General features: G+C 39.2%; 3 protein-coding genes across 5 annotated transcripts in view; 2 read left to right on the top strand and 1 right to left on the bottom strand.

Annotated features, from left to right (window-relative positions):
- CNTNAP2 (contactin associated protein like 2) overlaps window positions 1-131,376 on the top strand; it is a 1,021,862-nt gene extending 890,486 nt beyond the window's left edge. For 2 of the 3 annotated variants that reach the window (XM_030970935.1, XM_030970936.1), the window contains 9 exons: window positions 15,230-15,400; window positions 35,715-35,933; window positions 38,845-39,081; window positions 50,813-51,058; window positions 52,540-52,673; window positions 65,947-66,040; window positions 105,105-105,335; window positions 119,706-119,777; window positions 120,743-120,994. In XM_030970935.1, coding sequence (XP_030826795.1) covers window positions 15,230-15,400; window positions 35,715-35,933; window positions 38,845-39,081; window positions 50,813-51,058; window positions 52,540-52,673; window positions 65,947-66,040; window positions 105,105-105,335; window positions 119,706-119,777; window positions 120,743-120,942 — 1,604 coding nt within the window. In that variant the 3' untranslated portion in view covers window positions 120,943-120,994. Of the gene's footprint in view, window positions 1-15,229; window positions 15,401-35,714; window positions 35,934-38,844; window positions 39,082-50,812; window positions 51,059-52,539; window positions 52,674-65,946; window positions 66,041-105,104; window positions 105,336-119,705; window positions 119,778-120,742 lie in introns of all 3 variants that reach the window. The other variant, XM_030970934.1, reaches the window with a different exon arrangement.
- Window positions 131,377-166,407: 35,031 nt separating this feature from the next.
- CUL1 (cullin 1) lies at window positions 166,408-218,739 on the top strand. Its single transcript, XM_030943168.1, has 22 exons — window positions 166,408-166,468; window positions 181,422-181,714; window positions 194,003-194,177; window positions 194,903-195,070; window positions 196,112-196,162; window positions 197,075-197,165; window positions 197,876-198,039; window positions 201,279-201,441; window positions 205,056-205,186; window positions 207,903-208,010; window positions 208,108-208,214; window positions 209,341-209,389; window positions 209,785-209,916; window positions 210,450-210,567; window positions 211,498-211,574; window positions 212,325-212,456; window positions 213,266-213,358; window positions 214,519-214,566; window positions 214,659-214,741; window positions 216,203-216,308; window positions 217,073-217,186; window positions 218,110-218,739. Exons 2-22 carry the CDS (start codon window positions 181,575-181,577, stop codon window positions 218,188-218,190), a joined length of 2,331 nt encoding a protein of 776 aa, XP_030799028.1. The 5' UTR covers window positions 166,408-166,468; window positions 181,422-181,574; the 3' UTR covers window positions 218,191-218,739.
- A 1,934-nt stretch (window positions 218,740-220,673) lies between these two features.
- EZH2 (enhancer of zeste 2 polycomb repressive complex 2 subunit) lies at window positions 220,674-271,012 on the bottom strand. Its single transcript, XM_030943170.1, is given in 21 exon segments — window positions 220,674-221,004; window positions 221,802-221,886; window positions 221,999-222,079; window positions 222,838-222,919; window positions 223,517-223,612; window positions 224,442-224,620; window positions 224,980-225,105; window positions 226,254-226,294; window positions 231,873-231,967; window positions 232,344-232,513; window positions 233,609-233,786; window positions 233,789-233,854; window positions 234,792-234,883; window positions 241,504-241,667; window positions 242,269-242,371; window positions 242,921-243,064; window positions 245,259-245,379; window positions 246,779-246,895; window positions 249,684-249,812; window positions 250,295-250,418; window positions 270,994-271,012. Coding segments are annotated over 20 exon segments (2,247 nt in total). The 5' UTR covers window positions 250,412-250,418; window positions 270,994-271,012; the 3' UTR covers window positions 220,674-220,943.
- Window positions 271,013-288,358: the final 17,346 nt, after the last annotated feature.

The following is a 288,358-nucleotide window of genomic DNA, read 5'->3' as shown; positions in this document are numbered from 1 at the left end:
AGACTGGGTGTGGGAAGGGGGGCAAGAAGATGAAGACGCAAAACTTCCTAACGATATTCATTTCCAAATCTAAAAAAGTGGTAACAGAAGAGGAAAAATTCTAAGCTAGAAGCTTATGAAGATGAAGGCTAGATTTTTATTACCTTATTTCTTTGAAAGGGGGGAAAAAGCCCAAATGACTTCGCAAATAATCATCTTTTATCTAGATTTACCCTTTGACTTAGGGGTTGTTTGCTCTTTCAGTTATTCAAAGAAAGATTAGAACAGAACAGAAACTTACTGATTTGCTAACCTGTAGCTTTTCATTCCCTGAAGGGAGAGGCTGCTAATACTATTTGCAGAGTCAATGAAATGATAAATAGTGCTGAACCTGGTTATGATACTTCTAAGTTCTTCTGTCCTCTGATGGGACAAGCATTATCAACTGCTTTTGAAACTGAAAAACTTGCCTTGGTATCATGGTGTCCCCCAAAGGAAATAGTGCAGATATGTGCTTGCAAAATAAGACTTATTTTTCTCAGTAAAAGCATAACCAGTACTATCATAAGTGTAAGCCAAAGAAATTGCATAGTTACTCATCAGATGGGGGAAAAAACTCCAGCTAAAAAATAAATAAATAAATGAAAGCAAACACATACAGCACAGAGAAAAACACAAAAGAAAACCCTTGAACAAATACAGAAAAAAACAGACAACAGAAAAAAACCTGACAGGCTGGGTTTAATCTGCCTAATAAGCTTTCACTCCCTGCTATTTGTGTACTTTTGCAATAAATGTTTATGGACAGGATTGTCCTCATGCTATTCATATGAAGACAATGTTTCTTTCCTTCATATGAGCATTTGAGCCTTTCACTGAGCCACGGCAGTTTTTTTTAGAAAAGCCAATCAGCCCTTTTCTGAAGCAGGGCCTGTTGCTTTCTCTCTCTGCAGAATTCATACATTTTTAGATGCAGCTGAAGTAATCCACTTTGCTGCCACCCTATTCCCCAGCCCTCATTGCCTCAGCACTCGCAGCAGCTGGCTGACTGTGCTCAGCACATGGGAGAGAAAGAACATTTTGCAGGTTCAACTGTTCTTCTAGAAACTCAGTAATGAACTCAGAAATGACAAGGTAAACTCAGCAGTGACCAGGCTCTGAGATGATTTTTTGCTAACCCTTTGTTGGCTTTCATTCAAATTCCCAGAAGAAACAAATCTGAATCTGTCAATAATTAGTACTCTTTTTATTCTTCCTGGTTTTCTTGTTTGGAGTGTTTTTGGGGGGAGGGATTCAGATGGAAGGAGTGAGGAAGAGGGGATGTAGGAGGATAATGGTTTTCTTTGTGTGGTACTCCATTATTTGCCTGTGCTGTCACTGAAAAAATATAACAGTAAGCTTCTAGAGAAAAACAGTAAGAGCCTGGATTGCTGACAAATACTGACATGCATATATAATAATATGTACATAAGCTGTTCACTTGCAATGAGACAAACAAAATAAACACAGGTGCCAGTTTTGCCTTCATTGCAAAAAACAGGGTTTCATTTGGTTCCTCCTCATCAAATTTTCTGGTTTAACCTGTGTGTATTTGTACCTTCAAGCTCCCATAGAATACTAAACAAATTCAGAAACAAATGGCTATAAACACAAGACAACAGCAGACCAGGTTAAGTACCCACAAATCAGAGCTAGTGATGGTCGAAGCCAAGCGCTCTGTCCAGTGTGTTCTTAAGCAAACATTGTAAGATGGCTGAGAGGGTGGCCCACCATCATATGCAGAGAGCTGATATCACAAAGATTCACTGTCAGGAGCTGTTCTGTCTGTTAGGGATGACTACACAGGGAACATGCAATGCTAGTTACAGGCTGCCTATTTATAGTCTGAAGAGGAAGGACTAAATCTAACTTCCATTATAGTGGCTTACATGAAGGCTGAATCCAAGCTAGAGCAGCCCCACTTAGAGGGTCAAGCTGCAGTTGAGGAAATTAGTACAGGCATATGTTAAGTTTACAAGGCATGGCTCTATCTACATGAAGGAACTCCAGCCAAACCCATACAGTAAATGAGAAGAACTCAGACCAATGCCTGTCTTAGTGCTGGCTGTGGGAAGATTGTGCAGGTCAGCTTTTGCTCTCAACTCTCCAGCCCTCCACTCCAGTCCTGGAGAGGTGTCTGAGCTTCAGTGACCTAGGTATACCTGCACATCTCAAGTACTTCCATCTCCAGGGTTAACTCTGGTTTTGTTCCAAGGCATTTCTTGACTCATGTCAATATTTCCTTAGACAAAAGACACATTTATTTTTTGCCTTTAGGAGAATTTCCTCCAACAGAGATTGTCATGCAGTAACAAATTCCTGTGAAATTAGGTGGTTTCCCTAAATCAGATCCCAACTCATATCAGTTTCTGTGCAGGAACATTTTTCTCCCAAGACTGCCTTTTAAATGTATATTTGACATCTCAGTTGATCAATACAAGTATATTTTGGTCCATTTGTGACCTTCCTCTCCATTTGAGAATCAAAATTGCTGTGCACAAATACTCTCTTTTCCTGATGAAGGAAACTGTAAAGTCGAGTGTCAGAGTACAGCTCTTCCCTCTTTCAGAAGAAGAAAGTCTTTGCAGATCAAAGTGAAGTACACCTCTGGTGTCAGCAGCCCAAACACTTCACAGCTTGTGATTAGTTTCTTATTTAGACCAAATACAGACCATAGCTTGGTTCTTTAGTTTAGCCTCAACTCTTTCCCAACACCAAATTCCTGATCTAGTAGCTGTGATAGTAAGCATGACTGTGATGTTCCCTTTCAAAAAGTTTAGATCTGCCATGTCTGATGTTTATTTAGTTTTCTTATATAAGGATTGCTAAGGAGCCTTCTGCTTTGGGCTGCATGCCTGAGCCAAGCAAAGTCTGAGTAAAAATCACCAGTATTCATTAACGATCAAAGAATGTTATTACATTTATTTATATTTATATTGGAAAAAAATGTCATAATAAGGTGCCATGACAGGTATCTTGGTCATTGTGAGATAATTACAGTCATGCAAGGTTACAAAACACTGTGAAGAAATACTTGATTTTAAACAAATGGTAAAATATTTGTCATCTTTGCTTTTTAAGTGTTGCTAGATCTAATATTTATGCATGTATATATTTTTATCCATAAATAATGTTGTCACATTGTGTTCTCCAATTTCAAAATATTTTGACATTCATTGAATGACTTCATCCAACACCAGTGCATTTGGATAATGTGGAAAGTAAGAAGCAAATTTGTGGAAAATTATTGTTGACTCTTGTATCACAGGAGCGTGTTCAAATTCCAGCCAAGTTTTGTACTTTGTTTCAAATAGAAATGCTGCCACTTGCAGCCCACGATTGTAACCACAATTCGCTGCAAATGTTGACAGTCCTACAAAATCAAGATTCAAAAACACTTTATAAAGGAGAAAAGAGAAATGGTATTTTCTTCACCTCAGAGATCTTGGACTCTAGAGGCATAAGCCATAAACAGCTTGGCCAGGGTCATGTATGCAAAGAATGTCAGAGCCAAGAAATTGAATTTAGAATGACTAAATTATGGCACAATGCCTTTACCCCTAGTCACCTTCCATTTCAGATAAAAATCTTCACTGCAAGGGGTTCCTTTTGTGTTCTGAAAGTCTAGTTTTAGATGTTCACATTTTTCCCACTCAGTGCTGCGCTTTGTAAAATGTCTAAAGGCAGTTTTTATCTGCAATCTTCTGTTGTTATAAGCCAGCTGAAACACTCTTTACAAGTCCAAATTTCTAGATGACTGTTTAGTAGAGAGACATTTGGGATGGGAAAGACTAAAAAAGGTAGGAAGGCAGGCAGGCAAGCAAGCAAGCAAGAAAGAAAGAAAAATAAAAAGAATGAACTTTGGTTCGTTATAAGACATCTTTTTCACACCCTTTTTTCTTTCATTACATAGTCTTTTGGCTGAGATGGAAAAGATTTGGGAAGTAAACACTGAGTAAATATTCTCAGATTTGTGTAAATTGAGTGTAATGCCATGAAAGTAGAGCTAAGTCTAAGTGATTTGCAAGAGGTCAGAATCAGATCTCCTGTAGATGTAGAGTTATATTTTGTTTCCACAAACCATTTCCCCTCCAAAATACTAATTTAATTTCAATTTTTGTATTGATTTTTCTTGTAATTTTTATGCAAGCTAGAAACATTGTTCATACTTTCACAAAATAGTTGAGGTTGGAAGGGGTTCTGTGGGGAAGTTAAACCTTTAGCATGGGTTATTTGTGATAGATTTTTTTATTTATTAATTTTTTTATGGTAAAGCTGGTATTTTTATATTGTATGTACTATGTATAAGTCTTTGTTACATATCAAACTCTGATTGGTTTAATAGTTGTTAAATTCATATAAAGGCATTGTAACATATATATACATTTAAGATTCTTGGTCTCATTGCTGTTACCACTAAGCTGCAACAGGAGTTCAACAGAAGATCTCTTCTCTCTCCAAATGAAAACTTATTTAGTCTAAAATGTTTTCATCAGTGTTCTGGTTTAGATTTGCTATTACACTACATATATTTGTTTGCATCACCTGTGTGGAATTTGAAGTGTGAGTAGACAATGCCTGTTAGAAGAGGGAGAGCTGCAGTTCCTACAGTAATTTTACCTTCCCACAGGGAGCCCACATTTGCCCATATAAGTGTGCTCTCTGATAACATTATTGCAAGTGTCACTAATGGCAATGTTAAGACTAAGAAACTTTTATTTTTTAATTTAAATTTTGTAGCCAGTCTTTTTTTGTGTTCTTCGATTTAGAATACTGCTGACATAGTCAGATCACAGGAAGATATTTGCACGTAGTGATAGTCTTAATGAGTTATTTTAAAGATAAGGAACAGGCAGGGAATGGAATAAATGCTCAAATGCAGTCATGTGAAAAGTTTCTCTGCCATAGATGATATAGAAATGAACTGTAAAATTGCTTTGCAAAGACATTTTTTTCAAAGAGAGAAGGGGGAAAGTCTATATCAACATAGGCATATCAAGCAGCATTTCCAGGGCCACGGCACACAGCAGAGCAGATGTTCCAGCCAAGACACCAGTGTCTGAGGTGGAATGGTACCATAACACGGAGTCCAGTGATTCTTCCCAGTTCCTAGAGCAATGTAGGACTGGGAGGCCATGGAGGTGTTAAGCTCTCAGCTGTTTGAATTCAGAAAACGATGTCCATCTCTATAATTCAAATTCTTTGCAAATGCTTGTATAAATAGCTACAGTCCATAAAAACTACACACCAAAAAAATATGGGAAGTTGGACTTGGAAAAATGTTACAGTGACATGAAACTGGAGCAGCACCATAAGAATTAAGGCAGTTTTACTCAACTGTAGGTTTAATGTGTATCTGAACTACTTACTAATAACTGGGAACTGAGACATGAACAAAGTCATTAAAAGTATATTTCTACAAATAAGCAGTAGAACAGCATGACTGTACTAATGCACCTGCTGAATTAAATGATTACTTCAAGCAAATTATTTTAGCTGTAAGTTTCATCAAGTTAGAAGGCTACAAATCACCAAAGGACCTAGTCGTAACTTGTGACTTAAATATTCTCAGCTTTAGTTCAGAAGTCTCTGAAATCCATCCAGTAACAGAAGATCAAGCAAAATAATTTCATGATCTCTGTCAATAACAACGGAATCAATGGCATGAAGAAGAATAGTTAGTGTACTACATCAAGAATAAATTACGTCTTACATTTTAATTCCAAAAAGAAAATTCCAATGTGAAAGTGTAGCTGGACTAGGAGAACAAATCAGGTGACCAAAGAGCCAGGACACTGAGTCCAGACCCATAGCCAAACACAAGTGATTTTAAAGCCACAAATAAGAACAAAAATGTCACTCTAAGCAGAGAAAATGAGAAAATTTAGAGGGGAAGAACTGTGTGAAGATTATCCAGCACATTCTTCTTGGCAGAAAGAGCAAATGGGAATGGCAGAAGAAATGGATATTGGATCATGTAATTCACATGGTGTGAATTACAATGCAATGGCTCTGACTCTACAGAGCTCTAGAGCTGCATCTCATTGTTCACACACCTTGCCAAGGATCTGGAGAGCAGAGAACTACCATTTCCTTCAGTTCACCTCTGCAGCACAGGGAATAGATTTAGTGCCATAGAGGAACTGAATTCTTAAGAAAATTCTTTTTTTTTTTACATTATTGTCCTTGTGTCTTTGCCTTCCATCTTGCACAGATGTGTGCTGAGCATATGGTAGTTATGCAGCATTACCAGGTGGGGATGGAAAGCTTCACAATTGTTTTGCACAGCTAAATACCCACCAATATATAGGGGACAACAGAGGATCAGGTCCTCACAATAACAAGGTTTGTGGACAGCAGCAGGCTCCTGTATTTAATGTTTACCATTCTGGCACCGTGGCAGGGTTCCTACACACTGCCTTGACTGTGGCACAGTGGTGATCAAGCTCGTGTTTACAGGTCAGTTATTGCTTAAAAAAATTCCCCTGAAAGGACACCAGTTTACATGCATCATTAAAGCTCTATCAGCGCATTACAAAGCTCCAGGTTGTAAACCAGGCCAGATCAGGACCTTTCATTCTTTAGATGGATGAAAGTAATGATGCCAGGAGTGACAGGGAATGTATCGTGATTAGGATTTGTGACCAGGAGGCAAGAGTTTTGAAAAATGATCTTCCAAAGATGATTGCAGGAAACACAGCAGGTGCTGGAAACATTTCTGCATCACTGAATCTGTTTTATTGACTCCAACATTTCACTGATAAATGTGATTGCATTTTCCCTCACTCAGCAAATGTAGTGACTGGCAGAGTAAAGCAAACTTTAGCATCTGTGTTTATATCCATTGATCAGTGTCTTGTAACTGTTGTCACTTGAGAATCTTTATGAAAACAGATAATTTATAATGACAGCTGATAAACTGCTATCCATCTTACTGCAATGCTAATATAAGTTATGTCCTTCATTGCTGACCAGAGAACTCAATTTGATCCCAAATAGGGAAGGAACTCTTTAATTTCTAAAGAACTAATGTATACACTTACTCTCTCCTCAGTATCTTGTTATGCATAAAGGAGTTTGGGGCTTTAGACCTTGGGCCCACGTGAGAAGACGTTAAGTTCTGTAATGAGGTCAACAATTGTCACAGCAGTGGCAGGCATGCAGAAGGAGAGGTGGCAAAGGTCTGTAAGTGAAGACCAAACAACCTCCCCATAGCTGGAGGAGGCAAGGGCATCAGTGGAAGGTCACCACCCAAATGAGTAGACAGTTAACCTTTTCAGGATCTCACTTTCAGAGAAGGTGCATGCAATGAACTTCCAGAAGAGAAGCCTTGAGGAATTACTTTGAGTTTGAGATGTAGTATAGCGATTGAGGGGTTTATATATTTATCAACAATCTGGATGCAGTAGTTGAATGCATCATCAGCAAGTTTGCTGATTAAACCAAACTGGGAGGTGCTGTTGACTCTCTTAAGGGAGAAAAACCCTTGCAGAGGAATCTGAGAGAATGGATCATTAGGCTTTGATTAATGGGATAAAATTTAATAAGTCAAAATGCCAGATTCTGCCCTATGGAGCTATGTCAGGCACAAACCTGGGAGAGAAATGTCTCGAGAGCAGCCCTGCAGAGTGAGTTCTGGGAGTGCTGGCTCACAGGAGACTAAACAGGAGTCAGAAGAAGGAGGTGCTGAGCTCTTCTCCCTGGTACCCTGTGCCAGGACAGATGGGAATGGCTAGAAGTTGCACCCATCAGGGAAAGTTCATGCTTGACATGGGGACATTTTTTTACTGGGAAGGTGGTCAAGCCCTGGAACTGGCTTTCTGGAGAGGTGGTTGATGTCCTGTGCCTGTCAGTGTTTAAGGACAACACTCTTGAAGCCATGATTAAGTTTTGGTCAGCTCTAAAGTGGTCAGGCATTTGGACTAAACGGTCAATACAAAAAAAAAAAAAAGTCAAGGTATAAAAAGCTCAATATAAAAAAAATTCTACAATCTGGAATTTATCTTTTAAAATCTGAATTGTCTTTAACATGACAGTAACCACTGCAGTGCTAAGTTTTCTGTTTTGTTAACTCTGAGCTCATCTCTGTATGTATTGATATTCTCAGCAGGTTTTGTTCTGGACTTCCAGCCATTTGTTACTTTCTTGAAAGATACACAGCTAGTTTTAGCTTGGAAATTGAAATCTAACCTATATTTTTATTTAGCCTGAAAGGGGGTAAGTCAGTTTGCTGTTATACAGTGCTAATACACTCTCCATCTGTTTGCTTGGGGATTATTTTTCCTGTGTGTTGTCAAAAGACTTTTTTGCTATTAAGGCAACATCATGTGTAGCAGCTCTTTCTGGTTTATTTTTCTTGATTCAGGTTTGGATTGAGTAAATCAGGACACTACCATCTTAATTTTAAATTAAGTAGCAATTTACATGCTTCTTTTCAAGTGATATTCTGCTGTGATGTTGATAAATTGTTAACCCACAACCCAAGAAACACATTATTGCTATCTCTAGTTTGTCTTTGGGTATGGTAGGGAGTATTCAAAGTCACAGACTTGCCAGGCTTGGACTATTTTGAGCACTGCCTCAAACTTTGTTTAGATGAAACAAATTTTTTTTTCCCCCCTAATCGGCAGGAGTATTATACCTAGTTTGTATTACCTTTGCTTATCTTCTTATGGTACAACACCATTTTATATAGATAATAGCAAAAAGTAGTTACTTTTTGTGGAATTAGATCTTGATGACTAATGTAATCACAGAATCATCAAGGTTGGGTCTTCACGACCATCCAGTCCAACTGTCAGTCCAGCACCACCATCGCCTAAATCATATCCCCAGGTGCCTCATGCCGACACCTTTTGTAAGAGCCGATCTTAATCTCCCCTGGCAAAACTTAATGCCATTTCCTCTCACTCTTTTACCTAAGATGTGCCAGAAGAGACTGACCCTGACTCCACTACCGTTCCCTTCAGGCAGCCCGTCCTGAGCCTCCTTTTCTCCAGGCTAAACAACCCCACTTCCTGCAACTGCTCTTCATAAGGCATGTTTCCTAGACCCTTCCCCACCTTCATGGCCCTCTTTGGACATTCTCCAGCACCTCAATGTCCTTTTTGAAGCGAGTGACACTGAACTGGACACAGTGCTTGAGGTGCAACCTCACCAGTGCTGAGCAAAACAATCTCTTTCCCACTCCTACTGGCCACACTACTCTTGATACAGGCCAAGATGCCCTTGGTCACCTAGGCACACTGCTGGCTCATGTATCCATCTGGCTGTCAGCCCCCAATCCCTTTCTCCTGAGCAGCTTTCCAGCTGCACTCCCCCAACCTGCAGCAGTGCGTGGCGTTGTTGTGGCTCAGGTGCAGGACCAATAAGGATAATGGCAGTGGGCAGAGAAATGCATAACTGGCATATATTCAGCAGTCCTGAAAACTGGGAACGTAGGATTCTGGGCAAAGGGATACAGGCATGGGGCTCTGACTGATAGAGGGGACCCCAAGGCTCTGAACAACTCACCAACAAGCAAATAAATTCAGGACTGGAACTGGTCAAAACTGATTCTAGGGGTACCAAAAAAATGAAAGAAATGCAAAAAATTACCATATATAATAAATTATATATGCATTAAATATAGTAAATGTAGTAGTGTGAAATGTAATAGATGTGGCATGGAGTTGCAGACCAGAGAAAAACAAAGGTTTGAAAGCATGTCAGCACAATGAAAAATGACACCAAGCAGGTATTTCAGTCACTAAGAAGCCACTGTCATTATAGTCCTCCCAGCAAAGGAGAGAATGCCAACAACTTGCCATTCTTGCTCTCCTCTCCCCAGCACCCCCCCACTCCAGCTCAGACTGAAGCTGTGATCTCAGCTCGATCCCTAAGATTAGCACTGATGACAGAAAAGTACCTGCCCTGCTTTGAGGCCATGGTTACATCTTTCACAATAAAGTACAACCCAGTGCAAGAAACACTGCCAATTTTCTTTGACTTTTCGAATAGAAAGTCCAACAGCAAATTTGGTTTTCATTACAGCCAGTTCCACTCTGAAATGGATCTGAAGACTTGAGTCTAAGGTGTGATTGTTGCTGTACTGGTACCCAAACTGCTCTGTGTGCATGCATAAATTCCTATCTCAGAATGGAAAAAGCAGAAAGGAAAAAAAACCCACAAACTTGATTTGTTGAGCATAATTGTATGGATAATCTCAATCCATTACTTTGTGCCACAGAACAGTTTTCCATTCACACATCCATCTCTTCTGAAATAGAAGACTATTCTTACATTTTATTCACATAATGGTTTTGATAGAAAATCTGTTTTGCTGCAGATGAGGGCCCTGGAGGTTTTTGGTCTATTGTAATACATAAGAGCTGCCTGACACTGCAGCATTCGTTCTCTAGTGCGATTGCCTGGCAGGGCTAAAAGCACTGATGTCTTTTACAGTTCTGGTATTGCCATTATCCATTTCAATGGGGTTTAAATGTAAAAGTGAAATTGATGGTGTTAAAGCATGAATTTCAATCATGCTAAGAAAGAAGATATTGATGGGAGCCAGCAAGGGAGCTCTGAACAAAAATATTGCAAGGAAGAAGCTGAAAGGCTGATTACTATAAGTCCAGTGACTCTATGTTTTCAAGTTACAGAGCTGCCACACATTAGAAGATGCCTGTTCACGTTGCATAACTCAGGACAAAGTGTGTTTGTCCCTGTCAGTATTATGGGTCACCTTCCTTCTCGCTGAGGTGGGACTTCATGGGAAAAATCTTCAAGTCTTAGTTCAGTTTTTTATCTGAAATTTAAGATGTCCCTTCTCATTAACTTTTGTAGTAGGGCTGGTTTCTTGTGGCTACAGACTATCGCTGCTCTTGTAAAAATTATACCTTTGCAATTATAGTGCAGCCACCTGTCTGAGACTGAGTCTTTTTGGAGCAGTAGAAGTGACACTTTTGTATCATACAAATTACAAAGAACACCGTAACTCAGGGTTAGGAAAACTAATGAGAAAGCAGTAAGAGTGTTTTGCAGGAGCTTAACGAGCTGGGTTTTAATTTTCACAGCAGAGGCAGAGTTGTGAGCAGCCTTGGCACAAATTGAAACAGAATCACAAAGTGTTATGTGGTACATTGAAGCACCTCTGTCTCAACTATGGCTCTGATTCCTGCTTGGATCCAGGCAAACATCCATGGCAGTTTCCTCTGGCACTCTGGTCAGCAATTCTCTTTCCTGCCTCTGTGTGCCCCATGTCCTAAGGTTTACTGCCATCGCCAGGAAACATGCAATTTTCTGAAAAACACAGCCATGCCTTGGGGATCTCCACGTTTATCTTGAGTTTCAAACAACTGAAAAGGATTGTCTGGTGTCTTGATTGATTTGTATTTGTGCTTCCATGACAGCAGCATGCTCTGTACCTGTTTAATTGGTTTAAATCAAATTTAAACACTAAGTGAGTTTAAACCAACAGAACTTCACAACAGAGCTGTGATCTTCATTACAAAATTATAGTTGAGGTTTCAAAGAAGAAAGTAGAATTATAATGTCATATTTCAGATAATACAATAAAAATCATCTTTAGACTCTGGTGTTTTTATAAATTAAAAACTTATCATTTATAGTTTTCTTTCTAAATAAACTGCCTTTCCCACCTTCTGTCTGATATTCCTCCTGCCATTCCTCTATCTGTTTAAGTTCCAGTCCCAGTTTTCTCCATCTACAGCTTGTCAGCCTAAAGTGGGAGAAAAATGCCTGTAGGATCAATATGTTCAAATCACTTGAGGAAAGAATTGTGACAATGTACCAAAGATATTTTGAGGCACAGTGACTGATAAAAGTTCCTAGTAAGAAACTGTAATAAATGTGTGCAAAGTGGATTTTTATACAGTATTTCCTTAGGGAGGCCATTTCTTATCAAAAGATATAATTTTATTACAAAAATCATTATTTATGTTTGGCAAAACATTTCTATTGTATTCTTAATAAAAAGACTTTTTCCCTTAAATTGATTTGAGATGAATGTATACTAGAGTGCAAAAATATGATTCTGTCTTCATAGGAATTTCTCATGAATAGTCTTTGAAGATGCCTCTCTCAAGGTGCAGATTCTCCAATTCTGTCTGCATTGTTTATATTTATCCTCTCACAAATAACACCTGCAGACAAGATTTTCTGCAAAGTCAAATCGTAGCATTTTGAATTAAATGTAAAATCCTCAGTGATGGAGCTCTTCAGCAGGCTGGATGTAGCTCTAAATAAAAATTGATTCCTTTTGTTTCAATAAGAAGGTGATGAAGGCTCCATCTGAACCCACCTGCATATCTGGCCCTGCAGTGGCACTCCGAAGCAGCAGTCCTTTTTGCAAGTGTGCTGCGGTAAAGGTGTGAAATCTTTGCCATAGGGCTGGACTCTGCTGGATAAATCCATAAACAATACCAATGCTAAAAACTCTGAAATGTCCAACTGGTCACATACAACAGAAAACTACAACCCTGTAAAGGCAAACCAGCACCTGGGTTATGCACTCTCACAGTTAAGGATTTAACCCACAGCGTCCCAGCATTACAGACTACATCTATGTCAAATTGCATTTAATGGTTTCACATTTGCAAGATAATTAAAAATATGTAAATACAATGCTGCAAAATATACAGCTGTTTCATATAGCAGGTCCTACTCATTTACTTTATTGAAATATTAATTATAATAATACACTGTGTTGGTCTCTTTTGGTGAAGCAAGGTGGCTGGGACACTTTTCTCGCTGAAGAGAGATTTATCTCCAGGAGTACTTGAATTTTATAGCTCTCACATTCACAGCAATTTTACTTGTCATGTGTTCTTCATATTTTAGGCTAAGAAGTTTGGTAATATTCAAGGAATGTAAAGCTAGGATCTAAAATACTTATTTAAGTTACAAAGACATTCAAGCATTTCTACAAGGTTATTCAGGGCAGCTAAATTAGCTCCCGAACAGAGATTGTATTAATATATTCCTGGCTTTTTGTCTGAGTCCCAATTATTTCATGTGAGTTTATTCAGTAAAGTAAAATCTTTTTTGAGGGTTTGCCAGCAGCTAGCATATCTGTAGGTCCCAGGAAAATAAAATAGAGGTGTCCAGGTACATCTGCAAATGGAAGAGCCTATACAAAGTCCATCTGGACCCTGTATTTACAGATTATTGACAAAGCACTCACGCATCTAGACCATAAGCAACCCTAATATTGAGAGAGCACTTTGAAAAGTGAGAGAGAAAGAGACCTGAGGCCACGAATGAAAATAAAATTCAAGACCTTTTTTATCCGTGCTGCTTTAGCACTGGGCATGTTTTCAGAGAACAACCTTGCAAATAATGAGCAGATATTTCTTGCCCATGCAGGTTTATGATATGAAGATTATTGACATTTCTATAGAAATCATTATTAGCATTCAATCTGGAAATTACTCATTTGTATAAGGAGGGTAAATAGTAATACATGTTGAAAACTAGCTGATCTAGCCTAACTGGTTAATTCACAAACCCATGCCAGTTTCATGAATGCCTATTTCTTCCCATTTTCACTGCTAAAATGTGTGTTTACACATACACACACACAAAATCTCAATTACAATTTTCCTCCTGGGATGCATTGAACTAAATGGAAAATGGCTTCTTTTTCCAAATACCCTAAATCCTTGAGAGGGGCAGAATTATAATGGAGGGTGTGGAATAGTACTATGGGAAGCAATAGTATGCTTTTATTTATACCTAAAAACATTCAGATGTTCAATTTAAAATTGAATAGAGACTAATAATTACTCAAATAATAAAACTTCTGGAATGAATGTGGGCCAGTAGTGCCATATATCATCACAGCTGATCTTGTGAAGCTTCAGCCACCCTCATTCATATTCATCCAGTGCTAACCAGACAAATAATAGCATTATCACTTACTTCAGTAATCAAACAATGGAAAACCAATATCTGGGACTTTGGACTGGAATGGAAAGTAGTAGTATTGTATTTATTAGCTGAAATACGAAGGATTCAGCTGTGATGACATCATGAGTGATATTCTAATACATTTCTGAAGCTGGATACATAAGCATTCTGATGGAACTAGAATGAGTTGTTTCAGTCTCTCATTGGCTTACTCTATCACCTATATCATCATCACAGAATCATTATAACATGGCCTGGCTTGGAAGAGACCTTAAAGATTTTCTAGTTTCTACATCCCTGCTGTGGATAGGGATACTTTCCACTAGACCAGTTGCCCAGAATCCTGTTCAGCCTGGCCTTGAACACTTCCAGGGATGGGGCATCTGCAGCTTTTCTGGGCAACCTGTTCCAGTGCCTCACCACCATCACCGTAAAAATTTCTTTCTAATATCTAATCTAAACCTACTGGATATCAGCTTGAAGCCATTCCCTCTTGCCCTGTTACAGTGTGCCCTTGTAAGAAGTCCCTCTCCATCTTTCTTATACCTCCCTTCGGGTACTGAAAGGCAGCAATTAGGTCACCCCAAAGCCTTCTCTTATGAATCTTATAAGATTCTCTCTTATTAAGAGAATCTTGCCTCCTCTTATATCTCATGACTTCTTTTTCGCATTGTAATACTACCTTGCACTGAATTTTACTGTCATTCTAGCTAAAATACAGTAATAGTTCTTGGACGTTATTAATTATTATATTTCTCCAGTGGGAATGTACTAGGGGACTATTAGGTGCATATATTAATTGTGTCTGTATTGATTAGCTTCATTTACTGGATTTTTCCTGTGATTTAAATTAATTGATTTCTGATAGACATGGCTACACTTTCAGGAGGGGGTCTAGGTGTGTAGAATAATTTTGAAGACAAGTAAGTCACACATGCAGCAATATATGAAAGCAAAACATGTGTCTGAGGTGAGGCAGACACAAAATTAGTGTTTTGGCCCTCTGTCATGATCTCCTATGATAATCTTACTATAATAAACATCTAATAACAATGTTTGAGTATGACTAGATATGATAAATTAAGAGCTTGAAAATAAATTTACTGTTAACATGCTCTGTCTTCTGAAACCTGACACACCATGCCCAGGAAAACAAAACAGAGGGAGCAAGAATCAAGGTGCTTGGGGTTCTTTCTTCGGCACAGACAGCACCGTAGCATAGATGAACCTTAAAATATACAACTTTTCCAATAGCTTCAAGGGAGCACTGAAACATGTCTTTCCTGTCTATCCTCTGCAGGAAATTACTGGAACGCAGCTTCTTTTGTTACTTCATCATCTTACCTCCACTTCTCCACCTTCCAAGGGGAAACCAGTGCAGACATCTCTTTCTACTTCAAAACATCAGCCTCAGATGGGGTGTTTCTTGAGAATCTGGGCAACACTGACTTCATCAAACTGGAGCTGAAATGTAAGTATAGGCTTCCTATTACTGCTCTTGGCAGTTGAAGAATTATGTTGGATAGTAGCTTTTAAAAAATGTGCACCATTTAGTAAAATGTGCAAGCTGTCTAAATCCTGGAAAAGCTTCCAAATCAAGCTGCTTGACATGTTTTCAAGTTGCCTTTTGTGAAAGGAGTACTTGAAGTATATTTGAATTGTTTATTGAGGAGAAAATACGAAGACAAATAAAACTGGTAACATCAATTACAAAAATAACACTGACCTGAAAAGGGCTTTCAAAATTGCATGTCAGAATTATTTCTTCAAAATTTATGTCTTCGGCTCTGTGTGCTTTTCTATTTTATTTCATGGTTGCTTTGGAAACAGGGGAAAGAAGGAAAAAAGAGGCACCATCCTAATCAGCATTGCAAGGAGCCAAAGAGCTGAAAACTTGCATATGATATTTAAAAGCCATAAAATATCTCATAAAATAAATCTCTATCAGCATTATCTGTAAATAAAATTCCTGATCTGAAAAAGAGGGTATAATGACACCAAGAGGCAAGTCAATTTTATTATTCAAACAATTTTTAATGGCCCAGGGGCAAACTTTCCAAGGAAGGTGCTGAAATCCTCAGCCGTGCCTGAATTCTCCTTAGTGGAGTTGAAGCAGTTGAATTAGGGGGAAACATGTTTTATGTCTCCTTTGTTCTCCCCTGACCCTGCCATAAACAGGAGCAGGGAGAGGCACTCTGTGCTGTGTGTGGTTGTTATTACAGCCTCTAGCAGTACATTGCAGCCTCCCTGCACTCCAGCACTGGGGCACTGGGAAAAACATGTGTGCTTCCTTTCACTGCAGGAGCTGCTCATGGATGCCAAGGACCTAGATCTAAATGTTGAAGCACAAAAGTCAGCGAGTCATTAATGTTGAAAGAGAAGCAGTTGGCTTGTGGACCCTAAATAATCTGTACTTTTATGCAGATTCAATGTGATTTACATACACAATTTGAAAGCAAAGAGCCATTTTCAATGCTTTACAAAGTTTAAACACACAAATCAGAATGTAGAAATTTAGAAACATCTAAGAGGCTCCTTTAAAATGCATTTAATTTTTCCCTCCAGGTAAGAATAAAATGCCAAGTTCCATTTGGATGGCTTTTTTCCCTTTCTTTCTACAACAAATTTAGTTCACATTGCTTAATCCAATTTCTCTAATCTGCAACCTCAGTGAATCAAAATTGCTCCTATTAAGTCACAGGGAATAGTCTTATTTGCTTTACCAAGGGTCAAAGCCTTTTAATAATAAAGTGGCAGCTATTTTTAATTTCCCTTTGAATCTAAGTAGTACTTACAGTCAGCTGAGGTGGGCATCTTCAGAACTTCTTGCTCTTCTACTTTATGGAAGGTGTTCTCAACCACTGCAATCAGACCAACCATGCTGTTGGTCACTTAGCTAAAAAGTGATATTATCAGTGTGTAAAGGTGACTTGACAGCAACTAATTTTCTTTTGAGCTCACCTCAGGGTAAATAATAATCATGCTGCAGTGGCTTGCTGAATAGATGTACCAGTTCAAGAAAGTGGCAGTGTGCTCAGAGTATCATTTTACAGGACTTTCATTTTAAACCTTATTAAACCTATGCTTGAGATCCACTGACTTTGCTGAGACCTGACATATGCATAAATTTAACCTCTGCCTCATGTCCCTGAATCTAAACTTCAGATTATAAATTCCTGATGGAAGAATTTGAAATATCATCTGTAAGAAAAGATGAAAAACTACGGTAAGAACTATGTAGACTGTATTTGCTAAAAATAAAAAGCAGTTCATTTGGTATAGTTGCATTCACTCTACCCTTTTTCTCTGGAGACTATTGCTTGAAATTTTCAGAGCCTCTGGAAAAGGCCTTCCTGTGACTTAAGTGTTCTACAGGTCACAAATGAAAAAGTGGGTTCAGTGATAAAGAGAAACTCACCCTCTCTTCTGAATTACACATTTATTAATGAATGTTTGTTTTACGTATTTTTTAGTGTTTTTTGTTCTAGTCTGCACTTATGGTTTTCTGCAATTTATTTAAATGAAGAGTAAATTTTCAGAATTTCAGAAGTACCTTACGTGGGTCTGCAGTAAACTTTGCTGCTTCTTAAGCCTGTTTCTTTTTTATAGAAGTCCTGTAAAATTAATATGTGAATTTGTTCCTAAATAGGAACATAAATTTATGTCAGTAAGGTAATTACAGAATTATCCCCAAACTCTGAAGAAGCTTTCCTTTGGCAAACTGATTTTTAGCTACCTATCACACTCTCTAATAGAACAGCTATTTTGTATTAAAGGCTTTTTACATAAAAAGACCATCTTTTTACATGAAAAGACCATCACCACATATTTACTGAAAGCTGTTGTGATTCACCCAGTGGATTGCTTTTGTCTGTTCATTGTCTTCTCGTACAGGTACAGTTCTCACTGGGGAAGGATGACTTCCTACAAAGCCTGTTCTCAATTTCTTTACTTTTTTTCTTTACTTTTTTACTTACATTCCAAAAGGAAAATGTTAAAATCAGCATCCCGCATGTACAAATTCTATTTTCTTTTCCCTTATGTGTAAAATAGCTGTGTGCACCTGTAATACATGGTTAATGATGCATAAACTGAGCTCTATAGACCATAAACAGAAAGGTTCTACAGCACCCAGTATTTTAATCAGCTTGCTTCACTAGGTGAATGCATTAGGGAAACAAATCATTCGGTCTATTAAAATTCTTAGCTTCAAGTCATTGGAAAGGCGTTTGCATGTTTTATTCTGAGCACAAAAGTGGTTACTACAAACACCCATTAAATAATTTTACTGCATTCTGTCTTTGAGTCTAATAATTCTAGAGTCTTATATTGTCTTAGGATCTAATAATTGCAGATTTTCTAACTCTCCTGACCCATATGAAAAGGAGGGGACAGTTGCAGTATCTTGAAGAGTAACTTCACATGCCTTCAGCAAAACCTCAGATTGCCATCTCTGAGGAGGGGGGGGAGAGGAAGGAAGGGAAGACCATGTTGGTTTTTTTATTTTTATTTCAGAAATAGCTTTTGCAAACAGCTGACAAGGAGTAGTGTCAAGAAAAAAACAGGGATAAAATGCTACTATGGATGTGGCTGAAGACTTTAGCTATTCCATTTATCAAGCAACTCCTCTGGCAGGCTTGTAGTTTTCACCATGCATGGAACAGCTGACAGAGATGTAGAATTACCTGAAGCCTCAAGTTTTACATACACCAGTAAATTTACAGGACCCCATTGTTTTCATAGCTGGCTGGTCAGCTGACAATGGCTAGGATTGCTTAGAAAAGTGGTAGTTGAATAATTTTTCTGTAAGGCAGGGCTTCCATTTCTGGTCAAAATTTACAGATTATTTTAAAATTAAAACTGGTTTTTAGAGTGAGAAAGAGAGGATGCATTCTCTTTTAGAATGTATTCTCTTTTTTTATATATATATATTTTGTACATTTGTGAAATATGGACTGAAGATTTTAGAGTTATGACTATGAAAATGTAGCTACTTCATACCTGAGATGCTTGTCAAATAAATCACATTTGAATTTTCTGGTTGAGAGATATCCCAAGTTTTGGAAAAGATTTGCTCCTGAAAGCAAATTTTGAATGGGGCGTATTTCTGGTAATTTGGGAAGAAGCATCTACCATCACTGTTTCCAGAAAACTCTCTCAATGACACTGTCATATAATTCTGATCAAAGAGATATTCTACTCACTTCTGTAGCTCCTCTCATCCCAGCACCTCCAAGAAATCCACAGACACTAATGAATTGTGTCTCCATGTTACTATTCTGAAGTAAACAGCAAGTCACTTTTGCAATTGAAAAAAAATGAGGCTTAGAGGTAAAGGTCAGCTTGTGTTTGGTCCTGTCATTAACATGGAAGAGAGGAAAGATCTTTCTTATTAATTTTTGTAAAAAGCTGGGAACATTTATACCCACTGTATTTAGGGATGTCACTTGGCTGATAGCCCCTAAAAGTGCCCTAAATGTCTCCCCAAGGAGGGATCACTGAACTTGGCAGCTGTGAAAGAGATCATGAGGAGTAGCTTGCTAATGAGAGCAGCGGCATGGCTGCAGGATGGGCGTACTTGCTCTGTGGGCAGGGGATGCTCAGAGCACTGTAATACCTGACATTTGCACATGGAAGGTCCCGTGCTGCTCCTGGGGCTCAGCTGTTTCTACACTACTTAGTTGAGACATAAGTAACTCCTCCAAAATCAGACAAGTGACAGTGACAGACTAGGGACCACGATTCCCATGGCTGTTTGGTTCTGCCCAAAAAGTGTTCATTCCTCCAGGCTGAATGCTCTAACACATGACTGATTAATAAATTTTCTTGCAAATTTTAATAATTCCATCACGTCTTTTCTCTAGAGGCATCCTAAAACACAATTCTACCACATCAATGAGGTTTCCACATGATGCGCAAAGTCCCATATGTTAAAATAAATGCAGCTTATGTTTTCCACTGCTTGGTTTTTCACCTCAGTAAGGAAACTGGTGTGACCTTCATTGTTTCTTTTAATTGAGTTGTTATTTTGTTTTCCTAGCAGAAGGTCACTTTTCTATAAAACACCCCCCTAGGAAAGCATGTTGCATTAGCCACATGTCAAAGAATGCATAGGACACTGAGGATTCTCTTCTTCCCAGAGGCCCACAAGAAGTTATTAAATTAAGTGGAAAAATATTACATTTCTTCTGGGAAATTTATGACCCAAATGTTTTTACAACAGTACTTGCAAGCTGTCATTCTATTCCAGGACAATAGGAAAGTTTCAAACAAACAAAAAGAAAACCTGGTCTAAAGAACTGCAAGCACTATTCTTTGAAAGACAAGATTCTGTTTCAGATGAGGCAGGTGATGCAGAAATGCCTGATATTCCAACAAACCAATTTATGACTCATCTGAGAAGAGCAGTTCCACCTCTATTTTGTTCCAAATTAGCAGATGGGGATAGGTGCCCAGTCTGGCATGTGGGAGCCAGCCAGAGGCAGCAAATAAGCAATCCAGCTGGGGAACAGGCTAAAACTGACCAGTGGAACATCTTAGTCACAGGGCTGTGGGGAAATTAAGGCCACCTTCTGTAACTGGCTTGGATGCTGGCAGACTGTAGTTACAGGTTGCTTTACTTTGGTGTCCCTCAATGTCAATATAGCATTCATGACCTTCACTATACAGTGCATGCCCTCAGCATTACCCCTCGCCTTTCAAGGGTGATTGGATGCCTTTATCATTGCCATAAATGCCACTTTAAAAGTAATCATGTGCAGTGTCTTATAAATCAGTTACAGCTCACAGAAAGTTCAATGTGGGGACTGGTTGACATGCAAAGAGCATAGTTATCCCTGACTTTGCTTTGCACTAAAACCATGCAACACACAGCAAACCATTGCTGGCACTGCCACTCAGTAGTTCATCTCAGCTCTTCATCCTTATTACCAGTCTACTTCCTCTTACATGCTGACACTGCAGAGGCTTTGTTACCTTCCTCATGTGTGCTAATCATTTTTATGCAGAAAGTAAATATTTGCTATGCTGCACAAAATTGCCAGATGCTATGGCATATGACTGAAACAAACCTTCTGGGTCCTTGAGTTTAGGATCCTCACAGTCACAGACAACCAAAATGCATAACCTGTGTCTAGCTCCCTAAATTTATGCAACTCTCTATTGAAAATAGTTTGAATCTTTGCCAGCTGGACAACTGTTTCTGACTCACATCTTTGTTTTTTAGAAGTCTTCTAGTTTGGTTTGCATCTTTTCTTTACAGCCATGCATTCTTGTTTCAGTATTGTTCTTTGGCTGAACTAATTGTTTTCACATCCTAGCATTTACTCTCCCCTTGTATGCTTGTGGTGGAATCATATCTTCTCTCAGCTTTTAATTGCTGTGTTAAGCAAGAAGAACTCACATAATCTCTTCTCATAAGACATTTTGTCTTGCTCCATTCTCTGGTTAAGTTAATAAGGTCCTCCCTACTCACTGCACCTTGAATTCTTTCTTAAACACAGGTAATCCAAACTATTGACATTAATTCTGATAATGGTTTACCAGTGGCCTCCACAATGACATTAATTCTTGTGCTGTGCATCTGTCCTAGGAATTTTTGGCTGATTACACTGGGATACTGTTTGTTATGTATTATTTTCTGGCCTCTCCAACCTTGTGTTACTGGACAAAAAAAAAAATAGACATATGCTAACTTCTTGTGCAAAGGTATTTATTATAATACCAAATATGACTTGACCCAAAACAAATTAGAGGTCCTCTAATTTTCTGATGACCTATGCTTCACCCATCTCATGAATAATCTCTGCAATTCTGTTTTCCATCCCTGCTCTTTTTGGAAAAAGAAAATCAAATATACTAAATCTATAACAATTCCCTTCTTCCAAAAATCAGAAGATTTTTTTAATCAAAGAAGGATATCTATTGTGTTGACTATGCTAAACCCATTATATGCTTTCATATTGTTTGTTTCTGCCTTACATTAGGCAATGATATCTATTTCACTCACTGATTTTATGGGTAGTCTTACCTTGATTGACTGCAGGGCAAAATCTTGTCAGTAAGTAATTAAAGATATGGTAATTCCATTAGTTTACATGTTCTTCATAATTACCTGTAATTTGAAGTAAAAAGACTCCAAAAAACTCTCATTATTTTATACCCTTATGCAGGCTGATGTGAACCAAAGCCCACCACAAACATCTCAGCTCCCCCATCTCCAGAATACATCAGTTATGAGAGCATCCAGACAGTTCCTCTTGCAATTTCCACCTGGTGTTCTCCTCTTGGGACAAACCTCTTTGCCCATCAGAGAGAGCAGAAAGGAGGGGTGGGGGAGGATGCATACGAACACCTGACTGGTTTTGTCACTGTCACTCCTACCTTTAATCCCAGTCACCAACATCATGCCATAACTTGAAATGCTGTGAGTGAGAAAATCTGAAAGGGTCCAACCATTGTTTCCTCAGACTCCGTGGCCTGAATCCAATTGGTCTTCTGGGCCTAAATTATTCAGATATTTTTGAGAATCATTCTTCTAAGCGGATAAAGAGACTCTTGGTATTCTGAAAATTACTTCTTTTCTTTAAGTTGAACTTTTTTGATAAAGTGTTAGCAATTGTTCTGTTAGCCTATTGAAAGTCTAAATTAGTCTTTATTGGTTTTACCAAGGCAATTCAGTTTTAAAGTAGAAAAAGGTTTTCTGTGACTAGAAGATTAGCTATAATGAAAGTAGAGGTGTTTTTAATAATAATACAGTGGTATCCATGGTGCTTAAAATATTTATGCACATGGTTAATTCAAATTATGCCAACAGACTTATTCAAGTAAATACAATTATTTTCCCCCTGGGTGTTTGTAGGTAGATGCTAAATGTTCATATAGAGTTCCGGCCACAGATTTTCCTAACACTTTGCAGCATTTCATTATGGTCTAAATGGTAGTTTAAAAAAGACTGTTTAAATCATGATGGAAATTAATTCATTGTTAAATCATGTTCCATTCAGGTTCTGTCTTTTTATCTTGCCTTGCTACAGTTGTTCTAAGGAAAATGAATATTTCTGCTCCCAACTTTTGGTTTAGAAACTTTGAACACATATAGTTTCTTACATTTTAAAAGGAAATAAAAACTTAATGTAAAATTTTGTTAAAAAGTTAATAAAGTGGTAATCTATTTTTTAAGAGCATGAAGGCAGTTACTATCACAAGGCTGCCATAACACTATCTTGCATAATTTGGACTTTTTATACCCTCTTGATCTAAATGTCTTGACTTTGTTTTTAAAATAGAGCTTTTTGTTTCCAATCATGCACTGCAGACAGCTCTCTACTTGTATAAAATCTTAGAAAGAAATGTTTTATAAATACATAAATCCTCTCACTCACCATTTTATGTTTTCCACTGCTACAGCAGGAAACAGGAACAGGTCTCCTGTTGGCTTTACATTTCCTGAGACTCATGCATACTCCAGCAAAATAGTTCACAAAAGGTGGCTAAACCAGGCAGCTCCCTCACTCACATACTGCATCAAGTTTTCTACCTCTAATTACCATGAAATCTAAGATATTGTTACCTCCAACAGATCAGTTCTGTTTCCCACTCTTTTACCTCTCCATGATACTTCTGGTTTGTATTTTTAGTAGATACTTCTTCCTGCTGCAGGATAAAAAGCAAACAATACCAAAGATATCTTTTTCCATCTTGGGAAATCTATCCTAGATTTTGGCAACTATAAATTATTACAAATATATTTTCCAAGGCAGAAAATCTTTGACTCAAACTTTTGATAAAAGTTTGAGTTAGCTGGGTCCATCTACCCCACCCCCTCACACGCTCCCTTTTCATATACAGAGTTACTACACTAAAAACAAAATTGAGTCATATTTTTGGATGGCTTTTTTTATTGTGGTAGTAAATTGCATAGTGCAACAGAGTCCTTACCCTGATGGTGACCCTGGACAGCCACAGAGAAATAAATAGCCATGAAAAATTGCTTATAAAAGAGACACTACAAATGACAAAACTTTCACAGCCAGGCAGAAAAAACAATGAATTCATATCATCATGAGACCCTGCTGTGATGCAAAAGTTTTTCAGTAGCTACCACCCAGGCACCTAAACACCTTTACAAATCCTAGCCACAGTCCACAGCAGAACTTACAGCTAATAAACAAATTATAGAATAAGGAAAGCACCACAAAAGAAGAAGAAAAGGACACAGGGAATGTGCTTTCATAAAAGCACAGCACAGAAAAGTGATAGTGGATATTTAGTTTTCAAACCTGCACCAGGCTCTTACCACTTTAAGTATGATGCACAATTTACAGTTTTGACTGATTTTTATTGCATTCAAATGTGACATATTTGAGAGGGGCGTTGATTTCCTTGTGTCTGTTTGTAAGCACTTAAACACATTGCTCAACAAATTCAGAACTGTGCCAAGTTCATAACAATTTTTCATAGTAAAATAAGCCACTCTCTCCAGCTCAGACAAAATCTGATCTCATGAACATTACCACCTGCTTTTATTTTGCCTTCCATCCAAAAAAAATAGCTATCAGTTCCGCAAAACCCTTTATATGCTGCATGGGAGAGCTCTGTTCTGATGTCTCTGCCTCCCCCTTGTTGTGCTGCCTTCTGTTGTACAGGAGCAATTCAGTTTCATGGTAAAGTGCTGCAGTTAAAAGGATATAATGAAGTATATTATAAGCCACTACAGACAGGAGAACACACATCTCCTCCCCTTTTCCACTCAGTGCACTGACTATAGTTCCCTTTGTGTGAATCATCTGCCACAAAAGAGACCAGGAGATATTGCTGCTGTATTTTTTTTAAGCATTAGTAACTCTCATGAGATGAATCAACAGACCTTCAATGAGTCACCGTTCCTGTTCCTTCCTTCTTTCCAGGCAGCTAAGTAGTTATTGGAAGAGAACTAGCTGGATGGGAGGTAACATCTATCTGAAATTGTATTTATTGCCTTAGAATTAAAGCAAGCGGGTTTTTTTCAAGTCCTGCTCTAACCATCTAATGTTTGGCTTTAAACAAGTCATTTCACATCTCTTTTCTTTGGTTCCATTTTCATGCAGGACTGGTTTTTTGGTTTTTGGGGTTTTTTTTGGGTTTTTTTTTTTTTTTTTGTTTTGGTTTTTTTTTTTTTTGTTCTTACTGCTTATGGCTGAAAATTGCTGTATCAACTATAATACAACCATAAAAGTATGGAAGTTGTTTCCAAGTGCTTATCTACAAGACAGCTGCAGTGCAATTAGCATAACTGAAGTAATTAATAAATAATGATAATAAATAATTTTCTTCTTAGGGTATGTTTGGCCATTGCATGATCTTTTATGAGAAAACTTGGTACTTCCATTAACTCAATTATTTTTGTCCCCCAAAGCAATCTAATGTACTGTGTAGGAAGACTGGTATTTATTTTTGAGTGGTTCAATGGCAGTCAAGATTATTTCAAAGTGAGATAAAATAACTTTGTTATTATCAAAATCAAATCCTTCCTAATCTTTGTCCTTACACAGATGTTTGCTCATGATGAAAAGGGTGCTGTACTGAGTTCTGATGTCCCTTCATTTTGAGCTCCAGTATAGCTATGCCTTTCCAAAATATTGCAAGTTGTGTAAGTGCTTGTCTGCCAGTAGAAAGGGAACTGCTGTCTCTCTGCAAGACTAGAGAAGCCAGGAATTTTTTTTTTTTTTTTTTACTACCTTGCACCTGGAGAGTTTCTGGCCAGTTTCAGGTAGCCTGTGTGCTGTGTGCAGAGCAGTACAGTACTTCTGAGTCAACTGGTATATATTGTATATTTAAGATTAAAATCACAGGTGAAGATAATGAGGCTCGGCATGGATACAATAGGCAAAGGTTATTGCAGTGGAGAGAGTCTATTCCAACCTAGGAAATGAAAGAAAAAAACCCAGCTAGTTATTCAGTCAGACAGACAAATATATCAAAATATGTTTGATCAGTCATAAAATGAATCAGTCATAAAATAAACCAGTCATAATTTTTTTTCATAATTATGAAAGAATTATTTAACATATTTGGTTCCCATTAATCCAAAGATGTTTTGTTCCTGCAAACTGAAATAAGAATTTAGACTTATTACCTGTCCAGTTGTTGAAATTACTGGTGCAGCTGTAAATGATACTAGAAAAAAGATATTAAAGTATTGTGAAGGAAGAAGGACAATAATGCATTAAAGTTCACTCCTTTTAAATATATAGCAAAGCAATTTATTTGTGCACAGTCTTGTCTTACAATGTAACAACATAGTCATATGCATAAGAAAACAGCAGCTCTTGCTGAATCAGGTCAGCATCTCTCAGTAGATCTGATTCCCTGTCCATTCTCAAGGAAATGTCACTACAAGTTTACAGCTGCCAGATGTAGATGCTGCACACAGCAGAGACTGAATCAAGTGCCTTCAGGCTGCAGACCAAATGGTGGAGAAAATGAGGATCAAAAATATGAGGATAGACACTTTAGGGGGTGCTTTTTCCTGCATTCAACAAAGCGTTTTCCTTTATTTTTTATTCTGATATGATGGTTTTTTTGGTGTGCAGGATAATTTGAAAATTTCAAGATAAAAACAAACTGAAAAGGTCATAAGAAGCTTCAGACATTCTGAAGAGTGATGTATTCTTAATGAAATTGCACAGGAATTGAATAAATTCTGTTCACCATAAATGTTCACCAAATCTTTAGTCTTTGGGAAAAAATCCACCCTTGGATACCCTATTTGTATCTTTTCTAAATATTATGTTATAATTTCTTCGAAAACTTTGATGACTAAAGCCATTCAGCTACGCATTTTCATTCCTTTACCTTCCATTTATAAGTTAATTTCCCTTCTCCTTTCTATACATGTTTATAGACTTCCTGTGACTGAAGGTAAAATGTGTTTAAAAATATTTCCTCCAGGCAGCAAGAATTTCACTGACAGAAATCAGTAATACTGTTACAGAATGTCAGAAATCACTAATATTTAAAACTAACTTTACAGATACATAATCAAAATGTCAATAGCTGTATTTCTTACTGTATATCCTTTCTTGCAGGGAAGTACTATTTTACCAATACATATGGTAATGTCTCTTCCCACACATCTCAAGTCCCTGAACATCACGGCAGGGACTGGGAGGAAAAGGTTTCTCTCATTGCAACTCAACTCAGCTTCAAGATTCCCTGAGGAACGTGAACAAACATAGGGCCCTGGGATTGACAAGATACATCCCATGGTCCTGAGAGAATTTGCTACTGTAGTTGCCAAGCTATGCTCTGTGATATTTGAAATATCATGACACTCAGGCAAAGTCTCCAATACTGGGAAAAAGTAAAGAGAACCCTGGGAATTCCTGGTCAGCCTTAACTCTCTGCCTGGCAAGATCATAGAACAGATCTTCCTGGAAGCTGTGTCAAGGCACATGCATGGCAGGGAGGTGATTAGAGACAGCCAACGTGGCTTCACCAAGAGAAAATCATGCCTGACTAACCATCAGCCAGTTCTCTCAGGATTCTGGGGGAACATCTCATTGGGCTCCATAGACTTATGCATTTGGGTTCCTCAGATGGTCATGAACCTGATCTCTACTTACAGTGAGATGTTCTTTGCTCCCCCTGTCCCCATCCTGCTGTCCCCTGGAGAGGCATGGGAAGAAAGTTTGTCATTGAAGACTTGAAGGCAAAAGAAATGTTGAGTACCTCAGCCTTCTCCTCATCCACTGTTACCAGTGTACCACCACTGTTTATCAGGGGTGGGTGCACCTTCTTTGACCTCTCTTTTCTGGTTAACAGACCTGTGGAAGCCCTTTCTGTTATTCCTTGCATCACTTGCCAGGTTCAGCTTCCCTTAGCCTTCCTCAACTGTATTTCATCTCTGTTTTCTTCCCAGGTTTCCTGTCCTTGTTTCCACTGCCTGTGCATTTGATTCCCTCCCTTTAATTTGACCAGCACTTCCCTACTGTGCCATGCCCATCTCTTGTTTTCCCTGCCTGATTTCTTGCTCCTGGGGATTGCCAGCTCCTGTGCTCTATGGAAGACTTCCTTAAAGATCTGCCAGCTCTGCTCTGCTCCCCTGTCGCTGAGGGCAGTCTCCCTGGGAACTCGATTAAATATCTCCTTGTGGAGCTGAAGTTTGCTTTCCTGAAGTTTGCCTGACTTTACTCCTTACCTGATCCATATATCTCAGGACTGCAAAATCCACCTGTGCATGATCCTGATGCCTTGAGAGGCTACCAAGAACAGAGGCTAGACAGTGTTAAAGGAATAAAGTAGGTATTTATTAAAAGGCCTTAGAAGGATGCACCCTGGGCAGTACAAAAGCCCAGCTGTGACTCCACCCAAGATGGACGCCAGTCACAAGTTTTCACACTTTCATAAGTTTTGGTCCATTTACATGTTGTGGCTAATTGTTCAATTACAGCTTCAGGGTAAGAAGTCCCATCCTCCCAGATTGCTCTCCTCAATTCAACATTGTTTATACTTTTTGGGCCCAAAGTTGCAGTGCTGCAGGCTGGAAAAGGATTGTTTTGTCTAACTAAACTGTTGAGAGAACTTGCTAACACGCTATATTAAAGTTCAGAGCTATATACTCATGCAGTACAGAATCTGGAAAATATGAAAGCTACAACTTAAGGAATCAATCCCTTCAGGTCAGGCTGTCTCCAATCTTGATGTCCCCAATTCACTTGTTACGTTGGTGACCCTCAGACACAGATGGATTGTTCATTCCCTACAGAATATCAGTTTGTTCTAAAGGCTCAGAGAGACAACGAGCCTCACTTATATCTTGTGGGTAGATTTACACATGAGAAGTGGATCTTACGTAATATTAAATCAAAGCAATAGCTTTACTCATCCTTTTTTCCTTCTCGGCCCTTATGTAAATGACTGCCTAAGATTCAAAAGAATGTAAAGTTTTATGACTTTTCTTTATCTTACCTGTAACCCACAGGCAAATATAGAGTGTGTCTAGTCTGTACAATGACCCCCGATGTTAGAGAGATGCCTGAGCTGTTTCTGAGGAAGATATAGCATGTCCACATAAATCAGCATTCAGCTATGCTGGGATTGATCCTCGGTGCGGTGTAGTCTCTCATTAGAACTAATTACTGTTGGCACAGCATTGTGCTGATGCAGCTGTTCAGCTTCCAGAGCTGGTTCATTTGGCACTTAGCTCAGGGATCACTGAAGTCTTGGGCATGGATGCACACTGTCATTTGGTCAAATGAATGAAGGTTCTGCTCATTAGTTCAAATGGACTTTTCATTTGGGAATTAGATAAATGATGAAGCCATCCAGATGCTTAGTCCCATTATTGTAAATACAGTTATGCTTTTTGACAACTACCTGATTATTAACAGACAGCCAAGCTACGCAGTAATTCCTGTATTGCAGGCAACCAACTTGGATCAACAATTTTTCTCTGTTATGTTGCTTTGGTAGCTTTAATTTTAAGTTGTGTCCTTTGAGAAGTGGCCTCCTTAAAGCAGGTCCTGTGCTCCAATATGGCACTTCAGGGTAGCATCTGTAGCCCTTTCCACCTATTTCTGGCAGCCAGGAACAACCTACCAATGTTGTTTCCATGCCAGCATTGGCATGGCCTCTCTCAGACCTGTGCAAATGAGGGCACCGGGGAAGGAAATTTAGAGATGACATTGTGAAACTATCTTTAAACACAAAAATCTGAGTATAAGTGGGAAGGGTGGACAGGATAGTTACTTTCAAATCCTAGATTGCCTACTTTTCTATTCAGTCTTCTTTTCCATCTGTTAAAGGCAGTGGGAAGGATTGCAATAGCTATATATGTATCAGACCTGATCTTGACCATTTGATAATCTTGTCCATTTGATAGATTTTATATAAAGATATATAGGCCACTAGCTCTAGAAATATCTATCATCTCTCTCTTTTTATTGAGTTTTCTTTCATTTTCAGTCATTTCACTGAATTCTGTCTACAGGTTCAGACAGTGAGCCCTTTGTCGGAGGTGTATCTGCAAACAAACTGTCCAAGAAGCTTGGCAGATGTTGCTCTTACAAAGCTACAATATTTTCAAGCTGTTGTTTCCTCAGAACAAATATCTCTCTGGCAGAATCAGTTTATAGTTTATAGCTTATTGTTGTAAGCTATTTTACAGCCAAGTGAGTGAACTCTGATTCTAGATGTAACATGGCATTTATGTTCTAAGAATAGGATTTCAAAAGGATTCTAAAGATGTTAGAAACTCATCCCTTTGATGTGAGTCAACTAAAACATCAGTCAGTTCCATTTGAAGGGTATAAAAATACATCAGGGGATGTAAGAGAAAGATGTATGAGGGAGGACATGAAATTGTGTTTCAAAGAAAGGATAATGGGGGAGAAGGAGAGAAATAGAGAAATGGGTGTATATTAGAGAGGTGGTTGAGAGAAGGGTTGTAATCCCTCTTCCTTTTTTTTTCCCAATTTATGTGTCTTGAGAGCATCCACCTACTGCTTAGCATCTAGTGAGTACGCACCCATGCATTAACATCTCTTTCTTTGCTGGCAGCCTCACGATAACTAGAGTTCCTAGCCTGAAATTCGTCAACAAAGATCAAACTAGAAAACGGGGGAGAAAAAAGATACTTGAAATACAAGGAGTTCAGGGAAAATGGGAGATCTAGCTGGTCACAGATCTTGAATGCCAGAAATATCAGCTCATGTAACTTGACCTTGTGTATAGCGAAGGACATAGAAATGTGCACTCCTTCCCCTGCAGCTGACCCTCAGAACTTGTGTTTAACTAAAGCATACCTACTAGAAAGCCTTGAAAGGAAGGACCCAAGAAGCATGGACTCCTACAGACAATGCAGTTGTAGAATCATGGAATCACAGATCAAGGCATGCCAGGTTAGAATGGTCCTCAAGGATCATGTGGTCCAACCTTCCTTAAAAGAAGCACAGTCTAGACAAAATGTCCTAGCACCGTGTCCAGCTGAATCTTAGAAGTGTACAGTGTAGAAGAACCTACCACTTCCCTGGAAACATTATCCCAGTAGCTGATTGTTCTCATTGTGAAAAATTTCCCTCTTGTGTGTCCCCAGGAGTAACCTGTACCCATTACCCTTAATCTTTTCCATATGACTTCCTACCAAAAGGATGTCTCTACGTTCTTTGTAGCCAATCCTTAAATACCAGAACAATGATGAAGAGGTCTCCCCCAAGCCTTCTTTCTCAAAGCTAAACGCAGTTTTCTCAGGCTTTCCTCCAATAGGTTTTCAAGTACTTTGATGATCATTGTAGACCTTTGTATATTTGTCTTTGTCAGGTTCTTGTCAGTCTGCTCTTCCAGCGCTATCCAGGTCTTCCTGAACGGTGGTTCATTTTTATGGGCAAATGCCTCATAGATCTAAGATTAGGAAATGGCTAGACCTAAACAGAGCTAAAAACAACACAGAACAAAGAGTGAGAAGGGCATTTTGTTTGCCAAAGTTGCTCTTCTGTGTTCTGAACAGATGGCTGACAACATCCTGAGACCTTAGAAAATTGAATCGATGAGAGAAACGTGTTCAGATTTAATTGTATGTAATTGCACAAGGCACAGAAAGGGTAAAACTAAGCCACAAACCTCAGTGTACTGAATGAATTTATGTAGTAGGAGTACATTAAAATATTCACTCTTGTTCAATTTTATGAAATTTTCATCACAAAACCCTGTTCTGACTGAATAAATTACAACCCACATTAACTTTTTTTTAATAATTAGGCAATTTCAGACATTTGTTCAAAGTCTGATTATTATTCTCATTTCTTAGAAAAACTGGCTTTAGTTTTACAGTATTTGGTAGACTAGAAAATAAAAATATTATTAGGAAAATTCACTTCATTACCTAAAAAGTGACCAGGATAAACCTCTGGTCATTTTTTTGCAGCTCATTTCCTACATCTTTTTGGAAAAAAATCCTGTGCTGAGTCAGTCATTCTGAATAAATACTCACAGGTATGTTAGATATTTTTTCAACCCCCCTATTCAAATGTTTGACAAAATAATACCACTGTCACATCAATCAAAGATGCATTTGAGTAAAAGAGATTATATCACCAAGGATTGTATGCGTAGACAGAGACTGAAAAGTACAACATACTGAGGGAAAAAAAACTAAACAATTGCCAGTCTTCTTATATAAGTTATACTGAACTCCTGAACAAATTGGATGTTGTACTGGCTCTGGCTGAGGTGGAGTTAGTATTCTCCTCAGCAGCCCATATGGCGGTGTATGTTGAATTTGTGCCTAGAATAGATTTGATACCACACCAGTGTTTTGCCTATTCCTAGTAGTGCTTGCAGAATGGCAAAACTTTCTCTCTGTCCCAACCAGGAGACTAAGGGTAACAAAGGCATTGGAAAGGGACACAGCCAGGACAGCTGATCATTGTCCAAAAGGACACCTTGCTCAGCAGAAAAGTTGGCATAGAGGAAAAAGGAGGAGTGGGGGCAGCACAGTGTGCTCAAGCCTGACCTTGAACTCTTCATTCCCCCAGCCTTGAGAATTAGGATTTCAAGAGATGTTGGAGGAGCAATTGCCAGTAAAAACTGAGACAAAAAGAACATTGAGTACCTCAGCCTTCTGCCTGTCAGTTGTCACCAGGCTACCTGTCTCATTTTTTGGGCGTGTGAAATTTCTTTTGTCTTCATTTTCTGACTAATGTGCCTGTGGTCAGACATTCATCCATTTCTGTTAAGACCTGTCATCTTACTTAGAGATGTCCCTGGTTGGAAAGTACTTATTCCATAGACTGAATTGGAAAGTACTTATTCCCGAGACTGAAAATGGAACTAAGAATGAAGAGTCAGAACCAGTAACATAACTTGCATGTGAGACATCCCAATTGCAGCCTCTGCCCATCTGTGAAGCTCTTTTCATTGACATATTTCATGGCTTTTTTCAGTCCATCAGTCTAGAAAATACATTTCCTCACCTTTGGTATGGGAATCATGTTTTTAGGTAGGTTGAGAAAGGATCAGGAAGTCCATAGATGTGGTATTATCTTCTCTAACTTTCAGCATCTCAGCAGATACATGCACTGAAAATGGTCTACAGTGAGAAGATTTTGATGAAAAGCTATTCATTCCCCAACTATAAGATTAAATATAAAAAGTAAAATATAAAAATATAATATAAATTTATACAATTGGTACTCATTTCAAAGGGACCAATTTTCTAAGAAAACTACAAACTTAATTACATATCTTCTGGTCTGTGATACAAATTTTAGTTTAAAGCCATGCATAAAGTTAGATTATGCAGGGACAGAGTGTCTACTTGAAATATCTTTATTTTCACTTTCCCTTTTAAAAGAAGAATACCTTTCCTTTAAAGACTTAGGGATACTTCTATCCACAAGACCAAAGGTTTGCAAACAAAGAAGCATTCTTGTGGCGGTTTTCAAAAATTCTAAATAGATAATAGTCAAAGTACACAGTAGCAATATTGACAATGTCATCAGTTGCCTCAGAATAAGAGAAAAAATCTGCTAATGGGTCCTTATTTTACAGTCCTGTGGACAGACAGCTTTTGGGAAACTATTCAAGCCTGACAGTAAAAAGATCTGAGGCAGTTCTTCAAAGCAAAATTAAAGGAGAATTATACACACAGTCTTGAAAATAGACTTGAACACAACATACAATTTAAGTGCTGGAGAGGTTTTACTCTAATTCCTACTTTGCCTGGGTTTATTGGCAGAACCACTGAAGTTACAAAACATAATAACATTAAAACTAAATATCTTTATTTCTGTAACAGCAAGCTCTGGCTTGTACAGATTTTGTGCCTTGTAAAGTGCAAAAGGACAAACAGACTAAATCCATGGTTTATAAAAGGCAGTTTATTCAACAAATTAAATTATTTTATTCAGCAGAGAACAGAAAGAACAACAGCTTTTCAATTTTTTTTTCTTTTAAAAGTAGCCAATTTTGAAAAAAATCAATTACATAATAAATTTGGGTTGAAAGCACATTTTCTGTAAAAACTTTATTCCTATCCATTCAATTTTCTTTAACATGCTGTCAAGTCAATCTGATATAACCTTGTGAAAATCTATTGGATCATGTACCAAAATATTTCACACTATTTATCAGCATTGTTAGTGATAATGAACATGGAGTGGTGCTTTTACCCCAATTTATTGGCCTTGCTGAATAAGAGTTGTATAATAGTGCATTATTAATTCAACCTAAGCAGAAACCACAGCTGTACTGGAACACTTTGACCCTAATTGGGCACCCAAGATCTTTGAAGGAAATTAAAAGGGAGCTCTGACTTTTTTATTTTGTGTGTAGGAAAACCAAATTAAATTGAACTCTTGGTTGTCTTTACTTCTGTCTGGTATTCTCATGTGTGAATGCTGTAATTGATAATCCTTTCTTTTTTAACCCTTTCATCTGATCTCTTGCCACCAGAATAGAATTTGCAGTCCAAAGATATATAAACTAAATCTCAATAAGAAAGTCATAATTATAGTACTTTAATAAAATAATTTATATATTATTAATCACACTCAACATTCAGTAATAGTTATCAATTATATATTTGCCAAGGTTGACCTGAAGGAATGACTAGTAGGGCTTAATGGAAATTCATAAAATTTCTAAACATGGTTTTAATGATACACTATAAGAAGACCACTGTAGGGCTTACCAAAGATCCATTTCTGTTGGAACCCAGGACATCCCTCTGGCTGCCCTGGAAGACTCAGGACCCTGACAGGGGGCTCAGAGACCTTGGCACAGAGAAAGAGACACCTGTGCTTACAATTTTAGCCCTTGGAAAAAACTACCAACTTTGTATGAAGATGTACAAGCCACAAGAGTTTGAGTAGAATGTTAGTGAATTTATCACAGGGTGGAAAAGTAGAATTTTGGGGTTTTTAGAATGGGGGTACAGAAGAAAAGATGGAGGGATTTGGGCATGCCTTGTCCTTCCTCTTTCTTCTTCTTAGCCTCCATCTGCTGCTGTGATGTTGGCACTTTTGGATTGGTTTAGAGTAGAAACAGACTGTCTAACAGGCGATAGGAATTGGTTTAGAGTAGAAACAGACTGTCTAACAGGCGATAGGAATTGGAAAATTATTGTAAATAAGGTACATGTAGTTTTTAGTATAAAAAACTAACACCACCTCAGGGGCGTGTGGTGTGCCATGAAATGACGTGCTGAACAGACTTCAGCGTGTCGGAGAAAGAATGTTATAGATTACAGAGAATAAACAACCTTGAGAACCAGAGCCCAGGAATTCTGACTCCTTCTTCAAATGTGGGGCTGGGAAAAAGAGACTTTCTAACACCTCGGGGTCATCTCAACACCAGAGACCTTGTCACGTTTCTTTTCAACCATAAAATGCCACATGGATCTTACCCACAGCATTATTAGTCCATTGCAAGAATTAATTGCCCCTCAAAATCAAATCAAAAATTTAGACTTCTCCAGCATTTTTTAAATCAAAATGCTTATTCCTTAAAAAAATAATTTTTAAAAATGTAAACTGGAAGGCTGCAGAGTGCAAAGATTAATGCAATTGTTTGAGGGTCTGCTGATGAAGTCAAGAAGTTTGACTTCTTCTAAAAGTTGAACTCCTACTCAAGTTAGAAGGAACTGAATGTGCCTATAAATTCAGAAAGATGAATAGATGATGAAAAGATGACTTAGCAGTTCACATTTCTATTTGATATGACTCTTTACTCTTTGGGAAGCGTAAATGAACATGTTTACAAAGTAAAACTGCAAACAGATTTTGGACACCTCCTGCTTGCTATTTCAGCTGCTACCGAGGTCTCCTTCTCGTTCGACGTGGGAAACGGGCCGGTGGAAATCGTGGTGAGATCTCCCAACCCGCTCAACGATGACCAATGGCACCGGGTCAATGCTGAGAGGAACGTCAAGCAGGCCAGCCTGCAGGTGGACCAGCTACCCCTGGAGATCCGGAAAGCTCCAACAGAGGGACACACGAGACTGGAATTGTACAGCCAGCTCTATGTTGGTAAGGTGCAGAGGAGGTAGCTGGGATTTGCTCTCACAGTGCTGAACATTCTTTGCCTGGTGTCTTGCCAGCAGCAGCTAGTGAATGTGGAAAGCTGTGCACCTTGAGTGTTTGTAGGACAGCAAAGGGGGAAAAAAAGAAAAAAAAAAAGAAAAAGAAAAAAAAGGACAAATGTGCCCATAATTACAGAAATACAGAGATCAACTAAGAGAAAAATATTGTGCGTTAGGAACTTGTCCTTTTTGTCTCTGTCCACCTGCATCTCCTGGCTGAAAGTGCCTCCAGCAGACTGCAGTGCCAAACTCCTTTTTTGCTGAGAGTCTCTTCCCAGACACACAAACACTTTTTCACCACAGAAGCGAAAATTTCTGCAGAGTTCTTGCCAGGACCGCATGTGCCTGCAGTGCCCATCCTAGCCTCGGCAGCACTTCCAGCCTCTTTAGATTTGATCATTGGCCATACTTTTGCATTCACAGATCTCACTGCAGTCTTCTCCCTTTAATCCCACGGGCTATTTATTCATTTGATGTATGAAAGCACCACACAGTGTTGCACAAATGCATTCCCTGGAACCAAGTTAGTCCAGCTGCTTTCTGGAGCTACTGGTTTCCACTACATTTGGGGCAGGCTATTCCAGCAGCATTTGTATTTCTCCAACTGTGAGCCACAGGCTGCAAAGTGCTGACATGCCAAGTGCCATTAGCTGGAACCAGAACTGCATGAAATGTTGAGCAAAGAAGCACTTTCATACCTCTCTAGATATCTGTCAAAAGAGAAGAAGGAAGAGAAAAAAAAATCTTTTTTCTCCATGTTAGTCAGCATTCAACAACTCAAATGAACTAAAAATTATGTTTAAAGCCTTCATTGCCTTCATTGCAGCCCAGCGTCACTGCAAACTGTGTATAATGTGTCACCAGATGTGCAGGCGTTATTTACAAGCTCAGATTCTCCTTTGCTGCTGTGATCCTAGAAATGGCAGTTTCAAAATAAGCTGAAAGATAAAGTTTGTTTAAAAGAGGAGCACTTAACCTTTAAAAAATACCAAGCCTTTTGCTGTAAACAGGAAGAGATGGAATTTTTTTCCTAGCTTGAGTTCTTTGAGAATTGTGGATAATGATTATTTTATTTGTTAGTTTTGAATTGACTGTAATACCAGCAATGTTTTGAAATTTATAGTACCTTTATTGCCAAAAAAACAAATGTCATCATCTGCACCAGATTTTTTTTCTTTCTGAATTACATCTATTTCATATAAATTGGTGATTGGAGCACACATACCAGAGAAAAGCTTTAAACTTTACCTGGAGTCAGATCTAGAATGGACTTGAGTTGGAGTGCCCAAAATGAATACCTGAATATCAGGGCCCTGGAGGGTAATGCTGAACAAGAATTATTTTGGTGCCTCCTTTTCCATTTTCTGTAGAATAAATATCTATTATTTGGGTGAGCAAGAAGGACTGAGGGGTGATGGCTTTGCGTCCTAAGGGCTAGGACAGTCACTGAGAGGGCAAAGAAGATTTTCCATCACTGCAGTATGTATGAGTGTACGTGACGGTGTTCGCAGGGGTCTTAGGATGAGGGAAGAGACGAGGATCTGACTCCATGTTTCAGAAGGCTTGATTTATTATTGTATTATATATATTATATTAAAATTATACTAAAAGAATAGAAGAAAGGATTTCATCAGAAGGCTAGCTAAGAATAGAAAAAGAAGGAATGATAACAAAAGCTTCTGTCTTGGACAGAGTCCGAGCCAGCTGACTGTGATTGGCCATTAATTAGAAACAACCGCATGAGACCCAGCACAGATCCACCTGTTGCATTCCACAGCAGCAGATAACCATTGTGTACATTTTGTTCCTGAGACCTCTCAACTTCTCAGGAGAAAAAATCCTAAGGAAAGGATTTTTTATAAAATATCATGGCTACAAGTGTACATAGAATGGAATCACTCCAGAACACCTCTGCCATGTGCACTCAGCAGAGACCAAGCCTTGCCTGCTCCTACTCCAAATCATCTAGTTTCTGGTACTTGGTTTGAAGGAGCGCTCTCTGGTTTGTATTTAGTTCTCTTCCCCACTCAGGTAAATATCAGCCTCTGTGCTCTGTGGTGATGAGCATTCAGATCTCCTCAGGGACTCTCTGGCACCTGCAGCACTGCAATAATTAAAGAGAGGAGGGATGAGCAGAAAAGATGCCAGCACTCATTGTTATTTACTCACATTTTTTAGTTTGGGTTTTTTAGATCGTTGTTTCTAATCCAGCCTCAGATAAGGCTTTCCGAGCTGAAATCAAATTTTTTCAGTGAGTGTTTACTTGGGGTGAAAAAGGACAGTTGTTATTAACTGCTATAAAAAACCATCTCAACCCAGATTGTCAAATGTAGTTTTTCAGTGTTCCATCCTCCAGTCTATGCTCTGATAACTAAATAGTATACATGATGTTTCTTGGAAATCAATGTGAATATTTCCTATTGTAACTGAGACTGGAGATTTGACTCCGGTTTTTTTTGCCCAGCTTTGAAAAATGTAACACTCCATAGCATATTATGGCATTATTACTAGCACCCACCATTACTAATCATTAGGAGAGAAAGGCTACACCTTAGCAGCTCAGCCAAGCTGATTTCTTCGACTGTTATCTCTAAAAACATTGAAGTTGAAATGAAAGGAAATCTTCCAGTGTAGGGCTAGAATCCCAAATGTCTAATTAGTATAAAACAAGCATTGATTAAAAACTACATTTATGCTTGCTAATGGTATGATATCAAAGGGCTAGGTTTCACTGAGTTATTGTCATTAGTACAAGGCAATTATAAAGAAGTTGCCACAGGCTTAGCAGGATATTTCATGTGAAGCAACAGGAATAAAACCCATTCAGTGTTGTCTCACAGTCCAACGTTCCCTCTCAGGTGCTGCAGGAGGCCAGCGAGGCTTCCTGGGCTGCATTCGTTCCCTGAGGATGAACGGGGTGACGCTGGACCTGGAGGAGAGAGCCAAGGTCACACCTGGGGTGAAGCCTGGCTGCTCTGGCCACTGCACCAGCTACGGCATGTACTGTGCCAACGGGGGCAAATGCGTGGAGAAATACAATGGCTACTCCTGTGACTGCTCCAGAACTGCCTACGATGGGCCATTCTGCATAAAAGGTAAATACTGGGCCATTCTGCATGAAAGGTAAATGTTGAGCCATTCTACATAAGGGGTAAATGTTGAGCCATTCTGCATAAAAGATAAATGCCTCGGTGCAGGAGGCAGAGTGGGGGGGGGAACTATTTGCCTGAGGGGGAAGAAAACACGATGGAATCGATGCTTTAGCTTCATTAAATAAACAAGTAAATCCTGTTTAATACTTCTTGCTAACAATTCAAACTATACATCCATGTTTAAAACCACACCTCTTATGAGGACTATGTGTTACTATGTGTTAAATCAAATAGCACAACAAAATGCATCAGGAATGCCTAGTAGCAGGTCTGGCAGAGAGTATTCCTTAGTCTTGAGCTGTAGAACCATAAATTCCAACAAGCACAATGTCATGGTAACTTCTTTAGAAGAAAAACATGGATTTAAACAAAAGCTACCTAGTCATTCAGACATGTAGGTATGACATTTGGGTTGAACATCTCATATATTGGGAGGCCAGCACTTGGTTTAAAAATTTTATCCATCCATAAGTAGATCAAGTCTTTTAGCACCTCAGACTGGGTTAGGGATTGAACCTGCTGGGATAAGGGGACACAGAGCTCCCACATTTATGTCAGTCCTTTGGAAATGCTTAAAATATGTTCTGGAATTTCAAAAGCAATGATTATAAGAGAACAATATACTGTGGATGCACAGGTCTGCATGAGAAAGTCAAGGAGCAAGGGAAAGCGGGATCCAACAACAAAAATTGAGAAGTACTAATTTCTTTTTTCTTGTTTGACTGTCTAATCCAATGCTTTTCCTAATAATTTTCAAAGCTTTCTCCAAGTTTCAGATAAAAATGTGAAGGCTCTTCTCATCGGTATCTCTGATGTTAAAGAAACCTCTAGCCTCATAATGTGCTCCTCTGCTTTTACATTCCTCTCTGAACCAGGAATCCTGCAGGCAGTCTCGGTCACCAGACACCAGAGTCCCCTCATGAAGCTAATTTGGCAGTAGGGGACAGCACCTGGCCTTTGATGTTCTGGTTTTCAACTCTTTCTCGGGATTTTTTCCAATTCAAAATCTGAGAATTGTATTGCAAATATCCTTACCCTGCTCTCTTTTAGCCACACTTATAGGAAGCAGAAAGTTTATAGCAGAAACAGGGAGTCTTTATACCTGGCGCTGTGTTGTGGACTGCATTTCCTCCTCACACACTTCAGCCACTTTCATTTATATCCATGTATGTTAATTTTCATTTCATTCTGTCACGGCAAAGCTTTGTCCATCGCTGATGTTGCTCACACACTGGAACATCCTCTTCTAAAAAGCCAAGGGATTGTTTTCATATCACCAAATATTCACATCACTAGATATGGATGAATCTCTGGCATGATTATTTTTTGAATTCAAATAAATATGATGTATTTCTAATGCAGCAGAAGGGAAGCAGCTGCTTCTCTAGGTAATGGCTTCCACTGTGCTTGCATGCAGGAATTTCATCAGCTTTCACCATGCTGTGCTGCTTCAAAAGCAAATTATTAAACATGTCCATTCAGTTCAGGACTGTTCATACAGCAGCTCCTGAGAATGTGAATACAGTAATTTCAGTTAATTTAGCAAATGATTTGTCATGGATAATGGTAATGCATATTTAGTATTTCTGTTCACTAATGCAGTTATATGGTAGGGGAAACCTGTTCAGGCTGGAATTAGGTCAGTCTCTCACAGATCATGTGTTGACACCAAAAAAAAAAAAAAAAAAAAAAAAAGAGAAAAAAAAGATAATTAAAGATAATTACTGCCATGCCATATTCACTGAATTCACTTCATAGCTTTTTCTATACTGCCAGAACTCATCACATTGACTTTTATTTGTGAGGGATTTGTTCCTCTTATGGATAGGTAAGCCCCAACCTTCCACTAAAACTAGCTCTAAGCTAAAAAGTGTTTAATTTTTCCTGGATATGGAGCTAGCAGAATAAAAACATACCATTAATATAATAATAATTGGGAATAATTGAGCACCTAGCACAGGCAAACCCTGGTTTTGGCTGGCCTGTAAGCACTTCCATAGCAATGGCAGTAATATTATATATGTTATACTCTTCTCCTTGTCAGTGTCCCAGTGCAGCCAAGGGCCCAGAGCTCAGACAGGGATAATTTGGGCGTGCAGTGAAGCTTGCTGTGAGCTGGTGCTCGTGCAGAAGTATTCTTGTTAGAGCACGAATGTCTGTGCCATGGGGTGTTGTGCCATTTAAACATGACATCAGATCTCTGCTTTCAATATCAAATCTGTTCCAGGCTAAAAAGGGCTCTCTAAATCCTTTAGATCTTATGTACAAGGTTTAAATTGCCAATTTCCTATCTGTTAGTGCTGAAGACTGCTGTACTCATCTAGAATATCCCCAAGTGTGATTTAGTGTGGGTGAGTTCATGAGGATTCCCTACAGAAAGAACAATGGGATACTGGGGAAAAAGCTAGAGGATAAATTACACAAAACAGACTGGGGCATCCAATGATTGAAATAATTGTAAAATCTCTGTAACAAACAATGCTGATAATGGGGTCTTTGGAAGAATTCATTTACAGCCCATTACATTTACATTGTCAATTTAACTTGCATTATGCCTTTTTAATCAAGTAAAGCACTGGAACAACTTATGTGTGTTGTCAAGCTTCCTAGACTTGGGAAAGAAGGGAGTCCTACATTTTCTTTCTAATAGCAGCTCCTGGAATCTTGTACTGTGTCCTCTTGGCCTATGAGACGAGATTGAATGTATTTTCTAGAAACAAAGGTCAAATATACATAACAACTGCAATATAAGTAATGACAAAACAGCTAAGTATGTTCTAGTTTAAAAAAAATATTTTCAAAATTTATAAAAAATTTAAAAAGTTTTGGAAATTTGATTTTTTTTTCTGTAAAATAAAATTATGTCTAAATTATATTTTAATTTATTTTGATGAAGAGATTGTAATTCTTATATTTCAATCTGTTTTTTCATTAACACTTTGACACTTTCCCCTCTGTAAAAGCACTGAAACATCTATGAACATGCTTTCAAATACTGTATGATCTGTTTTCAATTATTTTTTTCTTTATAATGACAGAGTTGAATGGTGCTCTGTCACTTTTATAACCTGCACCACATATGCTGTTTGTTGCTGTAATGCTGGGTAAGTCTAATATGAGGCAAGCAAGAATATTTTTCTTTGTCACATTCACTAGGAATTCCCATTGGCTGCCAGAAAATAACATGGTTAGTGCTTTGCAGAACAGACTAGGATTCATTATTTCCCTCCTCTCAGTAAATATTCCAGGCCAAATAGGTCTGTTGGTTTGGTAATCAGTAGTGCCTGACATCCCATTCAAACCAATATGAGATATTACCAAAAAAATATGCCACTCAGCTGGAGTGAAAAGTGGCACAATGTAACCCTTACAGACTTCTCTGCCCATTGATTTTCTCTTGCCACAGGAAACTTTCCTTATCCAAAGGCTTCATTTTGATATTGAAATCACTTGGCTGCAGTGAACTTCTTGGGGTTGGTTACATACTGAAAGTGCTAGCAGAGGAGATGGAAAAATTGATGGAAAAAAAACCATTGCTATAAGGAAATCACCATCCAGGGGTTCATGGGTAATAAACACACCTCACAACAAAAGCAGGCCTCGCATGTTGTGGATTCTTTCACTGATGAAATCTGTCCTGAGAGCCTCTGACTGATGACTGACAAGAAATTGCATTGTCTCCAGCCTTATTAGCAGCACACCACAATGTGAATGATGTTGTAGTGGTCTGGAAATTACACTATTTTTTTTAGAAGGACAAAAAGAAGTATGAAAATGCAGTCTGACATCTATTTTAACTGTATTTTTGTTTTGTATTTGAGGCATATGCAATTGGTTTTACTTCTTTCATTGCTCAGAGAAATTGCTCTGAGGAATAGCTGAAGTGTTTCTGCCATCCTGCAGATTGCTTTCTGACCTTTCCCTGTCCTTTGTTTAAGCATAAATTCTCTTTTTTTTCTCTCCCACAGCTGTCTTATCATCATAAAAGCATTTCTGAGAAAACAATTAATTTTTGTTCCTCTAAAATCGAAATCCTCCCTTTAAACAAAAAATAAAAATAAAAATAAAAAGCAAAGGTCAAATGCAGGGCATGTGGCAGCATTCTGATGTGGGACATACCCCAGGGAGAAAGCATTCCTCCTTTGGTATTGAAATGCAGTGGAACAACAGTAGGAGAAGAAATTACACCCACCAGGAGTGAGGCCAAAAAGGAAATTTTTTTTTAAAAAAATTAAATAGCTGGTGCTATGACTCATGTGCCTTCAGGTATGCTGGAAGGGTAAATTCAAAGCTTTTCAGTTTCTCTGCAGTTACTCAATTTGCATTAACAAACAGCAAGGAGATGCTACACTCTTTTTTCTTTCCTCCTTTGGAGTAAAGCTCAGATTCTCAGTGTGAATTCTTGCAATCCTTAAGACAATGCCTGAAATGAGCTCCTTCATGTTTGTTTTTATATTGGTATGAACCCTGAAAGCACTTACAAGTAGTATTGTCACAGTCAGATTTCCTTCTTTTCCTGGTCCCTTCTATGTCTCAAAGAGGAAAAAAACAGCTTTTCACTAGGCTGAGTGGATGCAAGGCACATCAGGAGGCAGCAGCTCTGAGCCCATCCACCGACTCTCAGACTGACACCCGACCAACTCCAAATTCTGCCCTGGTTAGACTCATTCAATTCCCTTTATTTGGCAAAAACATTGCATTGTTTTGCTGAAAGAAATGGTGAGGTAGTTGTTAGAGTGTTTTAAGGTAACTAAGTTCTTCATTTTCGTAGTTCAGAATTACAGAATCCAGAAAATTAAGGCAACATTCTCTCCCAGACCCCAAAAAATTCTGCTGTTTTCAACATGATTGTGATCTGTTAGCAGAAAGTTACATGAGAAGTTTTCCTCAGGTTGTTAATGCTAAGTTCCCACTCTGGTAAGCCTGAATGCTGCAGTCAGGGTTTTTACCTGTAGGACTCAGGTTTTAGCCTCTTTTGGTAAATATATATACTCACAAAAAATAGATATAGTTTCTAAAACTATTCCATTCTTCAGTCCTGTCAATATTGCCTTATTAAACATTCACAGTTATGCTCTAGTGCTCTGAAAGTTGCACTTCAGTGCAACAAGTCCTTCATTGGAAAAAAACCCAATGTTTTTATTTTAAAGAAAAACAAACCTTCCCAATAGTACTTACATATCTTTAAGAGATATCAACCTGGTTATAAACTGATTATCAACCTGAATATATTATTGCTAGCTCACTTATCATCCATAATAAACTACTTATAATAAGCACAAATTCCTTATTATATACACAGAAAACAAATAAATCAGGGGGATAAGTTAAAAAGAAAAATAATTAGTCCTGGCTCAGAAAATGGGATGAACTTTCTTGGTCAGACAACTAAACTAGGCCTGCTTTAGTGTCATTGCTCACTGAATGCAGATGTTTTGTGAAAGTTAAGTAGAGCAGCCTCAGCAGCATTGCTGGCTGCTGCACGCCTGTGCAAAGGCAGCTGACAGGCTTGAGTTCTCACACCAGACACCCATGTGCAATATTTATACATCTGCATGCTGTTTAAATAGTTTTGGCACCTCACAAGATGATAGGGCATTTATGCTTACAATAGCTCTGTGATGTGAGAAGAGGTTTTTGTTATGGTAATGCAGAAAGCAAAGGAGGGCAGGAAGGATCTGCTCAGATTTAAAGTGGATACCTGCAGTACAGGAAGGAATTGAAGCCAGGTCTCACCTATCGAGGTTGTTGCTCTGAACACTGTGAAATCAGGAAATGACAGTCTCTAATATTTCTCAAATGGGTCTTGCAAGGATGGAAGTTTATCTCTGAGGTTCCTAAAGAGCACCTCCACAGACTCCCTGGCAGGAAATCATGGAAATCAGGAAATCCGGTCAGTTGTACACTTGACATCACATTTTCTTCATCCATCCAATTTTATTTGATGGTGGCATGGAAAAAAGTTGGTGCTTAGGTTTTTTTCTTTTCGACCACTATGGATATTTCCCCTAGAAATGGAGCTGGCTTGTCATTTATATTTGCCAGAAAATACATGGCACCTGTTGCCATTCCCTTACTCTGAGTCTGTTGTCCCAAACATCAGATCAACTTTCTATCCTACTTTCAAATCAGTATAGAATGAACTACAACTTTCCTGACATTTTTAGGCTCTCTGTGGCATGCACACTTCTGTTCAGGTATAGAAAGGTGGCATAAAGCCCTGTTTTGCAGGGCTAGTACAAAAGTAGATTCAGAGCTCAGCCTTGTTTAAGCATATTAAACTGCTTCTTGGCAGAATCTACCTGTTGGCATCGACCAGGGAGGCTTGAAAGTGTCATGAATCGGGTGGCTAAACCCCATCTCCTGTGGCACTCATCCTGTTCTACTGAAAGTAGTGGGAATCTTTGCATGGATTTATGATCACTCACCATAGCTTCACTGGTGCACATTATTTTGTATATCCCCTGATTCTGATAGTTCGAGAAAGCTTTTTTTGATACTGAATACTGATACACTCATATAGAAGAAGCAAGTCCTCACTAGGTTTGTATTCTATTAAGGCCCACAAGCAATTGCTGTACTTTGGTGGAAAGTTCCAACATGCATCACAGATTATTAGAGTAAGAGCAGCCAGAAAATGAGGGATGTAGAGCAATTTAAATCCCCACTTCCTGATATCACGCACTAACTGTGCCTGAAGGTAGAATAAAATGTTGAGTAAGCTAACCAGATGAATGGTAAGCATTATCACCTTCAGGGCCCTCAAATTCTCTCCCAGATCAACAGCTGTGAGAGTCTGACCCTTTACTGATGCCCTATGGCCAGAAGGTATCTCAGCAAACAAGTCTTAGTTTTTGAGACCACAGTCTGGAAGTAGCAGAAATTTTAAGTGCTCCCAAGCACAATTTTTACCATAAGATGAACAAGCAAGCTCTGGTTAATCTATATTCAATATTCATAACTACAGTAAAATTAAAAAAAAAAAAAAAGAAAGAAAGGAAATTATGCAAAAACAGAGTTTATTCAACCTTCTACCGTATCTGAAGAATCTTTGTAAATGCACCAAGTGTTAAAACGTTGCCAGTGACTGTCCTTGCTTAGGATTTTGAAAAAGCTGCTTTTCACACCCAGAACTCCATGCAGGGAAGACATAGCATTGAGCACTGGCAAGCAGCATCACAGAGTAATAATTTTAACTTACTGAATCTGAGCAGGGCCAAAGAGGCATTTAGGAACCTCAGATGGGACATGCTTACAGCTGTAAGGAGTCAGCTTTGTGAAACAAAGAGGAGAGAGTCTCTTCCTTCTCCATTTCTCACGTCCTTGCCAGGGTTTGTAATTGCCAGGATTTTGTCTCCACCTTTTGTAAGGCAGGTATGCCTGCTATGCCCATTAAGTGAATAACCAGCACTACTCCCTCCTTGGTCTCCAGGTGAAAGGTGACAGAAATCTGATCCAGTGTACTTGGAAAACTGTGAGAAATTGAGTCATCAGCTTGAGTCAGTGAAAGCTGTCCTACTAAAGGAGGGAGATTCCACTTCGTACAATACCACCCTTGAAAAGGTCCTGCGTTTAAATTGGGGAGGTTGGAATTTTGGTTTGGGTTTTTTTGGTAGCCCCACAGATCTGCAGTTTGTTTTTTTATTAGGAGTAATATCTAGTACTTGATTCATGACAATTCCTACTAACATTTCCATCCCAACTGTCAGCATAGAGCAAACCCAATTGCTATAAAGACTGCTGAGCTCTGTATCTTAAATATATGCACCTGGATAGAAAATCTTGCTGAAGTTGTGTTAAGCCACACCTGTGCCATGCTGACAGGCTTTTTCAGAGGTGAGAAAAAGGTTATGGAGAAAGACAAGTTCTCTACATGTCCGTATGGCTCACAGGATCATTGTCACTACCTAAGAACAGAAGAACCAATACTGGTATTTCACAATGTAAAAAGCAGTAGAGGAGAATAAGATTTCTACTTACATTTTCTTAGGTCTACATCACCAGCCCAGAAAAGTAACGAGACTTTGCAAGTTTTGTAGGAGAAATAGGGACTTTTGTTGTTGTTTGGCTTTTTCCTCCAGTCTTTCAATACTCCCGATCCCAGACAGAATAAGAGGGTACAAAAATAAAAGTTGCTGAGTGGGGAGAGCGAGACTGTAGTGATGACCAAAGAATCATGACCTTCAAAATAACTTTTTCAGTTCTGGGTACATGTACATTTTCTGTGGAAATTTTGGATCACCTTTCCAAATTGAAGCTGGGCAATTTTGTAACATATGTGCCATTCACACTGGGGACACTCACCTTGCTTGATAAAATTGTTTCTAACAATCCACAGCTTCTGTTCTGGGTTCCTCTACAAAGCCAGCCCAAAGTGTTTATATTTGAGAAGTCTGTCAAAAGAGAGTGACTGCACTGTATGTTGGTGCAAAAATAGGTATTATTTTCTGAAGAAAATAGATCTGTTAGCACCACATTCATTTCCCTAAGGTCTCTGTCTTGAAAGGGCGGTTTGCAGAGCAATCTTTACTATGCCTTATGCCTGATGTCCCAAGAGTCATCTGTTCAGATAGCATTTCAAATATTACAGAAGAAAAACAAGTTGTACATGGAAACTTCCCCCACATTTCAGTAGCAGGATTTGGGCTGCATTTTACCCTCTTTATTCAGTGAGCTTGAATGGTTTTCTGGGTGAAGGACTTCCATATTCCTGACACAACTTTAGGAAGATGCTACACTTGTGACCTCAAGTGTAAACGTCAAGGTCACCACTTGTGACCTAAAAAGTAGGTAGCCTTTTCATTGGTCAGCCCTTAGCATTTCCAAATCATCATATACCTGCATTCAAGATAGGGAAAATTATGTTTTAGATATTATTGGTATGTCCTAATAGTTTAAGCAACCTGCTCCTGTAAGTTGCTGAGCATTTTGCAGTCCTGCTGCAAGGATTTCAGCTTCTTTCAGTAAAGTGCATAATCATGTGCATCAACCTCTTTGATGAGCTGGAACTTGAGAGAATTCAATATATTCCTACTGAAGGCCCAATACACTCACAAAGCCAAAGTGAACCTTCCTCTTATCCTGCCTTTTAAAAGAGGTGATGTGCATGTGAGGAGAATTTCAAGGTTTATTACAATACCCTGTATGCCTGTAATAATAGAGCTACATTGAAAATTATTTTCTCAGCACAAATCAAGTTAAACATACAGAACATTCTTTGCTCCATCGTGAAACCCTTTTGGAATAAAAAGTCACAGAACGGAGCATTGAGAGTCGGAAGAGACCCACAAGGATGATCAAATTCACCTCACAAAACTGCAGAATAATCTGAATATCATTTCAGAGAGCACCATTTACTTAAAGCTTTCTTTGTAGTAATGAACATTTAACATAGCAATTTATAACATTTACAGCTCTGGAAAAAATGCTTCACACGCTTTCCAGTTCAGCCCCAGAGCAGTGCTGAGGTCAGGACTGAAGGTCCCAGTATCCCCAGAGCGTGAGGCCCTGGGCAAGCACAGCGCCAGGCAATTCCAAAGATTACTTCTAAAATGAAAGGCATGACAAGCAGTAAGCAGGCTGGAGGCAAACATAATTGTGCATCAGTGTGCAGAGTGCGTGTGTGGAGCCTCCACGGGGGCTGCAGTCCCCACCAGCAGTGGCAGCGGCAGGACCCGGCACGGCCGGCAGCTCTGCCAGCGTAATTGATAGGGCACCTGCCCCAGAAGCAGCTTGTGTCAACCAGAAGCAGGGGCTGAAAAATAAATTAGTGGTCACAGGGATATTTTTAGACCCATCTTGCGAATACTTGGAGCTACTGCTTTCGATTTTTGCATGCTAACACTTGTTTCTTACACCACTATTAGAGGCATAGGGCATCATGAGTTGGGGAAGTTTTTTCATGACAGAGCCCTTCACTTTTAATCCAGGAGCACTAAAGTTGAGACTACTGCAAAATATAGTTGTTAAATGAAATTGCCTCCCCCATAACTTTTTCGGGGTGATTTAACTTTTCCCCTATAAAATTGCAGGTATAAATCCGTCAGAGTGATTGAATTACTTATAGCACTTCAGGACCACAGCTTGGCTCTGTGTTTTATATGTCCATTTAGTGACAGCAGCTGTGATATTTTGAGTTTGGGGGAAATTTTATATGACAGCAAGAAAACATAAAGCTTTTCCAGCATTAGATTTAGCAAAATTCTGGAAAGAATCATCAATATAATTTTATAATTTTACCTATCCTCTTACCTATTCTCTGCTCAGCTACTCTGAATGAATTCTGAAGGCTCATTCCTGACTTGCTTAGTGTCTGTGTAAAGCTTCAAAAATAAGCATCTTCCAACATGTGTTTTGAAATAAAGCCTTTGCTTTATTTCAAAATGTTAAAATTGAATAAAAATAAATTTCTTGTTTAGATCGGCAGTTTCTTGTTTAAACAATTTCTTGTTTAGATGGGCAAATGTGGCAACTTTGCATCATGTAGAACGGTAGTAGACAATGAAAGACTTTTTTTTAAAGACTGTTTAATGCCTTAAGTATTTTTAAAGCCCTTCTTTGAATAAAGTACCCAGATGTTATGATTATAATACTTTAATCATTATTTATTATCTTATGAACTGTTCATAGATGCACCTTCTTAATCAGGTTCACATATCATTTAAAAATTTACATTCACAATGTTGACCCAGACAGCACAGCTGATCCAGTACTGTGATGTCTCTAAATAAGTTACTGCCCTAGGAAATCAGTCAAGTGATCCTCAGTGGAGTAGATGACACCAGTGGTGGCCAATTGTGCAGTAATTCCTGTAGAAGGTTATCAAAGTTAGCATTGCTGCAAGAACAGCAGCCTGGAATTATGATTTCAATATTGAGGAAGAGGCAGGACTGCATTATTATGGGAAGCACTACCAGTGCTTTTTCAGCTGAAAGTATTAATTCTGTCAAAAGGAGGTGTATTTTCTATCAAGAGTGTTGGAACACCACATCTTGTCTCAGATTGGTTTGAAAACCATAGCACCTCCTGGGATCTACATTTCAGGTATCTCTTGCCTCTTGTTCCCAGCTGAGTCAAGCTCCCTAGTTAATTTTATCTCCCATAAGGGCATGCTTGTTGTGGAGTTCTCGTGAAGGATTGTGCTAGTAGCGGATAACTTACAGCACTCTGCCCAGTCCTTTTAGGGACTGGAATTGTCATCATTCCTTTGGATGGTCCTTCCAAATCCACTCAATTTTGGTGGTCAGAACTGCTGTTTTTCCTTTTCCTTGGCTGTTGTTTGTTTACTGTGTCCTTTAAGCCACTCTTCCTTGTATCTCCCTCTTTGAAGCATTATCTACCTCAAAATTTCAATGAGAATAAATTTAAATCATAATTATCCTTGTCTGTAGTACTGATATGAGATATAGGCATAGACTTTCTGTGAGCCCCGAAGGAAATATTTCCTTTGCTTTGTGAATCCAAGTACCCACAAATAAAGTGGAGATTGTTTTTTTCATTCTCATAGGAAAATAGTCAGAATCTTGACCTAAATATTGTGCTTAAATAGCACAGCAGTAGAAACGTGCACAGATAAGTACTGATCAAGTCACAGTAATATGTTTCAACCAAAAGGAGATGGCACATTTAATTTACCTTTATTTCTTTTCATTCTCCTTTTCCTGTTGTGTTCAAGATGTGGGAGCATTTTTTGAAGAAGGAATGTGGCTTCGTTACAACTTCCACTCCCCAGGGACTAGCATGAAGGATTTAGTTAGCCGGACGCTTTTGAGTTCTGCAGATCCTGAGATCACAGCGCCTGACCTCAGCTTGAACAAGGAAGAGCTCAGCTTCAGCTTCAGCACCACCAAGTCTCCTTGTGTCTTATTTTATGTCAGCTCCTACACCCCGGACTTCATGGCTGTGCTTGTGAACCCCATTGGTAAGAAACTGCTCCGGGCTCTCCCCATCGAAGGCACAATTGACAATACCAGGCTGACATTCAGGGGAAGCTCTGAACTAATGAGAAAGTCTCTTCACCCTTGTCACATTAAAGTAAAGCACTTAGAAACCTGAACCTTCATTCTGCTTCTACTAGATCTGGTACTGATGTAACTGTTCAGTTTAGTGCTGTTTCTTCAGCCAACTCTCTCTCACAAAGCAAAACTAACTAAACGAAAGAGACCAAAAACCTGCTATAACAATGAGACCCATGCCATGAGCCAGTATTAAGGTGGGGACAAGTAGACATCCACATGAAGGCACCTGAATAGCTGAACTGGCAATATCCCTAGTAGTCAGTAGAAAGTGTCATGCACTGTTCTGAAAATCTGGATACTCACTGACGTGACTAAAATATGGATGTAGTATAGTATATAATGTCCTAAACATTTCGGTGATGGATGAAGGTTGGATATGGACCATTTGCTGCTAAAGTATTAAAACACTATATGAACTAAATATACTTCGATTCCAAATAGTGCCTTAGTGCCCCATGAAAATCATAATTAGGATGATTTTACTACTGTTCTTTTTTATGGGGTAATATGAGTATTCTACATGCCACTCATTTTTTTCCCTTCATGGGAAAGAAAGGATGTGCATGAGAGAAATCCAACATCACACAACTTAACTGTAGTTATAGAGGTCTAAGTCTGCTCTTTTGGGCCAGAATATTTCCATTTTTCATCAAGAGTGGGGGCTGCATCTCCCTTTTCAAACATTCCTCCTTTTAATCAAATATTTAAATGTGTTATGAAGAGCAGACACTCCACTTTTGTTTAGAAAAGAAAAATCTGTCTGGCAGTATGTTATGAATATCAATTAGCCACTCCTGACTATACTTTTCCAACAATGTAACCTCTGGTTGTTATTTCACAATATAATACTAAATTTCCATAGAAGTCCAGACGGTCACTCATCAACAACAATTAAACGCGAGAGCAAGAAATTCCCATGTGTGAATTATGTGTCAGTGCTAATTTGTTGTAATTTTGCCTTTATTCAATGCATGTCAATGGTTTATTCTGTAGAAAATGTTATGCTTTGTATAATTTCATAGAATTTTACTGCAGCAAGAATAATAATCTCAACAATAAAGTGTTACTTGATGTGCTCAATTTTGTACCAATTGTCCATATTGTTCAAGGCATAATTCCAGTTTGTTTGGTTTGCAGTCTGAGGTGTTTACAAACACTGTGGTTTGGAAATGCTGGTCATTGTCACACTTCTGGATTATAAACTAGAGGCAGTTTCGGCCCAGTAACTTTATAATCCCAAACACGAGCTCTTCTCTTACAGCTATGAGAGCAATTAAGTGTGAAATGATAACAGCTGTATGTGAAAATAAAGATGGGAAAATAGCTGGTGAATAAAGATCAAAATACCTGAGGGTGCTTTTCACATTTTTTTCTTTTTCACTAGGGAATCTGCAAATCCGGTACAACCTCGGGGGCACCAAAGAGCCATACAACATTGACATTGACCACAGGAACATGGCCAATGGCCAGCCCCACACCGTTAATGTCACACGGAACGGCCGGGACATCATACTGCAGGTGAGCTGCTTGGTTCCATCACTCGTACCTTGCAGTGTTTTGTTTTTTGATGGGTCTCCAGTCCTCTGAAAAGATTGGCGATATTTAGAAAATAAAAAGTACAGTAGATGGGGTTCTGCCTGCAGATCACACTCCTAGGAGTTAATAAAAGCTATCTACTCCCCCTTGCATCGACTCATGTTGTTCTGAAATCCTCATTTTAGTGTGATGACAGCTGGGCTAATACAGGTGTCACTGTAGATGCTCGAGGGCATCAGAGACATCTGGGCTGATAGATAATGTGGGACTTAGGATAAACCTGTGCCATTCTGGAGCAGCAGCTGGAAGCCAGGAGGGATACCCTACAGCATCTTAAATGGTAGTGAAGCCTGATGCAAATAATATCATTCTGTAAGTCCTGAGTCTGCAAATGAGGATATCTTTAAATTTAAATTTACCCTGCAGTCCTGTGAAATTGCCAGAGCTGTTTTGCAAAGGTGAGCAGATGCCTAAGCGTTTGTGTGACATAAGCCTGGGACAGAGAGTATTGTTGAAGGCACATACCTCTGACTTTTTTAGGTTTTGGTACAGCACAGGTAGGAGCTTCATCTCTCCATATATCACAGTTCACAAAACTTTGAGATAGGATAATGCTGTTTATAACTGAGGGGAGCACGGCAAGAAGCAGTCACTTTCTAGGCTGCCTCTTCTCTGTGGTCACCACAGAACTCTCCATTCCGTGATTGTCACATCTGCAAACACGGAGACTGTGAGCAGGGTATAAGAACAGTTTTGTTGGCAGGAGAGTCAGGTGGATGGGAGACATTAATCTGGATTTGTTAGCTCAGAAGAAGCAAACCAAAACCAATAACAAATGAAATAGAAAAAGGAAACGTTTCCTTGGGAACCAAGCCAAAAGGTGAAGGATGGTAGTCATCACAGTATTATCTACCTGAATATTAAAATAAATTCCTGAAAATTACTGTTTCAAGGTATCAAAAGGAAACTTTTCAGTGCATTTCAATGTCATTTGTCTGAGGCTCGCAGTACTCAGAATAACACTGGATGCACTGAAGTAGAATTGTCACCAAATTATTCACAATAACAAACAACCTAAAAAATTCCAAACAACCTAAAAAATATATAGGTGTACATCCAAACTCTTTTCAGGCTTTTGGAGGTTGGGAGGGATATATATTGATGTGTGTGTCTGTCTTGCATGCTGTTGCATTTATTTCTCCTACAGCTAGAAGGAAATAAAGGAAGACCTATAGTTTGGTGTCCCTCTGATGTTAAATGCTTTTATTTTGGGGAAGCATGGCATGGAGTCCTAGCTGGCTGATTTAGGCAGCTGTAAAACTAAAAAAATTACATTCCAAAGGGATCAGATGAGATATCTTGCCCAGATAGAAATTATGTACACAGTTAAATGTTCTAGCCTTGCATCAGCTCACCTGAACTTGATTCCAAATAATTCTTTCCCAGAGTCTTATGAGACCACTGCCTGTCTAGAACTTTGAAGAGTTGGAAACATTTTGGTTAGTGCTGCTTTCCTGGGGTAAAAACTTTTAATCTATTCAATGTGCCTGAAACTGATTAATGTAGCCAGAAAGCAGATTCATTTGAGACTTATTACATGAGATAATCTGTCTGATGCACATGCAAGAATAGCGAAAGAAAGGTCCCGTACAAAGCAAATGCAGAGATCCTGTTCCTCTCGTGAAAGAGACTATTTTGATCAAATTTTGCTTGACCTCCATATGTTTATTTAATTACTTATCTGCTTACCTTCTGTAAATGAGAGAAATTACATGGACAGAAATGAATCTGCTAAGTAGATTGTTCACTTGAAAATCACTCCTGTTCAAAAATGAACTCACAGTTTTTGAAAATGCAGAAGATATGAATACAGTTTTTCTCAGTATTCAGAGGACAAATCATAAAGTATGAGTTTTCTCTTGCAGATCTGAGCTATGAGCATTTGAGTAGACTTTTATTTCCTGCTAAATCCTTCTCCAACCTGATGAGCAGCTGGTTTGCTTGCTTTTAAAGAAGACAGCTTGCTTGCCAGGTGCTGTTGCTCACACTTCCAGATCTCTACAGGGCATAAAAGTGTCACAAGAAGGATTTATTTCTCATCAAAGCTTCAATTCAAGAGCACTCAGTATTTTTGAGATCTTAACAGCAAGTTCATACTTAGAGTACCTGTCTTTCTAACTTACTGTAATAACCCTGTAGCGCCAGAGAGCTTTAAAAAATCTGAAGCCAGGCAATAAATTGGTACCATATGAGCTGTGTGAATCAGAGTTTTAGCGTGATTCTCAGGAGTTTCACTTACATATAAATATGAAAAAAGACTCATTAGTGAACTCTATGAGACTTCACCTCATGCTGGCAGACAGGAGGCCACTGATTACTTACATGAAATCAGAATTTGAGGTGGGATTTGAAATCAACATATCCACAATACTATATGTCCATAAGGTAACAAAATAAATTCAAGAACAAATATTTAGTGTGAATTGCTTTTGTTATAATTGTATCCCTATTCCTAACATGCCATGGCAGTCAAGACTGAAGGTAGTAGCAAAGGCACTGTCAAATAGTTTTTATATTTCAGTTTTATACATTCACTGACTGCAGACAAATCAATAGATCTGCATTAAAGTACAAGCTCTCAATTGTTTTGCCAGTGGTTTCTCAAGGATAAGGTTAAGGATATACAGTCAATTTACATGTCAGAAAAAGGAAATTACATAATTTCAGGGAGAAAGATATGCTTATTTTCCTATTTCCATGAGGGGGACAAAATTAACATTTGATAGTAATAATTCCTATCCCTCCCCTCCAGTAAAATATCAGATACAAATAACCATGGCACACCTCCAAGGCTCCATTAGTTCACTTGTGGCAAGAAAAAGCCCAGACTTACAGATGGGGAATGCATTATTCCAATAGATGACATTTCATTAGGTTATGGAGGGCAAGTTTTACTTTGTTTGATTTCATTTGAAGATTTCATGCTTCAGCGGGGTATTTTACATATCATAAAAACCAGATCACTCTTTACCAAGTGTTCATGGGTGATTAACACTATTCACACATCAGTAAAATCTTCCTTGAAGAAAGCCAAGGACAAAAGCTCCCTAGCAGAGGTTCTGATCCAAAGTCCATTGAAGTAAATGAAAGGACTTCCATTGCCTCCAGCAGGCTTTAAATTGTACCTTAAAGAACTGTAGTAGTTGCATCCTGAGTGCAAGATTCATACCTTCTGCCTCCTTGCATGTCCCTAGAGTAAAATCAGGATGGAATCTGGATCAGAGACTTTTATGTTCTTTTGCACAAAGGTAGATCAGCCTACTACAAATTAAAAATATGAGAATAAAAAAAAAAGAGAGAAATGTACGATATGCTTTGATTGTTAGTGGAATAAAGCTGGTGGTCAGCAGGACTCAGACTGTCAGCTTCCTCACATGTACGTTCTCAACAGGTGTCCAGATCTCCATCCCTGCTTTAAAGCCGTTTCTGGCAAGGGGTTATGAGTCACTGTTTTTAACACCTTCTTTGTTCCTGAGAAGGATTAAACCAGAGCAACTTCTTCAGGACTGAAGAAACTCTGTCCTAAACTTTCACTATGCTTTCAGGACAATTATCAGCAGCCACTGCTCATCTTCTCAAAAGGCCACACAGAAGGATGGGGACAGTTCTCTCATTCAGGCCTGGACAATATGTCAAACTGTGGTGGAGGGGCTACACACAAATAATGGTGCACACACCATATAATCTCAATGTTAATTGCTGACTCTGCTCAAAATCTGCTAAATTATGAAGCTTTATGGATAAATCTTGACCTGAACTCAGCTGAGGCTGAGAACAATACAGAAAATGTATTTGTACAAGTCTCCATTTTCCAACTTCACCAGAGGCAAGCAAGAGTGTACACTCATCTTTGTGAAAAATGATCAATGAAATACTTGACCCTACCCAAATGAAATCAAGAATAAACAGAATTTTTGCAAGAATTTTTGCATTTCCATTTAGAGCTCTACACTACTTGAAAAGAGATAGCAATTGCAAACTCCTATATGAGCAATTGCAAACTCACTGTTCAAAGAATATGTGAATACCACACTCCTAGATGGTTTAAAAATGTAAATCATTCAAAGTTAATTCAAAACTAATCTGAATTACAAAATAAAATGGTAAACATAACAGCAGTAAAATAAAATGGGTGAAGTGGAGCAAAGGAGTCTGCATATAATCCCCATCTTAAATGCAACTAATATAGTAAAAGATTTTATAATTGTAGATTAAGTTTTGTTTTTATTAAAGCAAGTGGGAACTTTCTTGTGGACTTCAGTGAGGCTATAATTTCATCTCCCGTCATTATTTTTGCTATAGAATCACAACCATCATATTTCCTCCATTTTGAAGCCTCAACAGAAAATTATCACTGTTTGAGTTCTTGCTTAAGAGAGGCCGTAAAAAAATCACCAAATTATTTTCTGCAGCTAACCCAAAAATAATGATAGCAGTAAAACAAATTTTGTAGAAAGACATTTTATCTAGCTTTAAAGACTTCAAATGATAGAAAATGTACCATATCCTTTGACTATGTCTCACAGCGCTAAGTACCATTCTTGTAAAGAATTTGCACCTAATTTACAGTTTGAATTCAACATTTAACTTTGGGATCCTTGTGTCTATGCTTGATTGATGAAAGAAATGTGTAATGTCAGGCATCACTCCCCTTCACACTTTCTTAGAGATGCTGATTAAAACATCTTTTCATCTTGTCTGCAAGATGCTAAATAAACTGATCTATTTTAGTATACCCTCATCCATCTATAGTTTTTGAGACTTAAAACAATTTTTAAAACTCTTCTCTGAAAACTCTTCCTTTTGAGTCACATTTTGAAAACATTTACCCTATGATTAGAAATGGTAATAGTTGTTATGCCATCAAAATGATGTAGAAATACCATCTTTATTTATTTCCTTCATTTTCTGGGAATTATGCTGCCTCAGCAACCTTTGGGTAGTGCTGTAAATTGTCCAGACACCAGATTAATCTGAAGGCTGGTTTAGCCAGTACATTTAACTGGTAGGGAATGGGGAAGTAGTGCTCATGATTTGAAAGGAGCCAGTCAGACACTATTTACAAATTCCATAGCTGCTGACATAAATAAAACATATTTTAAGTATCCAGGATTTTAATCACAGGTAAAACATGTAAACCATAGTCAACATCAATGCAACAGTTAACCCTCTGCTTTGTTTCCTCGTATCCAGTAATTCTATTGCATAAAAAGAATAATTAATGAATTTCCAAGCATGTTTTGCTTAAAGGGAAAAAAATAATTTGTTCTATCAATAGTAAAGGCCTTCCTGCTGAAATGAATTATTTAAAATCCCTGGGGATACATTCTTTTCACTATGTATTGCCCTTCTGTAGTGGCAATGTATTGCTCAAAATGCTAGTGCCACAGAAAGGCAAACTCAGACCATTTTCTAGAGCAGAGCCATACATTAGATCTGCATGTTTAATGCAGTAGCACTCAGTTTATCCTTAACTGCTAAGCTCTCTTTTCAATCAGAAGTCACAAGGAAGTGATTTTACTCAGGTCTGAAAATATAGGGGTTTTTTGTCCACAAATAGGTGACAAAGTAGCATAAAAAGCTATCCATAGATATCAATAAACTTCTGAAAATAAAACAAAGCTTTTATTGATATAGTATATCATGCCTATAACCCTAAGCAACATCTGGGTTCCAAAATATAAACAATTACAGACCCTGATCTTTTCATAATTCAAGTTCCCTCCAACTCTAAGGATGTTACAGATGTTGCAAATGACTGGGTGTTCAATACTGAGAAGCGTCAGTAAGCAACAGCAAGAAACAGCAGAACAGAATTTAAATTGTGTCTACCAGAACTAGAAATTAGCAAATAATTCATTGCTTATTATTTTTTACTGGTTCTTTTGTGCTCACAGGGTGACCATGAGCTCCGAGCAGTTTTGTTGATTTAAGCCTTCACTGAAAATACTCAATTTCTTTATTTTACAGTGTGACACACAATATTTCACTTAAAGAGAGCAGTTATAGGTAGAACAGGAACCTCGTAAATGAATAACTTCTACTCCCCCTTTGTGTGTGATAGACAGTGGTTAGCGGCATCTGCCAAGGTAAGGCAGCACATCCCCATTGAATCTCAGCTTGATGAAAGACAGACAAAATTGTCAAAAACCATGTCTTGGTCTGGAAAGACAGGTGTCTGCTAAGGAAGGCAGGAGCCTCCCCTAAAATGGAAAATGCAAGCCCCCTCCCTCCGAATTGCCATAAAATTTAAATTAAAGGGGGCTCTCAGGCAAAAAAATATGGGAGCAGGAATAACAGTTCTTTATTAGGGAAGAAAATAAGAAGATAAACTAAACAGTGCATTAAACTAAAACAACACTAACAGAGTCATATCACAACCTGACAACCTGTTGGTCAGGGTGTTGTTAGCAGTCCAATTGGAATTGTGTCTGCAATCTTCCTGGAGAGTCAGGTATGGTTCTGTTGGAGCAGAGATCCTGTAGAAAGGGTGTAGTCTTCCTGTGATGATCCAGTGGAAGAGGCAGCTGTTCCTCTGGGAAATCCAGTGGAGAAACTGTGCTGGTGTTCCAGAATCTCAGATTATATCCAGGTAGGAATGCTTGGCTCCTCCCTCTGGGCAGAGCGTCTCACAATGGGATGTGATAGTTCTTATCAGTCATGCAGTGACATTCAATAGCCTGTTATCAGCAGATGTCTCCCGGGAGGGAGGATAGGTTGTGGAAAACTGGCCACTTAACAGAAGACAACTGCCATACAGATGGCAAATAGAATACAATTTGCTTGGCAATCCAGGACAAACCAGAACTCCTTTCACTCATCAACAAACAAGTGGACATCAGGACATGGCATCCTATCTCTCTCTTATTGGAAAAACATGGAGAAACAGTGGGAAAAACATCATCCGTACATCCCCATCTGGGAGTAGCATTGCTCCCTGTGGTTTCCGTGTAGCTGCTGCAGAAAGGCAGAGGCAGATGACAAAGTATATGTCTTTTAAAAAGTTTTACCCTCTCTGCATAAACTGAGATAGTTTCAAATTTAGAGGTCTTTTGGAAGAATGTTCCTCTTTACTTTCTGCTTTATAAAACCAGGAAAAAAATAGGAGAAAAAATAAGAGAGGAGCTCTTTTACACATCCATCCTTCTCATTTCCTTGTAGCAGAGCTTGTGTTGCTGGGTTCAGGGTCATGTTTCAGCTGCCTTGTCCCAAACTTTGCCGATGTCTAGGCCACAAATCATGATAAGACCCAGAAGTGAAATGTCTCCCTCACCCTACACCCCCATTTCCTTGGGAAATAAAGCTAAGGCGATTCAGGTCAGAAGGGAGAATGGTGCAGTCTGGTATTTCCTGAGTCTGCATATCAGAGCAGAGCAAAGGTCTGCAGGGCATATCAGCAGGCTTACCCACCTCACAGATGTGTTACTTACATTGGTTATGCTGAAACTAGTTCCTTCTTCTATAATGTATTTTCAGTGATGAGTGTGTGTGTATGTCTTCCTTGGTCTGTGTGATTGTTGGTTTTATATAATTTTATTGGAATTAAAGAAACAACGAAAGAACAAAAAAAAAATCATTAAGTAATCCCAGAGTCCAAGACAAAGCTAAAAAAGTCAAAACCTACCATGAAATAGGCAATTTCCACTGTATGGAAGCACATACTGGACAAATTAATGTCCTGTGAAAGTCATCTTTAGGTACCTGAGGTAGATCTCTTTAATTTTAATGACTTGGCATGATATGACTTGCTATTGCTTCTGTTAACATTTATTGTAATTCATCTACTAAAGAGAGCAATAAAAAGTCAACAGATATGTGAAAGAAGCGCCAGAGAATCATTTTAATTGAAGGAGCCAGACTAAATAGTGTGCCTTTCCTTATCAGTGCTTCTGTTACATTTGAGTTATGTTTCTACATTTCCATTTAAATTTTATCCAAAATTTTGTGGATTTTTAGAGGAAGGCAAATTATCCCTGGCATTGTTTAGCAGAGCAACAGCAGCTTTCAGGTATATATATAAAGCTTTCTGCACATAAAGGATTCAAGTTTTGAACCAGAAAAAAACCCTTTCTTTTTTTTTCTGCAATGTATCTATGTTTTTTCCACATCTGTATCACATTAATCACATTTTTAATATAAATCCCTGCAAAAAGGAGACTTTATCATAAAATACTGTAATTGACCTTTATTTAAAAAAAAAAGAAAAAAACATCTGCTAAAGGTTAAATCAGTGCATTACACCAGCAAAATTGATTTTTAGGAGTGGTTCCTAGAAGAGCATTTACTATACCTCTATAGAAATTTCATCTGCAGAGCTCAAAGCTCAATGCCAGCCTTTAGTTTGCCTTACATCACACCAGTGAAATGTGTGCCTCCTCTTGTGTTCCAGATGAGCAGTGAGGCTGCAGGTCTGTGACAGTCCAAGGCAGTAAAAAATGCAGGGTTTATGGTCCTGCCTGTTTCTCTGGATCCACTCCTCATTTACAGTCCATGGCTTGTCCCTGCTCTGGCTCAGATCTGATCTGCACTAACCTGGGTCAAGGACCTGACCCGTCAGAATCAGATCAGTGGAGCACCAGTGCCACACTGAGGAAGGAGCTGAACTGCAGTGAGAGTGGCCAGGATCAGCCTGAGCAATTACACAGTTACCACTCCAATCTGCTCTTTTCCTCTTGTACTAGAGAAAAAAAATAAAATCAAACATCACCATATTAAAAAATTGTAAGTTTTTTTCCTAACCTTTTAGCAGGTGAATAATCATCTATATCACACTAATAAAAAGAATGTCGTGATACCTCCCATTTGCTTTTCATAATCCACATCCTTCTTTCTCATACCCTGCTATCATACTTGTGAGGAGCTCCATCTAAACACCTGCTTATTTTCTTGGGGTCACATGCCTAATCTGTTCTAGCTTTGTAGGCATTTTTGAGTAGGAACGTTTTTATTATATATTATTATAGAACTTACCACAAAAAGCCCTTGTTCAGGATTAGAGAAGTTGATAAAACAAGTGATAAATCATCATAATCATGCAGAAGAGAAATAACTACACTGATCATGATGGTAACACCCCCTTCTTTATCCTGCTATTGCTGAAGTCAACAGCAGAGCTGCATTGACATCAGATGGTGTGACATTAAGTCTTACAGCATTATTATTCCATCTGATTTTGACAAATTTTTTATAAAATTTGTCCAGCATAAAGAAAAACCTTAACTTTACAGTAGTACACAGGCTGGGTTGACAATGATTCAGATGTTATATCCACAGGGTGAATATAAGGTATGTGTTTGTGTTTATACCCTTTTTTTCCCCCAAGACTGCTAAGGTGATGCAGACATTATGCTTGCCCTTAGATTGATATATCTGTTAATCTCAGAACTCCCATCAAGATTAGTTTTATTATCTAAGTGAACAGTAATTTAGAAGAAATAGCATTTTATTGAACTTCTGCTTAAATCCAGACAACTTCAGAGAAAGGCAGTCTGCCTTGGCACGACGTGACTTGAGAGCTGAAACTGCAAATTCCTCAGAAACTGGCACCTACCTTCATCTCTGTTACACTCAAAGCCACACTGAAGTTTATATGAAACTCAAATGAAATTACTGAGTTTTTTTTAAAAAGTAGCTGTAATGAAAAATCTTAAATATAATTTTTAAGTGGTTATTTAATACAAAATCATGACATCAACATCTGTGTATACAGAGGTTCTATTTAATTTTCATTAATTAAGGAAATCAAATTATAATTCAAATATCATTTGACACTAGTAATTTCTTTTTATTATGTGATTTCTATTAGATTGGTAGGCTAGTATTTCATGCAAAGACTGCAGGCTGCTCCGTTCCAGCTGCTTACACTGGAGCCCCCACTGGATGGCAGTCACATGCAGCTTTGGAAAGAATTCAGCATGATGCTTGAACATACAGACCTCTAAAGAAACCCTAGGCTGAGTGTCTCTAAAAAAAAATGGTTTCTTTTATCAGGTAATTCTAATTTAGTACAAAGATATGCAATAAAAGCAAGTGGACAGAAATCTCCCTATTCCCTCAGTCGCTGTTCCCTAGACCCACTTGTGGTACATCATTTCATTCCAGGTGCCAGGATTAGAGAAAGGCATGCTCAAAGCTGTGGAAAGCAATGCAGGTGTCCCCTGACAAGAGACGCCAGAGCTGGCAGCAGAGCAGGAGCTGGCTCTACCACTGATCAGAAATGTTTGCCAAAAAAAATTGGTATCAACAGCTTTTAAATAGAGATTTATTTTAACTAGGAATCAGAACAACCCAAAACTTCAGACAGTCATTAAAACAATCCACAGCTGAACCCACTGGGATATCTTTCCTTGACTTCAACGAGATGTGAAAAATGTATGTGAGTGGCTAGATTCAAGGTTTTATGCAGTATAAGAGATCTGTTTAAACAAGTAAACCTCAGCAGCAAAGTGTCTGTTCCTGTTAGAGCCTGCGGTGTAACACATCATTACTCTCATGTTGCAATCCCTTTTGCCTCTGTACGAGGATGAATCCCTTGGGACTTCAGCTCTGCTATGCTGAAATCTCAGGGGAAGGTGGGGTCACTGGAAGGATTCTGGGTTGTTTTTTTTAATCTGACCAACGTTGCTGGTAACTAATCTGCTCCAAGATGGGGAAAGAGAGGGCCTTTCCAAATCCTGAGCACTACCTGAACACAAAGGGAGTCTTATCATGCCACGGCTGGCAGGATTTGATATTCTCTAATTGTCCATGTAAATGGTCACAGTGGTTCATCATGAAAACTGACTTTTCATTTTAATGCATATCCTGCAGACACAGCCCATGTACACAGGTAGAGGCTGCCTCCACATTTGGCAGGGGTGACTTTTTTATTACTTGTTACTACTCATTTGTTACTCTGACATTGGACACATGGCTACTGCTTTAGGACATCCAGCATACTTCAATAAATGGATTATAGACATAGATTGATATTTAATTAATTTATTCATATTTTGTCTGATTAATGATGATCTGATCAACACCGCAGCCTAGAGTCCAGATCACAATAAAAATAAATATTTTAAAATTGCTCCAGACTGATTTTGAAAAAGAAAGAACCCAAATGTTGATGATACTGACAGATACCAATGTAAGTAGTGGCATGCCCAATTATTTTATCAGAGTTACTTCAGCATATTTTAAGTCATGTTAATAAAGAGAAAACCTAGAAAATTAATCCTGTGTAGGTATTGAAAAAAATTCCACTGCAGGCAAAGTTACATGAGGTTAACCTCTTGACATATGAGAGGATGGAGAATCAGTATTTTGTGGATTAGTTTTCACCAATCTTCACCTGATACACCTCTCTAAAGTCTACACTTTTCATTTAATAACCTTAAGGGTAAATACCATGACAGATCTAAGCCATTTCTGTTTTTATCCTGAAATAACAAGAGAATTTTTTATATGCCTGCAATTCCCATTGAAAATGCATCTGGCACTTGCAATGTTGGATGCTGGGACATTTCTTTTCCATCAGGAAAACCAATAGTAAGCACTCAAGTGGAGTCTCTGTTTATTAGAGCCTGAGGTGGTTGAGGTTGAGAACTTTTTATGATTTTAACCCTTTGTATTCACTTGACTACACTCTTTCCAAAATAACTCTTTTCAATTTGAATTTATATAATTCTAATTTCAGGTAAAATATGTATTTCTGCTCTTTATTAAAAATCTAAGGAAAACTGTTCACAATACTCTGAACAAACTGAAACTCCTTATTTTCTAAGATGGAACTATGTTTTTCCATGTAATTATCTCAAAATAATCAGTGTGAATACTAGTTATGATAGATTAAAAATAATTTCTGAACTCTTACTGAAGACTTACTAGACCTCTCTTGCCATCTGCAGAGACATTTTTTCCTGTGTCCTATGTATATACACTTTTCTTCTTGGGATTTTATGGGGAATTATAAGAAAGACAGGACTCCTCCAATTGTTAGAGTTTTTTGAGATGGTTGCCTCTGCAGATTCATGACACCAGCAGCCTTTACAACTACCTGAGCTCATGGTGTTCCAGGGTATCAGGGGATTCGGCCCTTCAGTTCTGTGCTACCTGCCATTCATTTACGTTTAACCACTGAACTGAGCATTTGCAGTATCATTAAAACAAAGCAATCCACAATACTTACATTTTGAAATTAGAAATATGGCAAAAAGATATGTGAATATATTGCATGCCCCATAGAGTTGACATTTCCTGAGAATTACTTTTGCAGTCTATTGTACCCTGCAAAGTCTTAAATCACATATATGAGTTTCTATCCTGTTTTGTGCCAAGGCAAGGCCAGAATAAAATAAACTATTAGTGCTCTGTCCTCTTTAAGCCTGTGTAATAAACATGTAAATCTGAGAAAATAAATAACAACAGTAAAGATAAAAATTCATTCCAATTACCTTTATGAAATGTGAAATCAAAACTCCACTGAGCTATATTAAACTATGTTAATAGCACTATTACCAAGCATAGGCAATTCATTTTATTACTCTCTTTCTTCACACTTTTCTGTTAAATAGCTAAAAACCAGGGGGAAATATGCTAATGTAATGTGATTGCTGTGCCATATCAGGGACAATATGCATTTCCTATAGATTAAACTATTTAGCTAAGTTGATTACTCTTGAATTTATTTAGGTTTCAGTAGGTGTCATCACAATCAGATTGAACAACATTCTCAACAAGAAAGTAAGAAGCATGAAGTGCAAAAAAAGAATGCCTTATTAATTTATGACTTTTCTGAGAGAAAAGAAGAATGCCCAACACCTGAATTAGTCTCAAATTCCCAGCTATGTAAATCTAGCTTCAGCAGTAACATAGTCTCAAATGGAAATCTATTTCTATGGAAAGAAAAAGGTGTTTTATTATTGATGCTGTTGTTATATTTAGCAATTGAAGAGCACATAAGTAAAAATTGATGTGATTCTACAGAAATCAGAACAAAAATATATTCAGTATAAGTATTCTCCAGGCCTTGGGAACTGTGGAGGTGGCAGATATGGAAGGAAGGGTATTTACTATTGTTTTCCCTGTTTGAAAATGAGAGTGCATTGGACAGTTATAAGAGACGGCATAAACTCCATAAAGTAGACCTGATTGATCAGAACTGTAATAAGCAGATCAGTTCAAAATACTCATCATTTCTTTTCTCTTTCTCCAGCTTGATCACTATCCTCCAACAAGTTATAGCCTGCCAGCCACATCTGACATTCAGTTCAATTCCCCAAAGGCACTATTCCTAGGAAAAGTCATAGGTAAGATTTCATTTTATACCTGGGACAATGATGTATGTGTAGCAGGATGCTTGATGGACACGTGGTACAAGTGGTGATACTGGAGTTATGCCTAAAGGAGGGGTTATGTTCACCCTGTCATAGAGGCTGATGAGGACACAAATAAATAATTTTCTGCCATGGATTTGGAAAAAAAAAAAAGGTATGAGCAACAAGACCCTTGTAACATTGTCTTTGTGAGGTTTCATTACCCACTCAGTGTCAGATGAAGGCAATCCAAGGAAATCACTGAGACCACTGCTTCTACCAGGAGACACTGAAGTTATTTTAAATATTATAATTCGCTGTGAAGTGACTGTGTGCCTTGTATAATGTCTTTATCCATGCAGACTGCCTCCTTATCCTAGAGCATCCTCTGGCAAACCATCATTATCTCCCACTAACATCCACCTACAAGGTCTTTTGGAGTCTGTAACACCTGCAGCAACACCCATCTGGACATTTTCTATCCCTTTTATGGATTTCATGGTTATTTCCAGTGCAGCAGCTTCCTGGCCAGCTCCCCAGATGAACTTAAGGGGAAATAAAGATGCCTTGGCCTCACTTTTAGACCGTCCTTCGTTCCATTGTTTAATTTTTCTGCTACTGGCTTCTTACATGAATTTCCAGGGTTACCCACTTCAAGAAGCAATTCTTCCCAACATTTACAGTTTGTAAGGAGGGCTTTTTCCCTTTTCCAGAGATAAAGGGGAATTAATATTATTTCCTCTAAGTGCTTTATACAGAGATATGGTTGCTTGAACTCAGTGAAGAGCTTAATCCAGAAAATCGCAAACTTTTCTTTGTTAAGTAGTTAGGGCATTGATCTGTGAGCCCTCTGCACTGTTTTTTGAAGTGGTGAAGAAATTGACCACATAGCTAATGGGATTCTTTGTAGACACATTTTTCCATTTGTTTTGTTTTTAAAATTTAATATGCAGAACTTACGTGAAATAGGAAATGAAAAACCTTTAAAATGACTGGCTATCAGGAAAACCGTGAACTATTTTCTAGTACTTTCCAAGTCAGTTCTGTTGGTAGCACAAAAGACAATGCAGTCTGATTTTGGACAGTCTCTGGAATCCAGGTACCTTACTGCATTTAATTTGGGCACCTGGACTGGAGCTGATGGTCTGATTCAATTTTTAAATAGCATGGATTATATTAGTCCTTTGGGAATATGATATTATTTTGCTTCTTCCTCTCTGCTTGCTAATGTCTTTGCAGATAAAGCATTTTATTAAGAAGAAAAATGTGTCACTACTAAAGAAACAAACAGGAAAACAAAAAAAAAATTTACTCTTTCTACCAAAGAAAAATTGGGTTTCACTGCAAAGAGATGGATTTCCTGGCATAAATGGTTGTGCAACTGACCATGTCTGTTGATGAGCTTTACTGTGCAGCTCTCAGGGTCATGTTGAATGAGGGGAGACCTCAGCTAAAAGGGTTACCCAAGTACACCAGTTTGAAGGGCAAAGCAGACGTAGAATTCAGTATCTTCAAAGGCTCTAGCTGTCACCTCATACTGACAAGACATATTTTAGTGGTCTAGAGGGATTAGAACCAACTGAGGATCTGGATACATAGATCAAGTTGCAATTTGTGCCCATATGCAATTACATTCTCCAAATGGGCAATATGGGAGCAACCTCCCATTTCACTGCTGCTCTGGTATCACTTGCATTCAGTTTCTGTTGTTCCCATATGATGCAATTCTTATTTGTCAGCAAAAATGAATGCAAGGCCCTACTTTTAAAGACAGATGGGTTTTTGAAGAGCACTCTGGAACAATCTTACTGGGAAACTGGTCTTCTGTCTGTCTTATTTCCATTTTTATTGGGGTTATTTGCATAGGAGCAGCCGCTTCTGCACCACCTGTTCTTGCTGTGATAGAGAGTTCATCTGCTCCCCGTCAGAAATGATCCCTTGTCCAACACCTCCCACAATGCAACACCTCTCTCTGCTCTAGGTGTTACAACAATATGGATGATTAACAATGTTATTTGGAAAATTGTAACTGCTCAGAATATTTTCTGTAAAGCAGGAAGGTCACATCAGAACAACAGCAAAATGTTTGAGTTGCAATCAGGGAGGGGAGAACTTTTCTTCTTTAAGTTGTGATGCTTTCTGTTTCCTTGAAACACTGTTTTAAAAAATGCATTTTTTCACTGGCTTGAAAAATACCAATATAAAATAATTGTAGTCTTTTGTAAAACTGGAGGTGAAGGCGCTTAGTATATAATTCTTACCTAGGTAAAATGGATTACGATTTAAGGTGTGAAATAAAGCTGAAACACACAACAAATGAAAAATCCTATTTTACATGCGTGTGTAGTAACAAAAATAATAACACTAGAGAAATGCAGGATTTCACAAAAAATGATAGAAAGGTATTGTTAATGTTTCAAGGAAGTTCTTTAATCTGTTATTTAGATGTATTTAGGCTTTGATGGCTGACAGACAAGGCGAGAGGGAAAACCAGGATATCTGAATGATAAGCTATGAAGACAAAAAAGTGAAAATTAGACAATGTGACAGGCATCTACATTTTTATGTAGGCTGCAACTTGCAGCTCATTACTGCAGTAGGATAAAGCAGAGGTTTGATTTTTTCCATTAAGTGTAGAGGGTTTGGATGCAACACTCAGCTTTGTCTTCACATCCTTTTTGGGAAATTACACCTGTATTCTCTTCGTCTGTACTTTATTATTAAAATTGGAACTTTTTTGGCATTTAATATGTATTTATAAGTAATTAGCTAGAGATAATTACACATGATTTTGTGAAAGTATCATTCTGGCGAACAGAAATAATTTGAGAGTTTATCTAACAGGATATATGATTGAGCACAGACACACCAAGCTCCAACAAGAGTTGCTCTTGAGAAAGTGACAGGAAAGTAAAGGAAATGTGCTTCTTGTCATCCTTTCCACCAACCACTCCAAATTAAATTGTCTCTTTTCAGAAATACTTAAATATCTACTTGGAAACAATTGACATAATACAAATCATCATCACGCAGATAATCATTTTCAGAACTGACAGCTGTCCCTGCAGCTCACCTCTGTGGGCTCCATTTCTGTCTCTGTCTCAATCTAGTGCTCTTCAGGGACTTCTAGTAACAGTAGCCAAAAGGGAAATACGTTTCAGGTCTGACTGCCTTCTTACAAAAGCAGATGCCATCACTCTACAGCTGAAGAGAGGTCCTAGAAATCAACCCACAGGCCTTGATTCTTTACACAAAAAGTAGTTGCCTTGAGAAGAAGTGGTAAAAGGTCAATTTCTGGATGTGGTGGGGTTTTCCTAATGTTAATGCAAAGATTTTTTTATTGTAACCTGATTGGACTTACTGGTTTTTTTTACTGGTGTTTGTGGTGAAAATTAAAATTGGTGAGGAGATATTTCTCTGGATTCATTGTGACATTCAGCATCTTGGACTGATGGGAGGTAAGACCAGCTTACATCTAGCCAAGTAGTTAGTTTCAAATGTGCAAAGGAGAGAACATAGAAATACTTCACAAAAAGGAGGAGATAAATGATATTTCTTCATGGCTTAGGTACAGTATAGAAAGAGAAACTGCTTTTTCTCTTTCATGGCATCTGTCTGCCAATAGATACTGAATAATAGGAGGCAAAAGTTCAGAATGCTTTGAATTTCCAGCAGTGAACAATGGTATTTATTCCAAGAGGTAAGAATTCTTTACTCCTAGATAAGATACTTTATTTTCTGTAGAAAGAGCTTGGCAGTTTGGTGCTTCAAGACTTGTAGCTGAAAAACACCAATGACCTGCAATGTAATTCATCCTACCAAAACCATCACACACTTTCAAAACCAGCTTCTGATCTCCATGCTTCCACACAACTGCAGAGTTTCATCACTTAGAGGGTTTGTTTCATGTCAAAGAATGAACATTTTCTCACTTTGAGAGCATTTGCCATCATTAAAAAGGGGGTACTGATAGCCTTGATGAAAAAAATTGTGAAGGATAAAGGCATAGTCATATTTAGTGCTCAGTTTGGGCATGCTTTTAGACATTGACATCATCTGATATGAAGTTATTGTTAATATATATATAAGATACCAGTTTAGAATTCGATCTCTATATTGTAGGGCGCTTTTTGTCAGCTTTTAAATTTATATCTTAGAAAATAGTGCAGAGCTGTAAATAGATAATGAATAATCTAAAAGCATTCTTCTGCTACATATCTTTGACATGTATCTACTACTACTTCATGATCATAATGCAGTAAACACCTCATTATATATGTTAGGAGTGTGGCATTCAGAGCTGCACAGCTTGAGCTCTGCTGCTCCCCTTCATTTTGCAGTGCCAGGAGACACTCTGAGTGCAGGGCAGCTCAGCCAACTTTCTCTGATAATGAGAAAAAAAACAGCTAGCATGCAGTGAATTCATCCACCAACTTACTTCAAAGTAACTGCCTGCTGCTTCATTTCTGAGCGCCAGCATTAACATTCAGTACTGTAATCTCACTGAGAATGCTTCTTGTCATATTGGGAGCCCTCCTGCTACAGCAGGTAGCAGTTGAATATTAAAGATGCGCTTTCCCCTGCATGAGTTATGTATGAATTTTCATACAAAAATATAACATCTGGACAATTCCTCTTCTCCTACTCATCCTGTATAATGCTATCAGTCTGGCTGAAAAACCTCTGGGATTAAATATTGCCTGTCTCTCTGATCTCAGGTCTGTCTGTCCATACTCACTCTTTGAAGTGTTTCTGGTAAAGGTGGAAATGTTCCACAGCTGTTCTGGTCAAAACTTGATCAAAATAAAAGTCATTTTTCTTTTCTTTCAGACCTCTGGTTTTGATCTGTCTTTTTTTTTCTCTGAGAAATCTTAACCTACAAGCCATATTCAGAAAGGAACATTTCCATCTACAGGTCTCCCATCCAAGGGACATGATAAACACTTTGAATTGCCAATTTGACCCAAATAACTTCTGAGGCAGAAATTAGGGTAGCTCAAGTGAATTTTATCATTTGAGAACCAAAATGAAGAAGAGAAGCCAAGAATATGCATTGATGCCGTTCAGAATCCATGCAGCATCTTCTTTCAATTTTTCAGAATATTGCAGGATTCATCTGCTGTAGCTCCAGAGAGGCAGAAGGTACACCCCAGACAAAGTGGATTAAATTGGATGTTTAGAAAATCTCAGTTGTCATGAGTATAGCCAGCTTTGCTCTTCTAAAATTTAGCTGGAGTCATTTCCTCCCACAAACTTCTCACTCTCACCCTTCAGGTGATTCTTCACCTCTCAGCTCCTCTCTCATATTTTGTAGTGGCAGCTGCCTTTTCATTTCCTATTGCACTATTCTCTGTGAAAAGGCTTCACTGATTCCCAGTCTTCAAATCTTCCATGGGCATTCAACAGCTCCAGAAGGTCACCTTTTATTCTCCTGGTCTTCTAGCACTCCTACCAGCCTCTAACAGGATGCAGGAGTCTCCTAAATTCCTAAATTGTAAAGTTGTTTCCCTTGTGCTTTAACATGTCGCAGAAAATTGATTCATATAGATCACTCTACAGGATCTTGCTGAGAAAATTATCCCATTGTTTTACAGTTCTCTCCAAAGTATTCATCTACTGGCTCTGAAAAATAAAAATTTTTAAAAAAGGGAAAAAATAAAAGGAGATTGTAAAGCAATTTCATTTGGTTAATGCCATTTTAAACAGAGTATTTGCACAAGCCTTATCTGGCATTCAAAACAACGATAACACTATTTAAAAGCAATGGAATATAATGAAAATTTTAACTCCAGTAATTAGACTGACCTTTTCCTAGCTTCTGTATTTTTTAAGGTGGCATATCTTGGTTATACAATGTTTCCCTACCACAGGAAGACAGGAATTATATTGCCTGTACTGTGTAATATCTAATACTAATTTATTTCAAATGCAGCTGCTTTCAAGGCTCAAAGAAAGGAACTGAACATGACAGGGGCATCAATAAAACCTACCACTGGCCCCATAAAATTCTAATGGCATAGGCAGCAAAATCAAAGAGCTCAGAGCACCTTCAAGGCTTATAAATCTTTTTTAAAAAAAAGTGTTACACAGTCTGAAAAAGCCCAAGGTATTCCTGAAGCCGAAAGTATAGCATCCTATAATTTTCCTCCAAGTATATTCAAAGGAAAAATCAAAAATTAGAATAGAAGTAACCAAAGATTATAGACACAACTGCCAAAAAATTGTCTTTAATAAGCCAAGGCACAAGTCTTAAAATTTTGTATTACTTTACCTAGCTTGGGCAAGCTCTGCCCATAGTTCCATATATAAAACATTCAAAAATAATGTGAATATGCACTGATGATGTAATCAGAAATAGCTACAGAAATAGTATTCTGGCCATATTATTTTTGCTGAAGGCGCAGATTATATACATGCCATTCCTTGTAGGAACAGCTACAGAATTATGTCTAATTCAAAACTCACTCATTGTTTGACAGTTAAAAAAAAAGCTCAGGTTTTATCTGACACTTGTTTCACTTAACGAAAAATCACAACAAAGCAACACTTAGCCTGACCAAAATATTGCAGACGTTGTCAGACAGAAAGGGAGGTGACTCATTTCCCATGTTTTAGAAGATCACTGGGATCCAGTCCCTTTCCCTCAAGAGCCGTGCTAGTTTTCACTCCCACCAGTGATAATTTGAAAGTGCCTGTGTCCTCTGATCCGCAGTGGCCTCTTATACCAGAAGCACCAGAGATTTTCTGCAACCTGGAGAAAGTTTGCTCAGGTTGCTGGAGAACCTGGGAAGAGCAAGGGATGTAGGATTTTCTGGAGTATGAATTAGATAGGAATTTCATGGTGTGTGCTACTCTGCCTTAGGCCTGCTTTCATTCTCTCAGAGAAGCCTGGGCCTGCTCACATGGTTTTGAGCTGTCCAGCTTTTTAAGATGAAATTTATCTCTGTTTAAAGGCTCAACACAATCTTCACACTACTAAACTCTGCTTAAGTAGACTGGATATAGAATGTAAAGTAAGTTTATATTCTGCTGCTGCTCTTTGCAGAAGGAAAAAATTCCTGTTCTACATGAGCATGTTCCAGACATAGTAAAATAAACATGTTTCTCAAACAATATTAAGTCATGAATAAAAGTGAAGATAAGATAATCTTTCTTTAGGACCTTTATACAGAAGTATAAATTCATAGATTAAATTATTCATGGTGAATAATTTGTTTAATTCCCACTATCACAAAAAGAAAGGTAAGTATATAAACTATGGAAAGACACTTCAGCAATTTCCCGTTTAACCAGACCTTTGGCTGTAGGCTTTGCATTTCTTTTAAAATAAATGCTTTCACTGTTTAAATTACAGAGCCAAAACCGGGCTGATGTCTTAATTTCAAGTGTTTCTGCTCAGCAAATTTTAAAGCTATATATATATATACTCTCTAAATAAGTCCTTTAGGATAGATACAATAATGCATTCTCCATCTGCATATTTCAGGGAACACTTAAAACACTATTAGTTGTCATGGAGAAGGAACTCATTTGGAAGACTATGTGATTCCCAAAGGCTGCAGCTACATCCATGCTGTAAATAAAAACAGGCACTGTGGTTGTATCAGTGATCTTGCTTTAAAACTTGCCAAGCCAATAGAGTTGACACCATTCAGCAGGAACTGGTTGTTTGAAATATTTCTGTCAAATCTTTTTTTCTTCTTGGTTTTCTGGGGGATTGTTTGTTTGTTTGTTTGCTTGGGGGTTTTTTTGTTGGTTTTCTTGGTTTTTGTTTTTTGGTGGGTTGGGGGTTTTTTTGGTGGAGGTGTGTCTTAGTGTATCTTATTTTAATGTTTTGCAAAAATTTTAGAAGTATCAAGAAAATTATGTTGTATAGTACTAAGATGGATAGGATAGGATAGGATAGGATAGGATAGGATAGGATAGGATAGGATAGGATAGGATAGGATAGTGTAGTACAGTACTAGGGATAGAATTGATTTTAAACAGCTTCTTGAATTAGATTCAGAGGTTTTTCACAGCAGAGTCAATGTCACTAATGGCTCCTTGTGTTACAGCTTGGATGTTAATTCTGATACTAAATCTTGCATAATAGTAGCAGTGTTATGCCATTGAACATGACAGCCACTGATTTTTAGATTTATGTGCCATAATAAAATTGCATTTAATCTGTGGTACAGTGACTAGTTCATAAACTGCTCCTTTAAATACAACAGGAATAAACTTGCATGTTTAAAACTTTCTTTTTAGAGAAGCCTGTTTCCTCTCCCATAAATGTACACCACTACCTAGAAATCTCTCCTTTATGACTGTATGAACTCACAAATCTACCTCAGTGACTCCCAGCTACTGTACCACCAGGGTTGCATTCCACTTGCAAAGGAAGCCATTGAGTAAGGTTACAGTCAGTCTCCCACCAAAAGGTAATATTTTCCTTTTATTCTGTCTGATAGGAAGATAATTTATTCTGGCACTGGTTTTATTATTCCTTTCTACTTTTTGTCCTCTTCAGACTGTGTTCTGAGTTTTACCAGCCATTCCTTCTTTTTTTGGAGAGAGATTGTCATCTGTCTCATTGTTACATGAAAATGCTTATTGATCAGAAAATAGTTTCCTGATCCTTCTGATCAGTTGCAGAATCCAAACTGTGTAAATGCTGCACCATAATATAGACAGTTATCTCAAAAATGTCCAGGGAGAGAAATGAATTTGTCATTGAGTGTCAGAAAAACTGAATTGTTTAAAATACTTCAGTTAAAATGACTCCTCCCAAAAAAAAAAAAAATTTCCTTTTAGAATAATTTGAAAATAATTTTTTGGGCTGTAGGTGATGAGACACCTCAGAAATACTGACATTGTAAGACATCTTCAAAGCAAAGTACTATTGCAATTGCTAAAGTAATTCATCAAGCTGTCAAATCTTTCTCAGCCAAATTTGATTTGATTTCAGTTTAGCACCTTGAAAATATGTACTTTCTTCACCCAGTAAAAGCTCATTTAACATAACATTAGCATATTTGTCAGTCTCCCTGGAGCAATGGCAACCTCTTGGTTTCCTTCTTCTGCTTTCACATGGGAGTCTTTGCAAGACAGTCAATGACATGACTAATGAAGTTGGGAATGGTCTACTATTTCTTCTACTGTTCATTTGACCAGGACTTAAACACTTCCTTTACATTTTTTATAAGTAACATCTTAAGATTTCCTCTAATATAAATGTAGAGAAAACTAAGCATTTAATAAGATAGTTGCCAGATCTGACTTCCTGGAATCGCAGGATGAGACTGAGAGTTTATGAAGGCCATGCAAAGGTTAATGAGATCTCTGTAAGCCGTCCTCTGTATGTGAAAACGGCATATGGAGAAAAACCAACATATGGAGAAAAGAGCCTATGGAGAAAAAACAGCAGAGTATCAGTGGCTAAAACTGATCTGACTCTGCAAGTACAGAAACTTGGTGATTGCAAAAGTTACAGGAGAAAGAGAGGGACAAGAACGTCAAACACAGCTTCTCAAAGCATTTTACATTCCCTTAGGCAAACCCAAGCACTGTCTTGCTCAGAGCAAAGGAACTGATGTGATTATATCAGAGGGCACAAGACCCTGCTGAGTTCCTAGGCCAGCATGAGAAGGCAGGATATTTAAGTGGTGTTGTAACATTATATCAGCTGGAGCAAAAGGATTTTTACACTGCCATACTTTCCGGTACTTCCTTTACCTTGGGAAAGGAGCCGAGGCAGCAGCTCTCCACTAAGTGCCTGCAAGCTTGCAGGAACCCACAGATTTCTCTCCATTAATGCACAGAGCATATATTAATTGCTTAAGTCTGTTATCTTGACTTTGTAATAGTGTCCCCTCCAGGGATGAAGGAATGCCTGGCTGGCAGCTCAGTTTGCATTGTATCTGGTTCCTGGGTGTTGTTTGTGGTGTGCCACATCCTTTCTGCTGAGGGATGCACTGAAACCAGAGTATTAAATTTATGAAGGACTTTTTTTTTTCCTGGAATTAGAATAATAGGCTGCACTCTGTCCTCATGCAGGAAAATAAATGAATGGGAAATATTCAAGTTGTGATGCGTTTTCACTTTACTCTGAGGGGATCAGAGAGGGAATGGAGAACAGGGAGCAAGAGTGGGACATGATGAGCTTGACAAACTCCCATTTTGTGCTCAATCTGCTCTCTTTCTCTCTTCCCTTATCAGGAATTATCTATTAAGATGTTCACCACAGCATTCAGACACTATCTTCTATTCCCAATGTGATTCCTTTACCAACAGTGCTGCACACCCAGCTCTTTCTGCACTGGTTTTGTGGCTTTCCAATGGTGAGCAGGCATTTACATACCAAATTAATTTCTGTTACTTCCAAGCTGGACATTTCCAGTCTTTCCTTAAGACTCACCTATTACTGTTTTGGGGTTTTTTTGAAGAAATTTACTTTGTACATAATTGTCAAAATAATGAATTTAGTCAAATTAAAAGCCAGGTTAAAAACAGACAAAATCATAATATAGGGCAGAGAGGTACACAAGTTCCCCTGCATTTCTCTCCCAGTTCCCAACCTGCCTGTCTTTGAGATTCCCCACAGCCCCATGTAAGGGTAACAGGCTGAGGACACCTCTTTTAACTTAAAATTGTGCTGTATTTCAATAATGTTTCAATTACATTATCAATCTCCAAAATAAAAGAATTTAGGGAGCTCTGCTCATACACACATTTGTTATAGGCCTCTTGCCTAGCCCTACCTCCCTTCTGCTCCCACTCTCAGCCTCTGACTCCCTCCACTGTTCTGCCTGGTTCCCTCTGGCTGCAGCTCACATCTGAACTTGCAGCAGGCAGCTTTTATCTCAGCAATGCTCAGGTCAGGCTGCATCCTGTTGCTGCAGGTGGATTCAGCATGCTCTGTCTCTGCTGCTCTGGACCCAGCTCCTTCTCTCCTCTGCTCATCCACATTTCAGTGGCCCTCAAGTTCCCAGGCACTCAGATCTGTGGTGTAGTGGCAAAGCTCTCCATGTCAGCTTTCTCCAGCACAACCAAATTGTGCCCCCTTTTGAAAAGAAAGTAGACATTACTATTAACTGGTTAGATAATTTTCTTTCTGTAAAACTTAAGAAGCTGGGGCATGTCACAGACATCTTTTTCACTAAAAATCCTTTCTTTAGGATTTTTCCCTTCTGAGAAGCTGAGGCCTCAGAAACAGAATGTAAACCATGGTTATCTGCTGCTGTAGAATGCAACAGGTAGATCCGTGATTGGTCTCTTGTCGATGTTTTGATTCATTGACCAGTCACGACAGAGCTGGCTCTCGCTCTCTGTCTGAGCCAGCTGCCTTTGTTATCATTCTTTTCTTTTCTATTCTTAGCTTAGCTATCTTCTGAGGAAACCTTTCCTTCTATTTCTTTTTAGTATAGTTATAATGTAATATATATATATCATAAAATAATAAATCAAGCCTTCTGAACATGGAGTCAACGTTCTCATCTCTTCTCTCAATCAAGAACCCTTGTGACCACTGTCACAGGGGCGCCTTCTGAATTTCAAGTTCTTGTTGCAAATTTGGGTAAATGACTCTGGAGGGGGAGGAAAAAAAAAAGAAGCTCCAAAGGGAATAAGGAGTGGAAAAAGCTGTGAGAAACACAGACATAGGGAACAAAATGGTGGTGACAAATCAAGAGTATTGATAAGCAAGAAAGAAGGCTGATGCCAGATGCAGATCAAATAGGGATGTCCTGCTTCTCTGGTGCCAGATTGGAGGAATAGACAGCTTGGGAAATGGCACTTGATCAGCTGCCCTTGGGAGGTACCAGTTTTTCTTGTTTCTTTGAGTTTTTCTTACTGCCTGACCATGAGTCAAAGAAATCTTTACCTCACCCATCTGCTTCTTCTTAATTATTGTGGATTGGCATCTGTTGCCTAACAAAGTCAGATCTCCTGTCAAAATGTACAACTCTCCTAGCTGAGCATGTGGCACTTTGGCTTCAGCCTGTGCTGGTTTCAGAGATCTCAAACAGAGAGCATCAAGTTTTGAGCTGGCTCATTTCCATCCTCTTGGACCTCCAGTTACAGTAGTTCGGTGTCAGGGACAAAATTAGCGGCACACTGCTCTCTCTCTCCATATGCAATAACGAGTTGATGAACAGGATTGTGTGATCAGTGACCTTGCTGTGACCTTTTCAGTTTGAGATGCTGACAGAAGGCCCCTCTCTGACCAGCAACCTCACTGCTTTGCTATTTAACTGGTTTACAAGCACATCAGCCAGTCTCTTATGGTAAACACACCAACCAGCCACAGATTTCCTAAGACAAAAGGACAGGGTTCTCTACATCCCAAATTCCTGCAATCTCAATCTTGCCTTCATCTTTATTATCTATATTGCTGCCTGAATCAAACTCTTCCTTTTACTAACAAACTGGAGACAGGGAGCAATGAAATGAAATAAATATTCATTTAAATCTTTACCAGTTTTCAGATGGACTCATCTGCAAAAATACCAATTTTTTTTTTTTTTTAAGATATTGGAGATTCCTTGTGCCATTATTCACTCCTCTTGCAGGGCTTGGTGCTGAGCATGCTTAAATACAGTCCACATATAGAGTTTCTGCAGATACGTACCTACCAGCCTGGCAGCTGCTAAAAGACACAAACTGCTTTTGCAGGTCACCTATCACATTCCTTTTTTCCAGCTCTTCCTCTGATTCCCATCCACTCAGCTGCTCAGCAGACACTCTGTGGGGGCTGCTCATCATTCAGAAATCCTGGACAACTCACCACTGTGCCTGTGTAATTAAACTCAGCTTTGCACAGGCCATGAACTGGAACATGCTGTGGCTACATGCACAGATGCACAGCTAAACGTTATGCCCAGCAAATTCAGCATATCCAGAATATTTCAGCCTCGCTGTACATCTGTTGATGTGTCAGACTAAGTGTTCTCTGTGCATTTCAATGCTGTAAGACGTGTGACTGTCACAAAGCTCACTATTAGATAGGAACTACCAGCAATATTTAAAGTGGTTCTTTTTGCCAGTTTCAGAAGAGGGGAAGTATGGGTGAAAAGAGAAGATTTTTAGGGCAAAATGATTGTTAGTGATTTGTTCTTTCCTCAGCTTGCATCAAACTGCTTCAATCTGTAATAGTGTATTGAGAAGTGGAGCAAGTCTACCATATTTTAGAGGATTTAGTGCTTCAACATAGAGATTGTGATGAACAACACTAAGAGTTCTTCCTAGTACAGAAACTCTCACACATGCCTAAGTTTTTGGAGTACCTGAGGCTTCTCAAAAAAGGCAATTTTTCCTGATTTCTGTGAAGAACTTTTGTGGTCTGTGACAGGTGTCTTGACCAGAACTGTTTTATCACCCCACCTCAGTCTACCAATCCACATCACCCAGGGGCATGAACCAACCCCGATGCTGAAAGTGTCAAGGAAAAGTATTGTCAAAAATAAAAGCCACCAGAAAAACAGTAGAGGGGAACTGGTAGATGTAACAATAGAATAAAGGATATAACTGATGTTAATATTTGGAATAAAATAGGAAAGAAGGAAACAACTGAAATAAGAATAAAGAAGATAGAGAAAAACAGTGGTGAAAAAAGAGGATGGGGAGAAAACACTGCATGGAAAACCGTAATAGATAGGTGGTGACTTGTATCACATAATCAGCATAAAATACTTGAACAGAAAGCCCCTGAGACATAGAATGCCAAACATTTAGTGAAACATCATAAGCTTTACTCCAGGTAAGTCATCAAATTCTACTTGAAATCTACACTGCTTAAGCTGATTTAGCAAAAATCTCTGCACATTTTATGGAGAGCTTTTTTCTGTGAATCCTTAGGGCTGGGATTTTTTCCTTCTAATATTAATTCTCTGGTGTTCTTCTCTTAGTCATACTGCAAATGATTTAGCACCTTGGAATAACAAGGATTTAGCTTCTCTGCTCTAATGATTTAACATATGTGTATTTTGCTACTGAAAGTTACCACAATCTTAAAGTCTTAAAGTGTCTTAATATTAATCGTTAATCTTAGAGGGGTTAGGGTTTATATGGTTGGTTTGTTTTTGGTTTTGGTTTTGGTTTTTTTGCATCAATATATAAGATAGAAATAATTTCAAGTACAGTGATACCAAGCAGAATGTAGAAAGAAATTTATTTCCTCCTAGAATGTGTGCCTTCTTCAGTATATTAACACTGCATCTAATTCATCTATGCAAATACTATTCCTCATTCTCCAGTGAAATCTTATCTGAATATTCTTCCATTCTAGAGATTTTACAGTTCATGCATTTCTATATGTATTAATTAAATATCTAATTTTCTAGTTGGGTCTCCAATTTGGATCTAATGTTTTTCCAGATTAGTCAGTATTGCCCTTTTGACAGAAAAGAATAAATTCATTCCTCGGGGAAGGGAATACTGTTTTATATATTCATTATTTTAAATTAATTCTTATTCTAATTATCTAATTTTCTTCTCATTGGTATCTCACAATAATCCTTTACCCCTTTTTACCCTCAGTGCATTGTTTTAAAATTGAAAGGGCATCAATAAAATCATAGAATGGCTTGGGTTGGAAGAAACCTTAAAAATCCTCTGTTTCCATGCCCCCCTGCCACGAGCAAGGACACCTTCCACTAGACCAGGCTGATCAAAACCTCATCCAGCCTGGTACTGAACACTGTCAGACATGGAACACCCACAGCTTCTCCAGACAACCTGTTCCAGTGTCTCCCACCCTCTTTGTAAAGGATTTCTTCCTGATATCTAGCCTTAAACCTATCCTCTTTCAGTTTGAAGTCATTTCCCCTCGTTCTGTCGCTACAGCCCCATGTAAGAAGTCCCTCTCCAGCTCTCTTGTAGCTTTCTTTAGGTACTGGAATGCTGTTTTAAAGTCTTCCTGGAGCCTTCTCTTCTCCAGGCTCTTCTCAATGCCAGTTCTCTCAGCCTGTCTTCATAGGAGAGGCGCTCCAGCCCTCTGATTACCTTCATGGCCCTCCCCTGGTCCATGTGCTTCTTAAGTCAGGGCCCCCAGAGCTGGACACAGCACTCCAGGTGAGGTGCCATAGGTGTGAAACAGAAAAGCAAAATCACATCCCTTGATCTGCTGGCCACACTGCCTTTGATGTAACCCACTATGGGCCCACATCTCCAGCCTGTCAAAATCCCTCTGGATAGCATCTTTTCCCTCCATGAAAGGATGCTATCAGCATCCTTTGACCTACCAGCAGGTCAACTACACCACACACCTTGTGTGGGCAAACTTGCTGAGGGTGCACTCAATCCCACTGTTTTTGTCACCGACAACTACGTTAAATGGTGCCAAGAAAAAAAATTAATCCAAGGAAGAAAAAATCAGCAGGAAATACATCTCTTCATGATATGGAGCTGTGGCATTTCTACTCTTGTCAAGAGATTTCAGGCACTCAAAATGAAGTAGATTGTGCTCTGTCTTCACATTCTGTTTTACCAACGAGAAATATTTGTATTCTATGAATCTTATTTGAACAGTCAGGAAGGGGCTGGAATACTTGTACTTCACAGGTTGTCATTTCATTACCTCTCCCATCATTTCTACTTTTGGGCAATAGTTTAATTTTTTCTTCATCTGCTGTGTGTCCTTTTCTTTTGGTGAAATATCCATGGCAAAAGCTTTTTGTATTTGCACAATGCCCTGTGTTGCCATAGAACAGCTGACCACCAGCCTGGTTTTGAGTCATGGCAAATGTTGTGCTTCAGTAAGGCTCTGAAACCTCATATCATGCTTTTTTTTTGCAGTCTGATCAGCATTTGACATAAAAATAGAGAATGTTTCACAGTTTTAGACCCATACACATTCATCTACTGCTTTTATTTCACCTTTTCTCTGCTGTACAACTGGAGCATGACCCATGCAATGGCCTAATCCAAACCTCCATGGTTGCAGCTCTATTTTCTACATGCAAAGCCTTTTAATCAGGCTGTTTAGGGGACTTTTAAAGGCTTCTTGAAATATGCACACAATCAGTCAGTCTCTGTCCTGATAAACGTGTTACAGAGACAGCATATGCTCAACAGGATGGAGACAGACAGTGCTGGAGACTCTGCTGGCAGGATTTGAAGGCAGTTGTGCAATGCATTTGTAGTGTCAACTGGAATGATGTAGTGGAAAATAAACCAGTCTGCCAGTTTGGGATTTCAGATCCAGGGTTTTAGAAATGCTCCAAAATAGCACAGTGCCATCTGTCTGCACAAACCTGCAGGAGTAACAAGACCATGGCAGCAGCAGAATTTTGACTGACCAAAGAAATGTGCAGCCCATTTGGCCTGAGCTGTGGAGGCACCACAGCAGCTTTGTAAGCATCCTTCCATTCCAAATATGTTCTGCATTGTCAGTCTCAGGGATAAATTTTACCTAAATAGGATGTGAAATAGTTATTTTTAATGAGTTCTTTGATTTAATAAAGCTCTTGATTTTCTTCTAATCAGGAGGCACATTTCATTTCTGTAGTTTTCAACATACTGCATAGACAGAGATCCCTGGAGTTCAGTTTTTCTGACTCAAGGCAGGAAAGGCATAAAGCAAACTCCTGGTTTAATGCCAAATATGAGTCTTTTTATGAACTATGCATATACATTATAGATACACTTTTGTTGGCTCTTTTATCTTCTATTTATAGATGCAACCTGGTTTTCAGTTTTAAATACTAAAACCCTTTTTAAGCAGACCAGCAAAACTGTTGTGTAAGTTGCCTGAGCAATGTGACCTATGCAAACATGCTCCACCCCTTGGATAGATAATGAAGCATGTCTTTCCATCAGGAGGGGCAAACTTCTCAAGACTCAGCATTCTATTAAATGCTTAAAGCATGAGGAACCAAGAGATTTACCTCTGATACACTGGTACAGCACAAAGGCCAAAAATAGCAAAAGAAACTCAGCGTCCTGATTTATCTTAGCTCGTGAAAATTATTGTCAGGCAAATAAAACAGGAAAGTGTGTGTATATGATGAATATCACATTAGTCTGTTTCCTATAACAGATGATGGCTGCTGTTTTCCTTTTATCTCTTGAAAAATCTGTTCTCTGACGTACTAATACTCCATATGAGTGAAACACAGAGTGCTTCTGAAGACAAAATTGCACTGATTGATTGTTCTAAATTCAGTGATTTGCAGAACAGCAAATTCAACAGGTGCTGCAGTGAAAAAACAAGTGGCTTCCTAGCAGGAAATGATGACAAGCTAACTTTCCATTCTTGCAGCAGATCTCTGAAACTTCTTTTTGGGGAGTGATTATTGCCACTTGGATCATCATGTCCCAGTAATTAAGATCTGAAATTCCTTCTATTGTATATCTTTCTTTCGCATTTGCAGTATGCAGACAGTGACTAATAAAGTTATTGTTACTTGGGTAAAATACATCCTAAACTTAATGGAATATTTCTTGTGTTTGCTTCAATTAATGGTTGTTATTTACAATGGTATCTCACTGGATGATGAATAACACATCAGCTTTTAGCCACGACAGTAATTCAGGTTTAGAGTTCTGATAAGTGCATGAAAAGCTCAAACTCAGATCTCTTATTCTTATATACTGAAAGTACATTGGAACTGTATTGTAAAGCCTACTGGCCTAGCAATGAGCCAGAAAATCTAAAAGCAATACAATAAAATCATGGTAATTTGTAAATGTTTTACTTTGTTTATAAAGGACCAAGTTATTTCTTATATTTAGGTGGTACCAGGAAATTCTACTAGACAGAGTCATCATATTTATTTCCCAAAATAAAGTGTGAACTCTGTAAGAGATGCCTAAGTGCATGGCTCACTCTAATCAATGGCTGACCACGTGTTCAAAAGGGCATTGGCTGAAGAGGTAATTTAAGTAAAATGTGTAAAACCTGGCTTTAGCATTTCTATTCATAACCTTTGCAGTCAAGAATCAACTCCAATGGCAGTCTATCTTTTGGGGACACAAGGAATAATCTTGCTCCCAAATAATGCAAAAGCTGCACTGAGGCTGCACTCATTTCAGAGAGTGAGTTTCTTTCACCTAAGACTGTGCAAGAAAAGCATCACCAATAGAGTGACCATCAGGCTGCCAGTCCTCCCTAAGAAGAGTGGAAGAATGGAAACTTTGGCAGAAATAACCAAGTGGAATAAATGCCCTGAGATCTGCAAAGTGAAATATACACAAAAGGCCTTCTTGGTCCTTTTGCTGGCACTAAGGGCCTCCCTTCAAGAGGACAAAAAAATCACCTCCTTCACTTATGGCCTTGTCCTTCAACAACAAAATAGGTTTTATGCTTGTAGTGTTCATTTTCTAACATACAGAGGAAGAGCAGGTGTTTCAACAGGAGTGACACGAACTTTTCCTACAATTGTTCCATAATGATTTGCATTTATCTGAGAGGGAATAGAGGAAGGAATGGAAGCGCACTCCCCCTCTCTCTTGCAAACATAGAAATAGACTGATTTTTCACAGCCTCCGTGCCTGTTGTACCATGGTCATTATGCCAACCTTCTTGTCCAGGTGTTTACTCTGAAATAAGAAAAGGAGACTCCTGCGTTTTCCCTGTTTGCTGAACTTTAAGTTACAGTTTCTTCAGTGACTAACACATATAATCAAGCAAGTGAGATGTATCTTTCATGTGAAAGATGGCTTAATCTCTAAAATTTAAAGCCAGGTTGGAGAGCAGGCTTGGAGTTAAGGTAACATGCACATTCTCCTTTTCTGGCTCCAGATTTTAGTGATGAAGTTCTTAAAGATGTGAAACAAAGTACTGGAAAGCCTCCAGTAAAAATGTTTTAGCTAAATCCTTTTAAGTATTATTTAGAATGCTCACATGCTGTAGGTCAGAAAGCTTTTTCCATACTTTTTTCTGAACTATGAATTATGCCTTATCTGCTACCAAAACTGTCCTCAGTGTTCCAAGAGCAATATAGTTTGGCCACATGTATCGGTGTTCTCACATTCACCCCCTCGTCCACAAAATTAGCCTTCAACCTACAGCTCTTGTTTTTGGAACAAGCATGTGCTCAAAAAAAAAAAATCTGTGACAATTTGTTCAAGATTTCCATGAGATTACAGCTTCCAAAAGGAGCCTGCCTAAATCTGAGTTTATTATTTAAGATCAGCTCTCTTAACATGAACACAGTTGTCATTGTAAGATTGTATTTGCAAAGAGGATTTATTGCTGGTCCAACACCAGTGCTTAAAAAGATTGATGAGTTCTTTTTTTTTAATGTATTAAACAATTACTGGAGGCATATGCCACATATAATGCAGGGAGATGTTTTCCTTAAAGATGATTTCCAATGCATTTTGTGTCTCTTTTCCCAGACTATGTCTCCACATAACAGCAAGATATCTTGTGTTACTCAATTATTACATGGTCCTGGAGTAAAAATGCTTGATTGTCCATGGGGATGCAGACCTCAGAAAATATGTTTCCCAGAAAAGGCTAAAGCATGGGAGCACAAGGACACCCCAGATGCTTGATAGCCGTTTGAGAGAGCTTCAACCAACTTTCAATAAACTTTGGATAAGTCTTGTTACAATACTGAAAATTACTTTTTGAGATCAGATGGCAGAGTAGTAAAGGTATTCATCTCTAAAAATATCCAAAGATTGTTCTTGATTTGTCAGGCAAGAGCTGGCTGACATTTCCAGCTCAGTATCCTATTATATAACTTGGTGTTTTAACTTAATGAGCCGAGGTAAAGCATCACTGTCTGTTTTCATTCGGGGGAATGGAATAAGATAATGTTTCTGTTTTTTCTTTGTCACAACAGAGAATGGCTTAGGTTTAAGTCTCAACTACGGTATTGCTATGTTAACTCAGATTAATTGGGCTATCCATGTAGCTTTTTTTTGGTCAATTTTTACAGATTTCCTTTTTTTTGTAAATTTCCATATCCATAACAACAAAAAATAATGGCAATCTTCTTGGGGATTCAGTCAGTTGGGGTTTTTTATTAAATAATTATAAATATGCTAGGTGAACGTTCTTATACCTGTTTAGAGGAGATTTGCTCAAGTGACTTGTCTTCCTCAAACTGATCATTTAGCAGTTAAAAAGGGCAATTCCAGTTCTAGTAGGCAGATGGCACTGACTGTGTTTGGTACTGGATGGGGCCAGAGGGGAAAATCTGCCTCTGAAGGGCACCTTAAAAGTGAAGCCAGTAGGCCTTTGCTCTTTGGCATCAGCTGAATTTGGGTCTCTCAAGGAGTGTGTTTGCAGAGCTTTTCTGCAAGAGTGGTGGGGCTGTATTGCTTCAAGCATTCCTCTGTAGGTGTCTTTCCATCATGTTTTCATAAACAGTTGGGGCACCTTCCCTCATGAATGGGACATGGAATATTAGAGAATTTGCACACATTTTCTTCAACTCCAGCCAAGCAAGAAACAAAGGCTGGTAATGAGCTAGCCAGAGACAGGCACTGATATTCCAGTAACATGAAAGAGGTGCCAAAAATAATACTGAAAGCAAGGTTGTATTGCTCACATTCAAATGCTTGATGGGAAAGCTGAACATGCTTCTGGAACTGCAACACAACATCAGGTGATTACAGGGTACTCATAATTTAATAATGACAGGACCATTTAGCAAAATGACTAAGGACTTGTGGTGAGTCCCAAAAATAATTCCACTCCCTTCAATTAGGGCAGCCAAAAGTTTAAATATAGGAAGTCAGAGGGAACCAAGCTAAATAGTATCACAAAACTCTAAGGCTTGTACTGAAGCACAACAGAACTGTTCAAATTGGAACAGGAACCATAATGTACTTCCCTGGTTTGCTTCTTCCAACAATTAGTCTGCTACATTTTCAAAAACTGCAGTTATTTCCATAATGTGTTTGGCTTTTGCTGACAGATGCTGATTTTTTGCTATGCCTTTCTTGGCTTGGTCGAAGAGCTCTTTGTACCTCTTAGGTACCTTCTGAGCCTCTTAGCTTATTGTTAAGTGGACTTGCTTCCACTAAACACATGCTTTATTGATATTGTGGATTCTAACTTAATTAATTCAACATGCCAGGAAGGCACATGCACTTTTCTAAAAGTGCTTCATGAAACTTGTACTCAAAACCTGAAATTTGAAATTCATTTAAGGAAACATTTTTAGCTGATAATTTATTTGACGATTTCCTATGTTCACTTAATTCTTTCTTTTATTTGTTGCTTACAGATTTCTACAATGTTTCTTCCAGTTCTTTTATGAAAAGTGATATTAGGCTTATTATCCAATAGCTAATTATATTATTTTTTAGCCCATTTTCAGTTTTTCTGGAAGGACCTAAAGAATCTTCCAGTCTTCTGTAACTTCTCCAGTGCTTAAAGATCTGTGGAATACTGTAGGAAGAGTAATCTCTTCAATGCCCCTGCCATGGACAGGGACGTCTTCCACTAGCCAAGGTTACTCAGACCCCCATTCATCCTGGTCCTAAACACTTCCAGAGGTGGGGCACCCTTAGCTTCTCTGTCAACCTGTCTCAGTGCCTCACCACCTTCATAGCAAAGAATTTCATTCTATTACTGAATCAAAACCTACTCTCTTTCAGTTTGAAGCCATTTCCCCTTGTCCTGTCAGCACATGCTCTTGTAAAAAGTCTTTCTCCATCTTTCTTGTGGGAGGCCACAATTAGGTTGCCCCAAAACATTCTCTTTTCCAGGCTGAATAAACCCATTTCCCTCAGCCTTTCCTTGTATGAGAGGTGGTCCACCCCACTCATCATCCTAGTGGCCCTCCTCTGGACTGACTCCAACAGGTCCATGTCCTTCCTGTGCTGGGACCCCAGAGCTGGATGCAGCCCTGCAGGTGGGGTCTCAGCAGAGAGGAGCAGAGGGGCAGAATCCCCTCCCTCACCCTTCTGGCCACGCTGCTTTGGAGGCAGCCCAGGACACGTTTGTGTCTCTGGGCTGGGAGTGCCCATGGCTGGGTCATGTCCAGCCTCTCATCCAGCAGCACCCTCAGGTCCTTCTCCCCAGGGCTGCTCTCCATCTGTCCATCCCCCAGCATGTGCTGGTATTGGGGTTGCCCCAACCCAGGTGCAGCACCTTACCCTGGTCTTGTTGAACCTCATGGAACTCCTAAGGGCACACTTCTTGAGCTAGTTCAGGTTCCTCTGGATGCCATCCCATCTTTCAGGTGTGTAAACTGCACCACTCAGCTTGGTGTCATCTGCAAATCTGCTGAAGAGACACTGGATACATTCATTTATTAATGCATTAATGAAGATGTTAAATAGTATCTTCAGTACTGGTCCCAGTAATGATCCTTGATGTGTGGTTTTGATTTTACTTGGCAGTTTTTTTCTGATTAAAAGGAATTGTCACATCTTGATAAAAAACAAACATAAAGTGTGGAACCTTGTTCTTTGAGATACAACCTGCTCTTTAACATCCACTTCCATCCACGGAGTTCTTCCTGTCTCTCCTCCCTCTCCCTGCTGTTCATTATTTCCCTCAGCTATGACCAGATAGCCTTTTTAAAGCACATACATCAGATATTGAACATAATCAGGTTATGATTGTTGGTCCCTAGGCAACCACCATCTTCCAGGCCAGTGATTAAATCCTCTTTTCTCATCATAATGAAGTCCAAACTAATTACCTTATGTCATAGTCAGTAAAATTTTTAGGGAAAAAAATTCAATAATCTAATGATGCTCTACTACTGGCTGCACGAGATCCCAGCACAAGCATTCCAAATTGAAGTTTCTAGGAAATGAGAATGAGGGCATTTTTTTTTCACACACACCAGACATGCCTATTACCCCCTTTTCATTAACTTCATTAGCAAACATGTTGGGACACCTACATTTAAGATCATGCTGGTTTAAGTTATTCACCAACAGCAATCCACCAGTGATGTGTTTCTTCCCTACCAAGCTGCCCTCAACATTCTGTAATTAACATTCCTGTCAAGCAAATTGTCTCCAAGAATGTAATTATAAGTGAGAAATTTCCATTCCTGTTGTTTATATCTCAGATTCTGAGCTTATGAATACAGGCAATTAAAAATTGATTCTGGCAGGGTCTTCCTTGGCTAAAGGTGGAATAAATACCCTGCACTGAATTTTGTCCCTCTGCAGCTAAACTGCTTCTAGTACTTGGGCCAGCTCATTTCGATGTAGTCTGAACATCTCTAAATTGCAGACTGCCATGCTGAGAGATCTTTCAGCTCATTGCTGAGCTGGAAGTGCCTTCACTACCTAAGGTTGAACTACTGCTCACACAAATTGCATATTGTCTCGGCTAGAATTATTACAAATGACCATTCACCAGTTAGAGATTCCTCATTTACTGGTTTAATTTTCCTTTACAAAAATTAGCAGGCTCATGCATTACTTGCAGGGGACTGAGGGAGCTCTCAGAGTTTTCTGTGAGAAATACTACAACGGAACAAGACTTTGTGTGCCTGTGCAGAACAGGATCCCGTTTTATTACATCAAACCTGGCTTGGTTCAGAACAACCATAATAATGGACCTCAGTAAAATGGTGCTGACAGCTGGTTTACAGATCTCAGATTGCACTCTCCAAAGAAATACATAGATTGCATGTACAGTCAATGCCAGTTCTGTTCAATAAAGCCCTCCATTTTTCTACATTATCATTTAATAAATCCAAACAGGAAAAAGCCCCTCTGTCAAGCTGCTGTTATTTTCTCTCAGAGTTTCTACTCAAGAGCTGAGCATCATGGAATTTTAAATATATGGACACGTTATGGTCATTTAGGGAGGAAAGTACCTGCTGGTGCATGTGCTGGTTAATGAAATGCTCTGGCAAACACTCCTCAAGACACATCCTTACTGACACAGTGCAAGTAAGAGGGGAGGGAAACAGATCATATTGAAGAGACTCCTTTTACAAAACACTTATAAATTATAATTCACATTCAAAACTGTGCTTTAAATGAGTGTTCCACTTTTAACCCACAGGAAAAGATAGAACAAAAAAAAAACTCACCAAGAATATGTAAGCAATACTGTATCTTTGGAAATACAGAAAGAAGAAACAACTGTTTTCTTCTGGAATATATCTGAAAAATATTCTGTCTAAACTATTTCAGAGACTTTGGCTGTTTCTCTAGTAGTAAGTAATGAATGATTCAGCCATGGCTTCGTGAAAGTTTTGATGTTCTGGACAATATAGAAATTTCCAGGACAAGGACAAGATACTGAAATTGAAGTTGTGAGTTAAATTGATGTGACTAACTGTGATACCATGCTAGTTGAATAAAGGCCTTAGATGAGGTCCTGCTGAAGGTTCTATTATCTTTTGTTTTACTTCTGGAGCGACAACTTGTACAACTTGTAATCCAAGACTCTGGTCCTACATTTCCTTTATCCTGGTTCCTCCAAGATCAATTATTCTCATTTCTGGTTAAATGCCTATTTATGGTTAAGTGCTAAATTTTTTTGCTCTACTCATTCATTTCTAGCTCCTCACTGGGGAAAAAGCTGAGCAGGCCCCATTTGCCCTCTGACCAGTGCATTTTATTGGCTGCAGTGATACTTTTGGCCTGAGTCAGTGCTGGCAGCCTCCTTCCCCTCAAGCTATGCAGCATCTGCCTCCACAGTGGGGCTCACAGACAAGAGCAGCAGACAGCAGTGGCCAAGCCCAGCCATTCCAAGCGAGCTGTAGCCTGAATTGTTGTTGTCTCTTCAGAGTTTATGCCAATCCCAAAGGCTTCTTCTGCCTTTCTCCCTCCCTCCCTCCCTCCCTCCCTCCAAGGACTCTCTCTCCATTTGGTAGCATGAGTGATGGAGCAGGGATGGAGATAGGAAGGTGGTGGTGCATCTGGAAGAGGAGGAGAGAGCAAGGAGCACTTGTGAGACCAAGTGGAGAGAATGAAGAGGAGGTTTCATAATGTCCGTGCAAATAGCTGGATAATAGATGGCATCAAATCTCTGTATTAGATGGATGACAGAGATAGATGAATAATGGGTGGTCTCATAATCTCTGTGCTAATAGATGGATTTTTGACCCCTTCTTCTTCTTCTAGTGCTCTGTACGCAGGATGCTTATTCTCCCTTCTGCCATCTGAAAAGGGAGCAAGAGCAGTCATCTCACTCTTCTATGTGCATAAATTAAAAGCAAATATATTTTTTACCGTGTACCGTTCAAAACTTATCAAAATAATGACCTTCAGCCACATTTTCCCTATTTAACATCACCGGCTCTTGATGCCGAGCAGCATCTTGTAGCGGCACGGGCTCTCGGAGGCCCGGGACCCCGCGGCGCCCCCGCCCACTCCCCCTGTGGATCCAGTCCGTGTATTCCCGCCCGCAGCGCTGGGGCCGGGAGCTGCGCTGGGCTCCGCTCCGCGCTTTGCGCCGCTCGCCCCGCAGCCACAGCCGCGCCGTGCGGGGCCGGGGCCGCCGCTGCAGCCGCAGCTCCGGCCGGACCGCGGAGCGCCCGGCGGGCAGCGCCGGCCGCAGCGCAGGTACCGGGGCGGGCAGGGCGGGAGGCTCGTCCTGCCGGGAGGGGACACTCCTGTGAGGAGCTGGCGCCCGTTCGCAGCCGCAGGGGCGGCGGGAGGGACGCGGTCCCGCGGCAGCGTGCGCCGGGAGCCGGCAGCCGGCGGCGGAGCAGGTGAGCGCACCTCTGGCGCCTCTGGAACAAAGCTGGGAGGCGGGGCCCAGGTGCCCGACTGGGGTTTGGGGATTCCCGACCTTGTCCTGCCTGGGGTTCCGCCGAATCGGGAGCTGGGGGAGGAGAGAGGGGCGGCTCGAAGGGACGAAGAAGGGCGATCTGATTTAGATCGTCTCCTGGCGCTGGTGCTGCGATCCACCTGTAAGTTTTTTTCTTATTTTTTATACGATGTGGTTGTAAAAGAAGCAAGTTAATAAGCAGTCCTGTGTTAGGCATGTCTGCTGTCTGATCCAGCCGACGCGACACGAAGTGTTTAATCGTGTATAACACTGAAGAAAATTAGGCAAATGACAGTATTTTATCAGTATAGCATCTTGAACTTAATGTCTTATTTTAATGCATTTGTCTGCTGGAGCAAGCATAACAAGATCCTAGAATTCCAATATTTTTAAATTTATTATTATTGCAGCTTGATCAAAGGTTTACCTATCCCTCCAAATAATTGTTATTTTTGGGATGTGAAACACCCAGAGCTCTGCTTCTGTATTTGGGTGGGAGCACATGCTATAGCTGTTAACAAAGCCATTATACTGCAAATGGCATTGTGTCCTCAGATACTATTCCAGCACATCATTCCCTGCTTGGATGCAATGTAACAATAATGATAAAGCATATTGATAGTGTACGGTTTGGTTTAGCCCACCTAGAAGTACTCAGTTTACACCATCTGATGAGATGCAAAGATAATTGCTGAGTTAGTCCGTGCATGTTGTCTCCTCAGGTTTGTCCATCATCACCCAGCTCCGTCTTTTTTGTCAAAATGTCTGTTATCATTACCTGCTGAATAAGACTCTGGATGAGCAGATCATAGAAATTGAAAAAGCTGTGTACACTGAGCATGCCTGGCATGTAATATTCTGGATGTGATTTCAAAAGCAATAAAGGTCCAGTTTAACTATATATATTCCTTACTGTTTCTCATGGAGTGAAATTTGTTGGCTGGCATCAAACTGCACCTATTTCTATCATCTTCAGTGTATTTATTGAATAAGGAAGCATTTTTGGTTTCCAGATCATCGTGTAATACTTTTACATTTGATTCTTTATGAAATCATAATTTCCACTGCCTAATGGTGAAGAGGGTCTTATGCTGAGCTTTGACACTCTTAACTGAAGTTCATTAAGGTTTCTTTTAAACCAGAGATTGAGAGCTGTCTTTCTAGTTGATGTAGTTGGTCCACCCAGATTTTGATGCAGGACAGTCCTGTAGTGGAGGAGGTGTGCAGGGGTTTTCTCAACCACAAGAAATTGAGACCCTCAGTTACCTTTGCCAGGCTGCAGGAGGTTGTTTGTCCCAGAGTGAGTAGTTCAGCACTGGCACTCACTGCTGTGGGAAGCTGAGAAGGTCAGCAGTGTTAATGGTTTCTGAAAAGACTGGGCACGCTCATGGGAGACAGTTCTGGTAGCTAAATGCAAAAGGCAAGATGCAACCTTCATCTGAGAAAGGTTTAAAGCCCATGTTTATGGGAAGCTGAAAAGGTGCTCTGGGAGAGGATCATTTTATATGCCCCACGCTGTTCTATTACTTGTGAATCAGCTATTATCAGTCACTTTTCATTTCTGAGGGAGAACAATTAACTAGATAAGGCATTGATCTATTTAATGTGGCTGTTAAATTTTTATGATAATTTGTGCATCAAATAGTAATACTTTGCAGAAGCGAATTTATTACACATAAGCGTGTTCTGGCAGAGGAAATACAAAAGTGCATTTTATGCTTGTAACAAAGAAAAGAAGCACATAATAGAGATTGTTCAAATATAAATTGTTCAGCTGCAAATGTGAGGCATACAATACTGGGAAAAAACCCAACTATAAAAGAAATTGCTTCTAAGAAACTGAATTAATTCTTTTTCCCTTCTATTTTTTTACTACTTGTATTTTTTGAATTGTTAAAATGGTTTTCAGTACTACAGCTAGGTTGGTGTTGTCTGTACAAAAACATGGATGTTTTGATCTGAGAAAAATTAAATAGTTAATAAAGAAGTAAAGCAAAGAGAAGGAAAATGTAAGAAAAAAATACCTACTAAGTTATAGCATTTTTATTCTCGCTGTCATTCTGCTTTTCATTTGCTTGATACTTTCAGGCTTTTGGTAACTGAATTAAAATTGCCACTACTTCAAAACATCTTTACTTATTCATAATGTGGCAGTATGTATATCTTCTGAAAAATGTCAGTTCCAGAAAAAACTTCTATTTATATATTATGTTGGATTGAAATCCAACATCACAGGTGCAATAGCAATGGATTTCTTCAAAATTAAGTTAAAAAAAATACGTGAAACTGTTGAAGAAGTATAATCTTTGTGATACTAAGATCCCTAAAAGTGGTTTCTTAACAGATTACAGACATTTTACCTTTCTAATTATTAAAAAAAAAGAAAAAACCCTCAACAACTTTTATGACTATATAAGGTTAATATGAGGCATAAATGATACACAAATAAAAATAAATCCTACTGAAAAATTATTTTCTAGTTTTAGTTGCATACCATGGATCTTCAAATCTTCTTATTCTAGCATTTTTACCATCTCCAAGTGAGACTAAGATGAGCAAGGGGGGAGTAAGGCAAGAGAGGGAAGTTCAGCCTGCCCACTCTGATGACACTGCAGTTTTACTAAGATATTTGAGGTTAGTGATATAGAGTGAAAAGTATATTATGAGGTCATTTGCAGGTAGTCATAGGAGAATACCCATTAAAATGCAAAGTAATGGAAGACTGAAATTACCTAATTTTAATAGAGTTGTAACAAAAGCGCTGTATAACTAAATGCACTGGACTTTGGCCAAGACACATTACATTTGACTACAGGCTGCAGAAGACTTATTTGATTATTTTTTTTACTTTCTGGCCTGAAAAGAATTTTCTGTGTTGTGTTGCAACTAGCTTCCCTAAGACATACAAGCACATTTAGACAAATGATATGAATAAAACTATGCATATTTCTTTTGCATAGTAATGCAAAATGTATGTGTTTTATAGCCTTCTCTAAGAGTTATGAAGGATGCTGTCAAGGTTATTTATCATGAGCATAAATTAGAATGGGCTTATAAATTCTACTAAAATACAGGGTAGCAGCTAATTCTGAGGATATTCTGTCTGTAATAACAACCCTTTTTTTCATAGTGATATCTATGATGACAAAATTTAGTTATATTGTCAGTCATTTGAATTTGTCTTTATTTTTTAAAGAAACTTTGTCTATATTTTTTTCTCCTCCCCCATCATCCACTTCCTCTCACTCTGCCTAGTGCCTGCCTACAGGAAAAAAAAAAAGCTGATGAAACATTTTAGTTCTTTGTTGTGGATGAAACACCTGGTGGTGGCTCTTCTGCTACCCTCAACCCATGATCTGATTGCTCTTGCTTCGTGCCAAAAGGATAGAGGATGGGGTAGAAAAAGAAAATTGTTCTTGAAGCAAACTGTCATACTTCTTACACAGTTTTGCCTTGAGAACTGCTGATTTCTGCTGCTTGGTGGCTTAACTCCTGTGTACTGAGCACTTTGCTTCTCAATCAAAAGATTTCCATCGGCTCCCAGGAGGGTTTTTAGCCAAGGTATGTGGTGCAGCCTGAGTGAGCAATATTAGTGTTCTGTTCTGTCAGCTCAGGTCATCATCTGGGTGAATGGCCTTTCTTCTTAATTCTCCCTGCATTTGTAACTCCTCCTTTAAACAAGAGCCTGAGCTTTTTGCCTCTGGTGCCCAAGGAGAATGATCAGTGCTCTAGAGGAGAATAGAATGCTACAGAAATTTATGAAATTACTATATTAGCTCTCACCATTGGTTATAATGGGTAATGTACAGAGAGGTAACTCCTTCTACAAAACCAGTGGGAATTTTGGTCCCATTGGCACAGAGTTGATTGTTTGCTCCCATTGAGATTCTGGCCCCAGCTGAACGCCTCACAGCAGCCATTCACGAGTGGGAACATGTGGTGGTGTTCACAGGGGTCCCAGGACAAGAGAAGAGACGAGAATCTTGACTCCATGTTTCAGAAGGCTGATTTATTATTTTATGACATATATTATATTAAAAGAAAATGATATATTAAAGCCATACTAAAAGAATAGAAGAAAGGATTTAATCAGAAGGCTAGCAAGCAATAGAAAGGAATGATAACAAAATCTTGTGACTGACCAGAGAGTCTGAGACAGCTGGACTGTGATTGGCCATTAATTAAAAACAACCACATGAGACCAATCTCATGCAAACAGATCCACCTGTTGCATTCCACAGCAGCAATTATTGTTTTCTTTTCCTCTGAGGCTTCTCAGCTTCTCAGGAGAAAAATCCTGGCAAAAGGATTTTTCAGAAAATATCATGGCAACAGGAACATTTGGAAGCTTCTGCCAAATTCAAGACTTTCATCTGATATCTGCATGCTGGGTATAGTTCCTTGGCCACAAAGGATCCCTAGAAACTTAGTATTTCTTCTCTTTTGCTCTGATTTTGCATTGTTTTATTACCCTTGGGAGAACTTTCTTTTCTATCTATGTAAATGTGCCATACAATCTTTTGTCTCCATTAGTCACCTTTCCAAAGTCATGAGAAGTTTGAGGTGTGTTTAAAAGAAAAGTATTTCATTTTATTTTCATATTTAAAAGCAATGCCCATACCTTTTTTACTTAGGCCTCAAAACACCTTGAGAAAGATCTAAACTGGGAAATTTCTGTGTTCTACTAAGAGGGAGAGGCAGAGTTTGGCATGAATATCTGAAGTGGCTCGATCAAGGTCATATAGCAAGTCAGTAGCAAAATGTGGAAAAATTACTTGTTTCTTTGGAAAAAGGATGTTCAGTTTTACTCTTGGCCTTACATTTGTGGCATTTATAATGCAATTGCTAAGAATCCTGCAGCATCAGTTAATTCCCTTTTTGTTAAAAAGCAGTGTGAATATCTTAATGAAAGCTGTGGTTGGCTAACACACGACATTTTAAAATGGAAGATTTCAAGAAATCATACATCCAGTATAAAATCTTGAAACATTCAATAATTATATCAGTACAAAAGAACAGGGAAAAAACATCCTGTTTGGTCTCAAACCCCTTGCATTTGTGGCAATGTGAAAACAGGCTGCTGTCAAATAACATCTCCATTTCATAGCATTCTTCACAGTGCCTTTTTTGACAGAGGAGCTGCAGTCCAGCACTAGTCTTTATTATTCCTGCAATAATGGGACCCTGATAGGAGTCTATTTCATGTCAGTGATTTACTGTCTCTATTACAGCATGACCTGAAAGCCGTAACTCCTCTGCCAGGGACTGGGGTTTGGAAGAGTTCCAGGGCTGCAGCACAGCTTCCAGGCCAGCTCAGATTCTCTAATCCTGTGTATTTTTCACCCAGTTCAATGATTTTTAGCTTGTGCAGAAAGTGTCAGAAATGTTTCATAAAGGAATGGCCTTTGTTTGGGCAATTCTCATAAAGCCGCTGGTGCAACTAAAATGTGCACTGAGCTGTTACAGTCTTCATAAGTAATTTTCCTCTTGCTTGTACCATCGGTGGAAAGGCCATTTCTTGAATGTCAGACAGCACATGAAAGCACCATGCATATGCTGTGCAACATTGTGGGTTGACACTGCTGGGTTAATGTTAAATCCCTCTGTTTCTGGCACAGTGCTTCACAGACCATAAATAACTGTGTCAGTGCACAGTCAGTGAGGTTGCTGGTCTAGATATAAACCATCTAAACAAAATTATTCCATGCAAGGGATAGCATCTTATGAAAGGAAATCAGAAAGGTTACAACAAGTGAAATAAATTTACAAAACAAAAGTTAAAATAGCCACAGAAGGATCATGTCACAGGATAAGGCCACACTGTGAGAGAAACCTTAAGGCTCTGGAAAGCAATCAGTTGCAGACATATCTGGAGGCCTCTGACTTCGGGATCTGATCATGGTTGCAGGGAGAAGGGGACAGATGATGTGTGCCAGAAGAGGGGGTGACAGGATGGCTTTCCCAACACACTGTGGGCTGGAGGCCACCTGCAGATTTACCGTATTAACTTGATGGGAAGGGGACAGGTGGGGAGGCACCTGAATATCACCCGTCCCTTGCAGACCTGTGGACTAAAAAGGTCCATCTGCTGCCCAGGATTTTAATTTTTGCATAAGGAGCCATTTGCACTTGGGTCTTGTGAAGCTCAGATGCCCATTTTCAGGGGCTGCTCACCCTTTTGTGCCCGCAGCATCCCTTGAGTATGTTCTCCATAAGTGACCATCTTGTTCCACTGGTACGAGTGTCCAGAAAGCAGCATGCACTAGCTCAGTTTTGAGTAATGAACAAAATAGAGTCCCTATTTTTTGTTTTATGCTTAGTTTGTACCACTTACTGAAATTTCCTTCAGAGGCTGAAATTAAAAGCCAGGGACATTTGAGGGTCATGAAGAGCCTTTACAGTAGCTCAGTTCAGTCCCCATACATCTTGAGGTTTCACATTAAGTACAGCTCATTAAATGTAGTTCTGAGAGTTTAGCTTCTCTGCTTTGTACTGGGAGTATTTAGCATCTCTAAAATCACACATTGTTTACACAGTTAAATGGTATTAGCATGTTTTTGGGTTTTTTATACAGAAATTGCTGCTCTTAGGACAGAGGAGATATAAACAGCCAGATAGCAAATAGATGATTGATATATGATCTCCTCGAGCCAGGTCTCATAAGCTCTTAGAGATCTATATCACACCCAAGATAACTCAGCTACCTTAGAAAGCATAAAATCAGCAGGACGGCTTCTGTGGTAGTGTTGGAAACAGAAAAGTTTTAATAAAAGGCAAAATAACAAAACTCTTTACAGAGAAAAACCGAGTCAGGTGCAAGAGCTTCTTGCTCCTGGTAAAACACCTCAGAAAAGCAATTCGTTCCTTTGTTCTCTTCTTTTTCTAGTAAATTGCCCGGGTGGGACTTTTTGGATTCTGTCCAATTAGCTATCCTTAAGTTTGAGGTGAAGCCCCCCAGGTCCTATGAAGTGTCTTTTTACCTAATTGAGGAAAGAACTTCTGGGCTTTTTTCCTTTTTAAGGAGACAAAGGATAGTTTTGTCACTCCGTCAACAGGGGGCACATTCCTATAGATGATCCCTCTTCACATTGGAGGATATTCACCAGAAGACCCAGACAATGTGTCAGATTGTCATTTTCCCATTCCCTGGTGTTATCCCTCTTTTGGATGTGTAGTAACTGCTCCTGACATGGACTTTTTAGCCCTGTGCATTTGGTCTAGCACGTATATGTCACCCCAGATAGGCTCTCCTGATGTCTGGGATCCACACTAATTAATTTATTCTCCTGGGTTTTTTACACCATGCCAGTTCTCAAGTTTTGGCATGAGCTGCAGTTTGATGTTGCACTGAATGGCTCATGGGCTTCAAGGAAGTGAAACTACTTTAGCAATCTCTGTGGACTGTGAATTCTTGAAATCAATAGCTTCCTTTCAGCAGAGTTTAAACTGCTTTCTATTATGTGGAGCCTGACGCCATAACGGAGAGATGCATGAGATGCTGATTGAGCTGCTCTTTGGGCAGTGGGTGACAAAACAAGGTATCTTTCTGAGTACAGGGGACAAGGGGGCATGTGGTACTTTATTTCTAATAGAAAATCTATTGCTAATGTTGACCCCAAAGCAATTAGTGGTTCATTAAATTGAATTGGTGATTTCACCTGTGCAGTCTATTAAAATATGATACAGTTTAAGTTCAATTTAGTACCACTAGCAGAAGGGCTGTGGAGATTGATAATGGATTACCTTCTGTCTACCCACTGAGTGGATGCTTGTTCTTAAGTGGAATAGCAGAGCAGCCTGGTGGCTTAGCCAGAAATGCCTCCATATGGCAAAGCTGAACTTCTCCCACTGCTGATGTGGCTCCTCGCTTTCAGAATCATTAAAACTCTCGTGTTTCTGAGAGTAAATGGGCACATATAAATGAGTTGTTGTCCTAAATCCAAACAGCTAGATTTTTCACCATTTTCAAAACTCAAATGATGTCTTGTGTAAATTGTGTAAGAAGTAGTCTTTTTAGCAAATTGAATTGAAAAGGGCTTTGGTTGTACTTCTGAGACTCTACTTTGTTTAAAAGGTATCTTCTCTCAAGACCAAAATCACACCAGTATACAGAGCTTTATTTCTCCCTACTCCCCCGCGTGCTACTTTGGGCAGAGTTCTCCCACACCCAACAAAGAAAGAAGAGCTAGATGGCTGTTGCATTTACTGACAGCCTTGCTAAACTGGAATAGGTGCCCTTGGTTTTGCCTTGTTTCTATTTTGAAGGGGTCCATTGGAAAACTCCAGGGGAATTCATAGGAGGATATTTATTTCATACATTGTAATACATACTCACAAACTGTACTTCAAGTTCTTTTACATTTCCTTCCTAATGGAACATAATTTACTATAAATAGATGTCTTGGTCTCTATATGTCAGGAACACTGTTCAAGGTTCAGAATTTATTATAACTTTCTGTATTGATATGCATTTGAGAGCCCATCAAGAAAAAAAAAATGCACAGATCAGCTACGTAGCAAGAAGATATTGAGCGAAGATACTCAGTACATGCATTTAATAAAAACATGTTTGGTCGGTTTACTTCCCTGGCAGCTGGTTCTCTCTCCTCTGTCACTTTCCAAGGTCCATGGGTAACAGTCCAAGGCCATCTTTTCCACATGTGGCACAGCAGTACTGGTTTGGCACAGTACTGTGCTGGATTGTGCAGCTTTGTGCTGCAGAGCTTTGTGTATGTGTGAAACATTCTAGGAGCCTCACACAGGGAGCTTTACATAAATAGGAAGCTGTTCTTCATCTATGCAAAACCTGCTCAGAGCTGTGGGACCAAACACATAATCTTTGTTTTCTGCTACATCATGCTCTCAGTTTTTTCTTGCCTTTCTAAGTGTTTCTACAAGAATATATAAAAAATAGATGGTAGAACTAAGTGGAGCCAGACCTCTCCAGCAGTGCAGTAACTTCTTGTGCTATTAGAAGCTCTATGGCCCTTTGAGCTTCTCTATAAATCTTTTAATGGGTAAGTACGGAAAGCAGAAAAGGGAGAGAAAGTAGATAAAAAGTGTATTTGGCGATGTGTCTACTTCTGCAAGTAGCTCCTCAGACACATGCTGACTAGGTCAGCTTGGGAAATAATCTGAATCAAAGTGTTTATTGGTTTCTTTTTAATAGTGCCTAGGCAAGAGCCACAATGCTGCACCTACAGGTAATGTAGTAAGGGCAAAAAGGCTTAAAAACCAGACAACCTAATTACATTGACTATTATGGCTGTGTGATACTTATACATTTGTCACTTGTGCGCTGGTACAGCCACAATGTTTTCCTCAATGTAATTTATTTTTGCTAGTTTTCTTCTAGATTCATAAAATAATCAATTTCAGTATGTTGAGTACTTATTAATGGTGCATTGTGTCACAGATGAGATAAGTTTACTTGTTTAGAACATGGTGCACATAGTGCCAAGGTTGTGGGTTGATCCCCATATGGGCCTTTACTTAAGAGTGGGATTCAGTGATCCTTGTGGGTCTCTTCCAACACAGAATATTCTGTGATTCTGTGAAATATGCTTGAAAATAGATGCTCTTTGCATTTTTTCACCTAGTGGATGAAGCGGTTCCTCAGTAGTGGCACATAATTTCCAAGAGAGAAATAGTATTATGCTCATCACTATGTGGCACATTTCTGCCACAATCATGAGAAATAAGTGCTGAAATCAAAATAAGCAACTAAGGATTAAATTCCTACATCTTTTTCCTGTTAAAGAAAGAGCAAAGCAGAAATAACAAATAATTGATGTTAAAGACATCTTCACTGAATGATAACACACAAGACATGGGGTGACATCTGTGAGATTCTCGGCATACTGTGTGCACGTTATATAGATTTTTAAAATGTTTAATTCATGTGGGTGATCAGTTGCATAATTATTGTGTGAATGCTTAGTGTTAAGGATTTGTACACCACAATGCATCTGTGCTGGAATGGGTTCACCCGACTGGTCATGTGTAATTGTGGCCTTCATCCCACCTCAGAAGGTTGTGTGGTCAAGGCAGAATATGGTTAAAACCAGCTGAAGTAGAAAAAGGGCCTATAAGTGACTTTTTTGCAGTCTTTCATTACAGAAATACCTGAGGGAAAGTTGCCAGCAGGAGATTATTGCATCCGATCTGAAAGCAATAATATAAATGTTGTTACTGGGTAATGATAATACTGTATGCTACAATATTTATATGACTTTCCACCAGCTTATGTGCTGAAAATTGGAATAATGCAAAGTAGCTGCATTGTACATTTCCTTTTTTTTAAATAATGTCATTGTCATCATCTTTTGATTTTCTCCCCTCTTTGTTACAGAGAGAAAATTGAATTTTAGTCATGAGAACAAAGACATATTTCATTTTTCAATCATTGCACTTCCCAGGAATGGGTTTATTAGGCTCAAATGCCCAGGGAAACAAAGTGTAATGGCCTAACATCAGAGGGTATCGGTGTGCTGAGCCCCAAGGGACATGCAGGGGCAGGAACATGTTCACAGTCCTGGAAGCTGATCTATACTGTTCTAGCACTGCTGAGATGTGAGCTGGCAGGAAATTTGCATGGGGTGATTTTCACAGCCATGGCTTGTGTAATGTTTTAAACAAAAAATGTGGGTCTTTAGCAAAGCGCATTGTTAGGTTGCGGAGTTTTGTTGTTGTTTTTTTAATTCTTTCAGTATCTAGTATCCATCGCTTATTTATTGAGTTAGAGAAGCGTGGCGCTGAAGTTGTTAAATTAGCAGAGTCATATTCATGGATCTTTGTTCTTGTCAGTCAGGATTGTGTGTGGGAGGCTATTAGCTTCTGCACGAAGTTCCACTGAATAGACAAAATGTGAGTGAAATCACTAAACTGTTAACAACAGTGGTTACGGTGTTTGAAGAGTCTTGTAATTGTTTCTTAGATTATAAGGATTATTCAAAAATGCAGCTCTTCACTGAATATGCCATGAATATTTTATTGAAGTAAGAGAGAGTGAATATTGCGGTCAGAAAGGAACTTTGTCTGAGTAATGTGGTTTGCAGGTAGCATTCAAATGCATGAACTAGCTTTTGTACAGCTTTTCTACTAATTATGGAAAATGTACATGCATGGGGTGAGGTTTTTTACTTACAATCAAATTTTTGAAGGAGGTGTTGCTAATGGTTTGGTCAAACTACTTTTTCAAAGGAGAGCTGGCTGTGACTAATACAATTATGGTAAGCATTTAAGCTAGTCCTTATCTGAGTCCTGAGGATGTGTCCACTTTGTCAGAGATGACAGTCACTGCTTGCTGCCAGCTCATGAAATGTGTAGCATTAATACAGGCTGGATAAGCACTAGCAAAGAAAAGACATTCTCAAGTGAGAAAGAGCAGGGAAAATGCAGGGATTAGAAAATCCATTCCTGTATAGTTGATTGTATAATGATTTATTGCAAGTAATTTTCAGATTATCCATCTTTGTTGTGTGCCGTTGTGATAGGTATGAGGGGGACTTAAATGTTGCATGTTTTTCATTCCTACATGATTGCAAAGACAGAAAAGATAGCTAATTCCATGAGTACCAAGAAGTTGTTTTAATCAAGCTCTAGATTTGACCCTATTCCACCCGTTTTCTCACACTACATGCTTAGAGTGTAAACCCCAAAAATAAAATGGTTTGTCTGGTTTGTAGCCTTGGAACTCTGTGTATGTATCCCTGATGCCAAGCCCTCAGTATGCTGAGGAATATAGCACTGACATATATATCATGATAGCTTTTAAGGATACTGAACAGCTCAGACCTCATATAATTGTTCCTGATTTGGTTAGAACTGAATACAGACATTTCCAAAAGGTTTGTAATGCATTTTCTAATAATTTTAGTTGGTTTTTTTTTTTTTTGTAGCAAAATTCAAACCCAGATGTAGTTTGGTTCCCAATTTAACCCCAAACTCTTAAAATAAAGCCCTTTCCCACTTCCTCTTCACGCCTCTCAGAAGCTTTTCTTTCCCACCTCTATCTTCTTTCCTTTATTTTTTATGACACAATCTTGTAATTTACAGCCTTTTTTTTCTACAAAAAACAAAATTTTCAACGCTTACCATTGCTCCTATCTGAAAAGGTTGCCTTTGAATAACGTGGTGCTGCTCCCTCTTTTCTGTCCTCTCTATCCCTCTACTTCTTTGCTCAGCTCAGTATGACTTTTTCCAGTGACTTCAAGGGCCAGGAATTAACCCAACGACCAAGGGAAAGGTGGCTGGAAGTGTCCTGGTGTCTCTGGAGCAATAGTCCCTCATACAGCACAAACACGATGCTTCCATGTCTCCATTTCATTCACTCCACGCTACCACAGAAGAAAGGAAGCCAAATTCCCCACTGTCATGTAAATATTATATTAGACCCTGCAGTGAGGCTTTGAAATGTTAATACCCCTCTAATGCAGACAGCTGACAGAGGGGGACAGTTTTGATTTGGTTGTGACTCAGGCTGTTCCAACAGGTCCCGGCAGAATTCAAACAGCTGGGAGCACATGCCAGTTTCCTGGGTAGTAAAGGCATTTTACATGATTTTGGGGTCATCTTAGCTGGTGTTTAAGGAGGGAGAAAGCTACCTGGGGGGCAACTTTGACAGACAACAGCTGTTTTAGAGAGTGGTGGCACAGCCCTCTGTTCAGTTGATCTGTCAGCCCACAGCCGTAAAGTGACTGGTAGCAGGATGTCAACTCCCTCAGCCTTCAGCAGGCCTGGATGAGGTCCTGCTCCCTCTCATCGCTGCAGGGGAATAAAGGAAGGAGGCTGGAGATGGATGGTTTTCCACCTCAGACCACAGGAACACATGGCTTGCTGGTGAAGGGAAGCTCCCTGGCAAAGGAATGCTTGGCTCCTAGGAGAAGGAACCCAGGAGGTCCCTTCACCTTTGGTCTGCTGCTGAAGGGACACTTGGTCTTCTCATGAGGAGACAGGAGAGGGACAGGAGTGACCACAAGTGGTCCGGCCCCCCCCCCCGCCAGGAGAACCAAGAGGGCAATAGGCCAGGGCTAAGGAAGGGGCATGTCTCACAGCAGTGGCTTCAGCTGGCAGGAGGCACCCTGGTCAAGACTGTCCTTCTGCCCTCTGCCTTCTGCCTTCTCTTCCAATACTCTTCTCAGAATTTTTTCCTGGCCTTTTGTTCTTTGATGACTCCTTCACTGACTCCTTCAGGCCAGCCTTTCATTTTAATGATAGCATGGCAGTGAAACCGAGTCATGTTAAGGCCTGAAGGTTTCCAGCTTTAATCTGTAATGAAATGTAAAGAAACCTGACACAATATCAGTCTCCTTCAGAGAGGGACTTGGGAACTGAGCTCTGGGAATCAATGTGTTCAGACCAGTTGTGCTTTCCCAAGCAATGAATTGTATTGATTAATATTTTCCCTTCTTCAATTTCTCATAGAAATCGGGAAGATTGACCAAGATATATATAAATACAACACCCCAGGATTCACTGGCTGCCTATCAAGAGTCCAATTCAACCAGATTGCTCCACTCAAAGCCGCTCTGAGACCTACCAACGCCTCCTCCCACGTCCACATCCAAGGAGAACTGGTGGAATCCAACTGCGGAGCGTCTCCACTCACCATCCCACCAATGTCGGCCGCCACCGACCCCTGGCACTTAGACTCAGGTAAGGTGGCAATCGTGTCACATTAACTCACTGGAGCAATTCTGAGAAGAAACCTACAGCCTTCCTCTGTAAAGAAAAGAAAAATGAGAGCTAAGTGATTGATAGGTGACTCTAGGGCTGTAATCACGGTAGGAAATGCAGAACTGGAATGACAGAGATTTGCCACCACTTTTAAATGCAGTTACAGAGGAGTTTTTTTTTTTCATTTATTTTGTTTTTTTTTTTTTTTTTTTTCTAATATTCTGCTTTATTTTTTGTTTCTGTAACTCTTAGGCTGTTTAAATGTTGAGTTTTGACCTAACTGATGCGATAGCACTTTCTCTGTAGTCAGCAAAAAGCTTCAAGTACATATAAATAAAGTACAATAACATTTCTTATGCTGTATTCCTAATAAGTGAGTATATTGCAGTCAGCTTCATACCAAAAAAAAAAAGTAAAAAGTAAATCTAATTTTAGGCATAAATGCATTTATGTAAAGTGCTGATTTTGTTTTCTGAAATGTCTAATTTCCGTAGAGACGTGTTTAATAGAAAATCCCATTAGTCATGGTGGCGCTCATCTTGTGCTGAAAGTGCTGGAAGCCAAAACAATTTGCAGATCCCAGCAATCTCACCCTGCTTTGTGACTGACAGGCCCTGAAAATATACATTGTGGCTAACTTTAGAGGATTTTTTCTCTCTTCTGCTTCTTGAGTATCATTTACCTTTAGATTTATAGGGTCAGGTATATATTGATGCCTCCTTTGCATTTTGTCCTCACTCTGATTTCAATTGTAGAATATAAATTAGAACCTGTCCCAGCAAATTTCTTGTTTGAAGTGGTATAAAATTAAAATGCTTGAGGAAAAACTTGATTTTGATAATGATTAGTCTTTGAGTTTGGGGATGCATCCATATGCCAGTTTTTAAATGAGAGGAGGTGGGTATATATGTCTTTCTCAGAAGTACATGTCAAAGTCATACCTTTGAGGTTTGTTTTTTTGTGGGTGTTTGGTTGGTTGGTTGGTTTGGTTTGTTGTTGTTTAGGGTTTTTTCTCCTTGCAGTGTCAAGGAACTCCTTGCAGCATTTCCTTTCATCTCTTCTTCAGCAGAGAAGTAGGGCAGTTGTTTCTAAGGAGAGACAGAGCTCCTTGTAAATGAGCATCCCACACATTTATACAAGCAGTATCATTCTTTAAAACCTGTCATTCCCTCCTTGCTGCCATGCCATGCCATTGTAAGATTTCAGTATGTCTCTTCCCCACTTACAACATGCACTTTTCTACCTTAATTTTTTTCATCGTAAATTAGTAGTCCCTTTTTTTCTCTGGAATTATTCAGCCTGTTTGTACCTGAAAGTTGTGGTCTGTACTCCTCTTTCTATAAACACATTTTCTGAAGGATTCCTCACTGGCTCGTGTATTTAAAAAGTGTGCCATGAACTCCTTGCTGCTGCTGTGAATCATGTGCATCTAATGGGCTTTAGTTGTTAATTTTTTTGGTTACTTTTCTTTCCACTTCATTTCAGTGCAAGCTGGCAAAAGACTATGGTGGGATTTACTCAGGATATTTGCACAGTTCCTAATAGCTCCTGCAGTTCAAAGAAGGAGGTCCTGTTTGTCCTTGGCACATGCTCTTACACTTGACCTTGTGCTGGCTCAATCTCATCTTGTAAACTTTGTTGACCTGACAGATTACAATTTACACTTTTTCTTCTGGATAAATTGTAGTACTTGGACACAGAGACAGAGACATGAAGGATGTCAGGGAACATGCCGCATGCTAGTAGGTTGGCTCAAACTTCTGTTAACTTCTGTCAGTAAAAAATAGATTTCATTGCCATAGCCAGACTTAACTGTTTCAAGTCATGGGCAGACAAAACTCGAGACCCAGCTTCATTTTCAGTAATGATTAGTTTTTGGAAGACTGGGAGCTAGGAATCCCTTGTCTTGTCCTCTCTAGTGATCTGCAGCAGCAGAGGGAGAAGGTCATATTGCTTCAAAGACTTCTAGTGAGGGACTGCTGTACACCAAAGAAAGCAACAGTGTCAGGTGAGTTATGATTGTAGAAATAAATTTCACAGCAAAGGAGTGGCATTTCACTGGTTCAGGAATAAAAGGATATTTAGGTGTTGGTGAGCAATGTCTAGCTTCTACTGTGGGTTGCATTTCCACAGTACAAAGAGGAGGTATCTCAACAATTCATTTACCAATATCAGTAAAAACAACCGAGTCTTTGTGAAAGTATCAGCGATGGTCTGACACAGATAGTTCAGTCACAGGAAAAATGTGTTCTGTAGACTGTGTAACCTTGAGTCATCAAAGTCATAGCCTGTCAGTCATCAAAATGATCTTCATCTAAATTAAAATGCTTGGGTTTAAGTGTCACTTTGCAGTAGTAAATTGGCAGCTTCCACTCAGGATTTTTTTGTGTTTTCCAAACCGTACTTAAGACTTTCTAACACAAATCATGTTGAGAGAGAAAATGGAGGAATCAGAGGCATAACTTATTGGCTCCAGAACTGGAATAGTCTCTGTTGTCTCAGTGTGAATTTACTCCTTTACTAAACTGGCTGAAGGGACAAAGACAAAAAGCGGCTTTGAAATTCTTGTAGTGATGTTAAAGCAAAAGCCACTTGCACTTTGCCACAAAGAAATGGTTGCAAATAACATGGCTTTAAAAGCATCAATTAATATGTGCAGCATTTCTCATCTCAAACATGTTTTTATCTGTAATTTTTGGTGTTATGTTGCCTATTTAATTTTAAATAGTTCTTAACAAAACATGAGAGCTGAGGATGGATGTTTCATAGTGAAAATAAAAGAGTCAGGAAAAAATTTGTGGGAAGTATCATATGGTTTAAATTTCATTCAGTGACATACTCTGAACTCATCCTGACTCATATTTGAGTTAAGCTTAGATTTTTAGCTTTGTTTCTCAAATATTGTGGAATTGAACTTTGAGGATTGAAAAATGTTGTAGGAGGGAATCAAAGATAAGTGTCTAAATAGAACAGATACACCAGACGACAAATGTAATGATCCTTTCACCTCTCAAATACAGTGCTGGATCAGATTTTGCAGATAATTACCAGAAGTTAAGCAGGTTCTGCCTGATGGGTGACCTACATGAAATGTTTTCTTTAAACTCTTCTGTGTAGTTATTGCATGAACATCTCCTGCTAGCTGCAAAGCATTTCGGATGCCCTAACAGAGAGACTAAAGGGATAATCATAATGACACACATCAGTCACTTGGCAGTTGACCTTTAAAAACTAGTTCAGGGATTTATCAATAAGAAGTCCTGTTGATTTTCTCCCCTGACAAATGAGCTGTTTGTCAATTCACTGTCTTGCACTTTCTGTTATCCTTGAGTTCCATATATCTCACATTTACAATATTAGATCTTTTAAAATTCCTTTGTTCTTGTAGAAGTCTCACTTCCCTCCCTCCCCACCCCTGGCTGGCATTTTGCCATGCTCCTGGGACATTATCTTAAACCATGATCTTGTTCAGCTTGTGAGTATTCTCACAATGCATAGTCTTTTCCTGTTGCTATGGTGATCCTTTCTTGGTGATGATGAAGCGCAGGAATCCAACAAGCCATTCTTTTCTGGAACGTGACTTTGTGGTGATTTAAAAGAAAAAGGTCAATAATGACATCCAAGCAGATCATCAATATAGTTCACTTCCTGTGTTTTCCTCCCATCAGTATTATCTCACTTCGTGTCAGACAATCCAATTTGCCTTGGTTACATCAATAGGAGTGTAGAAAAGAGGCTAAAAAGAGCCTGATCAATGAACACATCTACTTTTATATATTGTCCAAACCATTGAATTACCTGTCTGGCAGACAATTCAAAACAAAAGTTTTAATTTTTATAGCCTTTAACTGTGTTGGTGTGCATTTTTAATATCTATTACTGCTGCATACATAAAAAAAAAAGCTAATCACAAGGGGTTTTTAATCTCTCAGTTCAAGCTGGCTAAGTTATGGGTGGATGATAGCTGACACCTTGTTCATTGTAGAGAAGCAAACAAAAGCCCAAACATCATTATTTTTGTAGTAAAAAAATTCCACAACTAAAATGCCTTGTAGTTAAAATTAGAAGTTGCATATTATTGTAGTGACATTGTTCAGTATATGGGTGCTTTTACCTAAGGTTCTGCCAATTATTAATGAAATCTCACCTCTGAAGTTTTCTTATTCACATAAATAAAGGATAAAAGAAACCTGTTACATGGATATACCTCTCTGTTGTACGTAAAATGTGCTCCAGCTTGCCAAACCACTCAATCTTGAATTTAGTAAAAGCAGGAAAGGCAGAAAGGCAAGGTGCACACGATAGTTGGCAAACTTTAGCAGCCCTAAGTTGTCATAGCACTCTGTAGCTGCAAGATGCATTTACTCTGAGTATGAACAGAATGGCATCTAGAGTATTTAACATAGGATTTAGTTAAACCTATATTAGCTTTAACATCTTACAAATTAAATGGAGCAAGATTAAATGCTACATCTGTACATTCTTCAAGAGGCATGACTTTTTCCTGACTGTGCGTGTTTAAACCCTAAATGCTCTTTATTTTTTTGTAATAGTTGAAAGGTCTTGCCTTTTTTAATCAACAGCTTACTTTGATACCTATATTGAGCATGTCTTGCAAAATCATGTACCACTGTCATCAATATTAAAACAGCTGCTTGCAGGATTCTCTCTCTTTTTGTTATGAATTCATCCCTCTTCCTTTAACAAGTGATGGCAGGAGAAGGGAGCAACAGCACTGAGCACTGGCCATATATCCAAGCTCACCTATTTGGCCAGCTAATTCCTTTGTCAAGAGAAAGAGAGCAGTCAATTTCTGCACCAAGAGAAAGTGTCACTCATGTTACTGGTGGCAGTGCTGAAGGTCGCCTTCCAGATTCAGATGCCATGAGTTGAGTCGCATGTCACCCCTTGACCACGCGTACCCCATCTCAGAGAGCAGAGCTGCAGCACCTGAGGAGAAGCTGGGTCAGATATGTGCTGCTGTGGATGTGGCTAGGAACATGGAAAATAGCTTTTGCCCTTGTTAAGGTCTTGTTACAAATGACACAATGGGAAGGAAGAATCAAAGGTGCTATTTGTTGATGGGTGACAATGCAGCCCTCAAAGTGGTCTTAGGTCACAAACACACGGACCAAACACTCTTCTCCTGGCCACAGGCATTGAAAGAGTCCTGTACACACCAGTTAGTCCAAGAGCATGAGCATTAAGTTAGTGGTGACATGTGACAAAGTGCTCATTCTCTCTTTTAGGGGATGGCAGGAGAGCTGGGTCACTTCCCTAGGCTTCCTGCAAGGGCATGCAAGTCCAGGCAGGAGGCACAGAGGAGCTTCACCACTTTTGTTCATAATGCAGCCTTACACACCTAAATTTGATCTCCTAGTGTTAGCAAAATTAGAAACAGATATGAAGGCATTTGCTAGAATAAAATTACACTCCTCCTTTTTTCAAGCATAGCAAACCTGTACTGCAATTAGAGAATCATGCCAGATTCTCTCTTCAGGGTTACTGATTACTCAAAGTGGTTGGTTGGGTTTTTTTTTTTAATTAACACGGCATGTAAACATTGGGAGGCTGTTTGTCTGCCAGTAAGGTAGCTTAATATTTATACTCTTTATATAAGAGACTGAAGATGCACTTGCAACATGCCCTGTGGGTCAACAGGTTCTTCTGCTGCCAGTCTGGTGCATTTCTGTGATTGTTTACTCTATTGAGAATGACCAGCATTCATCCCCCATGCTCCCAATATAAATATTGTCTCAGAATCCATGGCCTTGACCTGAGTTGTTTTCAAACAAAAAGGTAGCAATTTTTGTCAGTCAGGAGGGATTAAGTCTAGCAGAAACTCATAGCTCAGTTTCTAAGCACCAAGTGTTTCTTGCAGACAAGAGGGTAAGTGGTGAACATTTAAATGCAACAGTTTCTATTTTTCTCCTGCCCATCAAACAGCTAACTAGGAAGAGCGTCTGTGTGAAATTTGGCACAATCAGTGCTTCATCCTTAAAGGGTTTAATTATGGTGCTTGAATTACTGCAAATCTCTCTATTGATTTGGAATAAAAATGCCTCCCTCAGTCTCATGTAGCTCCTTCACACAATTATGCATAGCTTTCTCTTAACTTTAAGACTATGTAATTTCTGTGTGGGATTTCTGACACTCTGTCTAGTGTATCAGACAGCTGGCAGACTGCCAAGCTTGTAAATTCTTCTGGCATTCGTTGACAGACCAGTATTGTAGCTGTTTCATAAGCAGTGATTTGAATATTAATGCTACTACCTAATGTCAAGCGAAGGTGCTAATACTAAAAAGAGAGTCTTTTCCACCTTCTGCAAAGACTTTATTTTATACACAAGTACTAATCTTAACCTGGAACATAGAGATGGCATAAATTAGGAGGGGAAATGGTGTAGAGAAGGAAGCATTTAGATACCTGAGCGCTTCTTGTGACTGCTTTCTTTTTCCTTTCCTCAGGCAGAAACACACTTACTTCCTGTGTAAGAGGTTCTTCTAGATTACAGTCAGGTCATTACAGCTATTAAAGGGTTTTTTAGGTTTAAACTCTCCAATCTGACCCATTTCTTATCCCCAATCCGAGTCTTTCTCTTTTTTTTTTCTCCTTTTTTGTAACTGTCATAACTTTGCAGGTTTGTTTGGTATTCGTGCTCATTGGGGTGGATTTTCTGCTTTTGGGAGGGAGGGGAGGGGTGTTTCTTTCACATATTCCCTCTGGGTCCATTGTCAGTGATTAGCTATATACAGCGAGGCTTTGACCAGCATTAACTCCACTGTTCCTTTGAGAGCACCAAAGCGCTTCATCTTCTACATTAATTATAAAAGGAAATATTTGTGACTCTTCTTTAACAGGTGAAATGTAGGCACTGCTCATAAAATTTTCATGGAAGTGATAGCTTAGGCCAGCATGACTCTTGTCTGGAGTCATAGTGAGACTCAGTGTCAAACAGATGTTGCTACCAGGAATTAAAAGATAGATGAGTTTAGGTCTTTGATGGATGAGGGTGCTCTAATGTGCTTCAAATCAATTGGAAATCCAGCAGAGAAAATGTTCAAAATACTAATTCGGACATCCAACTTGCTGAAGTTCAACTGCAGATAAACAAAATCAAAAAGTGATGGTAAATGTCTGTTCTCCTTTTTAAATGAATACAATTCTGTAGTTTACAAGTACCAGATGTTTGTATTATGAAGTGTCTTGCCTTACCACTACTTTGTACAATTGCTTGTTTGTGTGCCAAAGAAGGTGTGAAACAATCATACAAAGGGGAAAGCAAGGGATAATCACCTAACCCATCCCAACAGGCAGTGCAGGAATGTTTTCCCTGTTTTGTATTTCATCCAGGACTGACTGGGGGAGTTCGAGCTGCAAGCATTGGTCTCCTAATAAAGCACAAGTTTTCCAGTCCCTTTGCTAGGAAGATTACCTTTCAAGACAAAAAAAAAAAAAACAAAAACAAAAAATGGCTATTGTACAACTATCTTAATGTAAGCCATTGGTAAAACTCCATTTCCTCCTCTCCTTAAGAGTATGGACAGCAAAGCTCACCTGCAGAAGGAAGTTAAAGGGTTGGTAGCACAGCAATTCACAAATAGCTATCTTTGCTGATTAGGTTGTCTGCTGTCTAGTGTTGAGAGTCTGTATTGTCCCAGTTCATTGACCAGGGAGCTTTCACTTCATTTTCTCCCAGCACTGCCATTGTTCAATGTTAGCATTTCCATTGTTCATTCTAAAATTCACGCTTTTTTTTACAGTAATATCTAACAACACTTTTCTTCTATAATCCCCATTGACCTTCCCACTGTCCCTGGTATTTGCATGCAGAAGGGTGTTCAGAGGACAATTTAAGTTTAAGTTTCTATTAAGCCATCATTTAAGAGGATTTTTTCATTTATACTCATTTTGTATTGGAATAAAAAGAGGCAATTGGAGAGCCTTCACACTAGAAATGTAAACCCACAGGTTTTGTGTTTTCCATTATCTTTGTGCATGTATCTCTCTCAGCAGAACTCACCAGAAGCTGACATAAAAAATGCTTGAGATTCAACAAAAAGTTCTTAGGGAAAATAAAATATTTCAAAATATTTTTGATCTAACTGAACATACCTGACAAAACTTAGTATAAGTAATTGGTCCAAATAACAATAATGCACTGGAGGATTTTTTCCTCTCTGTCCCCCCAGTCAAGATGGTTGTAAAAGACTGAAAAAATTAGTGAATTTTGTTCCAACATGGAGATTTTCATGTTCCAAATAATTAGCATTATTGGCAACAGAGAGAAGAAGATGACATTTTTTAAATTAAAAGCCCCAATTTTCCCTCTAAGCTGCACGTCTGTTCTGGTAGTTACAGAATTGCTAAGTGGGTGTATTTTTTCCAATATCCTGTAGCTTGTGCTAAAAAAGAATTTATTAAGTCAGTGACTGTGAAGATTTCTATTTCCATAAATTCAGAAAAGTGGTTCATAATGGGGACATACATGTAACCCTCTAACACTACACTTGGGGCATCACTAAAAATTCAAGGAGTGATGATTGACCCCACATAGCATGCTGGAACAAAGCTGACCTTTTACAAACAACATGGTTAATAATATATTTAGATATTTTGGGGAGGATAAGTGTGAGGTTGGGTTTTTTTAAACTTGGAGGTGTTTAATGATAAAAATCTCTTCAGCCACGTTCTTGGTGTTAACACTTAACCTGGTGCTCATAGAACTTCAATTAAACTCTGTTAACAGAGTTTAATGTTAAACAGTCCTCCCTCAGAATCTGCTCTCAAATGCCTAGAAAAGCAGGAGTAGGGTAGTTTTCCTAATTTCTGAGTTTTCAGCTTAGATAAGTAGGAAAAAAAATAGATGCATTAATTTAAAAGATAAAAACATATGAACTTTCAATACAAGGACACAAAAAAATGTGCATTAAAAGAGACAGCTTTTTTCATACTGCTTCAGATTTTTTTTATTTTGCTGAATTGCTGCAGTTTATGTGTCATGAGAGCTCTTCACGGAGCCAAACTCAGGAGGAGAGAAGTGGATGGGATGGGCACAGGCAGTGGGATGAGCACAAAAGGGCACTGTAAGGGTTGTGCTGTTCACCTTTGATGTAGGATTGTGTAATGGCGTTGTTTACTCCTGCTCCATCATTTCTGTGCTTGTGTTTAGAGTTTCACTGGTGATCCAGTCCCTTCAGGAAGGGGAAGGGGCTGTGACTGCACATTAATTTCTACTATCAAGAGTCAAGCAATTAGGTTCTGTACTTAGAGTCTGTAATAAGGAGAGCTCTGTAATTTCAAACCACAGCAGTACAGCCTCGCCTGACCAGCAGAGTTGACATAATTTACAGAATGACACCAGAGAGCTTGCTTTTATTTTTCTCTGTGCTGTGGTCCTATGGAGAACCAGATCAGAGAATGGATCTAGTCTTCAACACTTTCTCAAAATCCTAACATGTAAGTGAGCGTTTGCTGTCATTGCAAAGTCAATTCTTGGATGCTTGGCTGCAAAATAGAATTAGAAAGAAGGAGTTATAGTTCACATCTTTTATTTTTTATTATTGTTCTGCTTCTAATCAATGCCTTGATTGATGTGCGTTTTATAGACCTTGTGATCACTAGATCTGGTGGTTCTGATTGCTTCTCCAGTTCCTATTTACGTGAAAACCCTGAAAGGTTTTCGTAATGGATGGACACCTCTCAAAATTGTGGACATCTGTAAAGATGAAAGGCCAAAGAAGTCTTACAGCACATAAGATCTAGTCTGAACAAGCTCACTTCCCAGTATTTCACATTTCATTGATTGTTTTAGACCTGTGATAACTTTCACACTTCCTTTTTTGGAGCAAATCTAAACTGTATCTGCCTTTGTAGTGTGGTATATTTTAATCAAGACTTGCCCACTAAGAAAAAAAATTCAGTTAAAAAATTGCTTTCAATGACTTATGTATAACCACTCCTATTAATGTATCTCAAAACAAAATTTGCCTTTTTAGTGTGTACTTCTTGATACTGTTTTTTACCTGAAAATGCCCACCTCGCTTTAGTTTTGGGTTTGCCCTTGCCTTTACTGAACAGCCTTTTGGCCATTTCTCACCCCACACTCACCTTCTGGGCTACTTTACCAAGGTCATTTTTTTATCTCAATTTTGTGAATTTGCTAAAGGCTTTTATGTGGGATCCATTGTAAAACATTTTCCTTCTGAAAATGGCAGATGCAAAATCATGCCTGTCATAATGAAGCAGAATTAATTCACTCAGCTAAACCAAGCACATCTGTCATCTTTAACATCTAATCCTAATTGTGCTCTGTTTATCCAGTCCCATCTTCCCTCTCCATTCATTGAGGGCTGCTGTTTTGCATCTGACTGTGGCAATGACCATGCTGGACATGCTAAAGGATGGTAGGTCTCCTACTGCATTTTTGTGGTCATCTAAGGCTTCAAATGTCATTAAAATGATGGCCAGAATATGGAATTTGCCTGCAGTCAGTCTTTAACCACCCTTTTATGTGCTGTAAAGTTTCTTCAACCCCATTTACCCTAATAACAGAAAGTTGAAATGTGCAAAACATAAGTACAGACTCTGTAGGTTTAGTCTGTGCTTATTGAAACTATGGCCTTGTAAGCAGCAACCCATGAAAGAAAGAGAAAGCAAAGTGTGCTGTGTCCTTTTACATAAGTTAGCTTCAGGATGGTGGGGTTTGAAGCAAACCTGATGAGCTGCTGGGGAAAGACAGCAAAGAACAGCAATGCAAAGAACAGCATCAGCCATCCTGGATCCTGGAAGGGAAGCAGACGAAGTGATGTTCCTAAGCCACAGAGAAGCTTAGCATTTCCTGGTACAGAGCAATCTGTCCCTGCACTAGCTGCAGGTTTTAAGAAAAGGTCTTTGGTGTGCTGTGACAGCAAACTGATGGCCCTGTGCCACAGCTGCGTGAGCAGAGGATTTCAGGCAGCTGGCAGGACATTTCTTGGGTCAATATTTAGCTTTTCAGGATAGATTTTCTGTTTCCCAAGATAGATTAAAAAGCTCTTTGCTCCTTTCTTCGTGTTTTGAATCACACACATGAGACCATGGCTACTTGGAGAAACCTAGGGAAGATTTGTTTTAGGAATTACTCTTTACAGCCTATGAACAGCACTTTATATCATTTTCTGTGCTTTTACCAGAGGATCAGTATTACTCCCGTCCCTTTGTCGGCATGCTGTAATGTGTTCTTTCCTCTTTTAGTTCTTGAATTCCAGCAGCAATGGAAGAAAAACTCTTTTTAGTTGTCTTTTTGGTTTAATATTGCCAAGGAATGTGACTGTAGTAAGGTCAGAGAGGATTCCCCATGTGTTTGAATGATGTAACTACTGTCTGAAATACCTGCACTTGGTACCTGTTGGGTACAATACTCAGAGCTAATCTTGGAGGGTCAAGGACCCTCATATGTTCTTTTCTGCCTAATTGCTGTGGTAGGAATTGCCTTTTGTGGTCTTAGACCTCTGACCTATAGCTCTCCTTTTGTGGTTCTTAGACCTCTGACCTATAGCTCTTTCTGATCTTTTGAGAAGCTACTGAAGAATTTCAAGGGAACATCTTATTAAAAAAGGAAACTAATTAGTTGTTTTCTTTCTTCTTTATCCATCTATAGTAGTATTTCAAGTAAAAAAATTGTATGGATATTTTTGCAGCAAAATATATTCTATAATCTCACATTTGGATGAGATTTTAGATACTTTTCAGTCAAAAAATCCCCATAATACACAAGCAGGTCTCTTGGTGGCACAAGAATAACAGAACAGCAGTTAATGAATTACGGTGCTAATATCTGCCAACACTGCTGCAAGTGCTTTTAAAAAAAAGACTCATGAATGTCTAAGCTCCATTTTTTTCCCCTGCAGCACACCTGGTGCTCCAGCAGCTGCAGCAGGGCACAGTTTTGCCAATCTGATGATGAGCTCTTGCTGAACTAGTGTCCCCTGCTTCCAGACACGTGTTCTTGTTCCCTCCTTGTCAGAGGTGAGAGTCTTAGAGCAAATCACACGTGCTTGTTGATCCCATGGACAGCTCCTCCTGAGTGTCTAAGATGTCTGGGTGCCATGGAGAGCAGCTGTGTGGGGAGGCATTTGGTCCAGTCCTGGCAGCAGCTCTCAGACAAGATCAAGGATGGAGCTCCATATCCTGTATCATGTCTTTCCTTATCCTGCAGTGTGCTTCTGTGCCTGTTGAACATCACAGACTGTGGTCTTCCATCTGCCAGGAGTCCCTTGTAGCACAGCCAGTGTGATGTGGCAGCTCAAGAGGGATCATGTTGCCGTGAACAGCAGCTTTCCTCTCTCTTCACACTTCACTAGTGCCATTGTTCTTGAAATAACCTTTGAAAAGAAGATAAAATATAATATTAAATCGTAAGGGAAGGAGGAGCTGTGACCATTGTAGGTTTTCAGATTTCTTTCAGATTTCTTGGACACAGGAGACCAACTGTAAAGCAAAGACTAGGACTTGTTAACTGCCTGTGGTTCTGCTCGGATGACAAGGGGCCTCCTTTTGGGTTAGAATGGCAGAGAGGAATTCCTTGTGATTTGGCAAACTGATGCTTTCCCCACAGTATTATTTGGCTTTAGGATTTTCCTTGAGATGCAGGGAGGGCAGGTTTAAAAGTAGGATTTCCCACTGCCAGCCCTTCCCTTTTAGCACTGCAAGGGTATGTTTATAGATTCTGTGCCAAAATGTCTTCATCAATGGTCCTGGCACAGCTCTTTCGAGCAAAAGTCACTGACATGGAACCAGGTATTTATTTATCTTCTACAATTTATAGCTTGATTCATTTCAGAGGGGTGCAGATGAAGGTTTTCAGGAGCCAGAGCACCAACAAATGTCAAAGGCACAAGTGCTGCTGGCAAAAACTGCTGCATAGGGCCCCTCTGCTGAGCTCTGAGAAGCACACTCCTGTTTGTCCCCCAGGCAGCTGGCCAAAAACCAGCTGCTGAACACACAGCTGGTTCAACTCTCTCCCAGAGTAGGCACACAGAGGGCTACTCTAGCCCCAAACCTCTTTTCAGGCCATGTGGCAAGCTGAAACCATTCATTCTTTTGTGCAGCTGCTTTACAATACAGAAGGAACTTTATTATGGGTTTTAGTCCATGGTAATAGAAAGACAGTTGAATTCCCTCAGCCCGTTTTTGGTATACTGAATGCATCACTGGTCTGTAAAGGCAACTGATTATTTTCATACAGTATCACCTAGTCCATCAAGCAAAGAAAATACAGTGGGGTTTTAAAGGCTGCTGTGAGAAGCAGTTCATATCCTTGATTATTTTAACGTTCTCCAGTTAACGCACTTTTAACAACATTTTCTCTATTTTAAAATCAATGTCTGAGTCCAGGGGCAAAGAAAGAAATTATTGCAACTGCTCACCGAGCTCCCTAGGCTTGCTTAGTCATTGCAGTGTCCAGTTGCTATGTCTGACTATAAAGAAAATGCTGATAAGTTTAATTTATGGGATTGCCTCTGTGATATTTTCTGGAAGTTAAAACCAAGGCTACCATCCAAATTCATCCAATTTCATCCAATTCTGCTGCAAGGATTTTCTCTTTTTCAGGTCACTGGCAAATGAATGCTGGCATATTTGCCTGTACTTCCTCTCCTTACCTGTGTGCTGGAGGCTGTCCTTATTCACAGCCTCCCATGCCTCATCTCCTCCAGCTCACAGTCTTACTCCTCAGCTCCAAAGCAGCTCCAGCAGTGGCTCAGCTGCCATGCTGGGCTTTCTCCTAGAATGGCAAAAGTGCTGGCATGTGCTCTGTGGGGTGGCTGCTCTGTGGCTCTCACCAACAGAAGCTGCAGCCCCTCTCTTACCGTGGACTGTGCAGCAGCAAAAGGGATTCAAGTTTTATCTTTCAAGGAGCTTGAATTGGTACCCAGTGGTGATTACAAAATCCTGAAAGCTTCTGAAGCCTTTAATAGGTGGCAGTGACAAAGGCAAAAATCTGTGTAATAACAAGTATGATCACACACTTTTAAAAGAGAGGGGTTTGTTTCATTTTGTTCTTTTTTACCACTTCAGACTTACTGACTTTATGTTAGTAAAGGACAAAATGTCTTCCTGTGCCAACAGCAATCCTTACCGAGCGTATCGCCTTTATTTTAATTTTATTTTTGTTACGAGTAGCAAGCAAGTAGTTCTGAGGGATTAGACAATATTAGCAGATCTTTTTGATTTTATTCATTTATAGATAAATATCTATAGATCACAGTTCTCTTTAAGTTGTAACTGAGGATGTTGGATGTATTTCTGAATTTTTACACAAGTTTCACTGCTATTTACAACTTGAATCTTTAATTCTCTATTTACAGCAAGTGCTGATTTTCCATACAATGGTCAAGCTATAGGAGATGGAGTTAACAGAAACTCAGCTATTATTGGAGGTAAGAAAACTGTCTATTTTTCCAAGACACTTTGCAGTACATATCTCTGATGGCTGAATTGCAGTTGGTAATAAGACTGCATATTTTCATATCCAGTTTAGGTGTGTTCCTTTAGTCTTGATTTGCTGTGTAATCTTCTCTTTCTAATTTATATTTTTATTATTACTTATAACTTTTCCTAATACTTTGAAACTTTACAAAACTGGAAGGAAAGAATTGAATTCCTCAGAAAAATTCAGGCCACACTTAGTTATGGCATAACATAACTCTGGCTGGTAACAATATTTTTTTTCTGAAAATTTTATAACATCATCATCCTGGAAGATTCCTTTGCCTGTAGAGAAGGGCTCAAACAGGAACAGTGTTGTTTTATCACATAGATACCTAAGGGAATAACACTCATGAGAGTTCTCTATAACAGGGTTGAACCCAAAATAGACCATTGCAGGGAGAGCCATTAAGGCTAGAACTGATGATAAAGTGGGAACATCTGCAATTCGGTGGAGCCAGTGCTTAGTGGGTGGTGTGAGCCAACAGTGAACCAAGCCAATTCTCAAGGACATGTAGAGGAGCTAGGATAGGTCTTTACAGCCATTGACTGGAAAGTGAACATCAGAGATTCCACCTTCCAAGAGCTGCCCACGCATCACCAATACACTCCACAGTTCTGGGAGTGCTCAGCACCCTCTGCCTCATGGTCAGCAAAGCTTAGGTCTGTAAGTAGGTATTAATGTTGAAGTTTTTACCTATGGGATGAGAGTCACCAGCAGCCTTCAAGGAGCTGCATTTTGTATATAGTGGAAACCATATATAAATATTAGAGTAGTGGAAACCAGGCAACTGTGGTGATGCCCACGTGCCCGAGTAGCTTCAGTTCAGCTCAGAGGAGTTTTAGGGTCCTTTCTTTGTGTTAAAGCCCACAGCTGGTCTCACTGGGGGCATCTTTTCTTCCCTCCTGTGCGCAGGCGTCATCGCGGTGGTGATCTTCACCATCCTGTGCACCCTGGTGTTCCTGATCCGCTACATGTTCCGCCACAAGGGAACCTACCACACCAACGAGGCCAAAGGGGCAGAGTCAGCCGAGAGCGCCGACGCCGCCATCATGAACAACGACCCCAACTTCACGGAGACCATCGACGAGAGCAAGAAGGAATGGCTTATCTAAGCCCACGGGGATGGGGCCTGGGGTGGGATGTGAGCTGGGCCAGGGTGGGACTGGGGTGACTCTTGAAGTGGAGAGAGAACACTCTGTGTCAGACACTTGAGCACACATAGGATAAAAAGATCAGCACAACTGGAGGAGCAAGTGACAGGAAAATACCACTGAGACTGGAGAAAAAAAAAGAATATCTCAAGCATTTAAGAAAAAATACTTTTTAACATTTATTTACAGCAAATTGCCCCTTCTGTATCCCAACAACTACAACAAAGAGCAGTTTTGCAGCTTCAGCACTGGTTACAATTTTCAGTAATACCTGTCTATTTCTGTGTGTATTTAGAGATGTTCTGGATACCTGTGACAAGAAACAGGGCTGGTTTTTTATATTTTTAAAAGCTGTTTAAAATGTGGATAGCTCTGTCCTGAGAGCAAGTGGCAGCCCTTTCATCCTGACGTTGTGTTCCCTCCTGGCTGGCCACTTCCCCACCCTCAGCCCCACACCTTTGTGACCACATCACCGTTTATTTGGGTGACATTGATTCAGGGGGGTGGGATAGGGGGTGAGGACTCATGCAAATCTTATTCACCAGTTTCTCAACATCTCATCCGCCCATGTCAGCCCTGGCAGGACCCATCTTCTTGACCCAGGCACTTCACTGATTGTGTGCAATTCTCATCAGCAATGTAAAAATACTGTTATTATGACTACTATTACTAAAGAGGATTATCATAAAGCACAGGAGGCTTTAAAGGTTTTTTGTATTATTTTGTTGGTCTTTGAGGGAGGATGATGCTGTGTGAGTCTGTAGACCTAGTCAGTTCCTGTGTCTTTGTCCATGGCACCAGGTCACCACCTGAGGCACATGCCAAGTTAAACTCAGCTCTGCCTGTGGCATATTGGCATATTCTGTACATTGTAGTAGGGAATTAGAGCCAGACTTTGTTTGCTTCTGTTTCTTCTTAATAGGCTGTCATAGAAGTATTAGTACAGCTTTACTCAGTGCATTTGAACCCAGGGACTTCACATCCTTTTTTTTCAACTTGAGAGTAGCAATTTATTCCTTAAATCCCTTGTTTCACTCCCTTTGCAAGGAAAGCCTCCGCTGGCAGTGTTTGCACAGCCAGGAAGGTGCGGCAAAGGAAGCTTGAAAACTCTGCCTCCTGAGCACGTGAGGAACACAGAGCACACAGGGGAGAGTTACTTTTCAATACAGAGATTTACCCCAACTATTTTACTGTCTTTGTAAGGCATTTTTAAGAATAGCAAGGCCAATGCCAAGTACAGCATTGCATCCCATTTTTCCTCTCAAATCAGGAAAGTCCTAGGTGTCACCTGAGCAGCAGGCAGGCAGCTGGCAGGAAAGACAAAGCGGCAGCCTGAAGACTTAATATTCTTTAGTGGCAATAATTTAACAAAGCTTTAGCTTGCCCTCTATAGAGAAGCATGATTCTCCTGTGGTCTGAACTGATAGGAATTTAAGGCCTTAGTGGACAGGTCTTGCAGTGGAACAGAATGAAGTAATGAATATACTGCAGTGCTTTGCCATGTGCTGAAAGAACAGAATCAATACCAGGAATTTCCCTTTAAAAGTATTTATTCTTCTGACAGTCCTAGATTTGCTTTGTCTTTAATATTTCTTGGTTTAGTATGCACAGATTTAATTCCTTTTTCTGCACACGAAAGATTTATTTTTCACCCAAACATGCAATCTACTACACTGAGCAGTGCTGGCATTTTTGATTTCATTCTCTCTTTTGTTGCAACTTTCATTATTCTAATTGACACTTTAAAAATGGAAAAAAAAACATATAGGGAAAAGAAAATATTGGAGTCTTACCAGACAAGACATTGATAAGCACAATTTGTCAGAAAGTCAGGCAAGGTCATTTGGGTTTTAAGGATGGTAGCCTAAAGTCCTGTTTTGGAGGAACATTATCATTGAACATAGATATCCAAGCAAATCAAGCCCATTAATTTCTTCTATTTATGGATTTGAAATTAGCGTACAAAAAAGTTGCCAGTTTTAAAAGCAATTACTGTTTCTCAGGTAACATACAAGGCAGAGAGGTTCAGGTAGGCATAAAAATTACCTCTGTTACTCTTGTGCTCTGCAGTCTTTTGCCTTGCCTCCAGTATTAATCTCTGCCTCTCTTGTCTGTAATCAAGCAGATGAGTCCTGGGTTTAATCATGGGTGCAAAATGAGTCTTCTCACCTTGGGGAATATCAGCAGGGGATGGATCTACCGTGTACCACCACTCAGCAAACTACCTAGAAATCCCAGATGTCTCTGTAAGGTTGAAAAGGCATTATCTTTTCTCTATGATTTTATGTTTCATTTTATTTCAATGGTATTTTAGTCCACTCTGAAAAACATCCTTGCCTGCAACTTCAAGCTACCAAGAGAAGCGAACAGAGCATCATTTGCATAGATTGGCATTTGATTTGCGGAAAAAACCACTCTTAATCTGAATTTAATGTCTGTGAGGAAGATCAGACTTCTGTATCCTGAGAGACTAGAGTCTTCTGCTACTTTATGTGGGAGAGACAAATTTAACAGCCATAGTGCAAATAGTGCTGAGGCCAAAAGCCTCAGCATGGCATTAGAAGGGAAAGATGGCTTGGTCTCCATGTCTAACCAAATTCTTGGCAAAGCAAGAGACAGTTGTCTCTGGTTATGGTAGTGAGGCCTGTCATATCTATTCACTGATTTTCTAAAAAATTACCAGCTAATCTCCCATAACCCAGGGAGATTAAGTGAGAACTTCTGGGAAATAACCTTTGACCATTGCATAAACAATAGTTATGAATTAGTGTCTTAAGTTTGAAAAACAGCTTAAATTTCTGAAATCAAGTCAAGGTCATCTGCACCTCTCTATTTACTAGACACCATGGACCTTTTTCTGTAAAATACATTAGTGCTGTGTTAAAATACAGTCACTTTCATAACCTAGAAACCTTTAAATATTAGAATTCTTGATTCTCCTTAAATTGGACCTTAGACATGATATTATCAACAAGCAGCTGTCTCTGTAGAGGGCTTTGGTGACTTTGGCTGAATTCCTGCCTTTCTGCTTTGTATTTCATTTCTGAGAATGGTGTATGTTTAATTATAGGCCCTGGTCATTCAGCATGCTGGCAGTGAAGTAGGAGCAGTGAAGCAGGAGATGTAGCCTGTGTATTTTGCTAGCACTGTATCTATTCTGAGAATTTCTTCCACTGCAAGCCTATCATTGAAGGCTGAAACAACATCCATAGTTTATTTCACCCACTCTTACTTGTGCCAAAAATCCATGTTGTTCAACAGGTATGAGGGAAAATCTGTTTGAGGGGAGAGTGGATCCTGCTTTTGTAAAACTCTGTACTTTCCCCAAAGAATATTAAAATAATCAGTCTTTTATCATGTGTTTTGTAGCTGTTTCACCTATTTGAACTGTGCAGAGAAATGTAGCTTCTTGTACTGGTTTGGGAACCAAAGTGTCCCAGTTGTGTTTCTAAAGGGTCATTCCTGACACCACGGAAAACAACGGCAAAAGTGCCACCAGCAGTGAGGAGAGCAAGACTGGACTGGAGATCAGGGTTCCCAGTGTTAGTGAAATAATGTAAGCAATATTTTGGATTCTCATTCACAAGACTTGCAGACCACCAGGTAATGAGACATGGAGCTCCAAGGAGCCAAAACAATGGAAAACTTATTTTGATGTCAACCCAGTCTCAAGGAAAATCCGCAGTCCAGTCTGGCGATTTTGAATCAGCTGTTTCACACACTGCTTATTCCATATTTACTGATTGAAAACTCAGATGTATGAAATAGGAATATGTATCTTTAACACGTACTGGAGCATTTCCGCTTTGTACTATTTGTGTCTTAAACTTTACCTTTCCTTTTATATCTCTTCTAGCAGTTACCACTTCAAAGCTACAGCAGCATTTTAAGGTCATGCTCTAGGCAGCATGACATCTGTGAGAGGATGGGCGTCACAAATATTTTAGTAAGACTGCCAAAGCAGTGGTGTATATGTACAAGTTTATTATACTGGTAAGAATTCATTTAATTAAAACAATGTCCTTTAATAGCAGATGCGTCTAATTTCCAGGGTATCTTTTGAAATGCGAAGCTAAGTTTGACAAGCAATAGCTTTCAATATGGTTTATCCCATGAATGATTTTACATTCCATCAAGCATGGTAATCCTGAAAGGGTGTCATTCTTGAAAAGCAGAACCTAAATTCTGGTGATCAGATGTCATTATCCATCCTAGAAAAATTAAACAGAAATCTTGCCTGGTAACAGCAACAGCATGCAAATTAGAATGAATGAAGGGCAGTGTTTGTATGCAGAAATATCTTCTGTAAATGTCTTTCCTTTTAACTAAAGTTCTATTAGAAACCAGATTGGTAAATAAAGAGGAGGGAAAAAAAAGGAGAAATATACATTTGAAATAGTTTTAATCACCATGACAGCTGTTTAATCATGCTTTGTATATTCTTATTGTTGCCTGTATTTTTAACATCTCTAGTACCAGGAAATCAATTTGGAAAGGACAGAAGTCAGAAAGGCCTCTTAAGAAAAGACCCCTTGTACATGAAAAGAAGGTAAAAAACTTCAGAATGCAGTTATAGATAAGAAGAGAGGGTCCTAAAACCAGGGAAGATTTATTGAAGTGCAAGTATGTTCCTCTTGCATCAGTGTTACCTGTTACAAAGTGTACATCTGTACATGTTGAGGTGGGTAGACGGTCTGAGAGCAGGGTTTGGATAGAAATTTAATGACTGCCTTTCTGCTTTTTCCCTTTCTGATCACTTTGCAGATAGCAGCAAGCAGTTTGCTTTCAAACAAATTTGTTACTGCAGATTCTGTGGCATTGCCAGCCTAACAAGGGTTACATACGACAAATGACTGAGTGTGGGTTGTTTGCCTTCCTTTTCTATCATAACTCTGTCTTTTCCTTCATGAATGAGAGCCTTTTATTGAAACCGTCAAGAACAATGTATGCCCAGCTCAACAGACTTGTGTCTGTTCCTTTTAATAAACTACTTTATCAGGCTTTAAAATATTTTTATGACACGAAGCATTTTATAAAAGAACTGTGTTAAATGCACTTGAATGGGAGAGTGTGAAACCTAGGCAAAGAAGCATCAGTGCAGCAACCACCTGAGTCAGAGGCACTGTTGGTCTGTCTACAGCATGCATTGCCTTAACCACCTACCAAATCCCTGGATCCATCCAAGACCTTAACTTCCTTTGTGGAATATAGCACTGGCAAAGTCCTGGTGGGATACTGTGTTTAGAATGTGGTCAGACCACATTCTGACCATTCTTTTGTGCTGACTGTTGAAACCCGCAGAAGGAGAGGCACACTTTATGCAGGAATATTTCTCATTTCTATAGAAAAGCTCTAGGACCAAGAGATGGGAGTGAAGGTTCAAGTGTAAAGCCTGACTGATACTTGAACATTGTGACACAAAGAGTCTTTGCTCCCTTCTGCTGCCACATGTCTCACCACAGCCATGTGGGTGTGCACCTGCACCTCCAAAACCTAAGGCTGTTCAGGATACAGTGTCTGCACCACTTGGGCACTTGCTGCCATGATGTGGGTGAATAAGATACCAAACTTGCTCCAAATCCATGAGTCTGCAGTGCTAGCAAAATCACTCGCTCTTGAAATTAAGTGTGATTTTTAAGATAAACTCAGGCTGTGCCCTACAGTAGCAGGCACATATGGTGCCTCAAATGAGACAAGATTTGGACCTGATAATGGAAAAACAGTTATTTAGCAATCTGTAACACAGTTCTTTTAACTCACTTTCACATCTAAGCAGATTTTTCTTGAGGCACTATGCTCAAAACCCTTATTATGCCAACAACTTAAGAATCAGGAAGAAAAGCAGCCAATTTGTGGCTTTTTTATATAATAAGTCTTTTTTAAAAAGTCACTTACTGTAAAAACAATTTTGGTATCAACAGGTTCTTTCACAGAAAAGTATTTCTTTTCACTAATCTTCTATTTTCAAAATATCATGTGAGCAAAGTTGAGCAATTATTTAAGCACAACTAGAACCACTTCAGGGGTAAGATAATATTCGGGAAATATACATATAAGCAAATAACAAATTAAGTACATCCTGCTTCTTCTGTGATTCAGCAGCTTCCAATAATGTCTATTTGTACTCCCACTGCTGTTGTTTTGCTTAAGACCATCTGGATTAAACAACAAACATAAAAGTGTGTATCCTTAGTTTTGCCATAGATTAATGTTCTCACTTGATATGTAATAGCCTATTAAGGAAGGGCAAATTGTTATTTCCTCAGATTCCATAGCTTTAATTCTGCTGTCTTCAAGGGTCAGAGATGTACTATCACCATATTAATTGTTATAATGCAGAGGTATTTATACTGATGATATTCAACAACTAGCATTCTGAATTCTAGCACAAGGCTGCTCTAAGAAATTCTAATTTATTGAAAAGGTGGGTAAATAACTGGAATTCACAGAGCTGAAACTACTTCAGAGAATGTTTAGCATGCAGAAAAAGAAGCTGTACCAGAAAGAGTTTCTTGCCTTCCAGTAAGTAGCTTGGGGTAGGTACAATGCTGCTGCCAGTTATATATTGCCACATGTTCATTGCCTTTTTGGCCAAAATATCTGAGCTCCTGTCTTTCATATGCTTTGAAATAGGCTGTTGCAAGAGTACAGCTGAAGATGTAAAGCTTAAACAAGCTGCCCTAGGCTGCTGATGAGAGTACAGAGTCACAAGACCCAAACTCTTCTACCTGCTTAGAAGACAAGTCTCAGATGTGTTGCTGCCTGTCCCTGCCTTTTGTCACCTTTTCCCCATCTTACTGAACATCACAAATTGAAAGGGACCACAAAACACCTTCTGGTCCAACATTTTGTGGGAAAGGGAACCTAGATGAGATAATCTAGCACCCTGTCCAGTCATAATGCTTTTTTTCCCCATTGACTCCATTTCCAGGGTACTGGGCTATCAACAGGCTATTTAAGGCAGATAGAGTCACTGGAGCAAGGCAACAAACTCTTGAATCAGCCAGAAAACAGTAAATTTAGATGATTTAGGTCAGGTGGAAGCAGGCTTCATTTGGGGCATTCCCGGCCTAATAGCTCTCCTTCATTTCATCATGGCTTTGGTTAGCAGTGGAGCAACTAGCCAAGTCTGTGTGGAAGTATGGAAGATAAACTTGGCTGAATAAAGACAAGGGAGCCATCCCCTGTATGCTAATGTTTGCTCTCTAAAGTGCACATTCTCGTGCTTACAGTGTGTGAATCACTGCAGGAGTCTGACCTTGCCACGGGCAATAAATCCTTCACAAGTCGAACAAATAGCCCTGCACTGCTTTGTCTTGAAAAACTCCTTTGGGCAAACGTTTAGAAGTAGATCTATGGTTTGCCATCATAAAACACTGGACACAGTATCAGCAGCTAGCTGTAAGTTATTTCTGTTGTAAAATCAAGGTCTGTCTGCAGAGTTTTTCTCTTGCGCTAATGAGACCTTTATTCCTGGAGCATAAACTGCTACAACAGAGCAAGGTAACAAGCCTTTGCTGCACACTCTGAAGCACAGTGTAAAGTCCCTTTCACTGCATGGTTCCTGGTAAGAGTAAGGAGTAAGATCTCTGTAGACAGCTAATATTTCTTTTTTTCCAAACCCCTCTACCCATTACTTTCCTTTTTTCCAAACCCCTCTACCCATTACTCCAAGGAAAGAAAATTGCTGACAGTTCTGGGTTTTTTCACATCTCTTTCTCTACTTTAGAAGCGCTCCCTCTCACTGACAAATTTACTACCTTTTACTGCCACCTTTAAACTCCTTCCCAGTCATGCTTGCTACATTGACCAAGGTGAAGCCTTTCACCATCCTAAAATGTAATCATTGTAGTGGACGGGTTATGGCCACTCCATTCCTGTCATCTTTTATATTTGCAGTAGGCTTTTATCTGTTCATGGTACTCAGTGACTGAAAGTGCAAGTTTGGTTTCTGCCATCTGCAGCATTATTTTATAACTTGTTTGTATCTGTTCCAAAATCACAGCATTGCCTGGCAGAGGGAGTCTGGAAATTAGGCAGCTGCACTTCATTCCATTCAGCATGGTTACTTTCTATTGCTTGGTTCAAATTTTCCCAAGAGATATCAATAATGAAATTAATGCCTGGCAAAAGCTAGCATCTATTTTTCTTAGGGCCACAAGATGTCAGATTGAGCTCTCAGCCATCAACTTCCCTTGTGCTTTTATAGCAGCTATACAAGGCTGCTGGTAATCTCCAAAGTAGGACACCAAAAAATTACATTATAAAAGCTTCTAGTGATTTTAGTCTCTTGGAGTGTTAAAGGTCCAGCTCAACAGGGCCAACAAGTCAGCACTCCTACAGGTTTCTGTTATGAACACATCCAAGAAAACCCTCAACACTGGTTATTAAATAATTTTATTTTCATTGGATCAGCATCTCTGAGAGGGAAAAAGTGCTTCTGTATGTGGAACACCTGAGATACTACACTCACCCTATTGTTACTCCTGCATTGTATCTGATCTTTTGAAGCTCCAACTTCTAAGAGAAGGGATCAGAGTCACTTGAATAAAGAAGGCTAAGGCATCACTTGGTTGCTATTAACTCTGAAACACAGAGAACTGCCCTTCCACAGATCTGCTTTGCATGGTCAGTCTCAGTCATACATGAGCAAAGGGGAACTTTCCCTCTGCTCTTCAATGGATCAAGACTCACCAGTGGGCTGGCTGGGCAGGTATCACATAAATTATCTTCAGTCCTAATGAGCTGACTCACACGTTGAGCAGCCAGAGTCCAGGGAGTTCTCTGACACAACAGCATGATTTGGCACAATATTCCTGAGAGGCTTCAGCTCCCCAGCAATTCTGCTACCCCGTTTGACTAGTGCTAATTAAGAGAAGCCTGATGGAATTTACCTGTACTGACTTAATCCTACATGTGGATGCCAATCCTAACTAAGAGTGCTTAATTTCATGGAGATTAAATAGATTTCCCCGCCATCATGGAGTGCTTGGGCTGTGCTCAGTCTGATGCTTCTTACTGACATATATAAATAGAGATATAGAGATAAATAGATATTTTTATGGAGATGTTTTATAAGTGGCCTTTACTTTGTGCATGGTAACTATTGCCAAACTTGTTATTTAGGAGCTACAGAAATGGCTGGTTCTGCAGTTTAGAAAGCAATCAGCTGTCTCTGTTGCAAGGGACACTTTGGGTACGGGCTGGGATTTTGGTTTTTATTATTCAACTATAATTTGCATGGTTTGGATTTGGGTTTTGTCTCAGTGTTGGTTTTTTTTTCTTTCCTCACTGGTTCTCTGGCAGGGATATATTGGGCTCAAGCAGGAACCTATTTCTCAGTCTTTGAGAGAAGGTTTGAAGCCATTGGTGCCATAAAACACATCAGAAACACCTGCCTTGCACAGCCTCTGATGTTGCTCAGTGTGAGGTCCTCAAAGCACAGTTTCTTTAGCAGTCTATTGGGGGTTTCACAGTGTAGTGAGGTACTCTGCTGGCTTTGCTTCACAAGATAGAAAACTAGCAACAGCTAGTTGCTGTTTTATGGGTATAGCCTTGTGAGCAGAAAAGGGATCAGCAGAGACTAGGACAAGAATGATGGTTCAGAATTAGATTCATATACATAGCAGTAGCAAAAGATTGTGAAAATTGCTACAGCAGCAGGTCATTTTACTTGCTTTCTTCTTTCACTCCCTTTTTCTTTCTTTCTTTTTTTTTTTTTTTTTTTTTACTACTGTTTGTAGTAATGCCACATCTGAGTAATTAATCTCTACAAGCCAGCCAGCTCTCAATAACCTGGGTTGTTGCTTAGGGATGGAAATGCAGTTGTCCTTTCTTACTGATCTAGTTCCTGCTGCTGTGGAGCAGTCTGTACCCAGGAAAAGACCAGGGCCATTAGCTATTAGGAGAGCAAAAGCAGCCTCTCACCCCTTCCCTCCAAACTAGGTGGAAAGCCAATCCCAGGGTTATGTGCCTACAAAGCTGGCCTAATTTCCTGTCAGGTGAACCAAGACCTTCTCTGTTTGCAGTTACTCTAGTCCACAGGTTTCTTTCTTGAGCACAATTTTCCCATGGGACGCATAACCAGGAGATGATGGTTACCCTAACTAAACAAAAATGTGTATATTAAAAAACATCCTAATCTGAAAGTATAGTGTATCTGAGATTCCTCTGTTATAGACACTTAGTCTAAAAGATTTATGGCTACATTTGCTATGTTATGCTTGAATAAACATATAATTCATTGAAATACACAAGACTGATAAAAGTAATATGATCTCTTTAAGGAGAATAAACTGTTTGTAAATTTATAAAGAGTATAATCTGTTAGGCCTTATTTGAAGTATGTACCGTGGTTTGGTAAAAGTACAACATTAAAAGAGCCTTGCCAGATGAGGAGTGGTTTTTTGTGTGTGTCTGCATGTGTGGTTCCTTTGGAATATTTGACATCTTCATTTAACACAAAAAAAAAAAAAAAAAACCAAAACAAAACAAAATGAAAAAAAAACCAAAAAAACCCAAAAAAACAACCTTTACAGACTGTGTAGAAGGGCCTGAGATAAAGTGCAGAGGGCTCTTCAGATTTCTGTGTAGAGTGACTCCATGGAGGGAACGGGTGAATCTTCTGAATAATTTGGACCCAGTTTCTTTTGGAAACAAAAGTGGTTGGTCACACTACTGTCTGGCTTGAGATTTTTTACAGATGTTTTCATAACATCAGTAGAAAGAATTCAGACCAATGCACATGCAAATATTGATTATTTAATAGGGGAAAGATCTGAGGAAGCTTTAGGTCCCTTCAGAGCAAGAGCTGGTGCACCACAGGCTGGGGACACGTGGTCACTGAACAGTGACTACTGTTGCCCATGGAGCTGCTCATTAGGGGGACAGACATCCTAGAGCCTGTTCTCCCTGCAATCATCCTCCTGCCCTGGCCCCCTGCAGACCAGCAACAGCTTGCTGGCACACAATGGGCTGCTACTCCTGCTTCTCCTGCCAGTTCTCCCTCTGTGTGCAGCCCAGCTGTGAGCACTGAAGACATGCCAGTGCTTCCCACAGAGCAGAAAGCCACACTGTTGTTATACTCATGGTGCAATGGCCTGCTGCCTCTCTGTGCAACGTTTTTGGGTTTCCTCAGCTGGCTCCCAATTGCAGGCAGCTCTTCCTCCCTCAGGCCACCATGTGAGCCCTTCCCTGAAATTCAGCAAGAGAAAGAAGGTCTGCCTGGAGATTGGAGGGCAGAGGGATTCTCATCTCTGACAACCCTCTGGTTTGCCAGTGGAATCTCAGGAGGTCCCTTCAGCCTCTGAGGGATGCAGCCCAGGGTAGGTCAGATCAAAGGTGTGCCTCATCTCATGGCCTGGTTTTGTCATGCCCAAAAGCAGATGTCTGGGGACAACAATAACAGCAAGTCCACATCACAAAGCTCTACTTCCTCAGAAGAGCCTCTCAGCTGCCAACCATGGGCAGCAAAAGGACTTTTGGGGCCAGAGGTGTTTTTAAATGTGTAATCATTTATTTCAAATCTACTTGCCATGTGCTTGTGCATAACAAGTGAGATCTCCTCACAGCTCTAGTCCTTTCAAAACTGTGAATTGCTGTGCTATTTAATTTTAAAAACCCACCAGCAACTGAGCAAGAAGGGGAGTTTTTCTTTATGTCTGCTTGCTAATGAAACAACCTCACCATGACTTAAAGCAGAGATGCAAAAGAAATCTCTCCAATCTAATTTGTGTTCTGCACAGTTCCAATTATATCCCTGCACGTGCCCACAAAGATCACTGCATTTTGTAATGCTACACTGAGGACAGACTGCACAGCCTTGATACCCAGATAAATCTGCAGCCCTGTGCGATTTGACTTCTGACTGATACTTCCCATCACCACCTAACAAGATTTGTAGCTTGATCCTGCTCTAGAGAATTATTTTTTTCTGTGACTTCCTCATCTATCACTGTTCATGGAGAGTCATGTTCCTTGCATGAGAGGCAGGCAGACAGACATTCTGCTTTTTCTCCCTCCCTGTTCAAAGACAGGCCCCAGCAGCATGGCCGCAGGCTGCCTGACCCTGCCAGCTCCAGCCTGAGCAGCAGCAGCAGCAGCTTTTGGGGAAGAGGGGCAGGGGGACCTGTGTGAGGTGACCTATCCAAGGAGTTCAAAGCAGGGACAGACTGAAGCTGGAAGGCTTGCTGGAGGGAGAGCAAGACAACAAGCTTCAGGGATGGCAGAAAGAAAGATTTTTCCTAGAGCCCTGACAGAGCCTTTGTTAATTTTGCTGCAGCCCAGGAGGGCCTGGAAAGTCATTGAACTGAGAGCAAGGGTGAAAGAAAGGGGCTGGCCTAGGAAGGCAATGCAGACAAGGGAAAGACCTGCTTTATTTCTCCTCTGAATCAGCCATCAAAGCTGAGAGGTTGTTTTGTCTTGCTTTTCTTTGTTTTCAGAAGTTCCCTTGTGCTAGGTTGGTTTTGGATTAAACCTATGTGATGGAAAAGCACCTTTGGTACATTCACATCCAGGAAGAGCTGTAGGCACTGCTACCCCAGGGTCCTGATCCCATGTAAACCAAGAAAAGCCAGAGGCACTTGACCTCTCCAAACCTCTCCATTCTCATGGATTACATCTGTGATGTTTCATGATGCATTTCTTCAGCAGTCTCTTCCCAGAGGAGGGGTTTACCTCATCTTGATTACCAATCTTGTCTGAATCTCTAAGTGCGGCAGTGCCCTGTGGGGGATTCTGGAGTCAAAAGCCCCAGGAGGAGAGGAAAAGAGCAACTCTGACAGCTTTGTTTCTCCCACCAGCCTTTGTGCCACTCCCTCACGCCTCTCCCAGTGTTTTGTACCTCTACATTTCATAGTATCCTCCATTTCATTCGTATCCTCAAGCACACAGCTGATTGAGCACTGCTTCTCCCCAAACTGTGAACAATGCACCTCATCTTCTGTCTTTAGAGGACACAGTTGGAAACCCTGAAGATCCTGAAAGAGTTTCAGCTACTCCTCTTTCTTCCAACAGGCATGAAGTTTATCAATGCTGAAAATGCATCATTGGAGTGCCTGCTCCTCTAGGGAGGTCAGCTTGGTTTTTATTCCAGGAGTGTTAGGAAGGAAATCTTCACTAGCTGGAAAAAAAGGGTTCCCACACCCTCTTTACTAATGGTTTGATCACTAAGATGAGGCAAAGAACTGCATAGATACAGCAGGTTCAAACTGCGAAATATCTTAGCAGGATACAGTGAAGGGAAGGGTAGAACCAAGGGATTTAGCTGCTTGATTTGATTTATAGGGAATATAGCAAAGAAGCATTTTAAATCCTATCAAACACGAAGCCTCAGAAATCAATGAGACAGGATATCCCTCTGCAGCATTGTGCTGGGTAAGCCTGTTAATCTCCAAATCCTTCATTTGTTTCATGATGGGACGTTGTAGGCAGCTCACCACTACCCCCTTTTCTCCATTTGCAGATGCCTGTACATTTAGCTGGATAAGAAGTAAAGTGAAAGTGCTACTTTTGTGTGTAAGGGATTTGGGTGGAATACTTTCTACTGTGCTGAAAGAAGACTTAAAGAAAGTCAGGGATTCAAGCTGTAGTGGGGTTTTTTTTGGTTTTGTTTTTGGTTTTTTTTGGTTTGTTTGTTTGTTTGTTTGTTTTGCGAGGGTGTAGTTTGGTTTGGTTTCTGCTTTTTTTTTTTTTCTGAAAGAGAGGGAAATGGCAGTCCCTGGTCAAACATTTCTCAGATTAAGACACACTCCTGTGATCTGCTGTAAGAAACTTCCTGCAGGTCTCACACTGCCGTGGTCAGTCGCGTAACCTGTTCCAGCCACCAGTCTTCATGCCAGGCACTGGGCTGTGTGGAAGCTGTTCTGACCTCTGCATGCAGGGAGCTGTGAAGGAGGTGAACCTGTGTGCCACGTCCTAGGAACCTGGATGTGGGGAGCAGGGTGCACTGAGAGTTACCAGCAGGCACATAGTCAGTCCCCACCACAGCAGGAGCATCACGGCTGTCGGAACCCAGGACATCCCTCTGGCTGCCCTGGAGGACTCGGGACCCTGACAGGGGGCTCAGAGACCTTGGCACAGAGTCAAAGACACCTGTGCCTTTGATTTTAGCCCTTGGAAAAAACTACCAACTTTGTATGAAGATTTACAAGCCACAAGAGTTTGAGTAGAATAATAGTTAATTTATCACAGGGTGAAAAAGTAGAATTTTGGGGGTTTTAGAATGGGGTTTCAGGAGGCAAGATGGAGGAATCTGGGCGTGTCCAGTCTTTCTCCTTCTCCTTCTTGTCCTCCATTTTCTGCTGTGATGGTGGCATCTTTGGATAGGTTTAGAGTAGGGACAAACTGTCTAACATAGGTGATAGGTATTGGAAAATTATTGTAAATAAAGTACATGTAGTTTCTAGTATAAAAAGATAACACCGCCCCAAGGCAGTCAGTGTGCCTCAACCCAACCTGCTAGACAGACCTCAGTGGGTCAGAAAGACAATGCATTAGATAAGAGAAAATAAACAACCTTGAGAACCAGAGCTGAGGAATCCTGTCTTCTTCTTTGGTCTCGGGGCTGGGAAAAAGAGACTTTCTGACACCTCGGGGTCATCTCGACACCAGAGACCTCATCACACGGCAACTTGAAATGAGACTGTGCCTGCAGGTAGACAACAGAATGGAAGCAAATAAGTCAAAACCTTGCTGACACTTCCTGCCACCCAGAAGAAGTGTTTGAAGATGGGCAGTGATATTGTTGATATGCAAAAATGCATTTTTCTCTGCTCAGTTGATGCCAATTCTAACTCAGCCCCTTGCTCCCTAGGCTGGGATGGCTTTCCCATACAGCAGTATTACCTTTGGGAATAGGATGGAGGTTTTGGCTGCCGGCTTCCCACGACTCACTTGGCAGTGAATGAACTTCAGCAGCTGCAAACACACCTCTGTGAGCTGAGGTAAAGTTGGTAATTGTTTTTTCCAAGGGCTAAAATCAAAGGCAAAATCCAAGGGCTAAAATCAAAGACCTTTGACTCTGTGCCAAGGTCTCTGAGCTGAGGGTGCAATTGCATCTACTCCCAGAGCAGCCAAGGCCAGAGCTGTTTAAAGGATGGTTAACAAGGCACCAGCCCAGGCCGCTGCACCATGCAGAAGGGCAATGGCTTCTTTGACCAGTGTTAGGGCTTTCAGACCTAGCAAGGTGTTTTCCTTAGTCCAGAACAAATTTCTAGACTGCCCTCTTTTCACCTTCCCACTTTTCTCTCATTTGTGAAGTCCACAAGGACTCTTTCATGCTGACAGAAAGAAGAATTACTCTGATGCATTGCAATAAATTGCAATAAATTGCATTGACTTTTTTTTTCCTTTTTTTCCTCTCCTGCTACTTGTACAATTGATTTTGGGATGAAGCGTGCAATCACAACTCACTCACAGTGTCACAGCAGGGACTGAATTACCCAAGGGAAAAGGGTTAGAGGAGGGAAAAGTCTGTGAAGGACCATTATATCTTCCTTCTTTTCTACAGACCTGAACTGCTTTTAGGTCAACTCAGTGCTGGGTACACCAAGGAGACACAGGTAGGAACTTGAGCTAAAAGAATGGGGGAAAGTCTTATAGTGGCCTGTCACAAATGTGATTAATGACATCTGGGGAAAGAAGGGAAGGCAGCACAGAGGATAGAAGAGTAGCACTTATCACAGGCAGTGCAGCCAGCAGTTCGTGGTCAGAGGGAGACAAGGATGGAAGGCAAGGTGAGCCCAAGTTGTTAGTATAATTTCATTTTTTAGGGCATCAAGGATGGGAAAACACAATGGCAGCCATTTTCCTGGGTGAAGAGATTGCTGTGGATGGCAGTGTAAAGTGTTTTTCAGTTTCAGGAGGAGCATTCAGCATGACACAACAAGAGATGAGAAAGGTTTGAAAAAGGGCAGGGAAGACAAGACAGGACTGCCAAAATATCTGGAGTCAGTTTAGGAGACTTTGGGCGCCACTGGACACCTCATATCCTCCAAATGGTAGGATTTCTAGTGCTAATGATTGGTATTGTCACAAGGGACTCAGCCTCAGTAAACATTACCAGCTTGTTCTCTACATCACACTTCTTCCATTAATACTTCCATTTGCTGCAGAGGATGCCCTTGAGATTTATGGTGGAACACCAATGGCATTTTGGACTTCTGTGAGGAATTCCATTTTATTACTGGAATCTGAAGAATTGGGGGATAAAAATAATTAAAGCTGTTTTAAAATAGTCTGAATTGAAAGTATTTTAAAAGCTTCCAGTAACAAAACAACCATCATAAGTTAATATGCTAACAGCATCTGAGTATTATCTTTTATGCACTGACTGACGGGCCATGATTTAGGACAAAGTCCTTTCTTCCCATCTCTTACAAGGGTGGGTAAGGAGAAAAGGGGTAAAACCTTGTATATAAAACATATTGGCCAGCTTATCTTTTCAATGGTTTTACCTCTCTATAAATTCACGTGACAGAACTGTGGTTTAAAACTGCCAGCAGAGCCTCAAAGAGATTCTGCTTCTAAAGAAACACCATGAATCATTTTCTTCCAAAATATTTCCTGCTGCACAATGGAGCACCTGAATCAGAGTGTTTGTGACCTGGTGTAGGTGTGAGTGAAACAAGATGCCAAGTTAGTTATTCTATGAGCTGCCATGACAAACTTTGCCTCCCCAGCACAGACACAGTGTGACTGGCACCCTGCTATCCCCAGCACAGGCTGATGTGCATAAAGGATTTGCTGTAGTGTCAGATTAGGGTTTTCCTTAGCCCTGTCACACAAATATTCATTGCTGTATTACTGCACAGCAATTCCTAGAGAAATCCACAGAAATTTCTACTACAGAAACAAATTAACTGGGCTGGCCATCTGCTCTTTGGATTTACAGGAATTACAGTGCATCAGTTGCATATCTCATCATGTCAACGACCTCAGCAGAGTCATAAGGCTCCACAGGTGGAATTCTGCTGTGAATTCGGAAAAGCTCCTTAAAAGAGAATTTCGGGAACAAAAATGAAATTAAAAAAAAAAAAAACAGCAAAACAATACAGCAAAAAACAAATAAAGCCAGGCAAAAGCGATACTCAATTCTCAATTTACTTTCCTGTGAATTCTAACAAGCACAGTGTTCCTCTATGAGCACAGAGAGCAAGGGCTGAAGTTTGGAGTTTCCCTGGACCTTATCAAAACAGCAGGGCCTCCATGTAGCCCATTGGAGAGTCCAGAAAAGGAAGATAAAATAGGAGATGGGAAAGCAGAGGCCAAGCAGGACAGGCTTTATGTAGGCATCCCTTTGTGAGTTTGCGCCTTCCCACTTTTAAAAAGAGTAGGAGAAAATTTATCATCCCATCCCATTATTATACTGGAATTGGGGAAAAGCTGTAAGCAAGGCTGGTTCTCATGTTGGCACTGGATGTTCATCTGTGCAGGTAATTTAGCAGCCTTGAAAGGTGTAATTGGAAGGCAAGATGGAAAGAGAAGGTGTCTGTTTACACTAAGGAGTTAAAAAGAGAGATGGGAACATTGGAAATCACGCAGTGCAACGGCAAAATCCTTGCAACTAGATTAGACTTTGTTCTTTCTCACTTTGTTTGGGCTTTTTTTAATGGTGCCTAAAGTAAAATTTCAGATAAACAGATTTTTGTTGTATCTATTTTTCTGAGAACCAAATATCTCTCTCTCTGTCTGTGTGTGAGTGTACATGTGCCTGTTTTTATTAATATAAAAATTTCTTAGAGCAATTTAATCCAAAGAGTGCCATCTACTGCTCACAAGAACAAGTTGCATGTGTAAGCACAGCAAATTTGGGTGCTGGATACGGCTTCCTGCACAAAGATGGCTTTATGACATGAAGACTTCAGGCATCTCAGACTATTTTAGATCCTTCTTGTGACTAACCCAAATCTGGGAGATCTGCTACAGGGGCCAGCACTGCCAGCAGTGCCACAGCTCTCCTGTCAACAACATTGAAACCAATTTTTTTCTTTTGTTCTCAGGTTACTTTCCAGTTTATCATCTCAAGGCAAGTTTAAACTGGCATTGATGTGCTTTGTGTGATGGTACACCTACAGCTTTCAAGACATTGGCTGTCTGAAAGCACAGATGTGAAAGGGAAGGCTTCAGGATTGCTGTTTGGCACGCTGCTCAAATAGCAGGTTGCAGCCAAGCATAAAGATCATAAATTGCCTCTATGCCCCCATTACTCTTCCCCAGTCACTCACAGTTCTGAAGCTTGTCACTGTATCATTACACCTCTTCCCTTCTCGGCTGGAAGAAAAACCTGCTGGGGTTTCCAGGGTGCTGCACTAAGGTTGGTGCTGCCTGTCTGCAAATAACAAATAGAAACCTGTATAAATCCATCTTGTGTAATATCTGTTCATATGTTAAAGCACCACTAAATGCCTTTCTGTGGACTGGGCTTTTTTACAGACTAGGGCACTGAGCGACTTTTTGCTTGACCTGGAGTACTTTTAGTAGTTGTTACACATTTCTTGTTGCAGCTGTTGCAGCTACAAGATCACGAGCTACCTGTGTGAAATATGCCACACTGACATATAAGGAGAGTGTTACTGCCAAACACCTCCAGTAAAGAGAAGCAAATCTTTGTATGTTGCCTGAGGAAAATACAAAAAGTAGGATCTTAAAATATCCTTTATCTCCCTAACTGGAAAGCTTGGATCATTGTGTATTAAATGTAGATTTCATATAGTTGCTCTCACATAAGCAATTGTTGAAAAAATAACTAAATGCCAGTCATATTGGAAACATCACATGCTGTTATTGAATCATGATGCGTCCAGATTTATTATCTTAGAGTTCCTAAAATATGATTTTTGAAACACTGATACTCAGATCCAGCTGTTTTCCTTTTTTCCCATGATATTGTAGAACATAAATAACCAATTGATCTCATCCTGCCAGCCCAAAGAACATAGTACTGTAATCTGGATAGCATATTCATTCCCGGAGGAGAACTGGTCCATTCAGGCCCAGATATGTTGCATGTGCAACAGGGTTGCTCCATTTAGGAAACACATCAGCATCTCTGCTACCCTTAGTTGTATCAACTCCTAAAAACCTAATGAGTATCCAGATCAAAGTTTATTGACTTGAGGGATAATGAAGACATCACATGTGACCAAGAGGCTCTTGTGTAGCAAAGCTGCTCTCCCAGGCAAGGAGTGTCTGGCTGGGGAACTGGATGGAGTGTAGGAAGCAGCACCTCAGTGCAGCTGCTGACCAGCACCAGCACTCACTAGCATGATTAGCTTGTAGCCAGAGCCAGCCTGATTTTTTCACACATCCTGATTTAGATGAGATGTGTGAACTGCCCCATTTACCTCAATAAATGTTAATCCAGGAGTTAATAGTTGATATCAGATACTAATGCTAACTACATTCATTATCAAAGAATGGTAGAAAGGAAACTTTCTCAGTTAGGCAGAATTTGGCATTCAAAATATTTTCCAAGCAAACCAGCTTCATTCAAAACAGCATTTTCTTGACAAAGTTTGGTTTCCATTAAATGTTTTGAGCTTTTGTCACTGAAAATCTCTGGAAGAAAAATGTAACAAAAGTCCACTGACATCTGCTCAGGCATAAAAAATCCTCACCAGGTTCAGTGTCATGGTAATAAAAATTTCTTTAGGTGTTTAGCAGGGCAGGCCTCCTAGATTTTGCAACAGTCATGGCTGCTCCACTGGGAAAGGGAGCTTCTCCCTCATGGACTCCAGCAGAGAAGCAGAGTGCTGTGGGGAAGGTGCCCAAGGCATTGGCCATAGTAGGAGCATCCCTGCTGAGTGGCAGGCTTTCCTGGGCTGCTGCAGGAAGGCACAGGAGGGGTGGCAGCAAGTGGCAAGACCCTCTTCTGCCTTCCTCTGCTGGTTTCTTTCTTCAGTTGCCAGCACATCTATTCAGCTCCACACCATGGCAAGGCCACAGGCTGTCACCCTGATGATTATCTGCTGCATGCTGAGATGACATGGACTATCTTTTTTGAGAGATGTAACAGGCTTCAAGCTGTTTGCTGATTACAACTGCTGTCTGGCCAGCCACCAGAGCATGCCAGCTAACCCTTCAGAACAGGCTGGTAACAGTCCTGGGAGGAGGATTAAAAGGGGTGGATGTAAAGTCAGGTAGGAAGGGGCATCCAAGCAGGTGAAGTGGTTGGTTTTGGTCAAGTGTGTGCCACTAGCTGAAGTGACATACCAGCTATAGAGATAAGAGAATTTTAGCTTTCTGCAGGTAACCTACAAGAAGTAGAAGCCAAGCCAGCAGATGATGGGATGTAGATGGCTTATGGACAGGAGAAAAGTGCAGCAAGGCTTGAATGTTGGTCTGAACAGAAGCTGTTCCTGCAGCTTTCCCTGTAAAATGAACAGCATTTCAGGAACTCTGAAAATCCTTCTCTAACTTATTTAGTCAGGGGCTAGATGGCACTGTGTACCCAAAAAATAAGGTCTTAGTCACAGATTTCGTAGTCAGATGTTTCTGTACAGGCTGTGAAAAGTGAACAGCAGTGAAAAGCTTGACAAGACAGGAGCAGCAGCCAGAGAACCAGACTTCTGATGCTGCAGTCATATATGCAGAGGCCTTATTTATGGGGGGAAAAATGAAGGACCCACTTTCTGAGCTGAATATCCCCATGTTTCACCTCTCTTTCCAGACCTGCACATCTCTTTGCAGTCCCTTGCCACCACATGTGCCTGGTGTGTCAGGCTGGTTGTTGGTGCTGGGGAGGAGCACAAGGCCCATAGGCCCTTTCTGTCAAACCACAACTGCTTTTCTGCCAGGAGCATGTGGAAGCACCAAGCACAGCTTGTCCCCACCAAGGGGAAGCTGACCTCCTCCCACAACACCTGCAGGGCTGGTGAGACAAGTGCCAGGGCATCCAAGCAGCAGATTACATTGCCTCTTGTGGGGAAAGAAAACTTTTCATCAAAATAATTGATAAGGCATGATAAAACACAGCAAACTGCATTCAGCTCTGAAATCTAAGTGGGATTTAAGATTTTTATAGTAGGGAGAAAGTATTTTTTCCCTTCCTCATTAAAACCATGAAGGCAGAAAATTCATCTTGTCTTAAAGCCACAAGAACTTTTCAGAAGCTGTCAGTTTACAAACACTTGGTATTTGCACACACAGAAGTATATGGAAACTTACATTAGCAGGTTGTTTGGGGTTTGGTTTTTTCTACTTGCCCCCACAAGACTCACAATTTGAAAAGGTGGAAATGGTTCCCCCAGAACTACCACATGATGATTCATTCCAGCAAATACCCCCTGCAGCTCCAAGTGCTGCTTTCTTGGTTATGGTACATTGGCACACAAGTGATGGGAAAGAAAGTGGCAGCCTAAGCAGTGAATTCTTTACAGGCTTGACAGTGAAGCTCTACCACTGGTAGAAGCTGGCTACAACAGGAGGAAAACCAGCCTGGATGGGGAGAGAAATCCTGTGTCCCTCAGGTGGTATCTTCTGAGGGGATCATCTGGCATTTTGTATGCACCATTTGAAGAAGCACAGAGTGGGCCAGAGGTCGCAAGCACCTATGGATGAAATTGCCACCATGTTATTTTTCCTGTCCCAAGAGTATTTGGTGTCTGAGTTGAAGATGGAAGCCTGCAATGGTGGGGAAGAAGAAGAGGGACCTCCCAAGGAAGTAAGCCATTCTCTGAACCATCTACAAATTACTAATGAACCCTCATCCACTATCCTGTGCACACATTGATTGAGCGGCTGGGTGCTTGTCACAACATGCACCTTTTGATTAATTTCAGCTATCCTGAGGGGATGAAAGCTTTACTTGCTTGTTTTGGCTCAGAAGGACATCCTTAGTTATAGGGTCGGTTGTCTCTGAGTTCCTCAGACCAATAATCAGTGGTATGGCTGACTCTTCCTTGACTTGCCCTAATGGGCCATGGAGACGAATACACAGATTAGGTGTCTTCAGAAATCCTCTGCCCCACTGAAAATAGTAACATAAACAGGAACATAAAACACAATCTGAGTTGCTGTTCTATAATGCTTTCCTGCAATTGCCATTTAGATTTTTTCTGAGACACTAAGGAGTTATGTTTTGTTAAACCTTAGGGAGATGAGTTCTATTGCTCTAGAGTGTGGATGTGACGACCTGGTCAGAGAGCAAGAAAACTAGGTAAGTTTTTCCAGAATTGGTTTGTGAGACTTTAGGAGTTGAAGATAAACAATGATAGGTTATTATTATAAACAACCTGTAGGTGTTGTTTTCCTACTCTGTTTTCTTGTTTTTCTCAAAGATTGTTTCTAAGAAAGGCATTTTGTTAATTAGCCAATCAGGTGAAATGTATTGATCAATTGACCAATCAGGTCTATCTGTATCAGTACAATGTATAAAAAGGGGCATTCAAAGCAAAGCAGAGATGCTGTGCAAACCAGCCCTTTGGTGAGTCTGTGTCATCTCTTACTCAACAGCGACACTGGAGAACCAAACGAGAAGTAAAGTAAATGAAAAGAAAAAATGTCCAAGGCAGTTGATATAAATAAGTGCAAGTGGAATATGAAGACTTAAGTCTTTTGGGGGCCTACAGGAAACAAAAATGTTTCCATCAAGTGGGCAGGATCAAATAGCAACACTTCAGTGGGAAATAGCCTGTCATATCATCAACAAAGGTCTCTGAAAACATAAATCCATTTTTTTAAAAATCCCCAGTGGATTTTCTGCTACTTCCAGCTCTCCTCTTCCTACCTTTGTCCTTCTTATTCTCCTAGTTACCTTCAGGGCAGTACGTGCAGACATACCTCGAGCAGCCATTAACACAGATAAACTGGTTACCAGCAGCAATCAAGTTATTGGGCACATCCACGTGATGTTTTGCATGGAGTTATGAAGTTACCTGCCCTGAACTCCTGGGCTGTCCTGACACAGCTGTCCCCAGCCTGGGTGATATCCACAGCATGACATTAAATATTTGGAACCTTGAGCAGATTTCTACAAATGATTGATGCATGTGCTGATGACTCGTCACATCCAAAGCATCGGCCACAGTCAGGCCCAGCATATGCCCAAGCCCATTTCCTTGACTTTCCTTATCTATTTTTTTTCCCCTAGGCCTTCTAAAACACTTCTATATTAGGAAGTTTTAATGAACTATCAAATTCAGCTTATCCTCTCCAACCATCACCTTTTCTTGCAGAAAGGAGTGATATCAAATATTTGCAGCTCTGCTTCATCCCCTACTCCACCATGCTCTCATCTCCAGCACAAGGAAGTTGTAGTTTCAAATTTGTCTCACCAAGCAGGTCACCAAGCACTTATTAATACTTATTATCTTTTCTCTCCAGCAATCAGAGAAACCTGGACAAAATTAACCAGCAAGCAGCAATTGCTCTGATGGCTATGGAAATGAGCCATTGCATTTTATGTTCTTGGCTTGCACAGTACAACCAAAGTGCAGTCTGAGTTCATCTTCAGATGAATCTTGTTTTCAAGATTGCACCCTGGGCAAGGTGGCAGAGCAAGGCAGTCATGGTAGGTGAGAGCATGGCAGGTGAGCTGAGACACTGACCAGAGCATTATTTAATTGATGTGGAAATGCACCAACAGACTCTCGCTTCCATATGTAAAGGGATGTCTCAAGGGACTTGTTGAACTGGTTGTGATGACTGATTTACGTAAGCAGAGCAGTGAGAATTGATTATGGCAATGCCAAAATTTGTCCAGAACTGTGGATTTATCCTGTGTTCAACCATGTAAAATAACAGGACAAAAATTTTCAGCAACTGTTCTGCTTCTGGAGCATGTAAATCACACCTAAATCACACATTTGCTTTCAATGGCAAAGTTAAGCTGGGCACTAACTTTCTCCTGCAGCTCCTCAGGAAAATTGCAAGCAATTGCCCAAGTGCAGGTTCAGCCAGGGTGTGTGCAAAGCTAACACAGAGAGCAAAGGTGTTTGGGTGTAGCTGAGGGCTTATTTTGGTCTGGAGCATGGCTATTAACAACAAAAAAGCATGATAAGAACGCAGTCAGAGTTCAGCGTCCTTGCCTAAGTATACAGGACTGAGAGTTAATAAAAACACATTCTTACATATGCAGAAGGTAAATATACACCAGCCTCCACAAAAAGCATTGTAATAATTTCATAACTATGATAATTTAATAATTTTAGAGTGTATCAAAGCTTTACAGTCATCCTGAACTTACAGGTTGCATTACAGGTAGCATCACCATTGACCTGGGTGATGACCTGGTTAGCTGACCTGGGACTCAGAGGAACATACAGAGAAGAGAGAGGGATTCGAGATTAAACTCAAAGCCTGCATCTGCACAGATACTTCTAATATTTTTTTAAATCTATAACATAGTTATTCTGCAATGCCAGTTTTCCAAAGCCTGTAAATTATTTCCAACTATGTAAGTTTAGACTGTATTTCTACAAAGATCACAAGATATTGTTGCCATCTCATGAACTAAATATTTTGTGTGCTATGTGGATGCAGTCAAAGAATGAATTATTGAGCAGTTGTCATGGGGTTTTTTGTGATTTACCACACAATAATTTAGAAACTGTAGCTCCCGCTAAACTCAATTATTTCTCCTGCAGCTTGGCTTTTAAAGGTACTATGTTTGTCTTACATTCAAAGGACTTTTCCTCTGCCCTCGAAGATTTAAGAGAATTTACAAGATGGAGGTTAAGTGCTAGTGGTAGGATTAAAAAAAATAAAAGGGCATTCAAACTATTAAAAGCAAGTATCATAAACTGTTGATGAACAGCTAATAAGCTGAAGAAAAAATACCTGATTTAGCTTTCATACATGTACCTGATAATCCCTGAATATTTTTAAGTGACTCCAGGATGGGGTTTATTTTCCAGTTATACTGCTAATGTAGACATGTAAGACTAGCATAAAAGTTCATTTAGAAGTATATTTTTTTAATATTACTAAAAGTATCAGAATTTTTTCTGCAATATATTGCAAATGCATAGCTGAATTCACACTTACAGCACCAAAAGCTCTGGGCAGTCATTATGAAAACATAGAAGCACTGCCAGGAAAAGAGGGATGTGGGCAGGAGTCATAGGTCCACTGGGTTAATCAAGACTGATTCTGTCATTAAATATACATATCCATACATATTACATACACACACTCACATATCTATAGTATGCAATAGAAGATGTGTATGATATATAGCATATTGAATACCACATATACCACATATTACATTACATATTATGTAGTATGAATATGATACATACTCTGGATTCTGCTATGCTATGTTGTGTTACATCATGTTACATTATTTATAGACATACTTACTGTATTTTAATGTTTCTTTGATAGTTGACTATATTAGAAATGTCCAGAAATTCATAGAATCAGCTTTTTTCACCATGTTTCTGCCAGGTATGCCTTCTTTTACTGGATCAGTCTTTCTGAGAAATCAAATGTTTTTCAGTTCTGGATGGATCAGCTTTAGGGAAGGTACAGGACCCACTTGCACCGTCGTGACAGAAAGTCAACTTTTGCACAAAGTTCATCCCCTCTGTGCTTTCCTGTGGGAATGGGTTCTGAATGAAAGGGAAATGTAATATTTTAAAGACAAGATCTAAAGCAGACAGTAACTTGCCTTCTGCATTTCAGGAACTGCAAGGATATTTTGTCCTGATTATATCATCTGCCTGGGAGTGCTTCTTTTCTAGTCTATTCTGTAAAGATAACTCTCATGCAAATTGTGCCTTTGGGGTTAGAAAGATGGGCTGGTGTAGAATTTATCAGGCTGTTGTTATTTTCCAAACAGTTTGAAGAAATTTCAGAAAAGGTTGCGAACAATGTGCATCGTCTCTTAGACTTTTATTTAAACTTTGTAATGATGCATGAGGGAACCCCCTGGGCAAATACCATGGTAGTTCATCCATGGTCTGATGGCTATTTTTCTAATGAGTGGTAATCTTGATATGTACATTAGACCAGGGCTGTTGATAAAGAGCTCCTGGAAGCAAACAAGAGGTAGTGTCATATTTTTACTGAAGGGTTTTATTTTCCACAGCAGGCACTCCTGGCACGTGGACCACTTTCAGCTAATCTACAGCATGCCTAATCTCCATCAATGCCCAAGCTGTGACCCATGACATTCTCTCATCAGCTGTTGTTAAATTGTACCTCCACTTGCACTGTAACACCATGGAGCTCCTCAGCAACATATTCAGGCCAAAAAACCATCCAGAAGTGCAGATCATATGAGCCTTTGAGCAACCTGGTCTAGTAGAAGTTGCCCCTGCTCATGGCAGGGGGGGTGGAACTAGATGACATTTAAGGCTCCTTCCAACCCAAACCACATATGATTCTGTGTCTATAATGTGAGCTTGTGTGTGTCCTCATGTGTGCATAGAACATTTGTGTGTGTATACATGTGCAGGAAGATTTGAGCATTTCCATATACTAAAATACATGTACATAAAAATTGGGTACAGAATGGACTATTTCAGTCAAATATTTATAAGCAAAAGATCTCATAAACAAAAGCAATGTACAATACTCATCAGTGATGAAAAAAAACACTTTGTAGGACAGTGCTCTGGAGCCTGCAGTATTCCCAGTACAGACCCTCAAAGCCAGCTTTTGCTCTGCCAGAAGATACAATGCAGGCAAGTCTTGCCCACTTCAAAAATATTACTCCCAGACTTTCGGTTTTCTTAGCACAGTCAAGTTTTGTTTTCAGAACTGCTGGTAATATCTTAAGCTAATAGTTTGCATCAGTCCTGTTGCTTCATTTAAACCAAATGACACTGCTGCTCATCCAATCTGTTTCCCAATCACACAGCCAGCCATGTAGTTACTGTTCTAAGGTAGTTTTAGGGGTAGTTTCTCTGTATGCATCTATAAAACACAGTTAAACATAGCATGAATGATGAAATGACAATGAGTTGCCAACAGAACAATAGACATCAGCAAAATGCCTCTGATTTCTCACCCAGCCCTGGATTCCTCATGGAGAAGCTTCCTGTGGGTGTGGGAAAACTGTTTACATCTTCCAAGCAGCAGTAACCGAAGAGAGACCATGATGGATTTTGCAAATAGGGTCCATGTTTTATAGGTATATGCTCTAGCTTGTGTCAACAAAGCCAGGAAAAGCGGAAGAGGGCTCAGAATGGCCCACGGGTTGGATTTTCTTCTTGTCCTCTGCAGCACACTATAACCTGAAAACACCTGGTACTGATGCTGCTTCATTCTGAAGGGAAGTATTTGCTGTGCAGAGTACTTGAAGGGTGAGCAGAAGTTCTTGCTACCTGTTGCCAGACCAAAGAATTTACCCAAGGAGATGAAAGACTTCATTATTTCTTCTATCTCAGAAATATAATAACATACTTCTGAGAATCCCCCTGCAACAAATAAATAAATAAATACTTACATACATACATAACTTTAACAAAAATCTTTATTATCTGTATTTACCTATATTGCATTTAGGGACTCTGGCCAGATCAGAACGGAGATTAGGCTCTGAGAGAATTAAACCAAAAGTACGCTACTTGTCTCTGTGTAAGTGCATGTGCAAAATACAGATATATTACTTGCATCTGACCAACAGTTACTATTACAAGAAACAGCTGGAAGTCAGCCCATATTTGCCTTTCCCTGCTGATCATCTTTCTATTCATCTTCTATTCTTTCACAGCAAACTGAAAAATACTTTGAAAAAATGATTAACTGATAACTACACATATACTCACACCCACGTCACTGTCTGAAAAATACAATAGTCTTTCCCTGCATCTAGAATTGAAAATAATTGCCCTATATGTAACATTAACATTTATTTTATCAACATTGCTGCCAATTTGTTTTCATTTTACACAGTATATTAAGAAGCAATTCTTGTGTTGGAAGCACCATGAGAATTGCACCTTTCACCTATCCATGTTGTTGAGAATTCATCCTTCTGGATAAATGTGAAAAAAGCCCACATGTTATCTTCTGAGATAGGAAGTAACATGAATTTATGGGGCAAATAAGACCTTTTATAGGTCCAAACAGTTGTAGGGGACAGGTCTCCAGTCAGAAGTCAGGAGAAGACAGTGAAAGGATATCCATGGAGCTGGTCTTAGCCACAGCAGCAGCCAGTATCCTCTTAGTCCAGGGACTGGCTGGACACATACCTGAGGTCATTACTTTCATTTCCTAGCATTTGTTAAATGATGAAATTAAATTAAATTGCAAGCAAATATGAAATATTTGAAAATATTTGAAAATATTCCTCCCTAAATTGTTCTGCTTTAATGGAGCACTGGCTCATGGTTTTTTAGCCAGTTACACTTTCTGACAGCATTTTAAGGGCAGTGACTTTGATTCACTCCCCTCCCATCTCCATGTCAACAGGAAGACTTTTAATCTATTATTTTCACCAGAATATTTTTTTGTAGTTTCCCTTCCTGTGTCAGTATCTGGAAATGACACAAAGAAAGGTGATACCCAGTTGTGCATCATGGAGCGTGTCCACCTGGTTTAAGGTGTGGAAGTCAACAGTTAATAATCTTCAGATTGAATAAAAATAATGATACTAAGGATGACAGGTTGGCTTTTTTAATTTTTTAATCTGAAAATTATATGTTACAAAGTATTTGTTAACAGTAAAAACAATATATAAAGTCTTTTGCAATTTTTAATTAGTAACTGTACGAGTACTTATATAAACTTAAGGAGCAGTGATTCTTGAACAAATTAACTGAAAAAATTAAATGGTGTCTGTTCCTAAATGCAACTAAAATATGACCATAGAAACTTCTAGAGCACCTTGAAACAAACTTAAGGAACAGAAGGCTCTGTGATACAAAGTGTGACCATCAAGAGCTTTCCTTGTACTCCAACTGGGGCATGTTCATTTCTGCTAATACCTTCTGGTGCACTCATCATATAAAGGACTGGACTTACCTGACTTGTGCAATTGACTGGATGAATTAACTGTGTTATTTTCTAGGCAAATACGTTTCAAAGTCATTGTTCAATAAAAGTAAAAAATTTTCTTTTTTTTTATTTGAGAGCTTGACAGCTGTGTAGGGTGAGGGGTTTTGTTCTTTTTTTAAGTTTTATTAATCTTTCCTTAGAAGTGTGAAGAGACATGCTTTATGTTCAAAAGATTTGCCATACTGAGAAGAAATGAACTGAATTATTACTTAGTGAGATAACATTGTTACAGTTTCACTGAACTCTTTAAAAACTTTTCCATGAGAATGATACCTGAAACTGGTTATTTTAACATGGCATTTATTTAAACTGTTTAGGCCTTAATTTTTTCTCTGTTTTATGAGCGTGTTTTCCTTTCGTTTTCTTCCTTAGGATCAGATTCATAGCTGGTTACAATGTATGCCATTAGAATTGGGGAACTGAACAGGTCAGTATTAGACATAGCAAAATCTCAAGAATGAGAACCATTTTCCAAAAAAAAATTTGGAATATCTTCCCTCTCCCTGAGCTCTTCACTTGAGAAGCTTTCCAGACCTATTAAAACAGATGTGCATACCAGATTATTGCCTGTCATAGATCACCATTCACCAAGGGTGACAGTGCAATCTCTTCTGCTGAGCCAGACTTGACCTAGAAACACCAAACAGCTGAAAAAGCTGACACTGTCAATGTCTCAGGTACCACTGTGGGTACCTGAGTGGTACCAGGTTTGGAGACAGTCTAGTATGTGGGTTGTTTCACCTCTTCAAAATGGTCATTTTACTTCCCATTTCCAGCTGGGGACATAGCACCATGCCTGCTGGGAAGTGAAAGCAGCAGCTGGGCAGGGAAGGAAAGGGCAGGGGGGGAGAAAAAAGTTTGTCTGCAAATCTTTTAAACATGAGCTTATTGAAATGTTAACATCTATGAGGAAACAGCCAAGAACAAACCAATCTACTTCTTGAAGAAGCCAGCTGTGACCTTCCTGGTGAGCTGGAGCATGTCTTTGTGGGGACAAAAATGGTCATGAAAGATTGTATGAAATGTACATATATATATATATATATACACACACATATATATATATATATACACATACATATAAATATATAAAAATATCTTTAGGACCTCGGTATTTCTATGTTAGCTTTTATTTAAATTTATAAGATTAATTTTATTTCTATTTGCAACATTCCAGATGGGGGGAGCAAAACCAAACCCACAACATCTAAGTCATGGCCTAAGCCAAGGCTTAGAGTGGCAATCAGATCACAGTCATAGTCTGTCCCATGTTACCTGGCTATGATAGCATCCCATCTAATCTGCCCTGCTTAGGATGCTTGGGTTATTACAAAATACCCCTGCACCCCAGAACAGCCATTAGTTTTATCCTCATAGCTGGGGACCATATATAACTTATGCTAATAATTTTCCATATCTAAATCACAATGCAGAAATCACTGTAAAAGATAAAAACAGACGGGAATCTTGCAGTTGAATAATTGCATTTCTTTAAGCATCTTTTGTATTTTCTAAGCATTATTTTAATTGATTTAAGGTAATCCCAAGCAGTGAATGTGTTCTTTCTGTTCTACAGCAAATCTGATTAGAAAGGCAGTTAAGAGGATGCTATTTTGACATGTTAGTCTTTTTTTCAGTCTCACCTCCTGCAGTCTCAATCCTCCTGAACAGCTTAATCAGCTCAGGTTGGGTCTGCTCCTCCTTTCCACTTCACAGCTGCTAATGGACATGTCATTGTTGAACAGCAAGGATACAACCTCTGCTGCCTCTCTCCCTCCTTTTCCTTAGGTAGGTTTCACACAGGTCCCTGGTGAACCCCAGAAAGGCAACACCTCTTCTCCTGAGGCTGCAACATCAAAGGCAGGTGAGTCCTGACTGAGCTTTCCTGCTTCCATACTGGCCTCTTTCCTGCTGCTGCTCACCCTTATCCAGGCAGTCATCCTGCTGAGATCAGGCCCCATGGCCAGAGACCTGCCCAGCAGCAGGAGGGCAAGCAGGTTCAGCATCAAACTAACCACCCCTTCTCCAGAGTTCACTTCTGCCTTTCATATAGTCGTGGTCTTTTTACTGTGTTTGTGAGCTCTGGGAAGGAATTTGAAGGAGTTATTGACGCCCGCTATAGGCACTGCCAAAAGAGGTTATTGTGTATGCATAGACTTAATCCAGCTTTCAGATGATATGGAGCTAACCTGTAAACAGACCCAGCCACATCCTTATAGGCATCTGCCAGGTATGTTACTTTAGCTTCTGTAATGATACATCTGCAGGAATGCAAGATGAAGCAGAGCTTATGACAGAGACACTCAATGAAAACTTGGGCATACCACATAAAAAATTATTTGTCTGTTTGTATTTTGTAAGACTACCATAGTACCATTGCACTATGTATATTTAAAAACCCAAGGATGACCCATGATTAATGAACAGAGTTGACATCTGGAAACTCGAGATCTGAATGATGGCTCTCCCAGGTTTTCTATGCAACTTGTACCAACCTCCTGCAGATAAATATTTCAAAACCAGTGGCCTGACTTTAGATACTCTAATAAAGTTGGTCTGTTTGCCAGAGCCACTGAGTTTAGTTGCTGCATATAAGCTATGCAAAAACTGTGGGTACTCAATAATTCTGATAATCAGGCTGCTGTTTTTCTTTTAGGTTACTAAATTGAGATACATCTCAGCACAATTAGAAATTCATCTTTGTAAACTCTGTTCCCTGTTTTGATGAAATTTGCCCTTGAGAAATGTTATATAAGCATATAAATCCTAGATGAATATCAAGTTTAGGACCAGGAATAGAATATTTCTTGTCTGCATTTAATTGTAAAATGGAGCTGTGGGTATTAACCTGATACACCAAAGGCATTAATAAGCACATCCATTAAATTTGTATATTGCTAATCTTCTGCTTGTGGTCCTCCAAGATCAACGACTTTTTGATCAATTGAAACTGTCCCCTGAGCCTACCCTTCACACCAATGATATCTTCTCTTTGTCATGTTCCAAGGATTGTCTTTCAGTCTTTGAAGTCAACCTGAACATTTTCTGTTGTGTTCTGAGTGTTATCATTCATGATTCTCAAAGGTAAACCAGACAGAAGACAGAGTTAAACAAGTTAGGAAGACTAAAGAGGCAGTAAAAAGAAAGACACTGATAACTGGAAAAGATAAATATGAATGAGCAAAATGCAAAAGGTTAATTTCAAATTTCATAAGAGAAACAAAATACCAAAGAAGAAAAGTTCAGAAAAGAAAAATATCCAGAAAATCAAGGACAAATGTCCAGAACTAGTTTTGTTGTTTTGCTTTGCTTTGCTTTTTAACAGAAAATGTCACATAGCCTATTAAAACATTTAGGATTTAAATGGAAAAAAAATATGAGGTCATGAAATAGAAAGATTAGTAAAGAAAGACAAAAGAAAATGGAGAAAAGGGAAAAAGAAAATATTTGTTCTGACTTATATTGCTTTTTTAATGATAGAAATGCAAAGACTGAGAAAGTTACAAGGAAGGACATTGGCCCTTATTTAAAAAGTCATGATTACTACACATTTTAGCTGTAATGGCTTTGGGACTCCTCAGCTTTGTATAGATAAAATCCTCACTGTTCAGTACCTATGAATGTTACAATATTATAAAGTAATTGCAGCAGATTCTGTGATTACAGTGCAACAATATTCCAATAACTTTTAAACATATTCCTAAAAATGCAGAAACTTGACATTATTAATGCAATAATATTACTATATAGTTTTAATGTTAATATTTAATATAATATTAATGCTGGAACAGTATTTTTCTGAGATAATATTATAATTTTTCTTCTGCTTCTGTCTCAAACAAATTTCTTTCCTGGGCATATTTATTTCCCTGGTCAAGTACAGATGTCACAGTTTTCTTGTCCGACTGTGCTAGACTCAGCACGGGAGACAGAGTTTATAACCAAGTGAAGAAGGCTTAAAATTGCCCATGAAAACAAAAAATGGGGGTGACTTCAGAGCCAACAATATCTGCCCTGTTGTGGTGAGGAATTGCCCTTCCTATTCCTGGCTTTGATGCCACTTCACAGAGCTAGAACAGGGTAGGAGAAGAGCAGGGCTCGAGCACCTTCATTGTTGGGCAGGGTCAGTGGTATTTACATTATTTTAGCAGCATGAAGGTAAGGTGCCTGTTTCTCCTGTACTGCACCTACACTCAGCTTTCACTGGTACTTGTTTCCCTAAAATTCTCAGCAATCACTGGTTAGAACAGAGGTTAAAAACTTGCCCAGTTCATTGACAGCTATAGAATGGAGAACAACGTCAATTCACAAAGTAGCTGAGTCCTTGCTGAAATACATTCCTGCATCTAGTAATCTCTGTACAGGTTGTGCTTGTTAAATTCATAAATATTTGCTTTTGATCAACATTTAAGCACAGAGGTAGTGAACAGCTCCTGGTGCTGTATGAGGTACTGAAAGGCCTGTGATGTTAAATACCAGCTCCCTGCCCATCTCTGTCCAGCTGGGAGCATGTTACAATTCAGGCAGAGTTCTCTGTTACTTCAATATGTCCCATTCTCTGTGCTGTCTCCATCTACCAGTACATCACTTGCCAATGGTAACAATATATTTTTCCTCTGACTCACCATATTTTTTTCAAATGCTTTCAATACAGAAGGTTTCTCTATTTTTTTTTCCCAGAGCAAATTCTGTAGAGCTAGTCAAGAAAGAAATGAGAGGAAGGGAATCAGTTCCTGCCGTCTCTTGAAAAGGAATTTATCTATCTCAACTTGCAAATAACAATTCAGGTAGTATTTTTAACACCATGTCCATGCCTAACTTCTTTTTAATGCATGAGGGGCTTGGAACCTATGTGTTTTGGGAAATCTCCCTGTGTACTTGCCTTCATCTTTAGATGTGAAAAACAGGATCTTAAAATTTCTGTGCCTCTTGCAGTTTCTTACAAAAATAGTACCTCCCTACAACATGGATGCACTTTGAAAAGAATTGCACAAAATTATGACTGAATGATTCTTAGATTCTCTCTTGTCAGGATCTTATAAATTAAACAGCAATGTTAACATGCTTTTTTAGTTGCTGTGGTGTTCCTGCTGTTGGTTTATTCTGGTATGTTGATGGCTTAAATCAGACCAGCTGATTGCTTTCTGTTAGGCCATATTTCTGTAAATACTTTTGGTATTTTATATGTATACTGCAGAAATTCAGACTGCACCTGCAACTAGCACTATGTATTCAACTCTTTCACTGATCAGTTTTTCTCTGGTTCACACCCCTAAGAGAAATCAAGTCTTTTCAATCCATCATGAGCTGCTATAAAAACTTGCTTCATAGAATTTTGCACTTTCCACTAGCAATACTCAGAGCTGAAAAGGCACAACAGCTATATGAAGCACACTGCAACCAAGGACTATGCTCATGAAGTCATGGAAGAATAATCTTGCTAAGTTTCTGTGCTTTTTTATAAAGGATCACATTTTCAAGCTTGGAGCCATAATTGTTTGGCACTTCTATAAAGCTCCTTCAGTGCTGAAAACCAACAGCAGGCATAGAAACTTAGATTTCCTCAGCACCTCTAAAAGTCAATCTATGTGCAGTTTGGCTGCACAAATATGAGGCAATATACCTAATCCAGCTCTGAAGAGTTGTTCTATGCTATACAAAATACTTCCAGCTTAAAAGTGGGGCATTTCAAACCCCTCTAGCTATACTGAAATAGAAACTATGCCTGTTAAGATACCATTATTGAAACGTTCCTTTCCTCCTCCTCCCCCTCAAGCAATCCACTATCTTTGGAAGCACAGGCACCATCTACTCTGGATACCACTGAGTTCCAATAGAGAAACACTGGTCCATTAATGACCTCTTTGAAGAAAATATCCCAATAACCAGCACCTGGGAGTAACAGAGAGGGTGGGAGTCCCATTTCTTCACCACATGCCCCCATACACATGCAGATTACTCAGTGCCTAAGGGCACACAGGGACTGTGCTTTGTGTTGGAGCCAGAGCTCAGCACCTACCCATCATCTCCTCCCATTGCTGCATTTACAGCTTTTATTTAGCAAGAATTTAATGAGAATGATTGTTGATGCCTGGAATTTTGGAGGGTAGAAATGTCAGGGACAGCAAACAAAAACAACAGCCACCATATGTCCTTGAAGAAGATCACACAAGCCTTCTGACCAGCCTCAGCAGTGTGAAGCAGCCAGGACTCGAGCGTCTCTAAGTAATTTGTAACGCTTTGCAAAAATGCCTGCTCAAACTTAATAGGGGAAGATCTGCAGAGGTCTGTAACTCCTACCTTTAAGTAAATTCTCAAAATCTTAACAAAAAGGAATGAGGCTAATATAAGACAGTTACAGTAATAACACTGTCATAGTGCTCCTTAAATCCATAAAAATTGAGTGGTCATTACAAAATAGGAGACACTTGACTTTACATGGTTTTTATAAGGGAGATCAGTATTGCTTTGAAAAAAATACTGATATATGAATCACTTTAATAAGTTAGGATAATTTTACTGTTTGTTTAATCAGAAGTAAAATGAGAACAGATCACAGTTCTGAAGTAATGGAGGCTTTAATGACAGGGATTGAGTCACTTACTGAGCAAATGAAAATTTTTGGCTCACTAGAGATTCGTTTAACAAGTATTAACTAATAGTTCTGCTAAGCGCTAGTTTCTGAATAGTCTGAAAACCAGATCAATAACTATACTTCAGTAAAATAAGGTGCAAGAACATAGATTCACACTTAAAAATCTCTCTGTGTGTACTTCATATGGACAGTAATAGCTGTTCTGGAGATTTCTGTAATAGTACAGCTTATTGGCAATGGTAGTCTTCTGCTACTGAAATAAATCTTAGTTGCTTTTCCAATAGTAAGCAATTGGTATTCAGGATGTTTCAAATTAAATGGAAAGTTGTTCAAGTATGTGTCAAAGAGGAGTGATATTTAGCATCTCAAGCATGTTTACACCAGTTGCCCTGCTTGAGTACATAGAACCTTTGTGGTGGAGCTTGACTCCAGTGATGCATCAACTACTACCAGACATTGACCAATGACATTGATGTTAAATATTTGGCAAAACCAAAATTATTCACATGGAAAACTAAGTCACACTTAACATTTTATTCACTTATGTGTTCTAAAGCATGGTAAATATTCCTAGAAAATCCACTGGACACATTTCTTGAACATGGAAAGACAAAAAAACCCACCAAAACCCTGAGCAGCAAACCCAGCACGCATAATCTTGGTAATTATTAGTCCCAGCTTATCAAGTCATCTTACACAGAATGGAAAAAAAAGGATCAGTATCATATTTACTGGTAAGAATAGAGGAAAAATGTCTGCAGTCCAGCAGCTGGTCTGTGTTCGGCCTATAACTCTACAGCTTGTGAACTGTGTGTACTGCGAGGGTGTACAAAGCACCTGCATGATTTACTGACTTTGATGTCATTAGAATTATTTCCAAATGTTTTCATATGTTGTCCCCCAGGGATTAGTTGCCTTGGGAACTACTGGTATTATTTACCATTATTTTCCTTACTGACATAGCATGATCTTGACTGATAGCCTTAACTGGTGCAGAGGTGGGGGTAGTGCACTTTTAGACCATCAGTCTCACACTCTGATGTAACAAAATTGCCATGATTTTAAAGATAAGTAATCCTTCCCAAGCATATTGCCAAGCTTGTGTTAAAAGGTCAACATTTATACTATTTTGTGTCTTCAGCAGAAAAAATAAAGCTACCATGAGTTAAAAACTGCTCTGCATAGTGCTGAGGGGTGTGTGTAGTGGCATAACACTTACCCTGGATACGGCATCTGAGCCCAAACACTACATGTAGCTCTTGACAAAGCATTTTGTTTTGTTGTCTTGCTATTTTGTATGACTGAAGTCCATGACGCTCATACAGATAGGTGCAGTCATAATAATAATAATAATAATTATTATTATTATTATGTGGGAATACCTTGTTTCCAGAAACCAAAATACAAAACCAGGGGAAAACGACCACATTTTCAGCTTTAGAGGCTATTTTTGTGTGTTTATTTCTAATGGGGGTAGATGTGTTTTGGTAACGACTCTAAGTAGATGGCATTCTAAACTGTCCCAGATTTTAATCAAGTTTAGTGCTATGACAATTTTTATAATAAATTTCAAGGAGTGGAGGCATTGTTGCCTGTAATTATTGCTCAAGTGTAGTTACAATGGCTTTTTGGAGCACTAGATTTTCCCCATACTTATACTACTATTATTCATTTTATGTAGTGTTTTGTTTAGCAAAGAGATAAGAGCATTTATCATCCAGAGAAGTGGGCTAATTTTGCAATGATATGCACAAAATCCTCTATATATTGTTGAATTAAAAAAGCAAACATAATGATAAATAACTAAGAGCATCAGTCATGAACAACAGAAGGTACTTGGTTTATTTTGCAATAGCAATTTTAATTCCTTCAAAATTGACTTGTAATTTACCATTTTAAGAAAAAATGTACATCATCTGTTACTATCTGGGTTTTGTGTACTTCACTCTAAAAAAAAACCAAGAGAATTAGGGTAAAACATTACTTGCTGTACTGAGTTTAAGCCTACCACTTTTTTCTTGCAATGATGTGAAGATAGTTGCTATTAGCCAGCAGAATGGGTCTCCAAGCTATAAAGATTCATCAGCTTTTTCTCAGACTTCTAAGATAGGCACATTTAAGGCATTTTAGCAGTTCTCATTAGGCAAATCACTAAAATCTGTGTGACGTAGACAAGAATCACACAAACTGTTTTTGGATATTTAGTCCAAATATACTACCTCAGTAAAGCAAATTAATTCAAGGTTTTGACTTTATTGAACCTTTGAAGTCTAGAGACCAAGTCCCTATGGTCAGGAGGCCATCCCTGTCCTTGGAGGCCACGCATTGTGTACAGCTGCAAGGCATCCCTGTAAATTCATCTGGATATCCTGGCTATGTAAAGAAAGGAATTTATACCATGGGTATAAATGAGTTCTCACTAGGGCGCTACACAATCCACACCTTTCCTATGGAAAGGCTTGGAGCACTTCAGGAATCTCTTCTGCTCTTATTACAGAAGGGGTTTAGAAATATTCTGGTGCTCATTAACATGAGTATATGCCTAGTTTGGGAGTTTACTGGTTGTATTACTACTGCTGATCTCAAATGCAACACTTCACTGATTGCTGCTTAATTTCATGTTGCTGACAGATCAGTAAAGTACTCAGATCCCATTTGCCTTAAGTCGTGTGGACTGCACAGTTTTCCCTGCAACACTCAAGGAAAACAAATAACCAACTCAGTTGTGTAGATCAGTTTAAAACACCTCAGATAAATATCACTGAAGGAAAGGGTCCTGTATAGAGGGTAGAAATTGTGACTTTGAGAACATATCACCCCAGCAAGTTTGTTCACACCCTGGAATGCATAAGGACTGTTGGTCTCTCCCCCATAAGGTTTATTTCTTGAGTGGTCTATGAGGGAAAAGGGAAAGCCAGCCAGTGTGTCATTGGAGATGTTGGTGTAAGCTACTGAAGATGGATGAATTCCTATCTGAAATGAGGAAACACTTGTGTCTGTCTGAACAAACTGTTCTTTTAGGCAAAACACCATTATTCACATTGAAAACAGCAGCAGAAAATGCTACATCCTCTGCCCACTCCTGGTACAAAACAAGCATATGATCTCTTAGAAACAACCAGGAAGAAAAGATGCAGGCACACAAGCACACATCTACACCTATGCCTGTATCTATCCCTCCAGTGAGTTCCTGAGTTAGTGCAAACAAACCTCACACTCCAGCAGTGCAATGGAGGGCCTGTGCTGAGGATCAGTTGGAGACAGCAGAGCTGCAGCCAGGCAAAGCTGGAAGAAACTGCAGCAGCAGCTCTTGCAAGAGCTGTTCATAAGCAAAGGCAGGAAACAGAAGCCATGAAGGAGCAGCTGGTTTCCAATCCCTGAGAGGTCCTGAATTGGTACTGAAGGAAAAGGGTCAACCCTAGAAGTAAAGGCTCAAGAAATAGTAACCTCCCTAGCTGGGAGAAGAGCCAGGCCATGGGGAAAAAGAGGCAAAGGACTGAAATCTCTGTGTTAGAGAAACACATTGCATGTTCAGTAAAGGGCAGCACTGCTGAGTTTTTGCAGTGCCAGGTGAAGGACTGGTGTCCTCTGGCACTGGCTGATGTGTCTGTTCGTGAGCCTGTCAGTCCCACAACAAGGGTCTTTTCATGGAAAGAGCAATCTTCAAAGCCTGTAGAACACCAGGAGGTGCTGGAGCTCCTGTCACTGTCATAGGTACCCACAGACCCAGAACATAAATATCAAAAGCAGGGACTTGCAGAGATTTCTGTGGCAAAGGCTACATTTCAGACAGCTTTTCAGGTATCATCTGATTTCCTGACACACAAACCACCTGTCTTCTTACCATTCCTGCCAGCCAACACTCATCTTACATGGATGTCATGCACTGATATGTACAGATAACACATTAACTACAAATCTTTCTCTTAGTGATTGTTTTAGAAGAAGAATGTTAAGGGATTGGAAGGAACCTTAAAGACCATCTACTCCCAACTCCGTTGCCATAGGCAGGGACACTTCCCACTAGACCAGGTTGCTCCAGGGCTTATCCAACCTGGCCTTGAACACTGCCAGGGTTGCGACATGCACAGCCTCCCTAGACAACCCAGCACCTCATCACCCTCAAAGTAAAGAACTTTTTCTAATACCTCACTCCAATTTCCCCTCTTGCAATTTGTACCCACATATTTAATATACTACAATTCACTAGGTTTACCTGTCAAGCTAGTGAGAAGTTAGCATACAAATATTTCCTCCACCTATTTTCTTACTAAAAACCTCAACAAGACCTAAGCCATAAGGTTTAAGCACAGAAACTCTGAAGTATCATGGCACTGAAGGAAAAATCAGAAGCTTGTCAGTATTTAAATACACTACAAAAAATCTTCTGCCATGTGCCTTACTAGACCTTCCTTTTTTTAGGAATTCTGTACAGAGGTTAGACCAAATGCTGATCGGAGAGAATCTAAATACCCTACAAGAGAATGTGTCCTGTGAAGCATCTCAGTGGGCTCAAGCCAAGGAGAGTGGGCCTTGGAAGGTCTGAAGTTTCAGCCTGAGGAAGAGTGCAGTAAGGATAAACTCTTGTTTTGAATATGCTGAATGTGAAAAGCCGAGTTCTGGCTTGCTCCTGTGACACTGCTCTTCCTTGTTCTCCCTCCCTCAGGTAAAGATATAGTGAGAAACAAGTTAAGCCCAAAGAGCAGTGTTCCTCCATGAAAAATGTTCATACAGAACATCAATTTCCTTCATTACACATGCTGTGTCTGTGAACAGCCGCCTGTTCATCATCACAAAATATCAAATAACTACAGAAAACAAACAAAAAGGAATATTAGCTTTACTAAAGATCAATGAAACTTAGAGTTCTGCTACATTAGCAGCAGATTAGCTGCTATTCAAATTTTAAAAAAGAAAAAAAGAGAAGCATAACCAACGTTGTCTTTCAGTCTGTAAAAACTCCTATAAAGAAAGAGCTTTAATGAGTTAAACCAATGCCAAGTCTTGGATCTGAGGCCCAAGAGAAATCTTCAGCCCAATGAAGGACAGGATGGAAAAAGAAAAGGCAGAGGATCAGTGCATTATTTGCCACAGTAGATATCAGAGGCATTAGTAGGACACCATTTTTGATTGGAAGCTTGTAGTCTAGAAATTACTGCAAAGAAAAAAACAAAACAAAACAACAACAACAAAAACCTAACCAACCAACCAAAAAAACTACCACCATCTTTCTATTATGAATTCCCAGAGCACATGTGTGCCTTTATGAACAAATACTCTCCCTTTTGAAATTTAAATATCCTAAAGTTGAGAACAAGCTGATTACTTGCTCATCTTCTACCCAAAGAGACATTAATATTCTTTGCTCTGAATGAGCAATGATGCTTCACTTCTTGCGATCCTATTCTGCATAATATCTCCACATCCCAATTTGAGGTCAGAACTGTTAGAAGTGATTAGGCCAAAGTGCTCATGGGAGCAAAATACAGTTGTAGCTCCCTTCTAACTCAACTTTTCTTTCCTCTGTTCCTCTTCTCTGCTCTAATGCTGGAATTCAGACTGCTGCAAACCTCTAAAAAATCAATCATCCAGGTGACAGACAACCTGTCAGAGAAGAGAAAAAAACAGAAGGCTTGAGGAGAGCTGGTCGTGTGCCCTCTATAGACACATTTGTACACACATTGTATTGTTCCTGCTGGTGATACAGCCAGAGTGCTTGACAATAAAAACATTGACCTGTGCTTATAAAAGGAGCAGATTAACCAAAGGTTACCATGTTTGTGAACGCTCCTAGGCTGCCTTTTTATTCAACACAGGAGCCTGGCACTACCTGTCTGACACATGCAGGGACTGGCCTTTGTGAAGAACAATTTGATCTCTGCAAAATGTTTTCCACCTTCCCACAAAGATTCACAGCACAAGAAGCAGCAGAGCAGTGGAATATCATCTGTCATTCACAGATTCTTTTGGGCACCTTTGAATTTGGAAGCACAGAAGATAGCTCTTCTCAGTTACTTTATACAAATGTGCATGACAGACTGAGCCCAAGACTGATTTACAAGCAATCATGGAAAATCCTGAAACTCAGATTTTCTGCTCAACAAAAAAGCTGAAGAAATTGGTAGTATGCTCACATACTGTACAGAACTATATATCCTCTTCCCAAACATGTTGTTTTTTATTTCCTGTATCTTAGTTTGCAACCCTCCTAAGAAACAGTAAGAGGAAAAACATGCCTGCAGCCTCTCAGTAGCTCAAAAGCAGAGGCTCTCAGAGCTAGGGGAGCACACTGGGCTCAACTCAAAACCAGGAATAAAGCATTTAAATGGGGAACCACCACTTAGGAACTTAGCCAAACATTCTTTACCAAAATACCAAGGAAAACAAATCTGCCAGAAAAAGCAAGAGATGTTCAATATAGCCATGCAACCTTTACCAAATCTGGTTGTCATCTACCCTCCCTACACCAAGCCTGTCCTCCTGGCTGCATGGAGAGGGTGATATAATTAATCACTGGTTTCAGACCATCACTGCACATGATAGCAGGGAAAGTATCCCTCCAAATCAGCCCACACTCCTGACAGTAGTAATAAACTAGCAGCCACTGCAACTCTGTGTCTTTGGATGACTCAGGCTTTTCTTCTTTGCTGAGGGAGCTACCTACTTAAACTGACAGCAAACATTGTCAGGATAATTTTCTTGCTTAGTGTATGCTGATTCACTGCTGGTGCAACAAGTGTGAGACCTGCAAGTTATTTTAAAAACAGGCCCCTCTCAGCAGCACCGCAAATTCATCTTAGTAAAAAAAAAGACTGGATTTCTCTCATGAAGTTCGTCTTTGAAATTCTGGCTGCCTCAGTCTCTAGGGGAAACTTCTCTCCTTTCACGCGAAGTACCTAAATTACATTGGACAATTTAAAATGCATGAGCCATCCTGCTATGAGTAATTTGGTAACAGGTATTTTGGCATTCAATTCCCAGCATTCAGTTCCCTTTTCTCTCTGTGATCACTTACCCTGCTGTTGGAATTCTTTCAATGGATGTATGAAGAAGCCATGTTATGCACCATGTCCGAATTGTCTAGTGAGGCTTTTTTTATGGCCTCTTTTCAGAGTGTCAACTCTGATTTTATTCATGGTAGCTACCGCTACCATGAATAAAATCAGAGAACTGTGCCTTGCCTCTATAAAGTGAGCACAAATCATAATGCAGCCCTGGGGAAAAAGATAAACAAATTTCAATACTCCAAACTGTCAAATCTCAGGCTTGTACTGCAGTTAATCACAAAAGCTAAAAAAAAAAAATACAGTTTAGTGCAAGATGGTGCCAATTCAGGTCTTCCTTCTCCCCTTAGTTTGTTCCCTTCCTGTCATTTGTCTTTCAGTTTTCTTGCTATCTATTGTCCCCTTGTTTTAGGTTTTAAAACAATGATGCCTTTACCTCTTGCAAAGACAATTGCTGTAAAATACAGTATCAAAACCTAACTCTCCAAGACTGAAAAATCAGTTCTTATTTTCCATGATCAGACCACCCTCCTTTGGATTTGGTTCCTGCCCCCAGACTATTTTGTTTGCCCTCACTGTCCCAGTGTTGAACACACCATGCAGAACTAGCCACGCTGACGCCGACTCACACAAACTGTCCTCTACTACAACTCACGTATGTCAGCAAACCAGAAATTTAGTCATGTCCAGGAATGGCATTTGCAGAGTACACCTACATAAGCAAAATATAAGCGTCGTGATGCCACCCAGCTGAGACAGTGTCCCTGCTACACATTAAACCAGTTCCTCAGACAGTGCTCCTTAGTCAGCACTGTCTCATTGGAAGAGCTTTGTCACTGACTTTGCTTGTGTCCACTTCAGTAGGCTGGGCCATGGGAAGGCATTATTATACAGGGAAATAATTTTTCCAGCACCAACATGACTAAGGACCATTAGCTTTGAAAAGGCCAATTTTCAGAAAAGGTGAACAGCTGGTAGAACCGGAATGCAAGTGAAGCATTTTGCAAAGAAAAGAAATCTTCTGCTTCTTCCTATTGCTTCCCCATTTCTCCTTCCTTTCCCATGAAGCTACTGAATTTCACAGGTTTAACTCTTGATACTAGTATAAAGGATAAGTACTTTTTATAGCATCTTTTACAAACTTTGGTTGTTTTTTTTTTCTTCACAACACTGCTCCAGCAATATAATTCCAGTCTTCACGAATTATAAGACAGAAGTGACTCCAAAATACTACTTTTCTGAAACCTGTCCTAATTTTGGTATGATTTTGTATCATCAGTTTCATACTCTTAGAAAGAAAAAATAACTGCCCCACTTCCAATCCACATATAAGTGATGCAGATTTGCTAGGAGGTTTATGTTCTATTACCATACATTAAAGTTATCTAGTAGGTAGTTCTGCTTTAATTTGTTTGCAGATTACAAACACGTTCATGTAACTCCATATCCCTCAATAAATCAGACCAAATACTGTCACATATCTTCCAAGCAGCTCACAGCTGAACAATGTAATTTCCTTTCTTTCAATTTCTACCCTCTTCTTCTCTCTGCAGTGTTGTTTCCAAGTTGTCTTCTGACTACTCTGAAACTCACAATTACAGACAGATTTCTATGCTCTTACAAAAGCCACACTTTAATCAAAGGTTTCAAGGCAATGTTCATGCACTTAGAGGCAATGATTCCTGATGTGAATAACTCAGAGGAGCTTCACAGTTTGGTTTAACGCTCGCTTGACAAAGACACACTGTTAACTCACAGCTGTACCATCCATTCGGGCTCCCACACTTGGTGTGGTGCCATTCACTGCGTCCAGGACACTTTAGAAACCTGTGTTTCTCATAAATACAGAAACAGCTGCTTAGCTATGGATGGAGGAAAGTCTTACCATGTCTAATGTCATCCTGAAACACATGGAATCATAGAATGTTAAGGATTTGGAATGGACCTTAAAGATCATCTAGTCTCAACACCCCCTGCCATGTGCAGGGACACTTCCCTGGCCTTAAACACTGCCAGGGCTGGGGCATCCAACAACCTCCCTGGACAACTACTCCCTTGTCCCAGCACCTCACCAAGCTCACAGTAAGGAACTTCTTCCAAATATCTAACTTAAAATTCCCTTTGTTGAATTTGTAGCTATTACTCTGTGTCTTATCACTACAGGTCCTGTCAAAGAGCCCCTCTCCAGCTTTCCTCCAGGATTTTTCAGATACTGGAAGGTTGCTGAGGTCTCCACACAACCTTCTCTTCTCCAGGCTGAACAGCCGCAGTGTTTCGGCCTGTGTGCATGGTGGAGGTGTTCCAGTCCTTTTATCAGCTTCGAGGCCTCCTTTTGGCTTGCTCCAACAGCTGCGTGTCCTTCTGATGTTGGGGGCACCAGAACTGTACACCGCACTGCAGCTGGGGTCTCATGAAAGAGTAGAGGGGCAGAATTACCTCCCTCGCCCTGCTGGCCCAACGCTGCTTTTGATGCAGCCCAAGTTCGATTGGCTTTTTGGCTTGCGAGCGCACACTTGCCGGCTCATGTTGAGTTTTTCGTCAACCATCACATCCAAGTCTTGCAGCTCATCCTTCAGCTCTTCTGACACTGGACTAACTTGGGGAGGGGTCGAAGCAACGACCCCTCGGGCAGGGCAGGGCAGGGCCTGGCAGCCAAGGAGATGGCGGCCGGCCAGCTCTCCCGCCGAGCCGCTCATGCGGGCAGGCTGGCTCCGCCGGAGGCCGAGGCCGAGGCCGAGGCCCAGCCCCACCGGACCGTGCTGGCGCGGGCAGCCGCAGCCCCGGTTCCCCGCCCGCCGTGAGCCGGGGCGGGGCGGCTGCGAGGGCGGCGCCTCCGCGATCCCCGGGCCGCGCCGGGGAGGCGGCGGCGGCGGATCCGGGCCCGGCGGAGGCGGAAGGGGCGGGCGGACGTGGCCCTGACTCTGCGGGACGCGCGATGCTGGTGAGTGCAGGGAGGCCGCGGCGTTGTGTCGCAGCGAGGCCTGGCCCAGCCCGGCCCGGCCCGGCAGGACGCGAAGGCGGCGGCGCGGGGCCCGGCACTGAGTCACGCCGCGGGGAACGGGGGAAGGGGCGGTCGGGCCCGGCCCGCCCGCCCGCCCGCCTTTCTTCTCCCGGGCGCGCTCCCGGCCCCGGAGCGCGGGGGCGGCGGTGGTGGCTGCCCGGCCCGCTCGTGGATTCGGCCCCGGAGCCGCGGGCCGGGCCGGAGCGGGGAGGCCGCGAGCTGCGCACTCAGAACGCTTCGCCCCCGCCGGGGTGCGGAGCGCCCCGCTGGCTGCCCGGCCGCCGGGGGGCTACCCGCTCCCTCCCTTCGTCCCCGTCCTTCCCCCGTGACCGCGGCCCCCGCATGGTCAGGGCGCCTCGGTGGCTGCCCCAGCCTTTCCGTCCCGCCCCGGCGGCTCTCAGACCTCGGGCCCGTCCTCCCGCAGCCCTCGCTGTGCCCCCCTCGGCCCCGGGACTGCCCACCCCAGCCATCCCAGGCCCTGCTCCTCCCACGCCTCTGCCCTCTTTTTTCCCTGTGAGCTTTTGTCCGTAACCTCACCGGGCACTGTTCTGGGAGTTCACCTGCTCTCTGTCCTCCCTGTCCTTTCCTGTGCTGCTTCCTTTCACCCTGTTCATTCCAGCAATCCCCACAGCCCTAGTGGTACTCTGGTCTGCCTAGGAGCTTTTTGGTTGTACCTAGAGACATTCCCTAGTGCTCTCAGTACCATTGTGGCTGGGGGATTTTTGCCATAGTTCATCTTGGTCAACTTCTCTAGGTTTCTCTTGCTCTCAAGGAGTGTGCGCCAGGCTTCCCCTTGTTGCCACCTACTGTTGTGGCCTTACCAGAGAAGGTGCCCCGTAACCTTTTGTTTGTCTGTTTGTGTACTTATTGTCTCTATCCAGATGACTAGTCTTGCATTTTTTTGTTTCAAATAACCAGCTCATTTGTTTCCCTGTAACTTTGTCAATGCAAGCTAAGTGTGTCCTGTTATGGATCCTTTCCCCATCCTTCTTGTTTCCTTCTGAAGTTATATTCCAGCACTGTCATTACCCCTCTGTTACCTTTCCCCTTCCAGTTTTCTTCTGCCCAGTAACCATTTCCTTCTTCGTGTTTTTTTACCCTTCTGATCTTACTTTCCTGTCATTAAAACCTTCTTTGTGATCTCACCTAATACTCTTTTCTTTGCACATACTCCTTTCCTCTGTAGATTCATACACTGTCTCCCCCACTTTGTATTTAAATCCTCTAGCTATGCCTTTGAGGAGAAAGGAATTTTACCCTAGGTTATCTGAATACTTGTGTTCTGGTTTCAGCTGGCATAGAGTTAAACACTGGAAAGGCAGAGATTAATTACTTGTTTTACCTTATTTTGTTTTGATTTTTTACTGACTTCTTCAGTAACTTTTCCCTTGATATATGTGTTCATATATAATCATGTACCTCAGCCCTAATACAGACACAGGCCCTGATGCTACTCAGGGAGAAAAAATTCTCTATTGGAAATCCTTTTGGCAGGACTGGGAGGAATACTTCATGGGGGCCAGAAATACCTGGTGGCTACATAGCTTCAATTCGGCTAAATAATGTTTCTAATACCATATTGTGAATTGGTGCGTAGTTGAAATGGAGTGCATTTGGGATGCCTCCTCTTTGGGGAAGTAGCAAGATACTATACAGGTACCACAGTACGTAGTTTTTGCTCTCAATGAACTGCTGTAATGTTGTGTGCTGATGATTACGTGTCTGTGTGGCATCAGCACTTTGTGTTTCTGCTGGTGACTTGACCAGAAAGAAGTCTTTCCCATCTGCTCTGTAGCTTCTTGTTTTCAGTATTTGTTGTCCAACTTCTTATTTGGCGTCTGTCTTAGTTGCTTTGGTTCTTAAGATTGGTTACATTTCGCAGTCACCTCATGACCACATGTTTGAGGTGCAATTTAAGCACTGGACACACTTGCCCCATGGAGGCATGGTGAGCACATTTGACATCAGGATTAATTTGTACACCTAACTCAGAATCCCAGTTCAGTGCCTTGCGTTAACAGCGTCTCTGGAGGAAGCTTTCCTTTGCTTATCCAGGGATCACATAGAAAACAGTGTTAGTTTGGGCACCTAAATTAGGCGTATGCATTTTGCTCCTTGGCTGACTAAATAGTGGTGGTGATTTAGCAAAATGATTCTTCTTCCACCTTGCTCCTTTGTATGCTGGTTTGAACTGGCATTAAAACTTTGACCTGTTGCTTGAACCATTGATATGAGAAAATCGCTTTGCTTTAAATTAAATAACCTAAATTCATTTAAAACAATGACACCCTTATTTGGATACTGCTTTGGGGGTGCCTCATTTTTGATTTAGCTTATTTGTAGTCTTGGATTTTAGATGTATTATTATGAAAACAAGACTGAGTCCTTAGAGAAAGTTCTCAGGTACTCAGCTTAAGATTATCCTACAGCTTGTGTGTTAACATCTCGGAGTACTGCTTTTCATCTGTTGTGGTTCTTAGATAGGGCCTAGTTTTGTGTAGTTACAATTATTTCAGTAGGGCCTAACTTAATGATGAGTCATATCCCAGATGACAGTGGTTGCATGGATTGGAAATACTTGGGATCTTTTCTCTTGCCACTGAAGTTTGATTTTTTTTTTAATTCATCAAAAACCCCACAAAATTCTAGTGAATTAAACAGCTTTAAAGATGCTCCATTTGCACTTACACCACTCTCAACATCAAAAATTTGTATTATTATGAGCTTGAAGTGAGGAATTTCCAAGTAAGAGGTCAGTGTGTTACCAACTCTGCTGTTGTACTTCCTGTGCTGTCCAACAGGGTCTGTCTCTGTGCATCAGAAGGAAAGCAGGGCAGATGTCCCACTTGGATGGGATATCAGGAGGATGTGCACAGGCAGTCATAGCAGCCTGCAGCTTGGTGCAGTCTTCCTGCTGCACAGACCTGGAAGAAAGAAGAGTGTGGAAAACTTGGCCTTGGAAGTTCTGCATGTGCTTTAGGAATGCATGATCTCATTTTAAATAGAATACTTAGGGGCTAGCATGTTTTTTTAGGTAAAAGTACACTAATAGGAAAATTTTAGTTAGCTGTATTTTTCAAGTTTATCTCCGTGTAAGAAGTGGTTGTTGGAACCAACATTTAGAGGTCTGGTTACAAATTATTATCTATTCAGTGTGCAAACTTAAACAGCTATTTTTTTGGTTTGTTATGGAGACCACTGAGTTTCCCTTGCTTGATAAAGGAGAATTTTCAGTAAGAAAATATAATTATTGGAAAAATTACAGAGACATGTTGAGTTTGTCTACATGAGTAACTTACTGTTTTATTGTAAGAGTTGTAGGTTTTTCAGTAGAAGAGCTACTAGAACAAGAACAGATTGGCTGGTCATGTTTCTACAGCAATGCAGTCCAGACCTGTTACAGACATGACTAAATGACTTGGTAATAAAATTGTTCTGAGCTCATGTGCCCTGCTATAGTGCTGTAACTTGTAGCCTTTAATGTAACCACAGATTTAAACACTCCTTGCATTATCCCAGCTTCTGGAAAGAGCACTGCTACTGCTTTAGGAAATAATCTGTGTCCCAGTGGGTAGTTCTCTGTCAGTTTTCTCTTTACCCACAGAACCTCTGATATCACAAGAGAGAGCCTCTTCCTGTTGCTGCCTTACCTCTTCTTGTAAATGATACAAGTCAAAATCAAATACATATTTTTTTAACTGAACCAAACATTGATTACCTTCCACTTTATTTAATGTAGTGTTTTTCAACTCCTTCTTTACCTATGAACCTTAGAAAAATTAATGAAGGCTACTGTGAAAATAGGAAAATAGTATTTAATTTTGCACTTCAGGGAATGGATGTAGAGTCATATGTAAATTTTTGCCAGAGTTGATGTCTCTGTCCAAAATTTCGCTACTTTCTTTGCCAGTAGTATCCTGAACTTATAAAAAGAAGCAGGTGACTCTCACTCTCTGTTCTGTTCTCTGGTGACTTTTACCTGGAGCACTGCATCCACCTCTGTGGCATCCAGCGCAAGAAAGACATGCAGTTATTGGAACAGATCCAGGGAGGGCCACAAAAGTGATCAGTGATGGAACACCTCTCCTATAGCTGAGAGAGTTGGGTTGTTCAGCCTGGAGAAGAGAAGGTTACAGGATGACCTTATTGAGGCTTTCATTCAGTGTATAAAGAAGGGGAGTTATGAGAAAGATGGAGAGAGACTTTTTACAAAGACATGTAGCGGCAGGACAAAGGATATAAATTTTAAATAGAAAGAGGGTAGATTTAAATTGGTTATAAGGAAGGAATTCTTTACTTTGGTGGGTGGTGAGGCATTGGAGCAGGTTAACCAGAGAAGTTGTGGATACCCCATTTCTGGCAGTGTTGAAGGCCAGGTTGGATGGGGCTTTTAGCATCCTGATATAGTGCAAGATGTTTGTCTGTGGCAGAGGGGTGGTTACTAGGTGATGTTTAAAGGTGCCTTTCAACCCAAACCATTTCATGGTTCTTGAATTAACAGTGTAACATCAATGTGATGCTCTTCCAAAATCTCAGGGAAAAAATTTATATTATCGCCTTTTCTTCCCCTTTGGATTGTTCTGGTTTTGGAATCAAAAGGTTCCCTGCTTTAGTTTGGTCTAGTGAATACAAGGCATTGCTTGACAGCAGGACTAATAAAGGATTAAGAAAATACCTTTTCTCTGAAATCTTTGTAGTTATGCACTAGATTTGAATATCAGTTCAATACCAGTGACTTCTGTTTTTCTTTAAATTAGAAGTAACTAAAGTTGATATAAAATTCTCCTCTGTCTTTGGATTTGATTAGATTTGCTCTAGTTTATGTTGCTGTACGTCTCAAGCTTGGTGTTATTGAGCAGAAGAAATGAATTTACATGTAAGATGGAAAGTTTCTGCACTGCAGGGAGCTCCTCACTCTGCTCTGATAATGTACTTACCTTTTGAAGACATGCACATCTTCTCCTATTTTATTGGAGACTGGTGGCTTTGCTACTGGGACCCAGATGTATTTGGTTCATTAATAAAGAGAGTACAAAAAAAGTTAAGTTTTTAAATTTGAAGCAGGGAGGTACAAAAATTTGGGTTATTAGTAAGGCTATTTCAGCCATAACTGAAGTCAGAAACTTCTTGTATTTTTAATGTGCATTTGATGTAACTTGGTTTTTTGTTCCTCTGTGTTTCAGGTTGGACAGTATCTTAATTGGATTAGAGTTCAGAACTAAGGCTGGTGGTGTGACCTTAGTTAACCCTGTTTTGCTCTGTAATTTAAACTTAATTTCATATGTAAATTTGCAAGTTCTTCTAGTCTCACAGGCAGTGGAGACTGTCACTTGGAAGTTTTATCTAAAGTTTGGAGGACTGAATTAGGGAAAAAGAATTTTAGGAAATAGTTCATCGTTAGTTAGCTGTTAGTCTTTTCATCTTGCTTTTCATGGTAATAATTTCATGGGCAAATGCTCTGCTTGCTTCTGGGTATCCAAAGAATAAACTTTTCACTGTACAATTGAAAATGCTTTTTTAGACTGTTTGCTTTTTTTTTAAGAAAACAGACTGTTCTCTTGCTCTCTTTTTTTCAGAGATAACTTTAAAGAAGTTTTGTTTCTGAAAGTGTGCCTATACTAGGATGCTGTCGCTAATAGGAGTTGTATAAAATCAAAGTTTATATCCTTAAGTAGTTAAATTGATTTTGTTAGATTCTAATGCAGGCTTAGCTTTAAAACTTAATGGTGCAAGCTTAATCAAAGAGAAGGAGGATTTAAATGTGGGTGTTAGGGATGTGTGGCAATTTTAACTTTACAAAATTAAATTAAATTGCTTCAATACCAAGGGTGCCTGTTACAGTCATTAGAGATCAAAACTGATTAATAATTTGCTGAAATGATACTGAATCTAAGCAGAACTAACTTCTTGTGAGGTATAAATTCTTTACTGTAAGTTAAGGCTGCTAGAATTCAGACTTTGTAGTTGAACCAGAAGAATTACATACAAATCCCTTTCTAGATTTTAATGAGAAAGTTCTCATTCTTTTTTGGGCTGACTGTATTTAGGCATCTGGAATGAAATATATGAGAGGTGTGCTGTTCATTGCCAACAGTGTTTGCAGCATTACACCACAGTAGGAATCAAGATCACTGACACGTATATCCATGCACTTAATGTAAACATGATTTAAAAGGAAAATAAGAAAATAAAGAGGGAGCAGCTTTCATAGGTCGTGATTTTGTCACATGCAGGAAATGAATGTAAGTAACTGCAACAGTCCTTGATTTATCCATTATTTGTCACTTCAGAATGAAACATTAGTATGAAGGTGATTATGGGAGGAAACCTTTCAGTATTTAAGCTGTGCTCTTGTAGTACATTAAAATGTCTTAAAATATCAGAGTGTTTGCAAGATTAATCGGTGTGACCGTCATCTTTATTTATAAATTGGAGTGGCAAACTGGATTGCCTTGATCAATTGAGCTCTTGCACAAATAACAAGAGGAAAGAAGTTGTAAACTTAGCAAGCTGTTGGGAAGAGATTCCAGCCAGAATTGGGTTTTGTTTGTTAGCAACATGATAATGGTTTTTTAAAGTTACTGGTAAGAACTGCTGCCTTCCAAGAGCATGGAAAAACTCTGTGGAAATATTATTGCAGGTGAAAATTCCTGTTTGTGTCTTTAACAGGGCAGTGTGAAAGTGTATGTTGTGGTGCATTGAATGCTGTTATAATATTGGGGGATTTATGTTAAGGTTCAGAGACTTGCCCTGGATGTTCTGGTGGAGGGCATGCTGTGTCTGAGGCAAGCTGTAAGATAACACTGTTTTCTTGGTGGAGATCAGTAGGATTATGATGTTTTAACTTATTACGTTGGATTTAGTTGAAGTTTTGATGTCTGGTAAGGTCTTTTGGGAAAACAGTTAGGTTCTCATAACTGTAAGAATTGTCCTTGCAGGATCATTAAGGTCTCTAAACTGACCGAAGGTATTTCAGAGTTTCCAGCCCTTCTGTGGTTTTTCTTTCTGAATTGCATTGGATTTAACTCTCTGCTGCTGTTGTTTTGTTTTTGTGGCTTTTTGCAGCGGTGTTTGGTTGGGGGTTTTTTGTGTGGTTTTTGGGGGGCTTTTTTTCCCCCTTTCTAAAGAAACAAGGTATATTACTCTGTCTTCTGCTTGGAACGTTGGGTATCTAGCAATTTTCATGGCTTGTCCTCCCTCATTTTCCTTTGCTGCATCTTCCTGACTGAATCAAGAAGTGCATCTTCATGTGCATTGTCCTTCATTATTTATGTTTATTTAGGTTTTACTGGGCTTTGTTTAGTCTTTTGCTTTCTTGTTTGTTTTGTTTTTTGTTTGGGTTTATGTAGGTTGTATCGTATATATGACTTAAGCCAGAGAAAAAGTGGGAATATTCAGGGCTCTTTATCTTATTGTGGTGGTTTGACCGTGATTGCATGCCAGGTATCCACCAAAGCCGCTCCATCACTCCCCTCAAGTAGGCAGAGGAGGAAAAAATGCAATGAAAAGCTCGTGAGTTGAGATAAGGACAGGGACAAATCTCTCATTGATTACTATCATGGGCAAAACAGACTGGTCTTGGGCAAATCAATTGAATTTATTACTAATCAAAATCAGAGCAAGTTAATGAAAAGTAAAACAAATTTTTAAAACACCTTTCCCCCCACCTCTCCCTCCTTCTCAGGCTCTACCTTCCCCCCACCAGCAGCACAGGGAGGCAGGAGCTGAGGTATGGTGAGTTCACCACAGGCTGTTTCTACCACTGCTCAGGGAGAAGAGTCCTTCTCCTGCTCTGACATGGGATCTTCCCCTGGGGAACAGTTCTCCAGAAACTTATCTTGCATCAGTCCTTCCCATGGGCTGCAGCTCTTCTTTGATGTGGGTCTCTTTCCATGGGGTGCAGTCCTTCAGGCACAGCCTGCTCCAGCATGGGTTCCCCACAGGGTCATAAGTCCTGCTAGGAAACCTGCTCCAGTGTGGGATTCCCATGAGCTCACAGCCTCCTTTCAGGCATCCACCTGCTCTGACATGGGTCTCCTCCATGGGCTGCAGGTGGAAATTTGCACCCCTGTGGTCTGTGAGTGGGTCTCCGTATCCCTGTGTTCCTCCATGGGCTGCAGGGGCACAGCTGTTTCACCATGGTCTTCACAGGCTGCAGGGAATCTCTGCTCTGGTGCCTTGTCCTCCATTGACCTTGGTGTCTGCAGGGTTTCTCTCACATATTCTCATTCCTCTCTTCTCTGAGTGCAATTACATCTGTGCAATATTTTCCTTTTTTAATATATACTCACATAGATGTTACTGCCATCTCTGGTTGGCACAGCCTTGGCCAGTGGTAGATCCATCCTGGAGCTGGCTGGCATTGGCTCTCTTGGACTTGGGGAGAGCTACAGCCAGCTTCTTACCCCTGTAGTCCCCCTGCCACTACCAAAACCTGCCATACAAACCCACTACATTCTATAAAGCTTTCTCCCTTCTCTTCAGTGCACCCATATCTTGACTTAATTCTTTTTGTTCTTTTCCTAATCTGCAGCATTCCTTTTTCCACGATGTAAAAGCTGTGTGTTTGAAGAACCTGTGAAGCACATGAACTGAAGATTCAGTTAAAAAATACTGTAGGGTCTGTGTCCTGTTTTTGACACAGGAATATGCAAGACCTTAGGTTAGAAAGGACATTTCTGCAAACTTTCTACATAAGGATTATTTCAACAGCAAAGTGAACTCTCTCTGAAGATGGCCATCCAAAACTTGAAATGTTTTACCTATGTAGTATTTAAGGATGTAGTCCCTTGCACTGTTTTCCAAATTGTTGTTGATGCAGTAAAACAACCATAAAACTTATTGTTTGTAGGATTCTAAATATTGACCAGAGTTTACTTTGGCTGGAGTTGCAGAAGGGAGAGTTGGCTTGTGTAGAATATGACAGCAAACCTTACTGAGTCTAGATCTAATCTTTGTTCATGAGGCATCACGTATATGTTGGAGTATGGTGTAGGTTGTTTGGGTTTTTTGTATTAGCTGTGGCATTGTTGTAGGGAGATACCTGTCAAAAGGTGCTGAAATTGTTTGTTCAAAAAAGACAAAGGTAAAGCTGTAAGGAAGAAATAAAGAATGTTAAAGAGCTGGTAAAAGAATAGGCAAAGAGAAGTGGCACACTCCATGTTTCTTGGTTTTTTTCTGATGAATAGTTATTGATATTTTAGAAAAAAATCCTTGTATTCAGGCATACAGATAAACCACATGAGTTAAAAAGGCTTTTAGTGAAGACAGTAATGGATAATTTAAGTAAATAAGAAAAGTGTGAAAACTGCAATTCCAAGTTACTTACATATATTGTGTTTAAATTTGAACATAAAATTGAATTTTAGAGTTTTTCTAGCTGTGAAGAACATGTCCAGGCTTTGTTTTATTTGTTCAGCTGGCAACTGTATCGTTGGCACATGAAGTAATGTAGGAGTGTATTAATTACAGTGCTTTAGATATCATTGATCAGAGCTGTAAAACACAGAGGAGGGGGCGTGGGGAGAACATTGGAGCTCAAAATGAAGTCATCGTTAGGGAGGTACAGTATTAACCACCCAAAATTGACACCAAATTTACACAACTTGGTCTTAAATTACTGCCAAATTACACACACTTGCTGGTGCATTTTTTTTAAATGCTGTATGGAATTTTTTACCATCCAAAGACAACTTTTGGAAGGGATGAGTGCATGCATACATCTCTGTTTTTTCTCATAATGAACTGAATTTAACTTCCTTGAAAATGAGATGAGCTAAAGCTTTTCACACTACATGTAGCTCAGTGTTTTGTAATAATACAGAGGAACTGAACATTGTAATTTTTGTCATTTGTCTCTTAAATATCTTTGTTGAAAAGGGAGAAAAAATTCTAGTATTTCTTTTCTGGTATTGATTTCTAGAATAACCATTTTTTGCAATAGTTGTGTCATTTTGCTGGGGCACAGTGAAAATGTCTGCTATAGGCAAATTCTCCAGGTGTTGATTAATTACACATTTGTAGCATGTGAAGTGCTAAGAATATTGTGCTTGTTCCTAGTCTTGCTTTAAGAATTGTGTCATGTGAAGTGCATAAATTGTCTACCTAGCTCATAGCCTTTATATTTAGTGGCCTAAAATAATTCTGGACAGAAATGTGAGTGCTATATAATGTTGCATGCAGGACCATGGCTCAACTAAGCAATGTTACAGTGTAGAGCTCATAATGCTAACACATCAGCTGAAGTCAAGATACTCCAAAAACCTTCAGCATTATGAAGTTTTTAAACTTATTTTTAGTGACATCCATTCCACCATACCTTATTAGTGAAACTTGCTTCTCTTCCCAAATGGATTCAGTGTAGTATGATTAACTCTGGTCACTTAAACTCATGCTGTTAGACATCCTCATATATGAAGTTAGACAAGAGATAAAATAAGTCTAGAGGTTGTGCCTCTTTATTGCATCTTTAAAACTGTGTTATCTGGGCTCTTGCATCAGCTGGGAAACCTTGCTCTGAACCTCTGAGTTCTTACTGTGCAAGAAGCTGACAAGTTCAAATTCTGTCTGTAATTACTGAAGTAAACTATCTTGAAGTATGTAATTTAGAAATAAGGGGTTGTGGGAGAACAACACGTGATGCACAGGCCTTGGGGCTGTAAAGCTGAAAGTTGTGTCATGTTAGGATGTAAAAATTAGGTATTTGCTCCAGCAGATGGCTTGGGATGCTGGAAAGCTGGTGGGGTCTATGACATTTTTTAGATAAAAGCTGGGTTAACTTTCACATTTTCCTGAGGCCTCTTCCAGCATGCACATTATTTTCCAAAGAGGTGGGATATCTAAAAAAGACAATTATTAGATTATCAATAAAAACAAGCCCAGTATTTTCTAATGCAATGTGTTTCCTTACATATCATGTTTAGCTATCATGATGTGTGTCCCCAAGTAATAAAAAATAGGGAGTAACATTTCTTTTAAGTCCTTCAAGGCTGTTTTAAAGTTTTGGCAAAAGTGTTACCTCCTTTTGTTTAGACTGTTTTAATTGCAGTACTTGATTGCAGGGTTGATAGATTGGCTGGCATTGAACACTATCATCCTGCTGCATCAAATTGTGCATATATTGTCTGGAAACTGCAGGGGTGATATTTCTCATGCAAATGTAGCTGCTCCTGAAGCTATAATGAAGTTTGGGTTCTCTGGTCCAAAGCTGCAGAATGGATGTTGCAACTCAGGCAGCTCATTTTATCCTTGAAGCAGGTCAGCAGCAAGTCTGATCTATTTGGGCAAGAAAGCGCAGAAAGACCAGCTTGTGCGCAGTCTTGCCAAGAGCACTTTGCAAGGGAGAGACCTCACTGATTTAAAGGTCATGACTTTATGGTGAGGTTTTAATTCAGGCAGTTGTGCACAGTCTGGGCACTGAGAAATCTGCCTTAGGAACTCTTTCTCCCTCTTTTTAGCAGTTGGGATGTTGGGTGAAGAGATGCAGTGTAACTGCTGTGGACTCGATTTGACCTTGGAGAGTTGTTGGCCTAGGAAAGGGTTTTTGTGTGTGAATCAAATAATAGCACTTTTCACATGAAATAGAATATCATATGTTTGTGTATAATAACAACTGTGCCAAGTAACAAAGCCTTGTGTTATCCCTGCTCTTTCTAAAAATTTAATAGCATATTTTAGTTTAACCACTAGGTACGAATAGTTCTTTTCATAAATATGCTTTTGTACTAAAGTATTCTTACATATTGAAATTCTGTTATTGTTAAAGTAATATATTAATAATTACATTTCTATTTTTCTGCACATAAATAAATCTGGAAGAAATTGATAGTGGCTTATAGAATTATTCATCTATTGCTCTATTTTCTGATTAATATTAAGTAGTAATTAACTGGAAGAAGTAAATTGTTTGAGTCTAGGAAGTTAGCAAGATGGTACTGTCATTCTGTATTCATGTGTTTAATTGCAAAATTCAAATTGAATGCCAACCAGAGGATAGTGAGGTAGTGTCAATTGCAGTGGAATTATGACTTATAAATAATATTTATATAGTGGACTGCATGTGAAAAAAGAAAACAAAATTAAGTTCTTTTTCATAACATTTTTAATAGCTGCATCCTGACTTAAATACAGAGGTTTCCTTTAGGGGAAAGGAAGGGTGAATGAGGAACACCTTGAGTTGAAAAGATTCTGGGAATACGTAGTATTCATAGATGCACCAGGGTACATAAAAACAAGGAGATGTTTAGTTAGAGAGGAGAGTTAAATATTTCCATCATCATAGAAGGGGAACTTCAACATCTGCTGGTTATGCTTTCTGCTAGCTAGCAAAGGGTTGGCCTTTTGTTAGAAGCTCTTATACAGCAATTAAGTATTTTGTAATAGGTACACCAAAACGTGTATTGGCAGATTAATAAGCAAGAGACAGTCAGTTAGTTCTAACACGTACGGCAGTTTTTGTGGCATTGTAGATTCAGAACCATGTCTTCTTTAGTACCAGGTCTAAGAAATCAAAGTGTTTCTGCTCTCCTGGATTGTAGACATGGAATTAATTTTCTTGCTTTTATTGCAATGCTGACTTAGGATCACAGTCCAAGACTGTGGGTGTGTAACGTGCACAGAGTATTTCCCTCAGTGGAGGTGAATGGCCACTCGTGGACCTTTGTTCTTCCTGGCTTTTGTTGCTCAGTCCTGAGGGTCCATCGTCAGTAGTATTGCAGCAGGTTCGGTTTCCAGAAATTAAAGAAGTTAAATACAAGCAAGGTATGATCTAGATTGCACTTCAGCATTTTGATGCATGATTGTTGTATGTCTTTAATAACTAGCTTGCTGTGATTAGAGAAACAAAAATGGCAGGTTGAATTTTAGGTGTGTGTTTTCTAAGATGTATATTGATTGAATTCTTGCCTTTCCACCTAATCCTCTGAGTAACTGTTTCCCCTGTAAAAAATAAAACTAGCTACGTAATCAGTTGTACATCAGATTAAAATGAGACAATACTTGTTGCTGAGACTCACATAATGAAAATACTTCTTGGTGTTTTTACTTAGAGTTGGAGATTTAAATGTGTATGGATAATGGGAACGCAAAGAACTGTGAGGAGGGGTAATTTCTGTGTTACTGTAGTAAGACAGTCATTGACTGAAAAAAATGAAAATATGTCTCTATCTGAGATGGTCTTTTTAGGGTTCAGGAGAAAAGGCAGAAGAGAACTTCAGATAACTGGGTGGAAGTCAGGGAGAGTATAACAGAATACTTAATTTTCAAAACTCTGCGAAGCCTGGAGTAGAACGTGGAATAGCCTAGAAGTGGCTGTGACGAAGCACCTATGACTTAACTGTAGGTCCTGAAAGAATATATTTTATTTTTTGCTACTCAGAGACCAAGAACAAATAATAGGATTTATTTGGTCTCAGCCTATACTATTCTTGAAATTATGGAAGGGTTCATATGAACTTTGGATGACAGATTTATCATAAAGCTGTATTGTCTGTAGAAAAATGGAAAGCCATAATATTTCACTGGGGTTTGCGTATTCCAGTCAGTGAGCTCTAGGGTGCAGAATGACTGAGTGGTTTGGGCTGGAAGGAATCATCTAGTTTAGTCTCCTTGTCTTGGACAGAGACACCATCCATTAGATCAGGTTGCTCAAAGCTCCTTTCAACATGGCCTTAAACACTGCCAGCATCAGGCATCCACAACTTTGCTGGGCAGCCTGTTCCAGTGTCTCACCACCACCCTCACAGTAAAGGATTTCCTCCTTAGATCCACTCTGAATCTATCCTCTTTTAAATTAAAACCATTGACACTTCTCCTGTAACTACAGTTACTAGTAAAAAGTCTTTCTCCATCTTTCTTATAGGCTCCCTATATGAATGGGAAGACTCCAGTAAGATTAGTTTGGTACTTAGTACAACTCTCATATTTGTGAGCTAATTCTTTATACTGTCATTTTCTGTTGTGTTCTTAACTTTGTTGCTTTGGAGGATAAGACATGTTAAAATTGCAAATGTATTTTTATGGACTTGTGTAAAAATGGATCTTCTCTGCTTGATGTTTTCAGTGGACCTTTCCAGGTGAATGTGTTCCTTCACCGTAATATCACGAGGCTGATGAATTGGTAGCCATCTTTTCACTATGTCCCGAAATTTGTGCACTTAAAACTCATGGGAGTAGCGCATTTTCTTACTTTCTGATTGTTTCTGATTGTTTCACAATTCATTCAATATTTATTCTGTGTACTCCTATTAGTAGTTCTTTCTTCCCACCATTATTGACTGTATGTTCTCTTGCTGGTAAAATGACATTGAAGGAAGAGTGGTGTTCTTCTACATAGCAAAGAAATAAATGTAAGCATATGCTTGCCAGATAGAAAAATTCTCTGCTACCAAAATGCCTTGGCCTTTCAGGTTGCCTGTAATAGTACAAGTTTGGAAGAGTTATTGATAACTGAAGAAAAAGTTGTTTGTAGTATCTTCTGGTTAATCTTCAATACCCATAAGGGTGTTTGTTAAACAATGAGCTACCACAGAACCCAGAGTTGCTCAGAAGTACTGCAGTTTTACTGTTGAATGGGGAGGAACTATTTACACTTGCTGTAAATAGTGTCTGCTGATTGGAAAGCTTTTTGCTGTTATGTTTTGTTGTTAGCATTAGAGTTCTGTTGTAAGCTGCACTGATCTAAGTACCTACAGCCTTTGGATAACTCCGGGTACTAAGTGTCTCATTTTGTGCTGAATTGCTAAATTATGTTCCTTGGTTTTGGTATTTCACATCTTAGGATGGATTTCTCATCTGTGTAAACGACAGTATTTCAATGAAATAATAAATTTTGTATCTTCAGTGTGGATAAATTTAGATTGTCATATAACATGTATGTTTTCTTTTCCTATTGCAGGTTATCCTCCTGGGAAACATCACTTTTTGTGTATAAAGAATATCTTGCTGAGTTGCTGCAACTGAGTTTAGAATGTTACTTGACTTGTGATTCTGATGGAGGAATAACAAGAGCTCAGGCTGCTGCACTGGAAGACTTTACAGGAAATACAAAATGTCATCGAATAGGAGTCAGAACCCGCATGGACTTAAACAGATTGGTCTTGACCAGATATGGGATGACCTAAGAGCTGGAATTCAACAGGTTTACACCAGACAAAGTATGGCAAAATCCAGATACATGGAACTCTACACGTATCCTAGTGCCTATGATAGCTAGTGTTCTCACTGCTGGTAGATTACAGATAACTTTTTACTTTTTTAGACAGAAAATTGCTCCATAACTATTTCACTTAATGGCTTTTAAGAATTCATGGTTTTGTTTTGAAGATTGGCCTTTCCTATTTAATATTACTGGCAAATAGCAGGAACATTCTGTTATCTGGAAAACTGGCTTCCATAATTATTAAGGCTACTTCTGTATTTCAGGTTTGATTACTGTTATCTTTAATACAGCACATGTTTAAAGAGATTTTATTAATAGGTTGAATTTTGAGTCCACAATACACACAAAGAAAACAGAAATTCCTTTTCTTTTTTCTGTTAGCCTCTGGCATTATGCTTCAGGTCTTACTGATAATCATGTCCAGTTACCTGGAAATTTTTCAATTGTCATTCTCTATGTAATACTTTACTCTTGACTTGATTGTGTAATTTTCCAGCTAGAGTGAGAACGTCTCCAGTGGATTTTGCTTTAATTCCTGGCTTGCATTGGAGAGTTATGTTCCAGCATCTCTGGAAAATACATTTTGGGTGTTGTTATAAGATGCTGGAAGGGGGTTAACTTCCTTATTCAAATGCACTGAGGTACTGTTTGAAAGATTGTAGGAAACTTATTTCTATCAGGTAGTGTATAAAGATTTTTTTCAAACTACTTTGTAGGAGAAATGTGTCTCTTGTTGTATTATGGCTTCGGTGTTTGACTTTAGGACTTCATTTAGAAAGGAAATTCCTTTTTATTTCGCCTATAAGGTGCCATGTAAATTGATTCCATGACCTTTGTTTTGCATCTTTTGTTCTGCCTTGACTCTTGTAACCTTTTATTTCTCAGTAAAGTCAGCACTGCTTAAAAAGGTGGTGGTCTACACACTTTGCTGTACATAGGATAGAAATGATAACTGAATACATTTCATATCATTAAGTAGTTCTGCTGCTTTTCTCTATAAGTATTTAGAGTTGGGCTTTTTAAATGAAGTTGTTATTCTGAACTAATGTCTGTAGCTGTTGCTGGCACTGATTTGGAATTTCAGCATGTAAAATTTTAGTCTGTATTAATTTTTTTGAAGGGACAGAGCTTTTATAAAAGAAAGAAGAGCTTGAAGGCTATAAAACAGTCAATTCTGTAGTTCCCTGGACTTTCTAAGGAGGTAGAAAAGTTTCTCTGTACATGTAATCTTAGCATCAACATGTAATCTTTTCTATCTGTGCCTGCAGAATCCATGCTCCAGGCTGTGGTGGGAGAAGCCCTGGGCAGCCTGCTGAGTGTTTCTAGGATACTTCCTTAATAGTGATGGGAAGATGAAATAACATTTGTTTAGTGTCAGTATTTTTCCTAAGATTTAAAATTAGTGATTTCTTGCAGCACTAGGTTCAATGTTGGTTTTGACTCAGTGAAACAACTCTGTAAAAGTTGAATGTCCGATAGAAATCTGACATGCAGGAGAAGCTCTGAGAGATTTTTCTTCACAGTGCCTTTAATATATTCTTGTTCATGAGGTCTAAGCAGGGCAGCTGAAGACTTAAGTACTGATTATAGCAGTAATGGTTAAACACGGGCTTTTTCCCTCTCCTGATGTTCTCAAAGATACTCAGAATGAAGCTGTAAAAGGGATATGCTGTCTATTAGTTACTCATTTCCTCCTTGCTTCTGCTTCAAGGAGTTGTTGATACAAAAATAAGGACTGGTTTTGTTAATTTCTTAAGTGAATTGATTTTGGGGGTAATTTTGTTGGTCAGCTTGGATTTTTTGTCCATGTTTTTGGACATAAGAGTTTGGTAACTCAGAGTATTTGATACTGGTTAGGCTGAGTATTTAATCTCCTATGAAGATAGCAATGCATTTTGCATCCTATACTAAGTACATGTGTTCAAAAGTTGCGCTTAAAAGATTAAACCCCTTTCAAAGCAGTAACTGTGACATATTTGCCCAGTCTTTGTGTACAGCAAGTCTTGTAGTTGGGTAGATGTTTATTTCAGGAAGCTTTGCTTATCAACCAGCTTAGTTTGGAAAGCAGAACAGCTGCAGATGAGTTTCAGTTGCAGCTGTAATTGGTCTGAAGATCAGCTGTACTTACAAGAATGTCTTGATAATTGACAGTTTAGTCTTTCCTCATTCTCTTTTGTCCTCTTTCTCTTTCCCCATCCACTCCCTTTTTTTTTCTTGTCAGGATATTGGTCCTGATGTGGATTTCATTTCATCCCTCCAATTTATAAGAGGTGAACCGTGCATATAAGCAAACCTACCTTCAGTCCTATATCTGCTATCAGTTTTCAATCAAAGTTGATTGGAGATGTAGAAGATTTTGTTGTGCGTTGGTCAAGTCCCTCTGGAAAATAATTAGAATAGTTATGCAATTCAGGCAGTTCAGACCTCTGTCGCACCTGCACTTGTTTTCTTTGTTCAGAGGGTCTCTTTGTGAAACAGTAAATTCATGTTTTGAGTACAGGCTTGAGCGTGTGATTAAGGTGGGTTTTTCCCCTGTCATTTCAGTGGGAGCAGAAACAGGATGATTTTTCCAGGAGTTTTTTAGATCTGAATATTGAAGAGGAGAATGAAAAATTTTGTTTCTGAATGGTGGTTACTAAGTTCCTCATCCATACTTCTTGTAATTTAGATTTATTTGTGCTTTTAACTGCAAGGTACCTTTTTTGTGAGATTGGATGATCACATATTTCCTTCTTGTGTGATTCGTTGTTTTGGTGTTTCATTTTTTTCCCCCACATGTGTGATTCTTGAAAAATGAAATCTAGATGTTTTTCTGTTCCTTACCCAGATATTATGTAATTTCTAGTACTGAAGAGCCTAGTCGTTCCTATAATAGTAATTAACATCATCTGACAACAGTATTACAAGCTAGCTCAGAATTACATGTCAAACATTGACTTTACGCCAAAAAGAGAAATAGAAATAAAATTAACTCGATTTCTAGGGACAATAGACCTAACAACGCTACTAATATTGTGAGGGAAGGGTCTGTTCACCCTGTTTTCCATTTAGTGATTATTAGTTTGGAGGCTGTGATCCACAGGACTCTCTTGTAAAAGTCAGTGTTTAGGGGTATATGTATACAGAACATGTCCTGGTGGCATTTAGTCTGTTTGGAGGAAACTTCAATTAGGCCGTCCAAGAGAAAACTGTACTTTTGTGTAACAAGTTTTGGGTTTCTGTTTTGAATTGTTGGTTGAAAACCTATTACTTGGTTTACTAGAATTATTCTTATTCAACTTACTTATAGTGCTGTAGGCCACTTGTCTTCATAGCCACCTCTTCTTAACTCCATTTGGCAGTGATAAAATATCGATACATCTTGTGCTATTTTCTTTTCTTTTGGCAGAAAGTGATGTCCATTTTTCAAACTAATTGTATAGTGAGCCTGCAATTTATTTTCCTCAGACCTCATGGTATGAGAGAATGAATGGGGGTTTGCTGGACATTTGTGTTGAAACTCAATGGAGAGAATGAAAGGGGTTTGTTACTTTTCTTGTTTTATATATCTTAAGAAGATTCTCTGGCCGAGTACTAAAATGTCAGAAAACTTTGCTGCACTGTATCAAAGTAGTGTAATTTTTCACAGTGACTTAGACAAAGAGCTGAGTAACTTTGCTAAAATACTTACTTTTTTTTAGAAGCACACATCAACAATTTTCAGATAGCATTGGTGAATGGAAAGATTAGTGGTATGCTTCTCTCTTGTATGTGTGGACTCTTAGAAATGCCAAACTTTGGACATAAATTCATGCTTTCACTACCCTGATTTACAAAACATAACCTGAGAAGCATTTTTAGGGATTCTTTTAAACAATCTAGTTAATTTATGCGCATACAGAATAGATTAATCTTTTTGTCCAAATTTAATATTTAAAGGAAATTTGAGAAAAATAAGATGAGTTTAAAGAGTCCAGTTGTTATTACTTTATAACAGATAAGACTTATATCTGCGTGAGGATATCTTAAAATGTTGTCATTGATAAGAAGAGTTTATAATACTGTGGAAGGTATGATGTGGTTGTTTAACTAAGATATGAGTTGTAATGTCCAGATTGCAGTGTTCAGATTGGCTTTCAAGGTCTTTCAAATGTTATATACATAAAAATTACACTGTTGATTTCAACAGGTTCCTAGAATACCTTTGAGTAGTTGATTGGCATCATTGTCATATAGGTCTTATGTGGAAATTTGAAGAAAATGACTGAATTTATTATGATTTAAAATTTTCTCAAGTCTTACACCAATAAATTAAAAATGTGTTTCTTACATTATTCCATTATCAGCCATCATTTGTAAATATTTTCAAAATAATTGCTTGAAGTTTGTCAAGGAAAGGTAGAGGCTATTCTGTTCTGTCACGTTTTATTATTTTATGAAAAATCCTTGCTTATTGTGATTCAATTTTGTTCACTTATTTTAACAAAGCAGTGGCTGCTGAATAACTATTGGATCAAATGTAAGTAATTGTATATCAGAAAAGGTTACTGTAATCATTTTATAAAACGGGATTTTTTTCCTCACATATTAGCAACTGTTATAAGAAAATACTGTGTTGAACATTAAATAAAGTGTAGTACACTTGCACTTCAAAAATACCAGATGACTCAGGATAATGTCTGTTCATAAAATAGAAAGTGTAAATATATTTAAACTTTTTTTTTTCCTGTGAGTAGATTCAGCACCAGTAGTATATGTTGACCAAGAAAAAAGCAAGATCATTAAGCCCTTTTCCTGGCATCCTTTGCCAAGATCTTTTGTAGTTGCTTCTATTGCAATCTTTTTTCTTTGTTGAATTCCTGTATTTTAGTAGGATTTTAGATCAGCAGATGCATATTAAAACTGTGAAAATACTTCATTTTCTAATCACATGAATCTGTTGTTACCAGGCAGCACGGTATGTTCTTGTTTTTTTTTCTTTCTGCGCAGATTATTATGCTCTTTCTATGCAGAAAAGATACTGAGGTGTTAGGGCATGCACTTCTTATTTACATCTCAGACACTGTTCCACTTTCTTTTAAGATTCAGTCACTCTAAGCCATCCTTTCACTTCAATGTCAAATCGTCCAAGGTCACTTTGGATACATCAAGGCAGCCTCTTCTGTCTGCTAGTATTAGTCCTGCTTATATTCAATATCCTATTTCATAGGACTTCTCATGTTCCAGTTAGTGCTTGTGTGAAACATAAAGGCAGAAGTAAATGTATTTGTTGACATGTTCAAAGGGTACATAATAGACCTTTTCTTGTGTGGAAAGGTACATATAATTGTATGCATTTGTGTGTATTTACAAAGATTGCATCTTCAGTTTGAAAGAAGGGCAGAATATGTTTATATTTGTGCAATCATTTCCTTTCTTTATGCACTCTTCCACAATGACTGCTTGCTGTTCTACTTGCTTTTTATAGTAACCAATAATACTCTGTTCAGAACCAACCTCTGTCAATGCAAAGAAAGAAATTTAAAAGCAGCCTCAGTTGTGGAAGGTCTTACGCTCCCTGGCATAAAGACTGTGTACCCTTTGTTTTTGCATTTGGCTTTGAAATTTTGTGTTTTCCTTATAACTCAGTGTTTCTCTGTGATGCACTTGAGTTTATGCTGCAGAGAGAGAAACAAGAAGTTATCTATTAGTCTTTAGATGGCTTTTGCTGAAAGTGTCTCTGATCTCAGACTTGTAGAAACCTGTTTGAGCTGAGTTATGCCTGGATTTTCATAGCAGCTGCATGGCTGATGCTGTAATAGCTTCTCAATGTCTTGCCTCAGTCCTTCCCTGACTAAAATGGTTTGTCTAAAATGGAGTGATTTAGCTGAGCAGTTGTATCAAATCTAAAGACTTAAATGTATCAATGTATCAAAATATGTCAATTGAAACCTAATCACAAATGGTGAATGTGTGGGGCTGGGTACAGGCTCTTAATTTTGTTAGTTAGCTTACTCTGATTTGCTTTGCGGGGGTAACCCTCACTTACTGGCTGATGAGCTGAACATAGATAAAATCTCTTGCTGGTACCTCCCTGAAAAGAATGAAGGTTTCTGGGATGCTTATATTACTGCTGCTCCTCACAAAGCTAAAGTGAGTTTTCAAAGCGCTTGTTCTGACAAGTGATTGGTTTTTTACAACCTTATCATTTCAAAAACTCATGCAAAATTCCTTCATCTGTTTTACTCACAAAACATTAAAGTCATGTAGGCATGTCCGCTTCTCTTAGCTTCTCTTCTCTTATGTCTGGGGTAATCCAGCCTAATCATCTGGATTTCAACAGGACTTGAATGGCTTTAATTTTGAAGAAAATATGTAAAGCTGTTCTTTGGTAAATATAATAAGCTGTGTTGTTTGTATTAGAAGTGGTTCTACAATAATACAAAGCTTCTGTGGCCTTCCCTAGTAATTTTCCTGTCAGTGTTTGCAGTAGTTCTCTATATGATGTTCTTGCATGCCTTTGGTGTAATCTAGGAAAATACAGATTTTTGACAAAAGTGGAATTAATCTCAATTTAGTCCTGCAGGCCAGCTGCTGAGCCTGAAGTTACTGCTTAATGTCTGTGAAATAGCAAATTTATGCCTAAAACTGATCTTTATAATAAAGAAACTAGAAGTAATAAGAGATTTAATTTTACAATTAAAGGAACTTTTAGTTCCTTTAATTTTACATACCTGTTCCTTACACAGGCTTCTTCCAGTTATGTTAATTTTTCATAGCAAAATGAAAGAACTCTAAAGGCCCTGGCTGTGCTGGGGAAAAGTGAGTAAGTTATTAACTCAGCAGAACTGTTTTCTTTTAAAACTTTAGGACTTAAGCAAAACTGAATGATTTATACTCATCATTGTAGAGTCTGAGTGATTTCTTGTTGTGTGTTGAATTACATAAGGGATAATTTTTCTTATATAGTTTTGGTTTGCAGTTGCTTCTGGAGGAAAAAACCTGTATGGATTACTTTTTGAGGGGAGAGGGTAGATTAGAGTTGACCATGGCATGCTCAAGCTTGTGTTTAGTTGGCATACTTGCTCAAAAAATGTATGCAGTGCTGCTGAAAGAGCCTGTTTCACTTCCCCAGTGTGGGCACAGAAGTTCGAATGTGCTCACCAAAGGGTCTGGGGCCAGGGACCCCCACTGGTTGTAGTGTTGGTTCCTTCCCCAGTCCTCATGACTGACTGCCTGCATGAACTCCCATGCTACTGGAAACCAGGTGGCAAGGAAGCTCTCCAGCTGGATTGTGTGTTAGGACCCTTTCCTCCAGTGGAAGTGATCTTGTACAAGGCCTTAAATCCATTAGGGTATGGCAGCATGGGATTTTTTTTTCCCTGTTGCCTATCTTTAGAAACTGAGCCAAGGCTGTCAAAAGTAGTGTAAATTATATTGGTGACAGAGGTGGTAAAATTAGTTTGTCTTTGGCTGTATTTTGTTTTGAAGACTTTTGGAGGAGAATAAAGTTCTGAAAAGGATTTTTCATCTTGAACAGCAATGCTGAATTATTTTATAAACTTTCTTGCAGTTTTCTACCTCAAATTTATTTTAGACAAACAAATTAAATTTCTCCTTCACTGTATGGAAGGTGTAGAGGTTAGAGAAGGTTGATCTTGATCTCTTCCTCCTGTAGATGGTTTGTCTGCTGGGCCAAATCTGAAGTTCAGCAGCCTAAAGCTTGGGAATCAGCACAGCTTCACTCTGATTTTAACTTTTCTGTTGATGAATTAACTTCTCTGCTTGTTATGGTATGCAAATTGCTAAACAGAATTGTGCAAACACCCCAAAAAATGTTTCCTGGTTTGTGTATGTATATAGCTTCCAGCATACCATGCATTGAGGGATTTATTTTGCTTTCTGCAGCTAGGAATTCTTTTCATAGCATTCCCCTTATGATTCTCAGATGAACTGTCATACACTTTGTTGTAAGCAGCACAAATCTGATTTTGTTTTGAATATGTCAGTCTTTCTGTCAGTTGCTGGCTCTAGCAGATGGGGGGACAGATTGTAAACAAAGTGTGAGAGAGCATGCTTTATGTAGAATATGTCAAAGAGTTACACTTGCAAACTAACTTCAGTTTGACTTGTATGGAACAATGAAACTGGAGCACTTCAACAGTGCTGTCTTGGACCCTTTGGCTAGCAAATCTCAAGCCAGAATAAAAGGTAAAGATGAGCAGTACTGGAATTACTTTTGTTGCAGCTCTGAGGTGATTATTGTCAGGCATGGACAAAAGGTCTCAGTCTCTGTGTTTACTTTACAGTGAATCCTGGGTTTAATAGTAAAATATATGGGGTAAGAAAAAGGCTTATGTCTTCTAATCTTGACCTTTTATTTTTCTGAGGGCTGTTGTGATTGTTTGTAGAGATTAATGTTTTTGTCAGGCAGTACTCTCAAAACTGCAAGAATTACCCTTCATCTGGACAGTCTTCCTATTTTCAGACTTGCTCAAAGCCACTTGAGATAAGAGAGGGGAAGAATGAGGCAAGACTGTCAAGGGGGTATTTATGAATCAGCCCTAATTTCCTAGTATCATGATGGAGAGGTTTTCCATAAACAATGTAGAGAAATTTATATATTAGCTATTTAAAATTAACCTGTTTGGTAAACCTGCTTTTCTTGTTTATGGCAAGAAAGTAAGTTGCATATCTAGAGGAAAATGGTTGTGCTGTGTCTTGTTCTTCACTTGAACAGAGAATTCTGAAATCAAAGTGCAGATAGTAAAAGTAGCAACAGTGCCAGGGAATTTCAACAAACAAATGACTAGGAGATGGAAGAAAACATTAATGTCCAGGAAATTAGTGGCTGATAGATAAGAGGCTGATTAAAAGTTCAATTGCTTCAATTCAATACAAATGAAATCTTTATGTTGTTGGTTGACATTGTGAGAAATTTCCTTACTTGGCATCTGGATGAGGTAACAGATAAGAAATAAACATACACTGTGTATTTTCAAAAAGGGTTAATCTTAGGCAAAGAGCATTACTTCTTTGCACAGAATGCAATGACTTTCTAAACAAGCATGTAAATATAGACTGTGAGTAGGCTTTCCATGCAGTTTGATGTGAAGACCCTGAGCCTTGTTCCTGGTGGCATGCAGGATACTCTGATCATTAAACCCAGCTAAGGGTATGTTTTGTCTATTAAATGTTTTATAAAATTAATTACAAGGAGGTTAACTGGATATTTGGAGACAGTTCTTGAGCTTTACTACTTAGAAGCAAATCTGTTTATACTGACTCTAATGCATCATATATTTGTGGTTTATCATTTTCTTGCTATTTATTTATGCTGATGTCTTGCAATTTTATTGTGCTGGGCTTTGTGAAGGGAAAGATAAAAGTCAAGTCTCTGCAATATATTAATTACCTAGTTCATGGTGTGCTGTGGAGGAAACCTGTCTAGTGGTTAAAGTTGGGTCCTCTTGTATTGAGGGATAAAGTACTGGAATGGTCTGCCCGGAGAGGTGGTGGAATTACCATCCCTGGATGTGTTTAAAAAAGACTGGATGTGGCATTGGGTTTAGTTGAGGTGTTAGGGCATGGGTAGGACTCAGTCTTGAAGGTCTCTTCCAATCTAGTGATTTTGTGAAAACACAAAGCCAAGTTAAAAATTCTGGATTGGTTCATAAAATATTTTCTAACAAGGATGTGACTCAAAAGCCTGTCCTTGGACTGGCAGTAGAAGAGTGAGTGCTCAGTAGCTTCATTTCTTTTGGCTGATTGTTGTTTGTGTGAGTCATTTGGGTGATTTTTATTGTCAGAGTTCTCATCGAGTTCAATTTACATGGTACCTAGCTAGTTTATTTTTCTTGCTTGTGGAATGCGACTTCTTTAAGGATGCCTTCTTATTTGAAGTGTTTGGGACAATATGACTTCCACTTACTACTTTGGAAGAATTCTGAATATTTGAGTTTTTTAGATCAGAGAACAGAATGGGTTCTTGAAATGTTACATTAACAGTTACAGCAAGTCTGCCCGGCTGTAGTAGTATAAGAGGAAAAGATATTGCTGCCACTTGCTAAGGTCATCTTCTGCATCTCTGATACCTGGCTTAAAGATGTAAAGAGCAGACTTCCTACCGTGGGACAATTCTCAGACTTTTCAGGTAGACAGCAGTGAAGTCGCAACAAGAACTCTAAAGGTAATCAAGAGACTTCAGCGACTTGGGATGTCTGGTTAAGAGAGCAGATGCTGAAGTAGTTTTCACACCTTTCTCTTTCCAGTTCCAAGAAATGATGAAGGAATAAACAGGAAGAGCCAGCAGATCAATACTTGGCTCTGAGCTTGGTGTCAGTGGCAGATTTAAAACAAAAACAAAAACAACCTAGTGCTAGGTTTATATGACATCAGGCCTGCTGGTGACAGACATGGTACACATGGTACATGTCTCAAAAAGGGAAAAGTATCTTTGCAGATGCCGGAGTTACCAGGTCTTCTAGAGCGAGCTTTAAATGAGATTTGAAAAGGAAAAGGGATAAAACAAGGGGGCAGCATGCCAGTGTTTGAGGGATGGTGTGCTAGTGAGGTCCTTCAGTCTGATATCTCAGTGGAGGTAAGCAATGGAGATCCATGGAGTGGCCAAGAAAAAAGGGTCCCTGTGTTAGAAACTACAGAATTGCCTGGTCACATAGGAATTAGGGCTTCTAGCTAAAAAAAAAAAAGATAGTGGGGTCAACAGCCCAACCAAGTGCATTTGTATGATGCGTGCAGCAAGGCATCAAGCAGGCAGCCAGTCACAAGCCTTCTTCCCAAGGGCTCAGTGCTGGAGCCAGTCCTGTTCAGCAGTGACTGAGACAAGGGCCTCAAGTGCACCCTCAGTGGTTTGGCAGGGCACGCCGAGTTGGGTGAGGGTGCTGATCTGCTGGAGTGTGGGTAGGCTCTGCTGGAGTGTGGGTAGGTCCAGTCCAAAGAGGCAGGACCAGTGAGCTGAGGCCCATGGTATGAGGTTCAGCAAAGCCAAGTGCTGGGTCCTGCACTTCAACCACAACAACCTCAGGCAGTGCTGCAGGTTGGGGGAAGAGTGGCTGCAAAGCTGCCCCATGTAAAAGGACTAGGGGTGCTGTTTGACAGCTGTCAGAGCATGAGCCAGTGTGTGCCCAGGTGGCCAAATGGCATCCTGGCCTGTATCAGCAATAGTGTGGCCAGCAGGAGCAGGGCAGTGATGGTTTTGCTATACTTAGCACCTCAAAACCTGTGTCCATTCTGGGCTTCTCACAACAGGAAAGACACTGAGGGGCTGGAGTGAGTCCAGAGAAGGGCAACAGAGCTGGGGAAGGGTCTGGAGCACAAGGCTGATGAGGAGAGGCTGAGAGAGCTGGGGGTGTTTAGCCTGGAGAAAAGGAGGCACAAGGGGAACCTCATTGCTCTCTACAGTTACCTGCAAGGAGGCTGTAGCAAGGTGAGGGTCATGCCCTTCCCCCATGTAATAAGCAACAGGACAAGAGGAAATGGTCCTAAGTTGCATCAGAGGAGATGTAGGTTGGATATTAGGAAAAACTTTCTTTACTGTAAGTGTTGTCCTGCATTGGAATGATGTGCCCAGATAGGTGGTGGAATCAGTGTCTCTGGAGGTATTTCAAAGACCCTTAGGGTAATTAGGGACATGGTTTCGTGGTGGGCTTGGTGGTGCTATATTAATGGTTGGACTCATCTTAGAAGTCTTTTCTGGTCTAAACAATTCTATGACTCTGTGATTTTACACTAAAATTTTGGGATTAACTTGTATCCTAAAATTGGGTTTTAGTGAATTTCATCTTACGGTGTGCATTTAAATGTGTGTGTGTCTCACCATTTCTGCTTTCCAGGTTCGTCCTCTGTTTGGTCATCTTAAGTGGCCAAATCTTTTCTAGAGGATGGTGTTTGAAAGAATTCAAAAGTATTCTCTTTTGTTTTCAACTACTGAATGTTGCTTGAGGCTAGTATTGAAATTTCTTTCAGTTCAAATGAAAGCTTATGTATTTGTAGAAGACCAATATAATAGATCAAATAAATTCCATTTAAATAATCTTATCAGCAAATTGCACTGCTTTGTTTCTTGATGGTCTTGTTAAGTAAGCATTAAATTAATTTAATGTTGGGGTCAGTACTTGCAGTGCTCTCAGCCTGACACAATTTTGCTGCAGATAATTCTGCTGAAAATTACTTAATTTTCTTAGCTGTGATTTGATTTGATATAGGCTAGTGCATCTTGTAATGCATTATGTTTAAGTCATTCACAGTTGTATAAATAATAGCTTATTGAAATTAGCATTGTTTTTTAATTGTATTTTTAATCTTATAGTGGCAAATGTATTCCTTAACTTTCCTGTCAGTCATGTTTATAACTACTGTACCAGTGTACACCAGTCTAATCAAGCGCGGGGAGCTGGAGTACCTCCTTCTAAATCGAAAAAGGGCCAGACACCTGGAGGTGCTCAGTTTGTTGGCTTGGAATTGTACAAACGGCTAAAAGAATTTCTGAAGAACTACTTGACTAATCTCCTTAAGGTAAGATGGGGTATGAGATGGATCTGCACTTGTAGTAAAATAAACTGGGGTGAGAAGAAAAGCTATATCAGTAAGGCTAGAGGTGTATGCAGCCACTGGAAGTAAACTGAATAATCTTAAAAGATGCTTTTGTCTCCATAGCCATTAGAATGTTTTGTTGGCTTTACCTCAGACATAGATCAGTCCCTAACTTTGCACCTGTCAGCTGCTTTTCCTCTTCAAGCCAAAACAACATTCCTATGTTTTATAGAAGTAATGTTACATGACATCTTAAGCTGTCCTGTACTTGAGCAAGAATAGCTAGGCTTTCCAAGCAATTAACCAGCATATTAGGAATGCTGAAAAAATGGATGCCTGTCATGTTGAAAATGCCTGATGGTAGCCTTTTTTTTATTATATTATGTATTATTTTATTATATTTTATTATATGATGACAGTTTATTATAAATAGACTACTAATAGAGCTGGATGTTGTCTTGCATCCAGAGGGACAGGGATGTCTTCTGGAGCTTCATCTGTGCTGTGCATTTTTTTTCCAGCCTTTTAATCTCAAAATCTCATACTGGCTTTGTGCTTTACTAATGTAGAACTAAATGTATTAGCAGTGTGTTTCCTGTAAATACATTGCATGGTGTGGGTTTATTACACAGTCAGTTTGTATACACTGATATGTCTTGGTTGTACTTTAAAATCGCACAACAGTACTGACAAACTTGTAATTTCAGGATGGTGAAGATTTGATGGATGAGAGTGTGCTGAAATTCTACACTCAACAGTGGGAAGATTATAGGTTTTCAAGCAAAGTATTGAATGGGATATGTGCCTACCTCAATCGACATTGGGTTCGTCGTGAGTGCGATGAAGGTCGTAAAGGAATATATGAAATTTATTCAGTAAGTAGCTTTTTGAACTGAGTGATTTGTCCATTCCATCTGTCATGTTTGCATTATCATTCTATAGATCACTCCTTGAATCTTGTAGGAGGTTCATAGACATTCTGTAGAAGCGGACAAAATGGCATTCTTTCTCCTTTCCCTACTCCTACCTCGGTATATTTGTAAAAATTCCCGGGTCTAAATCTGTGAGATGTTTAATCTGGCTTGTATATATTGGGACTTCAGCAGTAGACTATTGAGAGTTGTCTGAATATTTGCTGCTTAGTGTTATCTATGTGCCTCAGTGTGGCCTTGTCATCCCACTTACAATTCAGCCAAGCATTTCAAACACCAAATGAAGCAGTAAATAGTATTTTTTTTCTGATGACTTCAATACATTTCTACAAATTTTTTAGCATCCAAGCTGCTAAGATTCAGACAATGTTTGGTTTGTAGTGTAAGTTATTTTGGTGCAGTTTTGAAAGATTGATATGTGATCTTGATAATTTTTTGTAACATGAAGTAATATAAATAAGAACTTAACAGTACTTCTGTATCCTAGATAACTAAAAGGTTTCTTTTGTAATAAAGGATAATTATTGTCCTTACTGGTGAAGCATTAGGAAAGGAGTGTTCTGTTTTCCTGCTTCACTTCATAATTCTGCATATGGTAGAAAATCAGTTGGTATCCTTAGTTGCCTTCCTCTTGACTTTAGTAGCCTAATGCTAAGGAACTATGTCAGCTTGGAAACTGCCAACAAAAAAAGCTGTGTGTTTTCAAAGTCACTCAGAGTGGGTTTTGTTAGTTTCCAGAGTTGGCAATGGATCCCCTGGTGGAAAAAGGAACAACTTAGTAAAGGTAGTAGTAAACCCGGTTGTCATTTTAATGTGAAACAATCTCATTGCTTGAGAAATGTGTGTGCCAAAGTATAGTTTTAGAAGTTCTCATTAGTTTGCATACTGCATCAGCTTTCCTTAAAGGCAATTACCCTACATGTATATGTGTATATGTAAATATTTTCTTTATTCCATCTTTCTTCTCCCTTCTTTTACTTCTAGCTTGCCTTGGTGACCTGGAGAGACTGCTTATTCAGGCCATTAAATAAGCAGGTATGTGTATTAATATATTACAACTATAGTGTTCATTTCATATATTGTAAGTAACTGCTTCAAGGAGCCTGGGGGGATGGGGGCGTGCACAGACCTGGAAAATAAAATGGAGCCTTCTGCTTCTCCTTTGTGATACTAAAATAAGATAGATATTTGAAGGAATAAGCCTTTGTGTGTGTGATTGAACCTTGATACCAGGACTGTTCTGTTATCTCTCTGCTGAGAGGACCCTTAGCTTTTTTTTTAAAGCTAAGGGGACTTGAAGTAGCAATTTCAGTGGTACTAAGCTAGGCAGGAGTACAGGCTGATGACAGTCATGTTTTAAGGTTTGGGAGTCAAGATTGGATGGGAACAGATAGGGACAGGCTGGGATTTTACTGTGGGTTGTTAAATTTACACTGATGCCTGGGAGACTCAGGTCAGCTAAATGTTTAAAATTAGTGAATCAGCACAATACAAAACAAGACATTCCATCACAACTCTTAGGTACATGTGTAGGTTGATTTCACTTCTTATCAGTAGTTCATGATGAAGTGGTTGCAGCAGATTATTTGTCCAAAGAACAGGTGGTTAACTCAGGTCTTGCTACAGTGTTTTGTATTTCACGTATAAAAAAAAAGAGAAGTTTGGCTTTGAAGGTGTTCTTTTGAAATTAAAGAAAAAAATACTAAGCACTTTAATATACATATACACCATATACACCTTACCACCAATCAGACTGTAATTATGTTGTATAACTTAAAGGAGTATCATTCTCTGTAGGAAATTTATGTGTTCAGATCTCCTTAAATGTTGTTCTCAAGGTGCCTGACTTTTCTTGAATATGGAAATAGACTCCTAATTAAGTATGGTGCTTGATCTACCAGCTGCTTTCTCTGTGCTTGACTTAACTTTTAATCCCTGTTTTCTAAGGTAACAAATGCAGTGTTGAAATTGATTGAAAAGGAAAGAAATGGTGAAACTATCAATACAAGGCTGATCAGTGGAGTTGTACAATCTTATGGTAAATGTGATTTCTTTAAGATTCTGTTACTTTCTTAAAAATAAATAAATTTATGTACCGTATCAGAGCCCAGAAGTAATATCCCGCCTCTTCATATGTCCAGTAAAGAATTTTTTTACAGTAATGTAAATGCAGTTCTATATTGTTTAACTTCACATTTGACTGATACTTTATACAATAACAGATGATTATACTGTATTTGTGAAACTTGAGAGTGCAACTGATAGACAAGAGTGTTCATCATTTACAAATCAGTTATTAAGGAATTAAATCTGGAAGCGGGGAAGGATGGTAGTTTGCATAGCAGAGTGGGGTTGCTTTTTCCTTTTGTATAATATTGAGAGCATTGCCATCCAAATTACTGACTAGTTTCATTAATAAAAGCAAAAGCATATAATCTGGAACTCGTAAGAGGGAAAAACGAAAGGAGAATTTGAACTAGCATTTGAGATAGTGAAGTTTTCCAAACCCTATAATCCTACATTTAAGAAATGTATCTAAAAGTGTAGTTGACATTAGTAATGTCTTGTGCTGATAGTTTTAAAATGCAAAATCTATGTACTTTTTTAAAAGTGGTGCTAATGCAGTCCCAATTGATTGCTTTCATCTAAGTTAGGAGTGTCCTTGTTTATTTGCAGGAGACCACTTCATAACAACCAATTTTTTTATTTCTTCGTCTTTTTTGTTTGATTGTGGTTTTTTTCCTTTAGTGGAGCTGGGGCTAAATGAAGATGATGCATTTGCAAAAGGACCTACACTAACTGTCTATAAAGAATCCTTTGAATCTCAGTTTCTTGCTGACACAGAGAGATTTTATACACGAGAAAGTACTGAATTCTTGCAACAGAACCCAGTCACAGAGTACATGAAGAAGGTAAATAACTTAACTTGCTTTGTGATTTTTGTTTTTCTGGATACCGATTTTTTTAGAGACAAAGGAATATAAATTCTAGACTTTTATTGTCAGTTTCTTAAAATGGTGGTTATTTTACAGAAACAGCTGGTTTTCCCTGTAGTGATTTGCTTCTCTGTTTCTCTGGTCTGAAATTTGTCTCCTTACCACTTTCAGTGAAAGTATGGAACTTCCATACTTTCAAAACAGAAGATTAAGTTAAAATAAATTCAGATTTTTTTAGACTTTAAGACACCAAAACGATAATTTGAATTTAATACCACAAGTTTACCATTCCTGTACAAGGGACAGTGTGTTGACACTTTTATTGAAGTACCTTCCTGAGCAAGCTGGCTAAGGAAATACATCATTAATTAGCTTTAATTCTCTCAGAATATTTTAGTGTCATGAACCCCTACAAAGTACTTCTCATCAACAGAGGCCAGATTTAAATTCTTAACTTGTCTCTAGTTTTGGGGATCCCAGATGGGGCAACTAAGGGCAAGCAGGATAAACATAGGCTATTTCTGGCCTGGTTATTAGGTCAGTCCTACTGACCCGGTAGTAGATAGGTCATCTTTCACCTTGGACAAGTGCTGCTTCGTGTATTTTTTTCTCAGTACTTTTCTTCACTTTCTGAATTGCTGCTTGTTTCTTCCCTTTCAACTTAGTTAAAAAATAAGAGAACTTTTCAAGTATGTAATGTGCAGATACATATCCCTCCCTGCAATATTCTTTGTGTAACGCTTTTTACTGCAGAATACATCCTCTCTTAACTCTTGGCATTAAAGTCAATTAATTATCCAAAAATTAAAAAAAAGATTGGAGGGGAAGTCCTAGAAATAACACAGTAAAAAGAATTGTGCCTTTAGTAGTTTCCCAATAATTACCAGACCAACCTATGTTTACTTTTCTGTTGTTGAATTAATTATTTTTTGCTACTTCCCTTTCAAGTTCTTGTTTTAACTTTCATCCTAATGTATATCTAAAGAGAAATTTCAGTCATTCAGAACCTGAATGACTGGCTCATCCAGACTTCCTTGGTACAGGACAGTAAGAAGCTGTCTGAAGGTCATTGCTGTTTCAAGAACTAGAGATTACGGGCAAGTAGAAATAACTGATTAGTACCCCAAACAATCCTCAAGGCTTCAGAAATCCACAAAACAACACAAAGCAACTTGCTTTGCTTGAAGCTGAAAGCACATACAAAGTTAGGAGACAGCAGGGGAAATGTTCAGCAGGAAAGTGTGTATGTAGCCTTATGTATCTGCTCAAATTAATGTATTAGAGATGTATACAAGCCATTTGGGCACTCTTGGCATATCCTTACACACTAGTGGCTGTAAGATCTTACAAGTAATCTGATGGAAGTATGAACTGTGAACAGAGTAATCTGCTGCTAGTACACTTACTTGACATTCTCACTGGAGCACTGTACTTTTGAGTTCTGTCTGGCGATAAATAGCATTGCAAAATAAAAAGAAACCTTGGAGTACCCTAGGGCGCACCAGCATAGCATGACTGTTACCCTGGTACAGGAGAATTGTGGTAGTGTCTTGTAGAATAGTCAATGAAATTTTAATTAGAACTAGGATTTGTGTATGTGGTTATATAGGCAGACTTACTGAGTTTAGAAGGATTGTGAATTTTTCTTCTCAGGCCAGAACTCATGAATAAAGCTGGCATAGCCTGATGTGCTGTAGGGAAAAAGGTCAGTATTTTTTAAGGTTGTTCCTTGAAATACAGTGTTCCACTGAACTTCTCATCGTTATAGTTGACACAAGTGAAGATACTGTTGTGTGAACTGATTATTTTTCCCTTGTTTCTGAAATGTGACTTTAAAAGGAAAATGGAGTTTATAAGAATGCCAAATAAAACAGAGAGTATAAGGAAACATGAAGTTAGAGTAAATATTTCTTTTCATAGAAGAGTTCACAATGAGAGTTGACTGTTAACATTAAAAGCGAAAGTCTAAGGATATTTTAATAGCAGCATCAGAAGTGGTGGAATTTCCTGAACTACAGAAATACAGAATTGATTAAATACAGGCTAAGTAGTTCCAATGTTCATAAGAAAGATTTGCTGCTATTTGCTCTAAGTAAGGAAGTTGTTATTCCTTACTGTTAAGAAACTGGCAAGTACTCTGGAGCTTGTATCCCTTCTCAAATTGCTGATTTCATTTCCTATTTTTTGATCTGTACTGGTGTAGCTCTAGGAGACAGTAATCCAGGACCATTTCAGAAGATGTAAGTGCACAATCATTGCAAAACAAGTGAAGCTAACAGTGACTTAGATGATTTAAAGCTATCTATGCGTGGTGCAGTGCACTTGCAGTGTAGCTGTTCCTTTTTTATTGTCCGGAATATGATCTTTCATGCTTGCTTGTTACTCTGGCATACTAGGACAATGAATTAACCTAATTCCATTTTCTTGATGATGTTGTTAATTTAAATAATTCAGGCTGATAAGAAGGCATACCCCCTTTATCCCTAATAACTTGCTGCAGTTACAAATGGTTTGTAATGTGAATCCTTAACACTTTTGCAAATGAAATAGAGTAATTGTTATGTAAACAATTTCAGTTTTACATTTCGGCATAAGTTCTGTTCCTGTGACATTTAGAATTTTAGTTTGCCAGGAAGATACGCATATGTAGCATTTTATATGCCAAATTAAATGCAAGTATAATTTAAATGACTGTAGTTTATTGGGAAGCTTTTCTGTGTAAGAATGTAGATGAGACTATTCAAATAAATTTGTCATGGGCATAGGGTTAAATTGTAGTTTCCTGCCTTTTAGTTTTGTGGAGCCGTGAAATACATTCATGTTTGTCTTAAACAAAACTACCTCTGTAGCTGGAGAGCTTGGTGATCCTAAAACCGACAGCATCTCATGTCAGAGGCTTTCTCTTTTTCTGACAGCAGATTTCCATCTGTAAACTCCTTATTCACAAGCAGCAGGAAAACAGTTTTGCTGTGATTCTCCCCTGCCATTTAAACAGCACATTGTATTTTCATTAACATAAACATCAATCCCAAATGTATATTATGATTCCTGGAAAAATAACTGCTAAAGTAGGTGGTTCACAACACCAGAGTAGAGAGAAGTTTGCTTCTTGTTGTTGTTTTCTAGAAGAATTGACTGAACAGTCACCTGTTTTCTGCTGTTGGATTCATGTTCTGCCTTTTGTGGGTTTCATGTTTATCTCTGTGTTTCCGTAGGCTGAAGCTCGCCTTCTTGAGGAGCAGCGCAGAGTTCAGGTATATCTCCATGAGAGCACACAAGATGAGTTAGCACGAAAGTGTGAGCAAGTACTCATCGAAAAACATCTGGAGATATTTCATACTGAGTTTCAGAATTTGTTGGATGCTGACAAAAATGAAGGTAAGGAGTTTCAAACGCTGGATTTAGGCTTAGAGCTCTCGTCCTTGATGAATTGTGAATAATATAAAATCTGGTGCTAGCTAAATGCCTTGTGTTCGGGAATTAGATTAAGAGAGAAGATAGTCACTAGACTGATGGACAAGCAGGTTTTAATGAAATCAGGATGGCTGATGGTACTGCTTCAAGGACCCTACCCCAATCCCAGATATTAAGGCAGAACAGCACAATAAAACAGTTTGATTTCTCTTAACATGGCTGGAAGAGTTTCAAGAGCACTTGAGCCATTTTTCCAGCAGGAACTGAATCTTGTGTGGGAGAGATGGGAGGTGAAAAACAGACCAGTACTCTTCAGTACTCTTTCCAGCTCTTTCAGTTTAATCTGTGGATCTTCCTGAGTCAGCACTGAGAATTTTAAAATCCAGTGTTCAGAAGTATGTATCAGAAATATTAAAAGAGGAAGAGATGCAAATAAATAGCTTTTAAAATAGAATATATAAAATACATAATACTGCATATAGAGTGCAAGGAAAGGGTGAAAATTATTAATTGATGAGTTAATTTTGGCTGTGAAAATGATTCTTAAGTGTTGGTAATGGATCAAATTTATATTGTCATAGAGAATACGTAGAATAAAGACTTCTTCAATGCTTCCTCTGAAATAAGTGAAGAATATCAGAGTTTAGGTATCTTTGACGAATTGTCAGTTGTGTTGGTTTGTATTAGTTTCTTCAGGAGTTTATAGAGAGCACAGAATAACAGCCAGAACTAATTCCTGTGGATCGTGCAGATGATAAGGATGAATCATGATTCTGATTTCCCAATTGGGGAACTAATTAAATCTGTATTTCAAGTCTGAGTATGGCTGTATAGCTGAAATACTGCTCTTATGAAAGGGGCAGAATGAAAGAGCTGTGGTTAAGTTAGTAACGATAAAATTGTTCATTTGAGAGTTTTAAATTGTAACTATGACTCTGTCTCATTGTATATTGGTCTTAAAATAGCAACTACAAATTATTACTATCTATAATAGTCATGTTGATAATGAAGAGATGCTTTGAAATCAAAAAGGGCAATTGAGCATGATTAGTAGGTCAGAAGTTAGCTGATTCAAATGTAAATAATCTGTACTAGTATTTGAGTCAGATGTTGTTTGTGTTTGTAAATATTTACTCCATAATTGGAAGTGATTTTAATTGGTGTTGGTTTGTGAAATGACTTCATAAATGACTAAATTACTTCTGACAATTGAAATAGCAATAGAACAAAAAAGAAAGTTTTTTCTGGACTCAGGACACCTTCACAGACTTTTATTTTCCTCCTACTTGATCAAGCTTATAGGTTATGTGAGCCCTTAGCACAATCACTCACCATAGTGATGCAATTCCATAAGTTTGTCAGGGTAAAAAAGAAAAGAAGTATCTTGTGTCTTGGGCACTGTCTAGTTCTGTATCTTTGGGTTTAGTTTCATGTGGATTATTTCTAAGATTAACTAGACATTCTTTAAAATGCTTAATTTTTTTCTTCTTTTTCAAAATATTTTTTCTTCTGTTATCAAGCTTCACTTATGGAAATTGTAGCAGTTCCCTTGCCCTTTTTAAGATTCATGAGGTTTCAAGATTAGAAAATTTATTTTCAGTGACAGTCTGATAATTCACTCTTTAATCACAGTAATCGGTTCATTCTCCAATTTGTGATATACTAGCATAGTCTTTGGTAGACTATCCTAAACTTACAATAAAAGGTTGCTCTTGATTAAAATATTTATTGTCTTGCTCTTCAAAAGAAAATACACTGGTTTTGAGGTCCTTCCATGCAAACTGTGTTGGAGAATATCATATTACAGGCCACTCCTGTTGGTGTTCTGTAACTTTTTAATCCATTGTGCAACTGATGCATAAACTGGTTATAAAGGTTGTGGGACACATTCCTCATGTGTTACATACTCACATGAGTATAATACCTGTAGGAAATAATTGGGTTTATTGGGAGAAGGCTGTAGTGATGTAGGTGGAGTTACCATGCAAATCTTCCATGAGACTTTGTAGCATCTCTTCCTTATTTCACCTAACACAGACATCCTGGTAAACCAACCTGTGAACACTTGTTTGTGGGTAAATATAGCAGCAGCTTGTTGTATCTATGCATGGCATTATTTTCCTATCTTTTTTCTAAAATTCTGTGGGGTATTCATATGTTCTTATAAAAGTTAACATCAGGTTGCAATCATGGTTTTTCACCGAGAGAAAAAAAAGTTTCGTTTTCAAATCTGCAAGTTTAAGTTTGACAAAGTTTTAAGGAAAGGAAAGTGTTATACAGAAACCTAACTGAACTGTCATCCCTTCAGTATTAGAAGGCATCAAACTCTGTGTTGTATTTCAGAGTTAGGTAGAGCACCAGCTCATGGATTGCTCTGTTTTGTTTAATCTGATAATCCTCTGGTGGTAATAAATTGCTCACAAGCCCTTCAGAGAAGTCCTTGCACCTGAGAAGAGCTGCCAACCTTTCCATGTGTTCCACAAGGTGAAATATCCTCCTTAGTTTACAGTAAATAATCTGATTGTTTGCTGTTTCGCTGGAGTGCCTGTTCAGTGAGGGCAAGATTTCAAGAGGTGACTGGCAGGTTTGTGGACCTGGTTTATGGCCAATTCAATGTTTGCTTTTTTTTTTTTTTTGAAGAGTTCTGCTCTCAGAAAATACAAAGCATCTATCCTGTTGAAACTAAATAATAAAAACCAAAACCCTCTTCAGTATGAGACTTTCCAGAATTGCTAATTGATTTGGAAAGTCTTGGCTGAAAACTGGTGAGATTTTAATATGAAGCCTTAACATATGTGAAATGACATGCAGTTTTACCTTCATTGGTTCTATTTTAATGCTTTTCAGAACCTCTTTTTTCTTTTAGATAAAATTATAACTACTGATAATCAGTCACTTGAAGTTGTTTCTTTTTTGAAGAGATGTCTTTTACCAACAGTGTTTTATTGAAGGAAATTTGATTTATAATGTTTCAATTTACCTGCTAAGGTCGTATCAAGATTTTGCCTTAAATTTCCAACTGTTATCACTGATGCTGCCCAAAGCAAAAGTGTTGATATGCCAAGGGCTACAAGTAATGTTAGATCTCTGAGAACTGACCTGTTCAGAGTAAGATTTAAAGAACAGTGATCAGCTGGAAAACGTTGTACTTGTAGCACAGCCAGCAGTAACATTAATAAGAGTCTCAATTTCATGGCAGCACCTCAAAATGTTATTTAAATAAGAGAAGTTTAACACCATTTTTAAATCATTGCTTTAAACCTGCGAAAACTAAAAATTGGAAGTAATTTTTCTACCATTCAAATGGTAGGGTTTTATTCTTGAGATTTGTTGCATTCTGAAGGTAAAAAGTAGATCCTAGTATAACAGATTAACTAGTGTTAGCTTTCCAGATGAGTGCAAAGGTTTGGTATAATCGTTTACTGTCATTTTTTCTGGCTTATTACAGGAGCAGTTGCATATGTGTTTTTGTTGACAATGGATGTTTAGCTCCTGTTGACAATTTATAAATGAGAATTTGAAGTAATAGCCAGTACAGATGGGAGATGTTAGCTTTCCTGTTTTTTCCTCTTTTACAGACTTGGGTCGCATGTATAACCTTGTATCTCGAATCCAGGATGGCCTTGGAGAGCTGAAAAAACTTTTGGAAACTCACATTCATAATCAGGGTCTAGCTGCAATTGAGAAATGTGGAGAAGCTGCACTAAATGCAAGTATCCCATCAAAACAAGTCTCTGTGTGGTGCCACTTTTACATTAGAGGATGGTGAATGCTTCCTGATAAAACTTCCAGTTTGCTTGTTTTCCCTCTCACTAATTTAATTTGTAAGGACTTGGCAATTCTCAAATGTTGGTAGAAGGTTTAAAACAAAATTTACATCACTGTTTCTACTCTTTAAATTTTGGGGGTATTTGGGGTGGGGGTTTTTTGTTTTCATTTGGTTTTAGCAGGTTGTGGGGGTTTTTGGTTTGGTTTTGGTTTGGTTTTGAGGGGGAGGGTGAGTTTCCTTCTGAGATTTTGCTCTCTGTCAGGATGTCATGCTGCTTGGAAAGCTGACTGTGCAAATACAACACCCAACACTTACAATACAAGTACACCTGAAAGTCAACTGTTTCAAGAAGCATTATCTCCAGTCAACTGAGTTTTATTTCATCATCTTAAGGAATTCTGACTTGGATGAGACTATCTAGAGAAAGTTTCTGTTAGTTTGAGTTTTTTGATAATGTCTTTATTCTGTTTGGAAAAGCATGAGAAATAGAAGAAGAAGGAGGAATTGAAATGGTTGGAAAGGTCACAATATAAGGAGGAGATCTTGTCTTTGGAAAGGCTGCTTTTTCACTTTTTATCCCATAATTGTAATTTCAAACTTGATTTTTGTATTGATTAAAGTTGCATCTTGGCAGCATGAAGTTTTTTAAGCTCTTTGCCAACCTTCTTCTCTATGGACAATATGATGTTTTCCAGGGGAAAAGAAAGAATGAAACACTGCACAAAGCAAGATCAGGATAGAATATAGATTCTGTTAAATTTTATTTAAAGTGGAATTCAAGAAGCGCTTGGAAAATCCTCTCAGGCATTGTCACTGATAATACCATCATTAGTGTGATTCTCAGGATGGTCCTGTGCAGAGTCGGGGGTTGGACTTTGATGATCCTTGTGGGTCCCTATACACTATGATTCTATGATTAACTTCGATTTTTGACAAAGTTTATTTTAACTTACTGCTTTCCTGAGAAATTCTTGAAATAGCTTCCTACTAAAGCAGTAATCTGTATTGAAGGGTGTAGTGTCTGTTGTTCATTTCTATAGTTTTACGTGCATAGCTTTTTAGCAGTGTTGATCTTTTATGAATCATAAAGTAATCATGAAGCAAGTTCAGGAATCTTCAGTTTCATTTGTAGTTGTCTCCATGAATTTTGAAATCAGATCTGCTCCTTGCTTTGCACATCCCCTAGTGGTCATCGCTCTTGAGGTTTTTTCCTGCTTAGGCCTTGAAGAATTAGGCCACCACAAAAAAAATGAAAGCTCTTTCTCCAGGAATTATTTCTTATTTCAGGGAGGGGAGGTCCAAGATTTGTATGTATTAGTTGACAGCAACCATTTACAAAACTCTTCCTGCCTCTGACACTTTTTCTTGTTTCCACATCTTTCTCTTTTGTTTCTTATTCCACACATTTGTTCTTCATTTTCATATGAAGTAGTATCTCTGGTTGTTATCCTTGGGAACCATCTTGCCTTTTCTTGCAATATCCCATACACCACTGTATTTGCTATTCGTCATTGCATTGTTAGTCCTCTATCACACTTAGGACTGATTCTTCCCAACCTCATTTACCTGTACTGTGTCTAAACAGATAATCAAGTGAAAAAATGCTTCTCACTTTCTCTGTGGTCAGTGCAGAGAAATAGTCATATCAGCCTGACTCATTTCACCTATTTTAGACTTCAATGCAGAAGGAGTTGTGCTCTAGTCTCTGTTAACTGTATTAACAAGACTGCTTTTCAGTCAGAAGACTGGCTGCTTTTTGTGCCTCTTGTTTGTTGTTTTTTTTTAGTCCTTGTAATCAGTACTTTTCTGAATGTCCTTAGATCCACTTGCATTCCTTATCTCAGAAGTTCTCAATAATCTCAGCTCTTTGTCTCAAGCATGGCATGAGATTGGTGGGCCATGGTAGCCTGTATCTGTCTTCAGTGGCAACAGGAAATGTTTTTTAGGATCCTGATAAAACCCTGCCCATATTCCACCACTTCTAGCCAACAAAACCTTCTGATCTCCAAATTGAAGACTTCCAGCCTTTTTAGTCTTTCTAGTTGTGTAGTAGCTGTCCTGTGTGCCTGATGGTTTACTTGCCCATCATTGTCCCTATCCTTGACTCCACTCCATCTGTATTGAGAAACAAAGATCAGTAACTGCACAAAGAACTCAGTTTGAGTACAGTAAGCTTGATGTTTATTGGCGTTTGGCTGCCACCAGGTGCTGAGCACATAGTTTTTAAGAACTGCCAATGACTGAGGTGTCTGTACTAAGTTGTACCTACTGGATATAAACCTGTCACATTCTTACTACAGAGATTTTCCTCTATAGCAGCTGCCACTTTATGATTGTCCAGCTCTCTCAAGTGTGATCTGAAGCAAGTTTAAGTCTTTGAAAATGTTTGCAGTGGTTGAGTAAATACTTTGTTGTCTTTTGTGTGATGTGGTACACTCTGCAGTCTGGTTGCTGTAAATGAAAGCTTGCAGTAACATGAGTCAGTCCTGGACATAGGACCTGAACTAGTCTGGGTATTGGTTTGCCTTTAAATGTTTCTAATACTTAATAGACTTTCTCCACACAAATTTTCTTGGGCCAGTGAATAGCTCCATTTTGGAGGAAGTAGAAAGCCAAAAGTCAACAGGTTGCAAAATCCAGTCTCTCCTTATTGCAGGATCCAAAAATGTATGTACAGACAGTGTTGGATGTCCATAAGAAGTACAACGCTTTAGTCATGTCTGCATTCAACAATGATGCTGGCTTCGTGGCTGCACTAGACAAAGTAAGTGCATGTAGTGGCAGATGCTGGATTGTTTTTTTATTCCATACAAAATAAAAAAATTGTCTCCCAAAATTTCACTATCTTTTGTGATTTATAGGCTTGTGGTCGATTTATAAATAATAATGCAGTAACAAAAATGGCTCAATCATCCAGTAAATCCCCAGAGCTACTGGCACGATACTGTGACTCTTTACTAAAGAAAAGGTATGTCCTCAAAGACAAATGATTATTTCATGTTGGCTTTTATTTTAAAAGGTTTTAGCCTATGACTTTTTATACTGTCTTCAGAAGCACAGCTTCACTTTGCGAGAAATTAATTTTATCAAATTCTGGATGCAAAAATTTCAGTAGGACCATTCCTAAAGGTTGTGTTGTTTGGTACTCTTTTTAAGGAAAAGTGGAGGAAATAAACAAACCTTTCTTGCCTTATAGGAATCTTAAGTTTTTGTTTTTCAGTAAAACTGAAGGAGGGGTTTTGGATAGGGTTTTTTACACTGAAAAACTTAAATTGCATTGTATCTTTTAAAGAGATGCATATTCCCTTTTTCCATTAAAACTGTTGCTTTCCTCCTTTTGTTTTTTCTATATCTTCTTCTATCTGGGCAAAAACTGAGGAGAAAAACTGCTTTCTAAGCTTTCATAGTTCATATTTTAATTCAAGGTATTTGGCCTTAGATTCAGCAGCTCATGCGCTGAGTTGGTATCAGTTCAGTTCATACTGGATTGGTGTCAGTTTTGTCCCATTTCTAGTTGTTTTGGCAGAGAAAAAAAGCCACCACCAAACAACCCAAAAATGGGAGAACTTGCTCACTTTTCTCTTTCCCATCTCCTCCTTCATTCAGCAAAGGGTTTATTTTCTCCTTTACAAGTACTGACTGTGCGCAGGGTAGATTTGGGATTTGCCGGGTGGGCGAACATGAGATGGAGGAAGACAATGTGGTGCCACTTGAGCTTTCACCCATTCAAGTCCCAGCTCTGTGAGCTGGTTTCTTCTCACTGTACTATCTAAGATAAGAAATAAAGATAGCATCTAGCAGCAGGAAGAGAGAAGTCCATGTTTAAGCTCATAAATCCTGAAAAGTACCAGGCCACCAGCAAGTCCCAAGCAAGTCCAGGTCTTCAGCCTGTGACATTTGGGAAATTCAGAATTGCTAACAGGTGGAGCAGTAAACTGTTCACTTCATTACATTGTATTCTCTTTAAAGAGGCTTTGATCCCAGAACTACTCAAATTTGCATTCTTTTATTTCTGAAGCTTTCATATGCATCCATATGTTGGTTTTAATTCTGCTGGTTTGGGACTCATTAAAAATGCACTTCTTTAATTGCAGCTCAAAGAATCCAGAAGAAGCAGAATTGGAAGATACACTCAATCAAGTGGTAAGATGTCTATAAATACATACAAACTATAAAAATTCTTTTATTTTGTTTATTAAAAACCCTTTACAGCAGATTTAAAGTGGCTATATTGAAGTTATGCTTTTGCTTAATGCTTTATATATGCATATAAAATGTATCATTTCCATGACATCTTTTTATATCATTATATATCCACATGTATATAGTATGCTCTACATGTGGAATATACAGTTCTTGTTTTAAAATAGCATCCATATTTAAAGCAAACACCACGAGTCCCTCCACCCTCTCCCAAAAAAGCCAAACAAAACCCCCAATCTTTAAAATTTAGGTGCAAGTTAAGTAGTTCCTGCTATATCTTTTTCAAGACAAATGTTTAAATATTTTTCCCTTACAAATTATCTTGGCTTTTCCAGATGGTTGTCTTCAAGTACATTGAGGATAAAGATGTGTTTCAAAAATTCTATGCTAAAATGCTGGCAAAGAGACTTGTGCATCAAAACAGTGCTAGTGATGATGCTGAGGCAAGCATGATCTCCAAACTAAAAGTGAGTATTCCATGACTGTCCCATAATTACTGCCTTGCAGATCTTCACACTGTTTTGGAAAGCATTGACGTGCATCCTTTCATTTATTTTATGCACAGAAAAATACACAACCTAGGTCTTTTATTTTTCTTTTTGTTTTAATCATATGAATTTCTAGTGCATGTCTGCCTGATGGAGCTAAGCTTAATTATTCTTAACCAAATGAATGACATGGATTAAATTATTCAAGGGAATGAGTACTGAAAAGTAGCTTAATTTTGTTAACCCATTTATATGCAGAGTTAAGCAAAATACAATTGACTACCCTTTGAGTAGTCTTTTTCATTGTGTTTTGCTTAATTTTTAAGCAAAATTTTCCTCAGTTTTCAATAGCAGATAAAGCTCATATTCCAGGGGGGATGGGCACTTTGCGTAAGGGAAATAATGGAACTTTGTACGTCTTCTGTTAAGGAAATAAGTTCCAAAAAATTGTTCTTCTCATTAGCCATTGTCCAAAATATGTCTTGCTGATGTATCTGTGCTTTTAAATACAGCAAGCTTGTGGTTTTGAGTATACCTCCAAGCTGCAGCGGATGTTCCAAGATATTGGTGTAAGCAAGGATTTGAATGAGCAGTTTAAAAAGCACCTGACCAATTCAGAACCATTAGATTGTAAGTAACACCTTTACCTAAGTTACTGTTGCATAGTATAGCTTCCTCTTACTTCTGCAGAACTAAGTGTGTGAGGGAAATACTTGACTTACACTGTCACAAATTAGAGTTAGTGTTTTTCTGACCATGATAGCTGGGATGTTTAAATTAGGTCTTTAAATTCTAGGTCTGTTCTTTGTCTTCTAGTTGCTCTTTATATATTTTCTGAGTAGCCTCCTGCTGATTTTAGAGCTTGCGTTTAGGTATATAACTAAATTATGTTGAATACTGCCTCGTCTTTTTTTTTCTTTTTTCATGTTTGATTGGAGAGATGTTTTTCTTTAAACAGTTTTGATTTTTAGCTGTTTAATACTTAGATTTATGTGAAAGTATTAAGGATAAAAGTATATTGTGTTCCAGGTTGTTAGATGCCCCATCATGTTTTTATACTTTTCAGTTGAAGCACGTTGAACCAAATTCTGTCAAGAATTGATAATTATTTATTGTATTACAACTAGAGATGTGTATCATCAGGTTTAAACTTTACTTAGTTTTTGTATTGTTCATACTTGACCAAAATGCCTTATAAGTTGTGAAAGGTCTGTTCTTGCAGTTGTGTATTGTGGAGCGATGATGAACACTTATAATTTTCACACTTCTGTGTTAAAAGAGAAACTCACTGTAGGGATAGAAACAGAGTAGTAACTTCTCCAAATGGGAGAAGATTGAATGCCTGTAACAGTAAATCTGAAGGTCTCCAACTGCAGTGACATCTCTCATGAATAGCTTTAATTATGCTCTGACAAAAATAAAATAGTGCTTAATGATTTTTTACTGTGTTGGTTTGACCATGAGCCAGAAACATGTCCGTGTTAGAACTGGGACTGTGTGTGAAGAGGGAGTTAGGAGAAAGTGGGATAATGCAGCTCATCCTCTTCGCCTCTCTTTCAGTGGATTTCAGCATCCAGGTGCTGAGTTCTGGATCGTGGCCGTTCCAGCAGTCCTGCACATTTGCTCTGCCATCTGAGGTGAGGCACTTGCTCTTGGTTCATCTGAGCATGGAATCATCCTGAGAGAAATTTTTTTTACAAGGCTGATGTCTCCTTGCATTCTGTTGTGTATCAGAGAGGACTGTGTCTCTGTTATTTGCCTATTTGGCCTGAGGATATTTGGAATGAGATAATTGAGTAAGGTAGTAGGAGGGAACTGTGTGAAATCCATGTGTTTGTATCTTTCCCATGAAAACTCCTGATTAATGAATCTTTCTTCACAATATTCAACAGCAACTAAAGCAAATTTTTGTTAGTGCGTTTTTCTGGGTTTACTTAAGAAACCTTTTCATACCATTGCTTCAGCTTTGCCCAGTAAAATCTTTAGATGTTATAATCAGTTTTCTGCTGAGTGCTTATCCAGAAAAAAGGCGTGAATATTTAACCTGAGAAATAAATTTAATGCTGTTACCTGGAGGATGAAGGTGGTTAAAACAAATTGCTTTTCTAGCCATTCTTAATGTATCATAAAAGGAAGAATGAACCTTAAATGCCTGTTTACATTTGTACTGTTAATGATACTCTAAAGGGGAAACTTAGAGGGAAATTTTTAATCCAGTCTGCTGAATCTGAATATTTGAGTTTCCATTTGGGCTATTTAGACAACGTGGTGGTTGAGGGTGATCAGATTTGATGATCCCCTGTTGCTTCCATAACATGTTCTAGTAATGGTAAAGAAAGGTAAATATATTATTTATTTATTTATTTATTGCTGTTGTTTTTATACAGTTAGAACGGAGCTATCAGAGATTTACTGCATTTTATGCCAGTCGTCACAGTGGAAGAAAATTAACATGGTTGTATCAGCTGTCTAAAGGGGAATTGGTTACCAACTGTTTCAAAAATAGATACACATTACAGGTAAGGACAAGTCATACCCATAGAAACACTTGGTGATGGTTGTTTTTAGAGGACTGGATGCAGCCAGTAGAACCTTTATTGTATGTTATTTTATTTACTATACTGATACTAAAGATCTGTGTTTAAAATTGACTTAGGAAATGGAACACATTGCCTGTGGTTTAAACAGGTGTTGAAATGCATTTTGTGAGATAAATGCAACCTCTTTTCCTAGGATCTCATGCTGCTTGTACTTTCCTGTCTGCTTTCTCTCAAAAAGTAGATGGGAGAAGAAACAAGATAATGTCAGACTTTGACCTTGTCATCAACATAGGTTAACCCTGTGATTGATAGAGATGGATAAGCTACTGATAGCTGCTTGGTGTATAAATTTGGTTTCATTACTCTGCTGGAGTTGGGAGGGTTGTGAGGATGAATTCAGCAGTCTGTGTATTGGGTATAATGCAGATTAAATGGGCAAGAGCTGGAGTGACAGAGGAAAACAACTTAAAACTATATTGGCAGGTACAAGGATAATGCTTTGATGCCATAATAGACAATTTGATGGACTGTCTGAAGCAAGCTAAATGATTCTAATCCTGAGGTTTATGTTTAGATAATGCTGGAAGGGGGAGTTCTGGTTGTAAAAGCAACATTTTATTCTTTTTTTTTTTTATTAGCACCACTTGGGTATTCTCTGTTGTCCAAATATTCCAGTGTATGTGTTTAACTGGTGTATTTCAAGCTGTTCAGATTCAGAAAGTGTTTGTAAGTTCTCATTTTTTGATTTCCCCCCTCTCCCCTCTGTTCTTTGTTTTTGGTTTTGTCAGGCATCCACATTCCAGATGGCGATTTTACTGCAGTACAACACAGAAGATGCCTACACCGTGCAGCAGCTGACAGACAGTACTCAAATAAAAATGGTAGTGACTTTGCATGTTTTACCACACTCTTGTGAGCAAGTGTTTTGGTCTTCAGGGCTCTTCCTGCTATCATAAGAAATTTGGATTACACATGCATGGAGCCAGAACCAGTTTCCATCCCAAAGGAGACAGATGTGCTCTGTTCTTGGTCAATTCACTTTCCTGGTTTACTTTCCTGTAATCATAACTGCCTGGTCTTCTGATGAGTCTTAGTGCATGTACCTTCCTGTTCATGACTGTCTAGCTTCCTGCTGAGCTCTGGGTAGAAATTTTCAGTGTTTCAATGCATACATTTTAATGTTGAAAGACAACATTCTAGCAAAACCAGCATTTTCCCTAAATGATTGATCGATGCATCTGTCATTCTTTTATATCTCAAGGCTTTTTTACATGAACATAGTAAATCTGCAGTTCATTGGCCAACTCTCTCCTGTGGAAAAGGTTCCCTCCTTTTCTTCCCAAGCAGGCTTTATGGCCCACAATTTGACATTTATCTGACCTTTAGCAGTAGGTTTGAATCAAGTCTGCTCTGACTTCTGGAAAGTTAGGTATTCTTATTCAGTGGGATCTTTACTTCTAGAAATGCCTACCTAGAAATTATTGTTGCTGGTGGATTACAACAAACTCCGAAGTCTTAGGGGGTTGCCATTTGTTACAGACTGTGGTAAAAAAGCAGCATTGCAGGCCTGCACAGAATATTGCCAGTAGCCTTCTGGGTGAGCAGCCAGCAACAGGAGCCAGAGCTGATCCCTGTTAAAACAAAAAGATGTTAATCAGAAAGCAGAGAGTGCTTGCTTTCTGAAGTTTAAGCTTGCCATGTTATATATATTTGCATGGTTTGGGAAAAATGATTTCTTAGGCATATAAATCTGCTTTCAAAATAGTTCCTAAAGCAGCAACTGGAAAGATCTCTTGTTTGGAATTAGTATTGCTCAAGAACTTTATGATATTTGACCAACCACAAGGGAGATACCTCATAACACCCAAAAAGGACATTGTTTTATTTCTGTGCACTTGGTTTTTACTGCTTTTTCCTGTCCCCTCACTTTGCAATGTTCTGCACTCATTAGTTCTTAGTCTAAATATGTTCATTCTTGTTCAAGTTTTTAAGTTAGACAAAGGTGCTATCTGTACTGATAATGTTTTCTATAATTTTGTAGGATATCTTGGCACAAGTTCTACAGATACTATTGAAATCAAAATTGCTTGTAAGTGCTCTTGCTTTGTTATGACCTTAACATACAGTGACACATGTTAGACTATTTATATGTTTATTTATTTGTTTGTTTATTTATTGCAGGTTTTGGAAGATGAAAATGCAAATGTTGATGAAGTGGAGTTAAAACCAGATACTTTAATAAAACTGTATCTTGGTTACAAAAAGTAAGCAGCATGCATCACTTAGATGTAATGGGTAGCATCCTCTGCTTTCAAAATCTGGGTGAAACCTAATATAATTGGGATGTAAACTTTGGGGTTCAAGTGCCAATTCCAATGTAGATCCAATATGTACCAGCATTAAGGGAAAGGGTTCATGAGTGATGGGGGATGAGTGTGATTTCAGCTCTTAGGCTTTGACTTTGTCATTAAGTCATAAAATAAAGTCAAGGCCTCATGTATTTTCATATGTCCTTTTTGTTCCTCAATTCTTGTCTAATTCTTGAACAATTTATTCAAGTGCTGACATTTTGCAAAGGTGTTACTCACAAGCACTCAGCAAATCCATGATATTTTATAAGGTTACAGTAGTGTCCAGTGACCAGCAAAGGTCAAAGGCATAAATGTTCATCCACTACTGCTAACATGAGAAGATCAGGCTTGTTTTATAACCACGGTGTATACAGTGATTTGAAGACTTAATAAACACAATTTTCAGTAGGTTTTATTACTTACTTTAAACAGCTGTGTATTTTAAGCTGTTTACAGCACTGTGGTACTTCTTATCATGCTTACCAGAGCATAGATATAAACACACATAAATTCAGTGAGGAGTTCAGTGCTTCCTGAAGATAAGATCTCAGGTGAAAGAAACATTTTAAAACCTTTCCTTATACCTCACCCTTTATCTGCTTTCTATCCCCCTTTACCAAATTAAAGGTTTGAGAATTCATGGTCTGTTGCATTAATGCAGTGATGGAAACAGCTCAGTGTTGCTGCATTGTGCAGCAGCTGGTTCCCAATTTATGATGGAGAGCACTGTGCTAAATAAATAACAGTGCAGCTGACAGGCTGAGCAGAGCCCTGTGCTCCGTGGTGCTCTGATGCTGAGGTTTGCTCCCCACTTGTGACACAGGACCTTGTCTTGAGTGGCCACGTGTGGCAGTGGGCTCACCTGAGCACAGCTGTCAGTGCCAGGGAGCGTGTGAAAGAAAGGCAGAGCCCAGTTCCACAGAACAAACAGATTTCTCCACATTATGGTCAGAATCCAGTCTGTAAATCAGAAAGGTGATGCTGTTTCCATTGACTTCCTTCGTCCCTTTGACTGACTCCAAGCTTCTTACTACACACAGAAATATTTTGAATACAGTGTAACTGTACAGTGCTAGTTACACAGATCACTATAATGGATTGTGTCTCACTAAGCTGTGAGATACACAGAGACCCACCAGAAAGGTATTTTGTTTCATTGTTTGGTTGTGGGCACTCTTTTTTTTTACTTTAAGTCTTTTTTAACTTGAATAAGAGCATCTAAAGTTTTCAGAAGAACCAAAGTCCTGTATTGTTGTAAAGTAATTACGGTGCTGTGGCTTTTATTTTGGAGTTGGGTTTTGTTTGGAGTTTTTTCTGTGTTTCTTAGGTTTTTGAACAGTCTAATTGTTCATTAACTTCTGCTTTTCTTTACAGCAAAAAATTAAGGGTAAACATCAATGTGCCAATGAAAACTGAACAGAAGCAGGAGCAAGAAACTACACACAAAAATATAGAGGAAGACAGGAAACTACTGATTCAGGTGAGTTTTATTGCAGAATGCTGTCATGAACTCAGAATCACATCTTTGTAATCATTTAATGAAGCTTACTGTAGGGTTTTCCTAACTTTTATTAGAAGACAACATGCTCTAACTACATTAGAGTTCAAAAAATGTATTTTAAATATTCTTTAAAGGTGATTTGAGTCTGTAGTAGAAACTGAAGGAAGGCACTTCTACAGACAGGATGTGTTCATGCACATTGTTCTAACCTGATGTTGATGAGTGTTTGGGTTCCTTGGATACATATTCACCAGACCTTGTCCTGGGTGAAAACTGAATAATAAAAAAATAGTAATACCCAGGTAGTATGAAATCAACAGTGGTTTTATATCAGTTCATTTGGAATCCACTTGAGAGGCAGGGGAAGGAAATACAGATGTACCACTAAGACAGTGTCACAGTAAGGTTAAATATATAAAGAAGGCTTTTTGCTACACAAGCAGTTTTGTGTGGCTCTTGTTACCAGTTTGTGCTATTATTATTATGACTGATTGACTGTAAGCACAGTTCTAAAAATTCATGTGTCAAAACCACTTTTGATGACTGTGTGCTGTGGAGACTCTGAGTTCTTGAAGTCTGTGTGAGTAGCTGACACTCGTGGGCAAAGCTTCTCCCATCTGGTGCTCGAGTTGGTGGTGATGGTACTTCTGCAGGGGCAGACATGATCTATGGGAGTTAAATGGCTTTACACAGAGGGACAGGTACTTTGCTCCTAAACACACCTTCCCAACTTTGCTGTGCAGGCTGCTATTGTGAGAATCATGAAAATGAGGAAGGTTCTAAAACACCAGCAACTGCTTGGAGAAGTGCTAACACAGCTGTCCTCAAGGTTCAAGCCACGAGTTCCTGTAATTAAGGTATGTGAGACCCACATCTCTGAACCTGGATTCCGGGAGGTGAGGTGGTTATACAGACAAAACACATGCTTCTGAATTAAAAAGGAAAGCTAAGGAGATGGGATGGGCAAAGACAGATTTTTTTGAGTTGCAGGTAGGAAATATTTTAACCGGAAGTACTGCATTTCTCTTTGGGCAATATCCATGTTTTGCATTGTTGGCAGTGGTGGTAAAATAGTAGCCGGATTGCATCTTTTTACATCAGTCAGCTTACCATAGCTCTTGATCCAGGCTTACCTTTTGTTCCTGCTCTCCCAGTTGTGGGACAGCAGTCAGCCTTGGGGTTGGCTCAATAAAACAGTTTCCTGCTTTCCTTTACAGTAAAAACATTGGGGAAGGGGGCATTGTATTTAATTATTTACTCATAATTATATTGATTATATTAATTATTAATTTATGTTTATTAATTTCTTGCTCAGTTTGTTTAAGTGAGCTCACCAGCAGTTTTTATATCCACAACCAGGGGGTAGGTGAGGCAAAGGACAGGCAGTGAGAGCAGTTGCATAAACTGGCACCAGGGCAGTTACACAGAGAGCCCCTCGCTGCTGCTCTTTCATGACCTTACATAAGCTCTCTGCATCTTGGTGTAATTCTTTATTTGCTGTCTTACTATGAAGTTGCTCAGCATACTGATGATCTCCCAGTCACAGCCCTGGAATGGCATCCAGTAAGTGCAATTCAGTTTAGTGGATTAGCAAAGCCTTCTGCTTGGATGTGGTCAGAAAGAGGAGAGTGAACTGCTGTGGTTTGTGTCCTTTGCCTATTCCCGTCCTCTGTTTGCCAGGGAACTCCCTTGGGGGGTCAAAATCAAAGTTTGGAGCAACCCCAGAGAGGGCTTTTATGCCTGTGTCCCACAGCTTACCTCTGTTCTGTTCCTCCCACAGAAATGCATCGACATCCTCATTGAGAAGGAGTATTTGGAACGTGTAGATGGTGAGAAGGACACCTACAGTTACTTGGCTTAGCATTTTTATTAGCAATGACCTGACTGTGTGACACTCGGCAAGTAGGTATGTGATGGGAAGAATGAAAGCGACAGAACTTCATAGCAGCCACCCTGCTGCCATTTGGACCTCCCTTTTTAATGACTGAGACCAGGACTCCATCAGCCAGTCTCAGATTTACATCAGAACTGCTCAGGATTGATACATTTCAAGTATGTAAATATGGACACCAATGCCATTTAACCTAATTTAAGAACAGAAAGGAATCAGACCCTTCTCATTTAAGGGTTGCATGCTACTGCATTTAAATCAATACATTGGCTATATGATAAACAGCTGCCATCACAGGCAGCACTTATACATGTTGGCAGCACTTGGAGAGCGAGTCTGAATGGACCCATGTGTAATCTGCTATGAAAAACCATTTGTATAGTGTGTTTCATTTTTTAATGTGTGATAAATAATAAAAAAAATTTAAAAGATTTCTGTACAAGTTGCATTTGGTTTTATTGTTTTAAGTTTCATGACTTATCTTTCTAAATGTAAATAAAAGGTATAATGGTTATGAAAGCTATTAGAAATTCGTTTTGCTTTTCCTCCCCATTTTCTGGTGCTTTAAGAACATTTTGTTCTCTGAAGATACTGTCATCTATCATTATCTGTGCATGTTACTTCTTTTTGAAGAGGAAATGTCTGCACTTTGAAAATAAAAGAAATTTGTGATGATTTCACAAGATATGCAGAACAGAAAATGCTCAAAATATTTGTGGACAGTGCTTGGTCATCTGAACTTGGAGCTGGTTTTAATATTGCTCATTGTGCTATAAAGTGCATCACGCTTGCATAAATGCTGCCTAGAATAAAGGAGGTTTAGGGCTGCCCATTTCTTTGACTGGAGTGGAGCAGAAAATTGAGTGTTTTCCTGAAGAACAATTCCCATTAAATGCAACCTGTGATGGGAATTAAAATACTTTAAAGTGTTACTACACATACCTTGATTGACCAGGGCTCATTCCATTCTTCTCACAACATTTTATGAAATGAGTATTGGCGTTCCATATGCTACAAGCAAAATGCTGCCATCCTTACAGGTCTCACTATTGGTAATCTATATTTTCTAATCTTGATCCTGAAAAGAACTTAACTTCTGTAGCCATTTTACCCTTTATGCAAACTGTGATTTTGCTCAGTTTCTTCTTGCAGGAAAGGAGCCAGGTTTTGTGTTGCTAATGTTTCTCTCTCGAGGGAAATGGTTACAGTTGAACTCTGGGTTAAAAAAAACCTGAGCAGTACTAGAAGAGAGGGGTGTCATCTGCACTTGAGATTTTGTACGCTTGCTATTTCTGTCCTGAAAGAGCTAAAGACTGCCATTAGGGGCAATAGAAGCATCTTGCTGCTCAAAGTTGCTTTTGGAAATTTAGAAGAATGGAACTAGTGATGCCTCTTAATTATTTTTTTTCCCTAAGACGCTGTTTTGTTTTTGTAAAACCTTCTTGCAGAAAGTTCAGGGCTAATAGATTTCTTTAGCAGGATCTGTGTGCTATGATGACAAAGAAGCAGCCTGAACTCCTTCCTTAGTTGGAAGGTCAGAAATCACCTGCTCTGACCTGCCTTTCAAAGCCCTTGGCTGGTTAAAGCAATGCTTTGTGTACTGTGCATCCTTCAGACCACGAGCTGTGCTCTACCTGAGGAGGGAGAAAATCAGGCTTATACTTTTGGACTGTTCTTTTCCTCATGAGCTCTTAGTTCTCACTTGGGCCACCACCAAGGTGGAGGGCATGTGGCAGCTGCCTGCAGTATATGGAGTGTGAAAGCAGAAGAGCTGAACTCAGCCCCAGGCTTGGAGCCCCCTCAGTGCAGCAGGTAACTGGTCACCATGGACAGGATTTCATGGACTCAGTGTAACAACAATGCCACTCTGTGCCTGCCCTCCCACTCCAGCTGGTTTGACCTGAGCATTTTGTTCTACATCACAAGCTAGAGTTCACATCCACTGGCAGGTACGAAATAAATGTGGTAGACATTTAGCTGCAGGCTAAATGTTTTTGGATGAAAACTGTGCATTTCTCTTCTGCATCTCTTAACTTTTTAACACAGGTGTAGTTAACTGTTGTATTTATCATTCAGTTTGGTCCTTCAGAGAAGCCACAGTGAGGGCACCTTGTACCACAGCTTTGTCTTGAAAGTAGTGTTTGTTACAGAAATCACAGCTACTCTGGCAATTACAGGAGTTTCTGGGCTGCAGCCATTCCTCCAGAGAATGTGGATGTATCTGCAGCCAAGGGAGCTGAGAAGCTGCAAGACACCCTGTCTCACTTAGGCACTGCAATACCAATCACCTGACTGGCATCCACACTGTTTCCATCTTCACACTGATCTTAAACCTGGCCCAGAGTAACAGAAGGAGACAAATATGGAGCTGCCTTTGCTCAGAAGTTACAGGTTAAATTCACGTTGCTTTCTCAAGGGACTGACACAAAATTCCAACTCAATTCCAGTAAAAATGAAGAAGTTCAAGTATCCTTTATTCAAGGTTGAAAAATGTACCACACCACATTATTGCAAAAGTTCCTAGGTACAAAACACTTTGCAGCTGGTGAGAAGGCAATAAAAAGTTGGGTTTTTTTTAAATTTGTTACTATAAATTACTGTTACAGTACTTTGCAAATACAGAATTTCAAATTGCATCATTTGTATTTTTCTAAAATTGCCCACAGTACTAGAAATTCCTGAAGATAAGGCAGCTGTTTGTTTAAAAGAAGAGGTAGCTGGTGTCAAGGGATTTCCATTTCTCTTTCAATGCCCACATACTTAAGGGCATCAGCTTGGCTATATCTGAAATTAAAAAAAAAAAAAATCACAAAAAGCCAGTATCATGGAACATTTCAGCTTCATTGTTCTGACAGAATGGCACCACAGCCTGGAATACTCTTATACTTAGATCTCTTATACTTAGATTTCCCATTATTTCCTCACCAGCTGGGGTGTCTCCTTGTGTGAATTTGCAGATGCATAACACTGCTGCAGATGCATAACACAAGAAACTACTTTCAGAGGTGTTTGATCAAAGGAGACAAATCACTAAAATTCCATACTTTTTCATCTTGACTCTCACAGTCCTGAAGTTCATGTTCAGTACTGGAAAGCAACTGCATTTCTCCAGGTTGTCCTACACAGTATTGCCACTGGACAGCTTACTTTTTGCCAAGTAAGATGATTGTAGGGGACAGTAAGGACACATTCTTAGCAAGCATTTGTAGGGGACAGTAAGGACACATTCTTAGCAAGCATTTGTAGGAATTCTGAAATGTCATTCTCTGAAATTCTTGCCTATTTCTGAATGATGGGGGAGTTAACTTGTATTGCTACCAAGGTAACCCAACCAGAGAAAGTCAGTCCCCATTTGTCACTACACTTTGCTCTAGCTAGCTGCTTTTCCAAGTTTGCAGGCTCTTAACCAGCTGCATTGCTCAAATCAGTCTTGCTATGGCATCTGGCTTGACAAAAGCAGTGTGGGGAGTGCTGCTTCTCAGCTGTGGAGACCTGAGGTTGCCGGGGCCAGGCAGGCACAGGAATTAACTCTGAGCTGTGCAGATACTGAAAGCTAATCCCAACTGAAACCATCTACCCACCTGTAGTCAAAGAACAGTTCTTCACCAGTCTGAATGGCTCTTTTAGCAAATATTCCTATTCTGTGATCACCATTAACCATCATAACTGTTGTAAAAGAAATTAGCTATGTTAGCACAAATACTGATAAAATGCATAGTAAAGAAATATCTCACATTATTTCATACATTGATGAAAAGGAAGTAAATGTGAAACTTACCTTTTGCATAGCAGTTGGGATTTACTGAATGGTTTGCAAATCTAATTTTGTTGCCCTTGCGTGTTGCATCAACCACAAAATCTAGGGGGACAGAAAAATACAACAAACTCCACAAGTGTTGGATGGGTCGCCTACAAACACATTTTTCAGTTTAACACCTAGTGTGCTTGGATCTTAGCAGCTGGAGAAGATAACTACACAGCTTCCCCCATGGAAGAGCTGGCCAACCACCCTACAACAGCTGAACTCTGCTGTTCCACACGGTGCTTTTCCTTTACCCCTGCCACAGTGGCACCACCTTGGCTTCTCACTGAAGCTTCTCTACCTTTATTCCACAAGGACAAACTCCATAAGTATGCTAAGTCAACACCGACATAAAGCAGCAGGTTTTTTTTCCCCATTTCAACTATTTTCCAGTATTTTATGCTTGACACAGTGCAGTCTGTATTTTTCAAGTGGCAGTAGTTACATACCACATGTGGCTTTTTTCCCCCAACACAATTACCATCATAAATTACTGATTATTTAAGTCAGTAAAATTACTTCAGACAACACCTTTTACATTCTTTAGTCTACTTAATGTCTGCACATAATTTTACTCCATGAAGTTCTACTCCTCTTGTACAATAGGCTCATCACTACATCTAGCTGACTAGCATTTAGAGAAAAAATCCCAAAGACTAACTATCAGCAGGATGAATCCACACACTGATACAGAAAGATGTGTGGAAATAAATTCTCATTGTTACCTGCTGTCTGCAGAAGAACAAGGCTGAATAAAATGCCAAGCATACATACTTTACTTATGCTGCCAAGGGTTGCAACTGATGCATACATACCATTATTCAAGTTAAACAGAAAGCTGCACATGTATTTGTCGTACACTTTTCCTCTTCTGTCTGCCTCATCCTGAGAGATAATCTGAAAGAAACACCACTTGTAAAAGAGAGAAGCACTCCTCCATTATGTAACCACAGCAGCTTAATGTCAACCCCTCCCCAGCCTTTTGAAAGACAGGTGGGAGTTTTTTATTCTCTAGGATTCAAAGTATTCCCAAACAAAGTGTTGTTTTCAGCAAGCATTCTGCACTTAGCAAACATCCATGCTTTGCTTTTAGCATACAAAAACTCTTTCAGCACAGAAGAAAAGCAAGAATTGCTTCTCCTCTCAAAATCAGGGCTGCATACCGGACTCAGGGTTTTATTGCTGCAGAATACAGCTTAGCAAAAGCTCCTACTGACTTTCAGTACTATACTAAATAATTTGCCACCAAATTCCAAGCATGTCTGAACTGAAATTCCGTCTGAGATAAAAAGGACATTCCAGCCTCTCCTTCTCACAAGAACCTGTTTCAAAATTTTTGTGACATTTCAATTGTGTAACAGCCTGTGACACTGAGGCAGCCACATGGCTCTGTCTGAACATGGTACCAGGTCACAGACAATGGCACCTATGGTCAGTCCCTGTCAGTGCATAACTTCACCAACTAAGCTCATATCCAGAGTTCTCCATCCTTACCTCACCACAGTATTCAGAGATGAATTCATTTTTCTGTACAGGATCTTTGATAAAAATTCCCCAGCCTGCCACATCTGAAGGTGCCAATAGTAAGTGCTGTGGAATAGAAAAACCAACAAGTTTTGATATGCCTGGCTTAGATTTGAGTGCAGGTTTTTTTCCATTTTGTTTTGTATCACTTAGTTAAATGTATATGTTGGGACTCCAGGAATGCAGACAAATCCAGAGTCTTCTAATGATCAAATACACACTAAAATTACAGCTTGTGGATCAGAAGATGTATGTAAAAGAAAAATGACCAAATATTTGAAAACTACTAAAAATTTTTGTTTAAGCACCCCAAGACACCTTGAAATGAGGGGGTTACATAAAAAGTCATTTACTAAAGACTTCAACCTCAAAAGGTCTGCAGACAGGAGCCCACTACTCATTAGCTCAGTAATCAACTATTTTGTGAGAAGACATTCCAGAGTAGAAATAAACTTTGGCTTATCGATTTATTGACTTGCCAGAACTGAATGGGCTTTCAAGACTTTAGTATACTGTATACAAGTTTATACCTTAGAATCAACAACTGAAGAAACAAACTCTGGGATAAACTTCTTCATGCTGATCTGGGGAAAGACTGCTGAGCTCTTTAAAACAGCAGCCTATTTGCAATTAAGAACCAAAGCCTGAACAGGGAAAAGGAGATATTCTGCTGCTCTGCTGCGCAGCAAACACTAATTGGTACATGACAAAACGTAGATAGACTTAACAGCAGCACATGAGCAAGCTAACAAGTGACGACTCCTTTCCTTGCTGTTTTGTGGGTTTGGGTTTTTCTGTTTTCTTTTCCAGTTTGACGGCAAAGAAATTCCATTCTCTGGCTTGAAAATATAAGAACCCAGGCAACAGGCCTGCAGTTGTATAACTCTGGACATACTTTTTTGGATCCTCTCTGAATGCTGCAGTTCTTGCAAGAAACATTTTTGCTGTCCCAGTGGTCAGCTGCTCCACAGGTCAGGCAGAGGTCAGGGTCACACTCACGGACAGCCAGGTAACAGGGGCACTGCTTGGTGTTGCACTGTGCTTTACAACGACACCCAGGAAAACGATTTTGGCCTACAAGGGAATGTGTGGAAAAGAAAAACAGCAAATATGAAAATATACAGCGTAAGATTAAGACTCTGCAGATTATAGTGTATCAGAATATTGGTAACACAGCCACTGATACCCGCATAGGACATTCAGGAGTACTGCAAATTCTTTCCTTCCCTGATTTTAATAACTCTTCCTCAATTTTAGGTCTGAAGGTTGCTTCTGACTTCATGCAATGGCCAAATTAAAGTGAGCATGCTCACACTGTTGGACACAATTTGCTGCTCCTTTAACTGCCTGCAGCACAGACAGACTGGTAGTATAGAGCTCGATGGTAGGACAGTGAGAGAAGTTTATAGATAACTTTTAAATGTTTTACTTACATTCTGAGCTGCACTGACAAAACTTCTCACAGAAGTTTTGAGCAATTACACATGGGCATGAGCTATCACAAGGCTGACGTGGGTGATCACATGGCTGATAGTTGTAAACGTGATTCGATGACCCATCTGAATAAAAATAGCAACATTTTGTAAAGTTGAAAGTTGCAGACAAACAACATACAGTTCCCCTCACTCTAAGGCAGAAATTCCCTTTTAGTCATTTAACTAAGAAAGCCCAAATAAGAACAAAAAACCCAAACCCACAACAAGTGGGGCTGAAAACCCAAAAGACACAAAACCAGAACTGTAACATTAGTGAGGGGTTTCACACCATTAGCTGCCTTCCTAGTGCACCTCATTCTGCCACTGCTCAGCTGCTTTGAGTACTCAAAGCTGAAAGCTGTTTATGTGGAAGATTGAGAAACGAAACTACAATGGTATCATTTCCTGTCTGAACGTGTTTTGGAATAGCACTGATATTATTCAGCAAAGTAAATTTGCTTAAATACTGAAAGCAATTTTAATGGGGAACAACAGTCAACTTTCAAACAGGTACCACTGGCAATGTAATTCCATTATTATCATTATTATTATTACTATACCACTGTGCTTTCCCAAGTCAATTTTCCAGTACAGACAATGCTGAAGTCTTCTAGGCAAGACAGGAACTACCAGGGACAAGTCTAGAGCTTTACCTATACAGCAGCTAGGAGAATTTGGTGCTATATAATTTATGTTTGCTGTTAATACTCCTGAGCTTGTTTTGGGTTTGCATGAATTTATAAAAATGCTCAAGTTAGCAATCAGCAACAAAAAAAGAGAGACAAACAGATCAACTATTTATGTTGCCAGAAGTCCCAACTATTCTCAACAACTTTTCAGAGAACTATTTCTAAATTAAACTGGCTTACAAAAAAAAAAAAAAAGGCACTTTTTACTGGAGCTTCTATCCTTAATACCATTTTTACCTGTGCTTCAATGAAGCCATACTGGAAAGACAGTAAACTCAGCCTCCTTTCCTTTTTATGGAATTATACAAAGCTCCTCCAGCTATGTAAACCAAAGAGTACCTTTTGTCCCTACAATACATGTAAGCAAGAGTTTATGCTTTTCATTTTCATTCCCCTAAAATTTCTAGCTCCCCACAGAACATACATAATGGCCTAACAGTAAAAAAAACAAATAACCAGCCCCCCCCACAAACAACCAAAACAAAAAAAGCAATAGTAGAATCTTAAAAGTTCAGGACATAAATTGAATGGAAAGATGCTAACCCTTTTTCAGCTGTATCTTTCTGCAATGAGCAGCCCACAACCTGCAAAAACACAAAACAAACAAGAAGGTTGACAGGAACTCCTCCTGCAGTGGGCTGGGAAAGGCAGCTGCATCTTGCACCCACACTTGGCTTAAGATAGGAAAGCTTCTGGAGACATGAACACCTGCTAACTGCACACGAGTCAGAGGGGCTGCAGCAGAACCACCCTGTCCCAGTCTAGGGCTGGCCAAGATCAGAGCTCTGCAGGCTGCTTCCCCCTCTCCCCACACCATTCCTCCAGCCCCAGCATTGCACAGAGGAGCTGTCCCCACCCAGCCCAGCTAGAGATGCTTAAACCCAGATGCCCTTGAAGGAAGCCCTGCCAAGAGCAGGTGCTGGAGCTGCTTCTGGCAGGCAGGAGCAGCAGCGAGGGAAGGACACGAAGGTGCAGATCGAGAGAGTCATGCCTGAACAGGGGGGTCACAATAGAACAGCTGCTTGCTGCACAGGCCCCAGCACCACTCTGGTTGTCACCTACAGACCACAGCCAGGTCCTACCCTTCACCTGAGGAGCTCCAAGTACTTGACAGGAGACAGTGTCTGCCTGGCACAGCCACACTGATGGGACACCTCAGTACTCCTTCTGGCTGGACACTTTTCCCCAGTTGTCCTGGCTGGCGGTGCTGCACTGAGCCTTTCCCCTTCTGCCTCACAGCCCACACTCCTTTCTCTTATGTCCTTACAGTTTTCCTTCAGTGTCCTCCTTCTCAGGTAGCTCAGCCAAGCACATCCTTTGCCAGAAGTGGCGTTCTTGTTGTGTGGTGGATTTTATTGTTTGTATTTGTTGCTTTGCTGTGTTTTTTTCAAGAGTAACATGCTTTTTGGTTAGCATTCACTATACTTGAAACTTTTTGCAAGTTACATTCGCCCCTTTATTTTGTATCCATTTCAGATTGAAAGCTCTTTGGCCAGGGAATGTCAGTTGTTCCATAAATGGTGTGTCAGAAACAATCAAGCAAAAACACCTGTCTGGACCTTTAGTACCAAAAGGAAAACCAGACTTTTCATTTCAGTAGCCTTAAAATTAAAGGAGAAATCAGTTGTTTTATTTTTTCTTCAATTCTATGCATTTTAGTTACCACTTGTATACAATAAACACACATAACAAAAAAATTAGATTAAGGATTTTCAAAGTTTATACTTCTTGGACTTCCTTAGTATATCATGTAACAACATGAAGACAATATGGGAGAAGCCTCATTCCCTGGCCAAATAATACATTGCCAGCTGCATCAAGTAACCTCACTTTCTCTGCAGATTTACTGAGCTGCCCAAAACACTCATGAGCACTGGTACTAAAAGATCCCCAGCACAGAACACCTACAAAAGCTATTCTGCCTTTCAGTGAATGCAACAGTCCTCAGAAGTTTGCACTCTGAAAAAATATCTCCCACTGTAACTACTTAAATAGGGCTTTTTAGCTGCTACTTCTTTCATAAAAGCAGAGCAGCTTTTACTTCAACTAAATGGTGTGCAGTGCCCTCCAACAGCTTCAGATAAATAAGATTCTCTATAAAATTGCCCTTCTACAGCATTACTATGAGATTTAACTCAATAACCAATTTTCTTACAAGCACTAAAGGAGCCCATACAAGTTGGAAACCCACAAAGGCAAACTTGTCCAAGTAACTAAGGCTGAGAGGAAAGAAGAAGCCCAGAATCACGGAGTACTGTAATAAATAGATGACATTCCTAATAAGAGTGATTCACTCTAGAAGAAAAGGCTACCAACATATATTTATGAATTATGTGACATTGAGTCTGCAAGAGGACACTTCCCATATGCCTGAAAGGAGTGCAATTTTGAATTAAATTACGTTTATGCACACCAAACTGCTTTCTTTCTTGTCTACCTGGTGTTTTGAAAATGTAACATACCATATTTTTGAACAAGTCTTTCACAGAAACTTGTCTGTCACCCCAAGATAATAAGAACCTACCAGCATAGCAAACTCTTAAAAGCATTCTGTGGCCAGACTTGTTAAAATACTCTTTCATTAGCAATTAGCACCTTCACTTTTTCTCCTAAGGTAAGCACTATCCTAATACTTTAAATGCACACAAATGTGCACACACATCAAGAAAGCATCCACGTGCTCTGCCCCTCTTCTGGAGAGACTGGTGTCACAGGAGGGAGAGGGGGGCTGGAGACACAGTGGCAACAGGACCTGTGGGCAATGACAAGACAACAGGGAGCAGGCTGCCAGCACTGACCAACAGGAGTTTTGACTGGCACAATCCAAGAGGACATTCACTGCCTTGTAAATTCCAAAAACTGTCGCAAAACGCTCAAGTTCCTCCGGTTAGTGCACAAAGCTGGAGCCTGAGCAAGCACTACACTAAAGGCAGAGTCAATTTTGTATCTACCCTAAATAAATCTGCCATCTCAAACAGAAGCAAAGGCAAGACCTGGTCCCATGCACAGGAAGTAAAGGCAAGGAAAAGACAAAGCTGAAAAAGCAGTCACAACTTGAAGCTTCATTACAAAAAAGCCAACTGGAAACTGCATAGCAAGTTCCCAAGCAAGCCAGTGGATTGTACATCTGGTTGCTAATATCTGCAGGAAAGCCAGCTTAGAAAACAAGTGTTTCCAGAAGCATCATCACAGCAGCTGTCAAAGGTATTGTTCTTCTCTCCTAACAACCTACTAGACTTGGAAACTTTGCCAGTGGTTTTGGGCAGCAGCAGTGTAGCCAAGCCGGCACCAAAAGCACCCTTTTTGGAAGAAGCTGCTCCAGGATCTCTTGCTTTGCACAGGGATACTCTGCTATCAGAAAGTGCACTAAAAACTCAAAATACATGCCAATTATGTCAACTATGTAGTTGAGTCTTTGCAGTGTTTGACTTTCTGGCATCACTCAAAGACTTCAGTCTCCCAGATCATCTTATCCACAGCCTCCCCACCACTCCAAGACTCAGCCTTCCAACCAGGTAGCACATCAGAATATCTGTGCCAATGCCTCAGCTGCACCTTTTGCCTGATAACAGTGAGACTTTAAATCCCTACAAAAAGCCATCCTGAACTCTTGACAGAACTACATAAGCTATTCAAACACATGCAGTGAACAGCAGTCCAGCAGAAGGAGGAGGAAAATGAGAAAGTGGGGAAAAAAATATTTTCAAATAAAATTACTAAGCAGCCTCTGAATGAGGGAGAAGAGGAAAACCAAAATAATAAAGAAGCAGCTTTAAAATCAGTACCAAAATAGAGGAAGGAGTGCCGATTAGTTAAAGCAAATTCAACTCAGCTCCCAGCAATGGAAAAAAAATATACACATGAAAGAACGAACAGTAGTGAAGTACACTCTCCCTCCAGCAAACACCCATGCTTTTCAGAATTCTTTCTTCATTCAGGTTTTTTACTGGTTTCTGTGCAAAGTAATCCCTTCTCATCAAGGCAGAGTTTTCTCAAAATAACAGGTAAATCTGAAACACAAGCCAGGCTCTGACACTTACTAGTTCTCCAAAAAGCCATTATATTAGAAGCCTTCATTTCCCACTGATCAGCCTTATTACAGCTATCTCAACAAAAATTACACAGGAAGGAGGGAGACAAGACATTTTATTATCCAAGAGCGGTGCAGTCTTGCCAGCTAGTTGCTCAGTATGCCCATAGGGCACCAAGATGATATGGGGGCAAACAGGCAAAGTCTTGCAAGAAAAGACTATATTTGCTCCCAAATTGATTACAAGAGGCCAGCAAAAGCAGCTTTTTGCTGCTGCTTTTCTCTCTGGTGACCCTGCTTTAGCTCAAAGCCACATGCACACATGGAAAACCTGCAGACAGGTAAGAGCCCTGAATGGAAAAGGGCAAAAGGAAAGGCAAGGCCTTCCTGGCTCTAGGACTCAATTTACTCTAAGAGTGAGTAAACTCAACTAAAAGAAAGGTAAGAAACAGAGGAAGATTTCCAGATGGTTGTCCCAATAGCTGACTGTGGGAGATCTTCAGAGTGCTCAAGTTACAGCAGGATGTAGGCAGGCTAAACTGCTTTTCTTTTTAAAAAGGCTACTGCCATAGAAGAATGGAGACAGCTTGATTACCACATATTCTGGGACATTATATTTGTAAAATTATCTCCTTCCTTCAATGAGAGTTTAAGGAATTAAAGGGCATTTCAAAACTAAATTGCTACCAATAAAGTTTTTATATTGGCAACTAATAAAAAAGTAAATAAAGTCAAGAAACCCCATGCAATGGAGTGTGCTTTTATTTACTTGGGAAAAAAAAAAACTCCTAAACTAAAAAAAGTCTGAGAATTCCTCCACAACAATGTCAGCCTGGTAATCATACAGTCCATTTCAGCTGCAAAAATACATTTGAACCTTTTAGCTGCTCTTTTAAATAGATGTAGTGGCACAATTTTTATAGCAATTTGTGTGAATCTGACAGCAAGCTAATTCTCAGCTACATATTCCAAACTTGCACCATGGCTAATAACCTAAATTTAAGCAGCCAAGCCCACCAAATGCCCAAACACTTGAAAACTGTGCCAAGAGCATTAAAATCAATAGCTTTTGCTGAGAACAAAATCTTTTCCAGATGCTCACTCAATCCTTTCCCAGCTCACGTTGCCTGCCACTATGCTACAAAGCAGAAAAATTCTACTCCACGTCAACAGGATCTTTGAACCAGTTCAGGAATGTCACTAGGCCTGGAAATAATAAATAGACAAACTAAGTCAGTAGCAAGAAGAATTGATGGGATAAAAACTGGAAGGACAACTTTGAGGGAGAATAAGGGAAGTTAAAGGGAGAAATAGGAAATTATATGGGAAGAAGTGTACTTATTGCTTGCTAAAGAAATGTTTTTGCTGATTTTCAGTCAGCTTTTATGCCCCTATGTTCTTCTCTCTCAGAATAAAAATCAATGCAGAGCTGCATTCTCCAAACCTCAGAATTCTAAAAGAAAAATGCATTTCACTGACAGACAGTAGCCACAAAGTTTTGCAATTTCAACAGAAATTGTGTCAAATAATCATTTGTTCTTCATTGCAGCTTCACTGCAAATAACAACCTGTTAACCTGGTTCTTTAGTTGGTGTTCTAGGTGCTCATGAAACTGGGGTGCTACAAAGCAATAGTGACTCCTAGAGAAAAAGAAGGCAATCCTACCAGCTTGCTATCTGAAGCTTGCTAGAATACATTTCATCATTAAAAAAACATCAGTTTTAATTTTAAAATATCATATAATCATTACTCGATCCTATTGAAACACTCCTGAATTTAATGTTTATTGCTGTAAAAAATAATTATTCTACACTAACTTGAATGTTGCAACAAGCTGCATAGGTGATTTCTAATCTAAACGGAGTTTTGACTACTTGCATCAATACACCTGCAAGAACCTGGCTGTTAAAGAACTTAAAAAGAAAGGAAAGGGAAAGAGAAGAGGAAGGTTATAGTTGCCAGTGCAGTAAGATTTTGTCTAAAACTAAAACACCATTTTCTTTTATTGCTGCAACTTTTGGTTTTGGAAGCAAAAGAAGAGTTGCACAACTTTTCTTTCAAAATACTTTCTGTTCTGATCCCCTGTATCTCCAATTTATTGTTATGCTAAGGGTATTTAGTAACAGATTTACCTGTGTTTCCTTTTCTTCTTTCTGGGAGGAGTATCAACATCTTCAGCAGGGACTGGTGCAATAATACTAGATTCCTTTACTCTAAACTCATACACCTAACAAGAGATACCATAACACATCCACGATAAATCTCTCACTAGTACAAAGTTGCTCATATTCTAAGTTAGTATGATTTCCTCCAACCAACAACTTACAGATTATATCCAGTCAGTCTCTTTTTAATACATTTAAAGTTGATTATTTTTGTCATTTAAGAACTGATACTCTAATTTAAACCTCCTGTAAAGTTAATTTTAAAACACTTTTAAAACTAACTTCTATGTATTTGTGGTATGAATTCTGGACCATAGCATTCTTGGGAAAACCAAGAAAATTAATTATTTTCCCTTTTAGTAATCAATACTAGTATTTGTATACTTTAGCTTTAAAAGTAAATCACTTTGACCCTCAGCAAGTAGCTTCCCCTCTTACCTGTCTGCACGTTTTGGTCCCAATCAGTCTGGCAATTGCACAGAAATTGTCATAGTAGGTGCCAATAAGAACTCTAAACATTGAAGCTTCTGCACCACTCCATTCCACGTTCTCTGGAGGCTCAATATTTGGCTTCATCTTGATTGGTGTTTGACACCTAGAATTTGCTTCTGTAACAAATAATTGAGAGTAAGGCTATGTATCAAAATTTACTTTGCCCTTCACATTATGATTAACTGCAGTTAAAAAATATCCCAGGTTTTTTGTTGTTTCCCAAGTGCCAGAAAAAACAAACATTTTCACATGCCTCTTACAGAAGCTAACAGCAGCTACTCAAATTAATGGCCTACATGTAAATTGTGACAATGCAGACATTCTCTTACAGTTTGATTAAACTCATTGTTCCAGACTGCAAGGCAAGAGGTATTCTATCACCAACTGTATGGCAGTTGTCTTTTGTCAAGTGGGCAGTTTGCCTTATCTCTCTCTCAGTGATCACAATCACCCCTCCTTCAGCAGGGGACATGTGCTGATAACAGGCTATTGAATGTCACTGCACGACTGATAAGAACTACAGCATTCCATCATGAGATGCTCTGCCCAGAGGCAGGAGCCAAGCATTCCTACCTGGATATAATCTGGAGATTCTGGAACACCATCACGGCTTCTCCACTGGATTTCCCAGAGGAATAGCAGCTGCCTCTTCTTCCACTGGATCTTCAGAGGAAAACTACACCCTTTTCTACAGGATCACTGCTCCAACAGGGCCACACCTGACACTCCAGGAGGACTGCAGCCACAATTCCAATTGGACTGCTACCAACACCCTGACCAACAGGGTGTCAGGTTGTGTTTCTGACTCTATCAGTGTTGTTTTGGTTTTACTGCATTGTTTATTTTATCCTTTTATTGTCCTCCCTATTAAAGAACTGTTATTTCCTGCTCCCATTTTTTGTTGCCTGAGAGCCTCTTAATTTAAAATTTATAGCAGTTTGGAGGAGGGGGGGTTCATTTTCTCCATTTCAGGGGAGGCTCCTGCCTTCCTCAGCAGGCATCTGTCTTTCCAAGCCAAGATTATTACTCTTATTATAATTCTGTCTTTTCACTCAGTTCCATATATTCCAAACACATATTCTCTAGGATTGCACGGCTTGACTTGTTTTGGCTTTGTTATTTTTGTAGCATTGGTTTTTTTGTAGTTTTGGTTCTGTTCACCCTCTCAAGCACCGCAGCTCATTGAAGGAAGCAGCACTGACCATCCTTACCAGAGGAACTGGATGTTTCATCTTTCTTTTCTTCCTCCTCCTTGTCATTGTTCTCCCCGCCGGTTTCAGTGCCGGCCTCGCGGTCGCTGTCGGTGTCCTTGGACTCCAGGACATTGATGGTGGGTGTGCTGGGCCTGCTGGTGTTGTTGGGCAGCCGGCCCCGCCGCCGCCCGCCGCCGCCGGGCGCTTCGGCGGTGTCTTGATGCGCTCCGCCGTCAGGGCGGCCGCAAACTCCTTCGCGCCCTCCTGGACACAAAACAGCACAGCTTACAGCACAGAAATCCAGAAGTGGTTCCACTTGTGGGACAGCACCTTCTACTTGTACCCTGAGGAACTTCCCACTGTTCTACAAAATAATCACGTGCACCAAAGTTCCAGCTAAAGGCACACCAACCGTGAACACAAGTACTTTTGATGCTACCGTGAAAAACATCTACACTTACAAAGTACCCATGTCAGTACTTCGGTTCCCCTTTTACTTTGGCTGCCAAGAGAAAAATAATTCAGCAGTAAATTGCTATTTTCCCAGATGACAGAAATAAATTAGAATTTCTCCACATAAAAATCCCATAAAAATACGAGAACTCTTCTTACACATGACACTTAGACAATATGTGTTCTACATTTTTTAAAATGTAGTAACTTGTTTTCTAGTGAAAAGGGGAATGATATAGTGTAGCAAGTTTTCAGATGGGAAAATTGCATAGTTTCTCATACTAAAACATTTAGGGACATTATGAGAGAGATTTGAAATTATATTATTAAATATTTCACTTTATTAATTTCCATCCTATTGCTTCTTAAGAGCACAAGTCCCACATGGACTCACCCTTTGGCAAACTAAAAAAAAACCTTTGTAAGTAAGTTTTAGTTGTGATATAATTTACAAGAGTGAAGTCTGCAGTTCCTTGACTAGATTAGCCAGAATAGCAGCAACACCATTATTAGGGGATAGTAATATTTCTTCCCTACAAATATCTCAGGCTACATCTACAAGTATTCCTACTTAAGATGATTGAAAGTTACTTTTTCTCTTGCAGCAGCTGAAGGTAACATACTTGACTGCAAATGACCCACAACCAGATGCACTATCCTAGATCCAGCATGCCCTTAGTTTAAGTATCCCCCTATACTGCAGGCAGCACTAGCACTCAGTGAATTGTGACATATAAAATTATCTTACCAAATGTTGATAACAGTGAGGTCCACAAGGCTTATTATCTAATGCTGTTTCTGTATTCTTTCGCTTATAAGTATTGGGAGTTGCATGGAATGCTGTTGAATCAAAACATCACATTTTTTAGTTTTCATATGAAATACATTAAATATGTAACCTAAAACTCTACCCAAAACACAAGGTTACCAAGACTTTACTAAAACCAGAATAAAATACTAATAAATGGAACAAATAAATAAATAAATAATAAAAGAAACCCCATAGAGTGACATATGACTTACCACTTAAATACACAGAGACAGCACATAGGTAAGTTTCACGCATCATGGAATGGTTTGGGTTGGAAGGGACCTGAAAAATCAACTCCTCTCTGCCATGGGCAGGGACACCTTCCACTAGCCCAGGCTGACTAAACCCCATTTAGCCTGGCCTTGAACATTGTCAGGGATGAGGGCAGCAACAGCTTCTCTGTGCAACCAGTTCCAGTGGCTCACTTCCCTCATGGTGAAGAATGTCTTCCTTACATCAAATGCGAACCTATCCTCTTCCACTTGAAAGCCAGTCTGCTCTTTTACATCAACAAAGACAATCATCACATTTGTTTCGTGTATCAAGGAAGATTTGGTGTATCACCCTTTCCAACAAAAGAACCGACTTGACTTTGTTGTCATGTTAAACAGAATTATTCAGGGCTTCTCCTGTTAATGACCATCTCTTCAATGTGTAAGATTCAGTTGTTAAATTTCTGTCTTGTCAAAAAATCCGACCCCATGCACACTTTGCAAAGGTAGGACCCACTTTACATTTTCATCAGTGAGAAGGACACATAAGCATTTTTGCTCTATTACTTTATCAGCACTCCAGCTAAGCTGGCAGAACAAAAGAATTCAGTTCCTCTATCCCAGCTGCAGGGTAAAAACAAGTTAGCATTGCACAGTCACTCTGGATAAGTGAGGCAAGTCTGCACATTGCAGAGAAGTGTCTGCTCCTGTATCTGAGGGACTCTGTACAGCTCTGAAAAAGCTGCAGAACAGTGACTGAGAGAGGAGCAGAGCTGGGTATGTTACACATGCAACAGGAGCACCTTGATAACAGGAGGACAGAGTTTCCTACCCACTCTCTTTGCCAGAGCCAGCTCTCCTCACAGGCAACCCCTGTCTCCCAGCAGGGTGTTTTCAGGGAGAGTGACTTCTCACAGCTTTCTGGAAGTCTTGGCAACTCCTCTGTACCCCTTACAGAGCTTTTCTGAAGCCTGGAAAACCTGCCACTAGACTCTCACCAAAACTCATACATTCATGCTCCCACATTATATCAGGAGCTTTTTGAGATACTATCATTAGTTTTCTGCAATTGTCTTTTTAAAAACAACTCATCTGTGCTCAAGGAAAAAATACGTTGTTTTTCAGAAAGAGAGGGGGAGAGAGAGATAGACATCAATAAATACTTTTTCCCTCTAAATGTGTAAACAGTGGCATACAGAACTGCAAGGAACAGAAATGAAGAATGGACTGAAATTTAAAAAAGAAGAGAGTATTCAGTGATAGCTGTCTGTTTGCTAATCCTCCATGAATGCTGTATTGCACTAATTCTTACACATGAAGGCCCAGAAAAGATACTCAACTTAAAATGTGCAATTTCCAAACTATGCAGAAGCACTTATGCTGCAGTTTTACAGCAGCTGCAGTTGGGTAACTGTAACTTATAGTAAAGGTTATAAAAATTCAGTGAATAAAAAGTGCTAATATGTTCAAAATTAAAGAAGAAATCCCTCCCCTCCTACCCATATTAATCTAAAAGGGCTGTTCCACACCACCACCTCACACATCTCCTTCATTAAGCCATTTGCTATTCATTTTATTTCCAGATCATGCTCGAGGCTTCTCTCTCAGTGTCCACTAAGCTTTAAAGACTCAACTTTTTAAATGCACTTCCTTCCCTGTTAAAGCATGTGGGCAGAGCTCATGTCTTCCCAGACAAGCTTTTAAAAGCAAATTTCATTTCAGTGGTCTGGTTTGCAGCATAGCTCTGCAAACACCTGTTTTGGCAGCAGTCGGGAGGGTGACCAGTTCCATCCTGGAACTTTGGGAACACTTCATGTTTCCCTCCTATAAAGGAGGGTGAGTTGAAAAATCAAATAATAAATTCTATAATACTGTGCCTGTATTAATGACAGCAGCAGGTGGGAACCCCCCAGAAAAGCAATGTACTCTTCCAAGGCTTTCTTAAAATGGTATAAACAAAATAAAAGAAACAAATGTAAATATTCCATCCCTTTCTCCAGACAAATATGTTATTTTTTATAATTCTGGAAACACAAAAAAGCTTTAATTTGCTATATATGGGCGTATAGATACGGAAAAATTATTTACAAGCAAGTATAGGAAAGTAATTTATGTATATTGTTGCCATTAGTGCTTTTTCTTCCCCCAGATTTAGTTAAAAGCTTTCATTGCTACGCCACTTCTCATGTTTCACATATCCTTCAAGTGTTCATATATTCTGTAGGCAAAATATGTTACACTTTGTTATAGTAACAAGAAACCATGCAATTTAGTGCAAAGTTATTTCACTTTTTTTCATCTTTTAAGAAACAATGAGATGATGGGAGCCCTTTACCCAAAAGTGAAGGGGAAAACTCCCTTGTTTTTCAACACGGCATCTTTAAATTTGCAGAGTGCACCATTTCATTCAAGATTTTTTTCCACTTAACTGTTTTACCTTCTCTTCATACTACAAGGAAAATAATTTTTCAGCAATGCAAAAGAACACTAAGACATTTGCAAGCCATGATCTATACCAGACTGCTGCAATGTACAGAAATCAAAGCTATTCTTTTTACATGTCATTTGCAAATGCAATCACTTCTCTCACAAATTCATTTGTGCAAGATCCTAAAATAAGTGGTTTTTTAAAAACTGTTTTCCTTTAGAAAATGAAGAAATGCTTAACTTGTAATAGAATGAAACAAACCAACTTTTGTTATTTTTAAACTCATGAGACCTCAAAAATAGACTACATATGATACTTAAAATTGGAGTAATATCTTGTGTTCAACTATATAAAAAACACCCAACATGGTACAGTAAAGACAACTACAGAAAAATATCTACCACCTCTATTGTGAGGTATTTTTTTGGGAGGCTTGTTATAAAGAAAGGACCCACGACAAGAATAAAACTATTTGTATAGCTGTATTATGAATTTTTAAAATAGCAGTAGTAATCTTTTTTTTTAAATCATAGAAAACTTTGTAGAATTTCCTAAACACCTAAAGTCCGTATTTCTTTAATGATTTCCTTCAGAGAAATAATTCTAAAATGGTGTCCCTGAGCATGTTTTCTGTCTTTGAGATTTATTATCTGCCTCATCCCCAATAGGCTCAACTCTCATTTTCAATAATGTGAAAGTACACAGGCAACAGTTTAGCCTGAAATGTACATTTGCTTCATAGTCAAGCTATTTGGGAAATTCTCCCTACCTGATATTTTTCCTTCTTCTAAATTCTTTGTTAGTCCAGACATTTAGGCATAATTCCTTGCTGTCAGCAAATGAAGTCCACAAGTACACAAGTTTTTTCAGTTATGTCATCACCTGCACATAAAGGGATTGCCAGGTCGTCAAGGGGACTTGACACGTTAAAAATCTAATGATAACTTTTCCTATATTTAACTCAAATGTTCTAGAACAAAGATTGGAAACTCCACAAAATAACTAATTGTTAACTAATCTAAACAAAAATGGAATCTAAGAGGGGGAAATACAAAAAGCAAAAGCAGACCTAATAGAATTCCTGTATTTTTTTTAAATTCTCTATTCCTTCTCCAGAGATTTACACCTTTCAAAGTACCAATGTGATTACTGTAGCCCACCACATTACCAAAGTAATTCAACAAAAATGTCATCTGCAGAAGCCAGGACATCATCCCACAGCACTTGGCAAGTGCATGAAACAGAACATAGAGGCAACTGTAGAAATGTAATAAAAGTTAAATGGTTGCAGAGACACTAAAAATTGCTACTGCAGCCTTATAATAACCAAAGCATTATTTTTAATTTTTTTTTATGAGTTACTTATTCCAAGCTATGAGCTGGGTGAATTTTGACCAACAGTCTTAAGATTTCACAGAAAACAGAGAGGCCAAACAACTGACTCTCTCAGTTTTTAACAAAAAAATTCTGTGCTCTAGACAGACACACAGACAGACAGACACGCAGACAGAAAACAATCCTCTTTCCTTGGTATAACTACAGACAAAAGGAAAAGGAAGCAATGCATCCAAAGCAGTGAGCAGTCATTGTTGCAGGGGAATTTGGGGATGTTTTCAGGGAGTGGCAACTGAAGCATCAGTTTATGGCATTCAGGGTCCAGCGTTGAGCCCACACAGCAAAAGTCAGAGATCTCTCTGCAGTGATTATGTATCAAACACATCATCAGTGACAACTGATACATTATCATCAGTGATAAGTAATACATTATCATCAGTGACAGCTAATGAGCTGCACAGGCTGTCACAAAGAGCCCTGTCATAGCCACTCATTGCACCCTTCACCTGACACAAAGTCCTAAATGCTTCCACAGTGAAAGTGCAATGCATCCCTCTTTCTGTCATGGCCCTGAAATCCTGAAGGGATGATTTAAAGTTTGGGCTCTTTTAAGTAGGAGGCACAGTTTAAATAAAGCCTTGGACATACACCGCTGTGGAAACAACAGCAACTTGCTTAAGGAACATATCAGAAGTCACCAGCAACAAGAACTTAGGCAATCTTTTAGTATAAATACTTGGTCTTCTATCTCAAGATTATGAACACAGAGAAAGGAGGCACAGTGCTTCTGGCTTAAAGGATTCTGCTGGTATGAGAGCTGAGGTCCTTCAAGCAGTGACATGGCTCTGGACGTTCTCACTGGCTGAACCTGGCACCCAAGAACATGACAAAAAGTCCAAGACTGTGAATCCGTTCTTCAGAGCACTTTTATCAAAAAAGTCTCTCAGAACTGGTGCCTCAAAACTGTGGTCTGGTAAAATAGCAGGTACCCAACAGGTAGTCAGCAAAACTTTTCAGTTGTACTTCTATCAGTCTGCAAAAATGACCATGAAAGGCAAATCTACATAGATTAATGAAATAGAGGAGTAAAATATATATGTGTGTTTTAGAGGAGCAACCATCTTCGGTGAAAAACTAAAAAGTTATAAAATCATTGAGAAAAATGCCTAAACTCACTGCAGCAGAAACATCTGAAGTCTTCAGAGCTGCTGCTAGAGTAAGCCTGTCTTCACTCTGTCCAGACAATGCTTTTTTGTTGACTTAATCAAAATTGGCACCCAATCTCTCTGCTAGACTCTTGAGAGTGTCAAGAACTCCTAAAACCCCTGCCAGACAAATGGATTGCCAACAATCAGCATACAGCTTCACTTCCCTGTCCTACAGAGTGGGGCTGCACACAGCACTTCTTGGAATGAGTGTCCAGGCAACTAAGACACCACAAGGCCTACTGCTTTGCAGAACACACTGTGTTGAAGCTGGCTGGTCAAGGCAGCAGCTTACTCCAGAAATTTACTGTTCTTGAACATCATGCAGAAGTAACAGCTTCCTTTTATTTTTTATTTTGCATTTTCTAGCAAGGCCTGTCAACGGAATATAAGGAGAAAGTGAAACTAACAGACCTAACTCCAAAATGCTCAAGTACTAAAGGAACCAGGAACATGAAAAGCTTCCCTCCTCCCCACCATCTGAGAACAACTCCAATTCCTCCTCAAACTGAAAGGCAACCAAGGAATATGAAAAAGCAGCAGCACTGTGCAAAGCCTTCGGTGTGGAGTACAAACACAGGCAGATTGCATGTGTGCTGGATGGGGAGCTGCTGATAAAGCACAAGGATTCCCAAATGAACATGCATGAGCACTCACAGTGGAACATGCAAATGAACAGCTGAGTCAAAAGCGAAAATTAATTTGGTATAGAGGGCATCACAGTTTACTGTTACAAGTTGAAACCACTTGATATTGGCTGTTAGCTTCCCCTTTACATTTAACTCTCTGTCCAGAATAACTGTCTCAAGCAGATTCTCTTTACACTTTGCAAGTGAAAGCCAACATCACTGCTAAGCTCTTGTCAGCTTGTTGGTCCAAAACAATGGGGCAACATGAAAGCAGTTATGGGGAATAGACATCACAATTTCTAAAACTCAACTCTGAAACAATTCCTCAAATAACCAAGTACAACTAATGTGGCTAGAAAGTAACATGGCAGAATAAAAGAGAAAACTGTTCATAAGTGCTCATTCTTCCCTAGTGGAAAATGAAGCAAGTCTGATAAATGACCAGGATTTTTTTTTAGAAAAATACATCCCATTCTCCATGCACAAACTGAGAAAGTGTAACATAAATAGTAGAAAACAAAGTAGTTTTCTTGCAGACTATATAAAAAGAGAAGTGATGTTACAGATTTGGTCCAAGTCAGGAATTCTATATAAAGTCCTAAATGCAGAAAGGATAACAAACTACCCACACAGGTACATTCAGTTTTCTGAGGTATAGTTTCCACTGCAAAATAATGTCAACATGTACGAGCTGTTTTCATAAACTTTAGGGATATTCCTGCTTTTATTTTTTCTTCTCTTTCCTTCCTTCTGCACTGGATCTTATGGTACTTTAAAGTCTCCTGACTTACAAAAAACAAAAAAGTAAGACATTTAGGAGCACACTTTAATGGTACTTACGATGTAAGAAGCAATCATATTTAAAACAGCGCCTACAGAAGAGCGTGTGAAAGGAGTGCAGGCTTTGCTCCCTCTGAACAGATTTAGCATTTGGTCCATCTATGTTCGGTGTGCACTCAGGAGGAAGAGCTCCAGGAAGCTGCTGCTCAGTGAGTTCTTTGTATCTTTAAAGCGAAATAATAGAAATAATTTATTGAATATAATTTTTTTAAACTAAAGTGGTTTTTATTCCAGTACTACTCTGCATTTTCAATGACAACTTCAAAAAATTCCTAAGAAATATGTGTCAGCTAAAAAGGCCAATTGTTAGTGACATGACAAATTATTAATTCCATACTCATTAATACAAATTGACTAGGAAATAACGCATTTGTTTTCAAGACCATCATGACCCCATACATAGTATTATTAAAAAGGAGTAATATCATCATCATCATAGTATCATCCAAAATGGAGATAAGATTTTTTTTTAGTAGTAGCTTTTATTTTACCACCTCAAAAAATAAGAGATTATTAGAGACATATAAGCACTCACTTTTCAGTATTTTAAAGGGAAGGCTAATAAACACTTTTGTATTGTTTGACTTGGGGGGAAAAAGCCAAATCCTTTTCAGTGTCACTCGCAGAAGTTACACAAATGCCACAGAACTAGCTGCAAGGGGAACCATTCCTAATCAACCAATATTTACTGAAGGATTTATTTTATAGAGGCATCTTTGTTTCATAAAGCAACACAGCAATATACTGTAAGAAATACATTCTTACTTCTCTTTCAATTCTTCTGCTGTACCCTTGTCGGGAAACATTGAGGAAATGGCTTCAAATATCTTGTCAGAAGGAAATCTCCGAGGTGGATGGGTTTCTTTCTCTGTCAAGGAAGCAAAAAAATTTGGAAAACAAAAAAACATATTTCTGCTGCTTCGCTACCTCAAGAAGGTGCTCAGAGAAAGGGAGTGTTCACCAAAATTCTAATGTAAAAAAGAAGAAAATTTTTTTTTTCCAAATCACTTACAATTTTAACTGTGTTAAGTGATTTTTCCTGATGAGAAAAATCAACTAGTAAAATTCTGAGAAACCATTATTTCACCAGCAGATGGAGATGGAAATTCAGAAGTGTGCCTGCGTTAGAATAATAATAGATCATTTCCTGAGCAGTACCAAAGCATTTATTAGACAAATATCTGACTGGTTTTTGGTGCATTTGACTGACTCAATATGCCAATGAACAAAAATTGGCAAAAGTGCCTCTCATGGTGTTCTCAACAGAAATCTTGAACTAAATTACAAAGGAAATTATGAGAATTATGCTCCTTTAGACCTGAAAACTATCACATAGGAAGATGGGTATGAACAAATTTATTGAGTGGTTAAACAAAACGTTTCGGGTTTCATTTTTAAAGTCTGCAGGTAGACATACCCATCCTGTTACCTTCCCGATCTTTTTGCTTGTCATCTCTTTCATCAGGATTGTCATCTCCATCATCATCATCTTCATCATCACTATATTGACCAAGGGCATTGACCAACTCAACAAATATTTCATCATTGATAAATCCACATTCTGAAATCCAGCAAAAGTGGGAGTGAAGAAAAAAAACACAAGGTGTATATGAGGTCTTTTTAATCCTCCCTACACTTTAAATAAACTAGGACAAATGCTGTCATTTAAGAAATGCAATTTTGTAGTTTTCCCCTCTAAAATAGCAGTGTATAAACCAAGACCAGTTTAAAAAGGTCATTATTCATTTCTTAGACTAACAACAGGGAATGAAAGAAGAAAAATTCCCACAATTTTTTCCCAACTCCATGTGCTACATACATATATAAATGTCTCTTCCTTGTAAGATAAAAAAATACTAGCAGTTACATTATTTAAGAGATTTTATGCCAGAATCCCAGTTCCAACATGGTTAGGGCTAAGGCAGTCTGGAAATGCATGCTTACAGTCTATAAACTAATCCTTAGCCAGCTAAGGAATCTCTAGAGAGATTTTTGGTTGATTGTTCCTTAGCACCTACTTGCCACAATAGACCCCACTGGCTGGGTGATAAAAAAATAATACATTTATATACAAAAAATTCAAGAGAAAACTGAATTTTATATATCTATTTAGTAGATTATATTCTGTTGTGACATTCAGATTGCAAAACAGATTAAACAATAAGGCATTTCTGCACAAAGGAAAAATCATAGTTAGCGCTGACAAGAGACTATTTTTACCAAAAAAAAAACCAAATCAAAACAAACATGAACTGTGTGGGAACTGTAGTGCTTATTACCGTCCTTTTGAACCTGGACTGGGTTTGCATGTCAAAATAACTTGACAGAAAATAACACTTATTACTATGTAGACAATGAAAATACCACTCGGATGTTTTAAACAGACTCTTAATATACACACACAGGTTAGTATAAATTGTCTCCCAAAAGTGCAATTACAGAGGTAGTTTAGAATTCTGACTCTTACACGGGAATGCCTCTGGATTACAGATTCCCACAGTATTTACATTTAATTACAGTCACACAATACTAGTTACTGGGAGACTAAAAGAAGTCTCTTTACTTCTAATATATTTTACATATTATGGAGAACCCATAATAACAGTAATTGCCATCATAAACTTGCATCTCAGGATGCTCAAACAGGATTCATTTTAAAGCTAAACTCCTTTAATAATGAATTAAATCAATAATAGAAGACATTTAGTAGTAATGTAATCATTTTGACATAACCAGTTTTCTGACAGGGGAATCAGCAATCAGGAAATGTTTAAAAATATCCAAAGGCCAAAGCCCACAAAACATTCCATGTTTCTTACGAAATACAAAGGCACCAGCTATACTGAGGACATTAACAAGTCTAGTAGGGCTGTGTAGCATTTATTATTGAATCACAGGTTTAACTTCATGAATGGTACACAATCAACTCAAAAAGTGTGGTTCCCTTTCTCAGACACGTCAGCATTAACAGAACATGATTCATTTTAAGAAGCTATTGTCTGTTTGAGAGAAGGGTGGAGTGTGTGGGTAATATCTCTGAGAAGGGGGAATCACAGTAGCCAAGAGAAACCTCCACAAGGGAAGTTGAGGCTTGTATAAGCCAGTTCTGAGGGAGCCCAGAGCAAGTGAAAAGTTGCCACTCCACTGAGACTTTAGCAAAGTGAGGGACAGGTTACACTGCAGGTAGTCCAGCTCCCCCACAGGAGAACAGATAAACTACACCTCAGAATAAATACATGTAAAACTGCTGTACCAACAGAAGGATACAACTTTGCTCTATAAGCTGATTTACAGAGAAGGGGTTTTTAAATAGCTAGCAAGTTCCTTAAAGAAAAGAAGGAAATAAAACCCCACAAACCTATAAGAGGTTACTCTGTTGAATCACATTTGCAAATGTTGCCATTATCAGAGTTTTGCATAATCATCCTGCCACTTTCTGCTAAGCAGGATACATACACACATCACAATATCATATTCCAAAGCTCTGAGCACAAAATTCAATACCAAGAACCGCTGTACGGAATAAGGAAAAAGTTAATGTGCTTAATTTCTCCACACTACTGCTTAAAACTTTGCAGCCTAATGAAAATGCAGAACAATACATTTGGATAAGGAAGTCTGTTATACCCAATGTTTACACAATACAGTAGTATCTCTACAACTTCTGCAACAATCACATATCAGGCCTTAAGCAACACTATAACAATAATTTATATAGGAAGAAATGATTAGTATACCTGAGTGTTTGGGCTCACCTCTGTCTCCATGCACTTTCCCATCATAATTCTTGATCAGTTCTTCAATAAAAGTACCATCCTGGTCAAGTACTTCATCTCCCATATACGGAATGTTATGTAAAACAGTTTCATCCTCTACCTAGGAACAACAGTGATAATCAAACCACTTTAAATTGTTGTCAAGTGACCATTTCTGCATTGTTTTTCACTATCTACAGGACTCTGCCTACAACAGTAAATGAACTAGCTTCACTGCTTTAGCACATTTACCATGAACTAGAAAAACAAAACAAAATCCTCAATGACTTTGAACAATTTTTTGCATTCTTAGTGGCTGGCTCAAAATATTAACACCAGCTCCTAATCTTAAGGTTAGCAGAGCGTTTCCAAGAAGTTTCTAATATGGAAACTCATTAAGTTATCTGGCTTTGGGAAGCTTGCATTTGGTAAATTCATTTGTCCTCTCTCAGTTCTCTCTTACAGTAATGCAGGAAAGCACAATGGGAACCACCCTTTCATTGTTTGGCCAGAGATAAGAAAATATGCTACAAAAAGACTCTAAATTAAAAGTTGTCTAAAGAGCAAACAGAGAAACATGCCTGAAAATTTATTCTGAACTCCACTGTCCCTTTTTTTTGACTGCATATAGGCTAAATGCATTAATACTCTCATGTTTTATCAATAGAATTTACGGACCTTGATACTCAGCTGCATCTTTCAATACTACAAAAGAACCTTCTATTGTTAAAAAAATAAACTTTCCTGCTGATCATGATTCTGTGACCCATCCAAAATATCCAAACACTGTTGAATTGAAAGCAAGGAGAAAAAGGTGTGAAAAAACAGTGTATGTACTCTGATAAAAAAACTGTTGTTTAAACCACTTCATAATAATTATTATCAAAATAACTAGTCAGCAAAGGTGGACATAAACCACCAAAATGATGTGACAAAGACTTGCAATAAGCTAAGCTTTGCAAAAAGTCAAATACCTATATCCAAAATCTAATGCTATGGCTTCTGCACACAGTGTAGTTAATCTGAAAAATAAAGGGCATACTCAGATATGAGAATGACCATTATGTGGGGAGACTATTTCAGGATTAAGTTCCCTTCATTCCACAAGAATTACTATTCTGTTACAAATATGTTGGTTGACTGCCTTACAGTAAAGCATTCATATCCCTCAGAAAACATTTCTCACTACACTAATTTGATACTTTCAAATAAAACTACATTTGTTATCTGCCACAAAAGACAATAGGTCACCTGAATTAAATAAACTTTTTACAGCAAAGATAAATAAACTTTAAAGCAAGATTTTGGAGATACTTAGGTATATTGAGGACAGAGATTCAGTTTGCAAAGTTACCTTTCTATTTATTTTATTTGGGGGAGCTTATTTCTGATTATCACTGCCCTAGTACCAATACCTAAAGTAGGTAATAGATTGGCAATGGATTTTGCTGGCATACTTCTAAAATTAACACCTCCCTTTTCTCCATACCTTTCTCCTTCCTACACTTGTTTAAACTTACCATAAAGTTCTGTTGAAGGGGAGACCAAGAGTACATTATAGGCACAGAAGCAACAGCATTGAGAGTCTTCAGTGGGATGACTTGTTTTGGAAAATCAATGTCACTGGTAACAGAGCACTGAAATAAGAAGTTGAAGTTACACTTACATAGCAACATCAGGAAGAAAAGCAAACAAAAATCACAGAACACTCTACAATGTACAAAATTCAAAGAGTTTCTCAAAATTAGCCATATCAAACTTTGAAAAATACATCAGTTTTTCAGGGCATAATAGGAAAAATGGTTTTAGCAAAGAGAAAATTACCTCAAGAATTATTTCTATGTCAATATATTCATTAATAGATCATGATGGCATTCTTCCACTTATTAAGTGGCTGTGATAGTATTTTGCTCAGACTATTCAACCTACAATACAAATTAAGTTTGGTATCTCAAAACAGATTTAGTACCTGTTGCTGCTGCTACACTGATGTTAGTGTATTCACTCAGACCATCTGAGGGGCAAGTGAATTCCCCTGGCTTCAGATCAATACACTGCAGAAATCATGTATTATTTATGTTATAAAAATAAATAAAATTTTACTTTAATGCTAGCAAGACACCTTATATAAATAAAAACTCCATATGTCTTTTTAATTCCTGCCTTGTTTCCCAATTAATTTCTGTTTATCCTTTCCTCAAGTCTCTTATTATGCTCACTGCTTGCAAAGGAAAAATGAAAATTAATTCTTAGTATGTAACTCTGCATACATCAATGAATTTTTCAGCTACAGGACTTCTGTTTTGGATATTCAGAGATCTATGTAGCCTTCAAAGGATAAACAATCCACAGAAATACAGACAACAATTAGGTTATTCTTGCATCTAATAATCAACGGTTAACAAACATAGATCAACTTTTCTCAAACACTTGGACTGCAGTATGAAGAACTCTGGAAAAAAGTTACAAGTAAAAGCAGACAGAAACATAAAAAGCTTGGGGAAGTACAACAGAGAAGATTTGGAGGTAGGTAAAACAAAGTTTAGAACAGCTGTCATAGCTACCTGAAAGGAAAAAAGGAAGTGGAGACAAAAGATCTTTCTCCTTTCCAGAAGGGAAAGATGAACAGAGCTTCACATTTCTAAAGAAATACACAAAGTAATGTAACAAACAATATACAGAGACAGTGCCCCGGCAGAATGACACAAGCCAGATTTATTTCTTTTCTTTTTAATCTGCAGCAAATGAAATTAGATTTCTGCTGTGTATATTAATATTCTAGACACCATCCTATGCTGCTGCTTCATTCCCATTTCAGGTTAATGTTTAATTTTCTAGCTAGCAGCCACCTAGCATATTTTTCATGTATTTTTAAAGCAAAATACAAAAGTAAAAGAATTAATTACTTTTATCTTTGGAACTAGAAGTCTCAGGCTGACAAATGGACTACGTCAAAGTGCCTCAGTTTGGTACTAAGCCTCAGTTACACTGCTCTGTTGTCCTGGTATGGAACTCAGGTTGATGTCTGGTGAGCCTGCACAGGGCATGTGATAGTCTCCACTTGATGCTGACTGTCACCAGCAATGCCCTGCACTTTTCACCAAACACAGGAAGGCTCTCACACAACCTTTCTATTTCTAGCCAGTGTCTTATGCAACTCTGAAGAAATTCAGCATATTAAGAACAGAAGATTTTAAAGTCCCCAGCATTTTTTCATCTCATGTCTCTCACTATAAATTATGGCAACCTTAAATGAAGCATTAGAGTTCTGATTCATGAGACAGAGACTGGATTGAATGTAGTAATTAGTGTGCTCTATCAATACAGGCAGGAAATTAACATAAAGAATAGTGAACACCACGCTTGAAAGAAAAGAAAAAAGAAAGAGGAACAATCTTCTACTAACAGAAAAAAAGTGAAAATTGGATGTGTACCTGTGTCAATTATTATCAGTTCTGATCCCACACAATAGCTATAGAGCTGTATATGAGTAATTGCATATTCAAGCACATTTAAAAGATAACACACGAAGGTCCTCTCCTCCTTGCATTTGAACATGCATGCACACAAATGCACCTCTGTGACACTCCCACTCCCCAGTTCTCCACTGAAATTTTAAGGAAAAGAAACTCTGCAAATTTATTTGCAGAAAAAGAACTTTGGTTTGCTTTTTTTAACCTATTCACAGTAAAGTCTTTCATTCTCACCCTACTGCAAGAGTTCGCTTTTCAGATTATTACAGACAAACATCTTCAAACTTTTTAAAGTGTGAAGAAGTGCCTAAAGAACAACTTAAAAATAAGGCAAACTAAGCTGGGATGAATATAGAGAGCTGGAATGGGCTTAAATCACTGTTGAAGCTACCACGACACAGAACACAATCCTGAGTAACATGCTCGAGAAGGACCCTGCTTGACCAGGAAAGCTGCACTAGATGACGTCCAGCGGTCCCTTTCAACCTTACCAATTCTGTGAAAACCATTTTAGGTTTAGGCATTTAGCTCAAATTATGCCACAACTATGGAAGTGTTTTTCGCAAATTTAGTATCCAGTCTGCTTGTGCAACACAAGGATTCATTAATCTAACTCCAACAGGAGCAAGAGTAAACTCCCAGTACCATGGAGACCGAACAGTTTTATTAAAGGATGCTGAGGTATGATCCAATCATCATCAGAAATAAAGAAGTTTCACTTTTGTGTGTCATTCAAAGCCAGGTAGCCTACTACATATTTATTCCTTTGCAGAAGTCACATGATCAAAGAACACAATAAATAAATCCTTTAAGACACTCATACAAAACACATTGAGCGGCCAAGTCATATCATGCTGAAAAAAACCATAAAGAACAGCCAACTTTCCAGTAATAAAATGAAAACGTGCTAACAACCTTGTAAGTGGAATTACCACAACACATGTTAACCAACCTCCCTGGTCCCGCGCAATGAGCTCACAGAAGTCATGATGTGAACAGGCTGTATCCTACGTTGTTTCCATTCTTGATTTAAGATTTCAGTTCTTTCCAGTATCTTCTGACGATTAGAATTAAACATACTCTAAAAATTAACCACAACATTATAAATAAATGACTCTAAATTCATCTGCTAGCGTCTTAAGGCATTCAACATTTAATCAGACATGTTATAACAAACAAAAGTGCTCGAAACATACAAATTTAGTTTAAACATCAGTGAGGTTCAATACAGTTCATTATCTCTTCAATTCATACCATGTTCTCACATTTAGTCACATATTTAGCTTGGAACTAAATTCTAAATTGAATTTGAAAGAGTATGCAGCTAAAGAAGCTGCCATATTAGCTCTCCACAACCTCTTCTGATACTTAAGATTCTCAACCCAATCACATATAAATGTATCATACGTGTTTATAGGACCACAGAGTGAAGACCAGTTCTCAGTAGGCCGACAAAGTATTCAACGAAATTGTTACAGCAAGTGTTAACTGTAGGACACATACTACAGAAAATAATCAATACTTGTAAAACTTAATAAGCAATAGAACCAAAAGATAAAGTACCTTTACTTCATCGGCACGTCGGAACCTCTTGAGCTGCCTCAGTCTCATATATTCTGATTTTACACGTTTTCTCCAACAAATTGGTCCCTTCTCAGATTTTTTTCCGGTTTGACCCATGATTATCCTACAAGAGACAACATCATGTTTGTATTACCAAATCTGACACCACTGCTTACAGAAATTAGATAGGAAAGCAACATTCCTCTAATATCTTTCATATCCAATTATTTTAATTCCTTTCAATCACACACTTGCAATACCATCCTAATCTAAGAGGGAAAAAAAGGAAGACATATGTAAGTGATAGGCACCAGAAAACAGTAATTTTAATTGCAAATCAGTGGACCCTTCACATTTGCACTTCTAATGCCTCTATACAAAAAAGTATCTGATGGATTTAAAGGGGTGAAGAGGAACAAATCCAGACTCCAAGAAGCCTTTTAAATTAACTTCTGGAGAACCATGTTCACAGCAGACAAACTTTTTCCTCCTTGCAGGAAGGGTCATCTCCACTAAAACATCAACTCCTACAACAGACTTCTGGAGTTGACCTCAAGTACAGAGTTACCCCAAGGAGTACTCAGTCCCCCCACCCCGCCACTCAAGCATGAAAAAATTGTAGAAATTCAGGCAACGAGTTTTGAAACAGCCAGAATAAGAGACTTTGCTCTTTTCTCAAGTATTCTATAAGACCACAAGCTGCCCACTGATTCCACTTTACTGATCACCCTCCTAGTGCCAAGTGGTTCATTTTTACATTACAGGACTGTTGGCAATGAAGCTGTATTTTTATGTTATAATCCAAACGCCTTCCTAGAATATGCCAATCTGCTCCATATTTTTCAAAATCAAGGACCGTATGCTACAGCTATGCTGGCAATGACTATTTTGACAGCATCCTGAAACTAAACCACTACACCAAAGACTGGCTTCTTCTTAAGAGCTGCATTGTAAAACCTACAATATTTCACTGAATAGCTCAAAATATCATTCACATGGACTGAAAGGCTGTAACATCCAGTTGCCCAGGGATAAAACATTCTCAAACAAGCATAATCAGTTTGAGCAGAAACAATTCCAGCCCTTCTAATTATCAAGGCAGGTCAACATGAACAGAGGTGTCATCTCTGGCCTCAAATCCAACGCCCAGTGCTACCTTCATGGCGCACACTAGAGCTCCCCTAACAGTCATAAGCACAGCTTTATCCAAGTTACTGGAAGCTTGCTGCTCTATCTTCAGCAGTTCTGTAGAGGTTGGATTTGAGTTCTATTAGACTTTATGATGATGATGAGAGGGAGAAATCAATACAGAACCTGTTTATTCTCAAGACTATGCATTCATTTACAGTGAACACAAAGGTAGTAAGTCTATAAAAGCCTGAAACCATTTTCATGCAAGACTTAATAAGATTTAAAATAATATTTTGCAAGAAAAAATGTTGGGGTTTTAGATTTAGGATGAAAAAATAATTGACAAACAAATAGCAGAATTTCCAACCCAAGTCATGGAAAACATCCTTTGAGGAAAAAAGACACAGGATACAAATAACTACACGATGCACCTGACTAGACAGAGGGTGAGGACATTTATCTCACCATAGGGACATAAATCTAGAACAAGGCATCAAACACAGTTATCCTGCTTCCATGCACAAGACAGCAAGAAAAACCCACCTATACCCATTCACCACAACCCTAGCGGTTACAAAAGATAAAAAAATAAAATTATACTTAAAAAATAATCCTAGGCCATTCATGTTTGAACACGGACAAGACAATCAGTGATTCAAAGTGCACTTATTAAACTTTGAATACTTATTAAAGAGCAGCATAAAAGCATTATGAAGTATAGAAAAAACACTATCATATACTAAACTAGCAAGGTAAAAATATTGAAAAACAACCCGTTAACTGGAAATAAATTAGACATAGAATAAGTACCATTAAATAACAGACAACCTCAATTTGTAACAGTACAGAACATCAAAATTGCTTCAGTTATGATTTAGCCAAAAGACATGGGAAAAACATCAATGAACTCAAAAGATAAATGAAAGCTCAGCTGATGATACTGAAATAATATAGCCCATAAAACTGAAACACAAATTACATTTACTTACTCTAATACTGCCCCAACCACAGCTCTTCTTATTCTAGTTTCCTGGATAATAACAAATGACTCCAGCTTTAAAAAAAAGCTTTCTTAACTGAAATTAAATTGCCAGATAAGCCCTGCTCATCAGAAGCAGATCTATACAGAAGTCACATATAATTGGATTAAAAAACAACAGACAAACCCAACAGAATTTCCATCTTTCTTTCACACAACTTAAGTACAGTTCCAAGTAGCCCTGAGAGAAATACAACCCCATTAAAAAAACCAAAAACAATCTATTCAATTTCCCAGTAATGAACATAACTGCTACCTGTTGTATTAAAATGGTAACAAAATAATACTTCTACAGATTAGTACTTCCTTTTAAAACAGCCTAACTTACACTCAGATTATTCATCTGAAAACAAACATAACTTTTAAGAATACTCTCCTCTTGCACTAGGTTCAAGTTGCTATCTGGGGTACAGTACAGACAACCTAACGGTCAAGGCACCAAATAACATGCGATAGAAAATGAAAAAATCTGCACTGTTGCTTACGTCAGGCTACAGGAAGAAAAAGTTCTCCTACATAAAGCCAAAATGTTAATGTGCAACAGTCAGTGGGATATACGTCATACATTAAAGTCCAACGTGTATAAACAAATTAGAAACTACATCTTAAATGGTAAGTCCACATTAAGAGAAAAAGCACTTAATGGAAAGGAAGCATATGCGCAGAAAAAAATTATATCTAGGGGAAAAAAGTGTCTTGGATGCATGCTTGTAAAAATTTTCAGAGATTGTCAAAATTAATATATTACTGGTCTCTGAGCAGCAGAGAACCAAGTGAACCATGTTTGTATGTTTTTGGCAGTCTAACATAACCAAAGTAGAATTACCGTGCTGCTAACACATGTACTGTGGTAGGAGACAATTGGTTTTGTGTCCCAAATCTCAGAAGAAAATACAGAATAAAAATAAACCAAGGCGGGGGGCAGGGCAGGAAGAGCATATTCACAGAGTTAATTCTCATGCTGCTATTGATAATCTTCACATTAGGACTACAGACAAATGCCTTGGATGATTTCTCACATCAGTTCAAAGGTCATCCCCAAAACTTTAAATTTAAGAAGCTAGACCTGAGAAACAGAAGTTTCACAGGCAAGGACAGCCAGTGTTGGGGAGCAAAAAACAACAACTATGAAAGCAGGGTGCTGTACTCTGCTTCCCATCTCTGAAAGCAAAAGTAATTTGGAGAATTAAAAGACTTCAGGGAAACATCAACATTATCTCTGGGGCAAGTTCAGGGTTGGAGATGCTGTCTCAAGCTTACTAGTGGTCTACTTGCCTAGAGCTTGTGTGTAAGACAAACCTCTCCCAAATCACTTTCTTGTGCACATAAACAGTGGAACTGGTGAAAGTACTCTGAACTGTAACAGACTACACAGTTCCCACTTTGCTAGGCAAGACAAAAAACCTGCACATTTTCCTTAAACTACACTGTATGGGAGTCACAGCTAGGACTGCAGAGCAGAGCTAATGAATGTTAAGATCAATTTGTCAGAACTAGCCAACTTTTCACATAAAGTCTCAGAATACTCCCTACAGGAGCCGAAGTGGCACAAGCTAAATCCCATCTGTCTGAGAATAGTTAAGTCTGTCTTAAGACAGCACAGTTTAAAACAGTTTCCATTTAATAAATAAAACATGATACTGATTATCTTAGTGCAATGGCCCGATTCCGAGAGCCCTTAAGCTTTGTCCCTCTTCTCCGTTCCCATTTCCCCTTCTGAATCCCACCAGTTGCTTGTATTGTTTTAAAATCTTATTCTTTCCCTTTTTTTTTATCCTTTTGATTAAAATGGTCCAGAGAAACCATCTAACTGCCCAAGAGCCAAGTCCTGAGAAGTTCTTTCTAAAAAAAAAAGAGAAAAGAAAAAACTATGTAGCAGCCAAGTAAGTTATTTATGGGCAGAGTATTGCCTCTCCAGAAGAGATACAAAGAAAGCAAGCATAACTCCACAGCAGTGATACTGTTTCTAGAGAAAGCTCTTCTCCCAAAGCGCGCTACCACTTCCATGTACGACCTCAGCTAACCCAGACAGATCTCACCTGGCATCACAGTAAGGAGGGAAACCTTGCCATAACTCCCTGGACCCTCTTTGCAGGAGAGAGAATGCTGTGGGCTGTCTCATTCCAACTGGGTAATCACCCCAATGCCATGACAAAAAAGGACATAATTATACTAATAACAGGACCAATGCTATTCCAGACCCCCACCAAGTACAAAAAATAACAAAACTAACCCCTCTTAAGAAGAACAATAAGGGGGTACTAGGAATGAGACATACCAAAGCCACCAAAATGCAAATTTAAAATAAAAACTTACAAGAAAATAGAAACAAAGACATAGGTGTTCTTTTCAGTTTCTACTCATACTTGCATAGCTGGAAATGAAAAACAAAAAAATGGCAGTGTCCTAAAGAACATACATTTGTTTTTTAAAGAAACTCTGCTGAGCATTTCATAATTCTGTACAAGACCCACATCTTTACAGTAAGTTTTTAAGAAAATTCATGCCCATAAACTTAAATTAGGCAACCTTTACTTTCAGCAGAAAAATTCTGTACAACACATCTAGGATTCACAATGAGACAAAGAAGTGTAGAACAATTTCAGCTCAAATTGCTCCTGTTTTGCCTACAGAACATAGAAATAGCCTTATTTAAAGACAACGTCCTATTTTTCTTCAATCATTTTGGCAATATCCATCAGTGACAGACAAGCACACAGATAATTCTCTAAATTAGGCAGTCTATTCAAATAGTCATACAGCTGTCAAAAACTATATTTAAGCTCCTCTGGCTACCATGCCAAATTTCAGAAAAATAGATAAATTAATGAAAATTTTCAACTAAGAAGCATGGGAGAACAAATGAGGGGGCCTGCCCTTTTAAAAGAACACTATTAGTTTGCAATTGTACTTAATATTACACAGTATTTTAAACTGTAGGAATATTACATTATCTTCCCACTACTCAGGATCCCTATTTGGAGATATTTATGATTCAAAACATATTTTGTACAGTACAGTATAATTTACAAGCTCTTTTTTTTGTGAATTAATCTACACTCATAAGGTTATTCACATACTTTAAATATATGGTAATATAATACAGTACTTCAGAGCACTCTTAACCACCAGTTTCAGTGCAGGGGGTGAGGGGACAGTGAGGTTGGAGGAGAACGTAAACTCAGTGGAGAAACTGCATTTGAAATCTGATGCAAATAGAATAATGAAATAAGTAATCATGGGGTTTTTTGATGCCTGGAGTAGTGGGAGAGCAAAGAAGGTATAAAATAAATCAGATGGGGCACGGGCAGGCAGGGGAGAAGTACTGCTTCTACCTCCCACAAAGCCAAATGCTTTCACATGTGCTTCTCAGAAGCTGAGGTCCAAAGGAATGTATTTAAGCGCAGGACCCAGCTCAATGGATGACACCACAGTGCTGCTTGATCTCCCTTCCAGCTCTCCTTTGGCACTGCCCACTGGAGCCCAGTGTACAGTGACCTACTGCCACTGACTGGAAAAGCCTGCACTGGCTCCAGGAGCTGGCATTTCAAATCCTACACCCTTACTCATTTAGAGTCAACACTACATCATGAAGGTCCTCAGCAAAGTAACCTCCTCAGCAGCAATGGCACCTCACCATCATTCCACCCTTCCTAACTCTTTATTTTCACCCTAGTATGGCTCATTAACTAGATGCAACTGACCAAGGATCAACAAAAACTCACGATTGCAATTGTTTTCAGAAACACAGATGAGTTTCACGATCCCATCCTCTGCACAACTATAAAGCAGGAAGAATTTTATAGAAATTCTGGCCAACACTAGAGAAAAACTAGAGCAGGCAGTGAAACCACAAATGGGCACTGGTTTCATACATCACTGTGCTCTGGAGTGGCAGGCATGCTCTTTAGCTGTAAGCTCTTATCAGATCCAGACAGCATACAAGTCTTTCAGCCCAAGCTTATGCAATCTTGCTAATGGACAAATTATTATATAATAAACCCTACCTGAAGCCAACACAACAACACAACTCTTTCAAGCATCTACAGAATGTAAAGAGGAAAAAAAAAAAAAACAAACCAAAGAAAACCGACCATACCCCATCACATCCTTCTATGCTTATTCACAAACAAAAAAAAAATTTTTACTTGGGCAGCAGAATTTAGGACAACTTTCACATTCAACCCAAAAATGCAGAATTTTAGCAACAGAAGGGATTAACAACATTTTTCCACAAGCCTGCAAAAAAATTCAGTACTTGCTAGAAAAAAGGAAAAAATCCAAATATCTCCATTAAGAATGCATTTCAAGTATCAAAATTCAATGAGTTAAGCTTAGACCTGAAGTTGTTAACTTTACCAAACTACCTCATAAAGAACTAATATAATCTTTTTGTTACAGGATTTTAGAGCACAATACAATAAAATGATTGTTCAACTGCAGCTAACTATTTTTCAGATATGTTAAACTAAAATTTACTGCTTAGAAACTCTTAGAAATTTCCTTTTAGTATTGTTTTGAGCACCCTAAATGCTAAAACAAGATACTACAGTCCATGAACCTATCCTAAATCTTTCCAGAGTAAACCAATAAAACATATACATATAGCCAGACTTCAAATAAACTAACTTGAAAATAAATTATAAATTAATGCTTTAATCTACCAGATCTGTCTTCTACATTTATATCAAGCTTTTTTAATAGCACAGTGAGATTCATAGAAAAAAAATTATGTTCAAACCCCAATATTCTTTTTTTTTGGATTAAATAAGAAAAACTGTTCAGTTGTGATTTCAGAGCTGCTAAGTCTTTCCACATCAAGTTATGCAAGCTGTAGGTGGGTGGGGGGAAATGACACTCACGGAAACTCAAAGGGCTTTTTACCTGTGCTATTACAGCAAACAAAAAAAAAAAATATGACCAGAAGTTTTACAGCTGCCACTCTGCTTTCTGGATTTTCTAAAGCAAAACAAAACATGGTTTTCTTTCAAACTTATCTATGTAAAATACCAAGTTCTCATTTCCATGGGAAGAAAAATATTCCCAAGGCCACTGTCAACTTGGATATTTCAGAGCCCAAACTAGACCAACTAACAAAAATCTCTGAAATACAACATAGGAAAGATTAATACAGTTTATTAATAATATTTCATAAAAACAACTACAGCACATTTAATCTTTTACAGAAATAATCAGAGAAATAGATGGGAATAAACTGTAGTGTGTTTTTACTATTTTATATTACAGAAATGTGGTATTTTAAGTCTGTAGTACAGTTCAACCTATTTTTAAACAATACCTAAAAATACTTATATATTAAATTTATATCATGTTGTTATTCCATATGCTGAAGTACTATGTCATTAAAGGCAGTTTAAATTTCAAGAAATAACTTACATCGAATGCTACCATCAGTTCAACTTCCTCAAATGCTATTTGGTGTCAGTTTGACCTGGAAAAGACATCATCTGTCCACTATATCAATGGTCACTCATTTCTACTTCTACACAGCCTTCTCTACTGTGAGTGCTTAAGTGCTTATGATTCTGTAATCAAACTAGGTCAGGCAAGGAAAAAAAAAAATCTGTCTGAACAGCCCAGAAAATGAGCATACTTGGTTTTTAAATACTTTTTTTCAACAAAACCAGCTCCACATGCCGGTTTGTTCAGCAGCCACGTATTTGTTCAAGGTGTTCAAGCCATGAATTCTTGAATCCACACAAGGGACAGAGCAGAAACATAGGGGCAGAAACAAGAGGCAAAGAACTAAAACAGGAGAGGGCAACAGCTCAGGCTTCAACACAAGTGTTTGTGAAACCATGCCATCCCTCTGATACTCAGTTTTCCTGGTACAGAAAAAATATTCTTAAAAAACAGAAACAGGAAGCATTTATTAAGCCATCCATGCCAGCTGTGCCACTCTTTGGGCAGATAAAGGCCAACACCTTGTATCTGCCTACAAAGGCTTAACCAGTACTGGGTTCTCTTTGAGGGTATCTAAAAGAAAAGGATCAGTTAACTGATCTAAGCAGGTAACTCCAAACATTTAATCTGGTCTTCCTCACTCTGACAGGCATCAGTGGTTGTGGATGACATAGGTTAACAAAACATTCATGATCGGTTCTGACAAGATCACATTTCTGCAAGAATGTTCTTGATCACTCAAGATCACACAAAAAAACTTCTACAGGTTATTATCAAAGACAAAACTATTAACTAACTAATCTGATGGAAGGAGGAGAACCATCAACAGCCTCAGATGTCCCAGTGCCAACCCCAAACTGAGAAGCAATGACTGTGTGTGAAAATTCAGAATATTTCCTTTTTCCTCCTCAAGTTAGCAGAAAACCCCTGCCTTCCAAGCAGAATTAACCACCTGTTCTGCAGCATGGGTAACAACCACATCCAAGACATTTTAGTGTCAGCCCTCACACCAACACAAACTGGTGCTGGCTATAGGCTTTCCAGGTAATACGGCAGCTCCAAAAGCAGAAGGTCTGCTGCCATAAATAGTCATGCTTTTATTATAAGCAGTCTCATTATAAGTAAGCCCCTATTATTGTGACAGCTATTTATTTGTAATTACTATTTGCAACACTAAAATACACTTCAATTAGTAGAATCCCTTTTACACTACCCTGTCACTATGATATTGTAAGGTTATGTACCACCAACCTGAAGATTTTGCCTCCATTGAAATTGCTGTTAAATCCAAGGCCAGCGTACTTTCTCCTTCTTGCATAAACAATGGTTACTAGCTTATTAGTAATTACCTAACAGAATTTCACTTTGAAGAACAACATTTCAACCAAAACTAAACAGCACATACACTTACCTATTTGCTTTTGGAAGCTGAATACAAATACATCCTAGTGTACTGCTCAACTAGGAGCAGGACAGGAAGTGGGATCTTAAAATGGTATTTATTTCCTCTCTTCATTGTCTGTCTACACTACCTCAGCATCTCAGACAGACTTTACATAGCAAATATGGTAAGTTTGATTGTGCTAATCAGTTACTTCAAATTGCATATTTTCTGCACTCAAAAGCATAGTTTTCTAACTGGACCAAAGCTGTTCATGATGGCATCATAAATATCCAAACTGGCAAGGAAGAAGCGGAACCATGAAACCAGAATCAAGGGAAAGCAAAAAAACCCCTCTCCTCTTCAATGCAAGCAAGCCATTCCAGCATATCATCCACTTGTCTTAGACTAGAACATTTATCTTCCACACCATGTAAAACATATCATTCACACTGTGTAGTTTTTTGTTCTTCACAGCACTTTGCACAATGAATGCAGTTAATGTGTTAACTACTTCTGCAGGAGTAGCTTTCAAGAAGCTGTTTCCTGCTATCTCTTGATCAACTAAAGATTGCTCTGAAAAGATGTAGTCAGTGGCAAACAATGGCAGCAAACTTGTCTACATCACTTGCCAGTGCAAGACAGATGAAAAGCTCGCGTAGGTTCCTTCAATTGCGTTCTGCCACGTACGTTCCGCATCCCACTACAGCCACTCAACGAGTATTAGCACGAGGCAAAGGCTTCGAGGCACATTCTATTTATTCCTACAAATATTCTTTTAGAGTATCACATGTAAGCTCCCCAAACTCCTGAGCACACTCTTAAGAATGTGTCATACTTTTGTGTGTTTCTGGGCCTTATCAAAATTGAACTAGTCACTCCAAGAATTTCAACCACTACATAACGGAATTAACTCCCTACAAATTTCCTTTCCTTCACAAATCGGAACTAAACCCAGACAATCACAGAATTTGAGCACTGTTCTAGCTCTTCTACTGAAACATGCTAATCTATACTAAAATGAAAATACAAGAGACAACAGACAAGACTCAGTAAGGGATTTAATTTTAATATAGGAAGAAAATTCTTCCTGGCGAGTGTGGTCCAGCATAGAAATGTATTAAACAGAGGTGTCAGAATCTCCACTCTTGAAAACATTTCAGAAGTGGTCTGGAAAATATTATTCCAGTGTTGGCCTAACCCAAGTGGGAGACTAGATTAGAGGACTTCTAGATCTAAAATTATTCTACAGTCAATATATCTCTCAGCTGGGCCCACCACCTCAAAACCAGAACCACACTATTTCTAAAGCTCATGCCAGGGAGTTTATTTGCCTTTTAAATTTCAGGTAATATTCAAAAGATTAAAACAATGAGCACTAACACTCTCAGTATTTCAATCTGTTACAGACACAATGTGAAAAACATTACCATTAAAGGAACAATAATTTGTGAATTAAAATGCTTATGAGCTTAATCAGACTAAACCCTTGGGTTTGGTGTACAATCACTGATTCTTATCAGTAGAAACGTTAGTCTCCTTTAACAACTCCATCAACTAGCTAGTTCACACACTCCTTCCCACTACTATTCCATGTGTTGGTTCATTTGAAAGATGCCTTGTTTGGTTAACAGGACAGTTAGAACTTTCAGCTCCCTCTCTCAGAAACTGTAATTAAAAAAGATTGGGAAACTCTTCACTAATTAAGAAAGCAGTCTAACTAGAATGCTTAAACTGAACATTATGTTTAAAATAAATAAAAGACCACATATAAGGGCTGTTATTTTCAAATTAGTTGTCTTCATATCCTAATGGGGTTCTGCTTCTCTTATAGCCCAACCTTTGTGCCTTTGAAGTGTCACTTTTTCAAACCTTTCACTTCCTGCCATTTAAGTGACCACAGCCTTAGCTTTCACTTGGCATACTTAAGATCAGAAGGCTGATCTCTACCCTGGTATATTAAATGGTTGGTTGTCTTCTGGTTCAGGGTTTGTTTTGGCTTTTTTTCCACTTTTTTTTTTTAACTTAAACATATTCTAGAAGAAATCACTAAGTGAGTCAAGTGGTAGACACATTCACAATAAGCAACTTTTCTATGATTTGCTTCCCCAAAATGTGTTGAAATATGTGACACTCAATTATTTCTTCCCAAACACAATGTTTTTTTGGGCCTTGTTACTACCCACTAGCTCTTTAAGTTAATAGCCACCACTTTGTATTTCAGGATACTCAAGACTAATGAGATGCTTCCCTGTATCTTTTGAGTAAGAATTTCAGCTAATTTCAAAACAGGCTTATAGAAAAAAAAAAAAAATCCCCATTTTGTGGCAATTTCACACCTGGTCATGACATGCTACCTTGATCTATGATATACAAAATGACTATGCACAGCCCTTTCTCTTACAGCATGTACAAGTGGGTATCTCAGTGAACTAAGAATACAGTTTCATGACATATTTAATCCAATTAAACTACTTATTTGTAGTAGTACTATTATGAAACTAACTTATTAACTATATTAATGACTACATTTTTATTTGCAGGATTATTTCCCAAACTAAAACAAGTTACCACTGGAGGGGTGATTAAAATATTATAACATAGGTAATACCTTGAATCTGAGCTGAGCAGTGTGTCAGAATTTTCTCTAAATGGCTGATTTTTAGCCTTGTGATAATAAGGCTGAAGAACTCTTCTGCATACATAATCTACAAGAACTTCTGATGTAAATGGTAAACATAAACCAAATGTGACATGATTTACTGTCCACTAAGTTACATATGTTCTGCAACAGTTTCATGAAGGACTACAAGTGCTCTGGCATTACGAAAAGCTTCAGCAAGAACACATATTCTATGAAAAATGAAAAACTTAAAGAGATTGGGGAAGTCATTAAAAAGCAAATTACTAGGGAGAAACACCACTTAGGGCTGCAGACACCGATGTGGCAACAGAGAGCAGCCCCTACCAAGCAATGTCACTGCAGCCAACCATCATTCCAAAGACTCACTGTCACTGCCCTCTGCTCCAGTATGTAACATAATTACATACAGCATTTTACAGCAGCTACAATCCTGCACGTACACCTAGATGTTGCTAGGAACTGCTCCTATCTTAAATATTAGTCCAGATTTGGTAGGAGCACCTGTTCGCCCTCCACGTATTTAACTCCTGACTTAGGCTTGCCTAGATCATAACACATACTTTCCTTCATCAATTACTGTTTCCAGGCTGTTTTTAACAGTTGAAGTAATCTCTCCAAACACAGCTCCTCATTACTGCCCAAACATATCAGACAAAAACTGCCAGCTTTGACTTTCAAGCATCACCCCTACTTTATGCTGGCATTGCTACAAAAAGAAGCTCTTTTACTTGCACCTGTGCTATCATTTCCCTCCTGACAGCGGGAGCATTTTTGTAGCCATTGACAGAAGCAAGGAAGTTTTCTGGCTGAAAATATCTTGCTGCTTTTGACTGAAGAAAGTGAGCATCCAGTCATTCTGGCCCCACCTGAGGACACTGAGCCATGGCCTCAGGCCTTCCAATTTTCAACTCCTTGTGACAGTACTAAATGCCTACGTCTGCAGATCAGTTTCTTGATGTGCTCAGTTCATACCACTTATTTTTGTAAATGCTCTCCTCACTTAGTAAGTCAGAGTAGTTCAGTTTTACTGACACACAAGACAGGAGGGGAACATGTCAGCTCGAGGGCTCACAGAATTCATGTTTTCTTCAACAATGCTCCCCATCTGATTTTTTTAAATTATAAATGTTAGTTTGCCTGCTACAGCATTTTGTTTCTTGCTTTCTCCCCTAACAGTTCACATACATAGTTTAACACTATGTTGCATTAAAATCCTCTCAGGAGTTTCTACCATTATTATATACTGACCAGGCAGATACTAAAAACTCCTTCAGACAAGGAAGAAAAAAGGAAAGAATGAAGCGTTGAGAAGCTCTTGGATATTAAACAGAAAGAAATGGTCATTCACTCCCTTTTGCTTCTTGGAAAAATATGAGAAATCTTAATTTATCTTCTTGCTCTTTTTAAATGAGAATCTTCTATTTTTCTGCATTAGAAAACTAACAAAGCAAAGCAACTGCCAGGATTCAACACCCCTTACTCTATCTGCCAGCATGTTAAAAACTTTGCAGCTCAGAGTTTAAAAGTAACTCTTGATCTTCCAGAAGCATAGCAGAAAATAATCAAATTCATGTTCCTTAACATATAAAACAATCTTAATCTGCTTCAGAAATCTAAATAACAATAATTAAGAAAACCCACAAGAACTCATCTATCATGACAAACCCCCCCAACAATTTTAAAAGTTTTTGTAACTAATTATAGGTTGATTAAACATGAAGTGCCTGAGCAAGATCCCACAACAGCACTGGTCTAGAAATCAAGCTTATTTCAGATTTTCTATGAGACAAGGAAGAAGAGCATCAATTTGATGACTTCTTTTTCCCTAATAGCACACTACCTTCAGATTTATTTTGACATTATCTCATTTTGTGCGAGTTCTTCATCTAGAACATTTAGTCTTCAAGAAATGCTGGTATGGATTTTTCTCAGTTTCATTCTCTTCAGTAGAGAAAAACAAAAATGTTATGTTTGTTTATAAGAAAACGAGATTTCAATACAAACAATTAGTTTTTCAATACATTTCCCTAAACAAATACAACAGTAGAATACAAAAAGTAACAGAATATAATTTGTTTTCAGACAGTCCTTAAAAGAAAAAGATAAATCCGTACTGGAGTGTTCTATCTGTATAAGCAAGCCTGCAAATTTCAAAGCTATTCTTCCCTTCAAAAAATCTGTGTTCCCACTTCAGGATTTAGAGAAGTAAAAACAGACATTAAATCATTACTGAATACCACTTAAAGAGTAAGAGTAACCCATTTAAAAGAAAAAGCTTCTGAATTCCCTCCATTACCGCTTTCTTCCAGCATATTTCAACATTTGATACTTTTAGAAAAATACCGGTTTGGAAATAAAAACAAGAAGTTCAAGTACTTGTCCACTTGGGTGGGGGGAGGGGAAAGAAAGAACAGGGAGACCATAACCAAATATTTTATATTAAAGACTGAACCAAATTGGCAGTAACTGAAACTGACTGACATCTCACTTCAGTTTGGGCAATGTGAGCCATACACCATGCACCAGGTAATGCAACTACTTGCTTTTCACTTGGATATCTGCATCTATAAATACTTCTAACATTTGCATGGATGAGTAAGATTATTTGGCTCAAAAAACAAATAAAACATTTTAAAACTCCAAACGGCACCACAGCAACAAAAAGTTTCAAGCCCGAATTTGATCATACTTTTTACAAGTCACAATTAAAACCATCCCACGTTCCTCACAGCAAACCAAGCCTGGCTATTTGTCAGGAGAAAGAGTTTTATGTATAAAACTTGAGCGTCACCTTTGAGTTGCTCAAATGCATACCTCCAGAATTTCTCTTTTCACACTCATTCACAGACACCCAGAGGAGTTAGATGACTCCCACACACATTCCAATTAACCTCTGTTGCCTAACACCTCCAACTCTTAAAAATTTAGCTTTTTGATATCCTGGATAAATCTGGCAGAAAAAGTAACACTTGCTAGGAACACTTAAGACATGTCTCCACAGGCAAAATAATTTATGATGAGAATTTGAAGAGCATAGTCTATTCCACCTGAACTTGTTTTGTGGACACACCTTTTATACTCTAAAAACTAAAATAGCCACAGGTTCTTCTGTTCAACCCATACTTGCAAAAGCAACACACACACCACACAGGAAAAACCCCGATGCACAACAATTCAGGTTCAATAGTTATTCCATACTCCTTCCCTGCTTAGGCAAATAGCCTAAAGGCTTAACTTTGAAAGACATTACACTTCCATGTATGCAGAATTTACTGCAGAGCAGTCTGGCAAATTGAAGCTAAATTGGTATTTGCCATTTGCCTGAATAATTCCAAAATGAGCTTCAAATGATGAAAGTAACCATAAGAGTTATTTTAAAAACAATCATTTAAAATTTCACAAAATAACTGGGTCTAATGTATGGCATCCTTATTCTGTAAGGTATGCAGCAATGAATCCACCAGCACATTATATTAGATGTAGCTTAAAAAGGAAAAAAACCCACAGATACTACTTTTCCAGAAGCTTGACTTAATACAGAAAACTAATTAGAAACAGTTTATTTTGGAAAAAAACACAGAAATAAGGTCTTGGGACCTTATATCTCCCCACTTCAAAGCAACCATGTACATACATTGTTTTATTCTTAACATAGTTTAATCACCAGGAATGGTTAAACTATGCTAAGAATAAAAACAATGTATGTCATCCTCTTCTTCCAATACTTACTGAATTTAGCTTTGCACTAAACACATTGGCAACAAATACTAACTAGAAACGTGGCACAAACTAGTAGACATACAACAGGAAGAAGTTATCACAAAGGACACAATTTACACTGTCCTGGTTATATACTGTAACACTAAAAAAGAGACTATAATACCGACTTCAATCTTTTAATTTGCCATGGTACAGTTCCATGGGTAAATCAAGTCTCTATAGCACACATCCATACGACTTCTTACAGAAGCAGCAAAATTAATTCCAGCTCTAGAATTTTTTCTTATTAGTAAAAACGAAATCAGACTACACACCAAAAATATAAAGCTTGCCAGATCCACTCATGCTAAGAAACACGGAAAGGAAACCAGCACACATTAAAAAAAAATTAAAATTATATATGAGTTATAAGATTTGAGTTTCCTTCCTTTCAAACACTTTGTTTCTTTAAATTACATCTGATGGCTTTGGGATTTAAACCGAACATGCAGGCTGTGAATAGAGAATGCATGGCAGGAAAAACTGAACTAACCATGTAAAAGGCAGAATGGAAAGGAGCCAGATACAACAAATAACTGACAAGGGAAATAGGCCTGGTTCTAGATCAAAAAACAATTTAAAAATAAAAAGAAATCATACCCTCCTGTAAAGATTTATTTTCAGTTCACATCCAAAAAAGCCTAGGATGTGAACTGCAATTTGTACTACTTTGCAAGCATAATTACACATACAATGTTATTCAAGCAGGCACCATATGTATATACAAAAAAAGAAAACTAATAGCAAATTCTGGAGTATTCTGTAATTGTGTATCAAGGAAGTCTTTATTTGCACACAGTAAGACACCAGTTTTACCTCATTTGCTAATGAAACCATATATATATATCCCAATTAGAAGCTTTGGAAGTACTACATCACATTTTCAAGCAAATGACAACACTGTGCTGATCCCCTCACATCATTACACTGTTATTTTTATCCACAGCATTCAGATCACGCACAGTATGTATCTAAATGTCCAAATGGCCTTCTTACTTTAAGAGTACTACTGATTTTACCACTAGATAGGAAGCAGAAAATGCATTATAAATCATTCCAAGTCAACAGCAGTTTTTACAAACAGAGCACAGGCACAATAAATGAAAAATCCTATGTCCAAGCTTCAGCCAGGTAGCCAAAAGCTTTCTTAAATAAGAGCATGACCCACACTAATTTGGGGGTGAGTGTTGTTTGGTTGATTGCTTTTTTTCTTTGTGGACACAGCAAGGACATTAATAGACATCCTCTTCTCTCCCAATATTTTTAAATTACAATCCATTTACAAACCTTCGGATAAATAATTTATTATATATTTAAAAATTGCCTTATTTTTTAGTATTTTTAAGAAAGTTTAATCTGTCAATTTTATATGCAAATTACACCTTTCACTCTTCTTAACAGTTGCCTGTACTCAAGTTTAGTAGTGTTACTTTACTTCTTAATTCAGAACCAAGTCCACAGTCTGACCCATCTTCTTGGAAATCCAGGTGTATAATCGAACTGCCTATTACTATCAGTTACAGAAAGCAGCACATTTTAGAAAACTTCCCTGTTTCTTGCTTGGAGTGCAATAGAACCGTCTCTCAATAAATTTTATTTTTAGTTTCACCTCATCCATAAATAGACCTACACACTATCATCCCAAAGTCTTTAACTGATCTCTGTGAGAACAGATACAATACCTGCTTAGTAATTCTGTACATTGTTTTCCTTTTAATCTTTAGCTCAACAAAACCCTTGGGCATATACTCAGCTGAAAAATAAACCTGAGCTTTTGACTAACTTGTAACAAGTGTTGTCACCATTCCCCTGTGAAGCACCCCTCTCTCTTCTGCATACAATTTATACAAGATTTTGCTGGTTTGGGTACATTTTATACAAGATTTCAGTTTGCCTCACTGTTGTCCTCTCAGACATAGTTTAAGGAATAATTTTAATTAAAGTAGCTATGTCAGTGCAGGCGTAACTCATCCATTTAAAGACTGACTTAGCCACTCCGGAACAGTTGTACAAGTCATACACTTAGGTGTTAAATGTGTAGATACATTTATAGAGAGATACATTTACAGATGCTGTCTTCAATCAGACACCACTTCAACAGGCCCAGCACAGCTCTCCATGGACCTCGCTGACGGAAGGAACAGAAGGCTGGAAGCAGCTTCAACTTTAAAATAAACGTCCTGTTACTGTCCTACAGCTCCTGTTAACAGTGGTCTCGTTTGTTAATGTAAGCGTTACACAAATGCCTCCATCAAATCACTAAGAATTGTATTTACAGTATGCAGCCCATTTCCTTCACTCTTTAAAAAATCTGGTAAAGTGAATTTTGCTTGGATAAGCAATACTGCCAAAATTACTTTATCGACTCAGTGAACTTCCTTGCTTAGCAAAGGCCAGGTTCTAGTTCTGTTCCTGAGATTTTCAGCATCCCTGCTGGGGAAAACATTATTCCCCCTAAAGCTTCACAGATACTTTTCCTCAAGTCAGCTAAGATCCATCTGTAAGTATTAACAGTAGAATTACAGAACTTCCAGACTACAGCCAACACTAAAGTTTTTCCACAGCACTTTTCCTCAAACACAACGTAAGGCAGACATTTATTAAATGTGCCTGCTGTCAGTATTGCAGCCATTTTTAAAAACAATTCTCACTGTTCAATCACATGAATATAGAACAATCATCTAAAATTGCTATTCAGTTTCACCGTTACAGCTGTAAATTGACTAAAAGGCATCCATGATCTATACAGCTACAGAAGCTGGACTGTCTCGTGAATGGTGACCGAACACTTCTCTTGACTAATTTCAAGAGGAATTTTGGAGTGCACCAACTTTCCTGGGAGCACTGTTGGCCTGCACTGGATTCTAGATGTAGTTGATTCTGACACAAGCTTCTTTACAGAAAGGGGCTTGCACTCTCTCCATATCTAATACAGCCCATGCATACAATTAATACACTACAAAAATTCCCGTCTCCCTAAGCCAAAATTTCCTTGCAGGTAAGAAGTAGCGCAGGAACATTTACATTTCACCTATGAAGGCTGCAATGTTACAGAACAAACAAAAACCAATTTGAAAGCATGTCTTCAAAGAAATCACCATATGTCAGCTTGTTGGCAGTTTTAGGAAGAAAGGAAAAAAACACAGCAGGGGGGAAAAAAGTTGAGCTTGAATTTCAAGTCTCTGGCCTAAGCTTACACACCACCACTTCAGCTCATTTTAAACTGAGAGGTGACATTTTAAGACTATTTGAAGGTACAATTTCCAGTGTCTGCCACTTTTCAAGGTGAAATTAAATATTAAAAAAACCTATGAAAGAACCTGAAAGTTTTTTCCCAATTTTCCTTCTAAATTAAAGTCTTGAATCCTTCCAAAGTTCCAGACAAAAATAGCAGTTGGCATCTCATGGAACATTATACTGTCACAGATTTCTGCACAGGTTGTTTAACTTTAATTGTTACTTTCATTTCTCATGGAGGCGGAGGAAGGAAAAAAATATTTTTCCTTTTTTGTTCTTGTAAAGGAAACTCCAGAACAAGAAATGTGACTTTTTTTTATCCAGTACTTTGTAAAGTATTAGCTCTTAAAACCATTCAACACATCACAGAAAACTTTTGAATTGCATCTCCTAAAATACCGGCAGTGTGTTTTCTGAAAGACTTAGTGGCTGTCAAATATTCGCATTTTAATAATCACTAGTGAGACTAGTTATAGTACACTATGTACAAGTAATACTCACCCTTCTGCAGATGATTTATTGTTACCCCAAAAAAATATTCCCCAGACTCTCAATTTGATATAGACACTGGGGACAAACAAAGAATGACCTTTAAATTTTTATTAATTGGGTAAAGAATCTGAATGTGCCAACCCTAAAAAAATATTAACCTATCTTTGAGAAAAATCCCCACTGAGATGTGAAGATAGCACTAAACCTGCTGGTAAAAACTCTTCACTGAAATCTGTATTAGTAAGAACCAAACTCACAATACCTGAAACTGGAGTTGCTAGCCTTAAGCAAAGACAAACCTATCCTGCTAGAACTAAATTAGCTTCTCCAAACTGTTAAATTATCCTCATCAGAAAGAAAAAGAATCTCCACTTCCAGCTTTAAAAATAAAAAACTTTTCTCTTGCTCCAACAAAATCAATATGGTGCTTTGTAAGTTAGAAATAAGTATCTCGAGTAATGTACAAGTTTGTTGTCCCATTCCTGCCGCACATTTGTGCACGCACTGCCTTTCTTTTGTGTATGAATAACAATTTTGGAATCACCACGAAGACCTGGTAATGTTAAATACACGTGCATGGTGCCACAACACACCGATTTCTTTATCCAGCCACACATTTGTTGCTCACGGACGGCTCAGCCCGGTACTCTCCTTCGCACCTCCCCAGACACCCTGGCTTTAAACAGCACTCCGTATCGCCGTGCTTGGCGATACGACACCCAAACCCCCAGAATTTCCAGCTATTGATGAACTTTCTTGCAGCGTTCTGGAAGATCGGGATCGCACGGCGTTCTCCACGACTGGGAAGTTGGCCGGAGCTGCCGCCAGACTGAGCTTCCCCCCGGCCCCTCCCGAGCTCCCTCCCCGAGCCTGGGGCGCCCCAAAGCCGAGGCGGGAGCCCCCAGCCCAGCCCCGCCGTCCCGCCCGGGGCGCGCTCAGCCTCCCGCCCGGCCGGCCCCGGCTTCCGGGAGCCCGGGCGGACCTGTCCCAGCCTCCCTCCTCCCGGGAGGAGAGGGACGAGCTGCGCGCCGCGCTGCCCACGGCGGGCACACGGATTTCCCCTCATTTCACACACAGACACTCACACACACACACACAGAGACACGCACACCTCCCTCTGCCCGTGCCGGAGCCGCCGCCGCCGCGTGCCGCCGGCTGGAGCCGAGACGAGGGAAGAAAATCGCCGGGTCTGTCCCCCGTTCTGCCTCCCGCCCGGCGCCCCCCGCCCTTCGGAGGAGCGACGGCGAGCTCGCCCCCAGCCCGGGTGTGCGCCCCGCCGGGCGGGGATCGGAGCCGCCGGCCGGGCTGGACGGAGCCAACTTAGACAAAGGGCACTCCAGACTCCATGTCTCCCCCCTCCAGCTGTCACCGGCCGGGAGCCCGCGTGTCTGCCCGCGCCCCGCGGGAAGGGGACGCGGCTGCTCCCCGGGAGCCGCCGCCGCCGCCCCCATCCTCCTCTCCCTTCCTCCCTGCCGCCCCCTCCCCTCCTCCCCTCCCCCATGACAAAGGACCCGGGTATAAATAGCCGCTCCCGGCGCCGCCGCCGCCTCAAGCCCGCGAGGTGTCGCTCGCTCGCTCGCCCGCTCACTCACCCGCCCCCCCGCCGCCCCGGCTCCGCGCCGCCGCCGCTCCCGCCGGTGCCGCCGCCAGCTCCGCTCGGCGCTCCCGCTCTGCCTCCCTCCGCCTCCGGCTGCCGGATTCACCCTCCCGGACCGAGCGCCAAACACGCCGGCCCAATCGCCATCGCGCTCATTGGCGAGCGCCGAGCGCCGCCCCCATTGGCCGGACGGCCGCGACCGGGGCCCCGCCGGGTCAATCGGGCGCGGCGGGGGGCGGGGCGAGGGCGTGGCCTCGCTCCCCACGTGCGGGGGGGGGGGGGGTGGGGAGAACTCTTTGTTCTCGCGCTGCCCGCGCGGGGGACTGGGGGCTCGCGCTCCCCCCGCGCCCGCCGCCCCCCGCCCCTCGCGTTGCCGCTCCCCCCCGCGCGGCGGGGCCGGGCCCGGGGCCGCGCCGCGCCGGGGAGGCTGTGAAACCCTCCGGTCCCCTCACGTGGAGAGGGGCAGAGGGAGGGGACAGCGCAGGGAGGCTGGCGAGAGGATTGGCGGGCACCGGGAGGGGCCGCGCTCCCGCTCCCGCTCGGCGCCGCTGCCGAGTTTGAATCGGTCCGAGAGCGGGAGAGGCGTAACGGCCCTAACGGTCCCGGGGGGCGGGAATGTCCGGAGCGGGCCCTCCGTGCCCGCCGCCGCTCCGCCTGTTGCTGCCCCGGCGCGGGAGCTCAGCCGCCGGAGGTCACTCCAGCCTTTCTCCACCCTCGGCGGGGAAAAATGAAATTGCCAAGATAAGTTTTCCTGGCGGGTACTTAGCCCTTCCCGTGTGCCCGCATCCCGTGCCACTTCCGAGATACGCTGGAGCCCTACCCTTACTTCCACAAGTCCCGTCATCCATCCTTCCTTACCAAATTTCACCTCCCCTCTTCCTTGTGGCTACCTCAGCGCATCTTCAGGGGCAGAAATGAGCGGCGGCCACTGTAAGGGGGTTCTGACTAAGACAAGTCTCTCGCGGAGGAAATAAATCACAAACGCGCCCACGTTGCCAAATCACGCCGTGGGCTTGCGTGGCTCACAGATGTGACACGTCGGGAAAACGAGGATGTATCAGCCCTGGGGGCTGGGGACAGCCCACGCCCGCGGGGCAGCCCCGCCGCTCCCGGCGGATGTCTCGGCCGGCTGAGTCACTTCACAGCGCTGCTGCCTCGCGTCCGCCCGTCTGACCTTTGCTCGCCCAAACTTTACCGCCGCCAGCCCTCCTTCAGGGCACCGCACCGGCGGCTTCCTCTGCCTCGCTGCTCCGCAGCCAGCGCGGTTTCCCCCTGCCGTGGGGGGATGTCATAAATCCCAGCGGCAGCAGCAAAGTGCTCGCTCCGCATCAGGCTCGCTACGTGCTGTCTCCAGCCTCTAAGGTCGCTGTCGTTTTCCCTCGTTTCTAATCCACGAGCCGTGCTCATCAATCTTGTTGCCGAGGTTGTATTTAAACTTGAGGGTTCGTGCACCTTTACTCTGCTGTCGTCCTGCTCTCTGGTCGCTCCAGCCTTTACTCGGCTTCAGCAGGGAAAAATAAAATTGCCAAGATAAGTTTTCTAATGATACTCTCCACCTCCCTTGAGACCAGGTCCCTTTCCCATGCGTCCCACATCGAGTGCCACTTCCGATGTGCTCTGGAACAATCGACATATCCTTGTTTCTGTCATCCTTCCTCACCAAATATCGGTTTCTCTCTTCCTTTTGCTTCCTAGTGCTACCTTAGTGCTTCTTCAGGGTGAAAGTCCAAAAAATGAGCAGTTGCCACTGTATAGAGGTCCGAAGTGATAAAAATCTCTTGCCGGGAAATAAATCACAAATGCACCTTCATCCCCAAATAATGCAGTTGGCATATGAGCCGAGTGAGGCTCGATGTTCTTCTACTTAAAGGCAATGTACTTGTGTGTTTTTATAGTTTCTTTCTATGTGAAAGTGCTTAAAATTTCCTGACTTCATTGTGTATTAAACTTGGAGTGAGGTCTCAAGTGTGGGCATTCCTACACTGTATGGTCTTGATTTACCTCATGGCCTTGAAAAGGTACTTCTAATAGCAGCTCTCTTTCCCTCATTCCTTTTTTTTTTTTTTTTAATCTCTGGTGTTTCATGAGTTACAAGCAAAAAACATACAGTAGAAATTATTTCCTGTTACAGTTACAAGTCATATCGTGCTAGATAGCTATAACCGTCCTCTAATTCTAATGGAGTGGCTGACAATTGACAAAAATATTACATTTGAAAAATATTAGTAATTTCTGGAAATTCAGCTATTTTGAATCTATTCTGCCCCAAGATGGCTGCCACCACCAAAATGGCTACCCAGTCCCTTCACAATTTAGGTTTTGTAATTTATTTTGATCCCTCAAGTTGCATTTCATGAGATCTGGTTTTAGTCAGCAAGAAAAATAACAGTTGCTAGAGTAGGGTGAGGTAACTTAATGTAACAGGTATGCTCAGCCACAAGGTAGAAAGCTCTGCATCACAGAACCTACCCTGTGAACTAAACCTCAGCACTGATCACATCCTTTTCCTCTCTTGCACAGCAGATTATTCACACCTGAAACTGATGCTCACTAGAAAACCATACATGTTTTGAACTGAGTTACTCTTTCTCCTTTCCACTGTACAAAACAACCTCTCCACCAAGGCTCCATTTGAGGCTCTTAAAGTGATGAATTCCTGTCAAGAAACTCCATGAGATGCTGATTTCCTGATCCATAGTTCAGGCTGCCTCAAACATCCTGGAGAATTTTAGTAACAGTTTGATTCTCTACACAGGATAATGTTGCAACGAGCTCCTCACAGACTTTCTGTTTTCACAGAGTAAACCAGCCAAGTAGTTTTCTGCTTCTGCTGTATTTCTGTGATTAAAGAGCAACTATTTGAGCAAGGATCTGTATTACGCAGAGACATTCAGGTTGGATCTTTAGGCAAAAATAGTGCAACAGTTCTTGAAAGAATTACAAAACTCGGTATTTTGAGGAGTCCTTCTCAAAGGAGTGAATTCTGGTGGCAGCATGGAACAGTGCTTTTGAGAAAAGTGGCTAACATTGAAGAAATATTCATGTGTTATAAGACAATGAAATAAAATCAGGGTCAAGAAAAAAGTATTAGTTTTAGACCCTTCTGGAACTGTTGAAAGCATTTGCCTTTTTTTTATAGCTAACACACTGTAGAAGAGCTTTTTCTATGTTCCAGCACATGAATGTAACATGTACGTTCATATTGTATGTATGACTAAAATAGTAGAATAAGGATTTGTCAGTGCTAAATCACCAGCATCAATTAGACATAAAAAAAAACCTGTTTGACAGCAACAGAGGATGCTCCTAACTATGATTGCTTCTGGGGGGAATACTTATGTGCCTCTTTTCCCCCTTTAAAGAGTAACATTTGAGACCATGAAATAAAAGGTACAAACAAAATTTGGCTACAAAGCAAAATTAACAGTTAAGTGGTTTATTTTAGATATTTTTAATATCTCAAGTAAGGTAGTATTTCCAAAGCATAGATTATTCTTCATGCACTATTATCTTAAGATTTCCTTGTAGCTGGAATCATATGGGGTTTTTTCCATCAGGCTGGGGGAACCAAGCAAGCCCTGTCTGGGAACTACCTTGGCCTGGAATAACCAGAGATGTTGGCCAGTTTTCCCCTTGCCCACCAATTTTTTTTCAGGAGAGGCACAGCGAGGCTGCCCCCAGCACCGGCAGCTCGGAGCAGACACGCCGGTAGCTGCATGTGTAATTCTTGTAGATAAGCTGGTGACTTGCTGATGGCAGCGTCGCTTTCCTTTGTGCTCCGGAATGGCAGCGTAACAAAGCTGCGAGCAGCCTTGGGCTGGCTCTCCTCCGCTTGGCGCGGGCTGGTGCCTCCACGGGCCGGTCACACAGCCTCCAGAGCTTCAGCCTGCTCGTGTCTGAGCTCCCTTGCTCGCTGGAGGGGAGGGAAGGAGGATGCACACCCTGTCCTGGTTACAGCTACCCCGACAATCAAAGCCGGTAGCACTGCAATAGGATTTCATCCCGTAGAACGTTTAGGAGCGTGATCTTTGTTTCTTTGTGTTTTCCTAACCTTATACTTTTCTAGAGACCCCAGCTTGTTGTGCGTCTGAAATTCTGCATTTTCGTCCATGGGAATTTGATGAGATTTTACAAAATGTTTACACACATGGAAATGTAAGTGCAATCTAAAACCTAAAGTAAGTAGAGTCTAAATCTGTAATAGCATTTATGTCTTATGCACAGCAATGAATACACAGAAATCAGCATATAAAGTGGCATATCATAAAAAGGCATATCTGAGACCTTTTTAAAGTATTGGCCTCTTGTAACATTATTATAAAAAAGCAGGGAGTTTATATTAACTTTTAACAAGCAATTAATGACTATGTTTTGTAATTAGCTGCTTTAAGATCAGCTATGTTTTTAAATGTTTTACATTAATATCTTACTGGTACTTATGGACCAATTTCCCTGAAAGAAAAGCAACCTTATGAACGGTTTTGCACATCCTTTCTGACCTCTTTTTTTTCCCCATTTGCCATATGCTTCTCTGCAGAATTGAATTTAATAATCAGAAAATAGGCCAACATAACTGTGGGTATGGTGCTCATTAGGCTAAATGAGGAGGAGACAAGTCATTGCAAGATATGACATATACAACAGTGTCTGTCAGGCCTGCCATGTCTCAGCAATGGTGCTTGAGGGTCCTGCACTGTCCTTCCTGGAAAAGTAGGGTGCTGTGGCCCGAAGGCACAGGGCCTGGGGCCTGGAAAGGACAGCAGCACAGACCCACTGCCAAAGGCATGCCACTGAAAGAAGCACCACACCGTGCTCTAAGGGTCCCTGCTGGCAGAGGTTACTCCTGCTGTGGACTCTTTGCCTGCTGTGCAACTAAAGGACTGGCTGCCAATTCACTTGATGCACTTTCCACAAGAGCCAGTACCTGGAAGCTCACCCAACCAAAGGAGAGGTTCTCAGTGCCAAACATGTTTGGTGGCAAGTGTGGACATATTGTCTAACAATGACAATTAAACAGACTGCATGCATGGAAAAAAAGGTGTAACCTTGCAAAACATAGCCAGAATTTGATGCAGCACTATTAGAGGAAAATGCACAGATTTCTGTGCCATTTACGGGCTGCCTGCATCTGATGCTGTGAATGGTAATGCATGCAGCTGGTTCCTAGCTCTGCAAATGCATCAGTAGCACACACACACCCCTCACACACATCCCCAAGTGACGGAAAACTACCTGTCCTTTCACTGAGTGTTTGCCTTGTGTGTCATGGTAAAGGTATGTAATACATTTTTTACTGGGTATAAGAGTTTTTACTATGCTGCGCCACCTCAGCTCTGTCATACTGTGGTCAAGGTTTTACAGGGGATGCAAGACAAATAAAGGTGGGAGTAAGAATGATACAAACAGCTGACACAAACTATGATTCTATATTAAATGCAAGACAGTATCCTTTTGGCTAAAGAGAAATTTTGCTGAAAGGAAAGCTCCATTGTTGTTTTTATGCAACAACTTCAGCAGCATAAGTGGTTTCCCGTTAACTTTTCTAACATGCAGAGATGAAGCTTATTGCATGTGATCATCCATTTCAATTTGTGAAAAGGATTAATTGACTTCCCCTGCCTTCAACTGGAAATGTTTTTAAGACTATCTGTAGGAAATTCTTTCACCTCAAATAATCTACTTCTGATTATTTTGTGGTCACAGGAGCTGATTAAGTTGTGTGAGGAAAATACTTTCTCTTCCTTTTCTTTCCTTTTCTGCTTGCATTTTCCTTTTCTTTTTTATTCCTTACCTGACCTGCATTTACTCTTATATTCAAACCACTTAAAGGCCTAAATGGTATAATATCACAAAATTGCCACAAAGACATATGCCTGAGAACTTAAATTGCAAAGCCCTGGCCCCATTTCCAGGTGGTTTTGGCAGTGTAGCTGTATGATACTGCTGAGTGTGCCATTCACAGGGGAGAATTTTGCTGCAAATTCAAAGGTTCAAGTGGGTATTCGATAAGTGTTGATGGATGATGGTCTCCCATCAGGCCAAATCCGAGATTAAAAGCCTGAGCTCTATTTGAATATTGTGTTTCTGATATGTCGAAGTTCTCCGGAGGCAGTGGCTAAATTACCCTAGCAGATGGACTGAGTTCACTGACTAGAATCAAATCTTCATGTTTGGCTGCAGAATGTACTTCTTCCAACAGCCACGTGCAACATACATGTAGAGATAAGCCAGACTGTTTGCAAAAGCAAATGCAGTTGTGAAATCATTTACCCCTCCTCATTTTCTCTTTGATATTTATGTCACGTCTGCTTTCAGCTCCTTCTTTGTAAAGGTACTGTCCTGTCCTGTTCTGTCCTAGAATTGCACAATCCTGACATCTAAAATAGTCAGAGGTGTTTGCACTTAAGGCAAACCTACATGCCTGTTTTGAAATAATGTATATTATATTATGTACATACACATAAGATCTGACATATTCAAGATTGGTAAATTCATAAATGTAAACATGAAAATAATGTTTATCAACATAGACTTGATTAAACTGAATGAAAAACTGAATGGCTTTATGGTAGAAAACTAGGAATGCCTATAGTCTGAAAGTGGATTTGATAAACTGTTAAATCTAGCCAGGAATGGTAAGTTATATCATCAAAAATCAGTATAAGAAGATGTATGGTAAAGACTTTACAGTGAAAGTAAAAAGATAATGATACTCATCCACCTATTAAGTAAAATAATGCAATTAATAAAAATAAAATGTTCACAATAGTTTATGGAGATGTACAAAGTACAGAATATCTATCACATTTGTACCCCAGGCTTTTTCTTTTCCAGTCTTAGCCCTCGATAAAAACATCCACAAATCAATGCAAATTTAGAAAAGGGATTACCCAGATGCATTCACTATTGTGACATTGTGTCAGTGAGTTTACTTCCTAGGTATCAGGATTTCCAATTATTTCTAAATAATTTTTTGCCAAATATGCAGTTCTTTGTAATATAGACATCTCTGAAGATCAAAATGGTAAAAAAAAGTATACTCTGCTGCTGGTCTCAGAAAGCTGTTACTGGCAAAATAATCTATTTCTAGAATCAGAAGACGATAAGCTTTTCATGCTTTATGACCATGCTTTATGAAAGGATCGCCATTGCGGTGATTTATATGCATGTACAAATACAGACAGACCTGTACATTAAACTCTGTCATGCACTGATGCAAGACTTGGTCATGAGACTGACAGACAACATTACATTTTATGTGTCAGCTGAAAATGCTGGGCAGATATCTAATGGAAAGAATGACAAATTTGAATTTGTATCCATCTTGTATCACAGAACAAAAAAGGTCATTGGTTTAACAATTTAGAAATATTACATATCACTTTCCTCTCTGAAGCCTTCATGATGAGTATGAAACATACAATTAAGAGAAATTAAGGGAACTGGACCTTAGCCAAGAAAATTATGAAATAGCCGAGTGTCTATGCAGACTGTTGCTGGGAAATGTTTTTTGAAGGATAGATGGCTGACAACTACATAAGTGTTGAAACCTTGTCTATAATTGACATTTAAAAAATCAGATTTTGCTCTCAATAGTGCTTAAATAATACTGAGGGCAGAAACCCATCTTTTGTTTTCAAAGCAAGAGAGTTAAAGATGAGAAAAGGAGAAGACTAAGTAAGGCCTGTGCTGCACTAAATTTCTGCTGAAGATCTTAAAATACTCCAAGTCACATTGAAGGATTGCTTCATGAAGTTTAGTATCTGTCAGACTGAGGGTGTAATTCTGATTTTCTCAATCTATGTGGGCCTTAAGTGAATTTTAATTGGCATTACTCACTGGGAAAGTGAGATGAGATTCTAAGGCTGTAAGTAAGAAGGACTGAGTCAACCAAGTGAGTGAAACAGTGACTAACTAATTAAGTGAATGAGTGAGCACGGCATTGTTTGCTTTTGTGATCCTTTCTATGCATGAGTGAATGGCAGGGCTATTACATGTGTGTGAATGAGCGGGTCAGGCTTGCTGAACAATCCATACATTTGTGTGGTCTTCCCATCCCTTGATTAGACTAATGAGCCGAGTGTTTGGAATATTAATGCATGTAGACAAGAGCTAAACTTGTTATGTAGTTGGGAGACAAATTAAAAAAAATATGATCCATAGCCTGTCAAAGTCTGTTTTCAGTTTCATACATGTAACTCTGGATGGGGTAATCAGCTGCTCCCTGGCAGGTTGCTTCCAGCTCGTTGGTGTCAGGGAGCTGAATGCTACACTATTGCTTCTTCCAGGATTATTGTTGTGAGTGACATTATCAAATCTGTTTTTAGTTTATTGCAAATCTAATTGTGTCGTATAAACTGAAGCATTATCTGACAATGAAATGATTTTCTGTCTTATTACACTTTCATAAAAGAACAGATTTGGCTATCCTTATGTCAACTATTTTGCTTCCAAAGTAGTTAACAAGGCTAGCAATAATTTTGGCACCCTAAAAGCTTATTCCTTCAAATAGCACAAACAGAAGCAGAATAAAACCTTGTTCTCTTATGTCATATATAAATCATGTTCTGTTGTCACTTTTCATTCAATAGCTGAATGCAATTAAGAGAATAGGAGTCAACCCTATGCTGAAATTCAATCAAATTATAGGTGTGATGTGGGGATATAAAGAAATTGTGTAGAATTTTGAAAAACTTAGTGGTTTTTCCCCCTATGGTTTTTTTGTTCTTCCTGAAGACTTGCTTATCCTTCCATTTTTTCTAAAAAAAAAAAAAATTAAAAAAAGAAAAAGTGTCAATTCCAGTAGCAGAAAAGGTCAAAGAAAATATATCAAGCACTAGTCGCTACCAGTATTTCAACAACTCTGATGTCTTGACCTGAGTTGGAGAATGCTTTTAATTATTGTAAATTATTCTGAATTTGAAAGTCAAGTTTATGGGAAACATATGTATATTACATAATTAATCCTACAGTTTTTGTAGGCTCTTTCTTGCATGTTGGCTGATTGTTCCAGTACAAGATATTTCCTGATCCTAAGCCAATTTCTGCCCTCTCATCTGCACTACACTCTCTCAGAATGTTTCAGTGAACTGAGCAGCTGGTAGTATTTTTTCATATATCTTATGATCTGATAACAATTTGCCATTCTTTAAAAAGCACGAATCCTTTGCTTTTTGCATCCTCCAGGTTTGGATGGCAGTCCTCCAGAGAAGGACATGATTTGGCAAACAAAGTGATTTAGCAAAATGCTGATGTTCTGCATATGCTGCCATCTTTTCCAAGTTATTTGGTCTTGAATTGAATGCCTTAGACTACATGGATAGCTTTACAGACAGTGACAGTTTTAGGATTCTTCTGGGTTTTCCTAGCTAAAAGGTTATCTGATTTTACAAGCAAAATTGTCACTGATGTGTGTTCATGCCCAGTGCCAAAGGTAAAAATTTGTGCCTTATGCTCTGATGGAAGTCACATAAGTATGTCCTAGTTACCCAGGCAGTGGTAAAACTAGGGTAGAATTTCATTCAGGTCTCATGACAAAAGTGATCAAACTCAGGAACAAACAAAGGTTTAAATTATTCAAAAAGTTTTAAATGGCAAAACTGTTTTATAGAAAACAGCGAAGTATCAGTCTATGTTTTAAACTGCTGGTTAAAATGTTTTAAAATTCTTCCTCAATCAAAACATGTATTCCTATCTAAGGCCACTGTTAGCAGCCACTTTATTAAGAACTTCTGAAAATTGGCTGATGTTCTTATGAGACTCTGAGTCTCCTTCTAACAATTCCAAACAGTGCTACTGAATAGAGAAGGCTGAACAACACTTCTATGAAATGTACTGTGTTGTAAAGAACGGGGTTTATAGGTTATTTCAGTCTAGTTCCTCAGTTTATGATTAACTGCTGGGAACTTGAGGTGTGAGAAGTAGATGGTCCAGGGAACAGATGTGATTTACTCTTCCTTTAGTTTACTTTGTGGTTTTTTGCAACTACATTTGCATGTGCTAATTCTCACATTTTCAAAATAAGGATGGGATTAATGAATGTTAATAAAGTGCTTTTCATGCCAAGAGAAAAGGAGACTTTAGATCTCAGGATATGATTGTTAAAGTGGAAACTTACTTGTGAAACATTTAAATTATTTTCAAAGTACATTCCATTTTGGACAATCTGAATGCAATATTGAAATACAGTATTGGAAGATAAGTAGGAGTTAATTCATGCCATATTTATTTTGCATGGCCAAATATGTGGAGTCAGAAACTTTGCCCACAGCTGGATCAACTTTTCAGATAAGAAAGGGCAATGTTACACCACAGAGCAAGCAAAAGCTTGTCTGCATGTAATTCTTGCAGATCTCCAAAAGGCTGCATTCGGGCCATGGCTTGACATCTACCACGGATCATGGAAGTTAACTGAAGAGCATTTGCTTCATGAAGCTATGTCATGGTTTAACCTCAGCCAGCAGCTAAATACCACGCAGCTGCTCACTCACCCTCCCCTGCCTCTCTGCTGGGATGGGGAGGAGAATTGGAAAAAAATATGAACCCCATGGGTCAATAGCAATTAAAGAATTGAAATAAAGCTGATAATAATGGTGGTGGTGATGATGATGATAGTAATAATAATATAGTAATTAAAGAGAGAGAGAGAGAGAGAGAGAGTGGGGAATAAAACCCAAGAGAAAGAAATGATGCCCAACATATTTGCTCACCCCTTCTTGATGCCCAGCACATTTCCCAGCAGTGATCAGTGGCTGCCAATGTTTGAAGGCCCCACCATCCATTGCCATGTTTCATCTTTAACAGTCCAGTGTATCAGTAGATTTTCTTGGAGGCTGGTGCATTATAGACAATGTGATACAATCACTCCATGCCATGCTCTTTAGCCCAGGTGTCTTTTAAGTTCTTTCAGAAATGAGTCCCATTGTCTCTCTTTTTTTTCTGGAGTATCATGCTACCATAGGCCTTGCTTTTCAAGGCCCAGGACAGTGTTCTGGGCGGTGGCTTGGGGCACAGCATCTGTGTCTGGCCATCCAGCGGCTGCTTCCACCACTGTAAGCACATGGCCCTGGCCCTGGTGGGTTGGTGGGAGTGTGTTACAGCCAACCTGCCAGGCCTGCCATGGTTACACTGCAGACACCATCCTCCACACAAGCTTGTCCTGCTTGATTGCAGCTCATGTTTCACAGTCATGGATAACCTTTGTGAGAGTGTCCATGGACAAGTTCCATCCCTCGGTCATGAGCCCATCTTTGGGTGACATCCCTTCCTTATGGCCCAAGGTGTCATGGGCCCACTGAGCTAAAAATAGTTCACACTTATGTTGCCAATCCAGATGTACCTGAGATGCTTTAATCTTAGCAGCCTGATCCATCTGCTGGTTATTCTGATTTTCTTCAGTGACCCAACTCTCGGATACTTGAGCCATCTGCATGATGTATTTTCAACGCCAGGGTCTCCACCCAGACATCAGTAGCTTGCCACAGCAGTGTCAATGCCACGATGGCAGCGCTGCCAGTTATTCTGCTTCCATCACTGCAGCCACTCCCACAGAGCATTTGCCAATATCCATGAGTCAGCATAGAGATAAAATGCTGGCCCTTTCTCTCATTCAGCAATGTCTAAAGCCAGCTGGATAGCTTTCACATCTTCAAACCTTCTCCTTCAGCAGTTTCTGTGACTTGTCATAGGGAACTCCTTACAACTGCTTTCTGTCTCTGATGCTTCCCTACTATATGACAGGACCCATCAGTAAACAGGGCATTTTGCTTCTCTCTTTCTGATAATGTATTATGCAGTGGGGCCTCTTCAGCACATGTTTCCTCCTCCTCTGGTGACAAGCTATCAGATTGCACTCTGTTTCCTAAACTAGACTAATAGACAAAAATAAATCAAAATCTGAATTATTAATTCTGTATTTTATATTTGGCCTCATAGTATTGCCTGCACAAAAGGAGAACCTTATGAATTCTTCTGTTCCTGGGGTCACTAAGATTATGGACTACCATCTGGAAGTGCTGCACTTTTCCACCTTCCTAGCCCATACTTCATGTAGCCTATTCAGAATTCTCCTCGTGCTCCCTCAGAGCGTGGAAGTTGAATGCGTAGGCTTTGCACATCACATACTCTGTCACAGTCCCTCTTTCACAAAGTGCCTCTCACAGGTCAAGAAGTTCACATCACTGTGAAGACAGAGAGGATCAATAATAAAGAACTGCTGTCATTTGACAGCTGCTCATTGACACATATTATGAGTATCCAAATTTATTTCACCAGCTTTTGCTGCCATTCTCTGTGTATAGACTCAAGGGACAAGGAAACTGCTACAGAAGCTGCATCATTAAAATCCGTTTGTACAATGCTGTGGGAATGTCCAGTGTGAACAGCTTCAGATTCATGCTGTTTTTGCATGTTCTCAGAGCTGCAGCTCAATTATTTATAGTATATACAGTGTTTTCCTGAGAAACTGAATGAAGGCAGGTAAAGAGAAACTTCATTAATCCTGGGATTCAAGCTCTATCCAAAGGACACTGGCAGTTCAGAAGACTTTTCTAAACTGCACAGCTGAGAAACACTTATCCCTGTGTGCCTTACCCAGCACACAGAGAATACCACATCAAAAGCACTAAATCAGCTTCATTAGACGGCATAAACAGAAGGCTTTGTGTTTTTATTTGCTTTCCTTCTTATTTAAAAAAACATCAAACTTAGGAAATTGCATGCAAAATTGAATAAATGAAGTCCTACATTCATACACACATACAGTTGCCTAGTTAAAATGTAGGAAGTCAGGAAATGCAAAAGTTAATATTCTTATGTCAGCAATGCTGCACTGAATGGAGACAGTTTTCTCCTCTTGTTTTCCTTGTTATATTTATTCAAGATTGTGGCCCCTCTCAAACTGCAGAAACTTCACATTTTTGAGAAAAAGATAGTAACATCTGGATCAAACCAAGTAGACTGCTCTCACTTGTTTCTAAAAATGTGATTAAGCCTTTGCTTAATAATAAAATAAAACTCTAATAAAGTTAACTGAACACATTAATTACTATAATTCTGCTGTTTAATGTATTCTGTAAAATAAACCACATGTACATTGTGACCAAACTAATATTATTGTAAAAGCTTGATATTCGCATTCTGTGGTTGCTAACATCCTACATTAGTGAATTGGAGAACAATTATGTGCTGTCAGATTTGGGTTTTTTAATTATCTTCTACTCATTAGTCCAAAGTGACCAACATCCAGCAAGTTACTAACAAAGAGAGGAATTCCAGCACCTTTGCTGAGGTTGCTTCAAAATATATATCCTTCTAAGGACTGCTGAAATATCTTTATTAATTAGCATGTTCTTCATTTAAAAATTTAGAGTATTTGGTAATTTATTATCTGAACAACTTTTCAAACACAATAATGTATAAATAAATGTTTGAGACCTGAGTTAACTGCTTAAAAATCTTTCTGAAGTGTATTTATAATATGATTGGTCACCAATATTTTACAGTGCTAAATATGCAAACAATTTCAACTGGTTTAGTCCAGTGTATATTGTATATTTATAAGATGCAATTAGGAGGGAGGGTGCCCCCTGTGGGGAGTGTGGTCCCTGGTTTGTTTTAATTTTTTTAAGGGAGGAAACATTTGAACAATTACTATTTACTATTATTTTGAATTTGATAATATTTCATTTGACTGAAAGGACCAATAGAAATAGCATGTACAAAAAAAATCCCCAATTTTATTAGGATAAACATTGCTCTGCTGATCCCAAAACCTACTCACAGTTATGTCTTCTAGTTGAAATCAAGTCTGCCAAGAATCCCATCATTTTGTTCTGTTTAGAAGAAAAAGTCATATGTTAGAGCTGGATTTGCAACCTAGCTTGCAAGTAAGCCTACCCTGAGAATGTGAATGCTTCAAATTAACAGCTAGTCCCAAGCTTCTTGTGTAAGTCTGCTGTGAGTGCTGAGTAAAGAAAAATGCAGCTTGCAGAAGCAAGTGGAGACCTTGAGTAGCTGTTATTTCCCCATTCAGTATTCATCGCCCATCACCAATGGCAGTAAAAATGTTTATGAACCTCAATCATTTCCCATGGGATTAGTAATGTCAGAATTTGTACAAGAGCACTTTATCTTCCATTTATGCATCATACTGTAGTTTCTCAAGTTATAATTACCTGTGTGTTTCAAAACATCATGTGTGTGTAAAGGAGTCAATTCCTGTTTATAATACATGTAAGCTATGGAATACACCAATTTACCAACAACAATAATTTTTTTCCTGTTTCATTTCAGAAATAGGATCTTTTTAATCTTCTAGAATTCACATCTAGAATTCACATTTATTGAAAGAAAACTAAAGACTATACTCTTGCTTTTTGGTGAAGCAGTGGTTCCCCAGCCATCACTTGGTCATCAGCTCACTGCACTGTGATGTTTAATGCCCTGCTCTGGCACTGAAGCCTTCCACTGCAAGGTTCTTCATCCGAGGCCATCCACACACTTGAAACATTGAGAGAGTTTATACTGGGGTGGTGTTTCAAATTGCAATGGCCATTGTGGTTTTCATGCAGAGCTGGTCTAAGTGTTAAATTCAAGTTTATGCTGTCATGAAATCAGTCTGATTTTGAATTCATTTAGCATGTGGCACTGAGATATGATCCTACCTCATAAGCTGCTAGTGTCCTAATTTAGGAAATAATGTCTGCCAGAGATCTAAAATGGATTAGACCAAAATGTTAACACTGGGAATAACCAAAAATAATGCATGTTTTCTATCCTTAGGGTAGAAAATAACATTTTTTGGAAGCATGCATATCTTTTAATAAAAGGGGCAGCTTGTTTCTAATTACAGAACCTATTTTTAAAGAAAAGGAAAGCAATATATTTGTTAGTCAAAGATACCAAGATAAACTCTGAAAAGGACTGTGCACCTCCTTATTACTGGAAAACAGTTATAGATGCAGCAGTTTCATTCAGCATCTTTCAAAATTTAATTTAATATTGGTATCTGCCTTGCTTCAATTAAGCCATAGTGTTGTGTAAATTGAACAATCCTCATAATTTTCTGGATTGTTTCCAAATGCCTCAGTTTTTGAAGGAGATCAACCAGCTGAAATGTCACATTTTGCAAAATGACAGACATACTGTGTCCAGTATAAATATTTGTCTTCCTTGATATGTCACAGGAATTTTTATAGTGTAAAAATATGATATTTCACTTCATCCAAGTGCTTTGTAATTTTATTGGCTAAGTGGTTTGTGCTAATACCTACACCTGTTTTATAAGCATTAACTAATTTAAAATTTTTGAATAGCAAGCAGTAGTATCTTCCAAGTTATTAATGAAAGTATCTTTAGTAGCATTAACCATTTGACAATATTGTTTTATGTATTATTCTCTTAAAGAGTTTTTCCACTGTTAGACCCATTTCCTGGCAGGCTTATCACACCTGTGAAAATCACACACACACACCATTTTGTACTGCAGGAGGAGTCAAGAGGAGCAGCATCTACCATTAAAAGAAAAATTTTAAAAGCCAGTCAGGTCTGAAACTGAAAGCTGTGACTTTGTCAGATTGTGATGCTCTCATGAAGTATTTAATCGTACAGTTAAAAGAGGATGATAGACACAGTTTTAGAATTACTGATGCTTTTCACTGATTTCTTATTTTATTGAATTATTGTCCCTTCTAATAACAGGTTTCCAGTTACTCCTTCCCAATTTTGTTTTGTGATGTGTTTTACTTGAGGTTACCTGAGCATAGCTGAATCCATTCTGTCTTGCCTGAGTATCATCACAATCAGCTCTTGAGCGCCGCAGGTCAGGCTTAGCAAGACCTTCAGGGCCACAATGATGTGATTACACCATGGTCTGAAACAAGGAATCAACAGCTACAAATTGTTATCATTTATTGCATACACATTCAAAATATGCAATGAAACCTAAAATAAACCAGAAAAGGTTGAAGATGTTTGTAGTGTAGCTGGTCAACTTTGACATTATACAAAGTGTATAAACTGTAAAGATTATTTGCAGTATAAAGCACACATTTGCTTTGCAGCAGACTTAAAACAGTTGTAGACTGTCAGATTTTGTTGGAAAATAAAAGAGGTATTTACCAATTGATTTGCTTTCTAAGGTACAGAATCAAGGTTGTTTGTCTTCACCCCCTTTTTTGAAAGAGCCAGCCAGCTCCTTACTCACACACCCAGACTTTGGGCTCCAGATGCTGAGAGCTGCCCAAATCTCTGCTAGTCCCAAACTGATCAGGAGAGGAGAGGAAAGCTGCATACTTGTAGGGAATCAGGGAGTAATAGCAAAACTTGGGTCTTAATGTTAGAGAGAAGTTATTTTTAACAGAAGCCATGCTTTTGTGTACCTGTATATATCAGAGAAGATATAACAGAAAAGGACATTTATGATAGGCCCTATTTTTATAGTTCGTAGATAAACTAGAAATCTAGTTTCTAATTTAGTATGAATGCAAATAAATTCTAAATAAATTCTGTCTTTAATTGATGGAGTAAAACTCTACTTAGCAGTAAATTAATTCATTTAATAAATCATAAGACTATTCTGAGGTAAATGTGAAGTAACCCCTACCTTGGTGAGCCCATGGATAGCTGAGATGTCACTTCAGCTGCAAGATGTGCAAGGAAAGCCACCTGAGGTAAGTTTTATCTAGTACAAATACACATTTAAGAATTAATTATTTAGCTGGGCATTTCCAGGGTTTTGGTTTGTGTCAGCATTTTTAAGTGACTTTGGTGTTCCTCAAATACACTGAAGTGTTAAATTTTATGCAAAGCTTTCCCTGAAATGGAGCTGCCCTGGTGCAACCAAAAAGGGGTAAGGACAAAAGAGAGAAGTAAGCAGCAGAAGGAAGGGAGGGTTTTCTCTGCACCCCTGTCAGGAAGCCAGTGTGGAAAAGAAGAAGGAAATACAAATATCTGAGTGTAAATCAGTGAAAACCTGAGAACAGGGGGCATGCACAAAGCAGGGAGAGGAAGGTATTGAGATGTCATGTGGCCTGTAAACAGGCAAAAGAAGAAAGAGTTTTGGAGTCAGCTGGGATTTAAATATCAGTTGCAGGATGTAGTGCTTGTGGTAGCCACTGTTAGACCTGATGAGCTAGAAAATACCTCGAAGACTTCTGTCCTAAATACAGCATCTTGGGGATTACTTTGTGGGGTATAGCACTGCTGGATTTTTTCTCTTTGCTTTTGGTCTCATTTTCTCTAGCTGATAATACATCTGTGCTGATGGGCTTTAGGAAAACCATCAGCTTATCTGCCAAGTATAAAGAAAATCAGTTCCAGCAAAATAAGTTTACTATTACTTCCTGTTCAAATTCACTCAT

Source organism: Camarhynchus parvulus, chromosome 2, assembly GCF_901933205.1.
Source record: "Camarhynchus parvulus chromosome 2, STF_HiC, whole genome shotgun sequence".
Lineage (NCBI taxonomy): Eukaryota > Metazoa > Chordata > Aves > Passeriformes > Thraupidae > Camarhynchus > Camarhynchus parvulus.
This window is presented reverse-complemented; position numbering and strand designations above follow the sequence as displayed.

Bases quoted from the DNA above. Each gene is read 5' to 3' on its own strand.
- CUL1 (XM_030943168.1), top strand. From the start codon at position 181,575: ATGTCATCGAATAGGAGTCAGAACCCGCATGGACTTAAACAGATTGGT. The intron at 194,178-194,902 runs GTAAGATGGGGT...TTGTAATTTCAG, and splicing joins ACTTGACTAATCTCCTTAAG to GATGGTGAAGATTTGATGGA. The intron at 208,011-208,107 runs GTAAGTGCATGT...TGTGATTTATAG, and splicing joins TCGTGGCTGCACTAGACAAA to GCTTGTGGTCGATTTATAAA.